This window comes from Pleurodeles waltl, chromosome 6 (assembly GCF_031143425.1).
Source record: "Pleurodeles waltl isolate 20211129_DDA chromosome 6, aPleWal1.hap1.20221129, whole genome shotgun sequence".
NCBI lineage: Eukaryota > Metazoa > Chordata > Amphibia > Caudata > Salamandridae > Pleurodeles > Pleurodeles waltl.
The window spans coordinates 656,262,354-656,550,711 of NC_090445.1; the positions used below are offsets into that span (position 1 = coordinate 656,262,354).

General features: G+C 44.0%; 1 protein-coding gene across 1 annotated transcript; it reads left to right on the forward strand.

The window, feature by feature from the left end:
• The first annotated feature begins 97,231 nt into the window (after positions 1 to 97,231).
• Positions 97,232 to 238,957, forward strand: LOC138300104 (alpha-1,3-mannosyl-glycoprotein 4-beta-N-acetylglucosaminyltransferase C-like). Its single transcript, XM_069239013.1, has 3 exons — positions 97,232 to 97,914; positions 218,363 to 218,510; positions 225,812 to 238,957. The coding sequence occupies exons 1-3, from the start codon at positions 97,813 to 97,815 to the stop codon at positions 226,957 to 226,959; spliced, it is 1,398 nt and encodes a 465-aa protein (XP_069095114.1). The 5' UTR covers positions 97,232 to 97,812; the 3' UTR covers positions 226,960 to 238,957.
• Positions 238,958 to 288,358: the final 49,401 nt, after the last annotated feature.

Consider the following 288,358-nt stretch of genomic DNA (forward strand, 5'->3'; position numbering starts at 1 on the left):
TCATTCTTCTTTTCTGCCACATAATTGGCCAGTGCATGTCAAGCATCACTTCATTATCTTTCTTTGGCGCATGGATGGACCAAGCACAGGTTGCTTCCTCTTGGATAGTGTGTGTCCGCTGCTCAGTTATGATTGAGGTTCTATTTCTTCTTCCCTTGCATCCACCCCTTCTTCGTGTTGCTTCTTTCCCCCTCCCTGTCCCCCTTCTCCATGTTGCTTCTTTCCCCTCCCTCCCACTCCTTCTCTGTATTACTTCTTCCCTTCCCACCAATGCATTCTCTGTGTTGCTGTCCCCCCAACCCTTCCTGTCATCATTGGTTGCACTTACTCTCATGCCCTTAACCCGTTATTGCCTGCCCATCCTGGCTGAATAAAACCCACTATAACACGGTATTAGAGCTAGCCGCTTCATAACACTTTTGTTCAACTTTACTTTTAATCATGCTGCACAGCCACACTGCTGTACACATAAAAAAAAGGTACTGGCAAGTCCACTAGCTCTCACATTCGTGGAACTTATTGGCTTTGCCAATGCTTGTTGTAAAGGTTTTTATGGTTTGAAAAGTTGCTGATCGCAATAATGTCTACAGAGCCAGTAGCCAGTGCATTTCTTGTGCACCTAGGTTTAGCTCTGTGAGCACCGTCCAGTACAAAAATTATATAGCAAACTGTCATATCAATTGGATCATATCATCAGTAATGTTGTCAGTAATGTCATCAATAATGTTATTTATCATGCCATGAGTTATGTATTATGTGAGGTCTTAAGCAGTGCATGACCGGGGAGCAAGTTGTAGTTAGCCCAGTAAATTATAACCAGTACATTTCAGTGTTTTTTTTAACATTAGTTTCTGTGTTAGTTCAACACCTAACTAAAACATCACTTTAAACTTTATTCTTTTCAGTAATGTTAGAGGAATATCTAAATGTAAGTTAAGATCTTAATACCATACCTAACTATAATGTCATTTTGATCTTTGTCTTTTTTCAGTGAACTTCTGAGTTTTTTTTTTTTTTTTATGTAAGGTAATATCTCATTCTAACCTAACTATAACATCACTTTAACCTTTGTTTGTTTCAGTGAGTTTCAGTTTTTTTGAAAAGCATAATCAGCCAACTCAGCAGTATGACTTTCGGCTGTCTCAGGGTACTGAAAAGGCTGACAGGAGAAAAAGCTCCCTCAGCCAATCAAGGGGCCATATGTTTTAATTTTCTGTGTAGTGGGACGCCTACAAGGCTCCTGCAAAATAAACCATACAGATATACCTAACTTTTTACCCCTTTTATTACCAACTCTAGAACCTCTTTAAATGCAGATATCTTGAAAATGGCTGAATGAATATACACCAATAATGAATGACATGCGTAAAGTTCTAACTTCCTACCAAATCTGGGGTAGTTTTGTTCAGGTGTGTTTTTCTACACTGCTGCGTAAAATGCACAAAATGTCCAATCAGAATTAACCGGGGAAATCAAAGCTTTGCCGCCCCCCTCATTTTCTTAGCCTCATCTTCACGAATCACTCTGAAACTGTGTAATCATAGTTAGGTCTGAGTTTCCGAAGGAAGTGTATATTTTGTTTCGATAACGTTTGCACCATTTGACAGAACAACAGAAAACTTTCCAAAATCAAAGTTCATCCACCTTAGTTTCTTCCTGGAATTCATAACTGGTAATTGCGTAATAAAGGCCTTTATTGCCATTGAGGAGTTCTGGTGACATTTAAAAAGCACGAGGCCAAAAACTAGGTGATTTGTAAATATCTCCTAAACCCTTGAGATGTCGATATAGGGCCACACTGCACGTTATTCGTTATGTATATTTTATATTGCATGATTAATTATTTGATTTTAGTACTCATTAGAAATATTTGAATATTTGAGTGCCATCAGTGTATTATTTATTGCTTACCTGAGACTGGAGATATTTCAGTCAATGTTTTGCGAAATATGTGTGTTTTTAAAAATAATAACATGGTAATATTTATAATGTGTTCTATGCAGCATGTATTATTTGAAGGTCAAATTTTAAATACAATGTACATTGTGAGGAAATTAAAAAAATGTGCATTCCAAAATGAGATCTTCGATCCTAGTACACTTACGTTATAGTGTAGTTATAGCAAGACCTATTTAAAGAAATAAAACAAAGCACAATGGGGGATAGTACACTTTTTTGAAGACAGGGTTATGCCTTTACAATGTTTATTTTCACACACTGGGCGGGATTCATTGGTAGATACTTGTATCAATGATAGACCTGCAAGGTGAACCTGTCAAGTGTTTTGATTTATACCCTGAGCGCAGCACTATAATTGTAAAAGTGTTTTTTTTTTTTTTTTTTACCAGCACTGGAAAGAAGATGAAATTCTTTGTTAAACATTCATTTAATTGTATTATTTGTTTTGGGAAGTGCAATATCCTGCAATTGAATGCAGCCCTCTTTTCTGTAAGAAGACTATATATATATATATGTATATATATATATATACATATATATATATATATATATCAGTTGCCACAAGGTAGTTATAGATAGGACTTTGGCCCTCATTTTGACCCTGGCGGTCTTTTGACCATCAGGGTTAAGTTGGCGGCCCACAGGTTGGGAACCACTGCTTTAGGGGAAGGAAACATGTTCACGGTTCTTTCCAGTCTTCAGGCTCATTCTTCCTCGCTATCTCATTCTTTCTCGGTTTACTGCTCTCACCTGTCAACTCCTCTCATTTAGGCTTAAATACTACCCATTGTTCTCTGGATGATATCATGGATGATGCTACCACTCAGTTTAGGGTGTTCTAGGATCATTCTGTCATTGAGCACACATATATGAGCCACATAGTCAACAATCCAGCAAAATGTTTACTACAGACCAACCAAAACGGATGTGCATGCTGAGAAAACCGCTAAGCAAGGACAATAAAAAAGGCAGCTCAACTGAACTCACTGTCCCTTCTTTAAAGTATCTTCCTTGCATAAATGGCATGGAACTAGTGCATTCTAGGCGCTACATTATCTCCAAGGCAGTCATATTCTACATCTATTTGCCTCTTTATATTTAGGCGCAAATATGGCCACATCATACCCACACTCCGAATGTGAACCGCTTTGCTTTCCTCTTTTATGACGTATCAAATTCAAAGGTTAGTCATTCCCAAGTCAGTAAACTGAACCCCTTTAATGCAAACTTATATCATCTGCAGCGCCGACATTATTAATCTGGTGACCCCTTATGCAAGAAAAGAGACAGCAAAAAGGCTATAACCTCGGACATTGCACATTCATAGATTGTCCCACCCAGTTCTGACTTTACTCCCAGCCAGAAAAGCCAGGGAACTTGCTATGCTGTAAATATATAAGCATTTTCCTTTCAATTGCATTCCTGTTCTGCTTCCTAATGGTTTTGTAAACACAACGCCTCTGTAACTTGCACCCCTCAGACTAGTCTCGGACCTGTTCTATTTAAAAACTCAGTGTTGTGCCTTTGTGCTAGGGTGTGCTATATATAGCCCAAATAAAAAAGAAATATGTTTTCATTTACTTAATTGTGAAGAGAAGATATTCAGCAACTTACAGAAAAATGTTGGATGGGCTTTATTATAGTTCATGTGAATATATCTTCCCATTAGTAAACAGAAGTGACAGCAAAAACATATTTATTTCATATTATTCGCAATAGTGCATAATCTGATATACTGACAAGAGGTTAAATTAAGTTTGTTGTATTATATTTCAGTTGCAAAACATGCAGGTTACGTTTTTACTTTAAGTGCAACACTCACTACAATGTATCCACATCAAGCAACAAGGTAGCATGCGCCTCTGCTGCTTGAGATGCAAATCCGTTAAAAATAAAAGGATAATAAACTATGCTTATTATCCTTTTATTTTTAACCCCTTAGCTGTCGGGCCTTTTCCCCTTCAGTTGCCAGGCCTTTTTTGGGCTATTTGGGACAGTTTGCGCCCTCATAACATTTTGTCCACATAAGCTACCCACGCCAAATTTGCATCCTTTTGTTCCAACATCCTAGGGTTTCTAGAGGTACCTGGACTTTGTCGGTTCCCCTGGAGGAGACCAAGAAATTAGCCAAAATACAGATACATTTTCATTGAAAAAAAAACAAAAATGGGAAAAAAGGGCTGCAAAAGAAAACTTGTGTTTTTTTTCCCTGAAATGGCATCAACAGAGGGCTTGCGGTGCTAAAATCACCACCGTCCCAGCTTTCAGGAACAGACAGACTTCAATCAGAAAACCAAATTTTTCAACACAATTTTGGCATTTTACTGGGACATATACCACTTTTACTATTTTCTGTGCTTTTAGCCTCCTTCCAGTTAGTGACAGAAATGGGTGTGAAACCAATGCTGGATCACGGAAAGCTAAACATTTCTGAAAAGTAGACAACATTTTGAAATCAGCAAGGGGTCATTGTACAACGTTTTCCTACAGAAAATAACAGCTGAAATAAAAAAAATATTGAAATTGAGGTGAAAAAACAGCAATTTTTCTCCACGTTTTACTCTGTAACATTTTCATGCAATGTCCGATTTTTCAAAAGCAATATACTGTTGCATCTGCTGGACTCTTCTGGGTGCGGGGATATACAGGGCGTGTAGGTTCATCAAGAACCCTAGGTACCCAGAGCCAATAAATGAGCTGCACCTTGCGATGGGTTTTCATTGTAAACCGGGTATACAGCAATTCATTTGGTTAAATATAAAGAGTGAAAAATAGGTTGAAGGAAACCTTTGTGTTTCCAAAATGGGCACAAGATAAGGTGTTGAGAAGAAGTGGTTATTTGCACATCTATGAATTCTAGGGTCCCCATACCAACATATGAGCTACAGGGCCTTTCTCAAATACACATGTTTTTTACACACTGTCTTACATTTGGAAGGAAAAAATGTAGAGAAAGACAAGGGGCAATAACACTTGTTCTGCTATTCTGTGTTCCCCCAAGTCTCCCGATACAAATGGTACCTCACTTGTGTGGGTAGGCCTAGCGCACGCAACAGGAAACGCAACATGGACACATCACATATTTACATTGAAGACTGACATGGTTTTTGTAAAGCGGCTAGCTGTGGATTTTGGCCTATAGCTCTGCCAGCACCTAGGGAAACCCATCAAAGTCTGTGCATTTTTCAAAACTAGACACGTAAGGAAATCCAGGATGGGGTGACTTGTGGGGCTCTGACCAGGTTCTGTTACCCAGAATCCTTTGCAAACCTCAATATTTGGCAAAAGAAAACGCTTTTTCCTCACATTTCGGTGATTGAAAGTTCTGGAATCTGAGAGGAAGCACAAATTTCTTTCCACCCAGCATTCCTATAAGTCTCCCGATATAAATGGTACCTCACTTATGTGTGTAGGCTTGGTGCCTGCGACAGGAAACGCCCCAAAATTCAACACGGACACATCTCATTTTTACATTGACAACTGACGTGTTTTTTGCAAAGTGCCTAGCTGTGGATTTTGGTCTCTGGCTCAGCCTGCACCTAGAAAAACCTACCAAACCTGTGCATTTTTTAAAACTAGACACCTAGGGGACCCCAAGATGGGGTGACTTGTGGCACTCTCACCAAGTTATGTTACCCAGAATCCTTTGAAAACCTCAAAACGTGGCAAAAAAAACACTTTTTCCTCATATTTCGGTGATAGAAAGTTCTGGAATCTAAGAGGAGCCACAAATTTCCTTCCACCCAGCATTTGGGGGCAGAAATGGCGAACAGTAATGTACCCCCAAGGGGAGCGACCCTTGCCCAAGGGGCTGCCCCCAAACAAAACACACACACCAATCCCTGGTGCATAAGTGGTTTCTGTCCCCTCTCTTGTTTCTATGAGGCCGATCTGCCCCCAAGGGGGGTAGAAATGGCCTAAAATAAAACTGCCCCCCAGGGGAGTGACCCTTGCCTAGGGGGTTGCTCCCCATTAGTAAAAAAATAAACAAATTAAAAATCCCTGGTGCCTAGTGGTTTCTGCCCACCTTGTGGGCAGATCGGCCTAATTAAAATAGTCCGATCTGCTCCCAAGGGGGGCAGAAATTACCTAAAATAAATTCGCCCCCAAGGGGAGAGACCCTTGCCTAAGGGGTCGCTCCCCTTGCGTGAAACTGATGTAAAACAAATCCCTCGTGTCTAGTGGTTTCTGCCCCTCTTGGGGGCAGATTGGCCTAAGAAAAATAGGCCAATCTGCACACAAGGTGGGCAGAAATGGCCTAAAATAAAATTGCCCCCCAGGGAAGCAACCCTTGCATAAGGGGTCAATCACCGTCTGTAAAAAAATAAAAAATAAAAAAATCTCTGGTGCCTGGTGGTTTCTGCCCCCTTCGTGGGCAGAATGGCCTAATTAAAATAGGCCAATCAGCCCCCAAAGGGGGAAGAAATGGGCTAAATTAAATTTGCCCCCCCAGGAGAGCGACCCTTGCATAAGGGGTCGATCCACTTGCATGAAACTGACTAAATAAAAAAATACCTGGTGTCTAGTAGTTTTTGCCCCCCTGGGGGCAGATTGGCCTAAAAAATAGGCCTATCTGCCCAAAAAAAGAAGTTGCCACCAGGGGAGCTGCCCTTCAATAAGGGGTCACTCCTCTCCTGTAAAAAAAATAAAAAGTAAACAATCCCTGGCACCTAATGGTTTCTGCCCCCCTGAGGGCATATCGTCCTAATTACAGTAGGCCAATCAGCCCCCAGGGGGGAAAGAAAAGGCCTTTATAAATTTTGCCCCATCAGGGAGGGGCCCTTGCCAAAGGGGCCTCTCCCCTTATGGATAAATATAAAAAATCAAACTCCGTGGTGTCTAGTGGACATTTCCCAGCCCGATCACTTCACGATTGGGCTGCAGAAATGCTCAGAGAGACATCAAAGGAAAGGATAGGCCTTTCCTTTCCTTTGATGCCTCTCCTGCCCCCAGCCCTTGATCAGAAAGAGAAATGCTTTAATTTCTCTTTCCGACCCGCACTGGAAGCTCAGCTTCCAGTGCGGTGGGAGGCGACCTCTGATGAGGTCAGAGAGCCATTGTGCTCTGATGTCATCAGATGTCACGAGGGGGAGGGGAAGTCGGGGGTGGGAGGGGAAACGATTCCCCTTCCATCCCTGACGGGGGTGTGGGTGGGAGGCTCACGGGGATGGCTAGCGCTCCCCCGTGGCCTGGGTGCAGGACGAGCTGGCCTGGTCCCCAGCACACCGGAACCGTGGCTGACGACGAGGCCACCTCGCCTCAGGCACCCAGGGGGTTAAAAGGGCGGGCCATGGGGGTGACAAGCACTGAGGGGAGTGCACAGAGCACTCCCTTCAGTACACATGTATGTTCTGCCAGGTGTCTCGGGCCGGCCAAACACACATGCGCACAAGTCTCTCTCCAACCCGACACTGTGCTGGCAGGTTGGAGAGAGCAAGCATAGGCTCCCAAACTGCATTGGAGCTCCAGGGCATGACTCCAGGGCATGACTTTGAACAGTGTCATGATTGGCTGCAGGGCAAGCTGGGGGTTGGAGAGCAGCGGTGTGATGGCACCGAGGTTCCTGGTAAGTTTATTTTTTGTACATTTTTTAATTCTTTTTTTTATTTTATTCCTCCTGCCCGCCACTTTTCCTAGTTGCCAGCCGCGACTGATCAGCACTCCTATGGTTCTACCCCAATGCAAACTCATGCAGATTCCATAGAGTAGTACCAAGATAACTAGGAGACACCAGTGTACAGGAAGCCCTAAGGGCTGATATTTGCAGCCAAAATGTACTTCATAAGGTCAATATCACCAGCCACAGCCACCTTGGAATTCTGTTTCATAGCATCATTTAAAACAATCTGTTCCAAGATGACATTCATACTTTATATAAAATCAATGTGATTGTGTCAGAAATTGGGTTTCTGGTTAGCAGAGGTATGCACCATGTCCAAGCAAGAACCACAATCCTAGTCAGGGTAAGTCAGATACACACTAAAAGTTAACCTATGTTCACTCTCTATTAGCTTGGCACAGAGCAGTCAGGCTTAATTTAAGAGGCAATGTGTAAAGTATTTGTGGAACACTTCAAACAGTAAGACAGTGAAAATACCACAAAAAAATAATCCACACCAGGTTAGAAAATAGAACTTATTTAAAAAAATAAAACAATAACTTGAGATAAACATTTTTTAAAGACTAAACTGTGGAAAAATGCTTAGAAACAAGATGTGCCAACCATGGACATCTAGTTATGCTTGACAGGGTAAAAAGTAAAAAATTCAGCCTGTTGGGCCCTCTGAACAAAAGTACCAGACCCTGGTTGTATTGGCGTCGAGAATGTGGGGAGTAGGCTGAAGCCATACATCAGTGTTCCCGCAGTGACTCGATCCTTCCCCAACAGTAGCGAAGATGCATTGATTTTCTACACACAACAGTGACGATGCAGCGGGTCCAAGATGCAGTGGTTCTGAAGGTAATGCACCGAAGTCAGTCCGTGCTGGGGAGGCGATGAATCAACTCCGATCCACGCATTGGGGTTGATGCACGGGTTCTGATCCACGCAACAGGGTTGATGTGCCTGTTCCGATCTGTGCAGTCACTGTGATGCATTGGTTCTGACTGGAGCAGCAATTTATGCCCACTTCCAAGGGCCCAGTACTGAATTGGAATCTCTTGACAGGGCACGACTCAAGGTTCACAGTGTCCAGGTGCTGTACCAGGTGGTTCCCTGAGACTTTAGTTAACAGGAGGCAAACCAGCAAGTTATTGGAATCACTTTGGTTCTGGATTAGAGAGATGCAGGTCCAGCTCTACTCACTAACAGGCAAGGAGGGCAGCAGGCAGTAGGTCAGCACAGCAATGCTGGAGTTCAGCATAACAGCAGTCCAGCACAGAGGTGGTCCTCATAGCAGCACAGCAGTTCTTCTTCCTGACAGCGGTGTGCTGAGTTTGTTGTTTCTAAGGTCCAGTACTTATATCCAGTTGTGCCTTTGAAGTGGGGGAGACCTCAAAGACAGGCATTTGAAGTGCATAGACTCCCTGCCCTACTTGCCCTTGCTCCAGACTCCAGGGGGATATGCAGCCCTTTGTGTGGGGACATGATACAGCCCATTCAAATGTAAGTGTCAGCTCCTCCCTCCCATCCTGCCCAGGATGGCCCATGAGGCTATGAATGGCCCATCAGCCACACCCAAACCCCGTTGTGTGTGGCTGTCTGGAGGGAATGCACAAAGCCCAGCTGTCACCCAGCACTAGCGTGTATTCAGTGACTGGCAGAAGGCAACAGATGGTAAATGTAAGAAAATGCCAACTTTCTGAAAGTGGCATTTTCAGAATAACAATTTAAAATCCAACTTCACAATAAATTGTGATTATAAATTGCAGATCCAGGGGCACCAGACATGGGGGTCCCATCTCTTTCCAATTAGAAATGACACTTATAAAATGCAATAAGGTAATCCCAATGTTATCTTATGGGAGAGATAGGCCTTGCAGTAGTGAAAAACAAATTTAAGAGTTTTTCACTAGTAGGACATATAAAGCTGAAAAGTACATGTCCTACTTCTTAAATACACTGCACCCTACCTCTAAGATGACTAGGGCCTAACTTAGGGTTGATGTATATGTATTAAAAATGAAGGTATGGGCAAGAGGGTTAACTTACCAAGTCGACATCACAGTTTAATACTGCACAAACATGCACTGCAATGGCAGTCCTGAGACATGTTTGAAGGGCTACTGAACTGGGAGGCATACAGTGCTGCAGGCCGCTCAGTAGTACTTAATTTACACGCCCTGGGCACAGGTAGTGCATGTTACGAGGGATTTATAAGTAAATTAAATATGCTAATTGTGGATAAGCCAATGTTACCATGTCTTAAGCAGATCTCAAATGCACTTTAGCACTGGTATGCAGAGAGTCGTAAAGCCAGCATAAATGAGGTCAGCAAAACAGGAGGTCTGAAGGCAAAATATCAGGGGAAACTACACCAAGGATGTCAGATCTAACAGATGGCTACCTTGAAACTTTGTAAATGTACTAAATACAAAAATAGTATACCCTTTTTATGTGGTTATCACATTTCGTCCCAAGGCAACACGATGGCCATCTTGGAGTGGTATAACTCTAGTAAAAAAATAAGAGAAAGGGTATATTTAGATGTAGTCTACTTTGTTACTGAGTTCATATAAATCAATTGGTTTTATAAGGGGAATGCCAACAGTGGTGAGCAGTATGTGACAAAGGCAGACAGGGTCAGGTGGGCGGCATGTTTATTGTGTCAGATTACAATGAAAAGCCTGGATATGAATTTGAAAAAATAGTTCCCTGATTGAAGCGGAAGGATTCAACTTAACTTCCAAGTAAAACATGATGAGACAGAAACGCAACACTGGGCCGAACGCACTCAAGAACAGGAAGGCATGCTTCCAATCACAAACAGAGAGCTGAGAGTAAAATGAAAGCCATCAACTCATGATCATGGGGGAGAACCAAAGTCCACTCTAAGTGTACGTTAAAGTATTAGAAACAACAGACAGCTAAAGTTGTCTTCTGAGACCTAATAATTACTGTTGCAGTGTGGTATGTTGTACTGTGAATCACCTATTGCCACAAAATACATTTTAGGTGGAATCTCCCCTTCAATTACGCATATCCTACATTTATATAAAGAGGGAATAATAAGGGAAACCTAAAGAGTGAGTTATATCCATTTCTGTCTGTCACTTATGAAACTCTGAGGCAACAACTGCAATTATCTGGAGATTTGTGGATGGGGCAGAGGTTAGGCTTTAGCTGTCTTGCTGGTGTATAGTTTTGTCGAACAAATCATCCCTTATACTATATAAGGGAGAGGCTTATGGTCAGCAGGCTTCCTCCACTGATCTGCTACTTCATCATGAACATTTTGCTCCTGCTAACAGAGCATGCAGCATTGGGCAATCTGTTAGACCACTTTATCCATTGGTTCCTTCAATTTGAATGACTTTATAAATCCTGTGCACATTGTTCATTCACAGTCACCTAAAAATACTGTAGTACCTTTCTCTTTAATCACCAAAGTGTTTAAATATGTGCCTTTTAATTTTATTTTTATATTAACTTTAGATACCAACTTTGCATTCTGACTGCAATTCGGGTGTCCAGTTACAAGTTGATTTCTTTTCTGTCTCTTTAGTAAATATTTTGTTATAAAGTCTTTAAGTGATACGGTACAATCGTAGGTGCCAGAAATTTGAATACTTGATTAGATGGTATTTTATTATTGCGTTCTTTAACAAAATATTAATACAATTCATGGTGTAAGTGAATAGCGTGCTATTTGGGTCTAACCGCTGGAACATATTGTATGCTTTCATTTCAAATAATCGTGAATCGATTACATTCCCTCCACATGCTCCGCAGAATCTTCAGATTGATCCCATCTAACACCGGGAAAACTGTCACCAAGGCCCTCGTCACCAGCCACCTCAACTATGGCAGTGCTCTCAACGCTGGCATATCCTCCCAGCTCCTAAAGAGACTCCAGATAATACAGAACACCACCGCCAGAGTCATCCTGGAACTTCCAAGGTGCACCTACATCACCCCCCACCTCAGAAACCTCCAATGGCTTCCCATCCAGAAGAGATGTAATCTCAAGCTTCTCACACACGCTTACAAAGCCCTATATGATCAAGGACCGGAGTACATAAACCACCATCTACACTTCCACCAGCCCAACAGAAAACTGTGCTCTTTCTCTCTGGCCCTCGCACACACACCCAGAATATGGCACAGCCACAGCGGCAGCTGCTCTTTTTCCTACAATGCCGCCAAGGCTTGGAACGACCTACCCCTCTCCCTCTGAACTGCACCCTCACTGGCAGACTTCAGAAAGAGACTCAGGACCTGGCTCTTGGATGGAGACATCTCATCCCATCACCCATATATCTCCAGGGGTGACAGCCTCGTGCTCTACAAATGACTGAATATTTGATTGTTCGTATTGAGTAGAATAGCTGGGAACATTCATAGCTTTTGTCTAAAAAAAGTAATACACTTCTCCAATTATATAGATCATAGAATATTAATGTGTTTACAATGACTGCTTGTCATTGTAAACACATTAATATTCTATGATCTATATCATTCTCAGTATATATGAATGTGAGCTAAGACCTGATAAATATAAACTAAGTTGAACTCCGTTGATTAGCAGAATTAAAGTGTCAAAATTGAGTCCCTGAAAGCAAAGATATAGAAGGAAGACTTACTCTTTGGTGGAAGAAAGCCATTAGCGTATAAAAGGAGTTATGTTGAGTGATAGAAAACAAGGCATGTCACAAACATTATAAGGGGGGACAATTGTACCATATGGGAAAGAGGCAACCATGATCCTGGAAATGATGTATTCATCCTCTGGCCAAAATGTCTAGTCCAGACAAACTGAGGAAGCTTTGACATAAAGATCACCCATGGTATGCGGACCACATAAATGGCACAATTTTGGCACTGGCATATTGTATGTATATTTTGGCATAAGGTTGCACCCGCTGCATATGGGGGCAGCAATTAGTGCTTTCTCAGATACAATGAAGCTATTTCTTGACAAATAGGGGCACCAAAGCAGATTTTGAAAAATATATCAGGATCTCCTGGGCAGGGTCAGGTTTCATTGGTTTGTCATGCAGGTCTATGTCATGCTCGCAAATTTATGTGAAAACTGCTCTTTAAAATGTAACATTTGACCCAATTGTTTCACTCCTTTCTCGGGGAGTACCCCCTTTCCCCTGAACCTCTCTACACTAGTTCTGGCTCACTAGCTACAATTCAGGGCTGTATTATTACTGGCGCTTACAAAGATTATGTTAGCACCCTGACATATGTAGTTCTAAAACAGACATTTGTCTGTGCTGTAATGTTGTAATAATCATGAAGTTATTATAGAACTTCAGTGATGTGAATTATTGTGATGTCATCAACGTTAAGCTCATGTGACATGATTTCCTGAGAAGATTCAGGGTCAAAGAACATATGATGTAATTTCCAGTGATGCCCCTAAGGTCAAGGGGTGTGTGATGTCACATTTGCTACTCATGACATTTTGGTGAATCAATGTCAATGAAGCAAGGTAGCAGTAGTAACACAATTCACCAGTTCTTTAAATAAAGGATTTACAAACAAGAGCCCTTTTTATTATTATCCAGTTCCCAGGGTTTCAGATCTGGGTAAAGAAGAAGGTATCTGAGCTGTTCCACAGAAAATACACAATTGGCATTAACAAGGAAGAAAATAGCCCCCTGTGTCCAACCAGCCAAGAGTTTGAGGAGGTCAATAGCTTTCTCCCTCTTTTTTGAAGTAAGCACAAAATAAAGGATTTTTCGATAATGGCCATGACAAATCCAGGAGTATGTTCTGGCATGCTCTCTAGGACCTATGTATACCCTTTTTAGAATCCTTGATAAATTGCCCAAGAAAGCTTAGTAGTTTTTTCGCAGGGGCAGCTCCTCCACAATAGTGAAGGAGCAACACCCCACTGGCTACGAGCGAGCAGCTGAAAAATAAAACAATATTTTATCAACATTTTATTTTTCAGCTGCGGCTGAGCCAGCATATGCAGGGAGGAGTGGGGTTGGGCCATGGGAGGGGGAGGAGGAGTGGAGTGCACTTAAGTGTGCATATCAGTTTAGCCAACCATCTTAGGCCAGCCAAACAGACATGCACACTTAGGTTTCTCCAACCCACCTGTGTTGCACAGTTGGGATGGAGAAACAGAACAGACTCCAATGCACTGTCTGAGCAGCAGACCACGCCGCTCAGACCTTTTCTGGTGCTGCTCGCATGCTAAGAATAGCATGAGAGCAGCCAAAGGATTGAGTGGGAAGACTGTGCTGGTGTCCCAGGGACTGATGAGACACCATCACCATTGGAAGAGGAGTGAGGCTGCTGGCAGCGGCAGGACAGGTAAGTCTTTTTTTAACATTTTTTATTTGATTGTTTTCCCCATCACCAAACCCTTCCTCCCGCTCTGAGTTTTGTGGTGGCCACCACTGAGTTTTCGATCTAAATCTAGCTACTTGGCCCTCTAGAACTAGTCTGGGACATTCTGCTTTTAGCATATTGAGCACCTTCTTGGAGAAGGGCTTCCTTAGTTGTGGCTGGACGTATGCAGCTGTTTTAAGATATGGAGTCCAGTCAAAGAATGAATAATGTTACAAACATAGGTTAATTTAAACATGTGTAGGTAAGTAAACTGATACGGTGGTGGTTTAAGCACCTGCTGTAGGTGTGACTTGTAGTCCCAGATTTACATTCTGGTAGATTCAACTCAAGCTTTCATTCTTCTGAGGTCAGGACATTCCCAGGATAACTCACAATTTTCTTTTGAGGTGCCTCCATACTGCCAGTGGCAACTCACAGGAGGGAAAAGGGGCAAGGCAGCACATGGTGGGGGGGGACAACAAAAAATATATAATATATTTTTTTAAACTTACCTTACATGCTGCTCTGCTCTGCTCCTCTCCTCCACTGCAGGCACAGGCTCTCAGCCTGCCCTATGTCCAATCCTAATGCTACTTTCATGCTGCTGACAGCATGAAAGCAGCACTAGGATTGGATGGAGCACCCAGTGGAAGTCTCTGCCTGCTGTCTCCAACCCGGCAACACAATGCTGGGTTCGAGAGAGCAGGTGCGCACGTGGGTTAGACGAGCCCGAGACGGCCAGCCAAACATACATGCTCACTGAGGGGGAGTGCTGTGCACTCCCCCACAGTTCCTGCCATCACCTGTGGCCCTCCTCTTTTACAAGAAAGCAATAATAAACATCATTTATTATAATTTTCTTGTAAAAGTTTCACAGCTGCTGGGGAGGTGATGCTCCTCCTCCATAGCAGACAAGCCGCCCCTACATACTGCATCTGCTGCTCACAACCATCTTTCACTTGCCTGTTCACATCCTCATCTCCTTCTGTTGCTGTAACCATTGACTGGTGGGCTTCCACCCAGGCCCTCAGCACCTTTTGAAGCAATGCGTTCCTTGTGTTGCTTGTGGCTGAAAGACACCTCTCTTTGAATAAATCTTTGCTCATGGTCACAGTGTAGACATCCATGCTGGCCAGCTAAAACTCAGGCATAACAGTTATGGAGAAACTTTAGAAAAAAGCTAAAAGTCTAATCAAGGGGAATTTAAACTCAAATTGGTCCAAGATATGGGGAGGTAGTGTAGATAAAATTACTGTATGGAACTGCATAAACACAAGTCCTAACCCTCACTACTAATCACCAATGTAAGAAATTGGGTTATTGGTTCACAGGGGTATGAACCCTGGTCATGCAGCAACCACAATCATTTGTAGGGTGAGGCACAAGTCAACCCTAAATTAACCTGTGCTTGACCCTCTGCTAGCTTGGCACCGAGGAGTCAGGCTTAATTTAGAGAAAAGTGTAAAGTATTTGTGCAACACTTCAGACAGTAATAATGTGAAAAACAACACCACACAAAAAAGGATCCCACACCATGTTAGAAAACTAGAATTATTATTTTTTTAAATAAAAAAGCCCAAATGATAAGCATCCAATCATAAGAGCAAAAGATTTCAGTAAATAATAACACCAAAAAGCACAAAACAGTGGATATCTGGTCGTTCAGGACCTGAGACAAAGTTGCACGTTCAGGCTGACCACGATGGAGCACGAGCCAGTTACAGGAACCTGGTTTGGCCTTTTGTAGAAAGTACCCTAAATCATGGCTTGCGTAGCTTTGCGAGGGTCTGCATTGAAGGTGCGTTGAACAGAGGAAAGGATTGCATTGGTTCTGAGATGAAATGAGGCTTTGATGCGAGTCCTGCATTGGATTGATGCAAAATCCAGCCTTAAGGATGAGTCGCACAGTCTGGGCGATGAGTCAATACTGAGGAGCTGCGAGTCCAGCATCGTCGTCGAGGCTGTCATTAATGAGGGAGGTGAGGGCCTGCACTGAGGATGCATCATGCAGCGGTGGTTCTGATGAGGCAACGGGTTGCAATGCTAGTATTTGCGATGGGGGAGACCCCCACAGTGGCAAAGCTGTTTCACTTCTGCTATGTGTTGTGTTGTGCAGCAGAGGAGAAGTGTCTATTTCCCTGGATCTACAGAGTCTGTCTGAGCACCTTAGGCCCACTTCCAAAGATCCAGGACTGGGTGGCACTACTTGGCAGGGTAGACTCACAGATAGCAGAGTCCAGGTGCTGGGATCAAGGTTGTTGGAGTCTTCTGTCCCTGAAGTTCAAGTCAGGAGTCCAGCCAACTAGCCCTTGGAGTCACCCTGGGGTCTTGGGTTCAACAGATGAAGGTACCTTTCTTCTCAGCCAGGCAAGAGGGCAGCAGGCAGCAGGTTAGCACAGTAGGGCATGGTCCTTCAGAGCAGCAGTCCAGAGTGGCAGTCCTTTCAGGAGCACTGTAGTCCTTCTTCCGCGGGCCCAGATGTGTACTGGAGAGTTGGTGTCTGAGGTCCAGTATTTATATCCAGTTGTGACTTTAAAGTAGAGGAAGCTTCAAGAGGTTTATCTTTGAAGTACACATGTGCCCTGCTTTTCTAGCCCTGGCTCCAGACTAACAACATGGGATATGCAGTATTTTGTGTGGAGGCAGAGCACAGCCTATTTAGTGTAAGTGGGGCTGTGCCCAGCTCCTCCCTCCAATCCTGCCTGTGATGGCCCATCCAGGCACACCTAAGCTCCCCATTGAATGTTGCTGTATAGGAAGAATACGCAAAAGCCCATCTGTCAACTACACCCTGTAATGTGACCCAGAGACAGGCTGCAGGCACCAAATTGCTAAGGCCGAAAAAGGGCAATTTTCTAAAAGTGGCATTTTCAAAATTGGAATTGAAATCCGACTTTAGCATAGGTTAGGATTTTTCATTACAATTACAAAGAAATTAAACATGAAGGAGTTACCTGTTCCTATTTGGTAGTTACAGCTTATTAAATGCAATAAGATACTTCCATGTTTTCCTATGGCCGAGGTAGGCCTTACAGTAGTACAAAAATTATTTTTACTACCAGGACATGGAAAACTTAAAAAGTACATGTCCAACTTTTTAAATACACTGCACCCTGTGGACTGTCCAGGGCCTCCCCTAGGGCTGAGGTATAGGCTCAAAAAAGGAAGGTTTGGATCTGGCAAAAGGTTTAGTTTGCCAGGTTGAAATGCCAGTCTAAAACTATAGGCATGAGACATGTTTAAAGTGCTACTTAAGTAGGTGGCACAATCAGTGCTGCGGGCCTACAAGCAACAGGCCCTGGGCACACCTTTCTAGGGACCTACAACTAAATTAAATATGCCAACTGGGTATAAGCTAATCTTACCGTGGTTTAAGAAGAGAGCACAAGCACTTTAGGACTGGTTAGCAATGATAAAGGGTGCAGAGTCATAACGCCAACAAACAACAAATTCAGCCAAAATAGGAGAGGGAAGGCAAAAAGTCTGGGGATGACCCTGATGAAAGGGCCAAGTCCAACACCTATGCTTTTCCAGATGCTTTCACAGCCCACCAGGGCAGTGATGGCACTCTGTTACCCTCCAATTAATTTGAATAGGATGAAGGTGTAGTAAATCCATCCTTTCTACATGGTTGTCCTGTATTTTTTCACCTTTTGCTGGAACAGATATTTTATTCCGGGTTTAGAACTCTGTGTAGTTTACCCATGCCAACCAGTAGTAAAGTGACTGTGCTCTCCCTTTTAACATGGTTCCATTGACATACTTTTAATTGGTATATTTAAGTTGCTTATAAGTCCCTAGTGTGTGGTACAAAATGCACCCAGGGCCAGGACCTTAAATGCCACAGGTGGCGTGAACATCTATTGTTTCACCCACTACAGTGCCATTGCAATTATGACTTCTGATCTACCATTGTAGCCTGAATGTAGCTGTGTAAAAGCTGCAATTCAACCAGTCAAATAAACCCTTTTGACAGGTCAAAACCTCCATTTAAATATAGTAATAACTCACTCCATATAAGCCTTGTAGCACACAAGGGTGGGGTGCATGGTATTCAAAAATAGCACATGTAGAAATTTAATGTTAACATGACCTTACAGTAACTAGCACCCAAAAGCTATTTTTCACAGTGGCAGGCGTAGCTGTGTTTTGCAGGACCCCAGAGCACTGCTTAATATTCTAATACTGTATCTCATGAATGGGACTAGCTAGAAAAATAAGTAAACAACTATTTTTAATTTTTAATGGCTATTAAAAAACAATGTAATGGTGAAGTAACATTTGTAATAAATATTAAGGAAATGCACATTTTAGAAAGTTACCCTTTACTATAATCCTCTGTCAGCTTTCAACCAGAAATTGGCCTTGAATAGGTGTGAATAGATGTGAATAGATGTGAAATGTCTGAGAGGAGCAAGCAATACCCTTACTTGAATGGGCAGAGATTAATTCTCTGGGCTCTGAAGAATATGCAGGATGGGGCTGTGGGCCTCCTTTTGATAGTACAGCGTCAAATATTGCTTGACAGGTCTGCTGGGCCACATATGACACTTCGGGCACACTTGAAAGGAAGAGAACAAGATGCCGAGATAATTGTTGTGTATTCACTGCCTGGTTGCTGAAAGATCCTACTTTTATCTTCCCAGGCGTCTATCTGTAGGTTTAAGACATAGAACTTGGGACACACTTGAAAAGAAGGGAACAGGATGTCAAGACGATTCTTGTGTAACCACTAGCAGGTTGCTGAAGAAGCCCTCTTTTGTCCTAACAAACTTCTCTGTCTGAGCTTTATATATAACACTTGGGGTGCACTTGAAAGGAATGGAACAGGATGCCAAGACAATTGTTGGGCATTCACTCTCTAGTTGCTGAAGATCCCGATTGTGTTCTACCAGACTTCTGTCTTTTGATTTATTAAGGGTACTTTGTTATCATGGGATTTCTGTCTAGGGAGTGAGGAATAACCTCACATTTGTAAACTCTTCATCAAAGTGAGAAAGAGCCAGTAACAATACAGCTGTTTACCAAACACAACAAAATTCAAGAAATGCTTGGAAACATACGTGTATTCCACTTTGATTCTGCAGGCTTTTGTTGAATACATCAACGGATGGGAACCTGAATCTTGTTCAGAATATTTGGGTAGCTATATTGTGAATCTTTACAGAGAGAGATAATTAGGGTCATCCATTCAGTCTTCAAAATCTTGATCCAGTGTTAGAATGAGGACTTTTTGTTAAACTACTGTTGAACTGAACTGGCATTGATAAATAACGGCGTATTGTGGAATACCCAGATAAACAGCCTTGAAGTAGTCCATCCTTAATAACATTTAGGCCCTCATCATGACATTGGCGGTAAATCCTGCTTACCGCTGCGGTGAGGGCCGCCAATATACCTCCGCGGAGGCGAACATTCGTTCTCCAAATTATGACACACACACACACATCCGACAGAATACTGCCACATACACAAATCCGCCAGCCCAAAGGTCTGTGTTAAAGTGTCGGTACCAAAACCCATACGGTTACGCCAACAAAACAAGGCCCACCACATCATGACCCACGAATCATCACGGCGGACATTCAATGGCAGTAAACCAATGGCGGTACACACCGGCGCTCTCAGAATGGACACCCAAGTACTAAACTACACAACATTGGCCAATACCAAAAACACACACCCGACACTAATACACACTCCACACCCACCCACCCACAGCACTATAAAAACACACCCACATTACCCACAACCCTTTACGAATACAAATTATTGCCACAGGACTGACACCAAGACTACTGCGACAGCTAGACACACATACCACATACACCCATACATCCCTCACGCACACCACTTCACACACCCATCCACATTACCCAACATCCTCACACCTACACACACCACACAACACCCATGTCCCCACAAAGGCACCCCTGTTTCACAGATGAGGAGTTGTGGGTCATGATGGAGAAAGAAATCAGGGTAGAGCCACAGCTGCTTGGAGCACAGGTACAGCAAATATCCATTGCCAGGAAGATGGAGCTATGGTGGAGAATCGTGGACAGGGTTAACACCGTGGAACAGCATCTAATAACAAGGCACAACATCAGGAAGAGATGGAACGACCTACCAGGGAAGGTACGTCAGCAAGGCACCAGCTCGCCATACAGAGGACTAGCGGTGGACCCCCACCTCCTCCCCTACAGCTCACAGCATGAGAGGGGCAAGTCTTGGCAATACTGCATCCTGAGGGACTCACTGGAGTAGCCGGAGGACTTGACACTGGTGAGTCAAGATTTACTACTTATCATCCCCCATACCTGCATGCCATCACACACCCTCACCCTCACTCCCACCACTCTACTCCATCCCAAACACTGCACCTACACATCTGACTAACCCCCATGCCAAGCCCTGCATGCTATACCAATGCATGGACAGCCCTCCCATCCCTGCATGGACACCCATCACAAGCATGCACAGCATAGGGGAACTAACAATCCCACAGTACTTATCATACACATACAAAGGTGGCAGGGCAACAGCAACCATAGAGGGGAAGCTAAGGATGTACAATATGTCACAGACATGAACCATAATACATCACTTACATCCCCACAGGTGTCCAATGTCAGCGGAGAGGAGGTGCCATGACAAACCAGTCCCCCAACAGAAGATGCCCCCAGTGATGACAGTAACTCTGGACTTCTGGATCTGGATGAACTACCTTGCCCATCAGGGACCACTGGTCAGTTGGTTACCCCAGCCCACTCCCAGTCAACCACACAGCCTCCCCCATCAATATCCAACACCAGAGCACCCATCCAGTGTCCCCACACTTCTGCCCCTAGGACACGTCAATCAACAGTGTGCCCACCTGTACAGGGACCCCAGTCCACACCTCGTCCCAAGACAATCAGGGACCTGGGCTCAGTGGCAGTGGGCACACCATTCAGGGGATACAGGCACAGGGCACAGGGACACTGGGAGGACCGATGTGTGCCAGGGGGAGGACAGACCCAGGGAACCGACTCTCCAGGAGGCACTCACTAAGATCCTGGGGACCTACCAACAATCCCACGACACGATGGGCCAGCTTCTTACCAACATGCAAGAGAACAAGCGGCTGCAGGAGGAACACCATCAGGAGATCAGGGAGGACTTGCAGGCCCTCAATACCACCATGATCTCCATAGTAGGGGTGCTGGCAGACATGGCCAAATCATGAGGGAATCGACAGCACACCAGTGGGCCCCTACCACTAGCCAGTCTATTGACCAGCCCTCCACGTCCATGCAGCTAGTGGGCAGGAGGCCCCGATATGACCCACAGGCCACCAGTACCCCTCCCCCTGCAGAAGGTAAACCACCCCGCAAACATTCTTTGCGACCCAGACAGAAGCCAGGGACACTTGCCAGGAAATGAGACTCTCCTGATTGTCCCCCTTGTGTCCCACCCTGTCACCTTGTCCACTTTGAACTTCCTTTGCTCCCCTTCCTATGGCCCCTTGGACACTGCACCTGTGCTACAATCAGACTGGAACAATACCCTGGACTTTCCTCTACCATCACCCCATTCCATTGCACCTTTCCCTCAATTATTTGCACTACAATAAACACCCTTGAACACAACTTGAGTGACACTGTTTTATGTCTTGAAAATGTGCATTTATGGGAACAGTCACATCTAGTGCAAATGATCTCAACACCGTGATAACATACAAGTAATGTCCTGTAGCTGTCTGTAGTGATCACATCAGGACACTGTTGTCATATCACCAACATCTGTAAAATAACAAGCCATAGGTGACAGTAAGTTGCGATGCAAAGGAGGCGAATGCCTTCATGCTACAGCCACATGGATAAAATCAATAGTCAAACTAATGGTCCAATGGTCTCACATGTGTGTCATTGGAAGTATTGATGTATAACTGATGTTCTATTGTCCACATCCTCATCCTCTGCCTCCTCATCCTCACTGTCTTCAGAATCGACTGCTGCCTCAGGGTCATCTCCAGACTCCTCCTTCTGCAGAAAAGGCACATGTTGTCTGAGGGCCAGTTTGCGCAACATGCAGCATGCTACTACTATCTGGCAGACCTTATCGGTGAGTAGCACAGGGATCCACCTGTCAGATGCACGCTAAAACATTAATGTGATGGGACAGTGGAAATGGCAATGTATGTGCAATTTTCGGCAATGATGCAGTTATGGAAGATCTGAATGTTGTCCACCACCATGAAATGGTGACTGCCTGTCTGGTATCTAGGGACAGGTGGAAGTGAGGTAACTCTGCAGACGTTGGGCATTGTGGCGGAAGGCGGTCTTGCACTGCTGTGCAATTCCTCATTGGCTAATATGGGGCTCTATGGAGTACAGTGGTACCAATGGGGATCAGCGGCGGCGGTGACGGTGTACACTGCTGCGGACGTGACCGCCATTTTCCATCTGAATCCTCACTTGATTCCTGACTCTCCACAGGACAACACCTACACTGCGTGTGCTGCTGGGACCTGTGTCTGGAACCTATCATGGCCTGTGTGACCGGGGAAAGGGCCCCTGCCTTCACTTCGATGGAGCTGGAGCGCTTGGAGGATGGGGTCCTACCCCAGTATGGTCCTCCAGACCAACAGGTGACTACACCTTGGGCACGATGCATGTGGGAAGGTTGCATGGAGATGTGTGTGCAGGCATTGTGTCATATGGGGGGGATGGCTGGTGGTAGTGCACATGGTGGGCACCGGGCGATGTGTGTGCCAATGGAGTTGGAAACAGGATTTGTGGGCCATATGTGTTACAGGCTGGATGGTATGTGTAGTGCTGTCCTCCTGTCTGTATTACCTCTGCCGGTCAGCGCCCATCAAAAGAAGGGATTGTGGCGTGCTATCGCCAAGGACGTGCAGACCCTGGGAGTCTACAGCAGGCAGAGCGCCCACTGCAGGAAACAGTGGGAGGACCTGAGACACTGGGCACAGAAGGCCGTGGAGGTCCAGCTGGGGATGGCCTCCCAACGAGGAAGTAGTGCCCGTCGGAACCTGACCCCCCGCTGATGGCCCGCATACTGGCAGTGGCCGACCCAGAGCTCGATGGGCGCTTGAGGGCATCACAGCAGCCACAAGGGAGTGAGTACAGTGAGCGTTACTACAAGAATTGGAAGGTGGCAAGGGATCCAGGTGGTGGGTGTGAGTTAGTGGGTGCTCCTTAATGCCAGGACAGACATTGCAGCGTGATCCAGCTCAAGGGTCATGGGTGTATAGCAAATGCAGGTAACCTAGCTCGGTTGCATTCCATGTCAGTCAGGGCATTGTGGGTCCCAGGAGGGGTGCAGTTGGCCCTCATCTTGCTGTGGCATATAGCCAATTGAAAGCCAATGCAATGCATAGTGCTCAATCCTGATCCCTGTGTGTGACGGTACTGTGTATGCCACCTGTGGTCTTGGTGCTATAATTGACCCAGTACGCCCTTTCTCTCCCTCTCCCCCTTTCTCCTTCTGTCATCCTGTTCAAGTGTGCATTAGCATCATCTGGCGGAGGAGCAGGGGCACCGGCGACAGAGGGAGCTGCATCCCACAGGACCCAGGAGGCAGAGTCCAGCAAAGCTGAGGGAACCAGTGGGACGGAAGGCGAGGGGAGCACCACGGCGGAGACAGGCGGTGACAACACAGACTCTGATTCCTCTCCGATGGAAGCTCCCTGGTGGTGGCGGACACCTCTGTGACCACCCCAGCTGCAGGTACAGCCGCAAGCGCCTGTACTAGCACCGCCCTCCCAGTAGCCCCTCAGCGAGTTTCCCATGCCAGCTCACCCATGAGGGTGGGCATCTCCTTTGACCCAGGCACCTCAGGCCCTGCCCAGTGAGCCTTGCTGTTTTGAGTGAGAAGGCTATTGACCTTCTGGGATCCATCTCTGTAGGGCAGTCAACCATTGTGAATGCTATCCAGGAGCTGGCATCCCAGATGCAGCAATGCAATGCATTCCTGGAGGGAATTCATGGTGGATTGGCGGCCCAACCGAGATCAATTCAGGCTCTGGCCTCCTCTCTGATGGCAGCCATTGTCCCTGTTTCTACCGTCCCCCTTCCAACTTCCACTTCCCAGTCCCATTCCCCTTAACCCCAACCCATCCCAAGCACACAGACTTACAAGCATGCACACAAGGCACCACACAAGAGTGGCACAGGCAAACACAAGCACCACACTTCATCCCACAGGCACTCACACAAACACCATACCGCTGCAGACAAGACAACATCCACAACCTACACTGTCTCCCCATCCTCCTTCTCCTTCTCCACCTCCCTCCCAGTCAGGTCCACACTCACATCTGCATGCACTACAGCTATATCCACTATCAGCCTCACCACACCAAGCAAAACACACACCTCACTGGCAGACACCTCCACAACAGCCATGCACGTGTCCCCTGTGTCCTCTCCCACCATGTCTGTCCCCCCTCCTAAAGGACACAAACGCAAGCACTCAGACACCCAACAGCCATCCACCTTACATCAGCATACAGCCCATGCACCTGCACCCAAATCCAGCAGACATACACCTCCAACAACTACTCCCTCATCCTCCACTCCCATTACTCCTCCCTCCTCCCGCCCCACTGTCCCTAAAAAGCTTTTCCTTTCCCAATTTGACCTCTTCTCTACCCCTCTGCCCCATCCTGCATGTATTGGCAGGGTACCAAGGACACAGCCCAGCACCTCAGCCAAACAGTCCACGGGGACATTGATAGCACCACCTACTCGTGGTGGTAAGGATACCAGACCTACAACGCTGAAGGGGAAGGAGCCAGCACAACCAGGGAAGATAGGGAAGAGTCCTGCACCAGCTGTGAAACAGGGGAAGGGGCCTACACCAGCTGTGAAGAAGAGGAAGGAGCCTGCACCAGCTGTGAATAAGGGGGAGGAGCCTGCACCAGCTGTGAAGAAGGAGAATGAGCCTGCACCAGCTGTGAAGAAGGGGAAGGAGGCTGCAACACCAAGCAGAGAGGGGAAGAGCCCTTCCAGCCCTGCCAGGAAGGGTAAGGGATCCCCAACCCATAGACAGGAGGAGATGAGGCACTCTATGCCAGTGGAAGCTGTCAGGCTAACACCGCCACCACCACCATCTATCACAGGGCCCCCACCACCAGCTGTGGATGTGCAGCCATCAGGGAGTGCAGGGGCTGCCCAGGAGCCTCCTCCAACCACCACCACAATGCAGCCATCAGTGAGTGCAGGGGCTGCCCAGGAGCCTCCTCAAACCACCACCACAATGCAGCCATCAGTGAGTGTAGGGGCTGCCCAGGTGGCTCCTCCAAACACCACCACAGTGCAGCCATCACCGCTGGTGGACACTATGTAGGCCACACTCCAGGGGTTACAGTGCGGGCTGCCCCTTCCAGAACCAGTGGGGGAGTCACTCACTTGAGAGAGTGTGGCCTTGCACTCCCGAGGACAAAGCAACGAGCATGTTGCCCCCTCCTGAACCAGTGGGCAAGTCACCCACCTGAGAGACTGTGGCCTTGCACTCCTCAGGACAAAGCAATGGACATGTTGCCCCCTCCTCAACCAGTGGGGGAGTCACCCACTTGAGAGACTGTGGCCTTGCACTCCCCAGGACAAAGCAATGAGCATGTTCCACCCTCCAGAACCAGTGGGGGAGGCACCCACTTGAGAGACTGTGACCTTTCACTCCCCAGGACAAAGCAAGGGGCATGTTGTCATCTCCAGAACAAGTGGACTAGTCACCCACCTGAGAGACTGTGGCCTTGCACTCCCCATGACAAAGCAATGGGCATGTTGCCCCCTCCAGAACCAGTGGGCAAGTCACCCACTTGAGAAACTGTGGCCTTGTACTCCCCAGGACAAAGCAATGGGCATGTTGTTCACTCCAGAACCAGTGGGAACGTTCCCATATTCGGCTGAGGTGCCGCCTCCCCCTGAGGTGCCTTCCCACTTGCAAAATGATGCCCCTGCAGTGTTCTCTCCGGCTGTGTCAGCGAACATGTTAGACCTTGAAATGTGCCCTGTGGCCTTGTGTGCCCTCATGACTTTGAACAGGGCATTGGCCCTTTATGAACATTTGTATGTATGTGGTTTGTGGGGTGGATTTTGCTATGCTAAGACATTGTTGTTACTCCAGCATTACGGTCCGTGTATTATTATGCCGTGTGTCTTGTGCGATTGGTTTACGTGTGCAGCTGGTTGTGTGTATGGTGTGTGTGAGGATGGTGTGTGTTGTGTGTGTGTGTGCCACTCTCGTTTTCCTTCCTCCCTCCCTTGTGTGCTAGGCGGCTGGACTCACCGTCGTCATCTTTGTCAGCGTTGGTGTTCCAGGTGGAGCATAACGTAGAAGATCATTGGGAAAACTTGCAGTTCGGGTTCCATGGCAGCGTGGTTCTTCCCTGTGTCTCTAAAAGTGAGTTCTTTAACTTCTGAGCTCTGTTTCCACCAGGCTTTTGTTGGCGTTGATACTGCCCCGGAGAAGGGTGCGGTGTGCTGTGTCATAATATGGTGGGTGGTACTTTGTCTTCTGCCTGGCTGAAGGCGGCTTACGCTGTGGTGGCTGGTGTTTTCGCCGTGGCGGTTGGGGTGGTACACTGGCTGTCTATGGGAGTTATCACTGCCATGGTCATAATTTGGCAGTACTTACCGCCAGCATGTTGGCAGTATTACTGCCACTTTATCACCCACCACCAGGGTCGTAATGAGGGCCTTAGTTCTTAAGCATAGTGTGAAATGTATTATTAAAAAATCTGTAAACAATTGCTGGATCTAAAGAATAGAATTCATCAGGTGTCTATAACACAACATCTGTTAGATTATTGTCAGCTTCATGTTGGAAATTGCATAAATCATCCTATATGCATTCAACACAACTCAAAGTGAGAAAGCATGTCGTGCTCCCAAATTCCTCAGCCTGCATCTTAGTTCTCCATGTCTTCGGAACCAATATAAATTCATACTTTTTTGACATGCCATAATATTTATTAAATTATATTAAAGGTTTTTGCCATTGCCTTTTACCTTGTTTAGGAAATCTTTAGCTGTTAAGTTATTAAATCCTGTCCCACTTCACATCACATGCGCAACAGCTTAAAAGGTCACGAATAGTTCACTTTCATATAATAGAGTGAAAATATAAGGTATGATTTGTCTAAAACATAGGTTCTCTGAATATAGTCTTGTGGAACGATACTCCGATGCACAAATTTGAATAGGACGATCATCATATCGCCCTCCTTTTCCTGTTAGAAATAAAGAGGGATAACATTTAGCCCATAAAGATTTTTTCCTAGATACTAACTGGATGTCCTGTAGCCTCTCTCATTTGATACAGTTCTTAAGAATTTCCCATTATAGCTTTAGAATGCATTGGGAGTATACCGTAGTGCTCATATATTTTTCTTGAGTGTTTAGTAATTTTCTCAAACTGGCCAACATCAATTTCATTTGTAAATTGCATTTCAGTGGTATCTATGAAGTCATTCATTTCCATATTTTTGTAGTGCATGTTATTTTGTAAGAGATACAAAATAGCATCTTGTATTTTAGAAATGCTTATTAATTCTTGCAATTTTTTACCTTTTGTTGGCACTCCATTGAATAATATAACTAAAGTTCATTCTAATTTGTGCTGTATTCCCACAGTTTCACTGTTTTTTGTAAAATCTAATGACAAAAAACAACCTTCCCTTTTAGCCCTGGGATAAATTCTTGTGGTTGAAATATCTCAGATTTAGGCTGCATTCTAATAATAGTTTGAAATGGATGTAGAGTTTGAATTAATATACTTTCACATAAATTTAAATTTTGTGATTCTGAAGGTACGGGGTAAATCTCTAAATTATTGTGAATTGCACATGAAGGCATAAAGTTCTGGTCCAGTTTTCCAAGGCAATAATAACATACAATTTGATCAACACAAACATCAAATCTGTTATGGACAATCAGATAAATCACTACTCTGTCTTCTTGTTCTGTTTTGTGTAGTGAATCATTATAATTAGTTTGTTTGGCTTAATGTGTCCATCTACAGCAAATGCATATTTTCGTTAAATTGCAAAATATCAAATTCACAATATTTAAAGTCTATAATTGGATTATCTGCAGTATTTTGTGAGTATACAATATTTGGACACCGAAATTTCTGGTTCCCCACTCAAGTATTGTGATTGTACATAGTTTGTAATTGAGAGGACCTTTTGTGGATTAGAGTATAGTAGAGCATAATTAATTTGCTCAAACGGTATTGCTAATCCTTTAACAAAGTATAAAGGTTGTATAGGTTGTCTTATACTTCAATGATGAGTCAAAAGTATTTTAATGTCATGGAAAGCTGAATTACACATTTCATTTTGAAGTAACCTAATGAATCACCTTGTAGCTGGATAATATTTCTAAATGGGCAATTGTCCATTTTTTGCACAATCTTAATATTGCCTTGCAGATGCATTTTCTTAAAATGGTTAATAAACTGTTGTAGTTCTTCCCTTGGATGTTGTCTTAATATTGCATATAGAAGTACAATTCTATTGGTAAAACAGGTTTTTTAGTAACTTTCTCCTCAACATTCTGTTTTGACTGGTCTGATATATTTTGACTTTTTTCTTAACCCTACCATAGACTCATGTATAATCTCATAGCAATGTTCATCATTAGTTACAGATAGGACCCAATTGGTGTATGTATCGTTAAGTACTGGATGTGTGTCCCCAAAAGCCTCCAAATATGATTGAAAAGTTTAACATATTCAATTTATTTCCTAATTTATATAATTTAGATGTCAAAATTAAACGTGTCAGTGTTTTGATGAGATTCCTAGGTTTTTTTTTTTAAATATGTTTTTATTGTTATATCGGCCAACAGGCAACACAAAAGAAAGATAGAGGTGATTACAGTTTGTTCCAGGAAATAATGCAATAAAGTTTTCTTTGGTTTGCCACATTCACTATTCCCGTGCAGGAGCCTCCCCACCCATGCGTACATGGCTACGCGGGAGTCCCCGCGCACGTGAGCAAGAGGCTGAGGAGGTAGTGTTCATTTGAAGCGCACTATTAGCACACCATTCGAGATAGCAATCGAGAGATTGAAGGTACAGAGGAAGGACACAATAAAAAGAACAGGAGCGGGTCGAGCGAGCGCCGGCGGGGAAGGGGGGGGAGGAGGCAGGGGAGAGGGAAGTGGGACGGGGGCACGGCCCACCCCTCAATATATGACAAGCCCACCCCCGAGCCAAGGCCGCGTGGCCACACTCGCAGCCCAGGAGCGAATCAGGGAGGGCCCGGGGGCCAGGTCCTCACTCGGGGAGAGGGCGATGGTGAGGCAGCCCCTGAGAAAAGGGAGCACCCACGGCAGTGGGACCCGTCAGGGCAGGCAATGTAATCAAGTGCTCCAACCCCCTCAATTAGCTTGCCATTGGAGAACCACTGTGGTTTTTTTTGTTGTTTTTTTTTCTCTTTTTGTTTAGCGATATACCTGGGCGCCCCTCTGAGACCATAGCGCAATTATGTGTGTTGGTTTTCGACTTGTGATATTTGTGAAAATAATCGAATGTGTTGGTGTCTTGGCGGCATCTTTTAAGCATCGGGTGTTGCCTGTTATTCACTATATTCAGGGAGGACGCTCGTCATCTTTGCTTTCTACAGCTATCACAAAAGAATTCCAAGTGTCCAGGCCCTTGACCAGGATCCCTTTGTCCAAGAGGAGCTACAGCGTTTGCGCCTCAGCTTTAGCCCATCGCAGCAGCTCAGCACGCCATTGATCAATACCCGGGGCACCCAGCGCTTTCCATTGCATGGCTATAAGGCATCTATACATCACCAGTGCTAGGGCAATACATCAAAGTGTTTGTTTCCGTTTTTTGGGACACGGACCTATACCCAGTAGGCATAATTCGGGACTGGGAGATAGTGTGATGTCTGTCCACTCGGCTAGCAAGGTTATTATGTCCCTTGTGGTTCCGCATCTGGGGCACATTTGCGGCGACTGGGGGAACATGCGCATTATGCGGTGTGGTGATAGGTATGTTTGGTGCACATAATTGAACTGTGTGTACCGGAAGCGAGGGTTACGTGATACTTCATAGATCATTTTCATAGCTTGGCTCCATGCGTGTTGTGATAGGGTTTCTGATAGCACACTGTCCCATCTATTTTTTGCTTGTTCCCGTATATGTTCGATGTGAGTGGTGAGGGTTTTGGATGTTCTCGATATGTTTATTGGGGCGGTTATGCTTTCTAACAAGTCATGAGGTGTGGGGGAAACATTGGGTTCCGAGTTACCGCATTTCCAACAAGATCGTATTACTTGTCGTACTGCTCCATAAGCTATGAAGCTACCTTGTCCTAGGTTATATTTGTCGGCCAGTGCCTCATGTTTGGAGCTGCCCGTCATTATATATGTCACTGACTGTACGTATGCCTCTATCGCCCCATACGCTCAAGCCTACCTTGGTTGCTATTTTTGCAAGTTTCGGATGAGCCAACAGTGGGATCCTGGGGGAGTATTGTGGAATTTTATCGCCTAATAGTGCGAATCGGCCCCAGACCCAGTACGCAGTGGTCAATAGAATATTCCGTGAGTGTTTAGGGCATTCGCGGTTCATGAGGTAATGCAATACCTCGGTATTACCGAGATCCGAGAGAGTCGTCTGTGTTTCTGCGCTGGCGAAGTTTCCGAACCAGACAGATATCCATTGCAGTTGAGCGGCTGCATAATATAATTCAAATCTGGGGGCCCCCAAGCCCCCCAGTATAAGTGGTTGATATATATTGGATAACGCTAAACGTCGTCGGCCATTGCCCCATATCAGGGCTGTCAGTAAACTGTTCAAGGGTTTGAAGAAGGAGGCAGGTAGTACCAATGGCAGGGCCATAAAGAAGTACAAAAGGCGTGGTAATAGTATCATCTTTGCTATGGCGACTCTGCCCATAGGCGAGAGTGGGAGCGAGCACCAGAAGGGCAGGGAGACCCTTATGGATCTAATCACTTGACCGAGGTAGCCGTCCCTGAGGTCCCGGTCATCGTGGCATATGTTTATTCCGAGGTACTTAAACGTGGTGTGACACCACTTCAAGTCACCCGGGTTGGAGGGTATCCTGTGAATTTCAGGAACCGGGCGCATGGGAAATATGCATGATTTTGACCAGTTCACCCTCAGCCCGGCCACCGAGCCGAATTGTTGCAGTAGCCTCAACAGGTTGGGCAGGGATTCAGTGTGATCATGGAGGAAAATTAGTGCATCGTCTGCGTACAGGGACACTATCCGATGTATGTGGCCGTCACAGACGCCCCACGACGGGGCTAATGTGCGGAGACGGGCAGCCAGTGGCTCAATGGCCAGAGTAAACAAGAGTGGGGATAATGGGCATCCATGCCTGGTTCCTCTTTCTATGTTGAGTGGCTCAGAGATCGTGTCGCCTGTCTTGACCCTCGCTGATGGACTAGCATAAAGCACCTTCACCCAGTCAATATATGTCTGTCCAAAGCCCATGCGACGGAGCGTTTCAGTCAGGAAAGGCCATCCTAGAGTGTCAAACGCTTTTTCTATGTCTAGTGACACTGCAACCTGATGATAGTCGCCCTCTGGGGAGTTTGCCATTAGGCGTAGTAAATTACGAATGTTACTGAAAGTGTTGCGGCCAGGAATGAAGCCGAACTGGTCTTGATGGACCAGTTCTCATATGCATGGGAGCAGGCGATTAGCTAAGATTTTACCGAGTAATTTGCAGTCTGTATTAAGCAACGATAATGGCCTGTATGAGCGTACATCTAATGGATCGCGGCCAGCTTTAGGTAATCCCGCTATCAACGCTTCGCGGCAAGTGTCGGGCAGCTGGCCACATTTTAGGGCCTCCGTTAACATTGCTAGATATGGGGTTTATGTTTGAGCCGGGAATGTGCTGTAATATTCAATGGTTATACCATCAGTACCGGGCGCTTTGCCGTGTGTTAATTGTTGTAGAGCCTGTTGTACTTCTGTGAGATCTATCGATCTATCTAGGTCCGCCACCTGATTAGCAGTTAGGCGGTTTAGGCTAATGCCGTTAAAGAACTCGCTTAATTGTGTTGTGGAAGGTGGGGGTGAAGCCCTGTATAGTAAGCCATAATACTCTCTGAAAGCACTGTTTATCTCTGCTTGTGTATTTACTATTAATCCAGTGTCAAGGCGGATGGCGCTTATGGGAGAATTCCGACGTTCGTTACTTATGAGCCATGCTAGGAGTTTGCCAGATCTGTCCCCTTCCGCATGTGTACGGGCCATGTAATGGCGATGATCGAAGTGCCTGAGTCGGCTATCTGTCTCATTCCATTGAGTACCAATGCTAGAGAGCTCCGCTTGTGTGATTGTGCCCTTTGCAAAGTTACACTCTGAGGAGTGAACCTCTTGTTCTAGTTTACGGAGCTCGCGTGTCAATGTTTGACGTACTCCCACTGTCATTGATATACATGCCCCCCTTATGACTGCCTTGTGTGCATCCCACTCAATAGCTCTGGAGTTTGTTGTCCCATCATTTTGGGCAAAATATGAAGAAATGTGTGTGGCTATCTCTTTTCTGAACGGAGGGTCATGTAGTAGCTGGGTGTGAAGGCGGCAAGTTGGAATACAGGCGCGTGGTCTTCCCCATATAATGTGTACAATAAGTGGGCAATGATCCGAGATTACCCTGGCAGCGTATTCTGCACCCGTTATTCTATGTGTTAAGTCCTGTGCGGTGAGAATGAGGTCAATACGGGTGTGGAGGAGATGCACTGGGGAATAGTAGGAGTATTCTCTGTCGTGTGGATGTAGATGTCCACCATGGGGGGATGTGATCTATCCATCTCTATTTGCGGGAGACGCAGTTCATGTCCCCACCCCAGATGCAGGATGTAGTGAAGTCATTTGATAGTTGCGAGATCGTTTTTTGTAGGAATTCGCCTTGTCTAACGTTCAGAACATATAACCCATTAATCACTAACGCCTCCCCATCTAGCAAACCCATTAATTGTATGAACCAGCCATCTTTGTCAGTTATGCTGCGTTGTACCGTGTAGGGGACCCCTGGAGCAACCCAGATCAGCACCCCTCTGGCAAAGGACGAATTTCGAGAGCCATAGACCAGACCCACCCATCTCCTTTCTAGCCGCGTAATATCTTCTGGTGTAATGTCTGTTTCTTGGAGAATTGCTATGTGGATGTGGTGGTGTTTTAAATATGTGTGTATCCTATTGAGTTTATTTATTCCCGCCATACCCTTCACGTTCCAGGTTATTATATTGTATATAGGTTCCTTATTCATTGTGTTGAGTGGTATTGTGAGGATCTATGTAGATTGATCCCAGGATCCCAGTCCCACACTCGTCCGCCAATCGCTGCCAGCCCACCGCGCGCGCACCCCAGCCGTCCCTCCCCCTCCCCCGCACCCGCCCGCCCGCAAGCAACCCCGACCCCGAGAAAGAGGGATAATCCCAAGATAGGAGAGGGGAAGAAAAAGAAAGGAAAGGGAGTAACATAAAAAGGATATTCCGGGCAGCGCCTGATTTTAAACAAAGTGGCACAACCAGTGCCTAAACTAGTATCCGGGCAGTTCAGTTCCATTCGGGTACCGTTCAGGTGGTGGGGGACGTGGATTGATTGAGGCCGTGCCCTTGGTTGGCCCACCTCCAGGATGATGCTTTCCCTGCGTGATCCTGTTGAGGAAATTCGATTTTTAATACGATCGTATCGACCCGCCATTTTGTGGCCCGCCGCCATTTTATGTTGCCTTCACTCAGGCAGCACAGCGAACGAAGTCCATTCTGCCTTTTCTGCTTATTCTGCAACATGGTGTTCAAAACAGCCTTCTGCCTCTATCTTTACAAGGCTGGTATTAAGGTCTGACCGAGTACACTAATCCCTGTCTGGTTTTCTAATCCTTGTTTCAACTATCTGTAGGCTCACACTATTCTCCGCCGATCTTATCTTATCGTCTGGCCTTCGCTGTCCTTTGCTAGTATTCTCTCATTTCACAACTGTCCTCTAAACGCACACAAACTTATCACACCACATGCAACTTCGTTGTGGATCGGTTAATGAATTAGTTCAAGGGAGGGGTGACAAACACAGCTGGAGGGGAGGCAACCTTAAGTCACTTGATACTTTGTTTTCCAATTCCTTCTATTTGTGCTGTCTTGTTTTCCGACATTTCTATTGGCTCTGTTCTATCTTTACATTATTTTTACTGGCTCCTTTCTATGTGTTCTGGGAGTGAATGTAGTTAATAAATGGTTTTTATACGGTATATAAGATTGTGCGCCACAAAGTAAAGTGGCAGTCTCCTGAGAACATACCTTGTGTACTTCTTGGACAACTGTACTAGCTGCAGCTAATAAAATCTGATCTTTTACGCCTGACAGAGTGTCCCGTGTCTCTGTTAGTTGAGGCAGGTGAATCCAAGGAGATTTTAGGCGTACCCTGCGCCGCCAGGCCCATAAGGTTCTGGTTCTTCAACTGGCGCCCAACGTGGGGCGGCTTCAGCGGTACCGGTTCTGCCTGAAGGTCGTGAGGAACCCCGCAAGAAAATTCTGGAGGAATCGCGAGCCACGTCAAGCGACCCCTGTATGTCGAAGTGGTCCGAAGGTCTTTTTCAGCGCGGTTACTCCTTCCTGACGGCTACTGACGACTGCTGCCCTGACTGCCGCCCTGCCTTGGCCCTTTCTTTGATGATGTATGGTAAAGCGAGACGATAGACGGGCCTCTGTTGGTGTAAGAAGACATCCTTAGTTAAGTATTTGGTGGGTCGCGCCCACAAATTTTGGTCTTTGTTTTGTCCTTAGGTCCTTAGATTTGGCCATTGCAGTGGCCAAAGCCGAGGGGTAAGTGCATTTGTGCTGTGTAAACTGAAAGTTTTACCCCCTTGATGTTTGTGAACAGCCAGTAAAAATCGTGAGATGTCTGGTCTGACTAAGTTTGGAAAACTTTGTTGCTTTGGTTGTAATAGGGACTCCCAGCTTGAGGACTCCTGTCCGATTCCTTCGGTTGGAACTCCCACATATGAGCTCTATTCTAAACATGGTGTTGGTCCTATTGCCTTTAATAAGACATGGACCCGATATACAAAGAAAGATGGTGTTTTAAAATGGCCAGAAAATGGTAGTTTCGAAACTGATGTGCTAGATAATTTAGAAGCAACGTTATTTAAAAGAAAAGCCCGGCCGGCAATGTTTGACTCTTTTCGCCTTTGGCGTAAGGAAGCCAAACAGAGAGAAATTAAACAAGCGAAACGAGATAGGAAAACACAGGGAATGACGATTATACAGGCTGCTCAGCAATTCAAAGATGATGAAATAGATAATGCAATGGAAATTTCAGACAGACAGCATCGAATGGCAATAGATAAATGCTATCCGACGTTGCCTATCTCTTCCCTTGATAAGAGAAAAGATTTTGAGGAAGATTCCTTAATGTCCCACTTATTGACATTGCCTCCGCCCTATGTACAAGGTGCTAATGCACCCCCGATGTTACAGCCTGTTCAGCCGCCAGTTGTGCTTCCGCCTGCTCCAGCTTTTCCACATTTGCCTCCTCAAGTACTGCCTATGCCAGCTTTGCCTTTAACTCCTTTGCCTTCTGCTCCTTTGGCAATTCCTAATGCTCCTTTAGTTAATTCACCTAATACCTTGTCCCCTATCCTTATGTCAAATTCTCCATCTATGCGTAAGCGATTTGCCGATACTGTCTCTGGTCTCTTATCACCTTTCTTTGAAGCTTTAAACGTGTCTCCAGCTTTTTCTCGAAGACAGTCTCGTAGTCAATTCCCAGACTTCGAAGAGCGAGAAAAATTGGACTCACTTGCTTGTAGATGGATCAAGAAGGGTCCTCAATATAGTACGTCTGATATTATGTCCACCTTTCTGCAATGGAATGCACCTACGCAGAGATATGTTTTTAAAGTTATGTGCGATACTCTCGCTAAAGAATGGGAGGATATGAATTTGGGTTCGGTCCCGCAGGATCTGTTAGATGTTCAGGCTGACTTTGACAAAGGACTTATTGTGGGTCCTAAGGTTGAAAACGCTGTCAGAACACTTATTTCTTTCAGATCCCTATTGTTCTCACAGACTTTTCCTGATTCTGATCCTTCAGTTAGGACAGCACTGAAAAACTATCCCATGAGAGAGGTTTCTCCAATATGGAAGGAAGAAGTTGCAGCAGCAGGTGCTAATCCAGCTATTCCTGCGCATTTTCAGCGCATACGGATACATGTCCCCTGGAAAAGGTCTGAAGTTTTAGCACTTAAACAGTCACTACCAGATCCCTCGGAGGCCGAAGCTTCCGGTTTAAACGCGCACCTCAAGGTTATTGTGAAAGTCCCTCTATTTACAGTCAAGCTCTAAAATGTCATCTTGATGCCTTTTCCTTACCGTCCGGTGCCGCTCTCATTCAGTACATGGATGACTTATTAGTTGCCGCTGATTCAGAGGAGATTTGCAAAAACGTGACCGTTGCACTGTTGCGTCATTTGTTTGATCTAAATCACAAGGTTTCTCCTTCTAAATTACAATATGTCTGTCGCGAGGTGACTTATTTGGGTCATCTCTTGTCAAAGGAGGGACGGCGATTGACCCCCGAACGAATTCAGGCAATTGCACAAATGTCAGTGCCATCCACACAAAGAGAGGTACGTGCTTTTTTGGGCATTACTTCTTATTGTAGACAGTGGATTCCGAGTTTCTCTTTATTGGCTAAACCGCTGTTGGCGCTAACTTTAAAAGATACGCCTCAGCCTCTTCCGTGGACTGACGAATGTCAGAAGAGTTTTACTGATTTGCGTATTGCTTTGTGTTCTGCTCCTGTATTGGGTACTCCTGATTACAGTAAGCCCTTTACGCTCTATGTCCACGAAAGAGAGGGTTGTGCATTGTCAGTCTTAACGCAGCGTTTTGGAGATCAACAGCGACCATGCGCATATTTCTCAGCTACGTTAGATCCAGTAGCTAAAGCATTGCCTAGTTGTCTTAAGGCGACAGCGGCAGCAGCAATTTCTATTCGACAGTCTGCTGGAGTAGTGCTAGATAATACTCTCATTGTTATGGTGCCACATGCAGTGGATACTTTACTAAATAGGACAAAAACGCAGCATCTTACGAGTGCTCGGTTGTCCGGATATGAGCTGATGCTTTTGGCTAGTCACATACACATCAAACGATGTAATACCCTGAATCCAGCTACTTTGTTGCCTCTTCCAGAAGAGAGAGATGTCTCTGAACAGCATGATTGTTTTCTCCGTACTGAAGAAGAGACTAAGGGTAGAATTGACCTAAAAGACACGCCATTAGTGAATCCAGATGGAACACTATGGGTAGATGGTTCTTGTTTCAAGCTCCCGAATGGAGATACAGTTTCAGCCTACGCTATTACTACTTTGCATACGATTGTGGAGACAGCACGCATTAGACATAATTCAGCTCAGGCAGCTGAATTGATAGCCTTAACTAGAGCGTGTGTGTTATCCAAAGGAAAAAGAGTAAACGTGTACACTGATAGCCAATACGCTTTTGGTGTAGCGTTTAACTTTGGGCGTTTATGGAAGGAAAGAGGATTCTTTACTTCCCATGGTACTAAGATACAACATGGTCAATTAGTGACTGAACTTCTTGAGTCACTTACAATGCCTACTCAGATAGCGATCGTGAAGTGTAGTGCACACAAAAAGATTGTGGACGATGTTGGTCGAGGAAATGCATTTGCAGATGAGGTAGCGAAAAAGACAGCCAGAGACAACACAAGTCGAATGTATGTTGCAAGTCCCGCAAACTGCGTAAGAGAAAAGGGAATGTGTGAAGATACAGTAGAGAGTGTGAAATCAATTCAAGGAGAGGCTACGGAGAATGAGTTGAGAAAGTGGAAGGAAAGTACAGGAATGTTAGATGGGATGGGATGTTGGGTTGAATTATCAGAACATCAACGTTGGCTGTTACCAGATGCTTATGTACTACCTGTAGTTACTATGGCACATGGTCCAGCTCACCTAAGTACAAAAGGAATATGTAAACTTCTGGCTCCAGTGTGGCAAAATGAGGGGATCCCAAAGTGTGCAAATAATGTAGTAAAACATTGTATTGTTTGCTTGATGTACAATCCGGGAAAGGGAACCCCAACTCCAGCAGGTCATTTTGCTCCTCCAACATATCCATTTGAGGTGTTGCAGATCGATTATATTCACATGGAACGATGCAACAACCTCAAATATGTTCTGGTGGTAGTATGTGCTTTTTCTAGATGGGTAGAAGCCTACCCTCTGAAGGACAATACTGCTTTATCAACTGCCAAAATACTTTTGAAAGAATTCTTCCCTAGGTTTGGTTTGCCGCGCATTGTCTGGAGTGACAATGGGAGCGAATTTGTGGGTCAAGTCATGCAAAAAGTTTGTGCAGGTCTTGGCATAAAACAAAAGTTCCACGCGGCGAATCACCCACAGTCGGCTGGTTTAGTAGAATGCTACAATGGAACCTTGAAGCTTAAAATTGCTAAGGTGCAAGCTAGCACAGGACTTAATTGGCCTGATGCTTTACCATTGGCTCTTCTGTCCACCAGAACAGCAGTACACTCTCGTTTGGGGCTTAGCCCTTACGAAGTGATATTTGGTCGCCCAGCTAATGTATGGGGAGTTCCTCGCCCTAAGAAATACTCAGACTTGCCATACCCGATGTTGATTGACTACTTGCATGACCTTACAACTAAATTGCGTGTTCTTCATCAACAGGTTCAGAGTGCTCTACCAGAGGCTTCCACAGACCCAGGTCATTCCATCCGACCAGGTGACTGGGTCTGCACGAAAAATTTCCAACGACAGAGAAATTTGGAGCCCAGATGGAGAGAGCCACGCCTGGTTCTTTTGACCACAAGAACAGCAGTTAAAGTCGAAGGAAAGAAAAACTGGGTGCATGCCGTGCACTGCAAGAAAGTGCCTTTGCCCTTGCCTTTCGATCAGTGGGTCCGTAGAGGCATCAGTGACTCTGAAAGTGAGAAAGTTCCGCAATTTGTACCATTCAGTGATGCGCGTCTAATTGGAACACTTTCTGAGAAAAAGGACGACGACATCCTTCAAGAAGCAATACCATCGCATCGTCGCTTGAACACGACAAATCCAGGAACATTGTTTCAAAACCAGACTGCCTCTGGACAGGAACGCTATAATTTGAGACCAAGACCAAAGAACTTGTAAATTTCTCTCCTATGTAGTACTCTATCCCGGTTGCAGGGTCACGGTAGGAGTCTTAGTTACGACCTGAGTAAGTGGCAATAGGCCTGCAGGACCTCACAGTGTCATAGGACGGTAGATAATCGTGACTACAGTGATTGAGGAAGATTGCCGTGAGCATCCACTTAGAAAGATGGAGGCTACATTAGATAAAAGAGAAAGTAAAAATGTAAAGAATAATTGTAAAGAAATATGTAGTCGTTGTAGTATTGCTCTATGCGTCATTATATTGTCGTGTATTCTTTTGGCATCTGTAAACTGGATCATTATTACTCTGCAGAAAAAAGTTGTCTCTTCTCCTACCTCTACATCTTCTTCTACTATCTCTCCGCACCTATTTCACACTCTTCCCCAGCATGAACTCATCAGAAGAACTGAATACTTTAACAATTCCTTCGTCCAGTTGTTACATCAACATCAGTTAGTGATCAATACAACTGACTGTTGGGTGTGTGGACTCATACCACATACAGTAGAAAAAGGAATGCCATATTTAGTTCTTCCATTCTCCTATGAAGGTTCCGCTTGGGCTTATTTTGTCATTTTCAATAATGCATATCAAAGTAAAATTAAACAACCTGTCAGTTCACATAGTGTTGGTTCAGATTTCAGTCATAGTTTATTGATAAAGGGAATGGTAGCTATGGCTAAAATCATGGAAAAAAGTGAAGCTTCCATAGATGAAAGAAAAGCATATACCAATTGGAACATAACTAATTACATTTCCAGCCTCAATGATAAGGTTGAGCAAGGAAAATCTCCTCCGATACGGGTCATACCCCAACAAGGAAATTTCTGTCTGCAAATAAATGGTAGAACTCCAAACACCAGACAAAGAGAAAGTTTATGTTCCCATACACATGTTTATTCAGCCCTGAATTCACTGCCGTTAGTACCATCTCAAGGTACATACTTCGTTTGCCACGATAGGGCTTATACATGGTTGCCAGCTGATTTCTCTGGTACTTGTTATATAGCCTTTCTTCTTCCCCCTACATACACCGCTCCTGCGAACCATCATAAAAATAGATATGGCAGAGGGATTGTGGATTCGAAAGACACAGCAGGACAAGAGGGAGGAGATTTCCTCAAAGGATTTCTTCCCTTCTGGGGTCCAATGGCCAACAGCAGGAATATAAGGCAATGGGTTTGTGTCGTAGAAACCACCATAGACATCACTGTAGGAGCTTTAAGTAACATTACAGCTGAACTACAGGCTGATCGTCTTATGACCTTGCAGAACCGTGTTGCCTTAGACTTTGTTCTTGCGGACCGTGGTGGAGTATGCAAATTGATCGGATCAAGTTGCTGTATTTTCATACCTAATGACGCTCCGACAGTATACCAAGCTATCTCTAAGTTACACATAATCTCCGAGTCGATTCATCAGGACGAAGGAGATTGGTCCTTTTCAGAGTGGTTTTGGGAATTACTGTCCAAATGGGGTTGGAAGGTATTGACATTCTTTGGAGTAATTTTAGCTTTTATATTCTTTTGTTGTCTTTGTATGCACTGCGGTCCTGCCGTCTGCAACCTATGTGCTACTGCATGTATTCCCAAACCCAAGTCACAAAGAGCAGAGAATATCAAAATGATGGTACAGCAACAGCTTGATGACCTCATGGCCATAGACATCGACTCAGATTAACATGAGTTTGTGTATCTTGCCTGAGTTCTGGCAAAAGGAGGGTCTGAGGAAATTCGATTTTTAATACGATCGTATCGACCCGCCATTTTGTGGCCCGCCGCCATTTTATGTTGCCTTCACTCAGGCAGCACAGCGAACGAAGTCCATTCTGCCTTTTCTGCTTATTCTGCAACATGGTGTTCAAAACAGCCTTCTGCCTCTATCTTTACAAGGCTGGTATTAAGGTCTGACCGAGTACACTAATCCCTGTCTGGTTTTCTAATCCTTGTTTCAACTATCTGTAGGCTCACACTATTCTCCGCCGATCTTATCTTATCGTCTGGCCTTCGCTGTCCTTTGCTAGTATTCTCTCATTTCACAACTGTCCTCTAAACGCACACAAACTTATCACACCACATGCAACTTCGTTGTGGATCGGTTAATGAATTAGTTCAAGGGAGGGGTGACAAACACAGCTGGAGGGGAGGCAACCTTAAGTCACTTGATACTTTGTTTTCCAATTCCTTCTATTTGTGCTGTCTTGTTTTACGACATTTCTATTGGCTCTGTTCTATCTTTACATTATTTTTACTGGCTCCTTTCTATGTGTTCTGGGAGTGTATGTAGTTAATAAATGGTTTTTATACGGTATATAAGATTGTGCGCCACAAAGTAAAGTGGCAGTCTCCTGAGAACATACCTTGTGTACTTCTTGGACAACTGTACTAGCTGCAGCTAATAAAATCTGATCTTTTACGCCTGACAGAGTGTCCCGTGTCTCTGTTAGTTGAGGCAGGTGAATCCAAGGAGATTTTAGGCGTACCCTGCGCCGCCAGGCCCATAAGGTTCTGGTTCTTCACTGTGTGTGGCCGTGTCATATAGTAGGAGTCAGTTGAGGCTTCCAGAGCGGCAATCAGCCGGTCCCCAACCCGGAGTCCGCGATTGCAGGTAGGGGGTAGCCCCGCCCAAGGTACCGCAGCGCCTGGGGAGGCACGATGGACGCCCGTCCCGGGCTCCTAGAGTTTATCCGCCAAGCGCGGAGTGAGGTCGGGCCAACCAACAGCGGGGAGAGGGATGGGCTGGAGTCCCCTCCAGGTGAGGCGGCATCAATAGTATCTGCTTCGCTCCTGGTGTCAATTAATGATCAGGTGAATGAGCTGGTTTCCTTTAGGATTTGCGCTTGATCTGCTGCCATCTGTGATATTGTTGGACGCGACGTTGCTTTTGACTTTTTCTTCCTTCTGGAGCTGGGGGTGATCCATTCTTCGTTCGCTGCATCTTCCTTAGCTGGATCGACCAGGCCTTTGGCATGAATCCATGTCCATGCGTCTTCAGGTGTGGGGAACATAAGAGGTTTTTCATCGACAATTATGCGCAAGCGTGCTGGGAACATAAGTGAGTAGGTGATACTATGTTCATGCAGTAGTTGTTTGATCTTAACATATGCGTCTCTTTTACGCTGTACCTCCATTGTGTAGTCTGGGTAAGCCGTTACGTTGCTGTTTTCCAGGCTGATTTGGTTTGAGGTTCTGAAGTGTTGGAGGACTGAGTCTCTTTCTCTATAATTTAGGAACCGCGCTCAGAGGGTGAGGTGGTGGTCCGGGCCGAGGGGGTCTACCCGGAATTCTGTGAGCTCTCTCTATCACTGGAGCTTTGGTGGAGACCTGTATGTTCAGTATGTCTTTCAGCCAGTTCTCTATGAATTCCTCTGCTTTAGGTGACTCTAAGCGTTCAGGGATGCAGAGAAATCTGATGTTGTTACGTCTTGAGCGGCCCTCCGTGTCCTCGGCCCTGCGTTGCAATTGCGCTAGTTCCGTTTCCATTTGTTGGATTTTGGTTCTCATGTCTGCCACTTCTGGTTGGACGGTTTTTAGTGCCGATTCTGTGTTGTGCACCCTTTCTGTTAGTTTGCGATGGTCAGCGCTGAGCAGTGAGACTCCCAGGACCGCAGCATCGATTTTCCCCTCCAATGAGGATTTGGTGTCCATTATTGCTTGCATGATTTTGTCAAACTGCAGAGAATGCGTGCGCAGTGTTTCGCTCAATTGGAGAAGTGTTGCAGATTGCGTATCCGATTGACCTGCAGGCAGGGGGAGGTCACCATCCATGTGGGTCCCTGTTTTGGGGTGTTTTGGTTTAACCATGGCTTTTCCCGAGGGCGGCCCTACCTGGTCCGCACGTCAGGACCGAGTTGGATGGGGTCGTCGGAGGGCACAGGCAGATCAGTTGCGGGGGCCCGCGTACAAGAGGCAGGCGATTCTGAACTGTCAGGAGGGCCGGTGAGTCCTACGATGATTAAGCCCTCTACTGGGCAGTCCGAGTCATATTGATTGAGGGTATCGGCTTCCTACTTGGCGAGTGTTCCGGGGAGAGTCTTGTACCGCTGTCGGCTTTTGATGTGCGGCAAATTTGGTGGAGGAGGGGTGGAATATTCTTACACCTAGCACCTAGAGGGTTATCACTATGAAGTGCACCGGGCAGGCGTCTGCAATTGTTGAGATGTTGATATATATGAGGGAAATCGTGAGGGGGACTAGTAAAGGCCGTTTAAGCCACTCGTGCATTAGTCCGATTATTTTCGGCTTCATCATCTATATTGGCCCAGAGAGCACTAAATAATCTGCCCAGAATGTCCTTCGGAGAACGTATCCCCTATGAGGTCCTATTTGGGATACCTGTGTATCTCCCAGATCTTGATGGCCCTGCCACTGTGGTGGCAGAAACACTATCTGACATTGTAGGAAAGTACCATCTTGTCTGGCATGTTACCCCCATATTTCACTGTATATATGTTGTTTTAATCTATGTGTCACTGGGACCCTGCCAGGCAGGGCCCCAGTGCTCATAAGTATGTGCCCTGTATGTGTTCCCTGTGTGATGCCTAACTGTCTCACTGAGTTTCTGCTAACCAGAACCTCAGTGGTTACGCTCTCCCTGCTTTTCAAATTTGTCACTAACAGGCTAGTGACTAAATTTACCAATTCACATTGGCATACTGGTACACCCATATAATTCCCTAGTATATGGTACTGAGGTACCCAGGGTATTGGGGTTCCAGGAGATCCCTATGGGCTGCAGCATTTCTTTTGCCACCCATAGGGAGCACTGACAATTCTTACACAGGCCTGCCAGTGCAGCCTGAGTGAAATAACGTCCACGTTATTTCACAGCCATTTACCACTGCACTTAAGTAACTTATAAGGGCCAGATGTAGCAACAAACCAAATTGCGAGTTGTAATTTGCGAGTCCATCCGACTCGCAAATTGCAACTCGCAATTTGGTATGCAGTACGGTGTCTCAGACACCGACTGCGACTCGCTATGGGGTCGCAATGACCCACCTCATGAATATTCATGAGGTGGGTCGCAAATTGCGGCCCCATAGCGAGTATAGGCACTCGCAAACATGGAGGCCTGCTGTCGTCAGCAGACCTCCATGTTCGTGACTGCTTTTAAATAAAGCAGTTTTTTTTTTTTTAAGTGTAGCCCGTTTTCCTTACAGGAAAACGAGCTGCACTTAAAAAAAAAACGAAACCTTTAGTTTCGATATTTTTTCAGGGCAGGGAGTGGTCCCTTGGACCACTCCCTGCCCTGAAAAAATATTTTTGGGTCCAGTCACAAACTGGAAGGGGTCCCCTGGGGACCCCTTCCAATTTGCGAGTGGGTTACCATCCACTTGAAGTGGATGGTAACTGCGATGCCATTTGCGTCCGCGTACGCGGTCGCAAATGGTATTGCATCACACTGCGAGTCGCAAATAGGAAGGGAACACCCCTTCCTATTTGCGAGAACCGACTCGCAAAATGCATTTCTGCATAGGAAACTGCGTTTTGCGACTCGCCTATATGTCTAACCTTCACCTGGTGAAGGTTGGGTGCAAAGTAACTTAGTGTGAGGGCACCCTGGCACTAGCCAAGGTGCCCCCACATTGTTCAGGGCAAATTCCCCGGACTTTGTGAGTGCGGGGACACCATTACACGTGTGCACTGTACATAGGTCACTACCTATGCACAGTGTCACAATGGTAACTTCGAACATGGCCATGTAACATGTCTAAGATCACGGAATTGTCAGCCCGATGCCATTCTGGCATTGGGGGGACAGTTCCATGATCCCCCGGGTCTCTAGCACAGAGCCCGGGTACTGCCAAACTGCCTTTCCGGTGTCTCCACTGCAGCTGCTGCCAACCCCTCAGACAGGTTTCTGCCCTCCTGGGGTCCAGGCAGCCCTGGCCCAGGAAGGCAGAACAAAGGACTTCCTCTGAGAGAGGGTGTAACACCCTCTCCCTTTGGAAATAGGTGTGAAGGCTGGGGAGGAGTAGCCTCCCCCAGCCTCTGGAAATGCTTTGATGGGCACAGATGGTGCCCATCTCTGCATAAGCCAGTCTACACCGGTTCAGGGATCCCCCAGCCCTGCTCTGGGGCGAAACTGGACAAAGGAAAGGGGAGGTGCCCAGAGCTCCTCCAGTGTGTCCCAGACCTCTGCCATCTTGGAAACAGAGGTGTTTGTGGCACACTGGACTGCTCTGAGTGGCCAGTGCCAGCAGGTGACGTCAGAGGCTCCTTCTGATAGGCTCTTACCTCTCTTGGTAGCCAATCCCCCTTCCTAGGTAGCCAAACCTACTTTTCTGGCTATTTAGGGTCACTGCTTTGGGGATCTCACCAGACAACGAATGCAAGAGCTCATCAGAGTTCCTATGCATCTCCCTCTTCACCTTCTGCCAAAGGATCTACCGCTGACTGCTCAGGACGCCTGCAAAACCGCAACAAAGTAGCAAGACGACTACTAGCAACCTTGTATCGCTTCATCCTGCTGGCTTTCTCGACTGTTTCCAGGTGGTGCATGCTCTGGGGGTAGCCTGCCTCCTATCTGCACCAGGAGCTCTGAAGAAATCTCACGTGGGTCGACGGAATCTTCCCCCTGCAACCGCAGGCAACAAAAGACTGCATCACCGGTCCTCTGGGTCCCCTCTCAGCACGACGAGCTTGGTCCCTGGAACTCAGCAACTCTGTCCACGTGACTCCCACAGTCCAGTGACTCTTCAGTCCAAGTTTGGTGGAGGTAAGTCCTTGCCTCCCCACGCTAGACTGCATTGCTCGGTATCGCGTGATTTGCAGCTGCTCCAGCTCCTGTGCACTCTTCCAGGATCTCCTTCATGTACAGCCAAGCCTGGGTCCCCGACACTCTAACCTACAGTGCACAACCTTCTGAGTTGTCCTCCGGCTTCGTAGGACTCCCTTTCGTGACTTTGGGTGGACTCCGGTTCACTTTTCTTCTAAGTGCCTGTTCAGGTACTTTTGCGGGTGCTGCCTGCTTCTGTGAGGGCTCCCTGACTTGCTGGGCGCCCCGTCTGTCTCCTCATCCAAGTGGCGACATTCTGGTCCCTCCTGGGCCACAGCAGCATCCAAAAACCCTAACCGCGACCCTTGCAGCTAGCAAGGCTTGTTTGCGGTCTTTCTGCGTGGGAACACCTCTGCAAACTTCTTCACGACGTGGGACATCCATCTTCTAAAGGGGAAGTTCCTAGTCCTCTTCTTTCTTGCAGAACTCCAAGCTTCTTCCAACAGGTGGCAGCTTCCTTGCACCCTCAGCTGGCATTTCCTGGGCTCCTGCCCACTCTCGACACTGTCGCGACTATTGGACTTGGTCCCCTTGTCTTACAGGTACTCAGGTCTGGAAATCCACTGTTGTTGCATTGCTGGTGTATGTTCTTCCTGCAGAATCCCCCTATTACGACTTCTGTGCTCTCTGGGGGTAGGAGGTGCACTTTACACCTCCTTTCAGGGTCTTGGGGTAGGCTATTTCTCTAACCCTCACTGTTTTCTTACAGTCCCAGCGACCCTCTACAAGCTCACATAGGTTTGGGGTCCATTTGTGGTTCGCATTCCACTTTTGGAGTATATGGTTTGTGTTTCCCCTAAACCTATGTGCTCCTATTGCAATCTACTGTAACTTTACATTGCTTGCATTACTTCCTTTTGCTATTACCTGCATAATTTTGGTTTGTGTACATATATCTTGTGTATATAACTTATCCTCATACTGAGGGTACTCACTGAGATACTTTTGGCATATTGTCATAAAAATAAAGTACCTTTATTTTTAGTACTTCTGTGTATTGTGTTTTCTTATGATATTGTGCATATGACACCAGTGGTATAGTAGGAGCTTTACATGTCTCCTAGTTCAGCCTAAGCTGCTTTGCCATAGCTACCTTCTATCAGCCTAAGCTGCTAGAAACACCTCTTCTACACTAATAAGGGATAACTGGACCTGACACAAGGTGTAAGTACCTCTGGTACCCACTACAAGCCAGGACAGCCTCCTACAGACATAAATTAACGTGTTTCTGTTTTACAGGAAATACAGCAATTCCATGATGAAAATGAATCTGCCTATGCTACTACCTTGAGAATGAAAGATTTGCCAACAACATCTACCAGCTGGATTCCTAAAGATAGGGATCTAGTACAAGAATAGATTGCTGTGAAAAAGGAGTTGGGCCCAACATATAGAGCACCAGTCCCAGTCCTGGGAATACATGATACCAGAACTGTCATCATACCACTGCAGCCTGGTTGTAAAAAAAACGCTTTGTTTTAATTGACAATGTCAAAATGCACCATGGGGCCGATCCTGCACAGTAGCTCACAAGGATTCCTGCGTGGTTCTCTACCGTCCCTCACTACCCAACTGGATATACCTCTTCAAGCACTCAACAATGCTTCTGCAAATACCAATGCTACAATTGCTCCCCGAGCATGGGGATGGCGGAGAATGAACTTTTGTAACTTCCTGTCACTACTTCACTGACAAGAAACATCCAAAACATAGATCTCTACTATTCTAATTCAACAAAGATTACATTGTTTATTAAGAACCACCACCATTGGGTCCATATACCAGTTCTGTACCGGCTCCTGTTTTTAGACAGACTGCTTCTGGTTATTTTGTTGACATTGGAACTTTTCTTCAAATTCCTCTGCAACTGCACCTATCTCAAGAACACATAAACTTTATAACTGTTTTAAAAACAATTATTTGGTTCGTCCATAGTCTTATCTATGGGTACTGCCGACATTGCTTGCCTTCCTGCTTTATATTGGGTTTGTCATTGTTTTCTTTTTACTGATCGATGGTCACTATCTTCCTGAATGCTCTGCTGTTGAAGTGGTGGATGAGGTTTCCCACAAGGTCCAAAGAGACTCGTCCCTTGTGAACATTTCAGCTTTTCCGATTCCCGATGGGATTGTTTGGGATAAAGTACCATATGATATATTTGGACCTACTGAGGTCATTCAAATTCCAAATGTCTTCAAAGTTTCTATGAATTATATTATTATATCTGGTGTTGTTTCTGCTGACTGGGATTTTAAAACAGTTGATTCCATGCTTTCTGAACTTGAATATTTTACTGCATTTTAAAGTGAAGATGTATTTATGAAAACAGGAAATTATGGGCAAATGTGTGGTTACCATCAATATGGACATTACTTCTGCTCCTAGCTAGTAGCTCAAGATCAGTTTTTAATTACACACAATGGGTGCATTGTCTGACCCCACCAGTTGGGAGTTGCAAAACAAATGTAGTAAAGTTTGCATATTTACTGGGCATGATGCTAAGAATGCAGTCATTATTTTAAATTATCTCGTTCTAAAGTGAGAAAGATATTGCTAACTGAGACCAAATTCATCTATTTGAATTCCTGTGTTTCCTTTTGTTTGAAACGTATATGGGGAACACAAGATTGGCAAATACAGGGTAGGGAAGCTTTATTTAGAACATGCCTTATTCATTTGCAAATTATATTTTAAAATGACACAGTTCAGCAAATGACATGCCTGGGGTTAGCAGGAATAAAATAACTGAATGCGCCCAGTAAAACTCCAGCTAAATTTAACAATTGACATACACTTTTAAACGTCACTGAAGAGCAGCTCACTTGTTGGGTTAAGAATGTTACCTTTAATTCCTCACATTCATGTCCCAGCGGGTGGTCATTGTGGCCAGTGAACACGAATGATTGTCAGTCACATTTTGTAAATTCCACCCAGGGTTTCAGAGCAAGCTTTCCTGACCCTCGTTATGTCACAGCTCAAAACTCAGGTATCATTACAACGCATAGTGTGGGTAAAAAGTGGTTACATTCTTCCACATTAGTAGCTGTCAAGGAAAACCTTAGTCTCCTTTCAGAAGATGTTGACTTACAAGACTTTGGCCCTCATTACAACCCTGGCGTGGGCGATAAAGTGGTGGTAATACTGCCAACAGGCTGGCGGTAACTACCGCCAAATTATGACTATGGCAGTGATATCTCCGGAAGACAGCCAATGTACCACACTGACCGCCAGGACGGAAATAACAGTCATCACGGCAGTAGCCACCTACAGCCAGGCGGAAGACAAAGTACCGCCCACAATATTAAGACCCTTCAATCCTCCACCTTTTCCGGGGCGGTACCAACGCCATCAAAAGCCTGGCGGAAATAGAGCACAGAAGTCAAAGGACTCACCATTGGAGACACAGAGAAAAACTACGCCGCCATGGAACCCGAACTGCAAGTTTTCCTGATGATCTTCTACGTCATGCTCCACCTGGAACACCTACGACGGCGGTGAGCACAGACGCCTAGCACCCAAGGGAGGGTGGGAGGAAAACGGGAGTGACACACACACGCACAACACACACCCCAAACACACACACAGATGCACAAGAAAATCAATTTGTCCCCAATAATCGGCAGAATAATGCAAGGAGAACAAGAATTGACTAAAGTGATTGTAATAAGATCAACATCAAAAATAATAAATCGATGCGGCAATGCAACAGATATGTACAAATGTACAAAAAAGGGACATTGCCCAGTCCACAGTTCACAGGGCCCACATGGCCACAGGGCAAAGTCCAAGGCCCCATTCGATTCCTGCCCCAGTACTGAGAGAACACTGCAGGGGCATCAGTTGGCAAATAGGCAGGCACCTGAAGGAAAGGGGGGGCACCTCAGCCAGATGCAGAAACAAGACTACTGGTTCTGGAGGGGCAACATGCCCTGTGCTTCATCCTGGGGAGCGCAAGGCCACAGTCTCTCGAGTGGGTGAATACCCCACTGGTTCTGGAGGGGGCAACATGCCCTGTGTTTGGTCCTGGGGAGTGCAAAGCCACAGTTTCTCGAGTGGGTGAATACCCCACTGGTTCTGGAGGGGGCAACATGCCCTGTGTTTGGTCCTGGGGAGTGCAAGGCCATAGACTCTCGAGTGGGTGAAAACCCCACTGGTTCTGGAGGGGGAAAAATGCCCTGTGCTTGGTCCTGGGGAGTGCAAGGCCACAGTCTCTCCAGTGAGTGAATACCCCACTGGTTCTGATGGGGGCAGGCCACACAGCAGCCCATGGAGGCTGAACTATATGGCATCCGCCGGCAGTGACGGCTGCACTGTGGTGGTGGTGGTTGTGGGAGGCTGCTGCTCAGCCCCTGCACCCTCCAATGGCGGCCCTGTGGTGGGGGTTGTGGGAGGCACCTGCTCAGCCCCTGCACCCTCCGATGGCTGCACTGTGGTGGTGGTTGTGGGAGGCTCCTTCTCAGCCCCTGAACCCTCTTATGGCTGCACTGTGGTGGTGGTTGGGGGAGGCTCCTGCTCAGCCCCTGCACCCTCCGATGGCTTCTCCTGTGGTGGTGGTTGTGGGAGGCTTCTGCTCAGCCCCTGCACTCTCTGATGACTGCACAACCATGGCTGGTGGTGGGGGCTCAGTGACAGCTGCTGGTGCAGGCTCCTTCCCTTTCTTTGTGGCTGGTGCAGGCTCCTTCCCCTTCAGTATTTGTGGCCTGGTATCCTTTCCACCACAAGTAGGTGCTGCTAACACTGGGCCCATGGACTGTTTGGCTGAGGTGCTTGGTTGGGTCCTTGCTACCCTGGCCATACGTGCAGGATGGGAGGAAGGGGTAGGGAAGAGGTCAATCTGGGTAAGGAAAAGCTTTTTAGGGACATTGGGGTGGAAAGAGGGAGAAGTAATGGGAGTGGAGGATGAGGGAGTGGTTGTTGGAGGTGTTTGTCTGCTAGATTTGGGTGCAGGTGCATGAGCTGTATGCTGTTGTGAGGTGGATGGCTGTTGCGTGTCTGAGTGCTTGCGTTTGTGTACTTTAGGAGGGGGGACAGACACAGTGGGAGAGGACACAGGGGACATGTGCATGGATGTTGTGGAGGTGTCTGCCAGTGAGGTGTGTGTTCTGCTTGGTGTGGTGATGATGCTGATAGTGGATGATGATGTAGTGCATGCAGGTGTGAGTGTGGACGTAACTGGGTGGGAGGTGAAGGAGGGAGAGACTGTGGAAATAATGGATGTTGTTGTGTCTGCAACTGGATGGTGTTTGTGTGAATGCCCGTGGAATAAAATGTGATGCTTATGTGTGTGCCTACGACATTCTTGGGTGTTGTCTTGTGTGCATGCTTGTCTGGCTGTGTGACTGGGATGGGTTGGGGTTGAGGAGAATGGGACTGGTAAGTGGAAGTTTGAGGGGGGGCGGTTGAAACAGGGACAGTGGCTGCCATCGGAGAGGAGGCCAGAGCCTGGATCGATCACTGTAGGCCCCCCAATCCATCGTGAATGCCCTCCAGGAATGCATTAGATTGCTGCATCTGGGCTGCCAGCCCCTGGATGGCATTCACAATGGTTGACTGCCCTACAGAGATGGATCTCAGGAGGTCAATAGCCTCCTCACTCAGGGCAGCAGGGCTCACTGGGGCAGGGTCTGAGGTGCCTGGGGGGGAAGGAGATGCCCACCCTCCTGGGTGAGCCGGCACGGGCAACTTGCTGAGGGGCTGTTGGGAGGGCGGTGCTGGTACGGCGGGTGGCGGCTGTACCTGCAGCTGGGGTGGTCACAGAGGTGTCTGCCACCACCAGGGAGCTCCCATCGGAGGAGGTATCTGAGTCTGTGTTGTCCCCTCCAGTCTCTGCCGTGCTGCTCCCCTCGCCCTCTGTCCCACTGGTGCCCTCATCGTCTGTGGACTCTGCCTCCAGCGTCCTGTGTGATGCAGCTCCCTCTGTTGCTGGTGCCTCTGCTCCTCCGCCAGATGATGCTAATCCACATAAGGACAGGATGAGAAAACAAGAAAGGGAGGGAGAGAGACAAAGGATACACTGGGTCAATGACTGCACCAACACCACTATTGGCGTACACAGCACCCTCACACACAGGGAACAGGCCTACACACTATGCATTGCACTACCAGTGATATTGCTAGCCACCAAGGCATGAGGAGGAGCACATACTGCCAACTGCAGTACACCTGGGACCTACGCAGCCCTGACCAGTAGTGAATGCTAACAAGCTAGGTGAGCAGTAGTTCCCCTTCAGATCCTTAGCCACCAGAGGACCTATACTGCTATGTCTGGCCTGGCCTAAGGGCACCCACTGACACACAATCACCACCCGGATGCCACCCCTACAGCTGTGAGCTTCAATGATGGCCACTGTACTCACCCCCTTGTGGCTGCTGTGATGCCCTCAAGCGCCCATCCAGCTCAGGATAGGCCACTGCCAGTATGCGGGCCATTAGGGGGGTCATGGTCCGACGGGTACCCCTTCCTCGTTAGGCGGCCATCCTCAGCTGGGCCTCCGCGGTCTTCCCTACCCAGCGTCTCAGGTCCTCCCACCATTTGCAACAGTGGGTGCTCCGTCTGCCATAGACCCCCAGGATCCGGACCTCCTTGGCGATGGCACGCCATATACCCTTCTTTTGATGGACGCTGACCTGCAGAGGCAATACAGACAGGAGAACACCATTAGACAAACAGTCCAGACAGTAACACGAATGGCCCACCATACCCATTTCTATCACTATTGGCACACACATAGCTCAACACACAATGTGTACACCATCAAGAAGACATCCACCAACCCCCTTACACGATGCCTTCACACACAACTCAGTGCATTCATGCCACATGCATCGTGCCCACAGTGTACTCACCTGTTGGTCTGGAGGACCATATAGCAGTCCGTACTGGGCTAGGACCCCATCCTCCAGTCTCTCCAACTCCTCAGAAGTGAAGGCTGGGGCCCTTTCCCCAGTCACACGGGCCATGGTAGGTTCCAGACGCAGTTCACAGCACCACATGCAGTGTAGGTCCTCTCCTATGGAAGGTCAGGAAACAAGTGATGAATATGATAGAAAATGGCGGTCACATCCGCAGCGGTTCATACGGTGACCACCGGTGTTGATCACCATTGGCCATTGTACCTCATAGGGCTCAATTATAACAAATGAGGAGTTGCAGGGCGATTCACGACCGCCTACCACCACGGTGCACAACGTCAGTGGCATTACCTCACTTCCACCAGTCTCTCAACACACAGGACAGGCGGACGCCATTTCGGGGGGGGGGGCACAGGCCTATGGATTAATGCTGTGTCACAGGATAAATAGGGATATACCTGACAAATTACACTGTCCCACAACATGTATGCAGATTGCGGACTGCTGTTGTGGCTCCATTGTTCAGTTTGTGACATCCTCCTCACTCTTTTGTCCCTTGGATACCTACCGCTGTGGATGAATAGGAGATGGAGACATAACTCCGTGTACAGACCCCTGGTGGACTTGGCTACACTGGAGGACAGGCCCATTATCCTCACCTATAGAACATGTGGACAGTGAGGTTGAGGAGGCAGAGGATGAGGATGTGGATAACAGAACATCTGTGATCAGTCAGTACTTCCAATGACACACAGGTGAGACACTGCAACTTTACATTTCAATGACTTTGGTTGTATTCCGTGTGGCATTGGCATGCTGGTATTTCCCACTTCTATGCCCACTTACTGTTACCTCTGGCTATTCATCTTGCAGATGTTGGTGATTTGACAAATACTCCTGGTGTGATCGCAACAGTCAGCTACAGGTCATTGATTCTATGCTCATTCTATGTACAGTTCATTTGCAATGGTAGTAGCTGTTTCAATCAATACATATTTGAAATACATGACATACGCGAAGTCGGTTTTTATCAAAGGGTGTTTGTTGTAGTGCTAATATATAGAGGGGAAAGTGCAATGGGATGGGGTGATGATAGAGGAAAGTCCAGGGTATTAATCCTGTCTGTTCTTAGCACAGGTGCATTGTCCAAGAGGACATAGGAAGGGGAGCACTGGCAGTTCAAGGTGGACAAGGTGACTGAGTGGGACACAAGGAGGACAATCAGGAGAGTCTAATTTCCTAGCGGGGTCTTGGCAATGTTCTCTGGCTTCTGCCTGGATTGCAGGGAACGTATGCAGGGTGGTTCACCTTCTGTAGGGGGAGGGGTGCTGGTGGCCTGTTGGTCCTGTGGCGGGGCCTCCTGGCCACTAGCGAAAGCAGAAGTGGAGGGCTATTGAGATGACTGGTTAGTGGCAGGGGCCCACTGGTGTGACACTGCCTCCCTCATAATGTTGGCCATGTCTGCCAGTACCCCTGCTATGGAGATCAGGGTGTAGTTGATGGCCTGCAAGTCCTCCCTGATCCCCTGATACTGTCCCTCCTGCAGCCGCCTGTTCTCCTGCACATTGTCTAGGATCTGGCCCATTATGTCCTGGGAATGTTGATAGGCTCCCAGGATCTTGGAGAGCGCCTCCTGGCGAGTCAGTTCCCTGCTACTGTCTTCCCCCTGGCGCACAGCAATCATCCTAGTTTCCCTGTTGGCCTGTGCCTCTGTCCCCTGAACTCTGTGCCCACTGCCACTGACCCCAGGTCCCTGATTGTTTTGGGGGCGAGGTGTGGCCCGGGGTCCCTGTACAGGTAGGCACACTGCTGATTGACGTGTCCTGGGGACAGAGGTTTGGGTACGCTGGGTGGGTGCTATGCTGTTGGTTCTTGATGGGGGAGGCTCTGTGGCGGTCTGTGACTGGGCTTGGGTGACCGGCTGTCCAGGGGTCCCTGATTCGCCAGGTATATCGTCCAGATCCTGAAGACCAGAGTTACTGTCATCACTGCGAGCCTCTTCTGTTGGGGGTCTGGATAGTGCTGGCACCTCCTCTCCAGTGACATTGGCTGGGGTACCTGTGGGGATGTAAATGATGTATTATGCTTCATGTGTATGACATATTGTACATCCCTATCTTCCCCTCTACGGGTGGTGTTGCCCTGCCAGGTTTTACTTGTGTATGCTGGTGTATGGTGGGATTGTTAGTTTCCCTATGCTGTGCATGCTTTAGTGATGAGTTTCCATGCAGGGCTGTGAGAGGTGTCCATGCATTGGTATAGCATGCAGAGCTTGGCATTGGGGTTAGTGTGATGTGATGGTGGAGTGTGTGGGGTGTAATGGAGTGATGAGAGTGAGGGTGAGGGTATGTGATGGCATGCAGGTATGGGGGGGTGATAATTGTTGAAAGTTGACTCACCAGAGTCCAGTCCTCCCCAGACTCCGGCCAGGCCCTCAGGATACAGTATTGCCAAGACTTGCTCCTCCCATGCTGTGAGTTGTGGGGGAGGAGGTTGGGGTCCACTGCCGGTACTCTGTATAGTGAGCTGGTGTCTTGCTGCTATGGAATGTACATTCCCCCGTAGGTCATTCCACCTCTTTCTGATGTCATCCCTTGTTCTTGGGTGCTGTCCCCACAGCGTTGACCCTGTCCACGATTCTCCACCATAGCTCCATCTGCCTGGCTATTGATATTTTCTGCACCTGTGCTCCAAATAGCTGTGGCTCTACCCTGAGGATTTCCTCCACCATGACCCTTAACTCCTCTCAGTGAAACGGGGTGTCTTTGTGGTGCCATGGGTGTTGTGTGATGTGTATTGGTGAGGGTGTGTTGGGTAATGTGTGGGGTGTGTGATGTGGAGTGCGTGAGGGGTGTATGGGTGTGAGTGGTGTGGGCTCTAGTTGTCGCAGTGGTCTTGGTGTCAGTCTTGTGCCAATGATTTCTATTTGTAAGGGGTTGTGGATAATGTGGGTGTGTGTTTTATAGTGGTGTGGGTGTGGTGTGTGTATTGGTGTCAGATGTGTGTTGTTTGAATTGGCCAATGACGTTTTGTTTTGTATGTTGGTATCCATTGTGAGCGCGGCGGTATGCACCGCCAATGGTTTACCACTGTTGAATGTCCACCGTGGTGATTCGTAGGTCATAATGTGATGGGCGTTGTTCTGTTGGCATAAAGGTGTGGGTTTTGGTACCGCCAGTTTATCACTGACCTTTGGTCTGGCGGATTTGTGTATGTGGATGTATTCTGTCAGATTGGTGCGTGTCATAATTTGGTGAATGGATGTCCGCCACCGCGGCGGTAAGTTGGCGGCCATCAGCGTGGCGGTAAGCAGGATTTACCGCCAGTGTCATAATGAGGGCCTTTGTGTTAGATCCCAGAAAGTCACGCTCAAAACATTTTATATATGCCATATATAATGAGATTTGTAAGCTTTCACAAATGGAAGCTGCCACAGGTTTAAGACACATTGACAAGGAAAACATGGAAAAGGCTCTAGCCTTTTTCAATAATGGTATGAACCCATTGTCCAATTCAATTACATGTTAAACAACATTGTGTCACCTGCAATAAACATCATTCAAAATTATGTGTCTTTTTTACATCATGGGACAGTCAGCTTAGGTCCATTATGCAGTTGTATTAGACATTGCAGGTTCTTAGAAGTGGCTGCGTGCCCTGGCAGCATGTTAACTCTAGTGAGTTATTTGTGGCATTTAATTTGACAAGACAACAGCAGATAATGGCCGAAGAAGAAACAATCTACATCATGCTTAACATTGAGAAATTGGAAAAGTTACTTTTTATGGTAGCGGAAATTGCATTCGCAGTATGGCTAATACAGAAAGTGATTAATCTGTCCATTTCATCATTTGAGTTCACCTAGTGTTTGAAACATTTTGCAGTTGGCAGATTTGAGCGGTTAGGGGACAGCTAAATCCACGAGGTGTGGGTGTTACCTTTAGATTGTAAATGTCTAAATGGTGAAACAGAGGTCTTTCTCAGCAGAAGCGAATGTGTGACTGCTGTTAGTCATTCCATAATTTTAAGCAGGGTCCTTGCACTGCACTTGCAATCTGGCCGTAGCAAACTTGGCTTGCTTCTTGAAAAGTACTCCTGTGTCTTTGATTCACCCAGTATTTCAGATACTTTCGAATGGAAGTTATGTGATGTTGAGTAATGAAGGCTGTTGCTGGATGAAGCCTGGAATTGCCTACGTGATTTCAGTTTCCCAAACTGTATCTTGCTGCAGCTATGTGTTATTTCCCTCCACACAAGAGATAAAAGTAGCAGAAATGTGGCTGGACATTTCTACTTCAAATGTAAATTTTGACAAGGTTAGCAGACTAAAGGTGCTATTGTTTCAAAAACATGTGGTTCTGACATCATCCAGAGAGACCTATGACCTCCAACTAGCAAGGACATCAGCAGAGATACAGTCCTTATTAAATACCAACTGCCCCAAATATTTTGCAAAGTTAGTGAGCAGGATTTTTAACACATTCAATACTGTGGGAATTATGCACTTTTTTAAGGCTAATTGGTTCTGAATTTGTCAGCTCTTTCCAGACTGTTTTTGAAGTTATACTGTTGGCCATTCATTCACTCTTCTCAAATGTCTTAGCAAAGTAATGGAGCTCCCACCAACCCACCTGTGTCGTGATTGCATGATGCAGTATTTGGGACCATCCCTGCTGGAGGAGCTTGAGCTGAATTGGTCATTGTCATTCCATGACTTGTGTGCAGCTGTTTTTCCATTGCTTGTGGTGCTTGTTCGAGTGTGCACCAAAGGTGTGTCTTGCTGTGCAGCCTGTGCCTTCTTTGTACAAGGATCTGTTGATGTTCTTGATGAGGGTCATTCACGGACAAGCCCATTGTGACTATGGTTAATATACCAGGCATCCTATGAGCCTCCACTTGTAGATTTCCTGGCTCCTTCTACATATGGCACTGGAAGAAATGTGGCCCCCTCAGCCGGTCCTATTGCTGAGTCATGTGCATACATATGCTTCTTGGATCCTTCAACTAAAGTGCTGGTCAACCTATCATCTGCCGAAGTGGAGTCCTTCCTGGCTTCCATCACCATTGATGACATCGGAGATTTACTGCAGGATTATAATTTATAGCAGAAATTCGATCATTGGCATTTTTGGTTCAAATACTAAATTGTCCTTTAATTTGGCCTGTCTGTTGGCCTGCCTTGCTTGTCAACTTCAATTTATTTTTACTTATTATGCTTTTAGTGTTTTAGTTTTAGATTAAAATAGCTTTAGGTCTTGAAATTGCACTCTTGTCCCGACAATGGGGAGCGTGTTGTGGGTTCATTTTTGCACCTTGCTTGGGTACAGATGTTGTAGCTTAGTTTAGGCCTGTGGCCTGTGCCCTCTTACCCAGATATATGCTCTAATTTCATTTATTCATTCTTTTTATTTTAGCTTAACCTGCTTTTCAGTGGGGATGTTAGGTTGGATTCCAATGTATATGTTCTTCCATTATGATAGGGTTGTTTATTTTCTTCTCACTGATCATAACAATCCTAATCTTGCTATGTCTCATTTCCCTAATAAGTGCAGCTTACATATTTTAAGGTAGATTGCAGTCTTTTCAATAAATGTATTGAAAAGCATCCTGTATCATTTCTTTGGCCTATGTGTGTGTATGAGAAATCTGCTAACAAGAGAAAGGGGTGAGATTTGTCAACCACAAATTCCCTGAAAGGTCACTGAGTGTCATGCATCAGGCTGCCACAAATCACCTTTGCTTTCTATGTCTGGGTGAGGTGCTTCTAGCTATGCAAAACGGCTGGGTAGACAGCTGCAAGATGGTGTGAGATTGACTCTGTCACCCACAAGCAGTGTTTCTGGAGCTCCGAACCCAGCAGTCTCATTCCAATATTGAGAGTCCTATGACAGTGGATGATGGGTTGAGTTTGTTAGATGGTGTAGTTGTTGGAGCAGCATAGTCCCAAGTAGATGTAGTTTGATTTAAAGTGCCAATTTTCTTTAAATTGTCTACCAGTGGGCGCATTACAGAAAGTGCCCTGGGGGCGCAACAGGTGCGTGCACCAGCTTTGTGCGCCTCTGAGATGCTTTAGTTTTACAGAAGGGGCAGCAGACGCTTGTGATACATGTACACCAGCACTATCCCAAGATGGCATTCCCTCATTTGCATTTGCCTCTGCACCCTCACCGAATTAAGGACAGAGGCGCAAAGAAAAACTCTGTCAGAAGATGCACTGAAAGTGTGCCACAAACAGGTGGTACATCATAAGTGTGTCTCCTGATGGCATCCTTCTGGTGGAGAAAAGGGGTCTATAGGACCCTGCCAGATATCACCTTCCAAGTGGGTGCAGTCACTCACTGCACCCACCTGCAAAGGGATCTCTAATCCCTCTTTAAAATGCAGACGAGTTGCCACCTGCACAGTGAAACACGGAGCAGCTTTGAAGCAGCTACTCTGTATTTCACTTGAATGCAATGCCCCTGGGTGCAGCACGAGTTAACAGCTGCCCTCGGGGAAGGGCATTCAACGTAATAAGGTGTGCTTTCCCTCTTTGTGCAAATCACACCTATTTAAATGATGACTCGTTTATCTCATGTCTCATTCCAGCCAAACACCTAGGCTCCTGGTCTTAATTTGAGGGTGCTGCTACAAGATAAATACAGTCAGTTTAGACTGCAGGGTGCTTTCCTATCTTGAAAAATACCGTGACAGGCAAAATGATTTTTTAAGCTAGCATGGAACCTTCCAACTTGGCCCAGGCCCCAGTCAGCTGTTGGGGTCGTCAAAGCTGCTCAAGTCAAGTTACAAATGGAAGTGGAGTTGAGCATAGGCTGGGTAGGACACCAGATTCACATTGTGGTGTCACAGACTCAGGCGCAGCTTGTGGGAGGGGAAAATGGGTGGGGCGGCATGGCACGTGGCGGGGAGTGGGGCAGAACCCAAAAGAATATTTAATAATACAAAAAATTAAAACATACCTTTTTCCGCACCGCACCTCTCCATCCGCTCTGTCTTGCTTTGCAGGCACAGGCTCCTAGCCTGCCCTGCAACCAATCCTGATGCTGCTCAGCGCAGCGTTAGGATTGGCTGGGAACGCCCAGCCAGGGTGTTCCCAGGCAGATTGGGATCATGTGCCTGCTCTCTCCAGCCCGGCAACACAATGCCGGGCTGGAGAGAGCTTAGTGCGCATGTGTGTTTGGTCGGCCCAAGACGGCCGGCAAAACATACATACGCACTGAGGGGCAGTGCTACGCATGCCCCCTCTGTCCCTGTCATGCCCGTGACCCCGAGCCCTTTACATAGTTTATTATATTTGTACTATAAAAGATTTGCAGCTGCTGCTGCTGGCGGGGTGGGTGGGGTGGCGGTGGGTAGGTGACGCTCCTCCACCATTGCAGAGGAGCCGCTGCTGCACAGACTATCCAGGCACTTTTAATTCATTGTACTTGTTGAATAGCAACCTTTTCCAATGTTATAATCTTTGTTTTTTGTCCCAAAGCACTGGGGCTACTTGCTGACTTTCACTATGGTTTTACTATCTACAAGTGGCCCAGAAGCACTCAGCTGCCTACTGAGTAACACAGTAGACAGCAAATTCCCAAACTGCATCATTAATATCTGTATGGTCAAGATGGCAAAGCCTTGTCTTTCCTTCCACACCGCTCTTGGTTCATTGAAACAGGGTCGGTAATAACCTTTTGTGTCAATGTCATGTGGAGTTGCCCATGGGCACACACTAGCCGCTACTTTGTCAATGGCACGAAGCTATGCCTGATACACAGGACACTGCACATTTTATGGATGGTCCAGCAATCATAGAGGACTGTATGCCGCAACGCAACTTGCAAGTAAACTTTTTTACTGATATCGATCAACCCTGCCCCATTCCTTATTCCCAGTCGGCTCACACCACCACCATTAAAAGTAATCATCCCTAACATACTGCTTAATGTGAATTTCATGGGCGTGTGCAGGTTGACAAACTATGATGTGACCTTCTCAATCAGAAACACTGTGAAAGGAGCACACCTCAAGTGACATCAGGCATGTAAGAAACAGGTATACTCTTTGGGTAATCATTAATATGTCATCAAAAGCGCAGATTCGGACCCCTTAAAGACACAAAAAGCAACAGTAATCTTCATTTCAGTGACGCCATTTCCGTCCACGGATTGACCATTGAGGCCTGCTAGGGATTCAAGGCACCCTATGTAACTGACAAAGCTTCTCAGGCAATACGTGCTCTCTTCATAGCAAAGACCAAAAATTCCTGAAACAATTCTTCTCAAGGTACGTTGTCAAAGTCTGAAGCTCACTCTGTCCTATGCGAGAGCAGCTCCACTTCGGATATAAACACTTTTCAAAAGGAAACTTCTAATGCTAGCTAAGGGTCCAAAGGTTGTCTCACAACCCTTCTACAAACTAGTCTGTGGCGACTTTAGTCCAGTGCTGCGCTGTGAAATGTGGAGCCACGGTGAAAAACTAGGTGCAAAGGTTTAAGTCACTGCCTCTTACCACGGCTGACTAATAACTATTTTGGAACTTGCACCGTAATTCAATTGCATATCTCATCTGGCAAAAATGAAAGACTCGCATCAGAACTAGTACTTTTTCTGCCTAAAGATGTTTTTTTAGTTTTGCAAGGAGCAACTGTTTGCTTGTGTGCCAAAATCCCTTATTGACTATGTTTAAAGTATCCTTCACCTCACCTGACTGCCTATTATGTATAACTATTGTACGGGATGTGGCTAAGAACAATATTTGAAGGATGCCCTAAATCATGTGCATATTAAAGGGTGCTTCACATAGCGTGGTTAAAACATATATTTACCGTGCGTATTAATTCTGAGAAAAACTTGACTAAACCAGTACTTGCTGATTACTGGGATTGTAGACCTACTTGGTACCTTCTCTAAAACCTTGTCTGGTTGAGAAGAGGATGCAGTGAGAGGGTGTGTCTGAAGAATAAATGTCTGTTAGGTTTTTCGGTGGTAAAGGATGTACATCTTGAATGTTTTCTAGACAATTGCATCAGATCATAGGTTATTGATCCTGACCTCCCCTGCTTTGTCATTGAAAGAGATCAGTGCGTCATGACCCAGAGGCTCTCTCCGACGTTCCACACACCCCATCATTTCAAGGATACAAAACTAAGGATACCATAACTCCACCCCCGAGCGACACACATTAGAAACCCAGCGATGTTTGAATGAATAGTGTTGGGATGGAAAAGATCCTTGCATGGTAAATAGGTGTGCACCGCTGCAAGGAGTAACAATACTGTGGCCAAATTTATAAACAAGTTATGTCATTTTTGCACCATGCAACTGAGTGCGAGTGCGACGCAACTCATAAGTGCGACTTATCAAGCCAGGCGCAGCCAAATTGTGTGGCCCTGAGTAATGCAATGCAGTACAAATGCTGCGTTGCGTTGCCCTGCCCCTGGGAGGCACTCCATGTGTGGTGAGTGGGTGTTCCCACAAAACACCCATGGATTTCGACGTATTCACAGATTTACCATAAGTGGTAGACCTGGGAATGAGCCAAAACTGCTATGCCACCCCAGGTGAGGCGTAACAAGGAGAAATATGTTTATTTCCCCTTGTTTTTTCATCTTCCTCTGTGCGCTGCACTCTGCAGCACACATAGAAAAGACAAATGCCCTAGGTTTTTTTTAGTGCAGTACTGTGCCCTTTTCTGACAAAAACGATCCTGCTTACAACACAGGTACTCTTGCACCATGGTGCAAGGGTGCCCGTATTGGCACTAGGCAGCACATTGTGCGGCAGCACTGGGAAAAGGCAAGAATGCGCCATATTATATTAAGTGTGGCACAGTCCTGCACTTTCTTGTCACGCAGTGCAGCGCAGCAAGGTTGCTTGCTGCGCTGCATCACATATTGAAAAATGTGCCTCTGTATTTCAAACTGGTATTCTATCTTTTTGGTGGCCTAGCTGATCCGCTAATCGAGCATGGGTGCTGACATATAGGCCTGACATGGGGAATCCAAGGCCCATTACCTGCTCTGAGGATGACAACAAGCATTCCCTTTTTTTTGTTGTGCAATTCTTTATTTAGAAATCATGAAAACATACTACATAGTCTTACATCAGAATATGCATTTCCAACTGCATATGAACAAGAAAAAGTATCTCCACGATCAGACAGTCGTACACTAATAATATCATACAGTGCTGAATAGGAGCGCATTTACAATCTGAGTTTCAGGTATAACAGCGGTTAATCATAAGAAGAGTATAGGGAGGGACGGAGCCTATTTATGTAGCAGTATACAAACCACGTTCACTGTGTTATCCACAAACTAAGACCTGCAGTAGTGTTGCAGGAAAGGTTGAGGAGAGGTTAGGTATAGGGCCCAGTCAATGATGGGACTCCAGTCTTCAAGGTATGGGGTGAGAAGGGCATTATGCAGGGCACGTATATGGGTAGAGGGACATCGGTAGTGTGGGAACAGGACGGCAGCGAAGCAGGAATGGGTGAGATGCAACAGAGTGGGCTACTCGGATCTACTCCTAACAAGCAGTGTGCTCTCCTCCAGGAATTGAGAAAGGCGTAAAGCATGGGTTTGCAGATCTGGGTAGGGTAGCACCCGCACTGAGGAGCATATTAAGGCCAGGCAGGCAGTGTGAGATTGTGTGTTCTGCTGTGACCCACAATGGGGGGTTGGGGACTTCTGGGAGCAGGAAGACAAGCTGCGATAGCTGGAACGCTATGGCGTAATGTTCTATCGAAGGTTGGCCCATTCCTCCACACTCACGGCGTGCTAAGAGAGTAGCCATGGCTAGCCTGGGATGCATTAACCGCCACAGAAATGCCTGTCTATCAACCTCACGAAGTAGAGGCAGAAAGATGTGTAAGTGTAACATTCTAAGAGCATAAAGAAACCTTGGTAGTGTCACCATGCGGACTTCCTGCACTCTCCCCCCTAGGGAGAGGCCCAAGTGAGACCGTTTGTCAAAATCCCTCTTCATATTGATAAGAAGCTGGTCTAGGTTGTCTGCCACCATACGTTCCAGGCCCTTATTGATGAATATACAGAGGTATACAGACGGGACTGTTTCCACTGGGCTGGGAAGTCCTGCACTGCCGAGCAGACTGTCACTTGAGACATAGGAAGTGCTTCGCTTTTGTCCCAATTTATATTGTACCCTGATAGTGCTTCAAATTCGACTCGGATCAACCGAAGTGCCAGAAGCAAGCGGGGGAGGTCTGTGAGCGTTAGAAATATGTCATTGGTATAGAGGTAAATAGTGGAGCAACTGCCAGTCGATGGGTACACCAGAGATGAGATTGGAACTACGGATGAAAGCAGCTGGCGGTTCCACAGCTAGTAGGAAGAGCAATGGGGACAGTGGGCAACCTTGTCAGGTTCCTCTCCTAACTCGGAAAACCTCAGTAAGGAATCAACCACAATTTACTTGTGCTGTTCGTGTGTCGTATAACCAACGGACCTTGTTGATGAATCCAGTCCCTAACCCAAACCGCTTCAAGGTTTCAAAAAGATACCACCATTCTATCCTACCAAATGCCTTTTCGGCATCAAGGGATAGGGCAACGGCCTCCTCCTGGGTATCTCTGGCGGCCCATAGGGCATGCGAGAGAGTGCAGAGGTGGTTTCTGGAGGAGCGGCCAGGTACAAAATCCACTTGTGTATGGTGAATAAGGGATATCAGCACTTTCTTGAAGCGGGTCGCCAGGATACCTGCCATTATTTTTACATCCCCATTCAGGAGAGAGATGGGGCGGTACCTGGCACATAAAAGAGGGTCCTTCCAAGGTTTGAGTAAGACTGCTATAGATGCCCTATTGGAAATAGGGTTCCACGCCATGAAAGGCATCTTACAGGGAGTCCACCGTCTCTGCTCCAGTCCATTTGTAGAATTCTGCCAGGAGCCTGTCATCACCTGGGGACTTATGATAGGGAAGTTTAGCTATAGCCTGCTCAATCTCTGTCTTGCTTATCTCTCCTTCCAAGAATGCCCTGCCTTCCTCTCTAAGGCTGGGAACCTGTGCTTTATCGAAGAACGCGGATAATGTCTTGTGGTCTTCAGCCACTTAGGGAGTATATAAGGTCCAGTAAAATCTACCGAACGCGTTAGCAATGTCCTGTGGGTAAGTAAGGATCGTATTATCAAGATCCCGGACGGCTGGAATAGCCAGCGTTGCATCCCGTTGACGAAGTTGGGCAGCTAGTAACAGTCCTGCCATCTCCCCGTGTTCATAGTGGTGTCCTTTCATCCATTGTAATTTGTATTCCGCCTGGGAGGTGTATAAGGCATTCAATTCAATTTTGGCCTTTTCGAGACTACGGCGGGTGAAGGAGGAGGGAGTTGCGGTGTATTCGCCGGTACATGACACTATTTGGTCTTCCAAGGCTCATTGATGGGAGCATCTCTGAGCGCCTGTAATGGCAGCGTCCCTCATTAGTTGTCCCCTTATCTTTGCTTTCGCCGCTGCCCATAAGGTCTGTGGGGAGGAGACTGAAACTTTATTGTTGGCCAGAAAGTCAGTGACATGAGAGCTGAGTTGTTTCTTCCCCTGTGGTGTACGATAGCGCAAGGTGTTTAGATGCCATGGCTTGCGTCCAAGGCTGATTAAACCCAGGTCTAGTGCCAATAGCACCGGGAAGTGGTCCGATAATTCTGCCATCAGGATTTGGGAATCTCTGATCCATGGGACCAGGTTATGGGTGACAAGAAAGTAATCTAGTCTAGATTGTATACCATGGACTGGTGAAATATAGGTTTATTCATGATCAAGAGGATGGGAGAGACGAGACTGATCCACCAAACCCTGGTCCGAACAGATGTCCCCGAAGAGGGCTCTGTCTTACCCACATCCAGACTGCCTGTACGATCGAGCACCGCATCGCATTCCAGGTTCCAGTCGCCACCCAGGAGATATTGTGAGGCCCACATCTCTGTTAGGAGGTGATTGAGAGAGAGGAAAAAGAGTTGTTTGTTGCCCATAGGAGCATGTATAGGCCCTGCACAGATGGTATGTGTACCTATTCTAAGTTTGGTAAGGACATACCGACCTCCCAAGTCAGTCCATGTTTTAAGTACCTTGAATTGCAAGGACCAACGGAGAAGGATTGCCACTCCACATTTTCTTCCAGTACCGGGTTCACCGGTCTGAGCCGATGTGATCCCGCTACAGAGTACTCGACCCACCCAGTCCCTGCATAGTTTCTCTGATTCCAGTGAGGAAAGATGTGCTTCTTGCAATAGGGCAATATCTGCACGTTTGGATTGTAGTTATGATAAAACCTTCTTTCACTTAATGAAGTGTGTGAGCCATGAACGTTCCAAGAGAGAACTGTTAACAAGCGGAGGGATCCCATGCTAGCGTCAAACAAAGTATATTGCTGTGCGTAGTGGTCCCTTACTATGCTGATGCAGCCTGGAGTGACATGTGTTAAAGGGGAGGTAGGGGATAGGACACCGAACAGGGGAGCGCTGGTGGAGGGTGTGGGAAACCCTGATCGGTATAAAGCAGAGAGTGGACCCAATCAAGAGTGAAAAGAGAGGGGGGACAGTAAAAAGAGTGGGACGTGAAGGATATGAGAAGAATAAAGGTGAATAGGGGAGAGGGGGAGAGAAAAGACAATTAAGGTACAGTAAAGAAGAAGAAGAAAGAAGAAGAGTAGGAAAGTAACTATTGTACAAGGGAGAGGACCTGAGATATTTTAGGAGCCGAGGTAAACACCTCACACAGTATGAGTGCTGTAAAACTGCAGATCAAAACCTGCATGATACACAAGCCAGGCTCACGCACGGGGGGTACCGCCGATGTTTAGAGGAGGTAGTAGTATGGGTCCCGGGAGGAAGGGGAGGGGGAGTGCGCACAGAGGTGGGGAGGGGATGGAGATGGAGATATGGGGGTTGGGCGCCGCGGAGAGCCCCAAATACAGAATCCATATGAACATTACATATCCCATGAAAAATATATGCTACGTATATATTGCAACCTTGAGAACAGGTTCAATCTGTAATACAAATAAATCAATCAGCAGCCGGGTAGGCAGTGAGTGTCACATATTGTGTCTATCATAGAAACAAGAATAAGCACAAGAACAGTAACAACATCTATGACATTAGCAAACATGGCAGCAGCCAATAAAGAGATATGTGGTACTTAGCCATCCAGCGACTGTACATTCGTGGTGCCCATGCAAGGAACTTCTGTTGTGATCATCTCACAGGGTATGTAACAGTCAGATACCAGAGGGTGGCGGTTTCAAGGGGACCGGAATTTGTCTCTGTTAAGGTCTTGAGTGAGAGCAATCACGGCTTGGAGGGCATGTTCTCTGCCTTCCTGGTATCTCTGGGGGTGATCATAGGTCCTACCCCTTTTCTGCCTTGCTGAGTTGATATCATGTTTGTCGGGGTCTGAATTCAAAGAAGGTCCTTCCGGAGAGGGAGAGTTTGAATGCACATATGTGGAGGATTGGTCCATTTGTTGTGTGGCAAGGGTAGCCAAAAAGGAACTGAGGGCTGCCGGATCAAAAAAGTCTCTGGATCTGCCATGGTGCATGATCCACATGCGAGCTGGTTCAAAGAAGCCAAATTTGATATTCATGGCTCTTAGCTGCGGGCGAAGAGCTAGGAACGCTCTCCTTTTCTCATTGGTTTCACAGGAGAAGTCTGCAGCCATTCCAATATCAGACCCCTCTATCCTATAAGGACCATGTGCCCTCGCCGCAGTGATAACTTGACAAGCTTGCTCATTGTGGAGGAAACAAGCAATGATGGCTTGGGGCTTTCTTAAGTCTGCCTTATGGATAGGGCCAATTCTGTGGGCCCGTTTGAACTCCAGTGTTGGGTAGAAAGTAAAGCCTGTGAGCTCCGGGAGAAGATCTTTGAGATAGTGCGTTCCGGAATGCCAAAGAAACAAACATTGTCCCTTTGGCTCCTGTCCTCTGGGTCTGTAAGTCTGGCATGGAGGAGTTACAACTCTGAATCGTGCTTCGGAAGCACTGCAAGTTGACCTTCAACTTCTGTAAGATGGTGGTCTAGGTTTGTGACCTTATCGTGAAAGCTGGCAATTTCCGACCGAATCGACTGGGAGGCCCCAGAGAAGTATGTGATCTTTGAATCCACGGCTTTCAGGCGGTGGCCCTCTGCTGTGATTTCCTGTAGAATGCACTCCATGGCAGTGTCCAAATGTGCGGAGGCTGTGGAACTGGAGACTGCGGGGGTTGCAGGTGAGACCATGGGGTGAGGTTGGGAGTTGGCTTCTGAGAACAATAGTTGACGGCTGTGTTTACCCGTCGTCTTGTCGTTGGGCATCGCCAGGCAGGGGGAGAAGCAGATGGCCTTCGGGGCACCTCCTCAATAACGGGAAATGTAACAGCGAGCTGGCGTATTCTTTCGTGGCACTACGCAAAGGTTTGAGTCCTGGGGATGTATCCCAAGCCTCAGAGTTCACTCCTGTACTCCATTGCAATAGTCTGCTCTTCTGGAGGGGTGGTCCTCCGTATATAGCAGTCCACTCACATCGCCCTTATAGGATTCTGTCACTGCTCCATAAACTGTGGCCTTTTCGCAGCAAAGAGCAACCGTCTTGCGGCACGGTATGGGTAAGTAGGAGGTTGGACCATGAGTTAATCAGGATCCAGCCCTTGAAGAGTATGGCAGGGTCTAGCGCTCCCCGACAGAGAGGGAGGGATGAAGGTCACTAATCAGACTGGGGGAGGGTAATCCAGTAAGCCCGATAATCCCCACTAAGTGCGTCCTCTCATCTGGCCTTGTGGCGTCGTGGGGTTGCGGCAGATGGGCACTTTTACGCAAGAAGATTGTAGCGCTGTCCTCATCTAGAGCCTTTCATGCTTCACTGTGAGCCCCTGGATCCCCCTGGTTGAGATGGGCTGGCGTCCTGTAGCAGGGCTATGTGGGCTATTACATGTGCAGATAGGTAAAGCTAGTCACTGAAAGGTCTCAGGCACCCCCCTGCTCATGAGGAAAAGTGTGGTGTCAGTGCCACTGCTGTCCCCAATTCTGGATGGTGCTGCCTATGTGTCCCCCACACCTCAGGTAAGCAGCACCCCGTGGTCCAGTGTAGCTATCTATGGGCCTCAGGCTGGAAATCCAACTCTTAACGTTCAATGCTCTCCCCTTCGATCAGGAAAAAGTGGGGGGGGTGGGGTTGGAGGGGAAGGAGCATCGGTAGAAGCTGTGTCCTGGGGGGGTCTGCAGGATCCAGTGACGGCCGCGTGCGGGCCGTTCCTCAGGCCAAGATCACGTGCAGCCGCACCCAGCCGTCCAGCAAAATTAGCCCGCGGATCTCCGCAGGGCAACAGGCCCGAAAGTATGCTGGGGCACTGTGGCCGCCCCTGGCCTCGGAGAGGGTGCCGATCTGATCCGGTCGGTCTGTGGAGTTAGCTGAGGGTGAAGGAGCCCTCTCGCCAGGTCGCGGCCCCCTCAACCACTCACTGGTACAGCCTGCCTCGTGGAGCATCAGCTTCAGGCGGTCATTCTTGCTGCAGCCCGGCCATGGCCCCCGGCATTGCCTTTTTACTTACAAGGGACTTCTGTCACTATCCTGGGCTGTTGACATTAGACGGCAGTGGAAGTATTTCGATTTTTGTGAATTAATAGTCCTGAGCTGACCTTTCTTCTTAGCCCCACTCATGGAAAAAAATCTGCTAGATTTAACACCCTGACCCTTGTGCTGACGTTCCTTGTGCATATCAAGTGCATGTATGTATCATGTAAATGGTAGCAAAAATCCTACTGATGGTAAGAGTCTTACTGCTGGGACCAGTGGGATCTGTTCTGGAATGCACCTTAAAGGATGGGATACAGCTCCCAAGACAATAGATGCGTATTGCCTTCATTACTGACACTGGAGGAAGGACACTGAACTGAGGGAGTATAGCAACAAGGCTACGGATAGCAACGTATGAGGATCTTTTAGCTGGGGATTGCTGTATACTCTGTCCTGAGCACTGCCATTTGGTGGAAGGTGGGGAGAGGGGAAGGGCAAGCAGATTCAGTTATCAAGGGCGAGGAAATTTCTGGGCAGGCCCTGCCCTCTTGTCTTTCTGACATTACTGTTTGAGGAAGGCTAGTAGCAGCCAGGTGTAATCTTCACACTTCCAGGACCTCAGACAGTGAATCAATGTCCCCTGTCTGAAAAATGAGTATAAACGTACAACCCAGGCCATCCCATTTGGCCCACATCTAAGCTCTTCTTGACCAAGAAACGGAGTGCTCTGTAGACTTTTCAGGATGGGAATGGAGACAGCTACTTTTGGAATGGGCAATGGCCACGGTATTTTGAAATGGTGTGCAAGGTTTGAGATTGCTTGAAGAGCACAGGTTTTGAATGCTGTCTAAAGCAGCTGCTTTAAAGAGTCATTAACGTATGAACGTTATGGTAGTCATTGGGATAATGAACTATGAGCAATTAAAGGGGGCTCTGCACAGACAGTTTGGACTCAAACCAGCTCAGTACATGTGGAGAGTCAAAGAAAATTAGTGAATGTAACAGATGTAGCAGATAATATTCCTATTGAAACGTGGATTCATGTTGTATTCCATGACTAAAATGAGTCGGTGACAGGGATGAAGGCCAATGATTGTCAAGTCTTTAGCCAGTTAATGGTAACAGAGAGGTTCAGAGAAGAGTATTCTGCCTCCTCTTAGGCAATACCTATCTGACTTGACAGAGAAGGGTCAAGAGAAAGCTGCAGTGTTGGCTGATAAGTCAATGCCTTGTCATCCTCCTGCTTCTTCTTCATCCAGCGCATGCTACATAAAATGTTCTAGAGGCTTCCCAAAAATGCGATATCCATTATCACCCAAGCTCTCTTTTACAGTTGACTGGACTATGCATACACCCTCTATGTGGAAATTGAGGCCCGCCTAGTTCAAAGAGTACAGACCATCTAGAACACTGCAGCAAGACTCATCCTGGATCTCCCTCATTGCACCCACCTCACCTCCACCTCAAAAAAACTCCACTGGCTCCCGGTTCAGAAAAGATGCCAGTTCAAGCTCTTCACCCCTGCATTCAGACCCTGCATGACTCAGACCGTTGCACATCAACCACTGCCTGAGATTCCACACACACACACAGACACCTCCACCCCATCTCCCTTGCACTTACCCATTCCCCAGGCATACAACGCAGCAAAGCAGGAGGACGCTCCTTCTCCTACCTCACAGCCAAAGCCTGGAATGGCCCCCTCCCTTGCACCTCAGGACATCCCCAAATCTTCAGGAGTTCTGCAGGATGCTCAAAACCTGGCTCTTTGACTGAGACTCTGGACCCTGCCTGTGCCTGGATACCCCCACCGGTGACAAGCTGTGCTCTACAAGCTGACTAATTGATTCATTGATTGACTGAATGATTAGGCAAAAGGGGTCATAACAGTCTGGAGCCAGATAGACCTAAGCCAAAAGGGTAAGAAGAACTCTCCACTGGCTCAAAACCGGAGGGTAAGTGCCAGGACAATTAGGAAGGGTCCAGAGATGGACACATGCAGAAACAAAATTTAATTCCTACTCATGAACATAGGACAAAGAACATTTAATTTTCTCCCTCCCTAAAAGTGGTTATTTACTGTATGTGACACAAGGAGGGACATCACAAAAGAGACTGTCTGATGAAAGACCCTGTACCAGCTGGGTAAAGTGGCCTGAGAGGGCCTTGTGGTGCTCAACCTAGTTGCTGTGGATATTTAGAATGTGATCCAGATACCCTAAAGTACATCCATCAAAATACCATGTGGTTTGTATCGGACGCAGGATTAATTGGAAGGGGGGATTTTTAAGAGCTACAAGTGCTTCTATTAATATCGTGGAGAGGAAATATCTCAAGCTGTAAAAGATTCTCCCAGATGCGAATGGCAAATGTGTGGTCACTAGAAGGGATGATATGGAGTACACCCGTGCAAAAGCTGAGGTGTAGGCCAATTATAGGATGGCTATGGTAGATGCATGAGTAGGACAGAAATGGGAGCAGGATGTATCTTGGTCAATAGTTTGATTACATCTGGTTTAGTGCCGTGGCCCAAAGCATACATGGCTTGGTCCATGTAAGCTATGTTGACCAAAGCACAGGCTGCATGTCAGCCTTAGAAGGAGACTGTGACCGTCCTAGATTTGCAGAGACTAGAGAAGGTATATAGAGCAGATTAGGGAGGACTTGGAGAATGCACAGGCTGTGGTGTACCCTCATCCATACTTCAGACGGGGAGGAGCATGAGGCACCTGAGCAGATCAAATGTTTGTGTCTGGGTAATTGCCACAGCCACAGGCTATGTTAACTGTTAGAGAAAATACCCAGCAAGAATTCCACCAGGCACAAGTTGAGTGGTCTACATGTGTGGGATTTTGGAATTAAGCCAAAGAATATGTTTGCAAGGAGTGGTTGGAAGATATCATGTTGGCTGTATACTCATTGCGGTAGATAAGGCCGCCAAGAATCCAAAGACGTTACCTCGGAGGATTTTGATGGTTAAGGCACTAGCTAGGGCACTCCTAGGAATCTTTTCAAGGGTTGGATTTCCCACGAGTATGATCTCTGGCTGAGGAACAAACATTATCTCCTTATACATGAGAGAGATGTGCGAGAAGCTGGAATGACCTACTGATTCTTCACAGCAAACCAATGGTTTGGTGAAATGGTTTAACTAACCCTTTAAGAGTTATGCCAAAGAACCTCAGGAGAAAATAGGATCAACTCCTGTCATACCTCTTGTTCACCTACAGGGAACCTCCAAAGAAACTAGTTGGGTTCGGCCCCTTTGAACCTCTTTTTGGGCACCATTCATCTCAGTTAGAGAAGGTTGTCAAGGAACTTCTGAGATGTCCTAGAAGGATGTGGTGGAATGTGTGATTGGCTTGTGGAAGATAATGTGTCAGAGTCACCAGATCCTCGAGGTCCGTGCACGTTCCCAACACTTCCACCACAAGACAGCTCCAATACTCTGATTAGATTTATCACAGAGTCTAAGAGAGTCCAAGTGGGGAAAAGGGGATTAGGACGGGAACAGCTGGGAAGGAGACCTGTAGGAAGCAAAAGGTTAAAACACAACATCAAAATTACATCTCATGAAATCAGTACCATGCTACAACTCTAAGCTTCGTCTTTTCCGAAAAACATGAACAACCCTAGAATAATCCTAAAACTGACTAGGCTTTAGATGACCGAATACCTGAGGAGGAAACAGGAAAAGTTAAATAGTACTTTCAGATTCAAGTACTTTCTTTAGCATGAGAATCAGGAAACACTCTGAGCAATTTCTAAACAACCATATGAATCTCCTTTTAGGAATACATATCAGGAACACACAGAATTACCTCTAGAACTCTGGTATTGTGTTGTGTTCATCTCAGAAAAAACATTGGGAAGTAAATTGCGCACACTGCAGATTTTTATATGAGTATTAAACACCATAAAGGTTTGTGCACCATGAAATCACACAACGTAGATTCAAGGAATAAATCACGCGACGTGTCAACTTGAAATGCTACCAAGAAAATGTCTTAGAATGGTAGCGCACAGTAACTTACATTATTTATACACGAGGAAAGAATTGCGCGTCTTTCCGATTCAAATGCCACCATACAAAAGCCAAGAAATGGTAGCGCACAATGAATAACATGAAAAAACACTCAAGGAAAGAATCGCGCGTGTTGCCGATTCAATGCCACCATGTAAATGCCAGAAAATGGTAGCGCACAATGAACAGCATGAATTACACACGAGAAGTGAATCGCGCGTTTCGCCGATTCGGATGCCACCATGTAAATGTCAAGAAAAGGTAGCGCGCAATGAACAACAAAGTTAAATGCTCATGAAACGAGTTACACGTCTTGCCAACTCGTAAAACATCATGTAAATGTCAAGAAATATCAGCGCGCAATGAACAATAATGTAATAACGTAGTCAAATCTTTATGGAATAAATTGCGCGTCCTCCCTATTTGCAAACCACCATACAAATGTCAAAAAATGGCAGCGCACAAGTAATCTGTTATTCTTTTAAGAATTAAAATCAAGAATATGAAGATTCTCAATTACGGTGTTGGGAAATGTCCAAACACCGTCTTACCGCCTGGAAACAGTGAGCACCAATGAGAGATGAGTGCAGAAGACTGGAAAATCCAAATAGGCCGCCGGGACAGGAGCTCAGGAAGAAGCTGCTGCTCTGCACCAGGACCTCTGAATAGTGAGCACTGGAAGTTGGGCTGACTCTCTTTTATAGAGTCTTGGCCCAGCCTAGAACCACGCCCAGGCATGTTGCTGGGAAAGTCTCCAGAAGGCCCTGGAAAGGGACCACACCCTAACACACTCTGAATGTCTGCAGCAACACATTGTAAATGTACAGTATTTATAAGCACCTTAAAAATTAATCTTTTGGATGGATTTCTGCAATGCAAAAGGTTACACAATAACATATCATCACAATGCATAAATTACTTTATCTTGCGAGTGTTGGGTTTTTGCATTCTAGATGCCCGTAGAGCGCGCACTGTCCTGGTGTTGACAGTACTCCCCTCTCCCAGGCGCGCTCTAGGGCCTGGTTTATCTGGATTGAGACGATGAAAGCGTCTCACAAGTACTGGAGCATGAACATCAGATGCGGAAACCCATGAATTACTTTCAGGGCCATAACCTTTCCATGAGATTAAGTACCATAGGTTATGCCCTCTCAGTTTAGAGTCCAACACTTTCTTGACTTCATATTCTTCTTCCCTCTGTACTAGAACAGGAGCTGGATGAGGGCGGACCTTTTGGACTGCCTTTTTTAAGAGGGAAGTATGGAACACTGGATGAATCCGTAATGATTTTGGCAATTGTAGGTTATAGGTCACAGGACTGATTTGCTGAAGAACAGTGTAAGGACCTATAAATTTGGGGTTGAACATGTGCTTCGTCTTGAAGTCTATATGTTTTGTGGAAAGCCACACTTTGTCACCAGGTTGATACTGCGGTCCCTCACAATGTTTCTTGTCATAATGCTTTTTGTATTTTTGTTTGGCTTTTTCTAAATGTTGTTGCATCGATTTCTGAGTTTGATGCAAATGTTGAATGATTTCTGACACAGCTGGAGTGAGAGAGCTTTCTTGAGGAATTGTGATGGGCAAGGTGTCAGGATGATAGCCAAACAAACCAAAGAAGGGTGTAACACCAGTAGAAGTGTGGAAGGAGTTGTTGTAGGCTAACTCAGCTAACCAGAGCATTGATGTCCATGAATTAAGTGCTTTTTCAGCGTAAGCACATAGGTATTGCTTCAAAGTCTGATTTAGTCTCTCCATTTGACCATCTGTTTGAGGATGGTGGCTAGTAGATAGGGTAGATGTCACTTGGAGTGTTTTACACCATGTCTTCCAGAAGTTGGAGGCAAATTGCGATCGCCGATCGGAGAGGATCACTTTTGGCAGTCCATGATAACGAACCACTCTATTCAGTAAGATGGTTGCCAGTTCACTAGAGGTGGGTAATTTCTTACAGGCAATGAAATGTCCATATTTCGTGAGACTATCTACTACCACCAGAATTACTGAATGCTGTTGTACCACTGGCAGACCTGTAATAAAGTCTAAAGAGATGTGTTCCCACAGACGACTTGGGGTTGGGAGTGGGTGTAACAACCCTTTCGGTTTTGAATGACTTGTTTTAGTGCGAGCACAGACTTCGCAGTTGTTTACCATTGTTTTTACATCCTTTGTTAAGGTAGGCCACCAAAAATAGCGTTGGATTAATTCAAGAGTTTTAGGAGTACCAGGGTGACGTGCTGTAGGTATAACATGCAACCAATGAAACACTATCTTGCGAAGTTTGGTAGTGGGCACAAACAAACGAGCATTGTAAAAGGGTAATCCTTGCTTGATTGATCTTTTCGGATCTGCTTGGGCCCACGCCTGCCATTTTTCAACAGTGAATGAATTGCGGATGTCTTCAAAGAAATCTTCTGTTTTTATGATACATAGGACCTTGTCAGGAGCAATGATAGCTCTGGAGGTTTGAACTGCAGGCAATGTGGTAGACTCTTGGCGGGACAAGGCGTCAGCTTTGCGATTATCTTTACCAGGCCGGAAGGTTACCACAAAATCAAACTCAGCAAAAAACAGCATCCAGCGTAATTGCCGAGGAGTCAAAAGTCTGGCAGAACTCATGAATTGAAGATTGCGGTGATCAGTATATACTGTGACAGTATATTTAGCTCTTAACAAATGATGTCTCCATTCTTTAAAGGCGTCACGAATCGCCAGAAGCTCTTTTTCAGCAATGACATAGTTCTGTTCGGCTTCGTTCAACTTCCGAGACATGTAAGCTACAGGATGAAGCTGACCAGTGTCTTTGTTTTGTTGTGACAAGACTGCTCCTATCGCCACATCTGAAGCATCAGCTTCCACTATGAAAGGTCGATCCGCATCTGGATGAGTCAAGACTGGGGCAGTGGAGAAAGCTTCTTTCAAAGTTGAAAAGGCTTGGTCTGCTTCTGGGGACCATGCAAATTTTTCTTTCTTTCTTAATAACTTAGTAATTGGAGCCACTGTCTGGGAGAAATGATTGATGAACCTCCGGTAAAACTTTGCAAAGCCCAGGAAACATTGTACATCACGAACAGACTTTGGGATGGGCCATTCAGATACGGCTTTTACTTTCCTTTCTGCCATCACCATACCTTGAGGGGTATGGATAACCCCTAAAAACTCAACTGTGGTAACATGAAACTCACACTTGGTTAGCTTGCAATATAAATGGTGTTTATGAAGGGCTGCCAAACTTTTCTTGACATGTTGAACATGTTCATTCTCATTGTCTGAGTAGATCAAAATGTCTTCAACGTAAACTATGGCAAAGATATCAAGGTACTCTCTAAGAACGTAATTTAAGAAAAATTGAAATGCTGCTGGAGCATCGCACAGACCAAAAGGCATGACGGTGTATTCAAAAAGGCCATATCTTGTTTTGAATGCCGTTTTCCATTCGTCACCCTCTCTCATTCTGACCAAATGGTAAGCACCTCGAAGATCAAGCTTTGTGTAGATTTTTGCGTTCTTTACTTGTTCCAGTAAGACCGCAATTAGAGGCAAAGGATATTTGTTCTTGATGGTGATTTTATTCAAGCCCCTATAGTCGATACAAGCTCGAAGCTCTCCGTTCACTTTTGGAACAAAAAACAAAGGAGAACCTGTGGGAGACTTAGAGGGGCGGATGAAACCATTCTCTAAGAATTTATCCAAGTATTTTCGTAAATGTTGATTTTCATGTTCTGAAGGGCATACACACGACAGTTGGGAAGTATTCCCCCTGGGACTAGATCAATTTGACAGTCATAAGATCTATGAGGAGGTAAGTTCTCTGCTTCCTTCTCATCAAATACATCTTCATAAGACGAATACTGTTTGGGCAACTGAACTTCTTTCTCTGCGGCGGTAGCTATGTAAGAATGGCGAAGTTCCGATTCTTGAGTCCTTTGGAGACAATGTTCTTTACATAGCACTGATGAGAACACGATCTTTCGTTCAGGCCAATTAATCTCTGGATTGTGATGAGTTAACCATGGCAAGCCAAGGATGATCCCATACTGGGGAGCATGGATCACGTCAAGGATGAGTTCCTCTTTATGTTTCTTTCTTTGATTTTTACCTTCACAAATTATTGTCAAGGGGACAGTCTGAAGAGTTATCGGACCTCCAGTCAAGAGTTTTCCATCAACTGCCTGGATGGTTTCTGGAGTCTTCTTTTCAATACATGAGATCCCCCATGCACGAACCAATTGGGCGTCAACAAAGTTTCCGGTAGCCCCAGAGTCGACTAGAGCCTTCTTGAAATAGGTCTTTTTCTTGACTTGAACTCTTATTCCCAATTTTAGATGTTTGGCTTGTGAAGGATCCACAGTGACACCCAGGAGCAACCCTTCTCTGCAACTTGGGTGCTTTAGATTTTCCGACTCGACTGATGCATTGGTTGCAACTTTCTGAACTGGGCCTCGCTTGCTCTTTGTTTTGATTGGACAATCTTTGGCGAAATGACCTTTCCGCCCACAATAGAGACATTGCCCATTTTTTCTGCGTAGATCCTTTTCGTCTTTGGTCAAAGGTCTCCTGATGGTTTCAATTTCCATCGGTTCCGGCGTTCTTTCTCTCGGAGTTCTTGAGTCTTTGTTATCATGAGCATGCCAAGAATGTTTTTCAGTCTTTTTACGTGTTCCTTTTCGTTCATTTAAACGATGATCAAGCCTCAAGACAAGGTTTATTAAATCTTGACAGTTTGCAGGTTGTGGGTCGATTCGCGCTAAGATGTCTTTTAGCTCCTCTTTGAGTCCCCTGTAAAACAAGGCCGCTTGTTTTTCTTCAGGCCAGGATGTCTCAGCGACCAGCCGATTAAAGTTGGCTAAATATGACACTAAGGGGGTTATTACAACTTTGGAGGAGGTGTTAATCCGTCCCAAAAGTGATGGTAAAGTGACGGATATACCACCAGCTGTATTACGAGTCTATTATATCCTATGGAACTCGTAATACGGCTGGTGGTATATCCGTCACTTTTGGAACGGATTAACACCTCCTCCAAAGTTGTAATAACCCCCTAAGTCCTGATTCCCTTAGCGTAAGTCTAATAATTCACGATCTGCTGACTGTGTTACAGTTCTACGATCAAAAACTCTCTCAAATTCACGAACAACATTTTTCCAGTTGTACAACAGGGGACTATTTTTACGCACAAGAGGAATAGCCCAGGTAGCTGCATCTCCAGACAGATATGACAACAAGAAAGCTACTTTAGACTGGGCATCGGGGAAAGTATGTGGTCTGCAGGTGAAGTGAAGTTCCACTTGAACCAGAAAAGATTGCGCTTTCAAGGGATCACCTGAGAAGCGTTCTGGGGGAGCTAAAGGAATGGCTGAAGGAACATTGAGGGAAATGTTAGTCGGACTACCTCCAGAAGTCTGAGAAGAAGTACCTGGCCAAGACACACCTGTGGGACTTTGTTCTTTCTTCTCAACCTTATTCTGTAACTGACTCACCCTCTCAGCTAGACTATTTGTCAAATCCTTTGATGATACCACTTCTGACTGGAGCTGGGTGATAGCCTTGACTAGCTTGTTCAGTGTGGCCATGCTGAGAACATACACAATCCAGGAGGATAATAATTCGTGGCCTCACTATTCTGTCAGAGTCACCAGATCCTCAGGGTCCGTGCACGTTCCCAACACTTCCACCACAAGACAGCTCCAATACTCTGATTAGATTTATCACAGAGTCTAAGAGAGTCCAAGTGGGGAAAAGGGGATTAGGACGGGAACAGCTGGGAAGGAGACCTGTAGGAAGCAAAAGGTTAAAACACAACATCAAAATTACATCTCATGAAATCAGTACCATGCTACAACTCTAAGCTTCGTCTTTTCCGAAAAACATGAACAACCCTAGAATAATCCTAAAACTGACTAGGCTTTAGATGACCAAATACCTGAGGAGGAAACAGGAAAAGTTAAATAGTACTTTCAGATTCAAGTACTTTCTTTAGCATGAGAATCAGGAAACACTCTGAGCAATTTCTAAACAACCATATGAATCTCCTTTTAGGAATACATATCAGGAACACACAGAATTACCTCTAGAACTCTGGTATTGTGTTGAGTTCATCTCAGAAAAAACATTGGGAAGTAAATTGCGCACACTGCAGATTTTTATATGAGTATTAAACACCATAAAGTTTTGTGCACCATGAAATCACACAACGTAGATTCAAGGAATAAATCATGCGACGTGTCAACTTGAAATGCTACCAAGAAAATGTCTTAGAATGGTAGCGTACAGTAACTTACATTATTTATACACGAGGAAAGAATTCCGCGTCTTGCCGATTCAAATGCCACCATACAAAAGCCAAGAAATGGTAGCGCACAATGAATAACATAAAAAAACACTCAACGAAAGAATCGCGCGTGTTGCCGATTCGAATGCCACCATGTAAATGCCAGAAAATGGTAGCGCACAATGAACAGCATGAATTACACACGAGAAGTGAATCGCGCGTTTCGCCGATTCGAATACCACCATGTAAATGTCAAGAAAAGGTAGCGCGGAATGAACAACAAAGTTAAATGCTCATGAAACGAGTTGCACGTCTTGCCAACTCGTAAAACATCATGTAAATGTCAAGAAATATCAGCGCGCAATGAACAATAATGTGATAACGAAGTCAAATCTTTACGGAATAAATTGCGCGTCCTCCCTATTTGCAAACCACCATACAAATGTCAAAAAATGGCAGCGCACAAGTAATCTGTTATTCATTTAAGAATTAAAATCAATAATATGAAGATTCTCAATTACGGTGTTGGGAAATGTCCAAACACCGTCTTACCGCCTGGAAACAGTGAGCACCAATGAGAGATGAGTGCAGAAGACTGGAAAATCCAAATAGGCCGCCGGGACAGGAGCTCAGGAAGAAGCTGCTGCTCTGCACCAGGACCTCTGAATAGTGAGCACTGGAAGTTGGGCTGACTCTCTTTTATAAAGTCTTGGCCCAGCCTAGAACCACACCCAGGCATGTTGCAGGGAAAGTCTCCAGAAGGCCCTGGAAAGGGACCACACCCTAACACACTCTGAATGTCTGCAGCAACACATTGTAAATGTACAGTATTTATAAGCACCTTAAAAATGAATCTTTTGGATGGATTTCTGCAATGCAAAAGGTTAAACAATAACATATCATCACAATGCATAAATTACTTTATCTTGCGAGTGTTGGGTTTTTGCATTCTAGATGCCCGTAGAGCGCGCACTGTCCTGGTGTTGACAGTACTCCCCTCTCCCAGGCGCGCTCTAGGGCCTGGTTTATCTGGATTGAGACGATGAAAGCGTCTCACAAGTACTGGAGCATGAACATCAGATGCGGAAACCCATGAATTACTTTCAGGGCCATAACCTTTCCATGAGATTAAGTACCATAGGTTATGCCCTCTCAGTTTAGAGTCCAACACTTTCTTGACTTCATATTCTTCTTCCCTCTGTACTAGAACAGGAGCTGGATGAGGGCGGACCTTTTGGACTGCCTTTTTTAAGAGGGAAGTATGGAACACTGGATGAATCCGTAATGATTTTGGCAATTGTAGGTTATAGGTCACAGGACTGATTTGCTGAAGAACAGTGTAAGGACCTATAAATTTGGGGTTGAACATGTGCTTCGTCTTGAAGTCTATATGTTTTGTGGAAAGCCACACTTTGTCACCAGGTTGATACTGCGGTCCCTCACAATGTTTCTTGTCATAATGCTTTTTGTATTTTTGTTTGGCTTTTTCTAAATGTTGTTACATCGATTTCTGAGTTTGATGCAAATGTTGAATGATTTCTGACACAGCTGGAGTGAGAGAGCTTTCTTGAGGAATTGTGATGGGCAAGGTGTCAGGATGATAGCCAAACAAACCAAAGAAGGGTGTAACGCCAGTAGAAGTGTGGAAGGAGTTGTTGTAGGCTAACTCAGCTAACCAGAGCATTGATGTCCATGAATTAAGTGCTTTTTCAGCGTAAGCACATAGGTATTGCTTCAAAGTCTGATTTAGTCTCTCCATTTGACCATCTGTTTGAGGATGGTGGCTAGTAGATAGGGTAGATGTCACTTGGAGTGTTTTACACCATGTCTTCCAGAAGTTGGAGGCAAATTGCGATCCCCGATCGGAGAGGATAACTTTTGGCAGTCCATGATAACGAACCACTCTATTCAGTAAGATAGTTGCCAGTTCACTAGAGGTGGGTAATTTCTTACAGGCAATGAAATGTCCATATTTCGTGAGACTATCTACTACCACCAGAATTACTGAATGCTGTTGTACCACTGGCAGACCTGTAATAAAGTCTAAAGAGATGTGTTCCCACAGACGACTTGGGGTTGGGAGTGGGTGTAACAACCCTTTCGGTTTTGAATGACTTGTTTTAGTGCGAGCACAGACTTCGCAGTTGTTTACCATTGTTTTTACATCCTTTGTTAAGGTACGCCACCAAAAATAGCGTTGGATTAATTCAAGAGTTTTAGGAGTACCAGGGTGACGTGCTGTAGGTATAACATGCAACCAATGAAACACTATCTTGCGAAGTTTGGTAGTGGGCACAAACAAACGAGCATCGTAAAAGGGTAATCCTTGCTTGATTGATCTTTTCGGATCTGCTTGGGCCCACGCCTGCCATTTTTCAACAGTGAATGAATTGCGGATGTCTTCAAAGAAATCTTCTGTTTTTATGATACATAGGACCTTGTCAGGAGCAATGATAGCTCTGGAGGTTTGAACTGCAGGCAATGTGGTAGACTCTTGGCGGGACAAGGCGTCAGCTTTGCGATTATCTTTACCAGGCCGGAAGGTTACCACAAAATCAAACTCAGCAAAAAACAGCATCCAGCGTAATTGCCGAGGAGTCAAAAGTCTGGCAGAACTCATGAATTGAAGATTGCGGTGATCAGTATATACTGTGACAGTATATTTAGCTCCCAACAAATGATGTCTCCATTCTTTAAAGGCGTCACGAATCGCCAGAAGCTCTTTTTCAGCAATGACATAGTTCTGTTCGGCTTCGTTCAACTTCCGAGACATGTAAGCTACAGGATGAAGCTGACCAGTGTCTTTGTTTTGTTGTGACAAGACTGCTCCTATCGCCACATCTGAAGCATCAGCTTCCACTATGAAAGGTCGATCCGCATCTGGATGAGTCAAGACTGGGGCAGTGGAGAAAGCTTCTTTCAAAGTTGAAAAGGCTTGGTCTGCTTCTGGGGACCATACAAATTTTTCTTTCTTTCTTAATAACTTAGTAATTGGAGCCACTGTCTGGGAGAAATGATTGATGAACCTCCGGTAAAACTTTGCAAAGCCCAGGAAACATTGTACATCACGAACAGACTTTGGGATGGGCCATTCAGATACGGCTTTTACTTTCCTTTCTGCCATCACCATACCTTGAGGGGTATGGATAACCCCTAAAAACTCAACTGTGGTAACATGAAACTCACACTTGGTTAGCTTGCAATATAAATGGTGTTTATGAAGGGCTGCCAAACTTTTCTTGACATGTTGAACATGTTCATTCTCATTGTCTGAGTAGATCAAAATGTCATCAACGTAAACTATGGCAAAGATATCAAGGTACTCTCTAAGAACGTAATTTAAGAAAAATTGAAATGCTGCTGGAGCATTGCACAGACCAAAAGGCATGACGGTGTATTCAAAAAGGCCATATCTTGTTTTGAATGCCGTTTTCCATTCGTCACCCTCTCTCATTCTGACCAAATGGTAAGCACCTCGAAGATCAAGCTTTGTGTAGATTTTTGCTTTCTTTACTTGTTCCAGTAAGACCGGAATTAGAGGCAAAGGATATTTGTTCTTGATGGTGATTTTATTCAAGCCCCTATAGTCGATACAAGTTCGAAGCTCTCCGTTCACTTTTGGAACAAAAAACAAAGGAGAACCTGTGGGAGACTTAGAGGGGCGGATGAAACCATTCTCTAAGAATTTATCCAAGTATTTTCGTAAATGTTGATTTTCATGTTCTGACAGGGCATACACACGACAGTTGGGAAGTATTCCCCCTGGGACTAGATCAATTTAGCAGTCATAAGATCTATGAGGAGGTAAGTTCTCTGCTTCCTTCTCATCAAATACATCTTCATAAGACGAATACTGTTTGGGCAACTGAACTTCTTTCTCTGCGGCGGTAGCTATGTAAGAATGGCGAAGTTCCGATTCTTGAGTCCTTTGGAGACAATGTTCTTTACATAGCACTGATGAGAACACGATCTTTCGTTCAGCCCAATTAATCTCTGGATTGTGATGAGTTAACCATGGCAAGCCAAGGATGATCCCATACTGGGGAGCATGGATCACGTCAAGGATGAGTTCCTCTTTATGTTTCTTTCTTTGATTTTTACCTTCACAAATTATTGTCAAGGGGACAGTCTGAAGAGTTATCGGACCTCCAGTCAAGAGTTTTCCATCAACTGCCTGGATGGTTTCTGGAGTCTTCTTTTCAATACATGAGATCCCCCATGCACGAACCAATTGGGCGTCAACAAAGTTTCCGGTAGCCCCAGAGTCGACTAGAGCCTTCTTGAAATAGGTATTTTTCTTGACTTGAACTCTTATTCCCAATTTTAGATGTTTGGCTTGTGAAGGATCCACGGTGACACCCAAGAGCAACCCTTCTCTGCAACTTGGGTGCTTTAGATTTTCCGACTCGACTGATGCATTGGTTGCAACTTTCTGAACTGGGCCTCGCTTGCTCTTTGTTTTGATTGGACAATCTTTGGCGAAATGACCTTTCCCCCCACAATAGAGACATTGCCCATTTTTTCTGCGTAGATCCTTTTCGTCTTTGGTCAAAGGTCTCCTGATGGTTCCAATTTCCATCGGTTCCGGCGTTCTTTCTCTCGGAGTTTTTGAGTCTTTGTTATCATGAGCATGCCAAGAATGTTTTTCAGTCTTTTTACGCGTTCCTTTTCGTTCATTTAAACGATGATCAAGCCTCAAGACAAGGTTTATTAAATCTTGACAGTTTGCAGGTTGTGGGTCGATTCGCGCTAAGATGTCTTTTAGCTCCTCTTTGAGTCCCCTGTAAAACAAGGCCGCTTGTTTTTCTTCAGGCCAGGATGTCTCAGCGACCAGCCGATTAAAGTTGGCTAAATATGACACTAAGGGGGTTATTACAACTTTGGAGGAGGTGTTAATCCGTCCCAAAAGTGACGGTAAAGTGACGGATATACCACCAGCCGTATTACGAGTCTATTATATCCTATGGAACTCGTAATACGTCTGGTGGTATATCCGTCACTTTTGGAACGGATTAACACCTCCTCCAAAGTTGTAATAACCCCCTAAGTCCTGATTCCCTTAGCGTAAGTCTAATAATTCACGATCTGCTGACTGTGTTACAGTTCTACGATCGAAAACTCTCTCAAATTCACGAACAAAATTTTTCCAGTTGTACAACAGGGGACTATTTTTACGCACAAGAGGAATAGCCCAGGTAGCTGCATCTCCAGACAGATATGACAACAAGAAAGCTACTTTAGACTGGGCATCGGGGAAAGTATGTGGTCTGCAGGTGAAGTGAAGTTCCACTTGAACCAGAAAAGATTGCGCTTTCAAGGGATCACCTGAGAAGCGTTCTGGGGGAGCTAAAGGAATGGCTGAAGGAACATTGAGGGAAATGTTAGTCGGACTACCTCCAGAAGTCTGAGAAGAAGTACCTGGCCAAGACACACCTGTGGGACTTTGTTCTTTCTTCTCAACCTTATTCTGTAACTGACTCACCCTCTCAGCTAGACTATTTGTCAAATCCTTTGATGATACCACTTCTGACTGGAGCTGGGTGATAGCCTTGACTAGCTTGTTCAGTGTGGCCATGCTGAGAACATACACAAACCAGGAGGATAATAATTCGTGGCCTCACTATTCTGTCAGAGTCACCAGATCCTCAGGGTCCGTGCACGTTCCCAACACTTCCACCACAAGACAGCTCCAATACTCTGATTAGATTTATCACAGAGTCTAAGAGAGTCCAAGTGGGGAAAAGGGGATTAGGACGGGAACAGCTGGGAAGGAGACCTGTAGGAAGCAAAAGGTTAAAAAACAACATCAAAATTACATCTCATGAAATCAGTACCATGCTACAACTCTAAGCTTCGTCTTTTCCGAAAAACATGAACAACCCTAGAATAATCCTAAAACTGACTAGGCTTTAGATGACCAAATACCTGAGGAGGAAACAGGAAAAGTTAAATAGTACTTTCAGATTCAAGTACTTTCTTTAGCATGAGAATCAGGAAACACTCTGAGCAATTTCTAAACAACCATATGAATCTCCTTTTAGGAATACATATCAGGAACACACAGAATTACCTCTAGAACTCTGGTATTGTGTTGTGTTCATCTCAGAAAAAACATTGGGAAGTAAATTGCGCACACTGCAGATTTTTATATGAGTATTAAACACCATAAAGGTTTGTGCACCATGAAATCACACAACGTAGATTCAAGGAATAAATCATGCGACGTGTCAACTTGAAATGCTACCAAGAAAATGTCTTAGAATGGTAGCGCACAGTAACTTACATTATTTATACACGGGGAAAGAATTGCGCGTCTTGCCGATTCAAATGCCACCATACAAAAGCCAAGAAATGGTAGCGCACAATGAATAACATGAAAAAACACTCAAGGAAAGAATTGCGCGTGTTGCTTATTCGAATGCCACCATGTAAATGCCAGAAAATGGTAGCGCACAATGAACAGCATGAATTACACACGAGAAGTGAATCGCGGGTTTCGCCGATTCGAATGCCACCATGTAAATGTCAAGAAAAGGTAGCGCGGAATGAACAACAAAGTTAAATGCTCATGAAACGAGTTGCACGTCTTGCCAACTCGTAAAACATCATGTAAATGTCAAGAAATATCAGCGCGCAATGAACAATAATGTAATAACGAAGTCAAATCTTTATGGAATAAATTGCGTGTCCTCCCTATTTGCAAACCACCATACAAATGTCAAAAAATGGCAGCGCACAAGTAATCTGTTATTCATTTAAGAATTAAAATCAAGAATATGAAGATTCTCAATTACGGTGTTGGGAAATGTCCAAACACCGTCTTACCGCCTGGAAACAGTGAGCACCAATGAGAGATGAGTGCAGAAGACTAGAAAATCCAAATAGGCCGCCGGGACAGGAGCTCAGGAAGAAGCTGCTGCTCTGCACCGGGACCTCTGAATAGTGAGCACTGGAAGTTGGGCTGACTCTCTTTTATAGAGTCTTGGCCCAGCCTAGAACCACGCCCAGGCATGTTGCAGGGAAAGTCTCCAGAAGGCCCTGGAAAGGGACCACACCCTAACACACTCTGAATGTCTGCAGCAACACATTGTAAATGTACAGTATTTATAAGAACCTTAAAAATGAATCTTTTGGATTGGTTTTCTGCAATGCAAAAGTTTAAACAATAACATATCATCACAATGCATAAATTACTTTATCTTGCGAGTGTTGGGTTTTTGCATTCTAGATGCCCGTAGAGCGCGCACTGTCCTGGTGTTGACATAATGGCACAGTATATGAGCCATCCAAAGAAAAGCCTTCATGCAAGTCAAGAGCTGATGAAGAACCAGGTGATGTTGGTACTGAATTCCATTTATAGAAGAGCTTAGAAGAATAAGTGATGTGGTCCCTAAAAGGTGCTAGAGAAAGTTCTTGATGTGAACTATTTTGTGGATGCTAGTACCATATGGGAACTAAAGGTGGTGTTCCTTGTAAACTGGCTGTAGCCATACCTCTGGAGAGACTTTACCATTAACATCCTAGCAATGACACAGGGGGTTGAGTAGGACAATGAATCACTCCCTGACCTTCTACACAGTGATGAGAAGGATTGCTCTGAAAAAGAGATGCAGCTGGCTTCTAGTCTCACTCCTAAGCAGCAAGGGATAGTATTGAGATGTACTGGGACACAGTGGGTGAGGAGGAACAGAATGTGTGAGGGGTTACAGAGTGGATGAGAGGAAACATGTAGAAGATGGATATACTGTTGGCATCCCTAGCATCACTTCAGTTCTGTTCAAAATCTTTATTCGGTTTCAACACAAAACTTTAAAAGAGCACACAACAATTCCATAATACATATAAAAAGACATCATCATAACAACATTACAGCTAACAGCCTGTATCATCTGTGATAAAAATATATGGCAAGTCATGAGAAGACAATTAAAAAACCCGTCTCAAGTTGAATGTAAATAATATGGAGGCTGTGGTGTCTCAATATAAGGTACAGAAACTATTTAAACTAGTGACAGGGTTCTTAGGATCATTGAAGTGCTACTGTAAATTGATATGTTCATGCAATGTTCGACTGGGCTTAGCATCCATTGGAGCACTTATCGTACTAAGTGGCCCTTCCCATAAATTCTAGTGGTGATCAAATTAAAGTGCAATTAGGTTATCCGCTAAATTCTATACAACAAAAAACATGAAAGATGATTGGCCTGTAGCTACGGCTTTCAAAGAATAGTCACAAGCCCTTAAAAGAACCACAACTGTCTCTGGGCGATCTTATGTAGTTTGTAAAAAACAGAACAATATGGGTTGCCCCGTAGGAACAGCCCCACTAGGCGAACACTACTGCCTGGAAAATATGTATGTAACCTAGATGGTAATTTGATGCATGAAACTAAAATGTTTGCTAATGCCAATAGCTTTCCAAATAAAAGACGCAACTCTGAAGCACATATATCACTCCTCTAAGAAACATGAAAACAGATAAGCTTCCTTGTACTTCCTAATGTTCTTAGCAATGAACAATGGTTTAAAATATATTTTTCTAATTTCAGTGTAAAAACTACAAAATAGAATAAAGTGCAAAGCAGATAGGGTCGGTCTTTCATCAGAAGGACATTTTACTGTCGCCCTCAGCCTGTTTCATTTTTGGAAAAGCCATTAGTACACGAGCTATGCCCAGGCGTAATCATGTCAGGGAGAAGTGGTATTGAAGGTTAGATGTAGTTATCAGATACTGCTGTAAGCCCTCATTTGGTGCCACAGGGAGGTGTCTAACCATAGAAGGCCTGGATGTGTCTTTGATGCGTCTTGTTGCTAAGTAGCCTAAGTTTCAGTTCCCTTTCACTCACGTGCCATATGCTATCTGGGCTGTCTGAAAACAAGGAGATGCTGAGCTATACCACCTCTATAGAGGTACACAGGAGCCACGGGAGTCTCACAGCCTTGTCTAATCTTAAACAATGCAACATGATTGATTTTGTAAACCCAGTCTCCTCGTTGCTCCATATTGATTGCCACATCTGGATAGGTTTTGTCAATGAAAAATCTTCCCGGTGCATCATCCCCAGTTCCATAGAACTAAATCGGCAGACATGGATTGGGAACAGAAAGTACTCGCTGGAGGAAAATGTTCTCTTGTGTTTGTAAAACGTTGAGATTTGCATAGTCCCAAAGCCCACTGCAATGAAAAACGGCAGAAATACGTTTAGCTCTGTAGATTGTGGCAATTTCCCTAATTGGTTTACAGCCCATTTTAGTGGCAAACCTAAAAATACCCTTGCAAGCACAGGCTGTATTTAACATATTATTTTCGACATGCTTGGTTAAGGAGCCGCTGGTAATAAAAAGAATGCCCAGGTAGAGGAATGACGTAACCCTTACGGTCTGTGTGCCATTATTATGATGACTACTTGATTTGCCCACCTCTCTCCACGGATCATGGTCTAAGTTTTCTTTAGGTTTATTTTAAGTTCCCTGCCCTCGATAAATTTCATAAAACAATCTATTAGACGTTGCAAGCCGGTAGCGGTCCTTGACATAGGACGGCATCGTCCACAGAAAGGAAGACCGGTACTGCCCTTCCATCGACTTGTGGTGAGTTAGCAGCCACACCCTGAAGCACTCTGTCTACACCCCTTATGTACAAGGAGAAGAGAAAGGGCGCCAACATGCCTAATCCCTCCCTGGATTTTATAGAATTTGGAGCCAAAGGCACAGATTGGGTGAGGGCAGAAATGGGGCAGAACACACAAGGAGAGTCATGAGTGTGATCACAGAATGGATGGCAGGCACAAGGTGGCATAGCCAAAGAGTATCTAAGTGGCATGGAGAGAGAGAGATCATATCAAGTGTGGGCACAGAATGGATGAGGTGGCACCGGTGCAGGGGAGGAACTCTGTGGAGGTGGTATGTAATGACGAAGGTTACTGACACACAGTGCAACTGTGTCGTCCCCATCATGTCCCCCTTGTGTCAAAGATCCCCATATTTTTTGTTTTTAGCAAAATGTTGACAACCCGAAATATAGGGGGATCCGTCGAACTGCAGAGCGGTGCTTCTCTTGGTAACCCCTCTGATGACCTCTGAAAGTGAAAACCCTCCATTGGTCTACCCATCCCGCAGTCTCAAGGTGATAGCCCACCAATTACCTGGCTGGCAGCAGTTGGTTTCCTGCTCTTTCTAGTTTCCAGGCATGAACCAGCTCATTCACTGATCTATGAGACCAGCCTTTCAGGAACTGCCAGATTGCCCTATAAGCCAGTCAGACCCTGATGCTATTGATCCCTTAACCTTAACGCTACACATCTCTGAGTCCAGAAACCCGCACTGCGAAAGTGGCGACAGCTGTGAATGATGAGCAGGTTGAGCCCTGGGACACCGAGTCCCGCCAGGGCGATAGTCAGCACAGTCCAGAAACTTGCACTGCTGGAGTGGAGACAGCGCTAAGAAGCGCGATGTCCGGCACCTCCCTCTGCTAACTGCTGTGAATGATGAGCAGGGTGAGCCCTGGGACACCGAGTCCCACCAGGGCGATAGTCAGCAGAGTCCAGAAACTAGGAGTCAATATGAAAACATGGGAAACAATGATGGCTTACATCAATTTCTGAGGCATTCATATAAAATGGCAAGTAGGAAAACTTTGTTATACTTTTGTTTTGGGGGTATCCAAAAGGCCATAGCACAAAAGTGTATCAGGGATTGTCTTGCAATGACAGGGTCTAATGCTGTGCTGATGCTACAGCACACTTCATGGAGCACATAACGTCCTAACGCCGATTACTTTTGGAATAACAGAGAACTATTTCTGAAACGTTTTGCAACTTTTTTTGGAGAAATCACAATGTGATCAGAATACTCAGGCACCAGAGACAAAATAGGGATATGCTACTCACTGATTGGCAAACACGATTCTGTCCAGGGAAAGAGACTGAATGTGCTCATTTCGAAATTTGGGATGACCTAAAAAAACACAGTCCCCAAAAATAGCGTGGGTGCATTACTTCTCTTGGACATTTCTGCAGCTTTTGTCAGTACACCATAGCACAGTACTTCTTAGGCTTGAATATGTTGGTTTAGATGGCATTTCTATCAACTGGATTTCCTCTTACCTGAACAACAGATCCTATCTGATTCACACACTGCATTTCTTTTTAAGTTGTTATTGCATAAAACAGGAGTTTCAAAGGATCTGTCCTCTCACCTCCACTTTTTAATATATATATTAAAAAAACATTATTAAATCGAATTAACAACTCATCTGCCACAACTATGCGGATGACACAAAGATTATTCTCAAACTTGAATACCTTAAGTACATAGAAACATCTAAACGTAACACCTTTCTTGTAGCCATACATTAATGGATGACTTAGAATCACCTCAAGCTGAATGCTTCAAAAACTCAAACACTGATATGCAGGAAATGGAAATACTATGACCCTATATGTTTCTGACCAGAAGAATTGGAATCCTGTTAAAAATAACTAAAAATCTAAGAAATCTCTTAATCTTATTTGACTTTCCATGAATACTCAAACTGACAGGCTCTCTCAATCTACTGTTTACACAATGAAAACACTTAGATGCATCTTTTCATATTTTGAATTTCCTCAAAATGTGCAAGCAAGGGCATATCAGCCTTGCAAACCTTCACTAAAACAGCGGATTATAGCACAGCATTTCATTGTCAACAATCAAAAGGCTACAAAGAATCCAATACTTAGGGCAAGACTACTTCTATATGTCAGTCCCACATCACTCCTGTCCTAAAGATTCTACACTGTCTTCCAATAGCAAGAAGATCCTCTTTAATACTAATGTGCATCACTCATAGAGCCAGCAGGCATGGTCAAAGCCAATACGTCTCATCTATACTAGAGCTATTGGCTTAGGTAATGTCCTCTAGTCATGTTCTAGAGCAGAGTGACTGCTGTGCAGAACGGGTACAAGTTACAGAAGGAATGCTCAAACATGGGATGCCAAAAAAGTGACATGACACAGTGAGCGCTTGCTGTGTCATGGCATATTTGTTCCTATGGTGGGTTGGGGTGGAGGAACAGAGAAAACAGGAGGCGTATGAAGCAACACGGACAACAGGAGGGTGGGGGTGGGAAGGATTAAGGAACACGGACAAGGGGGTCGTGGTAGGAGGAAAGATGCAACACAGGTAAGGGGTCATGGGTCTGGGATGGGAGAGGCAGCAAGGAAGACATGGGAAGGTAATAATTAAAGGAAAATAGTACCTTAGTCACAGAACCAGCAGCAGAAGGACCATAATCAAGATGAAGCCATCAGTACTTTGTCCATGCTCCAGACAAAAGATGATGAAGTGAAGCTGGTGCACATTGCCTAATTAGGCGGCAGCGAATGAGAGTGACAGTACAGCCCACAAATAGAAAGCAATGGACAGCTCCAAGCCCCTTGTTGGAAACAATATCTCTTGCATGCCTTAGCACATGTGCTGTCACGGGAGAGACCTAAAAATGGCAAAGGACCAAAATTCATTCTGCAAAATTCACAGAATACACTCAACCCAAGAACTTATGTTCTAGACTGGCACTGCTCTTAATAATTCCTGCTGATAGAAAGATTAACATGGGTGACACCATTCTCTATTTTCAAGCCACAGAACTGTGTAATTCCCAACATGCAAAGATCAGCTACTGACAACCATTTTGGAGATCAGAAGTTCATAAAAGCTGGTTATTCTCACAGTGGTCCTACAAATAACCCAGATGTTTCATTTTCCACCTACCCTGCGCACAGCTACCCTCCGGGATCCTCTAAGTCCAAGGAAGAGTTAAATCAGCTGAATCCCTTTAGAAGCAACCCCTAATATCAGGGAGAACTATATTCCCCTGGAAACTTATCACATATAGACCTGTCTCAAACACATAATAGAATAATCAGGGCAAACCCCATGGATTGTTCACTCTTCAAAATCTTACTATGCAACCCTAAACGACCAGCTATCCAGACATACCACATAACTCAGTACCCCATATTAAAAAAACAAATGCAAAGCCAAACAATTTCAATAATTTTTCAATATCTATATAAAAAATGGACAGACTACATCAACACATGAACACCCAAAAGAAACAACCAAAGATGCAACAACTTATATCACCTGCCCACAGGTAATCAACTTTCAGTCTTTCTTTCTACTCTTCCTACTTCCTCAGATTGCACCCTATCTAAATATTCAAAATATCCTGCATGAAAACGAATCTGATTTTTATACCTAAGGGTTATTCTCTGTCCTACCTTTCTATTTGACTCTCCTTAAATGCCATCTTCTGCATAACGTAGTGCCTCTGAGTTTACCTTCCCCTTTTATGTGCCTGCCACCTCACTACTATACTTCAGTAAACTAACCATACCCCTCCTCAAAATTATAAATGCTCCTGAGTAACCATTCCTGCAATACTTAACCTCATCTAACCTATCTACACACCGCATTCGTCCCATTTTTCCACTTGTATGAATTCACTCTAATAGTTACAACTAACTCCTATTAACATAACCCTTCTTTAGAAACTGGAATAAAGGCTTCAAACAGTTTCCTCAGAGCACAAGACTAATCCAATAACCAACAAATGTATGACAATAATTAATAACCACTGGGTTAACCACTAACTTTGGGTCACAGAGCAGCATGATGCCTGCCATAAAGCACTTCATTGGGGTAGTAAGCGCTATATTATTGCAGTTATAGCCTCTGCTTCAGCCTTATCTGCATTGCAGAAGCAGAAGAGGTTGACTCTATATTAGACCTACTAAACTCTGAAAACCAGCAATGGCTGACTTGACAGTCTGTATCTTCCCCGCCCTTACAATCTTTGCACTCAGGTGAGCCTGGTGTGTGCTTGACATCACCTCACCCTCAGCCACATACACCTTTCTGAGGCAAAAGGGCTTGATATGCGAGTGACTATCAGGGGCAGATCCTTCGCTATGGTGAAGGAGCGTCGCCTCCCCTGTCCAAAAGCCAGGAGATGAAAAATGAAACGATAGTTCAACTATTGTTTCATTTTTCATCTGCTGGCTCAGCCAGCACTACAGAGAGGGGTGGGCTGGGCCACAGGAAGGTGGGAGGGGAGGCAGGGAGAGTGCACTAAGAGCGCATGTGTGTTTGGCCGGCAAAACACACATGCGCACTTAGGTTTCTCCAACGGGCTGGAGAAACTGCACAGACCCCAGGCTTGTGTCTGAGCGACAGTTACTGCCTCTTAGACCAATCCTGACGCTGCTTACATGCAATGTTTAGCATGTTAGAAACACCAGGATTGCTTGGGAGCCTCTGCTGGTGTCCCAGTAAATGTTGGGACACCACATGGAGGGAAGGGGAGTGCAAGGCGGCAGGAGACAGAGATGACGTTAAGGTAAGTTTTTTTTTTTTTTCCCCCTCCATCTCCGTTCCCTCCCCTTGACGTATGCAGCAGCTTCCGCTGGTGACTATGACACAGCTATGCAAGATTTTAGAATCTGACACTGTTTTTACCTGTTTTTTAAAGCCAGGCAGGCTGGCCCCATGTAGCGAGGCACTAGCGACCCTTGCAGGGCAGCATCTGCAGCATGTGCTGCACCAGCTCAAGGCAAGGTCATGCTTAGGATTGACCTAAATCACACTGACATCTATACCAATGATGCACTTGGGAAGATGGGTTCCAGCAGGGGTGGCTTCTCCATGATGGCAGAGGAGTGTCGCCCCCCGCCCCCCGCACTCCCAGCAGCGACAGCTGCAAAACCTTTACAAGAAAACGATAACAAACAGTGTTTGTTATCATTTCCTTCTAAAGGGGCGGGGCCACAGGGTGATGTGCTCTGAAGAGGGTCCTTGGGGAGTGCTCAGTACTCCCACAGCACTCCCCCTCAGAGTGCATGTGTGTTTGGCCAGCCATTTCGGCCCGGCCAAACACACATGCACACAAGGCTCTCTCCAGCCCAAAAACACTGTTGCTGGGCTGGGGAGAGCCTGCACAGGATCCCAGTCTGCCTGGAAGCACCCTGGCTGGGCGCTCCCTGCCAATCCTGATGCTACTTCGAGCAGAGTCAGGATTGGCTGCAGTGCAGGGTGGGAGCTGGTGCCTGCAGCCAGCAGAGGAGCGGTGCGCGGTGTGGGAGCCAAGGTAAGTTTATTTATTTATTTTATTTTATTATTATTCCCACCCCCTGCTCCCCTCCTCTCTCGCACCACCCCATCCCCTTTAACGACCACAAGCCACGACTGGGTACCAGAGCATTAATTTTCCCTTCACGGTGTCTCTGCTGCTCACATTGCTCTGATAAACAATGTCTTTTTAGCATGCTGTTTTTTCCAGGGACTGTTAATGTCAGCCCATTAGCAGTGCTATGTCTCTCTGCATTCAAAAGGCTGTCACTGTCCTCACCCCATGTTTAACAATGAAGAAAATTTTGAGAAAACCAGGATTTAAATGTTATTTTCAATTTTTCAAGTATGCCAAGTGCACTATGGTATAAATATATTCTGCACTTTTCAGTCAACAGCATGTTACATTGTGGGGCTTGTGGTTTTCTTTTAACAATTGCATTGTGGGGTTAATATCGAAGGTTGCAAAGTAGTGTTGGAAAAATGCAGAATTGGCCAAAGATGTTGTACATGACATAGAGCCACTTGTCAGCTGTGTTTTAAAATGTTACAACGTCATCTAGTACATTTTTAAAAAACAGCTTGTTTCACACATGAAATGAAAACTAAGATTTGTGGTTGCAAATAAGCAAATTCACAGAACTGGCCCGTTTGTGAATGCAAAAAGGCTTTTTGAAATGTACAGAGCCCTACTGGGGCTTCGGTATCCTATTACTGAACTGCAAATTGGGTTTGCAATTCAGTATCAGGAAGGGGCGTGTTTAGGGTATCCCTTCCTAATACCAAATCAAAGTGGTACAAATAAATTTTTGAGACCGAAATGTGGTTGCAAAACATTCCCATTTTACCACCTACTTTAAAGTAGGTGGTAACCCATTCCCATCCCTTTGTGAATGTATGTAAAAACATTTTTAAGAGCACAGAGCAAAGAAAACTTTTCATTTTTTATTTTCTTAAATGCATCCCATTTTCTCCTAAGGAAATCGGGCTGCATTTAAAAAAAAAGATTGCTTTATTTAAAAGCAATCACCGACATGGTGGTTTGCTTATCCCAGCAGTCCACCATCCCTGTGATTTTTGAGATTCCCAATGGGATGGAAACTGAGACCTACCTTAATTATATTCATGAGGTAGGTCTATGTGCGACCCAATGGGAATCACAATATGTGTCAAAGACACACTTGTACGTTGGTGTTTTGATTATCAAATAGTGAATCGCAAAAATGTGCTATTTGTTATTTACAAACAACTAGCTTTGTACATGTGGCCCCAAATCTCTAAAAGAATTACCATATGTTCATATACTCCTATAGGATGATGAAACCTCACCTATCTAATGTGGTATGCTTCATCAGTGGGTTCCTCACCTAATACTGTAAGCTCTGAAAAGTACTGCTGTTCATTGGTTGTACAATCTCCTCATGATGGGTTACCTAGTTTTCAAGAGGGTATGTCTCTTATGTCAACATTTATATTCTACTTTTATTAATTCTTAGAAATATGTTTAAACTATGTATGCCTGTGCTGAAATGGGCGGAACTGTGTCTTCATGCCGTAAGTATTTTTTTAAAAAATTGAATTGTGTATTCATGCAAAAAGTTTAAAAACAGAGGGTACAGCCATAGAGCCTACTTCTCTATTCTGTCAACATGTTTCAGTGCTCAGTTATTTTCCCTGTGATGAGAAGAACTTCCTCAGGACTATAGTATCTCAAATCAAATATTGTACAAGAATCCTTGTCCATAGTGCACGTGAAACCTATAAATCTATTTTTCTTCATAAGCAGTGGAAACACATTTATCTAGCTGTGCAACATCCCCTTCATCATAGAACAAGCAAGGGCGGCTCCTCCGCAGTGGCAGAGCGGCTTCAGCCCCTTGTCTCAGCCAGCAAATGAAAAATAAAACAATAGCTTGCTTTGGTGTTTTTTTGCATCATCATTTTTCATCTGCTGGCTCAGCCAGCAGGTGCAGAGAGGGGTGTGGCTGGGCCACGGAGAGGTTGGAGGAAGGGAGAGTGCACTAAGTAAGCCTGTGGTTTGGCCGCCCGTCTGAGGCCAGCCAAGCACACATTCGCACATAGGTTTCTCCAACCCGGCTGTAAACACAGCTGGGCTGGAGAAACAGCACAGACCCCAATCTTGTGTCTGAGCGGCAGTGACTGATGCTCAAACAAATCCTGATGTTGTTTAAATGCTATGTTTAGCATGTACACAGTGCCAGAATTCCTGGGGAGCCTGTGCTGGTGTCTCAGCGAATGCAGGGATACCACAAGAGCAGAGAGGCAGCAGAAGACAGCGGCGAAGTTAAGTGTTTTCTTGAAAAATGTTTCGCCTGTTGGCCCCCCATCCCTTTTCACATAGGTGGAGCCCCCGCTGAGAACAAGTACACCTTGGGCTAACAGTGCAAGCTTCCCTTATTGAGAGGAGGTAGGGCAGCAACAGTGCAAGATGTCCTCATCACGGGACACATACAAATGAGTCAGCAGCAGTGCTGCTTGGTTCCTCACAGGGTAGGCACAGGTGGGAGTAACAAAGCAAACTTCCCTCTCTCACAGAAAGCAGCAGGTGCTGTCTTCCGTTCTCCACAGAACAGAGCCAGCATGGCAGACTAGTACAAGCTTTCATCGGCCACTGAATATGTACAGTGAAGGAATTAGTGACGTGGTTTACAAACAAAACTCTGGCGGGGTGGTTAACTCATATAGCGGGACATTCATTTGAATTCTGACACCATTTTACAGGTGAAATTGCACGACAGCATCCTGAAAGTTGTCTGTTTTCTGCATATTAAGGAGTAGCCATTACCTAGTAGGTCACTGATATAATGTTGAAGGCCACTTGTGGAGCCCGGAGAGACTCGCGCTGAGGCAGCAGACCGACTTCAAACATCCCGTGACCCCCGAATTGTGATCGCCACTGTAGCCGCTTTCCACAGGCGTGCTCCCTCGTAACGAGGCACCTCTGCCCTCGTGTGGCCTTCTGTTGTAGTGCACTCGCCCGCCCGGGAAAGGGAGCGGCTCAGCAGAAGCCTTGTTAGAAACAGCCCCAAGTTCTGCCACTCGCATCGGCACAGAGGAGCCTGCCAGTGTCCTGTTCACTATGTTCTTGCGCTCTCTTTTCTACCGTCCTAAGACTGCTGCGAACAGGAAGCGGACCCGGTGACAATCCCCGAGGGGGCGCTGCCCTTGGCCATGCGATGCTCCTTGAAGCGCTTCGCGGCACTTGCTGCCTCTCTGCTGATCTTCTTTATCCTCCTGCACCTGGGAGCCAGAGAGGAAGACGAGCCGGCGACGGTGAGTACCTTTTCCTAAAGAAGGTGGTGGTCAGTAGCTGTCGTAAGTGGTGAACGGGAGTAAGTGCCTGCCCTCCCCAGGTTGATGTGTGTTTGTCACAGTCCCAGGCAGAGCTGGGCTCTCCTAACGAGGCTTTTGTGAAAATTCCTCGACAGGCCTGTGCCTACAGGTCTATCGGATACTGGGGTGGTCTGTCACATGACAGGCTTTAGATTCAGATTGCAAGAGAGACCACTGCTCCTGAGATGCCTTCAGGGTCGGGACAAAATCAGTCACTCACGCCAATTTATGCGGAGGTTTCCTACGTCAGCTACTCTGAGGTATCGGGAGCAAGGCTAGTCAGCCGCAAGTGAGCTAGAGAGCAGCATGTGACTTTGTCCCAGGCCCACCGGCTTTTCAGAGGCACTGCATGGCACCTGAGTCAGCCCGTTATGTTATTTTATATTATTTATAAAGGCGTAGCTACCGACAGGTTTCCCAGCGCTAAAGGACCGCGAACCAAAGCAGACAGAGAGAGAGAAACCAGCGCCTAGAACAACCAAGTTTTAAGGGACTTCTGGAAATTATATTCATTGGTCGTCATACGAAGACCAATGGGAAGGGAGTTCCACAGCTTGGCCCCTTGGTATGCCAGAGTGGCACCTCCCCATCTAGATTTTTTTTTTCTGGGGAGGATGGCAAGGGCCACTGAGGCTGACCTGAGATCTCTATTTGGCTTGTAAGGGGAAGAAATGGTTCTCAGTATCTGGGGGCCCCTGTTATGGAGGGATCTGTGGATACAACACAGAACCTTAAATTTGATGTGTTGTAATTTATTTTTGACATATAAGGGTGACCCAGCAAATAGACTATTTCCTTAGTCTAGTTTAGATATAATCAATGCTTGAACAATAAGCTTTTTCGCAACAGGAGGGAGGATATGCCGGACCTTCCTTAGAAGTCTAAGAAGGCCAAAGCAAATAGCTGATATATGATTGGCATGATGATCCATCGTAAGAGATGGATCCAACCATATCCCTAGGCTTTTAATATGTTCCTTTGGGGCCGGAAGAAACCCCCGTCCGGCAGTAAGAGGTGTGGAACCCCCTACACAGACCCACGGGCCACCCAGCAGTTTTCGGGTTGACTCCCTGGTATTTATATGCTCTCTAATGAGCACATGTGCTTTTAGCCGTCTCCGAGGCTGTACCTCGGCAGCAAGGCTGCCAGCTCCCACAGCAGCCCGTGTCTGTTGTGAAAACATGGGCGGCGGAGGGTTGTGTTCTGGCTTGGGGGCCCCGAACAGTAGTTCTACTTGTGGTAGTTTTTATCTCAAATGCACCTTCTACGAAGCGCAGGAGGGTGTACATTCCAAAGTCCCAACAAACACGAGAGCAACATGTGCACTGCAGGCTGCTTGCAAAACAGAGCTCTCCCCTGAAACATGCCCGCCGCTGCCCGTACAAGCGGCAGACGCTGTAGAGACCAGGCACTGAAGGGGTATCGGCTTCACTTCCCTCTCACCGGCTAGAGCGGGCGGGTAGTGGGGTGAGCCGACGCTGGTGAGCAGTCAGAGAGGCAGGGAGCGGTTGGCACAGTGAGAGTTTAGTACTGGTGTGAGAAGCAGGCACGACACGCACTGTGGGAAGCAAGTAGGAGGGGCATTATGTATGGTTCACCCCGGCGTGGCCATGTCTGAACCTGGCACTAGGCGATGGACAGCCTTGTGGTTTTAGCACTGGTGGCAGCCTGAGAAGTTAGCAATGGTGGGCAGCGTGAGAAGCAGATACCGAGGGCCTTCTGTATAACGCAATGGTGTGTAGTGCCACACGGTGGCCTGATGGCACCTGGCAGGCTGTTGAGGGGGGTTCCGTGGGGTGGGGACTGTGGAGGGGGGGTCACTGTATGATTGTATTAGATTATGTGATGAGTGTTCTGACCATATATTGTCTGGTGGGCCAGACCAGCCTGAGAAGCATTGGCCAGCACTGTAACGATCTGACTGTGGCGCACTTTGCGAAGCTGGCACTGTTGTGCACTTTGCAGCCGGGGTGAACATTCATGTTCAGAGGCTGGCATCTCGGCAGAGTAAGAAGCAAGCACATTTGGTCACTGTGAGCTATGGACTGTAAGCCGCCGGCAACTTAATAGCAATCAGGGCAGTGTGAGGGACATCTTAAGGATTTTGGGGGCTCCGTGCCAAACATATTTTGGGGACTCCGTTTTGAACGGGCGAGGGTGTGGTATAAGTGCCAGAGCTGCCGACTTTGGCGCTGGGGAGCTAGGGTCGAGTCAGGGCGCCCGCTCCACATCCTGTGATTCTGGGTAAATCACTTAATCTCCATGCCCTAAAACATCTCTGTAAGAAGCCGTATTCGGGTGGGCAGTATGGGAGCAGGCATTGATGGGCATTATGAGGAGAATGCACTCACAAGGACTTCAGGCCCCATGACTCCCACCTTTGAAAAGCAACAATCGTATGCCTGTTATTCAAGAAAGTAGCTGAGGTGACTAAGTGAACAGCATTGAACCCGATTTCAGCTCGCCCGAGTTCAGGGAGGTGGCAGCACCAGAAAGAGGCAGGCATGGTCACCCACCCGCGTGCCCTTCTCAATCCTGGGGTCTGCGAGGACAGCGCGCCTCGAAGCAGTCTGCTTCACTATAAATGCACTTTGTGGTTACAAATAATGGTCTTTTTGCTTTACCAGCCGTAGTTCTGGAGACGCTACATTTCTAGACTTAGCCGCTCAGTTAATAGACTAATAACTTGGTGCATTGTGAGAGGTGTAGCCTGGCGCTATTTCTACTGAATAATTAATTGCACCAAAGTACCGGTTTACAGTGTTTCATTTAGTAAACGGAAAATCTAGCATCAAGCGCAGGGGCCATTGTAGATCTGAGTCGGGATCCAAGCGAGGACAGGGATGACTCACCCATCCCGCTCCGCCATGTTCCGGAGTTACAAAGGTTCAGAGTGTTGTTTTGGAAGCTTCTCCTCCCGTTTCTGCTCTGCTTATCGAGTGGCAGTTTGTTTATCGTCCAAGCAGGCGCCTGTTATCAGGAAAGACAGACTCGTCAACAGGTTGCACGTTGAGCCTTTGAAGTGCGGAATAGAGTTAATCCGGCGAGCATTAAAGTGCAGCTCCTAACCTTCCCCCATCCTTAAAACGCACACCCTGCCAGACATGGGCTATTAATAAATCCTCGGAACTTTAGTTTATACTTTTTTCAAGTTCAGCTGGGACTGCATGGGAGTCCTTTACGTTACAATTTCGAAGTAAAAATAACAGCATACACGGCGTGCATTGGTGTGATAGCAGACCACAGAGTGCCCAAGCTACAGGAGGGTTCAGCTCAGGCGAGTCTGTAGAGGAGAGGTGAAGTGGGAGACACCTACAGGGAACGACGTTACCTAGCAGTTTTAATTTTGCCAGAACAGCTCCCATTCTACTTGTTTAAAAAATCCGATTAACGTCGACTTTGATTTCTCTTGGTAAGAAGGGAAGGAGCTGGGGACGCGTGACCCATTCCCAAGCCCCTATTGGCCTTGGAGCCCACAGGCCCTGATGCATTTTTTTTTTTTAAAGGGGGAGTGGGGGGTGGTGGGGGGGTGGACACCTCTCTCCCCAAGCCACTATTGACCCAGGGTATATTCCACCCCTTCCTGGAACCCAACATTTTTTATTAGGGGAGATGGGGTACATGGCCCCCCTCCTTGAGTCTTAAGAGGCCCGGGGACACCATCCCATGGGGACCAACTACGATAACATTAGGGGAGGGGGACATATGGGCCCCCTTCCGGAGCCCAAATGGACCCAGGGGACTCATGCTCTGGGGCCATATTTTAAATTTAGGGGAGGGAGGCACGTTTCCCCCCTCCCAGAGCCTTAAGAGCCCTACACACACACTCGCCCATCCTGAAGTTATTGGTTGGCCCCAGGGTTTTGAGTACCCAGGGCCCATTAAAAAAAAAAAAAAGACCCAGAGGGCCCTTATATATATTTGTTTTTAACTAAGCTCTGTATAAGGAACAAAGTCCCCAGTCCTGTAATGTCTGCCTGTAACATTTGTCCACGTTGGAGGCAGCTGCTCCTGCATTTCAGAGATAAAAGAGCTCCCTGGACTCTTTTTAAAATTGGATTTGAGGGCTTTGCACAAGTCCATCCAGATATACAAAATGTTTGAAGCTTAATACCTCCAAAACTACTGAACAGATTTAAACCAAACCTCAAAATGCATAATTTCTTGACCAAGATCTACCTTCCTACCAAATTTGGTGTAATTTAGTTTAGCAGTTTTCGTGGTATTGCTTCTTTAAAAAAAGTCTATGGAAAATGCATGGGAATTTTGCATTGAGGGGCCCCCATTTCCTCTCTGCCCCCACTTGAAGGATCACCCCAAAATGTCTGTTACACAAACTAGATAAAACATAGTACTTTTTTGGGAAGTTTCATGAAGATTCTTCAAATAACACTCAAGTTATTGGCAAAACAAAAAAGCATTTCCTATGGAAATGCTGGTGTAACTATAACTGTTAACTGTTGATCACTATTGCTGTAGTGATGTTTTTATAAGAAGCTGACAATGAGGGGCATGAGGTGTTGATCACTTCAAAGGATGCAGAGGTGTCCTATTACTATGGTGCATTCAGGTGAAGGACATGTGCTTCTTATTGTCATATGCTGTATTTGCAAGTCACACGTTTGATGGCCGGCAACAAAGACTCAGCCTTTCAACCTTCTGACAGTACCATTTGAATGGTTAATAGCAGCGCCTGTATACAGTCGTAATGGTAGAAGTGCATTATGGGGCACTTTGTAAAAAACAACAAAACTGCAATGCAACAAACATTTACATAACCTGATATAACGCAAAATGTCTTTTGTTTAGTTTACAGAGATAAGTAGTTCTTCATGATATGAAAGGCCTCGCAGCACAAAGGAAATAAAGCGGAGCACTAATATGATTTAGGTTATAAATTCTTAGACATTTTAATTTTTCTTTTTATCTTGGGAATGGCTGGATGGTTCTGCCTCATTGCTGTCTCTCTCCTAACCCTTTGGCTATCCTATTGACTTATTTATCTGTCATGAAAGAGTGTCTCAAGAAGGCTGGTATGTAGACCACAGCCGCTGAGGGCCCCCACCACCGGTGCCCTTTTTAACTTAGTTAACCCACCCCCAGTGGGGAATAAACTCCTCCTTGAGCTGGGAGTGCTTTTAAGCTGCTTGTCGGTGACTGATCTCTACACTCATAAATGAAGTGAACAAGCGCTCGCTTATCCACCCTCTCATAAATATGGATGTGATGTTACATGATATCACACATATATTTGAAAAGCCAGAGAGGGGTTCCTTAGCTCTTTCCTGGTCTATCCAAAGATCGAGCTGGTGGGCAGGGCAAACAGCACTTATCACTGCCCATAGCGTCTCCCTGGCCTTACCCACTGGCGCAACCCATGTTTGTCTGGAGGTGGTAGAAAGGACAAGAGGAGCAGACCAGCTCCTAACCACTAATTTTCCACCCACACAAGGAATATCCCAGGAGGTGGGGATTGGCAGGACAGGTACTAGGTAGGCTAGGCTTGTTCCCAGTCTATTCTCTTTCAGCCTTGATTTCCTGGTTTGCTCTTATCAACTCCCGTGCCTCGGACTGTTTCTTAGTCCCTGACACACATCTTAAGAGGAAGAAGCTTTGTGTTTGTAGAAGCCAAATATTTTTTTTTTAGTTTTACTTAGGTTAAAAAACAATCCACACAAAACAAACAATCAGTCAGCATTTGCCTTTGTGCTGGGACACAGATGAGCATATCTTTGCCCCGCTGATGAGCTTGACTCTTATTGGTTACTTTCTTAGCAAAAGAAAAATAAATACCATATCTTACTCCTTGCTGAAGCTAAACATGGTATTTTTGTGTTTTTGCCCCAAGGAGGAACCAGATGTTTGGATTGTTTCATAGGTTAGAAAAAATCCAAACCAGAGTAAAATAAAACTAGTTTATGTTATGTTGTACAGATTTGTAGCTCACACTGTCATCTGGGATGGTATCCTGGCACGGAGCAAGTGTGACTTTAGCCACCTAGGGTCTAGTGGGACTACTAAAAAAGCCAGAACTTTAGCTTCTTGCAGAATTCAAGAAGTTAGCAGAATGCTCTTATGTGTAGTGGCAGGTCGTTCCTCAGTTTAGGAGCGATGTAGGAGAAGGCTCAACCTCTGTATCTGGTTTTCTGAATGTGCAGGATGTGTGCAAGTAGAATTCCAGATGAGCGGAGGTGCCTGGAAGGTTTTTGAAAACAGATACGACTGTTGAGCTTTGCTGGACCAGTTTTGTGTAGTACCTTAAAACTGTGGGTAAGGATTTGATTTATGCTCAATTGTGAAAGGGGAGCCAGTGGAACTCCTTCAGGTGTGATGTGATGGTAGTGTGGCATGTGAAGTTTAGAGTTATTTTGTCCTCCCAGTTTTGAATAGTCTGCAGCCTGGGTGAGTTTTTTGTTGTTCTGAACATTATATGTAATTTTTGGCATAAGGGTACCTGTTGTGTATGCAGGGCACACTTGGCAAAACGTTGGCAATGTCACATTGCAGGAGGTTTGTGAGCTTACCAATTTTTGAAAAAAATGGATTGTCTCTTGGGAAGTGTTAGGCTTCATTGGACACCATTGAAATCCTGAAACAATGTCATGAATGCTCTTTCAAAGCCTGTGATTGTGTTTTATATTTGTGTGACAATTATGTTTTAAGACACATTATTTGTTTCAATTTATTTCATGATTATCTGGGGGACACCCCTGCCCCTCGGAACCCCTCTGGCAAAGGTTGGGAACACTATCTTCACTCACATGCTGGAATTCAGTGCAAGTATTTCACTGGGAACTGTTCAAATATCATCTACCACCACTAGAAAGTGTTGAGGTCCATGTTTCTACTACAGATCATGCATGTTATGCCTGCAGAAGAAGTGGTGCATGCGTCTCTTCTCTGATATGGGTTCTTTATGCACAATTCTGGTGCTGTTTGTGGTATGTATGGGTTGACACCCTGGCGGGAAACCCTGGTGATTCATTGCCTTCCCACCTGTTAATTCTCAGAGGTAATGTGGTATCACATGGCTCATGCAGAAACTGGGCTTAGTGGATTTCCATTCCTCCAGGGGCCTGACTACACAGTCTCGGTCAATAAAAGTAGATGGGAACCCCATTATCATTCACACCATGGGCCTAGACAATAGCACAAGGCCAGAACCCTACTATCTTAAGACTGAAGACAGAGCCTGGCAGCAGTTCAACCCCTACTACTTATCGATGAGCACCGCAGAGGGCTGGAAGTGAAGTCCTACACATGGCCAGTAGGCCCTAAGACCTCTGTCATTTTAAGAGAGGGATTGTTTTGGTGGAATTGGAGTGGCGGTCCTATGTGTATCATCTACTGTGGGAGGACTCAAAGTCTTAGATTAATTAGATGTCAGACTAACTGCCTGGAGGATGAGGGGGCTCAATCCATATGGTACTGATAGAGCGGTCCGTACTAATAATTTACCTGTGTTCGGACGCTCTTTAGGCCGATGAATCTTTTGACTAAGTGGGAACTCTCTGTACTATTAATCAATCGATCTCATCAATCGATTATCAATAACGCACATAAGCAACCCCTTGAACAACATAACACTTAACAATTAATCCAGAATACATTTCGGCGAACCCTGACCTTTCAGCCAGGAATAACCACACCAGTTTATTGCAAAGTTAGTGAATTTATTTCCCTATATTAACAAAGCTAGCACGATATAGATGTGTCTCAACACCAAATGATAAACATAAATGAACATTAATAGCTGTCCATAACGTCGAAACAAGTGTAATCTATGTAGCATTTGAATCACAAGACATTCGATAATGGCAATGCAAAGCACTAATACGATAATCTGTAATGAACTAATTGCGTACATTTAGTCAGCATAACAAGATCTCAAATTGCATCGTGCGACATATGGAATCCTCGTCTAACCTCAAATTAGCATCAGCATGTGGGACTTCATGCAAAAACAATTTAGCAACATAAATTTAGAAAACTCCTAGCTAGGGTCCTTATCAAAATCAGCAGTTGGTTACCTAAAAGAAACACAATGCAATTTTACAATTTCCTTTCATAATTACCAATTCCGATCAGCAATCAATGAAGTCTTCGTCTCACAGGTATCGTTTTTCGATCAGCATGGGACGGGACAAAGGGGCAGGGGTGGACGGGGCAATTGCCTCACGGCGGCAAGGTAAAACTACTACTTCATGCAAAGGGACAAATCAAAGTTAAAGTTACAGTCTCTAAGGCAAGAATCATTAGAGTCTCTTTCTCTCGACTAGAGAAAGCATCAAAGTCTCTCAAAATGGCGTCGCAGCAAAGTGGGCCATAATAGCTACGAAGTCTGCAAAATGGCGGGTATCGAGCTGGTAATGGCTACCTTCTTCTCGTGCACCTGGGTTTTATAGACAACAGTTCAAGTCCTGTAGGGTCTCCATTGGAGGGTTCATAGGTTAGCTTCAAATTGTCCAATCAAAAACGACAGTTCTCAAGCTTTTACTTAAGCATACATTATCCTTGGAGATGGGTACGCAAATCGCAACATTGTCTCCCAATTAGCTCACTTTCAGAGCCTCCATTGTCCGCACCTGCAAGTCGACCTTGAATTAAAGAGAAAATATGCCATGCTGGCACGAAACTTTAAGATAAGCATGTGAACAGTTTCTGTGGAAAAGTACAGCTTCAAGCAGAAATACACGTTTAATAGCACATTGGAAAAATACGAACATCTAAACCGTGAGACCAGGCCACTAGGCCAAAGCCTCAGCTAAAGTAATGCTAAGCTAAAGCATTTCAAACAAGCAAATCGTAGCATACGTTTATGATTATGTCGGATTAGTGCAATTCTAATACACCACGTTACATAAAGCACGCATATAAATGTTGGCAAACTACTCTAAGGGCACATTTTGTCCCCGTACAATCTTTATTAGTTCGGTTAATGTCACACATGATTATTTCAGCACTACGTTTAAGCGTTAATAAATCAGAACCTTCATTTTCTGCTTCATCAGTACATGAAAGAGGGACTAAGCGATACTGATGAAGATTCACCGAAGTTTAACCCCTGGGTTGATACACAGCGCTCGCAAGTGAACCACATTTGAAAAGTCCACCCATCATTTCGCGCTCATTTTTAGCAAAACATACCTCTGATTTCTCCAGTGCGTTGCATATCAACGGGACCTTTAAACTAGAGCCTACTCCTCGATGCCAGGTGATCGCCACCTAAAGATTAAAATGTTTTGCTCTCAGGTAGATGCAGGGTTGCAGAGGAGTATCTGGAATAAGATTCCTTGCCTTTCAGTTTAGGCAGTCGAGGGGCAGGATGAGTCTAGCACATACAGTAAAGTGTTAGCTTCAAAGATGCAAGTGATTCAACAATGAAGAAAACAAAATAAGGCATAGATGGCCTGGGGCTGGTGACGTGGGAACTGAAGAACAAGTGGCACCTTGTCAACAGCGACACATTATACCACCACTGTAAGACGAGAGTTTGCCTTTTTGAACATGGAGTTTCACATTTCCTTTAGTAGGATGTGTCATGATGTACCAGCATGAAACAGTTAGTTAGAAGGAAAACAAAACTGGTGAAGAATGTCAAGCGTAATATAGGTCCTCATGTCACCTCCTATAAAGTGAGACCCATGTGCTTGGATTCAGATGATTTATTGGAATGAACAATATACAATGTCGCTTTGATAGATGGTCTCAGGAATTGGTGTTTGGCATTTGACCTGACTGCCAGATTGCCCCAGAGTCCTGAAATGAACTTTTCTTTTTTATCAGTCTGCCACTTCTATGCTAAACAGGACGGTACAGAGGGCCCCAAGCTAACATATTTTGAGGCACAGCATTCACAGAAAGACCAAACAAAATATGCTAAGCTTCATTTCACGTTTTGACAGAACCATATGTTGGCGATGATTTCAATGAAAAAAAAACACTGTGGAAGCGTTTCTGAGTGAGCAATGGACCTCCTGGGTCTCAGAGCGCTGCACTTACTGTGATTTAGGACTGGTGAGAGAGCAGGTACCGAGGCACCTGCTGGAGGAGCACTGTAAGCCCACATTATTCTGGACCCCAGAGATCAGTTGTAAGTAGGCATGGGCGAATACACTGGGAGAGGTAGCGTGATTTCAGGAATTTTGTCTTACTCTTATTAAATGAAATTCCTGAAATTACGCCATAACGCCACTTCTTGCAGCAACCCGCAAGAGGAAATCAGTTTTTTCTGCGTGGTCACCCCAGATTTTTCACCCATTTTAGACTGCTTATTTTCACTGGCGTTCTAACCCTGTGCACTTTTACCCTGCTAACCAGTGATAAAGTGCCTGTGCTTTCTTTTACACATGGTCAAACTGGCATGCTCCTAATTGGTATATTTAGCTTACCTATAGCTCCCCAGTATGTGGTAGAAAATGTAGCTAAGAGCATGAAAGTTCAATGTCACTAGCGGACTGCAGCACCTATAGTGTCATCTATTATAGTGAGACAGTAAACATTGCTTCAGGCCTACCACCGAAACCTGACTGTAACAGTGCAAAACATGCACTGCGAGCAGTCAAAATATTCCCTTTATATCAGGTAACAACCTTCCTTTTAATTAATAATAAGTCACACCTATGTAGGCATTGTAACTCAGAAGGCAGGGTTCATGATATTTAAAAGTAAGATATGTAGAAATTTATAGTTAACACATCTTTACATTGACTAGCACCCAAAAGCAACTTTTACTGTGGCAGGCCCTGTTGTCCTACATAGATAACCAGAGTAGAGATTAAAATTCTAAAACTATTTCAGGAATGCAACCAGCTAGAAAAAATAATTAAGCAACTATTCTTAATAGTTATTAAAAGATCCAACTCAATGGTATAGTCAGATGTTTAATAAATATTACGGAAAAGTAACTTTGAGAACATTACCTTTTCCCAGCCTGATGTTCCCAGAGGCTAATCTGCATTGACTCTCCAGAGTCTCCCAGCTAGTGAGTATCCTTGAAAACTTGTGAAAAAGGTGTGGAATGACTCCCAGGAGCAAACAATAGGCTGACCTAAATAAGTAGAGAAGAGTCTCATGAATTCCACAGAATATGCAAGGTGGGAGCTGTGGGCATCCTTTTTGACACTACAGTGTCAAGGTCTGCTGGATTCACATATAACTCCGCGGCCAGACTTGAAAGGGAGCGAACAGAAGGATAAGACAATTCTTGTGTATCTACTGTCTGGTTGTCTGGTTGCCAGAGGACCTTGATGTGCTATACCAATCTTCTGTCTCTCGCTTTCCACATAATACTTTGGGGTAATTGAAAGGGAGAGAACAGGATGCCATGCCAGACAAATCTTGTGTATCCACTGTCTGGTTGCTGGAGGACCCTGATTTTGTCTTACCATACTTCTGTCTCTTGGTTTGTTGTGGGTACAGTTCCTGCTCCAAACTGGATTTTAATGTCAGATGTGGGAGGACATTAGGATTGCCATAGGACACTCTGCGCGTGCGCGCACACACACACACACACACACACCACCCCACCCCTTCAAAGACTTCCACCCGCATGAAAATGCCATGACGCGTTGCAGTTTGGGCTTGTTTGCAGTATGCAAGCAGGAACCGCTAAAAATTATGTAGGGTCAGCCCTGGGAAGATTTTTAGAGAAGGGGCAGTAGTCACCTCATCCTCAGGCCCATGCCAGGCATAAATGTTGCATCTTCAGCCACCCACTTTTGGACCTGCAGAAGATTTAGAAGAGGACAGGACCTGCTCTGTCTTGTACCCAGGAGAAATATGTGGAATCCAGGGCTCAGTTGGCTGACCTCTTGTGTGGCTGCAGGGAGACAACAAACTTCAAAGGGCCTTTTCCTGGAAGTAGCAACTGGACCGGGACTGGACCCTGCTGCTCACCTCCGTCTAACACCCTCTGAGTCTCTCCCTGATGTCCTGGAGGACTTTACATGTGTATTTGTGTGGCTGATTGGGATAAAAAAGGCTAAGCCAGAAGGTAAAATGTTTGACTGGGACGAACTGAGTTGGTGAATCCAACCTTAGTTCAATTATGGTCAGTGTCCAATTGCGCCTAAGTCCCGTCCTACCGCTACGACTGAATGTCATTAGTGCTTTTTGCTTTTTTGTGCTATTGCTACTTGAGTTTCACTGATTCCCCCTCTTCTGTGCCATAGCTAAAAGAGGATTGAGATCAGGTTAATTTGGTGACTTTAAGGACTTACCCTGACAAGAGTCATGATTATTCCTTGCGGTGGGGGAGATGCCACCTCACAAGGGAACAACAGAACACAAGCAGTTGTTATTCACTGTGCTTTTGTTTAAATATGCCCTTGCCCAAAAAATTGGCACCAGGATGCCTTTCCCTTCACAAGTATTGATCAAAATGGCAGATTTGCATGCCATATAATTAAGCGTGATTTCACATAATTTTGCTAAAATTGTGCATTGAACTGTGTTTTTTCTAGCAGTGTTTGCTATGTGTGTGAAGATAAACAGATTAATATCAGGCAATGTCTGACAAGCAGTTTACAATGATTGTAACTGCTGAGTGAGGAATTATTGTAACTCTGCTCTACTGGCACAGTTCGATTTACCATTATTATTATTAGTTTAGTTTATTGTACAGATAATAAAATCCATTACAATTTTAAACTAGTGCCAATCTGTTACAGCAACTCATAAACACCCATTTCATAACGGGCGCACAGTTTGAAAGCCCCGTATTGCCATTAAAACACAGCACTAATATCAAACAATGTGATCATAATAAAAACTTGATTATATCAATTACGCACGCATGGGAGCAGCAAAAGTTTCACCACTGCTGAACGGCAGTACATTTCTATCAAGAGGATTCGTTTCGACGGTGACGTAAAATCCAAACTACAAAATTCGAACAGTAAAAAAAGAGAAGACGTATTGCACACATTGGTTGCTAAAACAACTACAATAAGACCTTAAGATGCTTGCGTGCCTGCCATGTTCCATCTTCCAAAAGAAAGTGAAACATTCACAACGTAGTACACATGTTGGTTGCTAAAACAACTGCGTGAATCCTTAAAGTACTGACGTGCTTTCCATATTTCATCTCCCAGAAGGGAAGAAAAAACAGTCACATCGATAGGGCAAACAACAATAAAAATCTAAAAAACATATATCATGCAAAAATTTAACATTATCACATTACCCTATAAAAACCAGAGGAGCAAGAGATGTTTGCATAAGCCATTAGTCGCTGCTCACTGTGCCCCTAGTGAACTTAATTAGTGCAACATTAAAAAATTTGGTCTGCGAGACATTCATCATTGTATTATTTGGGTCCAGAGACGCAATTATGGTCTGGCGACAGGAGCGGACCCCCAATTCATTCCACCTACCCCATATTAGGTATCTACTCTTCTTCTACAATGCTGGCCATAAACATACCACATGTTCGAAAGATTCCTCTTAGCTGCCGCAGTCCCTACAAGTTACACCATCTGCTGGCTGCCACCAGTTGGGAAGATGCTTCAAAAAAGCCCAGTCTCCCAACCTAAGGGCCATGAGTTTCTCCTTCAGATGAATACCATAAGTGCATGAACAATATCTAGCTGGGGAGGCTGGCTGATATATACGAATTACTGCCCAAGCATGCTTACCTTTAGCAAGGAGGGCACTGTCTGAGTGAAAGGACCACAGATGCACACTCTTTTTGAACAGTGACTGAGATGGGTTGTCAGTCCAAAGATCTTCTACTCTCAGTAACCGCCTACAATCATCCAAATGCTGAGAGTGTGACCTATTTGTCTAAATGGAACTCATTTCAAGCCATAAAAAGTATTCTAGACTGCCCTCTTTTGCTCTCCATAACTTGTGACACAATTTCAGGGAGGCACCAGCTGCTTGCTGATCCAGGAGGCCAAATTCAAGCCAAACCTGGGCAGGGAAAAGATCATTTCGGCAGACAAAAAAAAACATCTTGTAAATGTTAGTAACCAAATTATTCAGCATACAACTGTCTCTACCCAGCATTACTTCCTGGCCAAAAGTCAATGAGTGTGTGATCTTTGCTCTAATGACTTCCAGCAGTGGTGACAAACTTGGCCCCCTAAGAGATTTCAATCATTTCAAGAGAGACAACTGCGAGGCCAATGCTTTTACTTTAATTTCCTTTCTCTGCTTCACAAAGCTACCCCTGGCATCAAGTGCACCCCTAAGGACTAATACCAGTGTTCTGAAATGATAATTGTAATAATAGACTTACCAGACAAGTCGCATTCATTATTAGTAGAGATTGCATTTACCATTTATTACAAGTACTGGCACTTAAAGCGCCATGCAATATGAACAAAGACAGGATAGCCCCATATTTATTACAATAAAATAATTATTGATGGCCAATACTTTTTTTACACAATATTCCTGGTGTGGCTCAGTGTTTCTGAACGAGGCACCTTCTGTCACTATACAAACTGGGCACAAAATGATCCTAAAGGGTATGTAAATGTTTTTGGAGCTAGAGAAAAGTAATGGATTTGTACATAATTTTTGAAGTGTTAAGTGAAGTGATGTTAACGTCAGAGCTGGCCTTTTTATAGATTTGGGGGGTTCCTCTTGTCTTTTTAAGGAGCAGATAGTGACTACTGAACTATTGCATCTCCACCAATTGTGTTATTTGATTTATTTTTCCACTATTCCATTGACGACTGCAAGTGACCCTCACCCTTAACCTTTTTGCCGCCACTTTCTTGCTTCAAACAGTTAGAATGGAATGCTCTGATAGAAAGGAAACTCGTATGCTCATCCCAGTCTTTCCTAGCCTCTTCTCCTAGGCACAATCATTACATTTGATCAATGTGCTAACCTGAGGGGGAGGTTTTGTGATAGGCTGAAATAATACCCAAACAGGCAAAGAAACCAACCAGGAGTCTGGCTGAGGGAGTTTAGAATTATATCAGCTATTTGCAGGAACCAACCAAATGTAGGGAGTAGGATGAAATCTAATCACTTAGAGGTGGGAGGCACATGTCACAATGCCTATTCAGGTTGAAACATCACGGTTCACTATGTCTGTCTTAACACCAGAGCATAGTCATAGTCATAAGTCCTGGGAGTGATTAAGGCCTCACTCTTCCTCAGTAACACGTATGTTTCTGGTTCAGTGGTTGTTTTAGGTCGTCTAGTAGCAGAAACAGCCTATTTTAGAGTGTATTATTGAAGTATGGCATTACCACATCACATCACATTTAGCTATTTATTGGTGAAATTAATTTCCCCTTCACTCCATTTCTGCCTGCAAATGTGTTTGATCCATCTGGTATATTCTTTAAGTTGCAGGGAGACGTTTTATTGGGGAGGCACTGATGGCCAACACCACCACTCTGAAAATAATGCTACCAGTCTGTTCCCAGGGCTGAACTGGAAAACAGATCAGCTGAACTGGAAAACAGATCAGCCCTGGCAAAAGTGTTTAAACCAGCTCCACACTTTAGAAGGCCATTATTAAAATGGCACAGTGGGGGCATTGCCCATTTTGCTCTGAAACAAGACACCCTCCTTCCCCCCTCACCCCCAACCCATGGTCCACTGGTAAAATGCCTTAGGGGCAGAATGGCCAGTGTTGCTCTGGCCATACACGTATAAGTATGTCCCATTGACTGTCCAGAAAGCAGCTCACAAATGAACTAGTTTGTGGTCTGCTGCAGCAGTGAGTGCAACCCGTGCTGCTGCAGCCATGCACTATACAGGTGTAGGAGTGGACAGAAAAGCACGTTGTCTTTTGTGTGCGCTTTTTGATTGGCTTAACTAAAGGATGAGTCCCACATGCTGCAGTACCAAAATGTTGTGTTACTGCTTTTGGCAGAATGGAAGCCCATCCTTCCAGAGAATTGGCAGACCCGGACACAGCACCACCATGTGATGGGAAGTGTAAATGCACCCAGTGTTTCCCTAATTCATTCAAGCAATGGCAGTGCCAAAAGTTCTGGCTTGTAACTGAAAGTGTTTCTTCAGCTGCAGGTGAATTTAGGCACTCTAGCTCATGATATATCATTTCTGTCACTCGTCTTTGTGCTCATGCATCAATTCATCCACTTACTGATGCATTATTTCATTCCCAGTAACGTACACTTGCATAATTAACAAGCATATGAAAGATAAAATAATTTATATAGCAAAATAAAAAAGGCTGGCGCCTAAAAATGGGAAGCTTACACTTGAAATAAAAAAAGTAGGATAACAAAATAAACATAGCAGCAAATGGCAATTTTGGAATGGTGTTGTGCATAGTGTTTATTAAGTGAAATAAAAATTCAACTTTACTATATGGATCTCACAATAAGGTCTGGCCTGTTGCATTTGTCGCAACTTTCCATAGTAAGCAAATCAGCCTATGGCATTTGACACCACTTTTCCTAATGAACCAATCAGAGTTTTAGTCTTCCTCACTGGTTTGTCATCATAACTAACTCAGGGCTGCTGAATTCTGCACAAGCTTCCACACAAAACAGCCATCAAGTATACAGGCTTAAAATCAAATATGTTCACAGTTAGCAAAACAATACAACATTAACAAGGATTATCACAATTCAAATCTTATATCATCATAGTTGGTCAGAGGTGAGTAAATAACATCAAGACGCTTGCCTGATATGGTTATCTGTGAGATTCCTTGTAATAAGGTAGCTATTTAGAGGCTTAGCCCATTGTAATAACAACCCACCATTAAAGGGCTCTTGGTATTAACAGACACCTCTCACAGTAAATACGTCAGGTGTATTAAATGTGTTCTAGCATTTCAAGATAAACAGATCAGCCTTGATTATTTGTTTGTCACTATAAGCTAATCAGGCCTATTGTATTAAGCATACGCTTTTCCACGTGACAAAAAAGTGCAATATGAACACTATTTTTCAGTGGAAGTACACATTTATGCCCAGTTAAAGAATTGTTGAGAGGGCGATTAGCATGTGATTGAAGCCTAAACCTCTCTCTCACCACTGCTTCTTAAAACGTCTCTTCTGGTGATCACATTGGGTCTGATAGTGTGTGCCGGCAATTTAGACCAGAAAATTACACTTATGTAGTATAGGATTGATTTCTGTTTATTTCTGAGTCTTATATTCTCATGTATTCAATTCAAGGGTTAAACATACCTCATACCTCATATGTTATATCGTCCATGCTTGCTGGGTAGGTTCTTTTGTCATTTTGTGGATCACCAAACACTCATTTGATGTCCTTTGCCGGCCTTGCCGCCTGGTATGGCACCTCCAACATCATATTTGACAATAGTCTCTTATTGTTTTATGCTGTTTTGCTCACAATCTTTTAGCAAGAAAACATGACCAATCTTGTTCTTTGTTCCTGTTTATTTAATCCATTTTCCTAAAACATTTTGAAGGATACTCTCGTGGTAACCTGCAGTAACCACCTGAGTTAAAGGCAAATTCCACGAAGTGTCTGTAAAAATTCAGGACAAATGGCCGAAATACAAGACAGAAATTCAGGAAAATAGGTCACTTGTACAGACACATCTGAGAAAATCTGTCAATAATATAAAAGCAGCAAACAAATGGCCATTATAAGGAACAACAAGCATTTGCAATGCAATGGGTCTTGCGTTTGCTCGAGTTAGCGTTATTAGCATTGTAAATTCCTAACTGGACTTTTTTTGCCACATAAACTGAAAATAAAAAGTAAAACAGTTGACATAAGCGAGCCGATTCAAAGCGCCGCTGTGAGCACGGAGATTCAAAAAAGAAGTTTGCTCGCAGTCAAAGTTATAGACAAAAGTGCAGTTATTGTCCATATAACAGGATCGATGGCCAAGGTGGTAACAAAACTGCCCTACCGAGGAACAAACGTAGAGCATTTACCAACAAAAACAAAGGATTTTTGAAAGGCAAGCCCACGAACGAGTGATAGTGATGGGCGTGAGGTCGGCGTGGTTAAAAGCCCAGATACATACCAACACATCGGAAAAGCAGCGCTTGCGAGCTGCTATGCTCGACCTGAAAATCAGCTTGAAATACAATTTACCAGATAGTACTGGCAGCAGGGAAATTCCGAGCCTGCAGATTCAGGACCAAACATACTTGAGGTTTTTCGCCTCAACAAAGCATTTAGAGACGTTTTTCATTAAGAATCTTTTTTTTCTCCCCAGGGGGAATGACCAGAAGCACAATTCTAAATGATAATTATTCATGAAATTGTGAAATTTTGAATTTCTATGCTGGATAACAATTCTGCTTAAAATCTCACATTTTTGTGTGTACATTTACCAAAAAGTAAATTTGCATCAATAATTTGTAACAAAATAATCAAAAAAATGTCTTAGAATGTTTCCCTTTTTTGCTGTTTTTCCTTGTACAAAACCTATTCTTGCTGACCTTTGCTTCAGTAGTTAAAAGCACTTAAGAAGCTGCCTGATTATCTCTCCACGTGGCATTGAAAAAGAGCATCAGGTCAGGTCCAGAGTGCAACTGATATTGTGGACAAGGAGGAGGACTCCTCAACGAAGCAGGAGCAGCTTGGTAAAGGCTTAACGAATCCCAATTTGAAAGTAAATTTACATTTATAGAATAATTGAGTGCAAATGATTTTCGAGTTTTACAATCCTTCCTCCACCACATTTTTCATACAAAAGTATGCCTTACCCATCTGGCCTTTGCAGGGCTGCATAAAACCCAGCAAGGTGCATATGATGGGCCTTGGTGTACATCAGTGGCCAGGGCTGATTGTCTCCTTTTTGGATTGTCAGCCTTACCCCGTTGCCTTGCCACGATATGGGGCATGATGTGCACATCTGAACAGCGATAGTTCAGGCGCGTCCCGTCCTTTAGGGTGGAGGGGCCACACCCCCCACCTTTTGCCCCTTATGAAGAGTGCAGGTCAGCCTGACAGACACTCTTCATGTTCAGGTCAGACAGCCAGCAGCAGACATGCGTGATTTGCGCAGACTCCTGGCTGCCTAAGCTGAACTTTGCTGGGCTGAAGAGGTCACAGCTCCTGTGGGCGTGACCTCCTAAGGTCAGCAAAGGTGCATCAAGGCCCTCCCCCGGGTGACGCGGGAAGCGTTAATCATTGACTTCGACCTGGGTGCTTCAGGTTTAAGCCCTGAAGCACCCTGGGCAAGTTTCAATCAGTGACACATCGTCACAGAGTGGGGTGGGGTGGGGTCAGCAGTTCACTGACCCCATCCCACTCTGTGACGAAGTTGGGACTGCTGCCTTCCCTCATTGGCTGACCTAAGGTCGGCCAATGAGGGAAGGCAGGAGTCCCAACCCTCCTGGGACCTCCAAGGCTGAAGGTAACTGTGTGTGTGTGTGATCTTTTAAAATGAATGTTTGGTGCAAGCGTGAATGTTTGAATGTTAATGAGTGTTATTAATGGATGTACGTGCGTGCAGGTGCGTGTGAAATAATGAGTGTGCTTCCTGCCCGCCTCCCTCCCTCCTAAAACTGCCAGAGTAGGGCAAGTGGTGGAAAGAAGATGGCCCAGCCTGCCTGTCCTAGTGCTTGTGAGTAATTTGTATGACTCCTCAAAAGCAAGATGCACATCACCCCAGTCTTATATGAGAACTGCCAAATTAATCCCTCAATTTCTCCACAAATGAAGGGATTTGTGTGCAGTCACTTTGCCTTACATCTATTGGCATTCTGGATCATGGTGCAAGGTGCCTCCTGGTCAGTGGTGCAGTGTGGACTGTGTTCCCCTGCATAGCAGTGAGCACTATGTTCCCCTGCTCAGCAGGTATGACCTCATGTGGATGGGGTTAATGCATTAACATTCCATCTAGAAGATGTCTCCTGCTGGTACATCGTGCTCACTAGCTCAATGCAGATTTTGCTACAGTTGTGGGCGGATTAGCAGCCTTGCACACAGAGGGGGGTTTCCCCAGCCTTTTCAAAAGTCAACCATCACTTAAAACACTGATTCTTCTAGAGGAGAAACAGGTGCAGGTTCAAGCTAGCATCAAATCGATTCTTTATGCGTTGGAGGCTTTCTAGGGGAATGGAATGCTGCCTGCAGTGCATGGATGCAACACACACATTATAGCTCCATGTTAGGAGAGTTCTTATGGACCACCACAAAACCTCCATCTAATTTGTGATGGCAAGTGTTGACTTAACTAGAATTGTCAGGCTGAGGTTGCCCGTAGTCCACAAATGACTGCTTCTGAGCTTGAGTGTGCTCCTTGCAGGTTCCTTATTGACTTTGGACACCAGTGGGTGGGCTTGGCCCTGGGGGAATGCACATTCTGATTGGGCAGGTAGGCTCCAGGCCAGCCCCTTCCTGGAGCCTCCTGGCTTACTGGGTGGGTCTTGTTTCATTGACAATTGCACAGTCCTGGCATGCTTTGACAGACTCATTTCAATGGGGAAGGCTCCTGTTTGAGCAGGATAACCTCCTGGAGGTATGGGGCACGTTTCTGGAGGGCATGTAGATTCCTGGTGGGTGGATACAGACCCACAATGGATTGATTGATACAGATTTGCAGGGCAGAGGCACAGCTGTCAAAGGTGCAGTTGGTACAGTGGCGCCAAGCCCAAGGAGTCTGAAGGTGTTCTCTGAACTCTGACTGTTTCTGTATCCCAAGTCAAAAAGGAAGATCATCCTAGAGTCATTCTGAAGTCATCTGATGACTTCAGCTGAGCTATTCCTGTAACTATCTGGGGAAGTAATCCGAAACCATCCAGAAGTATGTGTATAGGGTGAAATATTTAAATGAGATGACTACAGAGTCATCACAAAAACTACTCTAGGATGAGTTCCTGATTATTTAATTTGAAAGTGTGTGATGACTGCTTACTATTCCAGGAGTACCATCTGACAACTTGAGGATTAGTGCAGATTACTACAGGATGATTCCAGGACAATTTCAGGATGACTGTGTATTACTACAAAATGATTCCAGGACAATTTGAGGATTAGTGCAGACTACTACAAAATGATTCCAGGACAATTTGAGGATGAGTGTGGATTACTACAAAATTACTCCAGGACAATTTGAGGATTAGTGCAGATCACAACAAAATGATTCCAGGGCAATTTGAGAATGAGTGTGGATTACTCTAAGATTACTTTATGACATCTTCAGCATGAGTGAAGACTGCTCCTTGATCATTATATCAAAACTTTGAGATGAGCGCAGAATATTTCAGAATGACCATCACAAATTCAGGATAAGTGCTGATTCTACGACAGCCTGAAGAAGTCTGCGGATTGCTTTAGGATGATTATATGACAACTTCAGAATGAGCCTCAAATAATCTGAGATGACACTGTAATAACTTCAATATGAGTGAGGATTACTACTTGATGATGAAAAGAAAAAAAACAAAAAACTTTAGGATAGATCTGAACTTGTACACTGTGCTTCCAAACCTTTTTCTGGAGATCGTCCATGATGGAAGCCATTTCATCTCCTCAAATCCCAGGTCTTCGAGGCACACCACCACCACTGCCCCCTTCTCAGTTTTGCAGAACCATGTTGAACCTCTCATCTATGTCCTACAAGGAGAAGTCACCAATATTTGCCAGTTGCCTATTCTACATCCCAGGTCAAGTATAGTGTTGAGGGCAAGGTCAATGGAGGGAAACTCAAATGGTGGAACAATTAAAAGATGATAAATGGCATGAATGGATGAAGGTCTAATAGGAGGTGGGTGTTTTGTTTATGAGGAGCCATAAGAACATGCTGTGCCAAGCAATAAGTGGCAAGAGGTGAACAGTTGAGGGAAAGGGGGCTGAGTGTCTGCAGATGATCGCCTGATGGAACATGTGAGTGGCAAAGTGTTTGCAGGTGATTGCTGAGAGTAGGGGAGGCTGTGAGCTCCTGAGTCGCTCTGGGTCAAATGTAGAGGATGATCAAATTTGGGAGAAAATGGATAAGCATCCATAATTGAACAGTTGAAGGAAAGTGTGGAGTGGGTTGTTCAACATAAGAAGGATAGTGACTGAGGGCAGAGGAAGTTGTGAGTGATTGTCTTTAGGTGAGTGGATGGGGTAGGCTATGAGTGGCTGACTGTTTACAAGCAAATCAGTTTGAGGAAGGAAAGCTGTGAGTGATGACTTACTAGCTGAGATATGCTGTCAGTGGCTGGACAATTAAGGGCACTGAAGCTGTAAATAAGTAGCTTTAGGTATGAGAGAATATGCAGATAAGAAGACCTGTGGCAGGGACAGGGATAGGTTTGTGGCTAAGGGTGTACACTGGAACATTATGGATACTTTGAATGACAGAGTACCCTTAGGTGAGCGTTTCAGTGCAAGAGAAGCTAGAAGCAAATGGCAAAGTGTCAGTTGGTTGAGCAGTTTATGGAGAGTGGTTCAGTAAGTGAACAATTTAGGGTGAGGGAAGCTTTAAGGGTCTTGTTATAGAGGGTGAAAACCGTGAGCAGGTGAACTGTTGCAAGGGATTTAGGCAGCAAGGAGGTGGGTTACTGATGTCAGGAGAATGTATTTGAAAGCTTCTAGGGAGGTAATAAGGATAAGGATTAGAGATCAGGTGACTACACGCAAGTAACTCGTTCTGGCCCTGTTGTTTGCTTGGATGGGAAACAAGGGCTCGTGTTTGCCGAGGGATGGAAGCCCGAAACCTGTTTTGTGTGCCAAGATATGACGGGCCTGTATTGTACCTCAGAGGTGGGAGCCCAACACCCATTTTTCAAGGGCTGTGATCGTCTTTCAGGATCAGGAGATTGGAAGCCAGGACATGTGTTGTGTACCCGTTGGTGTGCTGGGAAAGAGCTCAGGGCAGAGTGTTGTGTCTGATGTGAGAGTACAAGGCCTGTATATGTACAGCAGTAGTACTCTAGCGACTGTTTTATATGCCTGACAGTGCAAGTTCAGGGCCTTTGTTGTGTGCTTGAGTGTGAATCCAGGGCCTGTGTTGGGTGCTAGTCCAAGGCCTGTGGTTGAATAATGGGGTAGGCGTTTAGGGCCTCCATGTAGGGATTGGAGTCCAAAGCCTCCACGCATGCAGTAGGGCAGGAGTTCACAGCCTATGCTCTGTGATGGGTCTATGCTAATTGCCTGTGATGAGTATTATGGTTGGAGTCTAGTTCATGATTGTTGGGGTGAGTCCATGCCCTGAACTGCAGAGCTCGGGTCCAGGACCTGTATGTCAGGATTGGAATCCTGTGCCAGGGGTGGAAGTCCAGCAGCAGTGTATCAAGGAAAGGATATTGAAGTCCAGGGCAGATGTGGTCTGCTCTGGAGTATGAGGGTTTGGGGTTGGGAAGGAACTGGGGCAGTCAACGACCTGCATTGTCCGATGAGGGATAGGACTCCAGGATCTGTGCTGTGTGCTGAGGGATAAGAATTCAGGACTTGTGGTGTGCAAGGAGTGTGAGTACAGGGCATGTGTTGTATCTATGGCATGGAAGTACAAAGCCGCCAGTTTGTATTCTACACACAGTTTCTACTCTACACATAATTAGGAAAATGTCTCAGGTATTACCGAGGGATGCAGCTGTAATGTTGGCAACTATTCATGTAATAATTTGCATATACTTATCATTCTCGAAGATATCTCTGGCAGTAATATTGCTGTCAGGGACAGGTCTCAGCATTAGCAGCAGAAAAATCGCCTGACTGGCCTCAACAATACCAGGCCAAGATGTTAATATGCCAATAAGGGTTGACCATAACAGTATTTAAAGCTCAGCCATTTCCACCGTATTTCGTGGTGCTCTTTTCATCGGGGCCTTGAAGACTATTTAAAGTGTCTAGGCTTGGCTACCTGTGGCTGGGGTTATCATGAACAATGCAAGTAAATGTTGCTCATGATCACACCTCTGACTTTCTTGGAGTAGGAAAGCAGGTAGTCCTTTATTAGCCCAGCTGCCTGCTGCCATTTCTCCCATACCTGTCAGAAGTGGTATCACCTGAGCTGACTTGTGGCATAGCATATCTCATGATTATGCCCCTCCTACATGCCAACATTTTAACAGGAAAGAGTGAGAATCTATCACCTGAATTGGGCCTGTTGGCATGTATGATCTAGTCTTATTTTAAGGCACCTTTGTAGACAATGTTTTTTTTTTGCTGATTGCAAAGTGTTACTTCCTAGACAAAAAAAGCATTGGCAAGGCCAATAGGCCTCCCATATAAAAGAGCTATTGATTTTGGCAATGTGCTGTAGTCTTTAAATACACTAGTGTGGCTGTTGTTCAGCATGACTAAATGTTAGTGGCAGTGCAGTGGGGTGGGATTGGGTACACTAGGGTAGTGTGGAGTGGGGTAGATTGGAAAGGGGTAAGTGGGGTAGATTAAAGTATTAGATAGGAGTGAAGTTAGTTGACTTGCTTTAGATTTGGGTGGAGTAGAGTAGATTGGAGTGGGGTATAATGGAGTGGAATAGGTTAGATTCAGGAAGAGTGGAGTGAGGTGAAGTGGGCGGACTGGATGGGGAAGATTGGAATAGGGTACTTTGGTGTGGGGTAGGGTAAATTGGAGTGTGTGGATTTGATTAGATTGGATGGAGTGGAGTAGATTTGGGTAGTATGTGGTAGAGTGAACTAAGTGGTGTGCAGTAGATTGAGTAGGGTGGAATGGAGTGTGGTAGATTGGGATGGAGTAGAGTTGAATATACTGGAGTCGAGACTGGAGTGGAGTGAGAGACTGGTGGAAGACTGTAGTGTAGTAGAGTGGAGTAGACTGGTGGATTAGATTGGGGGAGTTTGGAATAGAGTGGGGTACACTGAAGAGGAATGAGTGGAGAGGGTTGGATTGGTGCAGAGTGGAGTGGGATAGATTTGGGAAGAGTGGAGTGAAGTGGTGTAGATTAGGGTGGAATGGGTTAGATTGGAGTAGATTATCGTAGGGTAAATTGAATTGGAGTGCAGAGGGTTAGATTTGAGTAAAATAGGAGTGGGGTAGATTGGGGGAAGAGTGGGGTAGATTGAAGTGGGGCAGCTTGGATGGGTAGAATGGAGCAGGGTAGCTTGGGCTAAAGTAGGATAATTTGGAGTAGGGTAAATTTAAGTGGGATGATTGGATGGAGTGGGGTAGATATGGGTAGCATGTGGTGGAGTGGATTGGAATGGAGTGTGGTCAATTCAGATAGGATGGAGTGGGGTAGATTGGGAGGATTAAGGTAGGGTAGGTTGGAGTGGGTACATCAAAGTGGGGTGGATTGAGTTAGGGTGGGATAGATTTGGGTAGGGTAGTTTGGGAGTGGGGTGGATTAGAGTACGGTGGGTTAGATTGGACTTGAGTGGGGTAGATTTGGGTAGCATGTGGTAGAGTGAAGTAAAGAGAAGTGGGGTAGATTGAGTCGAGTGGAATGAAGTGTGGTAGAGTGGGGTGGGGTAGATGAGGTGCATTGGAGTGAATTGGAGAGGGGTCGATTTGGGTAGATAGAGTTTAGTAGGCAGCGCTGTCTGAAACACTTTGACCTAAAAACAACTGGTAGTGGGCACAAAGCAGGGAGTATCTGGTAACATGACAGGTTCATCAGTCCCCTTTGGCTCAGAACGACAACCTTAACCCACTCTTCATTTGTCAACTCATTGCCATGTGTTAGCAACAACGTATACACTCAAAGTGCATCACAAAAATTTCCTTTATTTTTTTTCTACTTTGTGATTACCATGAAAATGCCCTTATGTGTTGCGCCTGAAGCAGGTATGTTGATGTACGATTTTAATGAAGTGTCAACAGCAATGTTCCAGATGCTTTGTGTTTCTCTGTGCTAGTACTGACATATTGTAATACTACATCTGTCTGTAGCATGCCTTGGTTTTCAGTTTTGAAAATCTTGTAAGCACAGGTAAAGGAATCATTGTGTTGGCTAATGGATAGCTAGTTTGCCACATAGCCCTTTTTTTTACTGACATGAGCATTATTTTAGAGAGGTAGGACTACATGTCAGTACTAACATATTACAAAAACTAGGACGATAACAAATTGAGTACTTTCCCCTTATCAGTACATACTTTAAACTGCAATCATGAGAAGAAATCACTTAAATATGTGCTGTAGAGCTACCTTAATGACCCCTCTGACAATAAAAGTATACAAAGGCAGAAAAAGGAGTATTAAAAACGAATACAGACACTTTTATATAAAGTTTTATTTCTTTATCATGTTTGGGGCTTTGCAGAATCTTAAAACATGAATAAAAGGCCATTATTTGTCTCTCGGAAATTTGCAACCTCATGAGCAGGTGTCAGCAAGTCTGGATTAGGGTCCGTCAAGCTAGGTAGAGACGTAATGTTGGCTGGGGGTGTGCATATGTAACAGGTCGTAAGGCTTTCCTAGATGTCTGTGGTAGCTGGGCAGAATGGTGGTTTTGGATCCAGTGCAAGAGACACGCACGCCCTGGTGTCACCAAGTCCTGCATTTCAGACAGGGCCACTTTGCATTCTGGGACTTGTAGTATGCATCCAGAAATCCCAATGTGCAAAGTACTGTTGAATTAAAACCTGGACTGGCTGTGCTGCTGGAGAAAAAAAAAGCCCAGAGCAGCTGAAGGTGTCACATTTATGGACACTTGTGCTATCATGAACCTGCATACCTTTCACACTGGCTAAGGCCAACCGTTTCTTCTCCTCTGCCTTGAAGACCTCTCTGCTAGTCTCCCTCGAGGGGGGCCTGACACCTTTCTGTTTCCTAGTGTCTCTGTCAGTCTGCCGTGGGCCTCCATGTTTCACGGAGCTCAGAATCTCCGTCTCACCAGGAATTGCAACGTGTTCCCATCCGCACATTGAATATGTTCATCCTCTCAAATGAGGAGTACACAGTGTTGCCAGATTTTAAAAGCCTTCTATAGCCCAAAGCTGTTGAACGACCAGACCAAAGTAAGCCCAAATGAACCGGTCCCAGCCCAAAAAGTAGCCCAAACTTTTAACACTGAACTAATGCAATCGTAGGCTGGAGGAAACATTTTAAATCATAATTCAAATGCCATCTAGCATTCCCAGTGTGTATCTGCAGTCTGTTCTACTACTGTTCTACTTTCTGGACTTTACATTAAATGGGCAGAAGACCAACATTTCACTCATTTCCTGCCTCCTTCAGATGTACTCAGGCACTACCCCTGCACTTGTTTTAGCGGGCTACCTCTACCCTGGACAGTGGAGGTCAACAGGGCCCTGCAGAAACATACATCCTTGTGTGAGGTGAAAAAGGCTGTTTGTGTGAGGCGATAAACACCCTTCTGCAAATTGCTACCAGAGGCCAGAACACAGTGACCCACACTCCGTGAACTTGAACTTAAATTATTGGTAAAGGCTAGTGTTTTGTGTCAAATGCAAGCAATGGCTACGCTGAGCAGAGCATGACTACAAGTGAAGTCAATAATTTAGGCACTAAGATCATGAACAGAACCACGCAGTGAGGCTGTGCACTGACCATGTACCCTCATTTCGCTTAGCTCAGCCAATGAGACCGCATTTGTGCTTGCACTGCCTGCAACTGGAGTGAAATAAATGAATAAATCAGCTGAGCACACAGCTCAAAGTGCATTAAAAAAAAGTATGGGAACAGTGATGCTGCATGCAATGGGGCAGGGTTAAACGTGTGGCAAAATATATATATATATATATATATATTCTGTTTCAGGCAGCCACATACATAACTCATACCTTAAAATAAAAAAAGTCAAGTTAATCACTGTATATTATGAAACCTTTATTAGTTAATGCACTGAAAGGTCTGTGTGTAACCAAAAAGCCAGAATTAAATCTTCACTGCTGCAATGGAGAATTGTGTATTGTGCAAATGTAAGTCATTAGGTTAAACTTGCATTACTAGTTACATCTGGGAAGAGACTACCCCAAATCTCTGCACTGTAATTACACTGACAAGCCTGCTGGTGCACATCAAATGCCCATGTGTTCCTGTCAACCAGTCTAAAGTCAAGTAGGTAACTTTCAAAATATCCTTATTATGTCCGGAGTTAGCCAAGACCTTCTGACTTACTTATAAGGGTGTTCAGACAACCCCTTGAACTAACTGAACTGTTAGAGTCATTTGCATTTTTCTTCTGTCTTTTGCAGCATACAGCATGGGGCAACGGTTCAGACCACTTCAGGAACTGGCTAACGTTAATGTTAGTGAGGGCATTCTACCATCCACAAGGAGCACATCCATATACAATGTAGTTCTCCTCAGTCGCAGGCATTACTATGGCAATATGTGATTTACGGGATCAAAAATTTGTTTGCTTTTAGCAAAATATTTTTTTAGATTGACGAGGACCCTGCAGTTTCCCCAAAGTTTTGCAAAACCCATGACAAAACAAAACTAATATCTAAGGGCTGGCAGCTAAAGCTAGACTTAATGGTGCTGCTAATGCTTGTTTGTCCAACAAACAAAGCATGCAGGAACATGTAGTTCTGTTTTCATTTCATTATGTGAATTAACATCAAAACGTCAGAATGTTCAGCGTCCTTAGGTGAAAAATCAGGACTGACTGTAAATCGCCTTATTGATATGGGGACCAGTCGACGAGTATGCAGTTGCGGTGAAGTGCTTGTTTTAAGCATCATTAGTGCAGGTGCTCAAGAGGCAAACTTCAATACCAGACCCCAACCGCTCTACTAAACACTGTTACATTCGCAGGTCCCGTCTCAAAGATGAATCTAATCCCATCAGTTGGGGAAACGTTTTAGCAAAAAGTATAAATAACACTCACATTTTTAGTTGACATATTTCTATCACACCGGAGATGACATATGACAAACGGTACTTCTAAAAAAACTTTTGCTATACATGCTCTAACCTAAATAAACATAACAAGGTGTTGAGGCACTATTTGCCATCTGAGCAAAGTTATGAAGCTTACCTGAGCAATCTCAAGTAAAAATATATTCTAAATGTTTTCGTAGAACACATCTCTTTCGGGAATAGACCCGTACACAAGGCAGCGCGATTGAGTGCTTACCTTTAATCTACAACACGTGTAGACTTTTCCAGAATAACAGAAGCTTCCTATAAAAAGGAACACGGTGCCTTATCCGGGGTCCCTCTTGTGCTCGATAACGGGGACCCGTGCTGGCTCTATATGGGACTCCGAGGCGTAAGCTACCGTCAGTCAGCAAATGCCGCACTTGTGGGAACTTCGAGTGCGGTACACACTGAGCCAGTCCCTGACCCCACAACCCGCCAAAATTCGAGCTGGTTCCAGCCCAACCCCGGAGGCATGGAGGACTCCGTTCACGCCCTGCACTGCCCTGACATCAGGTGGCCATATTAGACTAGAGGCATTCCAAGCACACAGAAAGTGCAGTAGTTAGATCAAATTTATTTCAAATATGAATTTCCTTTATTTTGTCACGTATTTTAATAGTTACTTTAAAAACAGCACCTTTTGTTCTATTGGTCTTCTTTACCTAGATTGTTTAAAAATACATTTAACAAAATTAACGTGTCACCATTTAGGGAGTACAAGTCGCCGGGAAAACTGAGGTATAGAACCTAGTTTGTAAGGAAAGATAGCTACTTCCGTATAGGAGCAGCTAGGCACGTCCTTCATCCCAAGCACCAGAGGTTCATGGAATCCTAAAAGAGGCGCTTATTAAACAAGTTTACACCACCATTAGATCATCGCAAAATGTCATTAATCCAATTATCTAACAACAAAAACTCCTTTACTAATGCGTAACCCAAAGCAACCCCACCCACCCTTACACCTAGAAAACGCCTAAAGAAATTCAGGGAACTGTCAACCGACAAGTCATGAGAGAGCTATAGCAGACTGTCATCGTCGGTATTCAATACATAAGGATGACTTACCTGCGAAGGAAAGGATGCAACTCCCCCGCTGCTCGGTGCCGAGCTTCCCACATCCCGCCACAGAGATTCGGGTCAGGCACGCTCTAGTGACAGAACCCATTCAGACCAGGACAGGAGTCAGACAGTCAGTGTCGCACCAAGGGGGGGGCTGTCAATTGGTAGCACTTTCGCGCGCTACTAGATTGACGGACGAGCTCTCAGTGGGGCAGAGGGCTGTCAATCTAGTAGCGCGCGAAAGCGCTACCAATTGACAGCCCCTGCTGAGACACTGCACGGGCGCGGCCCACCGCACACACGCTGGCTGCTTCCAAGTTCCTGCCCCCGCCGGCTGCAGTCCCTCCTGCGCACGCAAGTCTTTCTTCATTCTTTTTGCGTGACGCGTGACGCGTCTCGCACCAGTATCTCTGGCGGCGCCGCCCCGCCGCGATTTTAGCGCACACAGGGCTAAAAATAGCCCAACAATCGGGGTCCCGCAATTGGGTTTTTTTCCCGCACAAATGGGAAAAATATCGCCCATTTGTGCGGGAAACCGCCCAATCTGGCAACACTGGGAGTACAGGTCATTCTTCGAAAGGAAGCCTGGGTTATACCAGCAGCCTCCTTAAGGATGGGGGGGGGGGGTGTTCCATAAATTGTAAACTTAGAATAGGGCACCAAGACACTCATAATGCAGACTTTTTAATTATTGCTGCTTTGCTTTAATTTTTGTAAGTACCATGGAAGTACAAAATGCTTTATGTACTAAGAAACTTTTGTAATAATGTTCCCTTTTTTCCTGATTTTGGTTTAACCCACAGCCCTGGCGCCAAAATCCTTTGAGAAACAAATGCTTTGTTGTTGCCGGAAGGGAGGGGGAGGCGCGGGATGTGTGGGGTCCCTGGCTCCATGCTGGCAGAAAGCATTCACAATGCGCAGAGGTGTGAAAATCTAAACGGGAACGCCCCAGAAAAGAATTACTTGGTTGCTGAGAATTAACTTACTCCAGGGCACACTGTTTTAGGTTGATGAAATGGTAACAACTGTCTATAAAAACACCCTGCTAAATTGTGTAGATGCTGCACATTTATTAGGAACCGCTAGGAAGCGCTGTGTGGATTTCTATTTGTGAGTGGATTTCATAGTCTATTTCTTAGTTAATTTCCTAATGTTAAATATATTTTGCGATATGCTGGGACCACACTATAAGATGCCATGCTTATTCACAACAAATATGCTGATTTTGTTTGTTTCAAATTCAGAGTGGCCTGCAGACACGCACTACCGCAGGCACTGTCTTCGTAATCTGCTAGTCATTTAAGTCAACAAGCTACATTTACGAAGTAGACTCGTGATTTTTACAGCAAGTTATAGCAATATTTTTATTTTCCACCGCTTAGAACTATTTGACTTCAGTTCTAGTTTAGGAGAAAATTCATGACTCATAAATATTTGTTGGTAGATAACATTTAGAATGTGTACTACTTAATATTTATAATTTTAACTGTAAAATCTTTATATTTTCTGTAGTGCTGGGATCCCTTCTGTTTCAGTGTGGGTTATGTCAAAACAATGACAGGTGCAGAACGCGCTGAGCAGTTTTGCATCTTTTGCCATTACATTATATATTCATCCCTGCAACATAATGTAGTACTCCATAGACCTTTTCAGTGGCACTTATAAAAGGCATCATTGTCCAAAGTTTCTCATTGTAGCCATCTTGTTTAGTGGAGAATGAGATCACCATGCTGAGATTCAAACCAGAAGCCTGCATTTATTCAGTTCACTGCAGCAGGCAATCAGCCTACTGAACTACCTTAGAACAAACAACTTGGTAAACACTTAGGAAATGGCTGGCACAATTTTCGTTGACCTACGAGAAAGCTGTGCGCTAAAAGAGCTACATCCTCACTTAAAATCATGTGCTAACCCAATTTGCAACCAAATTTGAAATCACAGGTTTAATTTAAAGTGTGCATAGAAGCCAAAAAATCTATTAACCTTACACATCGATTTCTGAAGCATATTTCATGCTTATTTGCATATAGTGTAAAACGTATATACCATCTAGATGGTTTTCAATTTGCAATAATCTGCAAATAATTTTGAAACCATGCCACAGGTTACAACTTTCTAACAAAAGTGAAACCAAAATGATAGTCATGGCCCTGAGGTAATTAGTAACACATCCTTAAATCACCAGGAAGCATTTCCATTTGTTAGTACTTTAGAAGTAATCTGATAGTCTTTTTTTAAAGTAGCCTCAAGAACCATCCCATCTCCTGCAGTAATCAGATACTCATTTCAAATCACCAGTAATAATCCCATTTTGTGAAATCATCAGACACTCATTTTTGAGTCATCCTGAAATCATCAAGAACAAACCTAGCTTGCCAAGTAATCGGACAGTCATTTTCAAGGCATCCTCAAATCATCCAGCACACTTTTCTAAACTCTGCTGATGACTTTAGGAGCCTGATGATGTCGGATGATGTGAAAATGACTTCTAAAATAGTTGGATGATCATCCAATTACTCTGGGATGGCTTCTAAAGTAATCTTGTTTGACATGGGATTTTACTACCAACCAGTAGTCAGAGGGGTATTTTTTTGCTTGCACCGGGACTCATTGCACCTTTGTTCCCCCACTGTACAGGTGCTCTAAAATGGACTCCTTGAAGTTCGAGGCAGACTTCTGCTAGGCTGGGAGAGGCGCTGTGTGAGAAATCGATGTCAGTTTAGGATATACTCCTGGCATACTGGCGCTCCAGCTACCGAACATGCATAGACCTTTGTGAGGCTCCTAACGGCCACTGGTGGACAGGGGATAAATTCCCGGGGGGGAGGGGGTGAAGGGGTGCTAGGAATTCCCCTGGAGTGGAGACGGGAAGGAGGGTCCATGTGAATTGATGAAGTCTCCAGTCAGGTCGCGATAGATTGCTAGCAAACAGTGGCAAGCGTCCAGCTGCCCGTGGCAGTCTCCTCATGAGCGTGTTTGCTAAACACATCGATGCAGTAATGCACGTATTACTCTAATGGGGTAACTAGCGGCTCTATAACTGGAACCTTGTGGACTTTGAACTTAAGAGCCCCCAGGCCCAACAAAGAAGCCTCTTGAAAGGTCAGCTGTTCAAGCCGAAAATAACACCGCAGGATAGGACACCCCCGCCAGACTCACGCGCAGGGGCATGGATCTTGTGAAAAGAAAAGTATTGGTCCTGTATTTTTTTATTGTTCATTCTGGGGGTTTTGAGTACGGTGTACGAGCAGTAGGACAGAACATACAGCAAACATTGGTAAAGCCAATAGGTCTCGCCTCTGCAAGAGCTATTGGTTAAGTCTATTTTAGCTGTGTTGTACGGTACTGTGGAAGTACAGTATGTTTAAAATGTATTATTAACTGCTATGTAATGGCTATTATTTTTTCATTATTAAGTCATGAGTAATGGTGTGAGTTATCAATTAAAATCTGAAGAGTGCAGTAAACTAGAGTGGCAGAGGCAAGTGGCATAGAGTAGAGTAGCATAGATTGTAGTGGTGCAGAGTAGAGTTCAGTGGCATAGAGTACACTGCAGCTTAGAAAAGTGCACAGTGGCATAGGGTAGAGTGGCATAAAGTGCATGCCATAGAGTTGAGTAGGATGTAGTGGCATAGAGTGTAATAGTGATAACTGGTATCTGTAGAGTAGAAATATGTAGACAGTGATTTAGTGTGGAATTAGGTGGCATGAAATGTAATAATATGGTATGTAGTGGAATTATGTGGTGTGGAATTGTGTGGCACTGAGAGGAGTTGAATTACGTGCCATTAAGTGGAATTATGTGGTGTGCAGTGCAGTGTGCAGTGCAGTGCAGAGTGAAATTATGTGGCACTAAGTTGAGTGAACTTGTATTGCATGACATGAAATTGTGTGGCTTGGAGTGCACTTCTATGGAGATGAATTATGTTACATGGAGTGGAATATGTGGTGTGGCATTAGGTGGCGTGGAGTGGAAATGTGTTCTGATCTGAAATTATGTGGTTTGGAGTGGAATTATGTGGCATGGAGTAGAATTATATCTTATGCCGTGGAATTGAGCGGCGTAGTACAGAATTGTGCGGCATGGCGCATAATTGGGCGGCGTGGTGTTAGGTTGTGTGCCGTATGGATTTGTGATGTGTTGAGTGGAATTATGTAAAGTGGAGTGGAATCTTTTGTAGAGTGGAATTATGTGGAGTGGAGTCGCATTATGTCTCCGAAAGTGGAGTGGAATTATGCTTCCTGGATTTATATACTGTGCAATTATGTGACATTGCGTGAAATTATTTGGCGTGGGTCTGTGTGGCATGGAGTGAAATTGTTAGGCAAGGAATTGTGTGGCGTGGAGTGAAGTTGTGTGGCGTGCTGTACGATGGCATGGAGTGCACCTGTGTTGCATGGAGTGCAATTGTGTGGAATGGAATGACGTGTAGCGGCATTATGCAGCACAGAGTGGAGTTATGTGGGGCGAAGTGGAATTATGTTGTGTGGGGTGGAATTATGATAAGTGGAGTGGATTTGTGTGAAGTGGAGTCCAATTATGTGGCATGAATTGTAATTATGTTTTGTGGAATTACGTGCAGTGGAATTATGCGTCATGGAACTGTGTGGCACAGAAATGTAAAGCGTGGCGTGCAGTAGTGTGGCGTGGAGTGCTAGTAATGGACTGGAATTATGTGGAATGAAGTGGAATTATGTGGTATGGAATTAGGTGGATTGTTGTGAAATGGAATTATGGAATTATATAGATTGCAGTAGAATTATATGGCATAGAATTAGGTGGCATATAGTTGTGTGGGTAGATTTGGATTATGTGGCATGGACTGGAGTGGAATAATGTGGAGTGCAGTCAAATTACGTGGCATAAAGTGGAATTTTGTACACAGAGTGGAATTTGTAGCTTGGAGTTTAATTATGTGGTATGGTGTGAAATTATGTTGTGTGGACTGGACTTATCCGGCATGCATTGAAGCCTGGAACTGTGTGGCTCAACATTCTGTGGCATTGAGTGGATTGTTACTATTTGGCGTGGAGTCCAGTTATGTTGTATGGGTTCAATTATGTGGATTGGAATTATGTTGCCTGTAGTGGAATTACGGGGTGTATTGTGGATATTATGTGGCGTGGAGTGGAAATATGTGGAGTGGAATTATGTGGGTTTTACTGGAATTATGTGGCATGATCTGCAATAATGTGGCATAGCATTGAATTGTGTGGCGTGGAATTGAGAGGCATGGAATTGTGTGCTGTGGAGTGCAATTGTGTGGGTATAGTGCAACTGTGTGGAGTTGAATTATGTGGTGAGGTAATATGTGATGCGTTGTGGAATTAGGTAGCATGGTGTGGAATTATGTGGTGTTTGTGGAATACTGTTGCATGGAATTCTGCTGAGCTGATTGAAATTGTGGAGTGGAGTGGAATTGTGTGGCACAGAGTGGATTTATGAAGAGTTGAGTTACATGCTGTAGATTGAAATTATGTTGCCTGGGGGCAATTATTTGGCGTGAAATTGTGTGGAGTGGCGTGGAGTTGTGTTACATTGCATCATGTGACGTGGAGTGGAATTGTCAGGTGTGCAATTACATGGAGTGGAGTCGAATTGTGTAGCATGGAATTGCATGATGTGGAGTGCAGTTGTGTGACATAGAGTGCAATTGTGTGACAGAGTGCAATTGTGTGACAGCCTGCCATTGTGTGAAGTGGAATTGCGTGGCACTGAGTGAATTTAAGTGAGATGATTGAGAATTATGTGGTGGTACATGGAAGTCTGTGACATGGAGTAGAATGATTTGGCATGCAATGGAATTATGTTGCATGAAATTGTGTGGCGTGGAATTGTGTACCATTGAACTCTGAGTTTAGTTGTGTTGCATTAATTAGAGTGGATTGGGATTATATGGCGTTTTGTGTGGAATTATGTGGAGTGGGATTATGTTGCATGGAGGTTAGTTGAAATATGTTGCGTGGAGTTGAATTAAGTAGAGTGGAATTATGTGGTATGGAATGAAGTGGGATTAGGTGTTGTGTACTGGAAGTGTGTGGGATAACATTTAATTGTGAGACATGGAATTGCGTAGTGTGGAAATGTGTTGGGGTGAGTGCAGTGAAATTATGTGTCATGTGGCAGAATTATGCTCATGGAGTTGTGTGGCACAGAGTGGAATTGTGTTCTGTGGAGTGGATTTATGTGTAGTGGAATGGAATTATATGGCATGGAGTCAAGTGGAATTATGTGGCATGGAATAACTTGCCGTGGGGTGGAATTATTTTGCATGGAATTATGTGGAGTGGCATGGCTTTGTGTGGCGTGGGTTTGTGGGATGTGGAATTGGGTGGAGTGGGATTGTTTGGTGTCAAGTGCAACTGTGCAACATGGAGTACAATTGTGTGATGTGGTGTAAAATTGTTTGGAGTAGGACTACGTGACGTGGTGTGGAGTTCTGTGGTGTTGCATGAAATTATGTGGCATGGCATGGAATGAAATTATGTAATGTGGAGTAGATTTATTTGGCACTGAATTGTGTAGCATATCCTAGAATTGTGTTGCATGATGTGGACTGGAAGTATGTGGCGTGGATTGAGTAGAATTAGGTGAATTGAAGTGGAATTATGTGTCATGGAGTGTAGTGGAATCGTGGCAAGGAGTTATGTGGATTGTAGTGGAATTATTTGACATGAGTGGAATTATGTGGTGTGGAGTGGAATTTTGAGCTCTTTTGTTTACTAGATTAGCCTTCTGTATTCTGTATGTGGAAAATGTAGAATTGTGGTATGACACACTGGACAGGAATGAATTAGCCCTCAATATCAAGCACACAATGAAATTTAGAAGCTTTGTGGGTTACTAAAAGCATCAAGATATTTTTATATAATATGGGTGACTGAGTGATGAGACCAGTATACCGCCTTATATGTTGTCGAATGGGTGCCTGAGTGATGAGACCTGTATACCACATTATGGCGGTCATTCTGACCCTGGCGGTTGAAAACCGCCAGGGCAGAGTGCCGCGGAAGCACCGCCAACAGGCTGGCGGTGCTTCATGGGCAATTCTGACCGCGGCGGTAAAGCCGCGGTCAGAAAAGGGCAACTGGCGGTTTCCCGCCGGTTTAACCCTGCCCCAAAGAATCGCAGCACCGCCATGGGGATTCCGACCCCCTTCCCGCCATCCTGGTCCTGGCGGTAAAAACCGCCAGGAACAGGATGGCGGGAACGGGTGTCGTGGGGCCCCTTGGGGCCCCTGCACTGCCCATGCCACAGGCATGGGCAGTGCAGGGGCCCCCTAACAGGGCCCCATAATGATTTGCCGTGTCTGCCTAGCAGACACTGAAAATCGCGACGGGTGCCACTGCACCCGTCGCACACCAGCAACTCCGCCGGCTCCATTCGGAGCCGGCTTCATCGTTGCTGGGGCTTTCCCGCTGGGCGGGCGGGCGGCCTTTTGGCGGTCGCCCGCCCAGCGGGAAAGTCAGAATGACCGCCGCGGTCATTTGACCGCGGTGCGGTCTTCTGGTGGTCTCCGCCCGGCGGGCGGCACCCGCCGCCCGCCGGGTTCGGAACGACCCCCTATATGTTGTTATTTGTCTGAGGAACCTAGCTAAATTTTATCTGGTTTTTATTACTCCTATTTGATTGCAAAATGGGAAACTAGGTAAAATAGAGATGTGCCCAGGATCACAAAGGGTGGGCTAGTATGAAATGCCTGGCAATTCGCCTCCACATTTTCAGACGTGAACGAATTGAGCCCTTATTAACATCCATATCCAGTATCCCAAACAAGTAGTGCATACATTGATTAGCTATACACGTGAAATGGAAGTCCAATTATAAAGCAGTGTTGAATACAGCGAAATGCATCTGGTTTGAATTAACACCAGATTGGAGTTATAACCATTGAAAGAACCAAAAGAACCTCAACAACATCACAATGAAAAAACAGAATGTTCATGTCCATATAAACTGTGTGTCCTCCATTTTCTTCCTCTTTTGTTTGCTGCTTCTGAGCAGATAAGTATATGCATTTGTTCACATTTATGCTCATTGTTAGCAGTTTTTTTGTATTATTCTTTTTTCATTGTTACCCAATTTATGGGTAGTATGGGCTTTACAATTCATTTAGTAAGATGTTTGGTTTGATGCGTGATTCAGTGACTTTCATTTTCTGTTTGGTTGACTGATTGGGTTGCTGTTAGTTGCTGTGTCCTAGTTTAGATGCGCGTTTTTTTCACAGCGCGTCCGTTTTTAAGTTCAGTGCGTTAACCAGGTTTAATAGACGTGCTGTTTTTCAGGAATTTGACGAGCGCGTTCGGAGCATATCATTACGCTTCAGCGCATCTGTTATTTTTATTGATCGCGCTCTGTTTCAGTGCAGCTGTTATTTGAAGAATTCTTGTTGCACTTCAGTGCATCTGTTTATATTTTTATACGCGCGCTGTGGTGAAGCGTGGCAGTCTTTTTAAGGTTGTTTCTAGTTGTGCTTCAACACGTCTGTTTTTAATTAAGGCTACGCACTTCTTTATTGTGCGCTCGTGCACGTCATTTCACTTGAGGAATCTGCTTTGTTTCAAGCATTTCGGCTTGTTTCTGAAGCGGATTGCTCTTTGTTTAGCGTTTCCATGGTAACCTTTCACTGTTGGTGTGTCGGTTCGAGGGAAACTACATTTTTTAAGTTATTTGTTGGTATATTGTCTAAATTGAGGTTTTAAGAGTTTCTGATTGTTGTGATACTGTATATATATTTAAATATACTATTTTCTTTAATGTGGAAAAGGGAGGTTCTCAGGAGGATTTGATTTGTAAAATTGTCTCTGAATAGGTTAAGGCAGTTGTCCAGGAGTCTATGAGGCAAGCCTTGGACAAGAGAAAAGGTGTGGATGAGGAAGAGTTTTTTTCTCTTTCGGAGGACGAGGACCGTTTCAGAGGTCCAGGAGGTAAATGTTTCAATAAAAGGAGGCATTTGACGAAAGATATGAGACAGATTGGAGTCATTATCGGCTCAAAAACGAAAGGTACCCTAAGCGGTGCAATAGAAAGTCAGCTTGACGCTGAAAAGGAAGGTTGTAGTGGAGATTTTATAAATGAGGATGATGACGAATATGTGTTAGATCTGGAGTACAAGGATGATTTGGAGGATGATTTGGGGACTGTTTTTAGGACGAATTCTGGAGAAGAACTACTGGATCCCTTAGGAGAAAAACTGTTTGAGCCCAAGGATATTAGGCGGTACGAGGTAAGGAATGGTGGCCCTTGGAACATGTGGCAGGTTATATTAAAGATAGGCTGCGTAAGCCTCTAGAGAAAGATGAGAGAAAAGTTATGAGGGCGGAATGTTCTAGGCCCGTGATTGATGATAAAGTATGTATGACTCCTAATTTGGATCCGGATATGATAACTTATTTGTTTCAGTTGGGAAGAGATCCTAGAAAGGGTTTGGAGAAATCCCTAAAACAAGTGCAGGACAAATTGCTTGAAGTTTTGGGTCCTTTGGCAAGAATTTTTGATACAGTGGAGGACGCTTATTTGAAAGGAAAGGATTTGGATGTACACCTCCTTCAGGGTTGGTGTCAGAGAGCTATTTGTTTTCTTGGTAATGCCAATGCAGGGCTTTTGGCGGAAAGGAGGAAGACAATTTTGATGCGTATAAATCCGAAGCTGTCTGATTTAGCTGGCAAGATGTCTTCAGAGGAGGCTCGAGGACTATTATTTGGAGACGGCATGGTGAAAGCCTTGACAAAATATGTTCGTACTTTTACCAGTCTTGACAAGGCGCATTATTCTATGAAAATATTCTTTTCAAATAATCATTTATATGGAAGGGCCGGTAGGAGAGGGCAGCTTACTGGCCGGGCAAGTTTTAGAGCCCAATATCATGGAGCAGGAAGTTTCAGAGGAAACTTTGGAGGTACACAATTTTTCCCTCAAAAAGGAAGGGGTCGTGCTCGGTCTGCGAGATCGAGAGGTGACATTTGGGACAGGTGCAAAGTCAAGGTGAGTATGAAGACTATTTCTACTTCTTTCCCATTAAGGGTAGGAGGAAGGTTGAAATATTTAAAAGAGAATTGGGAATTAATCACTCAAGATTCGTGTTTTCAGGGTTATGTTATAGAGTTCGATCAGGAGCCAGTGCAAGTGGTAGAGCCAAGGGAATTAAACTTTCAGAAAGATTTGGAGGAGATAGTTTGTATGGAAATAAGACAGTTGTTGGAGACAAATGTGATTGTGAGTTTGGAGGACCAGGAGAAGGGTTTTGTAAGCACTTTGTTTTTGGTGGAAAAAAAAGACAAGGGTTGGAGACCGGTGATAAACCTGAGGAATCTGAATCAGTTTGTGACTTACAATGATTTCAAGATGGAGGGAATTCATCTTTTACGGGATCTTTTGCAGGAACAGGATTGGATGGTGAAATTGGATCTCAAGGCCACGTATTTTACAATTCCGATTGCTCACTGCAGTCAGAGGTTTTTGCAGTTTAGGTGGAAAAAACTGTTGTATCAGTTTCAGAGTTTACCTTTTGGGCTGGCTTCGGCTCCATGGTGTTTTACAAAAGTTTTGAGATCAGTGGTTGGTTTTCTCAGGGAAAAGAGGTGTGAGAATGATTATTTATTTTTACGATATTTTGGTTTTGAACCAGGAAGAAGGAATCTTAAAGGAACAGTTGTGTCTGGTGAAGGATTCATTGGAAAGTCTGGGTTTTATTATAAATCTGGAGAAATCGGTGTGGATTCCTGTGAGGAGGTTGGAGTTTTTGGGATTCGTAGTGGACACAAATTTATGTCATTTAGTGTTACCAATAAGGAAAGTGAAGAAAATAAAGCAAGAAGTACAGACTTTGCTAAAGAAGCGAGAAGTGACTTTGAGGGATCTAGCTCGTGTGATTGGACATATATCTTCGTCCATTCAGGCGATTTCTCCAGGTCCGTTGCATTAAAGAGCTTTACAGCACTTAAAGATGTTTGGGATAAGAAAAGGTCTAATTTCACAGGAGGCAAGAGAGGAGTTGATTTGGTGGATGGAAAATTTGGAGGCGTGGAATGATCGAGCAATTTTTGGCATAAAACCAGATTTTGCATTAGCAAGATTGGTTGGGATGCTCATTGTCTGGGTTTGGAGACAGGTGGAATGTGGCCTCATTTGGAAAAAAGAAAGACATATAAATTGCTTGGAGTTGCAAGCATGAATGTTTGCCTTACAGAGTTTCGGGGATGTTTTAAAAGGAAAATCTGTTCTCTTGAAGATGGACAATGTTACTGCGGTGACGTATATGAACAAACTGGGAGGTGCTCGTTCGAGGAATTTGGCAGAATTGGCAAAGGAGTTGTGGGATTTTTGTTTAGAGCACAAAATCAGTTTAAAAGCAGAGTTTTGACCAGGTGTGCAAAATGTGATAGTAGATTGGAATTCACATCAGATGAGGGATTTCAGCGATTGGAAATTAAACGAACATATATTCAAGGAAGTAAATCTTGCTATGGGTCCTTTGGAAGTAGATCTTTTCGCTTCCAGGTTAACCTATCAGTTGCAAAAGTATGTCAGTTGGACGCACGATCCACGTGCTTTGGCAGTGGATGCGTTTATGCAGGATTGGTCGAAGATAAAAGGTTATGCATTTCCTCCTGTTTTGTTACAGGTGAGGTATCAGCAGTGTCGGTTAGTTCTAGTAACTCCATTTTGGATAACACAGCTTGGTTTCCATCTGTTATGGAGATAGCTGTAGAATTTCCGATTCTGATAAGGTGTTGAAAAGGACTTTTGTCAGGGGCAGAAGGGGAGGAGCATCCTTTGGTGGAGTCAGGTTTATTGAACCTTCTAGTTTGGAGGATATCAGGGATTCGGGAGGATTCAGAAGCCTTTCGGATTCAGCTGCAGGATTATTGGATGAGTCATGGGCACCACGAACAAAAAGGAGATATAGAAGTATTTGGAAAGTTTGGTCTAGTTGGTGCTTACAAAGGGATTTGGATCCCGTGGAAGCGGATGAAGTTCATGTGGTGAATTTCTTAGCAGAATTGTTTGATAGAGGCTTGTCTTACAGAACTATTAATTGTTACAGATCTGCTATTGCAGCGGGTGTGTCCTTTGTCAGGGAGTTTCAATTGGTAAGAGTCAATTGATTTGTAGAGTCATGAAGGGAATTCGATTGAAACATCCACCGTTTACGAAGTATCAAGTATTTTGGGATGTTGATTTAGTCCTTGCTTTATTTCAAGGTTGGCCATATTAAGTATTTGGGTGACAGAGAGCTTTCTTGGAAGTTTGCTACTTTACTTTGTTTAATTTCATTCAGAAGGGTTTCAGATGTGAGGGCTTTGGAAGTTAATCATAGATTTTATCAATCAACTGGAGTTTTGTTTGAGGTGTGTAAACATACTAAGACATTGTCTAGAACGATCTTTTATCCATATTTTGACGAATGTCCAAACATTTGCGTAGTACGTTGTATGAAGGAATATGAAACTAAGATGTTGAAAAGAAGGGGAGCAGGTATTCAGCAACTATTGATTTCTTATGTAAGACCGTTTAAAGGAGTTTCTAGTGCTACTATTGCTAGATGGGTGAAAGGTGCAATGAAGGAGGCTGGTGTAGATATTACAAAATTCTCAGCACAATCGACGAGAGGAGCAATGGCAAATAAAGTTTCTATGTTGGGAGAAAATCTGGATCTTATTCTGAAAGCTGCAGATTGGTCTTCTGCTGAAACGTTTAGGACTTTTTATTTCAAAAATATTGAGCATGTTTGGAAAAATGTGTTGCATGACTTTAAACATGCATAATGCTAGCCTCCTGTCATGACGTAAAATGGCGATACTTAGAGGTTTACTGTATAAAGAATCGTGATTTTATTAAAGACAAGGAGGCTAGCATTATCCCACCCACCCTCCCAAGGAGTAGGGGAGGTGTGTTTTTTATGTCTTTTTTAGAGATGTATTACAGCATAATAAGCAAAGGTTTTGGTTATGAATATTTGTTTGATGTTTTGGATAAAAAAAGAGAATAGTGTTATTTGTTTGTGTTTCGTTTTCGTTTTTTTTGCAGATTCATGAGAGAGGATAATTTTTCGAAGAGTAAATAAAAGGTTTAATGCATAATGCTAGACTCCTTGTCTTTAATAAAATCACGATTCTTTATACAGTAAACCTCTAAGAACCGCCATTCGCAGACAGTGCAACTGAATTGCCTGTATTGAAAACACCATTGTGACTGTAGGGAGGGTGGAAGGGCTCCCATTATAAATGCAATGAACACTTGTATTGTCAAGTAGCTGCTGTTTAGGCTTGCTGGTACAGTGGCATTTCTAGATGCAGTGGGCGAGGAGGGGTGGGGTTGTAGGTTGAAGTAGAGCCTTGAATGACACCAAACCTTTTGGCTGCCTTGAACACATTTCATTGCACTCCTCTTTGTGCATGTATTGTGGATGCTGCCTTTATTTGTATTTTTTAATAATATCTTTAAACATGCCCATTTGGGCGACTATTTTCAGTGTTTAATGCATCAGAAGTGCGGTAGAACGCACTATATAAAAAAATAATTAAATGCAGTGAGATGTCATCCGTCAACATCATTTTTTTATTATGGCGTCAGAGTTTTCATGGTGATAATTAACACTGTGCTGCAATCGCAACCTGCACTTATTGAAAGTTTGCAGTGACTTCAGCACTTTAGGGATGTGGAATGCAATCTGATCATGTCCCTTCAGTGAAAGGACACGGATTTAAAAGAAACCATTCTCGTCTGCTAGCAGAGGTGACTATACTGCCTTTGTAATGAGAAATACAATCCGTCTGTCTCTTTCCCATCATCAAAGGCAAGCTAATTTTCAAGAAAACATTCTTCAGACCAACCTCCACAAGCATTGTGACGTTTAGACAAAAATACTTTCTCCTAATGAACTGACTAGTGATCAAAGTGGAAGGCAGCAGAACGTTACCAGTCACAGAGAGCAGGGAAAACAGTGGAAAGATCTTCAAAGCAATGTAATCATAACAGTAGAAATAAGCTACTCCACATCAGCTTGACTGTGCAGTCTGTGGGGAGAGGATGTATGCAGGGGAAAACAGGAGTGAGTGACAGAGATGGCAACCTTCATGTCTGAAATGGTGTTTTGCATGAAAATGTACATTATATCAAATGTGTTTCAATTGCAAATATGTCAACTCAGTTTCTTTCTCTATATATGTTACCTAGTGGCCGTTGCCAGTAGATAGTTATAGTTAGGACCTAGTATCTAGAGACAGCTTTTTTTGTTTTACCAATAACTTTTGCACCGCTTGACAAAACTTCACGAACTTTTCAAAAATTATACTTTGGTCAGTTCAGCTGCTGTCTGGAAAGTTTCAGGGTGATCCGTGAAGTGGGGGCTGAGAAAAAGGAGGGGTTCCAAAACGTGTTTTCCCCATTCATTTTTCCATAGGGATTTTGAACACGACTACAGGCCGAACCGCTTGATGGATTTACACCAAATGAGGCAAAAAGGTAGGTGTTGGTCCAGAAAGCACACTTTTTGTGATTTGGTCATCCATTCAGTGGTTTTAGAGCTATTAAAGGGCAAGAAATATAGATATCTGGGCACACAGATAATCTGCGGATACTCCACAAATCCTCTGTGAATTTATCCGTGAAGTCACAAGCAAAAGAAAGATCCTGTTTGTCTGGCCGCAACGTGTTAAGAAAGTTGCAGCCGCCATTTTATTTCATCGGGGAACAGCCTCCGGGGCTGAAATGGGGACTGGAAATAAAATAAATCGGTCAGGGTAGAGGTTCCCTGACCCCATGGGGGTGTGTTTATATATCAGATAACATGAAATAAAGGTTTAAAATAGTGTAAAACTACTTTTTTGCCATTTTGCAAAATCAAGCGCACCACTTGTGGGTAAAACTGTGAATTTAGTGAATCTTCAAAATATATTTATATATTTACTTTACAACCATTTTCACTCGTAGACACACTCTGTCACACCCTCCCTCACAATCAGAGAGATACTGTCACACCAAGGGAGACTCTCACACAGACACTCTCGCACCCAGACACACACCCTCACACCAACTCTGAGAACCAGTCACTTTCAAACCCACTCTCACCTAAACACACCCTCTCTTACACTCAGACACACACTCTCACACCCACTCTCACAAGCAGACGATCTCATACCTACTCTCACATCCAGAGAGACTCTCACACGTACTGTGATGTCCAGGCAGACGTTCTCACACCCAGACAGACACTCTCACACTCACTCTCATACCCAGAGAGACACACTCACTCTCTTACCCAGACAGACACTCTTACACCCACTCTCACAACCAGACACTCACACTCACTCTCACACTCGGACACACCCTCTCATACCCTCTCTAACACCAAGACATGCGCTCTCACACTCACTCTCACACCCAGAGAGACACTCACACTCACTCTGTTACACCAAACCACGTGCACAGCTCGGGGTTGGGTGGTTAAAGGGGTTGGCCACCGGGACTGGCCAGAAGCAGGCCCTGCGGCCAACCCCTGCTGCGCTCGGCCAAAGGTCGTGCGCACCATGGGGTTGAGTTGTTATAGGGGCTGGCCGCTCGATTAATGTATAATAATGAAAATTACTTTACATTACAAAAAATATAGAAATTCATTGAAAAACCCAAAGATTACAGGGATGTTTTAGTTAGGAAATAGATTTTTTTTAAAACATAGAAATTCACTTGAAAAAAACAAAGGTTACAGGCACATTATAGGCAGGCTCACACTTTAAATGTACAAAACCATAGAAATTAACCTGTTATAGTTTGAGTTATCTCAAGGAACTATGCCTCGTGCCCTAAGGTAACTATAACTCGCACCCTTGCCATGCACTACTAATTACCACACAAATTTCGGCACTCATTACATCTTTGATACCATCATTGATAATATCAGTTTAATATTTGCAGTACAATTTTTGACGAAAAAACTTTGCTTGGAAACGGCACGAGTTATAGTTACCTTAAGGCACGAGTTATAGTTACTTAACCCCTTAAGTGCGGGCGTCGGCCTACCTCCCTGGTGCGGGTCACGACCAGTGGCCGACACCAGGGAGGGGGTTAATAAATCCTCGGGTGCGTTGCACCCGAGGATTATTATTTATTTATTTTTATCCCTGGGAGACACGGAAGCTCTTCCATGTCTCCCCCTGCCCCCCACCCACCCCTTTGTGACATCAGCGCGCCGTGAGGCGCACTGACGTTACTATGTGAATTTCCCCATCGGAGCAGGAAGCGGCCTTGTGGCCGCTTCCTGCTCCGATGGGGAAAACGGGCACAAACGGCCTTCCCCAATTTCGGGAAGGCCTCGTAAGAAAGGGGAGAGTCTCCCCTTTCTTACGAGGCCTTCCTGAAAGTGTTTCCTGGCCCCCGATCGCAGCTGTGCTGCGATCAGTGCCAGGAAACACCACTAGACACCAGGGATTTCACTTGGGGGGGTTGGCCCCCTCGGAAAACGCCCCCCCCGCCCCCCCGGGCATATTTAAAAAAAAAAAAAAGGAAGGTGCCCCCCCCCCAGGGGCTACATTTATTTTATTTTTTTTAAAGAAAAATAAATGTACAGGGGGTCGCCCGTGGGCAGGGCGACCCCCTGTGGGGGCAATATTTTTTTTAGTTGTTGTAGGGTTTCCCTGGGGGCCATTTTGGCCCCCAAGGAAACCATACAACAACAAAAAAAAAATAGATCTATATATATAGATATATATAGACCTATATATATAGATATATCTATGTAGATATATCTATGTACATGGATATATCTATAGATAGATCTATAGATATATATATAGATATATGTTTCTATAGATATATATAGATACATGTATATATATATATATATGTATATATATATATATATATAGATATATATATCTATGTAGATAGAGATACATATAGAGATAGATATATATATATATATTATTGCATCAAAAATTTAGCCATGCACTCCACCAGGGTGAAAATAATTCTTGAATTTTATTTGAAACAAAAAAGAGCAGAACAACGCGTTTCGACCGGATAGTCTTTGTCAAGTTCAACAACCAATTCACAAAGCAAGTTCCTTTTATAGTGGAATATATTAAACCCATATAGTGCATGCTGGGAGCTGTAGTTAAACAAATATTACATACATTAAATACAAATTATCAGGATTACATGATTTTGCAAACAATCTATTCATAGTGAAAACACAATCATAATTAAATTTTCATATTTTTAAAGTTAATTATCTTACAAATTTACTTCATTTGTGTATGATTTCAATCTCGTATTTCTCCTGTTACCTTGATTAACTTTATACTAATGCTTTGACTCACTTGTTCTGGTGATGCTATTATAGAAATGTTTTATTATTGTTACGAGTTTTACTAATTTCATATAAATTAGAACTTGCTCTAAGAACAAAAGAAGAATAAATCAAATTTAATTTGTATCCAATGCTCACAATGATAATTAGGATAGTTATTATTTAAGAGTTAAGCCGATCAGAAATATTACTGTTGCAGTTCATTTATGCTGCTTGAGTTATACACTCATAGATGAACATAAAGTTCCTCATCATTGTTCATCCCTAAAGGGGCAAGCTGCAACTGCAAGACAACTGGTGGCAAATATATATATATATATATATATATATATCACTTTTGTCAATATGTGTGTGGTTTCCCGGGGGGCTGCGATCGGCCCCCAGGAAAACCAGACCCACATATAAAAGTGATATATATATATATTTATATATATATTTGCCACCAGTTGTCTTGCAGTTGCAGCTTGCATCTTCAAAGCAATGCACATACTTCAACTGACGCTTTTCAACTGTAGCTTTTAGGCAGCAATAAAAAAGTCAAGTAAGTATTGTGATTATGTTTCTGCTACAAAAGGGTCAGACTTGTCTAGTGGCAGTTTTAGTGCCATAAAGAAGCGCAGAAGGTTTATATGCCTACTGCAAAGAGCAAATTTGTATTTTATGTAAATAGCTGAGTACATTAGTAAAGTCAGCCATTACCTGCGCTATAATACAAATGAAATGTATGTGCGGGGTGGAGGGCGGCTATGGAGAGAGGAAGGGCACTTTTGCTGGGTGGTAATGAGGGAATCCGAGGAGGAGGGAGTGGGAGCACCAATAATGATTGTTGGACTGGGCGCAGGAGGTGCTAAAGACTGTGACGAATTGTAAGTGACAAGGTGTTTTTTTAGTGTCTTGAAAGAACGTGCTGATTGAGGGAAGAAGCGCAGGTAAGGTGGCCTCTACTGTTGCACGTATCTCACACACACCATCGATTTTGTGACTGTCTACGTAGGCTAGTGTTTTAGAGCAACAGTTTAGCCAATAGCAGAGATGGCATCTTGATGGATGACTGCTGCCGTCACTCGGGTTATAGAGGACAGCTCTGACATAGGATCAGAGACTGAGACATCAGATACTGAGACAGCATCTGAGGGATAGGACAATGGCGCAGACTCTGGGAGTGATTTTTCAGTCGGAGGAGTCCCATTTGATAACTCCTCTTCCAGTACATTATGAGGAAGGTGATGAGGACAGTCCTGCTGTCCCTTCGCAAGCAGTCTGTGCAACTGGGTAATAGTGGGTTAGCCCAACCCAGAGAGCAGGTGAATGCGGATGCAAGCAGAGAGAGAGAGTGCTCTCTTGGGAGCTCCCCAATTTAGTTCAGCCCCAAATTCCACCGCCCAAATCGTATTATGGAGACATCAAAATTATCTATCGCAAAACAAACTGGTTTTGTAAGGCAGGCACCTGTGTTTTTGGTCCTGGGTTCGGCGGCCATATAGAGAAACACACTAAACCCAAACATTTCTGGAAACTAGACATTCAGGGGAGTCCACAGAGGTGTGACTTGTGTGGATTCCCCAAAGTTTTCTTACCCAGAATACCCTACAAAGCTGAAATGTTGAATTAAAACTATATTTTTCTCTCATTTCTGTCACACAAACTACAGGAATATGCTGGGATCCACAAAATTCCTACCACCCAGTGATTCCTCACCTGTCCTGATAAAAACACTACCCCACTTGAGTGCCTACACCTAGTGCCTGCGTCAGGAATGGATCACCCCAGGGTCAACAGCTGCCACATGTAAGGACCAACATTGACCGTTGTGTGATCTATTCCTGTCGCAGACGCTAGGCCTACCCACACAAGTGAGGTATCATTTTTATCGGGAGACTTGGGGGAACGCTGCGTGGAAGGAAATTTGTGGCTCCTCTCAGATTCCAGAACTTTCTGTCACCGAAATGTGAGGAAAATGTGTTTTTTTTAGCCAAATTTTGAGGTTTGGAAAAGATTCTGGGTAACAGAACCTGGTCAGAGCCCCACAAGTCACCCCATCTTGGATTCCCCTAGGTCTCTAGTTTTCAAAAATGCACAGATTTGGTAGGTTTCCCTATGTGCCGGCTGAGCTAGAGGCCAAAATCTACAGGTAGGCACTTTGCAAAAAACAGCTCTGTTTTCTGTCAAAAAATGGGATGTGTCCACGTTGTGTTTTGGGGCATTTCCTGTCGCGGGCGCTAGGCCTACCCACACAAGTGAGGTATCATTTGTATCAGGAGACTTGGGGGAACGCTGGGTGGAAGGAAATTTGTGGCTCCTCTCAGATTCCAGAACTTTCTGTCACCGCAATGTGAGGAAAACGTGTTTTTTTAGCCACATTTTGAGGTTTGCAAAGGATTCTGGGTAACAGAACCTGGTCAGAGCCCCACAAGTCACCCCATCTTGGATTCCTCTAGGTCTCTAGTTTTAAAAAATGCACAGGTTTGGTAGGTTTCCCTAGGTGCCGGCTGAGCTAGAGGCCAAAATCTACAGGTAGGCTCTTTGCAAAAAACAGCTCTGTTTTCTGTCAAAAAATGGGATGTGTCTACGTTGTGTTTTGGGGCATTTCCTGTCGCGGGTGCTAGGCCTACCCACACAAGTGAGGTATCATTTGTATCAGGAGACTTGGGGGAACGCTGGGTGGAACGAAATTTGTGGCTCCTCTCAGATTCCAGAACTTTCTGTCACCGAAATGTGAGGAAAACGTGTTTTTTTAGCCACATTTTGAGGTTTGCAAAGGATTATGTGTAACAGAACCTGGTCAGAGCCCCACAAGTCACCCCATCTTGGATTCCCCTAGGTCTCTAGTTTTCAAAAATGCACAGGTTTGGTAGGTTTCCCTAGGTGCCGGCTGAGCTAGAGGCCAAAATCTACAGGTAGGCACTTTGCAAAAAACAGCTCTGTTTTCTGTCAAAAAATGGGATGTGTCCACGTTGTGTTTTGGGGCATTTCCTGTCGCGGGCGCTAGGCCTACCCACACAAGTGAGGTATCATTTTTATCGGGAGACTTGGGGGAACATAGAATAGCAAAACAAGTGTTATTGCCCCTTATCTTTCTCTACATTTTTTCCTTCCAAATAAGAGAGTGTGTAAAAAAGACGTCTATTTGAGAAATGCACTTCAATTCACATGCTAGTATGGGCACCCCGGAATTCAGAGATGTGCAAATAACCACTGCTCCTCAAAACCTTATCTTGAGCCAATTTTGGAAATGCAGAGGTTTTCTTGATACCTATTTTTCACTCTTCATATTTCAGCAAATTAATTGCTGTATACCCAGTATAGAATGAAAACCAACTGCAGGGTGCAGCTCATTTATTGGCTCTGGGTACCTAGGGTTCTTGATGAACCTACAAGCCCTATATATCCGCGCAACCAGAAGAGTCCAACAGTCATAACGGTATATTGCTTTAAAAAATCTGACATCGCAGGAAAAAGTTACAGAGTAAAACATGAAGAAAAATGGCTGTTGTTTTCAGCTCAATTTCAATATTTTTTTATTTCAGCTGTTATTTTCTGTAGGAAAAACTTGTAGGATCTACACAAATGACCCCTTGCTGAATTCAGAATTTTGTCTACTTTTCAGAAATGTCTAGCTTTCCGGGATCCAGCATTGGTTTCACACCCATTCCTGTCACTAACTGGAAGGAGGCTGAAAGCACCAAAAATAGTAAAAATGGGGTATGTCCCAGTAAAATGCCAAATTTGTGTTGAAAAATTTGGTTTTCTGATTCAAGTCTGCCCGTTCCTGAAAGGTAGGAAGATGGTGATTTTAGCACCAGAAACCCTTTGTTGATGCCATTTTCAGGGAAAAAACCACAAGCCTTCTTCGGCAGCCCTTTTTCCCCATTTTTTTGGAAAAAACTAAATTTTCACTGTATTTTGGCTAATTTCTTTGTCTCCTCCAGGGGAAACCACAAACTCTGGGTACCATTAGAATCCCTAGGATGTTGGAAAAAAAGGACGCAGATTTGGCATGGATAGCTTATGTGGACAAAAAGTTATGAAGGCCTAAGCGCGAACTACCCCAAATAGCCAAAAAAGGGCTCAACACTGGGGGGGGGAAACAGCCCAGCAGCTAAGGGGTTAAGATAACTCTAACTATAACAGATGAATTTATGTGGTTTTGTACATTTAAAATCTGAGCCTAACGATAATGTCCCTGTAACCTTTGTTTTTAAGTAAATACATACATATACATATATTTCACACATATAATGAGTTCTAATAGTTTTTTTACACGTGTATATATATGCGTGTGTGTGTGTACATATATTTGAACATATATATATATCCCTATATATATATATATATATATATATATATATATATATATATGAACATATGTATATATACATGTTTGAAAAAAAACATTAAAAATCATTATTATTGCACAAAATAGAAATCCTAGAAAACATTAACAATTGCAAGCTCACAGAAGATGTTAACGCCTAAACAGCCCCTGATCATTTCTAGATATTTTCATGTGACTTTTTGGCATGTTGTTTCATGAATTATCTGTTTGCTCTCAGTGTCTCCTAGTCAGGCTCAACCTACCTAACCATTTTAAAACGTTGAAGAAAATTGTTTGATGCTACTCACTAACTGACTGGAGAAGGATGCCAACATTTTTTTGCCATCTTAAATTAAGTGTGTTTTTTGACCTCTCCCGCAGCCCCTATGGACGTTTGGGGAACTTTTCTGACCATAGGGTCAAACTGTCGCCCTTCTCCACTGTTTACTTTTGCCTTGTGTGATTCTTGGTCACGTTAGAGTCACTGATACATTTTGTAGTCCGGGTCTTTCAGAAATCCTATTTTAATAATCCAGAGTGTACGTCGTCATTCCTCTCAGTGTGTTCCATACAGTCAGAGGCGGGGTGCATCTATCACTTCCTCACCTTGGGGAAGTTCTGAAACAACTGTTGGTGCTTGCAAGAATCTCTTGAGCAAGGGGAACAAGTAACCGCAGTCTTGGGGCTGGCAGGAGCTACAGAAGAGGGTGATCCTTCCTCGCCTATCTTTGGAATCCCCTTGTAGTATAATCCTCACCTTCATGTTTGAATAGGATTTGCACTTTCTGTTATGAAAGCTACACATTTTTTTCATCCACTCACGTCAGAGGGCAATGTGATGACATCAATGGGTAACGAAGATGGCTAGACTAATTTGAGATTTATTTTTGCCCTAACACAAAATGTTTATTTTTTAGGTCTCGCCATATAGAAAGCGTTTAGCTGCCTGTTGACAAAGACCTACTGAGTACAATACAAATGCTTAGATTGGGCTTTGGGTCAGCCCATTTGTAGGCTACCTTGTCAATATCACTGGCTTCTTAAGTGATGGCTTTCCTTCCTCTGCTTGTAAGTGTGCTTTCCCTGGAGCATAGCTTCTGTTGCATCCTTTCTATTGGATGACTTGCATCCTTCCAAGGCTCGCATCGGAGAGCTACTTTTATTACTTTTCTTTGAGCAGTCAGTGGGAGAGCTTGGGTTGTCTTGCTCACCCCTCTGTGATGCTCTCTCCCTCGCATCACTGGCCCCTGTGCTCTCTCTATTGCTCCCTGCCCCTCCCATCTATGTAGCGCTGACTTTATCTGGCTGGTTTTCTTTTATGTCCTGCCTTTCGCATACTACAAGGCAAAACAGGCCTGGGTGCACAAAGGTAGCACTCACAGCACTGGGAGAGGGGCATGCTGCTGTTCTCATCCCTCCTGTGTTTTAGGGAGAGTACGTGGAGTGATAGAAAAGATACCTTTTCTCCCAGGATTACCAGGCTGCTGCATATCACCAAAGGGCCAGAACGTTTGTTTCAGTTCCGAGTATTGTGGATAGCAAATGGTGAGAGTTTTCTTTTGAAATCTTTCACTTCCTCAGTGACCTGTTCCTGCAGTGAGTCCTGTGTGTTATTTGTAAACTGGATATTGTGAAACAGGTGTTTGAAATTCTGTTCAGAATTTCCTGGATGAAATTTGAAAAATAAGCCCTTCTGTTTACTAAGATTGAAAATTTTGAATTTCATTTTCAATTTCAAAATATCTTTAAAAAATGTTTGCTTTACCCCAAGTATTTGGATTTTTAAAAAATATGTTTTAATATTGCTTTATAAACATACATTTGCAAGGCAAGAACTTATCACTTGCTTTGTAAAGGCGAGACCGGTTGGCATTGCCAATGCATGTTCTGTATTGTGATGTGTTAGTGCCCAATCTTTCCTGTTATTGTGGATCCAAGTCCAGATATTTTTTCTCTGCTCACACCATTTAGGTGATGGATATTTTGGATGTGGAGCTGAGAAAGACAATGCTCATGGAGACCCTCAGGTATAACATACTATATAATTGCAGTAGAAGTCAAACATACTGGATATGCCAGAATGCTGGTTGAGCAACATCAGTCCGCTCTGCACGGCAGTGGCTCATATAGACAAGCTTTGGCAAAGCCAATAGATCTCACCTATGCAAGAGCTATTGCTTTTGCCATTGTGATTTAGCAATGTTGTACACCAGCGTGGCTGCAGTTCAGCATGGCTAGAAGGTGGTGGCATAGAGGAGAGTAACGTGGAGTGTCATAGAGTGGAATGGCGAAGAGTGGAGTAGAGTGTTGTAGAGTGGAGTGGCAAAGAGTGTCATGTATTAGATTGCCATAGTGTGGAACCAGTTTTACTAAAAACACTATACAGTGCACAGATTAAATTGTGGAAATTGCATCACCTAGTGTATTGATTTGTTTTTATCATATTAAAGTATTTGTGTCCAACACACTTCAGAAATACAAACATGTGCTTCATTTGTGTTTCCAATTCTGATATATTCTGAAATAGTTGCACAGTTCATTTAAATGTTGTTGTGTGCTAGAAAAAACTCTTTCCTATCCCCAATATTCAGCAAGATTAATATAAAGCCTTTCACTTCGAAGTCTGAGACAAAAAATTAAACAAGCTCACTTGGAGGACAACGCCTGACATTTGATCTAGGTCTTTGAATTCACAGCAAATGTGACAGGATAAGAACAAGATGTACAGACCTGATTACACAAAGGGAGCACCAGAAGAGTACTGTAAATAAGGGTTGGGCAAGGGAAGGTATGAACTCAAGCTGTACACCTTAAAACAAATAAAGCCAGCAAATGGAAAGCCAGAAAATGTGAGGTAATTATAGCCTTCTGTTCCAACTTGAAGATGCATATACTTACATTAAAAGGAACACTGCATCATGTCAGCACAAAGTACACTGAGACCGGATGCACGTTACAGTTCACAAGGCACAGTAAACACTCCACTGGCTTATCATGTCAGCAACCAAATCTCTTTCAGTATTACCCGGACATGAGATGGCAACAACCACGAAACAATGAGCAGGTCCCAGGCATGTGATGATGCACCCCTAGTACATGAATCACTCCTCTAGCACAAGAGTGCAGCATCCAAAGATCACAGGGCAATGCCAAAACATTTGACGGTCGTCAGAAGACAGATGTGCAAAAGAAGTCATCGGTTTTTGTTCATCAGTTGAAAAAGTAGTTTGAGTACACATTATTTGTGCCCAGTCCTTCTACTACAAAATATTTACATTATGATTTGGTGATCTGTATGCATTCAGTCACAATATCACTTATAAATATAGGCTTCTGCAAACTCTAAATTCCTCAGTACAACACAAAACGTGCACAGTCTGTTCCAACAATTTGAAAAAACACCAGTGTAAAATAAAAATCAGGTGGTGGTGAAAGGAGTCAAGAGGGGTCATGGAATTATAAATATACAGTGAACAGCAGTATGAAGCGTTGTGGAGGAAACAAACATGGCCGCCGCTAACTGCACTCGTGTTGTGTGTGGAAGGAAGTTTGTACGCCTGTTGCCAGCACTGTACCGGTTCTGTGTATAAGGGGAGCTCACACTGTTGTTGTCTATGTGGACATGTTTATTGTGAGTAAATCACACATGGCTGCTTTCAGTAAGTGTCTGAGCTGTGTGCCACAGAAATATCAACTCTTGCAGCCCATGTTGATCCAGTACCAAGTGTAATTATGTGTAAGGCCTTTGGAATTATGAGGCAATCGAGTACATGATAAGTGCGTTAGGGAGGCAGGAAGTGCTGATGCCCCGACTACCTGCCCTGTGTGTTCTAGTGTAATCAGAGAAAACATTTCACTATATAACAGCCCAAACTATTGGTTTTGCTAATGATTCTTTTGCAATCAATTCCTGTTGCAGATTCTCAGCAAGTTAACGAATAGTCACAGCATCCACTCTTGTAAACCAATGTGTAACATACAGATTTTGATTATCTGGGTTACAGGCCAGAACTGTACGTGTATAGGTGCTTAAGTACGTAAGTGCTTCTCGGTTTTACTGGCGAAGTGAAGCATACCTTTTATAGCAACAATCTCGGAAAAAACACAATAGTGTAGTAAGGGTGAAAGGCGCCGCACATCTAAGCAGTAAAACAATAGTTTTTAGACAAGTATCGAAGTGAACATAGGGTCTGGTGCAACCTGGCCCAGTGCCTTACTACCCAGTAGGCACAAAAACGGGTATCAGAGTACCCAAGGACAAAATTGGACAAGATGGCCACAGCACACAGAAGGCATAGTCCAATATTGTGGCAGGGATAACTATCCCTGATAGTGAGTTGTTGAAGTGAAAAGTAGAATGGAGTCCCAGGTCTTGTTTTGCAGATGTTGTCTTTATTAGTAGATGCTAGAAATCATTGTGCCATCAACGAGATACAGCCAACACGTGTTTCGTCACACAGGTGACTTCATCAAGGCTGCAAAACAGTAAATGAAAGCAAAAAAATAATAATTTTGGGCATACAGAAGTGTTTGAACTCGAAAGTAGGCTCATAGGTGAGCATGTAGAAAAGACTCCAAAACTGGATACCAATAACCAGTGATCTGTATGTGAACTCAGTGGGCCTTAAAAGGTGAGTAGGTGAGTATTGAAAAAGCACGGCAAGCAAAGTTCGTGATTAGGACCCAAAGTGCAAAGCATGAGAAAGAAAGTGAATCACTGTGGCTGAGTGTTACGTAACCTAGGATCAAAGTTACGAGAGGTATATACCCAGAGATTATGGTGGACAGATGCAGCAGCGTTCTGGGTTTAGTATACAAAAGCCTGTAAAGTGAAGTGAGACAAGTAGAAGAATAGAGAAGGGCTGAGAGAGAGATCCGACAGGTGGATGAGTAAGGGCACAACACAGGAATTAAAAAGTCAAAGGGGGTGAATTAGTGAATGGACCGAAGGAGGGGGCAAAAGGGACCGAGTACGTAGATCATACCTGGGCCGTCCGGCCAGAATGGTACGTGACGAAGGTAAGTAACGAGGGAACCCCGTGATCAGTTGAATGGGCTTTAGAAGGTCAATTGGAACTGGGAAGAGAGACAACAATGGCTGTGAATAGCCAACAATATAGTGAAAAGTAAAGATAAAAGATGAAAGTAGAAACAAAAAGCAAAAAAGAGGAAAAAAGAAGTCTGGAGGAGTGGTATATAAACAGTGAAGGAAGAGATCGACGAGAAAAATAGGTCACACAAAACATACCTTCTAGGAGTGGACCTATCGGTAGTATGGCTGAGTGAGGTAATGGACACGTAAGAAAGAGCAGGTGTGGCAGGCCCTGATAAGCCTGTAGTCAAAACCTGAAGAGCCGAGTGGAGACGTGTGGCACCAAGTAGTCGGAGCATGTACTGGTCGGTAAAGACCTGTGATCTCATCTTAAAAAAGCAAATGAGAGTAGCAGAGAGAAAAAGGAAGGACTAAAAAATAGGATGTTCGGCAGTATGGCGGCCATCTTGGGTGTAAGAAAGAGAGGTCAGAGAACCTACAATTAAAGACGACCGAGTAGGTTGATGTAATAGTGAGAAAGCGGCCATATTGTAAGGTTAAAAACAAGGAGTAGAGGCCTGGGCATTTTGTACAATGTACGTGGAGAGACAGAATATATGATAAAAGAGAGGGAAAAGACGAGAAGATGAAATAAAAGATAAGAGGTACATAAGTAAACCACGGTTGGTTATTTGACAGTAGTAACTGTAAGGTAAAATGAAAACACACCCTGATTGGGTGTAAGGTAGAAAGTACTTTGAAGTTGAGATGACCAGGTGTGCTGTGTGAATTATAAATTGGTGCAGTGAGCTGAGGTGTTGAGAGGCAAGGATAGTTAATGAGTGAGAAGAGAGGTAGGTACCGTGGGTGTAGTACTGGATGAAAGTGACAGTATAGGTTAATTAGGGAATGTGATAATGCACAGCTTTGGTAAATAATAATCGGGTACAGCAGTGAAGATGTTAAGTACAACAATTCAAAAGCAGCTGAGCATATAAAGACCGAGGCCATGGAGCTTAGTAATCTAGTACAATAGGTGGTAACATATGGGCATGGAGTAGGTAGTGAAACACATGATCGAAAACGACATTGTGGATACAGGATAATCATACAGCGTATAACGTGAGGTTTATACAAACAGTTGTTTATGAGTGTTGACCATAAAGGGGCCCAATATTTCCTTGAAAGACAACGGGGGAGTGGATCCTAATAGTCATGTAAGAAAATAATGTAGCTCACGGTCTGTGTTCAGGCCTAACTCAACTGCGCTGAGTTTTAAGATTCATTTGGCCTCGCATCTGCACAGGTCCCTTGTTCTGTCCCCCCATCTTGGTGAGTTAGAGACATGCATGATGCCGTGGAATCTAATGTTTAAAAGATCTTTTTCCCCGTGCAGGGTGTTGAAGTGGACAGCCAGGGGATAGTTGGTGTTGACATTTCTGATGGCTCTGACATGTTCCTGTATACGTTCCTTGAGTGGGCGTATGGAGCTTCCAATGTAAATCAGACCGCATACACATATCAAGCAATAAACAGTGAACTTTGTGTTGCAATTCATGAAGGTCTTGATGTGGTACGTGATCCCGGTATTGTAGGAGAACAATATAGTTTTGTTCAGGGCCAATTGGCAGGATATGCAGCAGCCACATTTGTGAAAACCATTAGGTTTTTCTGGAATCCAACCCAGTGGGCGAGTTGGAGGGGAGGGACAGAGAAAGCTGGGGCACAGAATGTTCCTGAGCGTACGACCTCTAGTGTGCACAATGGTGGGTGACATGCCAACTGAGTTCTTGAGACAGGTGTCCAACATCAACAAATGCCAATGTTTCTTGAGAATGCGCAGTACCGCCTTGCTCACAGGGCTGTATTGGGTGATGAAAGCCACCGGTCTCCTGTTGGGAGAACCCCTGGTACCAGGTTCTTTGGGGCTTTTGAGCAGTAAGGCGTGTTGGTTCTTGTTAGAGATGCGTTTACTGGCTACCGAGATGAGTTTATTGGTGTAACCCCTAGCTCGGAAGCGGTGAGTCAGGTTCTTAAGTTCTTGCTTGAAGACGTCCGTGTCAGTGCAGTTGCATCTAATCCTGACCATTTCACCGTAAGGAATGGCCCTAATCTGTGTGAGGGGATGAGCGCTCTGAGCATGCAGAATAGAATTGCAGGCAGTGGGTTTCCTGTATAGTCTTGACATGATCTTATTGTTGGTGATGTACAGCAACAAGTCCAAAAATTAAATTTGGGTAGTGTCCACTTTATGAGTGAACACTAGGTTGAACTCATTAGTGTTAAGGTGTTCTATAAGTCTATTGAGGTCAGGGAAGTTGCCAGTCCAGATAGCAAGAATATCATCAATATATCTCCCCCAGTACAGGATATGTTCGGTGATATGTGTCGGACAGTTGGACCACAGGTGGATTTTCTCAAATAGGCCCATGTAAAGGTTAGCATATGATGGAGAGAATTTAGCTCCCATGGCTATACCCTGACACTGCCGAAACCATCTACCATTGTGTAGGAAAACATTGTTCTCTAGCACTAAACGAGTGAGATCAAGAAGCATATGCGTGTGTTCATAGAGTGTGGCATCACGGGCACTGAGCGTCAGTTGGAGCATTTCCAGACCCTTTTCCATGGGAATGGAAGTATAGAGAGAGCTAACGTCGAGGCAGACAAACACACAACTTTCTGTCCATTCGATATCTTCAAGTTGACACAGCAAGTCCCTAGCGTACTGTATGTACGAGGGTGAGTTGTGTACCAAGGGTTGAAGAAAATAGTCAATGTACTCAGAAATATGTTCCGTAGGAGAACCAATCCCTAAGATGATGGGTCTTCCAGGGGGAAAGCCCCCTGGTTTGTGGACCTTGGGTAGAATGTATATGCAGGGAGCCCGAGGCGCCTCAGTGTACAAAAATCTGTATTCTAAATCGGTTAGGAGACAAAGGTTCTTCCAAGACGTCAGTTTCTTTTCGATGAGACTAGTGATGTCAGGAAGAGGGTTAGTCTGCAACGTAGAGTAGGCCTGTGTGTCATTGAGTTGTCTGTTGATTTCTGCAATGTAGTCAATTTTGTTCATAATGACAACGTTGCCCCCTGTGTCTGCCTCCCTGATGACTATGTCTGTGCAGGTTGAGAGTTTGTGCAACGCTCGGAGTTCATTAGGATTGAGATTTTTGTATGGTCTGTGGGTGCAAGTGTTTTTCTTGTCCTCTAAGTTGTGTAATTCCGTACTAACGGCTTTGTAGAAGACATCGATGTGATTGTCTGGTGGCAAAATGGGGACAAACGTGGAGCTGGGTTTGAGCCCACTGTTAACGTCTAAGTTAGGTATAAATGTCAAGTTGAGTCAGTAGTTCGTCAAAGCTAGGTGGTGGTGACGATGTATTGTCAAGGGAGAGAATTGTATGGATGTCCTGTAGGTCCTTGATGGATTGGTTGCAAGTTGGTAGTGTGATGCGTGCAGTCCCGTTAGTGTCTGGTTTATTCTGGAAAAACTTTTTCAATTTAAGATTACGTATGAACCTTAAGAGATCTATGTGTATGGTGATGTAGTCAGGTTTAGAAGTAGGACAAAAGCCCAGACCTTTTTTCAAGACATTTATATCATGTACAGATAATTTCAAATTGGAAAGATTCATAACCTGTACTGTTTCCTCTGAGGCAGAGAGGTTATGTTCTAAGGGGGGACCACTCAGGACCTTTGGGTTTTCGTGGTCGAGCGAGTTGTCATGCTCTCCCTGGTGTTTGCTGTGTTGTTTCCTGCCCCCCCTGTGGGTGGGTTTATGTTTGTGCCTGACCTGTTGTAATTCTACCGTAGTCCCTTTCTGTATCGGCCAAGTTCCTCTAAAAAAGAGTTTGATTGTTGAGTTGTATTTGTGGATGTGTACTGGCAGAGGACCCATCCCCAGGTGGATCTAAACAGTCACTGGATAGATTGGAAATGTCAGATAGACTACCCGCGATTGACCCAGAAGGAGTGGTAACCTTAGTGGGTCTGTTGCTAGACTCCTTGTTGATCTGATCAAATCTTCGTGCAAATGTGTAAATCCTGCCATTTTTGTAGTCATTGTCATCTCTGATGAGTTTAGGCATTTTCTTATCCTTGATGTATAATTGATACCCAGTGAGTATCTCCCTCATAATCGTGTAGTTTTTGTCAGTTGCTTCAGTGAGGTTGAGATTCTTAATTTCTTCCTCCAGAGATGTAATATCCTGGAGTAGTTTGTTGCGTTTTCTATCTGCATGCTTGATAAATATGTTAATCATGCTGAAAGAAGTGGAGGAGATAAGGTGTTCCCATTCCCCAAGTAAGTCAGGGTCAAGGTCTTCAAAAGATGGGAATATTATCACCTGCAGTCCCCTAGGGACTTGTTTAAGTTCCAAATAGCATTTGAGAGTGGTGATATCCCACCAGCGGGCTAACTCTTGTTTTCTAAGTCTTTCTAGTTTTATGAATTTTTGTCTCAGTCCTTCTTTAATAGGTGTATTGTCTGTGGTGCGTGGTGCTAGCGATTTCCTAGAGAAAAGCTCAGCAGCTAAGGTGTCCCGGTTATCGTCAAATGAATCCATGTTATAAAACCTAAGGAGAGAGTATTCTTTCAGATCAAAAGATAAACAAATATTACAATGAAACAGTAGATGTTACCAGAGTGCGGCTCACCCTATTCAGACAGAACACAATCTCGGAAAAAACACAATAGGGTAGTAAGGGTGAAAGGCGCCGCACATCTAAGCAGTAAAACAATAGTTTTTAGACAAGTATCGAAGTGAACGTAGGGTCTGGTGCAACCTGGCCCAGTGCCTTACTACCCAGTAGGCACAAAAACGGGTATCAGAGTACCCAAGGACAAAATTGGACAAGATGGCCACAGCACACAGAATGTATAGTCCAATATTGTGGCAGGGATAAGTATCCCTGATAGTATGTTGTTGAAGTGAAAAGTAGAATGGAGTCCCAGGTCTTGTTTTGCAGATGTTATCTTTATTAGTAGATGCTAGAAATCATTGTGCCATCAACGAGATACAGCCAACACGTGTTTTGTCACACAGGTGACTTCATCAAGGCTGCAAAACAGTAAATGAAAGCAAAAAAAATAAATACATTTTGGCATACAGAAGTGTTTGAACTCGAAAGTAGGCTCATAGGTGAGCATGTGGAAAAGACTCCAAAACTGGATACCAATAACCAGTGATCTGTATGTGAACTCAGTGGGCCTTAAAAGGGGAGTAGGTGAGTATTGAAAAAGCACGGCAAGCAAAGTTCGTGATTAGGACCCAAAGTGCAAAGCATGAGAAAGAAAGTGAATCACCGTGGCTGAGTGTTACGTAACCTAGGATCAAAGTTACGAGAGGTATATACCCAGAGTTTATGGTGGACAGATGCAGCAGCGTTCTGGGTTAAGTATACAAAAGCCTGTAAAGTAAAGTGAGACAAGTAGAAGAATAGAGAAGGGCTGAGAGAGAGATCCGACAGGTGGATGAGTAAGGGCACAACACAGGAATTAAAAAGTCAAAGGGGGTGAATTAGTGAATGGACCGAAGGAGGGGGCAAAAGGGACCGAGTACGTAGATCATACCTGGGCCGTCCGGCCAGAATGGTACGTGACGAAGGTAAGTAACGAGGGAACCCCGTGATCAGTTGAATGAGCTTTAGAAGGTCAATTGGAACTGGGAAGAGAGACAACAATGACTGTGAATAGCCAACAATATAGTGAAAAGTAAAGATAAAAGATGAAAGTAGAAACAAAAAACAAAAAAGAGGAAAAAAGAAGTCTGGAGGAGTGGTATATAAACAGTGAAGGAAGAGATCGACGAGAAAAATAGGTCACACAAAATATATAGCAACAACCCACCCCATTTAATCAGCCTACCTTCAGTTCATGAACAGTTCCTTTCCTAATGAAGTTTTGTTTTAAGTACATCAAGATGTCCTGTTTTTTGTACAATGTCATGCAGTATTACAGGCACATTAAGACATCTGGCCATCTATGCTGCCATGACTCTTTGAGAATATCATAGTCTGGCATATGTATAGCATAATCAAACTGTACTCAGGAGAATTATACTTTAGATTGAGGCTAGAGAGATTAATGGTGAGCCGAGCTGTGTTTACTAAACTGACTGACAGCAGTGGGCATAATCTCTGTGGTTTGTGCAAGGTAGATATTCAAACAAGCCTTGGGAAATAGGTCTGTACATTTTGCATGTGAAAGAGGTTTTCCATTCGTTGTGAAGTTCATGTGTGTAGGGGTGAGTGTGAAAAAGAATGGTTGGTTGGAGGAGGCAGTGCTTGGAGGTATGAATCTGTTACTGGGTGAATGAATGGTTGAATAAGTAAGTGAATGCATTAATAGATCCGGGGTGGATCAGTGTAATCAATTTAATGCGGACATATGACAGAAATCTTTCTCACACAACATTAGTGAAAATGTGACAATCTGGAAAGCATTACTTATATTACGCAAATTCAAGAATTAGACCAGGATGGTCACCACCATTGTGTCAAGAATACCTACAATATATTGGAAATATATAATTTTAGTGCAAGCAGTACCCCGAGTTCTGAATGCAATGTCACGATGCCAAAAGTGTCAGCACTTGTCAAGAACTAGGACTGTTGTGGCAGTGGAAATATTTAACGGGATAGGGAAACGTCCGTGGATAAATGGTCCCAGTAAGTGCATAATCCCCACCATTAAACTCTGGATGCATTTTCAGAATTACATCATGCCTCCATTATTCTTAACTGCATTTAGATTGTATCTACGAGCTGGCAATCATTGCTGCATGTTTATCCTGTAACGATGTCTGGCAGTGCAGCTCCCTGGCAGCGCACTGGCCCCAGCAACACTAAAAGCAGCTCTGCGTTTTAAAGCACAATGCTGTCATATATTCTGTGCTTAATTTGTGCATGTTGTATCCGGTGCTAAGCACCCGGGCCGGGGCTTATTCATCTCCCTCAAGCATTTGCTGCGAGCAAAAGGCACATATGGGAAAGACGTAGGAAGGAAAAAATAGCGTTTTTATTTACAAATTAAGCACTGCATATATTTGCTCAAAAGTAATAGTCTTTGTACTTGCAGAGCAAAAGTGGGCTAAGAAAATCACCCAAACCTGCTCTGCAGGTGAACGATAGGAACGGGCAGATGCCAGGTGATCCTCGGGCAGCTTGAGCGGTTCTCTAAGTTCCACACGAACTGCTTTTACAGCACAAAACACCCAAGCTGCCCTAAACCAGGCAGCTCGCTATTCGTTTCAGTTCGTTCGGTGCCTTCCTCCCCGTTCTTCCTCATCGGCAGGTAGATGAGGATTTGCAACGTGATCCACTCACCAAACCATGAAAAAACATTGCGCCTAGCCTTTGCCACCCGCACCCAGCCTTTGTGACGTGTTAAGCACGTGCACTGCTGTTTCCATGCCATACTTCCTGTCCATGTCAGTGAAGCTTGGTAACCCCTTTTCAGTGTATATAATACAAAATGCAAAGCGAATGGCATTGTCAATGTTTCTTTTATGCTTGGTGTGAAAGTTATAGTGCACATCTATAAATTAGATGAACAGGTGTTTACCCGATTGTTTTAGCAGTAACAGCATTGGAAATCAACTACACTGCTTTGAAAATCATAAAACCATATCTTTCAGGTGACCTAACAATTGCATGGGACCTCCAGGCAGTCCTGGCTTTGTAGGCAGCAACCCTACGCATTTTGAATGTTTAGCCCCTACTTACAGGGTAAAATAAAACTCCACTCCCTTATTGCCCCAGGCTGAGATTTAAAAAGCCATGAGTGGCTGAATGTGCTATGGGTGTGTTATATCCTATATCCAGGTGGGAGCGCGAGAAGGTGAATGTGAGAATGTGTGTGCTGTGTGTGCGCGAGCGCTCCCACCTGGATATAGGATATAACAGGGTGACAATGGGGCACTTGGCAACTATGTAATCATTTTGAAAACTCGAGTTTCATTTTGGACCTTTTAGCCTTTGCTCTTGCAACAATGATCAATCAGTGAAGTGGTAAAAGGGCGATAATGGCATTTATTATGCATTAAGATGTTTGAGTTCCTGTGCTAATGGACAAATGTTCAGACTCAGCAAAAACAGAGGAGATGACTAAACAATGAAAACCCTTATGTGATTGTATGATGGAACAACGCATGCGCCAACCACGCATGCTTCAACAACACGGTGGGAACAACGACTGCGTTGTTTCCACGCATGCCTTTACAACGATTTTTCGTTGTAAAGGAATGCCTAGTAATGGCATGTGTGGAACGGCATGCATGGTTTTCGCATGCCACCCCCCCACCCGCCCTAAAAATATAACTACCCGATACTCCCCACCCATCCTGAGCCCTACAACCTACCCCAACCCCCCACCCACCCTAAAAACAGCCAACCCCACCCTCAAAAACCAAACTACTGACCCACCCACCCCCATACACACTAACTACGCCGACCCCTGCACCCCAAAAACACTAACTACCCTGACCCCGGTCCCCCAAAAACCAAACTACCCCGACTCTCCCACCCCAAAAACGAACGACCCCCCACCCCAAAAACCAAACCAACCGATCCCCCCAGCCCACCCACAAAAACAAAAGTACCCCGACCCCCACCCCTAAAAACAGAACTGCCCTGATTCCCCACCCCTAAAAACCAGAACTACCCCGATCCCCCACCCTGCCCCTAAAAAAACCAAACTACCCAGACCTCCCCCACCCCAAGCCCTTAATCCACCCCCACCCCTTAAAAACGATCCCCCAACTCTGCCCCAGCCTCACTTACCTGACCGTGCCCTCTCCTGATGCTGACTCCCTTTTTCTCTCCCTTAACCACACATGTGCATTGTTCAGCACATGCGTGATTAAGACAGAGAAAAAGAGAGTCGTTAACGCAAGCATGGTTCCGCTTGCATTAACAACTACGTCGTGGTTCCGGAGTAGTTGTTCCGGATGTTCCCTCCTTATGTCATAGCTCCACTTACAACTTCAGCCCCTCTGTGGTCATGCTATCAGCAGCAACTGAAGATGTCTGATTTTACAGGCTGAAAATAAAATGGTAATGCAGGTTCTTCTAGTTCCATGCTGAACCCACAGGCTAGAGCCCATCCTTTGCTTCTCGAACATCCTCAGCTGAAAAACTGCTGAAGGCCCAGGCTCAATTGGCCTACAAAAGGTGGTGCACGTGTATAGCATCCATTTTAGGACATCCTCATTCCTCACTCCTCATCCCTACTTCTCAACCCTGCTTCTCATCCATCATCCCTATTTTACATCCATCATACATCATCCCTACTTCTCATCCATCATCCCTGCTTCTCTTCCATCATCCCTACTTCTCATCCATCATCCCTACTTTTCATCCATCATACATCAAACCTACTTCTCATCCATCATCCCTGCTTCTCTTCCATCATCCCTACTTCTCATCATCATATATCATCCCTACTTCTCATCCATCATCCCTACTTCTCTTCCATCATCCCTGCTTCTCATCCCTGCGTCTCATCCCTGCTTCTCATCCATCATCCCTACTTCTCATCCATCATCCCTGCTTCTCTTCCATCATCCCTACTTCTCATCCATCATCCCTACTTCTCATCCATCATACATCATCCCTACTTCTCAACCATCATCCCTGCTTCTCTTCCATCATCCCTACTTCTCATCCATCATCCCTACTTCTCATCATCATATATCATCCCTACTTCTCATCCATCATCCCTACTTCTCTTCCATCATCCCTGCTTCTCATCCATGCGTCTCATCCCTGCTTCTCATCCAGCATCCCTACTTCTCATCCATCATCCCTGCTTCTCTTCCATCATCCCTGCTTCTCTTCCATCATCCCTGATTCTCATCCCTGCTTCTCATCCATCATCCCTACATCTCATCCATCATCCCTGCTTCTCTTCAAACAAACCTACTTCTCATCCATCATCCCTACTTCTCTTCCATCATCCCTGCTTCTCATCCCTGTGTCTCATCCCTGCTTCTCATCCATCATCCCTACTTCTCCTCCATCATCCCTGCTTCTCTTCCATCATCCCTACTTCTCATCCATCATCCCTACTTCTCTTCCATCATCCCTACTTCTCATCCCTGCGTCTCATCCCTGCTTCTCATCCATCATCCCTACTTCTCATCCATCATCCCTAATTCTCATCCATCATATATCATCCCTACTTCTTATCCATCATCCCTGCTTCTTTTCCATCATCCCTGCTTCTCATCCATTTTACATCATCCCTACTTCTCATCCATCATCCCTACTTCTCATCCATCATACACCATCCCTACGTCTCATCCATCATCCCTGCTTCTCATCCATCATCCCTACTCCTCATCCCTGCTTCTCATCCCTACTTCTCTTCCATCATCCCTGCTTCTCATCCCTCATCCCTGCTTCTCATCCCTACTTCTCATCCATCTTCCATCATTCCTACTTCTCATGCCTCAGCCATCATCCCTACTCCTCATCCATCATCCCTACTCCTCATTCCTCATCCCTCAGTCATACCAACACATTTTCAGTTTTGTGAAACACACCTTCACAATGATTGGTTGGTAACAGCCAATGAGAGTTATAAGAGAGACCTGCATTCTATTTCAATGAAAAACAGCCTCCTCATTGCACATGGTGGGTGAAGAGGGAGGAGAGGAAATGAAACTGTGTGTTTGTTTCTAGTGAATTCAAGGCTGCACAATATTTCATTTTATTTAACTAATTGTTTTTCTGTTTGCACAGGCCTCTGCAGAAAGCTCTGCTGGTTTGGGAAATACAAGGAGTACACAGCCTGGGCCATAAATCAGCTCTTGGAGAAAGGGTTATACAGGTCATCTACAGTTCAACCAAAAACCTTTCTGGTTTCAGTTTTATATGTAGAAACAAAATGTTTAAAATCAACTCTGGTGACAGTGCAATCCAGTTCATCCAAACCTTTTCTGGTTTCATGTTTATATGTAACAAATAAAATGTTTAAATCTGAGCTTGCTTTTTATTTGTAACAAATAACATGTTTACATCTGAGGCTGCTTTTATCTCTGAGAGCTGTTTTTTTTCTTTTCTGAAACCAGAAAGATTTTGGATGAACTGTATAACCCTTTCTCCAAGAGCTGATTTATGGTCCTAGCTGTGGGCTCCTTGTATTTCCCAAACCAGCAGAGCTGTAAGAATGCAGCTCTCTCTCATAACTCTGATTGGCTGTTCCTAACCAATCAGTGTGAAGGTGTGTTTCACAAAACTGAAAATGTGTTGGTATGACTGAGGGATGAGGAATGAGGAATAGGGATGATGGATGAGGAGCAGGGATGATGGCTGAGAAATAGGAATTATGGATGATAAGAAGGGATGAGAAGCAGGGATGAGGGATGAGAAGTAGGGATGAGGGATGAGAAGTAGGGATGATGGCAAAGAAGTAGGGATGAGAAGCAGGGATGAGGAGTAGGGATGATGGAAGAGAAGCGGGGATGATGGATGAGAAGTAGGGATGATGTATGAGAAGTGAGAAGTAGGGATGATGTATGATGGATGAGAAGCAGGGATGAGGGGTGAGGAGTAGGGATGATGGATGCGAATCAGAGATGAGAAGCAGGGATGAGGGATGAGAAGTAGGGATGATGGAAGAGAAGTAGGGATGAGAAGCAGGGATGAGGAGTAGGGATGATGGATGAGAAGTAGGGATGATGGATGAGAAGCAGGGATGATGGATGAGAAGTAGGGATGGTGTATGATGGATGAGAAGTAGGGATGATGGATGAGAAGTGAGAAGTAGGGATGATGTATGATGGATGAGAAACAGGGATGAGGGATGAGGAGTAGGGATGATGGATGAGAAGCAGGGATGATGGATGAGAAGTAGGGATGATGGAAGAGAAGCAGGGATGATGGATGAGAAGTAGGAGTGATGGATGAGAAGTAGGGATGATATATGATGGATGAGAAGTAGGGATGATGGAAGAGAAATAGGGATGATGGAAGAGAAGCAGGAATGATGGATGAGAAGTAGGGATGATGGGTAAGAATCAGGGATGAGACACAGGGATGAGAAGTAGGGATGATGGAGAGAAGTAGGGATGATGGATGAGAAGTAGGGATAATATATGATGGATGAGAAGTAGGGATGATGGAAGAGAAGTAGGGATGATGGGTGAGAAGTAGGGATGATGGATGAGAAGTAGGGATGAGGAAAGAGGATGTCCTAAAATGGATGCTGTACACGTGCCACCAATAATGATATTGTCAGCACAGTACTTGACTTTAATAAAAGAGAAATACTTAGACAATACTCTAATACTATGTAAAATGTTGATGGATTATAGGCGCACAGCATAAGGCTACTCTACTGTGGTATCACTATGCTAATGCGCTATTCTCTCTTGGTTGTCTATAGTGCATGAAAGGGAAATAATGGGTTAAAGTTTCATATGAAAATGCAGTTGCTTAGACTATCTCCCCAGCTCCTATATCAGTTGAACTCTTAGGATGGAGGCTCTGATGTCCTTTTGGCATGGGTCACAGTGAGGTCAAGTTCCCCCCACGAGTACTCCACAATGAAGTGGACCGTCACACTGAGCCACAATGATGTTGGCAGTGCAAGCAGATAGGCAATGAAGTGGCACTTTCTCACTGAGGCACAGTGGTGTCGGCTGCATGGGTAGTCATTCTGAGAGTGATCGCAGTTTATTCTTACATGGTACGCTACTGCCTGGGACACAATCTCAGAGGCACATTTCTTCAGCATTTGACCACTGCAGTGGCACAGCTTCTCCAGGAGCTCTTCTTCTTGGGTGGGTTTTCCAACACTCCACCACAAAGCTCGTACTTAGGCATTGCAGTAGGTAGCTCTCTTTGGGTTTCTCTTCTTGGCAGATGCTTTGCGGGGACACCTCCAGGGACCCTGTCTCACCTCAACAGCATCCTTCTCAAAGCGGATACTCAATAGCAGTCTTCTGGGATGATGGTTCCTCACCTCCTTGGGAAGCTGTCTGTCTGAGACTCCAGGAATGGATCACCAACGTTTTCCTACTCCGCGGTGGGTGCAGCCTCCCTCGAGCATGAGATATACTGGAACACTTGTGCTTTCATTGTAAGTGCCAGGTGTCCTGAGCAGTAATTATCGCACATGATAAAATATAACAATGTTCGGAATTTATCCTGTGTGATAATGATCACCCATTACAACCCCAGGATGCAAAATAGTTCTTAATGCGTGAAGCACCAAAATCCGCTTGTCTCGGTATTATCTAGACATGTGTCCCCCATTATATTTCAGCAGGTCAAACCTGCCAAATTGTATCCAGGAGATGCAGATTTTATCACACTCAGTATTTACCAGGTGGGATAAAATCCCTACAGCTTATAATTCTAATGTGTTTGGTAACAGAAGTTGCCAGCACATATCGAAAGTATACAGAGCACTTGCACTGAGGCCCTAAGTGGAGGGCTCTTTATAATCTTTATGCTGTTAATGGCTCTTCTATAGTTTATACAATCCTTCCAGGCATTGTGCAGTGATTTGGGGTCTCTGCACACAAGAGATTTCTATAGAGTACCACCACCTGGAGTACTGGATCCAGCGAAGTCAGACAGTCTTTACTGTTCAGGTGACAGCAGGAAGGAAGGGCTAGGGAGCTCTCTCTCAGTGCTACCCAACACAATGACATGCAGGAGGAAGCTTCATACGTGCCAGTCAACTAGCTTTTGTCTATAGCATCTCTGGGGAAGTAAAAGTCAGTACATTGCCCAAGGATCACCCTTGGGCTTCAAAGACACACACCACTGTCTCCTGTCCTACAACAGCCAGTGATTTATTTCACTACTAAAAAGCTAGGTTTGAGCCAGGATTCTGGATTTCACATCGGAAGGTGACCCCCAGCCTCTACTTTCTATACAGTTCCAACAAGGTCGAATGATAATGGATCTCACTGTGTCAGTAGGTTAACAAGGTACACACACTCATGCACACCTCTGCCATACACTGAAGGTGTACATTCATGCAGTCTTACAAAACACTCAATCATAGTACAATCTGGTTCTTTAGTGTAGGACCCAGCAGTCGCGGCTCGCTTCGCTCATAAGAAGCGGGGCAGGTGTGGTGTGCGGGGGAGGTGGGTGTTACAAGGGGGCAGGAGGGGTAATCTAAAATGTAATAAAATAAAATGTTTAAAAAAAATGAACACTTACCTTTTCAACGCTGTCCCACGTCACTTTCCTCTTCCCTAGTGTCTGCACGCAGGCACAGGCTCGCAGCCTGCCCATCGGCCAGTCCTGACACTGCTCAAAGCAGTATCAGGATTAGCTGGGAAACAGGAGCCTGTGCAGGCTCTCTCCAGACCGGCAACTGTGTTGCTGGGCTGGAGAGAGACTATTGCGCATGTGTGTTTGGCCGGCCAGAGACGCTCAGATGCCCTGCCCCTTTCACAAAGAGGGGATAATAAACATAGTTCTCGTTGTGAAGGTTTTGCAGCGTCTGCTACTGGCGGGGGCAATGCTCCTCCGCCCTATGCGGAGAAGCCGCCCCTGGGACCCAGTTGCACTGAACTGAACAGACAACTTTCACAGCAAGTCAGGTAAACCACTCGCCTTACTGGTATACAGAAAAAAGCCACTCCTACTACTAATAATTCATGCTGCCCCACTGTTAACACATAGAGGGAATAACCGTTCCACTCTCTGAGGAAGGCACACTTGCTACATCCATCTAGATGACAGTGCTTTGCAGTACCTAACTACAGCAGCTCTCAGTGCAAATGCACTAATTGTTAAGTGTGCTTAGACCACAGTGCAAAACTGGACAGAAATTAACATAGGTTCACTGAGGCTCAAGTATGCAAATCTTGCAGAAGGCATTCCTGTCCTATAACCACTCTCTAATTTTTGTGAACAAACACCCATTCATTACCCATGCCCTCTGTTCAAGTCTACACAACTGTTGGTCAAGTTGGGACCTTAAGGATTCCAACAAACATGCGCACCCAGAAGTACTGAAAGGCATGGTTGGTGCCAGACAAGATTTATGCCCTATCAAGATAGATTTTTTTTTGCCAGAACATGTCAAGTTTGATCAGAGAGAAGGGTGAATCCATACAGGGCACCACCCAAATGAAATAAGTAGTGGTTCTCAGTGAACAATAGCTATCAAGTGGAAAATTCTTCAAGTGTGGAGAAGGGATCAAGTAAGAATAGGAAGCACTCAACTGGACTTGGTGTAGTGATTGGTCTCAGTGAAGATTTCCATGATAGGACGAGTGGACTGAAGTCGAAAGGTGTGTATGGCAAAAGGTTCCACAAAGTTGCTTTGGCTGCAAAGGGGATCTTAGTGAATAGTTTTGTGTAGTCTTCACAGCAGCACTTTACTGAGCTGGCATGTTAACAGTGGGTCACCACCACGTGTGGTCCTGACCCTTCTTTGCAAGGCCATGAGTGGACAGGTGGAAATTCTTCTTAGCACAGAAGACAGAAACGTCTCTCCCCATCTTCTTGAGTGTGGTTGTGCAGGAACAGTGGACCTTGTATGAGGTTTTAAAACTGTAACTAGCCTTGGGTGGGTCATTCTATTTTCATCCATAAAAAGTTCAGATACTGATCACTTCCGTTGTCTCTTTAATATAATGTAGTTCCTGTGACAAGTAGCACCAAACTCCTTGCAGAACCCTTTGTAAAGCAACATCTACCATGTTGAGAGTAGCCTGTGAGTGTGAAGTGTCCTCCCTGTCCCAGGTCCCACCCATCATTAACCATTTGTGTTTAGTCTACTTCAAAAGCATTCGTGTACCTTCTGCTGACACCGTCTGACATCAAGAGGTTGTCTCCATCCCTTCCTGGGTGAAGGATAAAAGTGACAATGGCTAATCCATTGACAGTGTTTATTCATTAACATCAGATTAAGCCATACCTTCTTTCCTTGGTTTGTGTGTGATCCTTTGGGCCTTGGGACAGCAGCTGGTCTAAGTGGGGCCATTTAGACTTGTGAGAAGATGTGAGGTGCCCCTGCTTTAAGTGCAAATCGCAGTAGCCCAAATCTGATTGCAAATGTCAAATTTTAGACCAAATTAATTTTAGGGTTTTATTTTGTTATTAACTGTCACTGAAATCCAAATCAATAATTAATTCCAGTGCCAATATGCACAGCCTGAGTGTATGCTACGTTTCATAAATCACTGATTCGCTTATTTATTCATTTAGATTTACGGTGGTTGGGGGAAAGCTTCAAAGTTCTATTACTAAACCAGCCGCAGCAATCATAGCGGCTTGCACATTACCTGTTGCTTTACAGCAGTATCAGTGCCGAGACACTTCAGGCTGTCCCACTGTAGCGTGGCCTGCACTGAGAGAACAAATGCATCCGTTTAGCAATGCACATTGGCCGGGTCTGTCCGTCAGGCCTCAGTTCACAGCAGACGTAAGCGAATCAACGGTCCAAACACAACAGAACACAATGCAGAGGCATGCTAGGCAGACGGAATTTCCTGTAGCCTCCTTTCAATCCAATGCTGCTTGTTCAAGGTAGAGGTTTTATAGAATGTATTTCTTTGGCATAGTTTGCAACCCAAATTAAAAATAATTAAAATTCAGTAAATTTACAAAATAGTAGTCATCATCTATGTATTTCCTGCAGAAAATATACATTTCTTAAAATGTATGTAAATGTTTTCTATCGTGTTGCTGCACCTTACAGGCCTTAACAGACCTTACACAGAGCAAATGGAGTCACTACTATAGAAAGGATACAGACGAAAAGCAAGGAAAGGTGAGAAACGCCTGAAAAATACAGCAGCAGCAGGGTAACTCTTTAAAAATGAGGAAGGCATCGAAAGGGGTTGTAATTTTCACAGATGATCAGCAACAAGTTATAATTATGAATTGTGATTTGTCGGAAAACGATCTTCAATGCAATTATGTGTACATAATTTCTTGTAAGAGATTATTTTGCTAGAATTGTAAATAGTGTGAATGAGTTCGAGAGTGAATTTAGACGGAGACAGAAGAAGAGTTTTCAGCAAATTCTGCAATGATCAGATATTCAGTTGGGTTCTTAGTAGAGGCTGCTTGCCAGCCTCAAAGTAAGGGAATCTTTGGAATTGGGAGTTTAAGTGCATAATGTGTCTTTATTCTTGAGTTCCCGCTATCCATCAGAGATGATTATGTAATTGAGCAGGCAAGGTGGATACCCCAAGTAGAGTGCTCTGTCTGACTGACATCAAACTTTAAATGTAATTCTGGCCTCTGTTGGACAGCAATTTAAGTCACTCAAAACTAAGGAGATATGGTCCAATTTTCTCGCGTCAGAAACTAGAGGCCGTTTCCTACAGAAGAGCCTTTGGAGAGAGGACCAAAGTACACCAACCTGAATGGCTTTGCCAAAGCCTTGCCACAGTTTGATTAGATCGTGGGTTGCACTTTTCAATTGGTGTGGGGTCAGGAGGTATTTGATTTTCATAAGTGAGTGCAGGAAAATGTTGGCAGACTGGACAAGCCTGTTGAGACCAAGGGACAGTGATAAAGTATTACGCAGAGGTATTACACTAGGGAGAGGTAAGGATGGAAACTATCTAATACTGCGAGTCCTGCAGGATCAAATTTGTTATTGAACTTGAATGTGATGAGGGTGAACTCTGTTTTTTGAGGACGTATTTATCCATTGCTGCATTGTTACAAGAGAGGATTGGAGAAATACAGCGCACCACCTTTTGGTTTTATTGAAAAAAGGGTTTAAGAAAAGTTACTCATCATACTGGAACACGATGATGATGATGATGATGATGATTCCAGAGTACACCTGAGAAACTATAAGGTTATGGGTTGAATGTTTGAATTAGTTTCAACCACCTTTAATTATTCAGAGCCTCATCCCCGTCCATCGTTTTTGCTCTCTGGGCTACTCCAGATAGAGAGAAGGTATGTGTGTGAAAATGCGTGCTGGTTCTTGTCCAATTGCAGTAGTCCAGCCCACACTGCCAGGCTTGGCCCACTAAAGGTGAGGAACACAAGCAAATTCCAGAACCTGCCATCGCAGAGTTGAGATGTTTTACAAATTAATGAAATGGTGTCAGAGTGAAAATTGACCATTGGGAGCACTGGGATTTATTGGGTTGCTACTCAATGCGTGATTGTCATTTAATCAGCATTTCTGTTGGGTGAGAAAATAGAGAACCAGTTCAAGATCTGATTGTCCAGAGGAATTCTTTATTCCAACTTCTGTGTGTCATGTTATTGAATAATTACACAGACTCAAGTTTTCAAATGGGTCAAATAGCCTTAAAGGCAGAATGATTCCATACTGTGGAACTTTAGAGCACCCTTTGTAGAATTGAGTGAAAATGGCATACTTTATTCTCTTCATTTATGCACATGATTCCTTCTTAAATGTAGAAATAAATTTGTTGAAAAGGAATGAAATTAGACTGGGGAAATTGATATTTGACACACACATCCCAGAAATATATTTTTGGCAAACAAACAAGCACTATTCCCTCTGTTTACCGACTCTGTTTTCAATCTTTTCTTTCTTTCTTTCTTTGTTGCACACCTTTGTTCTGTTCTTGTCACGGTTCTGAGCGGTTCTGTCTGGACTCTGGTTGGGGCACCCCTTGAGGCCACAGAATATCTCCCTATAGGGGTAGTGTACCGAAGCAGAAAAGCAGCTAAATCCATCCACTGGGAAGGGACAGCTATGTTAAGGCACAGAAACAGGAGAGTGAAGGCAGAGCAACCTTAGTGTGAACAAATATGGAACGGGTCAGTAACGGACAACCACACTGGAGTTACCACTAAGGTTGTACACAAGTAAGGATCAGAACTTCCCATAGCAAAGGGGAGTAGCAAAGCCTCTGTGCAGATTACACTTACATATAGTCACCCCGCAAACCCCATAGAAAGGAGGCAGCAGAAGTGATTCTGTCTCTGGATCGTTAGGGCACAAACAAGGATTGTACTAACAGACACGAGACAAGCCCTTGCAGGTCCAGTTAAAACACAGTGGCAATTCCTGGAAAACAGCAATAGCACACTGTCACTGTTAGGCACTTAAGACTACATTCAACACTAGACAAAGGATGGGGCAGGAATTGCCTCCTGGAAACCAGGCGCCAATCCTAGTGCAAAGGAATACACTTATACACATGTGAGGACTGATACTACACCTACCAGACACAATAACCAAAGAGGAAACAGAAACAGAAGGAACAAACTAGAAGGCAAGAGCAGGCCAGGGAACAGGTTCAGGCTGAAGCAAAGCAGGAACAGGACTGGAAAACAGGGAGCAGGCTCTGACTGAAGCAAGCAGGAATAGGGCTGAGAAACAGGGAGTAGACTCTGGCTGAATTAAACAGGAACAAGGCTGTGAAACAGGAAGCAGACTCTAGCTGAAGGAAGCAAGCAGGAATTGGGCTGAGAAACAGGGAGCAGACTCTGGCTGAAGCAAGCAGGAACTGGGCTGGGAAACAGAGCAGGCTCTAACTGAAGCAAGCAGGAACTGGGCTGGGAAACAGAGAGCAGGCTCTGACTGAAGCAAGCAAGAACAGGACTGAAACACAGGGAGCTGTAACAAGTAGGAACAGGACTGGGAAACAGAGAGCAGGCTCTGACTGAACTAAGCAAGAACAGGACTGAGACACAGGGAGCTGTAACAAGCAGGAACAGGAGAGCAGGTTCAGACTGAAGCAAAGCAGGAACAGGACTGGAACACAGGGTGGCGTTGTCGCCTAGGCTAGAGCCTTGTACACATCAGTGCTTAATTTGTAAATAAAAAGGTGCCGGTGTCCAAAGCCCTCCTCTTAAACACGGGGCTGCTGCATTTAAATGTGCGAGCACGGAATTCTGAGGCAGCTAATCCTGAAGCCGTCTCGGGCCTCTTCAATCCATAAAAAGACACTTCTTGCACCTCCAGCTCACTCTTGCAGCTTTCTGCTTGCTCCCATTGTGACGCTTTTTATTTTTTCTCTTCCTCTGTCTTTCCCATATGTGTCTTTTGCTCGTAGTAAATGCTTAAGGCAGAAGAATAAGCCCAGGCCCTCAAAAATAAGTGCCGGTGTTCAGCACCGGAAACAATAAGCACAAATTAAGCACTGGTACACATGCTCATAGACATGGCGGTGGTGCCTTGTGCTCTGCATTTACTCAGGGCTGGGATTTGGTTTTTGAACCCGCATACCTCTGCATACCCTGCTGCCCCCTCCATATTCTGGCTGAGCCCCTGTTCATCACCCTTCGCCAAGCACTTGGATACTCTTGGGCCGGGCCGTGGAGCCACCCAGAGACGACTACACGCTCTGCAAGGTTCGCTTATGTGCAGCAGCTGTCAAAGCACCAGCAGGCTGCCAGCCTGCTAACTTATTTATGTTACTTGTTCATTTCTTTACCTGGCGGGCACGGTGCTGCCTCCTCATGTTACACACAGCATTTTCAATTCTGTGGCACATTGTGCTTGGAAAGGCTCAAGCAATAAAGTGCTGAACTCCTAACCTGATTCCCATAATTCCCATAATACCCTGCCAAGGTTCACAGGCAGGTTTGAGGTAAACACCAAGACGTGTGATGTGTTATGCAGCTGTGGATGTGACCTGCAAGGAGCACAAGCACATTGAAGGGGAAGGAATGAGTGCATGATCTTAGTGCATTTCAGTAGTCCCATCAAAGCGTGTTTATCATAATGTAGGCGAAGAAAGTGGTCACCGTTTCCTTGTGTGCCAAAGACAAGGGTCATGATTGCTTAGAAATCATCATTAGGTGCCACAAAACGTCCACATGTCATTTGTCTGTTGATACTCCTGTTTAATAATGTAGTATATCTCGTGTGGTTTTCATGGGCTTTGTTGCTAAACTACTGACACAAATATTCACATGCTCGCTCCTGCCATTTAACGAGTGTAAAGCCTTCTTCGGGCCTCTACATCCAAACGCTGGTGTTTAGGATGCTGCCTTGCCCCAAGTGTATTGCTATCATGCTGCAGAGACAAACACCTAAAAGGCACAAAAAATGCACCAACAAATGGCAGTACTTCTTTGATATATCGGCCCTAAAACCTTCGAATGCTTGTTTTTCTTCCTTTGGAAAATTAAACCATTGCTTCTGAGTTTCGAGTTCCTCCCTCCTTAAAAGATCTTTACTGCTCTTAGCTTCTTCAGGGCTAAATTATCAGAGCAAATGCTGAAAGTGCAAGGCAATGAAATGTGTAATCTGTAGTGAAGATGTTAACCTGTAAGATGCTTCAGTGCAGAGACTGGTTTCTAGCACAAAAGGCAGTGCATTATGGTAGCTGTAATACCTTTATATGTTTCCATGTAGTATCATTGTGAATGCAATAAATAGTTAAGTCCTTATTTCTTTCAGTTGTTCAGATTGGAGCATATTCACAAATGTAAATTTGATCTGGCACATTTCAATTACTTGTAGGTTTTATGTAACCTTAACTTCACTTCAGCTGTGCTATTTCAAGTGAATTTCAGAGGAGGTTTTTAGACATATGGTAAGTTATTGTAGCCAATGATGAACTGTAGCCTCACCACTACTGTAGTTTTTCAGTAAAGATCTGTGTTTTTATAGTGATAAACATCCAACTTCTTTGAAGTAATTCCCTTCCCTGCTGCTCACGGTCTTCCTCCTTGCACAGTGGACAAGAGTGAAAGACAGCGAGAGAAAGAGGAAGGATATGTAATGGGCAAACATGTAATGTGATGGCTTCTGTTCACATCACAAATCATAAAGCGAAGACCAGGTGAAGTAGTGTGTAAATGTCACCACAGCCCGAAAGGACCATATTACATATTATGCATTTTTATACTACATGTTAAGTTTGAGTAGTTACAAGAATAGGACCATGTTAGTTGAAAAGATTAAGTGAAATACTTGACTGGATTGTTTGGTTCTCTGAAGTAAAAAGAAGAGAAAACTACTTAGTTATGTTGAATTTTAACAATATCACCCTATGCGTTGTTGAAAAACACGTTCTGTCTGTTTTCTTCAAGGTGCGTGTCACAATCCCTTCCAGAAGGCGTCTGGGGAAGCAGGGGCTACTGGGCCCAACCGTGGTGGTTGAGGCCTTTTACTCCTGATGTCCCGGAGCCGGCCTGCTATGGGTCCCGACGTCTGCACTTGACTCTCAGTTCCATGCAGTCTTATCAGGGTTATTCCTCATTCACCGGTGGCTGCATCCAGGCACTGCTCACTACTAGGCCTTAAACTCAAGATTCCACTCTGACTCTTCACTTACAGTCAAAAGTGTCTTAGTGCTGCAGCTGTCTTAACAGCGTGTCCCCGAAGGCCCAGTAGGTTCGACACAAATCGTGTCTGCTCTGATAGAGAGGAAGCGTGAAGCGTCTTGGAAGGTGCGGGCCCTCTCCACAGCTCCGGTCCTGCTATGTTGAGTCAGCTGCATGTGAGTGCCAGTGTCGTGGCAGCACTTAGAAGGCTCTTCTTTGAGCCTATTTGGTTGTGCTCCAGCAATGCTCAGAGGTGTTTCCCTGCTCCTCCTGAGGGGTATGTGTCTGCGCTCCCCAAGGAGATGGGGGGTGATTCCAACTCACAATGCACACACTGCATAACTACATCTTTCATATAGGGTACTCCTCACATGAACAAATACACACAGTACATGCACTCATCATGCCTGCACAGCACTGCTCTACCCCTGTACTATACCCTTCCCAGGAACACATACAACTAGTGCAGAGTCAACACTTCTGCACTGCACAGCACTTCACATCCATCTCATGTAGGCCAAGGGTGAGTTAAGCGCGCAGCAGTGGAACTTTAAAAAGTGAGTGAGCCTGTAGACCTCAATCCAGTGATACAGATTAAAAAGAGCTAGTTTACTCCTACTGATCACCATACAGTGTTCTACCACTAAAGCGCTCATGCTGCTTAACTCGTGGTGAAGGCAGTAGCCTTTCACTACTATGAGGGTAGCACTTTGGGCACCCCTCTTGCTCCAACAAGACCGTAATTGGTGAGACAGGCCTATGTCATGGCGCACACACATGATCCATGTTTGCCTATGACAACAAGAATTAGCGTTAGGGATCCAGACATCAGTCCAGTTGGGCACTCAAGGCAGGGGTACACATTCATTACCATGAAGAGGACTTTTCTGACTTAACAGTGCACTGGTTGGAAATAGAATGTTTAGGTTTTAGTTAGTTTCCATGAATAGATTGCTGAAAGTACTTTTATCAAGCCCAGTCACTACCATTGGCTTTGTCAGTGTCAGCACATTATCAAAGCAGTAAGCATTGGCAAAACCAATTCCACCAATCACCATTTTTGTGGGAAAGGTGCAGTGAGGGAGGGAAGGATAGTCAGTGGATGCCAAGTGGAGCAACTTGGGATTCAGGAGGGGGTATGAGGGAAGGCAGATTGGAAGAAGCAACTAAAAGTCACCAACAAGCAGCAGCACTGAGCAACAGATGGGCGGGGATCCAACAAATTTTTTAAAAAGCTAGGGTGAGGGGACAACACAGAGTGCATGGGAAGTGTGGTTATGAAGGGGGAAGCAACACACAGTAGAGATGAGGAGAGAAAACACCATTTCCACGGAGTGCTAAAGGAAGAAGAAAAAATAGTTATTTGAATGGAAGCAGGTGAATGATACAACTCACACAATGAAAAGGATAGTAAAGAAACTATGCTGCAGGGGAGGGACAAACACAAGAGCAGGAAGGAAGGAAATAGAAAGAAAGCAAGCAAACTACAAGCATTTGCATTGCAACAGGTCTCGCGTTTGCTCATGTTAGAGCTATTAGCGTTGTAACCTCCTAACCGGACTTTTCTTGCCACATAAACTAATAATGAAAAGTAAAACAGTTTCACATATGCGAACAGATGGTCGCCATGAGCGTGAATGAGATGCAGTGAAACGTATTGGCAAAAGTGCAATTATCCATGTTACTAGTGAAAGTGCAATTATACATTTTACCGGCAAAAGTGCAATTATCCATGTAACAGGGTCGATGTCATTCAAAGTGCTCGACTTCTGCCCAGCGAGATTGTGCTGCGCAAGAAATGAAAAGATAAAGTAGTCCAAAAACCACCAAAAACACGGAGCCTCATATGTTTTCAGTAGTTTACTGGTGCGCTCGAAGATGGTTTAACGCCAAAAAAGGCATGACGTATGCATGCCTTTCACAAATGGAATCAATCGATTTTTAAAAGGCAAGTCCACGAACTAATGAAAGTGACAACCATGACATGGACGTGACTAGAAGCCCACAGAGATTACAACATGGTCCAGAGCGATTGCGCGCGCTCAACCCTAAAAATGACAAGAAGGCCAACCAGTGATAAGAAATGGACTGACCCAAGCCTGCTGTTAAGTATTGATATTGTCCTTAAAAGATCTTTGATAAGAGGCAGCTAAAATCTGTCTAAAGGCATAAACAGATAATTATACTCTCCCAAAATTAGCCCAGACCTCTTTCGCTCAGTCTAACTGCTGAGATCCAGTTTCTGTTGTGAAAAAAACAAAAATTCTCAAACCTATAAAAGCAAAACAATGTTCAGAAGATATTGGGGCTGGCTGGGCCATTAAAGCTATAACCCCGAAAGATTTGTAAAGCTCACCTATTGATAATTATTGTACGTTTGGTTGCGTAACAACGTATCCGTGCTATAAACCTGCATCATTAAGCTAAAATAGTGTGGGAAAAATGTTGCTGGGTGATAAAATGTCCAGTACTCAATTGTCTGGGGACAGTATCGAAGAGGGGGTGACAAGTAAATGTCTCCCACTAATGTTGTGGGAAAAAATCTGTAGATTTTTAGTCTGAGAATCGGTGTCAATCAGCAAGTACGTGGTTGTGTTCGTGGCCCGTATTACTGTTCACGAAAGGGGTGCATTCAAATAACAAGGAATGAGGACGTTTCTGTTCTGAAATCTAGTGTTCACTCTAGCAAAGTTCATGTTTTGTTTCTAATCTTCTGTTCCTTCATAGATGAGGTTCCAGTTCGACGAGTGACAACCAGTTCATACTAGATGAGATGGCTTGTGAATTTTTTTATCAAGGCTAATTTTTCATCAATTTCGTTTTTCGTCCACCACCTGCCGAGGCATTTATCTGCTGGTTCTTCTCCCTTTCTATTACGCTAAAGTAATAAAGGCAAATCACACAAAAAAGACCATTAGGAAAGCATGAGAAGAAATGAAAAGAGGTTGCACTGCTTCTGTCGGGGCCTAGATCATTCTGTGTACTGTTATTACAGCAGCCATGCCTGCGAAGCAGCCTTCCTCTCCAGACAGCCGGCCAGCCTTCTGCACTTGTTTTCTGATGTTGGCCAACATCAGTCTTCATTGACTTCTCTTTGTCATAAGATTATTAAGTGAGATCGTTAGTGTATTAGAACCGATTTTATAAGTACTTACAAGGTGTACGTGCTTTATTTGTATCCCAAGGTCAGAGACAAGGCATAGCATGCAGAATTTTAGATGAACATTACCCCTTCTTCTGTCTGTCATTGCTCCGATTTGGATCGACCAGTTTTGTGGTTGCCGTTCTCATGATGACTGGTATGTGCTTGAGACCTCGTGTAGCAAACACTACAATACTGATTGATATAGCAGACCAATAGTTTTTAAGTGTCTATTTTTGTGCATCTGTGTACATGCATGTTTTGGGGCTTGTGTGCAAGCGTGCATGAAACAGAGCTAAGGCAAGGACAGGAGTTCCATGCTCCGGGGTCCTCTCTGGGTGAATGTACCAGTGAGGGGTAGGTGACTTGTGCTCAACCTGGTTGAGTACCTGGAAGCGAAGGAACTTTTCAGGGATCATTCTACAAATAGTCGAATGACCAAACAAATAAGAAATAGTAATCACGCAAGGCTAGTAGCTCACTCACAAGGTCATGCTAAAGGAACCACATAATTAAGGGTCCTATAGAAACTTCTCAGACAGAACAAAAACCACAGCGCAGTGAAACAGGAACGACTTAACTACAAAGATGGATTGCCAAATAGACCAAACATAAAATAAACAAAGTCATATGTCATAAAGTATCCATTCTATAGAAGTGGATACAAATGGCTTTATTGAATTCTGCAAATAGAGAAAACATAATTTTGGCAGAATAGACCTTCCCCGTTGGTGTACTATATACCGTCTATGGGTGGCACTCCTCCATGTATTGGTCTGGTTCACACTAACCTGTACAGGAGCTGGATCACACCCTGGTCCTCATGTGTAAGATAAGCTTTCAGAGTCAGAGTGCCTCCATCCTGGGTTTTGGTCCAGAAAACCCACTATCATATAGCTTACCAAAAGCAATCACTCAGGTAAAAGTTAGCTGCTGCCGTGCTCGGGGACAGTTATAGACAAGCCCCTGATGGAGCAGGACAAATAAAATGAAGAATAATGAAAGCTTACCGGAGAGTTGGGTACAACTCAAACAGGGTACACAGAAACACTTACACCCCACTTTTTCAGCTCTTAATTATTCACACCCACACTTGATGAAGTAAGAGCTATTCTTTCCTTTCTTCCTTCACGTGCTATAACTCCTCCTCTTTCCCTGACAGAGTAACCGCAGAGGTGACTTACACCCACTCTATGAGTTGGAAACACAATAAGTGTTGATGTGCGGACTACGTTGTGGAAGCAGGTGTGTCTCTCTTCGCCTCTAAGTCACTCTAGAGGGCCACCTAAATGATGGGCTTGGCCTGAAGTTCATGCCAGGAAAGTATGAGGCTAGTGCAGTATCTGTGGACAAAGATTCCCCTCTGTGCTGGTAATAAGATCTCACTAAAAGCCTTCAACTAACCAACAGGGTTTTAAGCCCTTAGTGGTGACGCGCTGCACGTCTCCCACATGCTGCCTTTACAAGGAATTAGTGGCGCCTAGTCTAAGAGCTCCATTCCTTGGTAAGTGCACCTCATGTTAACGTAAATCTGACTTAGGAAGCCTCAGGGACCTTGCATGCCAGTTGCTCGAAGAGGTATATTTTCTGGCTGTCCAGTACTTGGGTTTCTGGCAGTCCATACTTTTCTTGGACAGATGATTGGGGAAGTCCAGTTCCCTCCCATAAATTGAAATGTCTGTTCCATACCACCCATACCTGGCTTGAAAGAGTATTGGACGCAAAGGGCTGGCCCGTGGGCACTGCCCTCAGGCATTTTACCTGTCTTCTCAGAGATCAGCTCTCAAATTAATAGCAAATGAATGGTGTAAACATCCTCTGGGACACGCGGGCAGGTAATCAGACAGCAGCAATCTGGCATCAGTCATCCTAGAATCAATTACTTAAGCATTATTTGCATAATCCTTTCCTCTGAAGGAGATACAATGTCAGCTTTCTTCATGGCTTCCAGTTACCTAGATTGCCCCAGTTCTCTTAGACATTCCACTCTCAATAACACATTTTCCTGACTGGACACACCCAAGTGCCTGTAGGAGATTTGGACTGACAAGTAGAACCAGCTCTACAGACGTTAACATTGAGAAAGCTCAGCGGAACGAATAACTCCCCAAGAGAGCAAAATACATATGATCTGATTAAGTTTACTAAAATAAAAAAAACCTTTCAAGAAACTTCTCAGAATTTGTAACTCTATTAATACGAATGTCACACTCTCAATTAAGGATACTTTATAGACCCCCTGCCTTTTTGACTTTAGAAACAGTCTTTCATTAGCTGTACCTTATTTGGAGGTTCAGAGATTCTGGATTGGGCATGGTAACAGCAGTCGCTTGGATTCGGCATGGCTTCTTCTGCAGGTAGAGAGAAAGCAAACAATTTTGTCTTTTCACACTCCTCGTTGCATGCAAATACTCAGTGGCAGATAGAGGTCCAGAAAATAAAAATCCCAGATATAAAAGTTTATTATATGTGTTGGGAGAACTAGGCTATGCAAAATGTGAGCATGCAAAGTGCAAAGCAATTATAAAGTTATCATACGGTATCTTGCCCAATACTGATTTAGGAATGCACACCTTCCCCCAGCGTTTGCCTCTTGGCACATTCAAGTGATGGGTATTTTATGATGCTATCAAGCAGGGCTGTAGGACGTAGGACACTCTGATGAGGAGAAATAAGGTGAGATGGTAGGGCTGACACAGGATAGATGCCAAGTCATACCACAAATGGACAGGCTGTTTAGGGGTTGTGGCTGACGATGTTGATTTGGTTTACAGATCAGCTGTATAGTGGTTGGTGGTAATGATGTAGGTTTGGTTTAGGAACTGGATGTATGGTGGTTGGTGGTGATGTTGTACGTTTGGTTTACGGCCCGGCTGTGCAAGGGTTAGGGATGATGACGCATGTTTGTTTGGGCTAGCAATCACACCGTTTATCTCCATTGGGGCAGTGTGCCGGACTCCTGATGGGGGCAGGGAAAGGAGCCACATATAAAACAGAAAGACAGCACTTGCAAACCGTGGTCCAAAGTCCTCCAAAGTCTCTTGATCTAGGCCAATGAAAGAGACAGGTGGCAATTGAAAAAGAAAGGGTCTTTGTCTGGCATGTTCTCTACTACAGAAAGGTGCCAACTGGCTCCTTGACTAAAGCTTCTGACAGGTCTAAAGGAGCAAATATGGAGAGGGAGATGTCAAATCGAAGACCTAATTTCAAAACTATAGTATGGTGGTCTCAATTTACGGCCTGAATGATAACACGTTTGCCAAAGGTCAAAGATAGTTATTTTCAAGAAACATATCCACTGACTTTGTAAGACATTGACATTTGTGTCCTACCAGGTACTTCACCCTAACCTCAAGTGACATTCACTGCCCTGTCCTGTTGGGTGAAATATCACCTAGGACAATATATTCTGCAATGTCATTCTTAGGCAAGTGGTAGCAACTATATTCTAGCTGTTAACTGTATACCTGTGCAAACGTAATGGTAGTTTGAAAATGTGTTGTCTTTAATGGAAGTGTGCTACCACACCATTGAATACTCCACTCTATGCCACTCCACTGTCCTCTGCACCACTCCACACCACTGCACTCTACTCTGCACCACTCTACTTTACACCTCTCCCGCCACTGCACTCTGTGCCTTTCCACTCCACGCCACTGCATTATACTCCACTTCTCACTAGGCCACTCTACCCTACCCTGTACCACTCTACTATATGCTAGTGCACTGTTCACCACTCTACTCTACAGCACTGCACTTTCCTACACTGCACTCTACACCACTTCAATCTAGGCACACCAATTTACACAGCACAGCTCCCCTCTACGTTACTGCACCCTACGCCACTTTGCAACACTGCACTCTGCGCCACTGTACCTATGCCAATGCACTCTACACCAATGCACTTTACTCTGTAACACTCAACTCAAAGCCCCTGCATTGTACGCCACTCTAATCATTCTGAACCACTGTACTATGTGGCACTGCACTCTACATCACTTTACTCTACACCATTACATTCTATGCCACTCTAAGCAACTGCACTTTACCCTGCACCACTCCATGCTTCTCCACTTCTTCCTACTCTGAAACAATCTAGTGGATGCCCCTGCACTCTACACCACTATACTCCACTCTACTCTATGCCACTGCATTCTGAGCCATTCTACTCTTAACCACTGCACTCTACTCCAGTGCACTCTGCACAGCTGAACTCTGTCACTGCACTCCACTTCACCCTACTCTGCATCCTTGTACTCTACGCCAGCCTACTCCACTCCACACCACTGTACTCTGACACTCTTCTCTGCAACACTGCACTCTCCCCCACTGAACTATACACCACTCTACTCTGCACTGCTCTACTCTATGTCACTGCACTTTATGTCACTGCGCTCTATGGCACTATACTCAACTTTGCACCACTCTATGCTACTCTAGTCTGCACCACTTTAAGCCACTGCACTCTGTGCCTTTTGACTCAACTCTGCGCCACTGTCCTCTGCATCACTCAGCTCTATGGCACTCTACTCTGCACAACTCTATGTCACTCAACTCTGCTCCACTGCACTCAATGTCACTGCACTCTACACCCCTCTACTCTATGCCATTGTACTCTGCACAACTCTGTTCTCTGTCACACTACTCTGCGCCACATCACTCTGCACCACTCAACTTTGCATTACTCCACTCTGCACCACTGCATTCTACTATTCACCACTCTATTCAATGCCACTGCATTCTACTATGCTACATAGTATGACGCTGAATTCAATGCTCCTGCACTCTATGCCACTGCACTCTGAAACACTCTACGCTAGTGCACTCTACACCAGTCTACTGTACTCTGTCCCACTCTACGCAACTCCCCACTATACCACTCCAGTACATAACACTCTACCACTCCACTCTACAACACTCTACTCCACTCTTCGCCATTCCACTCTGCAACACTCCATGCCACTCTCTTCTATGCCACTAACTTTTAGCCTTGCTGAACAGCAGCCAGGCTGGTGAACACTATGGCTAAGACACATTGTCAAAGCCAATAGCTCTTGCACAGGCGAGACCCATTGGCTTTGCCAATGCTCATGGCTTCTTTGGATGGATCCAAGCTTTGATGTTTGGATATTGTTATACTGAAGTTTAGGAGTGTGAATTCCACTGGCAATGTTGGACGCCCCTTGTTTATTATGGCCTCTCTTGCCTGCTTCTAAGGCTTTGTACCCTACGGATCATTCCGCCACCTCTTTGCTGAAGAGTTGACCCTCTACAGAATAATTGTAGAACCAGAGATCTCGTTACTCCTACCAGACTGAGTCTAAACTTGCATGCAGTTTCAACTCTAGAGCTACATATACTGATTAATGACTCATTGACAACGGTTCCCAAAGACTCATGCCTAATCATGTTCTAGTGAACACAACCCATACCAATGGAACATGCACAAATGCTGAGGCTGCCCAACGTATCTTGAACACAGTGGTGCATGCTTAACCGTCACTATCCAAAAAGTCTTCTTTTTTGTATCACAATATAAGCTGTTCTTGAATAGAAACACACATAACTAGACAAATCTATACATCACGGATTTTAGCCAATTTATTTAAAACATCTATCCTCTCACCCTGGCACCTGGCTTAATATTACCTGCCAGATTCCCTGCATTAGTCCAACAATGGTACGATGGTAGTGCACATGTCAGCAAGGCTTGACTGGGGAACCAAAAGCAGATCTGGCAAAAATGATCCAACCAGGCCTGCTCTTTTCGTCTCCTCACCCTATTTCTCTCTTTCCATGAGTCCATTCTCTTTCTCTTTCTCCTTCTCTCTATCTCTTCTCCCTCTCCGATCAAGTTCGCTCTGCCTTACCTGTCCCACCCCCCTCTTGAAGCCTGCCTGTGCCTGCTGAAATTTTGAGTTTTGGAAAGTGACAGAGGCACCAGGAGCGGGCCTGAGTTTTCAAAACCAGCCTTCAAGGCTCCAAACTACTGGGAAATGTCAGGTGGAATAAAACACCTGTCCAGCCCACTATGTCGGTGTCCAGTGTAGCAGAAAGTAGGCTATCACTCCAATCTCTGTCTGCTTGCCAATTTGTCCAATCACACACACATTATTGGTCATTTGTGACCAGATTGTCCTCACATGTGCTGTACATTCCTCCTTAATAAGGCCAGCAAGCCCATATCCAGGAATTGGAATCGGAGAGGGCCATGATGAAGTATGAGTGGGTCATGAGGATGAATAAGGTGACCCAGTAACGCTCAAGTGTTGGAGAGCTCGGTCTGGGCATGCTGGACGGTCTTGTAGGGGGAAGAGCTGCATACTCTCCTTAGTGCCAGGGTTGTGCCAACTAGTTATAACTGCATTTCTGGGGGTTTGTAATTATATGCTTTACCTCTTCTGGTCTCTCTGCCTCACCCTACTTATCTCTGCCTCACCCTCCTTTGCCTCACCCTTGTCTCTCCACCTCACCCTCCTTCCTCTCTATGTCACCTTGCTTCCCTGCCCACCTGACCATCTGCCATCTCTTGCCTCAGTCTCTTCTTTCTTCATGCCACTCTCCTTTTACTATAGCTCATGCTACTCTCTCTTTCTTTGGCCTCCTCTCTCTCCAACTTAACCTCAACTTTCTCTCACCTCACCGACCTCTCACCATGGCTCTATCTCGTTCTTCTTTCCCCCTTCACCGTTCTTTCTTTGCCTTACCCTTCCCTCTCCTTCTCCCTCAGCATCCTCTCTCCCTACCTCACCTTCCTCCTTCATCACCCACCTCACCGACCACCTTCTCTCTTCCTCACTATCGTCCCTCTCCTTGCCCCTACCTAACACCTTCCTCTCTCTCTGCATTACCATCCCCTCTTTCCATGACTCTCTCCACTTCACCCTCCTCTGCGTGCCTTACTTTCACTCTGTTGCCTGTGGGGGAACGATTGTGTGGATGTTTATGTAGCATGAACTTCTTTTGTGCAGGCGGTGGTGCCTGCGCATAATCGGACTTTGCAATCCTGCAGCACTCAACCTGTTCTTTATGGTAGCAGCATCAAGGTGTGTATTTTATAGAGTGTGCTCATCAGACTTGGGGGCCACATGCATTTTAACGAGTTAGTAAGGTTCTGTGCACCTTTTTAAACTTGTGGTTGGTGCCTACTTCAGTACATTTACTCCAAGGAAGTGCACTAACACTTGGAAGAGCGATCAAAGTTGGCAACCTGAGCAGATCCGACCAAACATCAAATGTGAGCCTGTAATTACCCTTATCTGCCCACTGTGTCAAGAGTCTAGCTTCTGAGGTTGAAGAGTATTTTTTAATTTGGTGTCTAGTTTCACAACCAATAACTGATTGTCGGCTCCTTGAAGAGAATGTATTTTAAAGGAAACAAAAAGGAAATATAGTGGTGCTCTTGTGGGTGCGTCAAAACTGAGCTGTCTAGATTGTGTTTGGCATGTTTCTCTTTCTTTCATATTTTCTTACCCGCTCCTACTCCTCTCTCTGACTCCCATTTTTTTCCATTGTCTCCATCACCTCCCAACAGTAACTCTCCTCTCCCTTCCATTCTACTCCTCTTCTCTTAGTACTTCCCAGGCCGAAGGCAACGTATCATTTGATCATCACCCTCCTCTCTGATCAAATTATTTTCTCATCATCCTCATCCTCCATCTTATTTTTCCTTATCCTCATCTTTCTATCCTCCGAGCCTCCTTATTTACTCTTCATTTCTCATCTCTGTATCCCATCACCATTTCTCGAACTTTTGATCATGTTCTCTAGCCTTTAGTGCGAGTTGTGAAAAGAATGCCCATGGGTGTTTTCAAGACTTCTGAGGAAAGGACACCACCACATCCACAGCTACAAGTTAATGAATAGCTAATATTAGTGGTCTAATTGAGCGATGCGCTCTACCTTTGCAAATGGGGCAAAACATCACAATTATAAAAAAAAGGCTGAAATATATGTGTTATTTCTGTGGATAATGGGACACCTAGCAGCTCAGAGCTTTATATTGATGGCAAGACACAAGTTTGATGTTCAGTGCTTGCTGTGCCACTCTGGTGCCAGGAAATGGATGGCGGAGGAGCAAGGTTTGAACTTATGATGACACAGACTGTAGGAACATCCCAGGCATTAGCCTGCGATATTATTTTAAGGACTGATGGGTTTGCAGCAGCACTGTAAGCAATTTCTGCTTACTCTTGTGACACAAAGAGAGAATTTATTGGGAGAGAATAAATTCAAATATGGCTTAAATCCCTTCTGATTGTGTTGGCAGAGTCAGCTGGCAGCATGCAGGGCTAGTGGCCACACAGAAGAGCCACCAGCTGTTCTTAGGATTCTGTGAACCTGCACCGCTCCTGCCCATTTTGTATCTGTACTGTTAGTGAAATTTGGCAGAAGTCTTTTCACTTAAGAAAAGTCAAACCGTGTGGCATCGGTAGTTTTATTTTTCCCTAAAAAGGGCGTCGCGGCAAGAAGAAAATAAACCATTACTAGGATATAAATCCCGATTGTATGCAGATTTTCAGTTACTCTTCTTGATATGGCAAAATGCTGTCAGATTGTTTCTGTCATATGCCAACTCGTAAGTACTGTTTGATGGCAGCTTGTGGGCCTCTTTTGATTTTGTGGAAGTGTCACAGGTACCCCTTCTTTTAACATGTGCATGACAACCACCATCCCTGGTGACTTCCACTTGTCCCAGGCAGGCATTGATGTGTTTCCTGAAATAAAAAAATGAAGCAAAGAAAGCAATTGGCCAAAGGGAGTCCACAGGCACATATGACTCATTTAGAAAAGCAACAGTTGTGTTTGTACTTGGGAATGGACCTTGGGAGCAGAGCCAGCCTAGCTCCCTCCCCCCCCCCCACCCAACTCCAGCCCCTTCTCCTCCCCACCCCCTCTCAGAACCGGTCTGACACCCAGAAAGGTAGACCCTCTCACATTAATGTAATGAATGTATAAAAACAGAAGCATAGCTAACATTTTAAGAGCTGAATAAACACGCATAAAAACAAGAACAGGATGGCCACGCCCACAGGCGAATCACCACAAAATCAACACATTTACAGGCAGTTTTCAACACTCAGGGCTTCCTGTTTTGCTGCCTGTTAAGCGATACCACGTTGACGTTTAAGCGGAAACCACAAACAGAGAGATGTGTGGGTGTAGGGCTCGGCCGAGGAAGAAAATTTACACATTTTACTTTGCAATTTTTTTTACATTTCTTTTTTGTCAAAAATATTGTGAGGTTAGTGGACGGCTTCTCATTGGTATATATTTGCTTGACATGCCCTGTCTGAACATAGCTGTTTACCTAACTGTGAGCATAGTTTGACTATGGAAAGGAGCTGAACCCTAGGCAGATATAGAGCTTGAGGGTCGTTTCTGAATACAAATTCCCATTACCCAATGACAATTACAGGCTCCAGTTTTAAGCGATTGGCAGTGACTGAAGCACACACGCTACCGTGGGAGCTACAGCTACTTAAGGGTGTGGAGAAATTCCAAGAAATATTGCTCAGATTAAAAAAAGTGTTAAGATTTCTGGTATTAGAAAAACATTTGTTTGGGCCTGGAATGGCACCACCCTTCCCTTGTCGGACGAGAGAGTTCAGACACTCCTAAAATTATATCGTACTATAGATGTAGGATTAGCTCACGTGAAATTAAATTAATTTTGCCAAGCTTTTAATATGTAACTGTCTATGAATGTTTAATGTTATGCAAGAGTGTAGTAAAAAAGGACGTCTGTGGCAAGTTCGCACACTTGTCTAGGGATGAAAAGATTTAAAAGCAACACTTTCTGGACAAGATGTAAGCTGGTCGGCAGCAACTCTCGGCAACATTGCAGAGACCAAGACCCAATACCCTAAAATGAACTGGCTACCACCTTAAAGTGCATAGGGTAAAGGTCACATTTGCAGTTGACTCATTTGTGAGGTTATGTGCTCAAAGCGCCATTTTTACTCACTATTCGAGGGTGCTTTTTCTTCACAAGCCAGGGCTTCCTGGTCAGATACAGGCTGTCATGTCCTTGTCCCTTCGGGTTAACACCATAGCAACAGACATTTTCTTACATCTAATATAAGATTTTTAGGGGTACACTTCCCTAACAAGTACCCTAATATGAGTGAGAGGCTGGAACCATGAGATAACATTCCGGTTATAGGCTAGGCTTTAAGCTACTGGACAGAAACTATGAAATAACATCCCGGCAATAAATCTGGCTTTAATGTACCAACAAGTGTTAACACCGACATTTAACAGGGCCAGGCTGGAAACCACAAGTAACATTGGCAAAAATGTTCAAACCAACCCCACCCCCTTCCTCCCCTCTCTTCTCTCTCCTTTTCGCCTCTCTCATTCCTGCAGTAATTAGCTGGGGGGTCTGGAGAAAGTGTCAGAGTTGGCAGTCCTAGTGGCTTTGCCTATGCTGGGAAAAAGTCGCAAAAATGTTTGCCTTCTGTGTCGGTTGCATATAGGAGAAAAAGAATCAAGTGTGACAAACAGCATAGCGGAGTTTATTTTTTCCAATTTAAAATAATCCTTCATGCATTCTAATCCAAGCACTTCCTTAAAGACAAAATTATACGTCACTAGTTGATAGTATCAGATGAGAGAGTAATACTCCTCTGGGGGAGCCAAGCCAATGTATGCTCTATGCACGTTTTTAGGAATTAACTACAAATATGTGATCCAGACAGCTCCTCTGTCAAATCAGAGTTTAAAAGGGAAATGTGCCTCACCTATGTAGGCCATTATGACGAAAAATGTAGAATAGACATTGTTAGAAATGGGGTTTTTGGTTGGCAGTCAGGTTACCCTCTGTCCAAGCAAAAACCCTCACTCTAGTCATGGTAAGTCACACACAATCCAAGATTATCCTGTGCCCACCCTCTGGTAGCTTGGCACAAGCAGTCAGGCTTAACTTAGAAGGCAATGTGTAAAGTATTTGTGCAATAAATCATACAATACCACCTTATAGCACCACAAAAATACACCACAAAGTGTTTGGAAAAATATATAATATTTATCAGGATAATTGTAGGTCAAAACAAATAAAGTTGCAATGTGAATTTGTAGAGATATCACTGAAAAGTGATATAAAGTGTCTCAAGTCTTTAAAAAGCAAACAAAGTCTCTTTCAAGCACAAAGTACCTGGTTTGGAGTGGAAAATTTGCTCAGAGGGTCACAGAAGAAGAGATACGTGGAAAAATGGTGTGTGCGTCGATTTCTCCCCAGCACACACAGACTTGCGTCGTTATTTTTCACGCGGGGAAGTTGTGCGTCGTTTTCCGGCGCACGGACAGTCTCTTTCTGTGGATTGCAGGGATTACCAGATGTCCCGGGTCTGTGCGTGGATTCTCCTGCTTGTTTTCTGGCTGCGCATCGTTCCGCGGGGCTGCGCGTCGAAGTTTCGCTCTCACGGCAGGCGTTGCGTCGATTTCTCCTCTGGAGGTCGGGCGGCGTTGTCCTTGCGAGGCCGTGCGTCGAAGTTCTGGTCGTCCCAAAGGCGTTGCGGCGGTGTGCAGCGATTTTCTCGCCGCGGAACAAGCTGTGCATGGAAAATTTCAGCGCACGAAGCGTTCAAGTGAAAAAGAGAAGTCTTTTTGGTCCTGAGACGTCAGGGAACATGAGGCAAGCTCTATCCAAGCCCTTGGAGAGCATTTTCTCAGCCAGACAAGAGTTCAGCAAGGCAGCAGGGCAACAGCAAGGCAGCAGTCCTTTGTAGAAAGCAGTCAGGTGAGTCCTTTAGGCAGCCAGGCAGTTCTTCTTGGCAGGATGCAGGTTCTGGTTCAGGTTTCTTCTCCAGCAAGTGTCTGATGAGTTAGGGCAGAGGCCCTGTTTTATACCCAAATGTGCCTTTGAAGTGGGGGAGACTTCAAAGAGTGGCTAAGAAGTGCACCAGGTCCCCTCTCAGTCCAATCCTGTCTGCCAGGGTCCCAGTAGGGGGTGTGGCAGTCCTTTGTGTGAGAGCAGGCCCTCCACCCTCCCAGCCCAGGAAGACCCATTCAAAATGCAGATGTATGCAAGTGAGGCTGAGTACCCTGTGTTTGGGGTGTGTCTGAGTGAATGCACAAAGAGCTGTCAACCAAGCCCAGCCAGACTTGGATTGTAAGGCACAGAAAGATTTAAGTGCAAAGAAATGCTCACTTTCTAAAAGTGGCATTTCTAGAATAGCAATATTGAATCCAACTTCACCAGTCAGCAGGGTTTGGTATTACTATTCTGGCCATACTAAATATGGCCTTCCTACTCCTTTCAGATCAGCAGCTACCACTTCAATATTGTATGAGGGCAGCCCCAATGTTATCCTATGAAGGGAGCAGGCCTCACAGTAGTGCAAAACAAATTTAGGAGTTTTACACTACCAGGACATGTAAACTACACAGGTACATGTCCTACCTTTCCCACAGACAGCACCCTGCTCTAGGGGTTACCTAGGGCACACATTAGAGGTGACTTATATGTGGAGAAAGGGGAGGTTTAGGCTTGGCAAGTACTTTTAAATGCCAAGTCGAGATGTCAGTGAAACTGAACACACAGGCCAAGCAATGGCAGGCCTGAGACAAGGAAAAGGGGCTACTTAAGTGGGTGTCACAACCAGTGCTGCAGGCCCACTAGTAGCATTTAATCTACCCGCCCTAGGCACAAGTAGTGCACATTACTAGGGACTTATAAGTAAATTAAATAGTCAAATCAGGTATGATCCAAGATAATCTTGTTTAAAGGGAGAGAGCATATGCACTTTCACCCTGGTTAGCAGTGGTAAAGTGCGCAGAGTCTAAAAGCCAGCAAAAACAGTGTCCAAAAAGTGGAGGGAGGCAGGCAAAAAGTTACGGGTGACCACCCTAAGGCTGTCAGGTCTAACATGTGTCCCCCCCAGCTGAAAGTGGGGAGAGCTACCTGACCTCCTGGGAGCTCTCATCGCTAAGGCGGAAGTATCTGGAGAGACCATCCGCATTGGCGTGGTCAACCCCTGGGCGATGCTCCACCGTAAAGTCCAACCCCTGTAGGGAAATGGACCACCTCAAGAGTTTTGGATTCTCACCCCTCATCTGCATGAGCCATCTGAGGGCCTGTAGTCTTTCTGAACCCGGAAGTGAGTCCCAAACAGGTAGGGTCTTAGCTTCTTCAGTGCCCAGACCACAGCAAAAGCTTCTCTCTCAATAGCACTCCACCTCTGTTCCAGTGGTAATAGCCTTCTGCTAATAAAGACTACTGGTTGGTCTAGGCCCTCCTCATTTAGCTGTGCTAGGACCGCCCCTATGCCATGCTCTGAAGCGTCTGTCTGCACAATAATACCTGGGAGTAGTCAGAGGCCTTGAGCACGGGGGACGTGCACATGGCTTCCTTCAGAGAGTCAAAGGCTTTCTTACAAGCCTCTGTCCAATTCACCAACCTAGGTTGTTTCTTGGAAGTGAGTTCTGTCAAGGGTGACACAATGGTACCATAGCCCTTGACAAATCTGCGGTAGTATCCTGTGAGGCCTAAAAAGGCTCTCACCTCAGTCTGTGTTCTAGGTGGTTGCCAGGCCTTGATAGTTTCAATCTTGGCCTGGAGTGGCTGCACCTTGCCACCACCCACTTGGTGTCCCAAGTACACCACGGAACCCTGCCCAATCTGGCACTTACTAGCCTTGATGGTCAGGCCTGCCTGTTGCAGGGCCTGAAGCACCTCCTTGAGGTGGAGCAGTTGTTCCTCCCAGCTGGAATTGTAGACAGCTATGTCATCCAGGTAAGTTGCACAGAAGGCATCCTTGCCAGCTAGGACCCCGTTAACCAACCGTTGGAAGGTAGCGGGGCATTTTTCAACCCAAATGGCATCACCCGGAACTGATAATGGCCCTCAGGGGTTGAAAATGCAGATCTCTCTTAAGCCCCCTCAGTCAGGGCGATCTGCCAGTACCCTGAAGTAAGATCAAACGTACTCAGGAACTTGGCAGCGCCCAGTCTGTCAATGAGCTCATCAGATCGGGGGATGGGGTGAGCATCAGTCCGTATGACTGAGTTGAGACCCCGGTAGTCCACACAGAACCGGAGTTCTGGCTTCGCACCTGGGGCAGTAGCCTTAGGGACCAACACCACCCGGCTGGCCCAGGGACTACTGGATTTCTCGATAACCCCTAAAGCTAACATCTTGGAGACCTCCTCCTTGATGCTGGCCTTCACCTTATCAGATAACCTGTAAATTTTGTTCTTCACAGGGAGACTGTCACCTGTGTCAATGTCATGAACACAGAGGTGGGTCAGTCCCGGAGTAAGGGAGAACAGGGGGGAGAACTGCTCCAACAGGTCATAGCAGTCTCCTTTCTGGTTTAGAGTCAGGGAGTCAGGGAGTCAGAGAGAATGACCCCTTTCACTGACCCATCACCTTCTTGGGAAGATAGGAGGTCGGGGAGAGGTTCACTCTCCTCTTCCATTCCTTCATCCGTGACCAGAAGCATGTTGACCTCAGACCTCTCAAAATGAGCCTTTAGTCGGTTGACATGGAGCACCCTTAGGGGGTTCCTAGGGGTTTGGAGGTCCACTAGGTAAGTGGCCTCCCCTTTCCGCTCCTTTACTTCAAATGGGCCAGACCAGCAGTCCTGGAGAGCTCTAGGCTCTACTGGCTCCATTATCCACACTTTGTCTCCAGGTTGAAACTCTACCAGGATCTCCTTTTGGTCATACCAGCGTTTCATTACCTCTTGACTGGCCTCAAGGTTACTTTGGGCCTCTTTCCAGAAGCGGTTCATCTGGTTGCGGAGGGCCAACAAGTAGCTGATCACATCCTGAGGGGGCATCTTTGGAGATTTCTCCAACCCCCTCCTTGACAATGCCTAAGGGTCCCCTGACAGGGTACCCATAGAGAAGCTCAAAGGGACTGAACCCCACCCCCCTCTGGGGGACCTCTCTGTAAGCAAAGAGAAGGCATGGTAAGAGGATGTCCCACTTACGCCTCATGGCCTCAGGGAGGCCACCAATCATGCCTTTCAAGGTCGTGTTGAATCTCTCCACAAGACCGTTAGATTGGGGGTGATAGGCTGTGGTGAACTTGTAGGTTACACCACACGCATCCCACAGAGACTACATGTATGCAGACATGAAGTTAGTGTCTCTGTCAGACACTATCTCCTTTGGGAATCCCACACAGGTAAATATCCCCATCAGAGTTCTGGTCACCACCGGTGCAGTTACGGTCCTCAGAGGGATTGCCTCTGGGTAACGGGTGGCATGGTCCACCAAAACCAGGATGAACCTGTTGCCTAGGGCAGTTTTGGGGTCCAATGGACCAACAATGTCGATGCCCACCCTTTCAAAGGGGGTGCCAACGACAGGAAGGGGAATCAGGGGGGGTTTAACACTTTTTCCTGCTTTACCACTGGCCTGGCAGGTAGGACAAGATCTACAGAACTTATCTGAGTTTGTCCTCATTCTGGGTCAATAAAAGTGGGTGACAAGCCTGTCAAAGGTCTTGCCTTGCCCCAAATGTCCTGCCAGGGGAATGTCGTGAGCCAGACCCAGTAGGAAGGTTCGGTAACACTGGGGGACCACCAGCACACGCGCTGCTCCAATGGCCGGAGCCTTAGGGTCACTGTAGAGGAGATCATTCTCCCAATATAGGTGGTGATCGCCAGAGGCTTCACCTGCCGCCTGGTCTGAGGCTTGCTTCCTCAGACCCACTAGAGTGGGACATTCTTTCTGCACCTTGCAGAATTCCTCCCTGGTGGGTCCACCCTCAACTTGCCAGACAGCAAGCTCAGGTAGGTCACCTAGGGTGGCAATGTCTTCCCCAGTTGGTTCGGGAGCCTCCTCCTCAGGAGCCTCCTCCTCAGGAGCCCGGTCACTGCGGGAACTTCTGGGGCGGTTCCCCGCACCCCTTGTCCCTCCTCTTGGCAGTTCTCTGGGCCATTGTTCCAGGCTCCAGACGCCCTTGACTTCCCTCTCGGTCAGCCATGGACCGTGGGGTCATGCAGACCCACACAGGTAACCCTAACATCTCCAGGTGAGATCTGAGCTCTACTTCTTTCCAAGCAGTATGCTCATGATCATTGCCTAACAGACAATCTGCAGGCATGGCAGGACTCACAGCTACTTTCAGAGTACCAGAGACCCCCCCCACTCAAAGGGAACCAGAGCCACCGGTAGGTGACTCTTACGATTGTCAGTGACTACGACCTGGTGGAATGTATTAGGGACTATCTGCTCTGTTGACACCAGCTGACTCTTGATAGTAGTCATACTGGCTCCTGTGTCACGCAGAGCCTCCATCTTCTGCCCATCAATGGTGACCCACTGCCTTTACTTGGAAGTATTGTGGAGCATGGGGGCTTTGGGCACCATCTCTCCTTCTCCCAGGGACACTAGGGAAATCTCTACCTGTTCCCCAAAGCTATCTGGGTCCATCTCCCCCCCAAGCGCTACACTAGTCAACCCAGGTGTCTGTCCGGTAGTGGACGGTGCCCTCTTGGAGCACTGGGGGTCGCCTTTATAGTGACCATACTGGTAACACTCCATGCATTTGGGGTTGGATTTCCCTGACCTATCATACGTCCCTGGCTTTTTCCCAAATCTGGAAAAGGAATGGTTGCCACCCCCTCCCTGGGAATTCTTTTGGGGGCCTTTTGAGAGTTCCTTATCTGTAAGTTTATCTCCCCACTCTTTCTTCTGTTGGGAACCCTGACCACCTTTGTGGGTGTCCCCCCCAGGTACCTTTTTGGACACTCTGTTGCTAACCCAGAAGTCCGCCTCCTCAGCAAGCTTCCTGGGATCAGTAAGCTTACTATCTACCAGGTGCTGGCACAACTCTGTATAGGTAACATTGAGTATATGCTCTCTCAGAATCAAGTCATATAGGGGGTCATTCTGACCCTGGCGGCCGGTGACCGCCAGGGTCACCGACCACGGGAGCACCGCCAACAGGCTGGCGGTGCTCCCGAGGGCATTCTGACCGCAGCGGTTCAGCCGCGGTCAGAAAGGGTAAACCGGCGGTCTCCCGCCGGTTTACCGCTGCCCCAGTGAATCCTCCATGGCGGCGGAGCGCGCTCCGCCGCCATGAGGATTCAGACACCCCCTACCGCCATCCTGTTCATGGCGGGAAACCCGCCATGAACAGGATGGCGGTAGGGGGTGCCGCGGGGCCCCTGGGGGCCCCTGTAGTGCCCATGCCAATGGCATGGGCACTGCAGGGGCCTCCGTAAGAGGGCCCCAAAAAGTATTTCAGTGTCTGCTTTGCAGACACTGAAATACGCGACGGGTGCAACTGCACCCGTCGCACCCCTGCAACTACGCCGGCTCAATTCTGAGCCGGCGTCCTCGTTGCAGGGGCATTTCCTCTGGGCCGGCGGGCGCTCTTTTGGAGAGCGCCCGCCGGCCCAGAGGAAATGTTTGAATGGCCGCCTGCGGTCATTTGGCGGCGGTACCTTGGCGGACGGCCTCCGCCGTCCGCCAAGGTTAAAATCACCCCCATAGTCCTTTATAATTATCTACTTTGTTGCCCCGCACCCATCCATTCAGTGCCTTACTGGAAAAGTCAAAGAAATCTACCCATGTTTGTGTGGTTTGTTTGGTGCTGTCCCTGAACCTCTGATGGTATCCCTCAGGGGTCAGCCCAAACTTGGCAAGTAAAGTGGCTTTCTGAAGTGGGTATGTGTTTTGATCCGGTTGATCCAATGTGAGAAGTGTGTCCCTCCCCATTGGCGGCACATAACCCCACATAGCTACCCCCCATCACCCTTCAGGAACCTCATGAGCCCTTAGTGCAACTTCATAAGCAGCTAACCATTTATCTATGTCATCTCCCACCACAAAACTGGGCACCACATTTTTGGGTATACAAACCTTCTTTTCTCCAGCAGGTCCTGTCTGTATGCTGCCACCATTATTGCTGGATTCAGACTGTCTCGCCTTGATCTCCAGCTCCTTGAGACTCAGTTCAGGAGCCAACAATAGTTTCTTTTCAGCCAAAGCTCTTTCAGCTTCCACCTGTTTGGCTGCTCTTTCAGTTTCAGCTTGCTTGGCTTCTCTCTCTGCCCTTCTTTCCTACTGTTGAGCCTCAATTTTCAGTTTTGCCATTTGCAATTGGAACTCCCTTTCCTCTCTCCTTTCCTCTGCGGTCAGGCTTTGCACAGAGACACTGCTCCCTGGTTTGGAAGGGGGCACAATTGCATTGGTAACACCATCCATAGATAGCAACAAATCCTCTGAGGGGCCATTTTCTGGCTGTTCTTCCTCATCATTCTCTTCTAAATGGGCTTCTGCCCAGGCCCTCAGCGCCACTTGAAAGTCCTCCTTTTTGGAGGCCCCTTGGGTGGGTACCCTCATTGCTCTGCAGAACCCTTTTAGTTGTTTGACCGTATATGTATCCAACAGGACTAGGTCAAAGTCTCCCATCTGAGACCCAGTCAGAGACATGTTGAGTGAGGATTTAGTTTTTGAAAATTGTCAGGAAAAAACGAATTTGCAAAAAGAGATCAAAATCAAGTTGACCTTCAACTGTGGGTAGGTAGTGAAATACTTAGCTACTGTATGTCACTGCACAAATACAAGTCCTATCCTCACCGCTGATCACCAATGTTAGAAATGGGTTTTTTGGTCCAAGCAAAAACCCTCACTCTAGTCAGGGTAAGTCACACACAATCCAAGATTATCCAGTGCCCACCCTCTGGTAGCTTGGCACGAGCAGTCAGGCTTAACTTAGAAGGCAATGTGTAAAGTATTTGTGCAATAAATCATACAATGCCACCATATAGCACCACAAAAACACACCACACAGTGTTTAGAAAAATATATAATATTTATCAGGATAATTGTAGGTCAAAACAAATAAATTTGCAATGTGAATTTGTAGAGATATCACTGAAAAGTGATATAAAGTGTCTCAAGTCTTTAAAAAGCAAACAAAGTCTCTTTCAAGCACAAAGTACCTGGTTTGGAGTGGAAAATCTCCTCAGAGGGCCACAGAAGAAGAAATACGTGGAAAAATGGCGTGTGCTTCGATTTCTCCCCAGCACACACGGACTTGCATCGTTATTTTTCACGTGGGGAAGTCGTGTGTCGTTTTCCAGCGCGCAGACAGTCTCTTTCTGTGGATTGCGGGGATAACCAGATGGCCCGGGTCTGTGCGTGGATTCTCCTGCTTGTTTTCTGGCTGCGCGTCGTTCTGCAGGGCTTCGCATCGAAGTTTCGCTCTCACAGCAGGCATTGCGTCGATTTCTCCTCTGAAGGTCGGGTGGCGTTGTCCTTGTGAGGCCGTGCGTCGAAGTTCTGGTCGTCCCGAAGGCGTTGCGTCGATCAGCGGAGGTGTGCGGCGTTTTTCTCGCTGCAGAACAAGCTGTGCGTCGAAAATTTCAGTGCACGAAGCGCCCAAGTGAAAAAGAGAAGTCTTTTTGGTCCTGAGACTTCAGGGAACAAGAGGCAAGCTCTGTCCAAGCCCTTGGAGAGCACTTTCACAGCCAGACAAGAGTTCAGCAAGGCAGCAGGGCAACAGCAAGGCAGCAGTCCTTTGTAGAAAGCAGTCAGGTGAGTCCTTTAGGCAGCCAGGCAGTTCTTCTTGGCAGGATGCAGGTTCTGGTTCAGGTTTCTTCTCCAGCAAGTGTCTGATGAGGTAGGGCAGAGGCCCTGTTTTATACCCAAATGTGCCTTTGACGTGGAGGAGATTTCAAAGAGTGGCTAAGAAGTGCACCAGGTCCCCTCTCAGTCCAATCCTGTCTGCCAGGGTCCCAGTAGGGGGTGTGGCAGTCCTTTGTGTGAGAGCAGGCCCTCCACCCTCCCAGCCCAGGAAGACCCATTCAAAAAGCAGATGTATGCAAGTGAGGCTGAGTACCCTGTGTTTGGTGTGTGTCTGAGTGAATGCACAAAGAGCTGTCAACCAAGCCCAGCCAGACGTGGATTGTAAGGCACAGAAAGATTTAAGTGCAAAGAAATGCTCACTTTCTAAAAGTGGCATTTCTAGAATAGCAATATTGAATCCAACTTCACCAGTCAGCAGGATTTGGTATTACTATTCTGGCCATACTAAATATGGCCTTCCTACTCCTTTCAGATCAGCAGCTACCACTTCAATATTGTTTGAGGGCAGCCCCAATGTTAGCCTATGAAGGGAGCAGGCCTCACAGTAGTGAAAAACGAATTTAGGAGTTTTACACTACCAGGACATGTAAACTACACAGGTACATGTCCTACCTTTCCCCCACACAGCACCCTGCTCTAGGGGTTACCTAGGGCACACATTAGAGGTGACTTATATGTGGAGAAAGGGGAGGTTTAGGCTTGGCAATACTTTTAAATGCCAAGTCGAGGTGTCGGTGAAACTGCACACACAGGCCAAGCAATGGCAGGCCTGAGACAAGGAAAAGGGGCTACTTAAGGGGGTGGCACAACCAGTGCTGCAGGCCCACTAGTAGCATTTAATCTACCGGCCCTAGGCACATATAATGCACATTACTGGGGACTTATAAGTAAATTAAATAGTCCAATCAGGTATGATCCAAGATAACCATGTTTAAAGGGAGAGAGCATATGCACTTTAACACTGGTTAGCAGTGGTAAAGTGCGCAGAGTCTAAAAGCCAACAAAAACAGTGTCCAAAAAGTGGAGGGAGGCAGGCAAAAAGTTAGGGGTGAGCACCTTAAGGCTGTCAGGTCTAACAGGCATGCACTGATATTTGATGTATTTTATCATTCATGGAAATACTACTATGGGGGGCAAATAAAATAAAATAGAAGCTGTAATAATCCAGTGAAATGTGACGTGGTTAATACATTTAATGTCTGTAATACCAGAGCACAGCCAAAAACTGGTGTTAATTTTACACCAAAAATTGCAGTAAAAGAGACCGAAATAATGCTTGCACATTTATTTCTAAAACTGCAGTAATGTCATGATAACCGGTTGTGGTAGCAGTATTACTAAATTGTGGTATAACAGAAAAACATCCAACATTCTGTAAATGACTCCATTAGTGGAGCAGTGTTCACTTCTCCCAAATGGCAAAACAGCACAGCTCCACTGTACATGAACAGCAGAATTTAGTTCCGAAAGTGCTTCCACTGGTGCCTTAAAACTGACTTCTAACTCTTTCAAAAGAGGTAAGCATTTCTGTGTTGCTCAATGCCATTAACTATTGACTTAAAATAACAACACTGATATGACCCCGTAACTCCTCCCCAGAGTTCTTGAAGCCGAAGGGCATTGATAACTGCAGGGAGGAAGATGTGATAGAAATAACAGAGATCGCAAGTGGGAACACCTTAGAAATGAGGAATTACTAGGGGAGCCAGTAATTTCATTCACAATTTTTCCTAGTATTTCACCTTTAGGCTCCTGTTGCTTTCAGTTGGCAGAGTGCTTGAGTGAGTGTTAAAGCAAGAGGTTTGTAGGGCTCAAGAAAGGATAGCTTTAAGGGGTGGCAAGGGGCTTCCAGGGTACAGCGAAGGATAGTGTTAAGGAGTACTAAGGACTTTTTAGGGTTCCGGGAAGGTTAGCACTGAATGGAAGTAAGACCTTCTTAGGATTCAGGGAAGGGTAGCATTTAAAGGGCAGTAAGAGTTTTCAGAGTTCAGGGATGGGTACTGTTGAAGGGGAATTAGTAGACTTTTAGGGTTCAAGGAACGGTAGCGTTAAGGAGTAGTATCAGCTTTTTTTTTTTTAGTTCCGGGAAGGGTAACATTAAGGAATGATAGGGGATATTTAGGGTTCTGAGAAGGGTAATCTTAGTCATTTTTAAGGGTTTTTTAGGGTTTGGGAAGGGTAGAGTTAAGGGGTAGCAAAGAGTTTTAAGGTGCAGGGGAGGGTAGTCTTAAGGGACAGCAAGGAATTTTCAACAGTCAATGAAGGGTAAAATTGAGATGTAAGGTTTTATAGGGTTCAGAAATGGTTAGCATTAAGGGTAAATAAGGATTTTTAGGGGTCAGAGAACAGTAGCACTAAGTGGGAGTAAGGGTTTTTTGGGATCAGGAATGGGTGTGGTTAAGAGCTAGTGTGGGCTTTATGGTTCATGGTAAAGTTAAGGGGTAGGATCGTTTTGTAGGGTTCAGGGAACTGTAGCGCTAAATTATAGTAATTTGTTTTCACAATTCATGAATGGTAGCATCAAAGGGTTGTATGTTTTTCATCTTCAAGGAAGGGTAGCGTTAAGGTGTAGATGGGGTATTTAGGGTTTAGGAAAGGGTAGCTGTAGGGGTAGTAAGGGGCATAAGGGTACAGGAAAGGGTGGCATTAAGGGGTTGTAGGGAGTTTTTTTTACATCTCAGAACAGTAGCATTAAAGGGTAGCAAAAAGTTTGCAGGGTTAAAAAACAGAAGCATTAATGGCTAGTCAGAGGGTTTTAGGGCTTAGGGAAGGGCAACAATATGATTTTACACATTGACTTTTCTTTGACTCGATTTCTTCCCTACATGCGGCCAGTCTGACATGTGATCATTTTTCTGAAGTAAACATCGACATCGCACATCCATCTTACTTACTGTCACTTGACAATGAAACTGAAGAACTCTTGGACAATGATTTAAATGATGCTCAACTTCATTTAGTGTTGATTTGCCTCAGCTAATGTTACCACTTGGCCTTGTGGGCATGAGCAGAATGTCTCTTCTGGAACACTCAGGTGTCCATTTTGTTTTCTCGGCATGACACACTTAGTTTTTCCTTCACCTTGCAAACCATTACAAAATGTTTTTTTTCCCCGCAGCTCTTGCATACTTGTCCAATGGCAGGACATTTGCCTTCATGTGGAAATTAAAATCTGCATATGAAGCACAGTTTCTTTTTCTTTGGAGTCATGAAAGTAATATTTGTAAAGCGCAACTGTTGCTTCAGAAGAAGCATCCAGGCACTTGCGTAAGAGCAGTAGGATTGGAGGAGTTTACAGCTCAGCGAACAGCACTGTTTTCAACTGTGCTTTGAACAGGCTTTCAGAGGACATGGAATGGAGGGAAGAGGGGAGGGCGATACAGAGACCTGGAGCGAGGGCGTGAAGGATGTGCCCCCAAGTTTGGCTCTGCGAAATCTGGGGATGCATAGGAGATTGTGGTTGGAGTAACAGAGGGCCCAAGAAGGAGGGGAGTGTTTAAGCCTACCTTTAATGTAGCTGGGGCCCCTTTGTTGGAGTGCTCTGTGAGTGATCATGAGTTTCTTGAACTTTATCCTAGTTCAGTCCTGGAATTGATAGGCAGCCAGAGCAGATCTGTAAGCCCTTGTCTGATGGACTGGTATTTGCGGATATTCAGAATATGTCTGGCTGCTGCATTCTGAACATGCTGCAGTCGAGACGTCAGATTCTGGAGCGCGCCTAGATAGAGTATGTTTGTGCAATTTAACCTGGAGGTGGTAAGAGCGTGAGCAATCCCCTTAGGGGTGTTCAGGGCAGATATTTTAAAAGCTTTCTCAGTGGTTTTAACAGACAGAAACAGGTAGCAGTCGTGACCTTGACGTGGGGTTTGAAGGAGAGGGCTGTCTCCATTATGACACACCAGGTTCCTGACAGCTGTGGATGGGGTGGGAGCCGGTTTTAAGGCAAAAGGCCAGAATCACAACAAGTCGAGGGGGAAAGGAAGACCTGAAAATCAAAATTTTATTTTTTTCAGAATTTAGTTAAAGATAGCCGTTATCCATCCATTGAGCAGTGGATTTAAGACAGCCAAGAAAATCTTCAATTACTGTGTTGTCAAGTTGATGGAAGGATAGCATTAGTTGTGTATCGTTCATGTAGGAGACGATGTTCATACCCCAGCTATGCGCAACTAAGGCTAGTGGGGCAAAATAGATATTGAAGAGAGTTGGACTTAGTGATGACCCCTGAGAGACACTACAGCTAATGGCTCTTTGCATCCTTCAGTCTTTTGTTTCTGCTTACTTTTCATGTTCATGACTGACTCACTTTGGGCACCTCTGGCCTCCATGTCAGCACCTTGTTGATCTGCATGTTCCTCAGCTCTGGCAGCCATGAGTGCTCATTCCAGACTAAGAGCCTGATATGTTCTTGGCGGATGGGATTACTCCATTACAAATGTGACGGATATCCTGTCTGCCCTATTATGATTCCATTATATACTATGGAAATCGTAATATAATGGACTGAATATCTGTCTCATTTGTGATGGAATATTTCATCTGCCAAGATTGTAATCAGGTCCTAAGTGTTTCTCTCAACATTCGTTGACTGTAAGAATCTGACAAACAACCATCTATAACTTTGAGATGTATGCCTTTTCCTTCATTAAATCAATTGAACTTACAATGTTTGATAAGCATATGAAGTCTTTCAACAAATTTGTCAGTTGTTTCACCAGCTTTCTCTTTCCTGAATGAAAATGTATCTTCTGTAGTCAACATTCGGCATTGGATTGAATTTAAGATTCAACACTTCTTTGATTTGAGGGTATGGGACTTCATCAGCATATGATGTTTTCTTTATGACTTCTGTTAGTCCTTCACCTGCAAGATTCTTAAGATATTTCATAATATTTTTGTCATCTGCTTCTTCAAGTGCTTTAATGAAATCATCAAAAGTTTCTATCCAGGCAGTCCATCTATTACCCATAGTTTGGTTTTTGGTGGTATTGAAAGGAAGTGGTGGTTTTAAGAAGGAAGCAGCATTATAACCATTTGTGGAACTTACTGACTTTGAAAGTGGAGTTCTTTTAGCACCATCTGCTGTCCACTGGGACCTGCTTCATTCACACCATCTCTAAAGCCCTGTGACGTGCTGGCATCTGGATCATCACGGATGTTTTGAAGTCTTGTTGACTCTTTCCTCATGGCCATTAGAACCCTTCACCTTCTCAAAGACTTTTAAGTTGTTCTGAGCCTCACCCAACAGCTTGGGTGGTGTGCCTCTTGAAGTATTGACTGCTCTGTAAGCACAATCCTGTGTTTTCACTTGGCTGACTGCGCTTGGTGCTGAGGTCAGATGGCTTTCTTTACTCAGATTCTGGTACGCGTGATCATATTCTCTATATGTCTCTATATGTCTGATTATCGCTGAGGTCAGATGGCTTTCTTTACTCAGATTCTGATAAGCGTGATCATATTCTCTATATGTCTGATTATCACCACCTTTAATGTTTCTCTGCATTTATCTGCTTACCCTCACAACGTTCTCTTGCACCTATCACTGCTCATTGTGTTTTCACTGCCTTTAGCCTTTCTTTGCGCTCAACTATCGCTGCCTCTAGTGCTTCTCTGTACCTGGTGACCGCTGCCTTTAGAGTTATCATTTTGTATAGCTTATAGATCTGTTTTGCGTTATGGCGCAGTACCTTTTTTACTGCCTCCCCAGCAGGTTCCTGGCCAATGATACACAAATGTCTCTGTAAGGCCTTCATCTTCTTTGAAAGCTTGGCACTGGCTGGAGTGGTGCTTTGACACCACATACCCCAAATGTCGATGTTCACTTCGACTGAGGCACGTGTGGCAAGCAGAAGCAGTTTGATGGACTATGGCAAACTCTATGGGAGAGCACTATTGGTTCTTTGAGTTACGTATCCCCTATCTCGTCACAAGTTGTAGCATTCTCCCGAGCCTGGGTGCTCGTAAATGAATACCCCACACACCGAGCTTGGTCCTACACGTCTTTATTCTTGTGTGTTACGGTAAACTCAGCTTTTTAAACATGCAATCTTTTCACCACCCATCATTGCTAACTCACAACACACTAAACAGAGGATCAAAGCTAACCAGTGTAGATGGCTCAGTAGTAAGGTTATCCACTCAAAACATTTTTATTCTAAGAATTCGAGTATGCATATTTTGTTTACAAGGTGGTGCTTCCTAGCCAAACACAGTCATGTCCTTGTGCATTCAGGTTAACATTATAGCAAGAAACAACTATTTTCAGCTATAAGAGTTGGACAATGATACTATTATTCTAAAGAGATTTTGGTGAGGTATTGACCATCCTCTCAAAACTCAACTGTTGGCAGACCATGTGCCTGAAGACACCCTTAAGGCTCTCCGGCACTTGCAAAAGGTTAAAATGCTTTGTTTTGGGTTGAAGAAAATAGATAGGTGATCATAGGCACTTTTTTCACCTTCACCAGAGTTACTGAACTTGAAAGTGGCCTGTATTCTACCTGTTGTACAGCACTTTTCATTTGTGTGACCTACTCTCCATGTTTTTGTATAGAAATCCATAATGATGAACAAAAGCAGTAGTCAGATAACAGCACAGGATCTAATTTAGCTCACATCAGAGGCAGATTGAATTAGTGAAAGGCTGGGCTTTTCTGGATCCTATATGACCCTTCGGGATTCTCATTGATAGTGCCACCTATTCCAGGATTCTCCAAGCAAAGACGTTCCCTTGGAACTCAGCATTGTTATGCTGAAAGGTCCCTGTATTAATTATTGCACCTTCCTTGTCTCAGTATCAGTATAGATCCCCTGCACATATCTGATATAAAGGCAGGATCCATATGGGTATTAAAGACAGGGATCAACAGAACAGACGTCATCTAGAGAAGGAGCACATGTGGTCTAATGGCACTGGGAAACTAAGTTTGGGTCCTGACAGTGGCTCAACGTCCTGTGACTGTGGACACATCTGTTAATCTCCTTGTGCCTAAAAAAAACAACAAAAAAACCCGCCCTTTGTAACACAATATGGTGCTCATGTGAAGTGCTCCAATTCCTTTGGGCCCAGTTTGCATCATATAAAATTGCATAAATAGATGTAAAATACAGAAACCCATGAGAGGAATACTGGCCATGTCACCTGAATTCACAGTTCTCAAGTGCTCCCGATGCCTCAACAGGTCTAAAGTAAACTCAGAAAAATGTAGCCACAATGAACTATTGATTAGGTCAAAGGCAGTAACTTATAATTGTAAACACCATTATAGGCCAATCTCCAAAATTGGATTGGGTCCAGCATATATTCTCAATTCTTGACCTTGCTTAGCTTTCACATAGTTTAAATCCAATACTGTTAATGTTGGTAGAGCTGCTTAACATAGCGGGCCATTTAATTGGAAGGTATCCCAGATCTTCAGATTTTAGAACTTTCTCTTGGGTCATACTCATCATTATCATCACCAAATAAACTTTATTCCAGCCATAAAAGCATAATTTATAACATACAATAAAACATTCTTACAAGCTCATATAAGTTTTGGTATACTAAGTGCTAAAAACACAAAATATCTAATTTGGACCCACCCCAGGTTTAGAACTCTTTGTTTGTCCAGAGCTTCTCCATGCATCCTCCTTATAGCTAGTGCACATTTGATCAAATGAATCATGGCAAAAGAGGTTAAAGTTAAAGCTGTTCTGTGCTGCCTACAATTGACTGCATGAAGAACAGGAACCAAAAAGTGATTCCTGTACAAAGAATACATACTACAAAACAGCATAAAGGGCAACATGGTCTCGTTTGTGACAGAATCACAGGGACGTTGGAGAGATTAACAAACCAGGTGCCCTGGGAAGAATATGCTATGAGAAAATTATGTTAAAACGGAACCTGGTGAGATAAAATCTGTACCTCTCATTGAGAACTAATGTGAGATAAAACTCCAGGCATAGTGAGAGTTTAATAGACGCATAGTTTAGAGCTGTCTGGGTTTGATAAAAATCCCTCTGTCGAACTTTTTCTCTCCACTTATGAAACAGCTCTTTAACCAATGGTTTGATACCCCTCGTAATAGTTTCTGGGTTTATAAAATACTCTTCAATTTCTAAATTTACCAAAAACAGATTTTACATATTTCAGCCCGGGGATGGACCCGGCACTATCCAGATGGAGACAGTCATGCATAATCTCCCTCGTTAGCATTCCTTCCGAGGCCGACGAAATTCTGACCCAAAGTAATAATGAGCTAATTTTAATTCTGTCCTCTGTGTAGTTTGCCCCAAGTGGTGTGCATTAGTAAAGAGGGACTGTGGAACTGTCAAAAAACTAGGTAGAAATGTGTTTTCTAATATCTGGAGGGAGTTTTCTTTTTTGTAACCCCGTACTCCTGCTCCATAGGTTGCTATTGCAACACATTTGGCGTTATAGGTTTCAGAAAGTCCTTACACGGGTTTATGCACCGGCCTCCTCGCAAAGTTCAGAACAGAGTCAATTGATCTCTGAAAGTGAAGATATCGTGATCTATATAAAAAGTCCCAACACACTTTAGAATCAAACTCTATTCCCAAATAAGTAAACTCTTCTACTTTAGCAGTCTCAGTACCACCTAGCTGAAATTTCATACGTTTTGTTCTTTTAGGGACCACTATCATGAGAAAAGATTTACCTAAGTTTGTGTTAAGGCCTAAAGTGTCCATTAAGTGTTTGAATCCAACTATGAGAGATTGCACACCCATATCCATTTGTGCAATCAGCACAGCATCATCTGCATATAGCAGTATTGGGATAGATAACTCCTTGATTTTGGTTGTGTCTTTCCCCACACTGCACAGTGATTAGTCCTATCCATTTATGTATAGTAAAAACAATAAAGGGGCTAACACACAGTGCTGCCGCACACCTATCTTGGACATAATTCCAGAGAAAGTTCCCCATTTGTCCTATACCTGATTTTCTGCTGTGGGTTCAAATGCATCCTATACAGCAAATTTATCAGTGGATTGTCATACCTTAGTTTGCCTATAATGGACCACTGAATAGGGCAGTTTACCATATTAAATGCACTGGAGAAGAGATCCATGAACATGAACACTAGTTGAATGGACCCCCAACCCCATTTGCACTGACATACTTCCCCAGAATGAGCTGAAGGTTTAGGCATCGGTCAATAATGCCGACTCCTTTGCGGAACCCATATTGTGCCCTAGAGAGCAACTGCTTGTCTTCTATTCAGGCCTCCAGTTCTGGAGAGTAATTTTGTACTCAATCTGGTGAGCTGGGTTAATTTGGTAATTTCCTAAGGTAATATTTCATAATAACTCAGTACACCTGACTGTATAATGAACATTCAATCACATTTATCCAAATAGCCTTATTCACCGAATTTTAAATTAATCTGCCCCACTTCTTTGTATTAATTTTGAACCAGCTTCCTTCTGTAAAATCTCCCCATGTCTAGCCCTCTAACCGTGCCCATGTTCAGTTCCTAATCTCTCCATAAGGAAGAAATATTTGTTCACAGAGAAATTATATACCTAATGTAAATATAAGCGACGACAAAGGATTGACACCCTACTTCTCTCGCCATTGTACTTTATCAGTCTCCCAGGACATTTGTAAAGCAGGAATCTGAATTCTCTGGCATGGAACTTACTAATGTGCCTCTCTTTCGTAAACCACACTCCACAAATACAGGATCTGGATTTGATAGCAACTCTCTCTCTCACCGTTTACAATTGAACAGCCTCCTTAGTCCAAGTGAATGAGAACACTACAGGTAGACTGTCAACTGCTAAGGAGCATGGGTTTGCAGTCTTTCTGCCGCTAAAGTCAATACACTGGCTTCCTGTAAGTTCATCCAGCATTGTTAAGTAATTCTGTCTCATCCACAAATGCACTAATGGAAATATTTTACCATTAAAATGCAACCATCTCGGCACTCCCCACGCACATCACACAAAAACTGTCTTTATTTACCGGCACTAGCTGCGGCTTAAAAGGAGGCAGGCGTGTAAAGGCCCTCAACAATGGAGCATGGCTTTTAGCAAAAATGCTACAAGGCCAATCAGCTGGTATTCAGAAAAAAACATCTCTTCTGATCAGTACTCCCACACACCACACACTGCATGACTCGCCATAAGAGGAATTGCCCGCATGCAGTTCACTTCGCAGAGCCCTGCTATGTCTTTCTTTCATTGCTGATGAAGTAAGTGGCTCGTGAGGGCAGTTCCCTTTCTACACCCCTCACTATCTGCCACAACTCTAGAAATGATCAAACTCCCCACCTGCGTCTGAAACACCTCAATCAGGAGGGGTAGGCAGTTCCAGCTGATCATTTCCTGTTCAGTTGTGTAGTTCGGTCCAGTTGATAATTCACTGCATTCGCACATCTTCCAGGTACAGTCCCGTGGGAAGCAATTTCCACAGGAGCAAAAAATAAACAGTTCTCCAGAGTCTGCTTCAGTACTTAATGATATGCATTGTAAATGTGTGGATCTCATTTTGGTTTGCACAGAATTTGAAAACACGTGACCTTTGAATAAATTCATGCTATGTTTGTTTCTTTTCTTTGCCTTTCACTTGGACAAAAAGATTGCCTTCAACTAGCTTAGCCTCAAGATATTCTTAATAAGATTATGTCATGATAAAAACACCAGGGCCGTGCCGTATATGAACCTCCCATGACACAGATGCGTCACTAGTCACCGATTATAAAGAAATTAGAGAAGTGCATGTAAAAAGGATTACAGAATCCCATGGATTATAGCACAGTCTTCACAAGTAGTTTTTCTTTCTACATTCTTGTTTCATCAAACTGCATGCTGTCTGAAATATTTTTTTCTACATTCTTTGAATCCGGAATTAAAAACTGTACTTCAATTAAAACCTCTGTTTGTCACCTCTCCCTTTTTCTTCTCTCTTTCAAATTTCCCTCTCCTTCCATTCAATCCTCTGCATGCCTCCATTCTCTGAGCACAACCAATTCTGACACATGCATTTCCCTATTCTCTATTATTGTATTTCTGTAAATTTCCTACAACTCATCTACACGATAATAATCTCCTCTGCTTTCTCTCAAAGTCATACCTATGCAACCTAACAATACCTAATCTTGTCTAACTCATCTGTTAATCCCACCAATCATGCGCATGAGCTCACCCCTCCCCACTAATGATCTCAACCAACCACTATTAATTTAGTCCACCATAAAGAAATTGAAATGACTGCATGGAATTGTTGGCGTTGAGTGCACAAGGCTAATCCCAGTAGCTAACATTAACCAATAACCTTGGGTCCCGGAGCAGCGTGCGGCCTCTCGTAAGTGTGCTTCAACAAATTATGAGAGGTACTAAGACATATATAGAAACAATTGCAATTACATCCCGGCGCACCGACTGGGCAGGGAGTGTGGGAAGGAGTAAGACACAGAAATGGAGATTCAGAATAGGGATATACATAGAGAACATGAGTCAAGATAAGCTCCTGGTAATAGTAGAGAAGCAGGTAAGAGCAAGTGCAGGTAAACTCCTGCCAAGCACAAAGCATTATTACAAAATGCTAGCTGAAGGAGGTGCACCCAACCCTTAATGGAATAAGTGATGTTTTGGCGTGACTCCATTGCCACTAATTAGATTAACCCATGTGCAGTGCAGCTCGCTACTTAGCACCACTCAGTGCCACCGACCCACCATGGAAGCATGAAGTGCCTCAGTCTTGAGACAAAATGGACTTCCTGCAAATCTGAGCACCTCCGGTGTCCATCTCACCCCCTTCATGCCAGACAGCTGTCTCTCTGACCCCTGGCGACAGCTCAGAGTGTGTTCCATGCTTCAGAGGACTCCTAGGGGTGTCACCCCATGCAGTCTACTGCCCATAGCTAACTGCTGGACAAATTATGGATAAATATATTGAATTTCACAGAGAGGCGACCTTATTGTTTGTAGCCTCACTGCGAATAGAATCTCCCTTTAGAAATAAATCCTAAATATTCAATGGCAAAAGTCTCACATAAGAGGCATTGTGTGCCACAAGAAGGCAATTACACCAAATTTTGCATAAACACAGCCAATTTTACTTACTTGATATTATTTGTATACTTTTCAAAAAACCTTTCAAATCCAAATTCTGCTGTACATCACAAACAATTGGTATCGCAGAGAAAAACATTTAAATCCAGATGAACATTAGCACCGCAATGACAGACAATGCACCATTTGTTAAAAGGCGACAACGAATTACTGTCTCTAGGTAGAAATGCCAAGTGGCTGTAGGCCTACTCAAATAATACACAAATCATTTGTATCTAGCTGTAACTAAAATATTGGTCTGGAACAAAATGACTGAATAAAGTTCTTCTTAATTGTAACTGCAATAGTCTGCGAACAAACCCTACTTGAATGATGCTATTGATGTAGCTAATGTGTATGAAGGAGAGGAGTAAGAGAAGTGGTTATTTGTTTAGAGACTAGGAAGAAATTGTGGCAGTTGGGGAGGTAGAGGAGATAAGCAATGTGTAGTAGCTGGGGCCGGAGATTCTGTTAACTCACAACAATCTATGGGTACTAAGCATAGTATCAAAGTTTCCCATAGGTGTGTAAGTACTTTTTATGGGGCGAAAGCTTGCACGCCATAAGTAAACAATGTAGGAAGTGCAGACACAAAGGTAATTTTGTATGCATGTGTAAAGTTTTCCTAAATCTAGGGTGGCTGTCATAGAGGAGATTTCTAGGGAAACAATGAGCGATTGAGTGTTGAGCCCAGGTGAGGATGAAGGGTGTGACAGGATTAAAAACAAGCCCAAAGCCTTGTTCACAGTGTTGTGAAGAGATATTGAGCTGATGGTGGATACAAAATCTAGGTACACCATCATTCCTGAGGATATGTTTAGGAGAGAACGGACTAATGTTAAGCTCCCTCTCAAGGACAATTGCTGCGGAGGCTACCAAGGAGAGAAAAATAATAATGTGGGATATTTTAATGCCACTATAAAGTTCTTGACTAGAGAAACTGAATGAAAGATTTACTTTGCAGAGAAGAGACCACCTATTCTTGGATGGATGCATCAGTATGCTTTGCGTATTATTGGAAATCCTAAGTCCCCTGAAAAGGTGATGATTGTGGAAAAAATTAAAATTGATGAAATCTTAGAGAGTGTGAAGGGAGTGTTTTTGGGAGGAATTTGGAGAATTGAAGGGCTATGTACATTAGATCAGGGTCAGACTGGGGCCGTACCAGTTGAACACAAAGTGAGAAAGGTCTCTTTGGTAGTCAGGAATGAAGCTAGATGAATGTTAAATGAAATGATGAAGGAGGGAGTAATAGAACTGGTGGGGGGCCCTATTTGGAGTTCACCTGTAGGCATAACACATAAAACAGATGTTCTGTATTGACTGGAATAGTGTGAATCAGAATATTGTCACTGATCATTTTTCCTTACCCAACATAAATGAGTTATTGTTGTTGAACAACCGGAAGTTCTTCTCAAAGTTATATCTGAAGAGTGCTTATCATCAGAATTGGCTACACAAGAATTACAAGAATCTTACAGCATTCCTTACCAGGGAGAGTGCATTCTGTTTTACTAGAATGCCCTTTGAGCTTGTCTTCAGCAGATAGGGTATTTCATTGCATGATGTCTCAGGTGTTTAAAGGCTTACTAAATATAATTGATTTTTGAGATGCCATTCTTGTCTATGGAGCAACATAATCAAGTGTTGAAACAAGTTCTAGACAGATTGTTGAAGGCAGGTTTCACCCTGCACAAAATAAAGTGTATTTTTTCTAACAAAGAGATTGAGTATTTGGGTGACACAATCACAGGCTAAGAGGTGAAACCAAAGGAAGGTCTTTTGGAGGCCACTAAATCACCCCCTCACCTAGAGACAAGAACCAACTAAGGTCGTTTATGGGTTTAATCAAATATTAAAGTTTGTAGAGAACGTTGCCCTTAAGACAGGGTAGTTAAAAATGTTACTGTGGAAAGGATGTGCATTCAGGTGGGGTGAAGAGCAGCAAATGTGTTTTGATACTATCAAAAAAGAAATATGTTTAGCAGGATTTTGGGTTTTGGAAATTAAGTACCATTTTGACTAATGATGCCTGTGCTACAGGAGTTGGTGCTGTTTTGTCTCAGTTGCACAATACTGTGGAGAAAACAGCAGCATTAACTTCATAGTCATTGACAGAAACAGAGCAAAATTATTTTGTCATTGAATGTGAAAGGTTGGCAGCAGCTTGGAGTGCTGAATACTTTAGAACTTACTTGTAGGGTGTGAGGTTCAAATTATTAACCAGCCTTAAGTCTCAAGTGAAAGATCTGACATGGGGAGGGTACGGGCAAAGGCTCTGTCAGATTGGCTGGCTGGAGGCCTGGTTGTCAGAATTTCAGCGCAGTATTGTATATATTCCTGGATGGTTTAATGCCCAAGCGGATGGTCTCTCTCAATTGCCTTTAGATTGGTATGTTGTGGATGAGGAGGCAGTGATGGCCAAAGAAAACAAAGGTGCAGTGGCATGGTTGGAGGATGTGGTTCAGAGTGGTGTTGGGATACTTTCAAAGGAGGGGTGGATGCATGAAAGGGAAATAGAAGGAGTTCTGACGGTAGTGTGCCATATGTTGGTAGAAGGTGGACGCAGGGAGAATCCAGCTGCTTCATCAGTAAGCCCTTTTGTCAGATTCTTGGATGAGTTATCTTTGAATGGAAAAAGTGTTTTGATGAGGTTGATAGATATACTCCACCAGAGAATTTGAGGAAGAGAACCATACAGCTCGCACATGAGGGGCATGTAGACCAAACTATGAAAAAGAGGAGGGTCAACAAAAATGTTTGGTGGCCAGGTTTGATGTGCAAACGACTCAATGCATAGAGAGGTTGTGGGAGTGCAGGAAGAGTAAAAAGAGGCTCAACATTGGCTTACAGTCTGGAAAGAGTTATATTCAGGATCCAGGAGAAGCATGGAATGATGTATGTATGGATTTTAATGGTCCATCAGCAGGAGTGGACAGGGACTTAAAACTTGCAGTGGTGTTGGTGGATGTTTTTTTGAAGTGGGTGGAAATCAAATGTTTGTGTGAAATCTCCACAAAGAATACTATTTCTGTTTTGGAACAGATTTTCAGGACAGAGATAATGGTACTCGACTTACGTCAGTAGAGATGAAGAACGTTTTGAATAGCAATGGTATTAAGCAACATCATACAGCCTAATATAACCCTCAAGGCAATGGTATTGGAAAAGGATGAACCGTATTTCAAATGGCAGTACAGCATGGTCAGGTGTGTGCAGTTCTGTTAATGAATTAGTTTGGGCACATCACACTATGGCAAATAGGGTGTTGCTACTTTTGCCATTTGAGGTTGTGAGAGGTCAGAAATCTAGGACCAAATTGGTACCAAGTTGGTTGGACAAAGGTAATGTAAAACAGGAGGGTCTCAGTCATCTACTATTAAAATAGGAGATCTGGTAAAAGTTAAGGATGAACGCATTAGGAAAGGTCTGTCAAAGTTCAGAGGACCTTTTAAGGTTAATGAAGTGCATGAATGCCATGTGGTGTTGGAGAATGGGATCAAATAGATCAAACGTATAATAGCTCTGTATCAAAAAGGAGGTTCGTGTGAAACTGCTACATGAGAAGAAAGTGGTTGCAGTGGCGTTATGCTAATGGAAGATGAGGAGCTGAGTAGGAGTTCCAGAAATAATTCCTGGAATGAAAGGGAATTAGACAGTAGTTTGACATCTTGAGGTGGTGATTGTGGAGTAGATGTAAGAAGTAGGTATGTGAAAGATGGGGAGATGAGAGCAGATCGTGCAAGGGGGGAACAGCGACCACCTTCATATCTGGAGGATTATGTACAAGAGTAACTTTCATAATTTGTTCCTAAACTCTCATTTGCTTGTATTATGTTACCCTAATATTATGTTTTGTTTCTGGACCATTGCTTAGTATTTTGTTTCCTTAATATGTGTTTTGTTTTCATTTGAACGGGGGAGGATATATTGTATTTATGACATGTTTTAGAATGTTCAGTTGGACGATTCTATTAGGAATGTATGTGACATGGAGTTCTTTGGTTGTCATTTACGAGTTATGACTGGCACATGGAAGTCACGCCGAGGCAGGCTAAATAAAGCTCTTCTTAATTCTGTCTGGTGTTAGTCTAGTCGACGTTTTTACTATAGTGAACCAGTTTAAGTCAGTTTTGCTGAGGAAAATCTTTCCATAAGCAAAGTAAAAAATGGGGGGGGGGGGAGTTTCACTCTCCCTAACTAGGAAAATCCATGGACCATCGCCATTGAATAACGAATTGAGTCACTCACGAAGAAAGTACTTAGCAACTTCACCAATCCGGGGTAGAAGTGAGGGCTTGTTTATTTTCCTGGTAGTCTTTAGCCCAGTGCCACCCATGATGGCACTGATGAAGCCCATATTCAGGCCATAAGTCATGATTGTCTTTGTGTCTCTGATGTGCTATAGGCAGCTACGCAGGCGCTGTAGGTAATGAGCACGCTCCACCTGCGACAATGTTCTTGAATATTGTGGTCTGATGCGTTTCCCAAGGCAGGAAGGATGCATGTTCTTCTAGTTTTGGTGCCTGCACATGTCATGGAACTACCGAGCAGCAGCAACTTTCATACTGTATGCCGTTGGTGGTGGACTTGATTTTATAGAAGTGTTACTTTGATGCGTTCCTACTGTTTATGGAGTTGTTTACCATGATGTTGACAATGCTGTTGTCAGCAGTTTACGCTTTTTCATCACTGTGCTTGCTTTTAAGCTTTCTGTTCTAACTGCATGTTGCAGCATTCCAATGGGCTTGCTATGTTCTCATTACAACGTGTCTTTGCTATACAATAAACTCATAAAAAGTCGCTGATGAACTTTAGACGAGTTAAGGCACAGTTTCTACGCACATACCTTCAGGAATGCTGTGACTCCCTGAGTAAAGAGGCATAGTTCACACTGGGTAGAGTGGCTGAACGTCAGGGCTCTAAGCGTCCTAGCAGTTGTTTTCCAGCACAGAACCTCTGTAGATACGTGATTCTGTTACTTTGTAAAAGTAATGAATCTGTGTGTCTGTCAGGGCCGTAGAGGGAATTTGGGGGATTTAAGTTAATTGGGAGCTGTTGTGGTCCTTCTCAAGGACTGAGGGGGCCCGCAGAGAGAGAGACTCGCTCTAGTCTCTCCACAGGTCTGTTCGGGAGGGCATTAAGTGGCACGGGTGCACCAGGATTGGTGGACAGGTAAGTGGGGGTGGGTTTAGGGATTAGGTTTAAAAGGGGGTGGAGGGGTGGGGTCGGCCTCTTTCCGGGCTGACCGTAGATAGAGGAAGGCATTGACCACCCACCCACCCTGCAGAGAAAGAAGGCAGTGGGGGAAGGGCTTTTAGTGGAAGGGCGATAGTAATCAGGTCAGGGAAAGGGTTTGACATCAGTTAGGACAGGTGTGGTTCACAAGGTTTGGCAGGAAGTGGGGGAGGGGGGAGAGCCAGATGCGGGCTTGTCCCCCCTTCCAAGGGGAAAAACGAGGTGAAGGATCAGATTGGGGGGTTCGAATGTTTACAAACAAGGAGGGCATGAAAGGAATAGGGGAGTGTCTAGGGGAAGAAATTTGAAGAGAGCCATTGGAAGAGAGTGAAGGGCATAAGGAAGCTTTTAAGCTAAAGTTGGGCAAGAGGGAGTTCATACAGTTCAAAGTTATTGATGTTTATGTCAAATCCTGTCCTAAATAAATGACCTTTTACACTAGACATGAGTGTCACTGTATGTGTGTCCCGAAGGCCATCTCATATCTCCTACTTTCATAACTCTTGTCAGGTACTGATCATTGTAGCTACGAAGCCCTGTTCTGTCTACATAAAGAACTATAATACTAACATCTACAAATATTCAGTAATTGGGGATAAGTGCAAAAAACGTCACTAGGATTTCCGACTAGCTATCGTTTGATTCATGCTCTGTAGTTTTTTGTGCTTCGCCCTAATTTTTCTAATAGAAAGTTTATAATGAAGGCTCTGTATTATTGATTTTTATCACTTAAAGGCTATGGCCCTATTTCTCAGCCTTGGTGCTCTGGGGTCAATGGGTATGCATGTTGAAGGGTACATAGCCTGGTTTCTCAAAGTGCCTGTTGCATCCTTAACTTAATTAGAGGCGATTGCATAACACAACTTCCTATTATGCCGAGATGTGGAGTCAGCTTTGTCACATTACAGGGTCAGTCCATTAGTGGTCTTTAATGTAACACTGATCTAATGTACTTCAGCGAAGGTTATGTAGAAACTCCATGTACAAATCAGAAGAGTCGTTATAATAAATGATGAACTGCAACTACCGTGAGCCTAGATTTACTTAAAAATAAACTGTAAAGCTCTCCAGGCCAGTACTCTGAAGATACATATACCTGTGATGTCGCAATTTAGCTAATGGCCCAAATATTGCATTATAATTTTACCAGCAATGTGTAATCTTTGTTGATGACATCTTAACATTTTCAACAGCTAATACCAAGACATCTTTACTTTCATCTTTGTATTTCCTTCCATTTTGTTCTCAGCGTGTTGAGAAAGTCATGGTTTTTCGAAGGCTGGTTGTTAGAAATGCAGGTTTTAGCTCTGGCCTAGAGGCAGACTTAGCTTTCTCTCCAGACTCATGTAGCAAAACATTACTTTGGGCAGCCCTCTTCATCCATTGGTCTGTTCAAGCTGTGGTTCACATTTTGCTTCTGCACGCCACAGCATACATATTGGCGCAGTGAGTCAGCCCCATCATATTGGTCTACCGTACCTCAGTCTGTTGTAACAGCAACTGAAAGCCAACATTGTGCATATAAGTCATTTTTTCCTGTTATGTGTACCCGTCGTAGCTACAATTGCCTGCCATGAAAAAACTGTACTGATCTATTAAAATTATATGTGTTTTATTTTGCTTAATTAAACATATGTTATTTTTTAAAATGTTTTGTTTTTTGGCATATGCTTGCAATAAACAATCAAAACTAAAAAAAATACCCAACTCACCAGCCTGCCAAGCCTCTAACTATGGGCTTTGCCGATGGTTATTTTGCTCTCTGTGGCGGGGTGTCAGTTATTCTGTGGCACATGTAAACAGATGATCTTTCTGATTACAGGAAGAACAAAAGAGGAGGGCCAGAGAGCTAGCGCTGCTGGAGCTGCGGTCGGAAAGGAACACTCAGAGTTTCTTGGACTTGTGGAATTCCTCAGCTCCTCTGAACATTTCATACCAGTACTTGGTAGGCTTTCCGGCACTCAAGAAAAGTAAGTGTCCTTGAGCGGATGTCTGCAGGTACAGGACGTGCTGTCCTGCTTTTGTTAACATAAAAAACAGAGGTCGCTTATTTTCTATAATTCAAAACATTAATGAAAATGATTGATTGTGACTTATCTAGTCAATTAGTTTTGGTTAAGTAGTTCCTCTGGTGTAGTTCCATTCTTACTAGATCATTAGATTTATTTACTCAGCATGACAATCTCTGAGGTAAATTATACTTAGGGCCACATATACAAATATCAGGTTTTGCGACATTGTAATTTGCGAGTCGCTAAACCTGATGTACAACAGTGTCAATGACACTGTTTGCGATTCCCAATGGGGTCGCAAATGACCAAACTCATAAATATGAGGTAGATTGCAATTTGCGACCCCATTGGGAATGGCCGCCCTCACAGGGATGGTGGCCTGCTGGGGATCAGCAGACCACCATGTCTGTGACTCCTTTTAAATAAAGCAGTTTTTTTAAAATGCAGCCTGTTTCAAAAACAGAAATGAAAAGTTTTCTTTTTATTTTTTCAGAGCAGGCAGTGGTCCATGGGACCACTGCCTGCTCTGAAAAAATATTTTCGCTACCATTCACAAAGGGGAAGGGGCACTCCTTCCTGTTTGTGAATGGGTTAGCACCAGTTTGAAACTGGTGCTAACTGCAATTGTTTTGTGACCGCAACTCACGGTCACAAAACAATCCTACATCGCACTGCAACTCACAATTAGAAAGGGTACGCCCCTTCCTAATTGCAACTTTCAAACCTATTTTGCGATTCAGTAAATAGATTACTGAATTGCAAATTAGGGTCTGTACATGATCTGCAAATCAGGCCGTTTGCGACAAGAAAAATGGTACGTACATCTGGCCCCACGTGCTTTAAACATTTTCTTGTTTGAAACATTTCTTTCAAGCAGGCGTAAGGGGGACGCAACTGCTAGAGGAAAGCAATGCAGCGCACTATGTTGCGTTACTCTGACTCAGGGAGGCATTCCATGGGTGGAGCGTGGGTTCCCATGCATCCACTCATGGGTTTTGGTGCATTCCCAGATTTACAAAAAAACAGGTAAAACTGGAAATGCATCAAAATGCTGTTCCTTCCCAGGAGAGGTGCAACTAGGAGAAATGAGGAGAAACACTTAGAAAGAGGAAAATGCTCCTGAGGATTGCCATCTTGTGTGCCGTGGGGGCCCCAGAGTGGGATGAACGATGTTCACTGGAGCTGGTGAAGTTATGGAGCCCTGACCAAGCTTTGTAGCCTCTGAAAGTGTGAGCACCTTTTGGCAGGGGGCCCTCCTGGTTGGAACAATGCCCTGCGGCTGTGGTGCACCTGCCAACCACTGGTGTGCCCTGTTGTGGGGACAAGAGGTGGCTCAGAGGCCCCCTGAGAGTGTGAAGTATGGCAAACTGGAGGACCATGGTCAGGGATCCGTGTGTGGGTCCCCGGTGCAAGAGCTGCAGTGATCAGATCCTGGTTCTTTGCACAGGGGTGTCATCACACCCGCCTAAACAGTTGGAGTGAAGGGATCCTGCATGCACCACACATGTCAATGCTATATACCGGTGCTAGAGGGAACAGTTGCAGTGTGAATGCACCTACAACAGGTGCGAGGTCCTGATTACGCTGATCCCTGAGCTGCGTGCGCAGGTGAGATGCAGGTGGAGCGGCGTTTGAATGGATGGTGGCACACCTGACCGGTGGCCTTGCCCTCTGCTTTATTTTGCTGACTATGATCGCCTGATTGGAGGGGATACAAGACTGAACGGTACTCAGTTTCTGCTTGGTGACATAGCGACCTTGCTGAGCTACAATAGGAAAGACGGATAAGCACCAGTCACTGCTCACTTTTGGGGCCAAGCGTGCATACAAACCCACACGAGACGGTGGGCGCCACTGGGTCATTGGAAGCCACTTTGCCAGCAATGCAGCACAGTTTGCAATCGATTGATAGCAAAATGGATACATTAGATGTACGCATGGATCAAATGGCGACCAAAATCAATAAACATGGGCAGGGGCGTAGCTTCATAGCGTTGTGGGGTGTTACATCACCCTAGTAAATGTTTTGTGGTAAATAGTTGGGTACAGGGGATTTCAGTCGTCTATGGTAAGCTGTCTGTCGGATTTAAAGAGTAAATGTACACACACAGACAAAAATGCACTCAAACACTCTTTCCCCTTCTCTGTTTGGAAATACTTCAAAAATGTTGGTTATTTCATAGAAAAATGTGTTTTCTCTCACTTAGTACCCCTGCCAGTCGTATTCCTCTCCTTTTCCACTACCCCTTAAGCTCCTCTCATGCACCCTGCTTGTCATATCATGTATTTTAACATTATGGGCCTAATTACAAGCCTCCTGGTCTTCAGACCGCCAGGACGGCCCTCAAAGCAGTGGTCTGACCACTTTGGCGGTGGTCAGACCACCACATTATGACTGTGGCGGTTCGGCTGGAGGGACTGGCGGTGCTGGCGGTCCTAATCCACCAGGGCAGGGCTGCATGCAGTGCCGGCCTGGGGATTACAACCCCCTTGCACTGCCGATGCTTTATGCACTGCAACATTCCCGCCGGCTCATAATTGACCAATCAATGTTGTGGGCTGTTCCCCGCTGAGTGTTTCCACCCACTGACCCAGTGAGGAACTGGTAATGGGGCCTGCAGGAAGGCAGCTACACAGGCGGCAACCTGCCCATGGCAGTTTGGCTGGCAGCCTTTTCGTAATGACCCACTATGTCTCAGTGTGATTGTTGGTAAATCTGAAGTTGACACCCCCCCCAGTCTTACTGACCAAGCTATGCCCCTGGACATGGAACATTCATTGTGGAGGCAGAACAACAAATACCCAAAACTGAGGATACACTACTGAACACAAGGGAAAAATGTCTGAATATGGAAATGGTGATCGCCATCATTCAAGAGAAAAGTGAAGAACTTGAAACCAGATCCCGCAAAAGAATATTCGCATCTTTGGAATTCCAGAAACTTCTAATATGGGGAAAATGGGAATGTTTATTGAGCAACTACTGCAAGAAGTATTTGACGCTGAACATTTTTCCAATATGCTGATCGTCGAAAGGGCCCATAGATCGTTATTAGCAAGACCTTCCCCGAAGGGTCACCACCCAGACCTTTAATTGCAGGGTTGTTTAACTACAGAGACGGGGATGTGATGCTAAGACTTTCAAGACAGCGCACGACAGTTCAATATCAAGGTAGTGAAATTGCTGTCTACCCAGATTTCACCACAGCAGTACAGGCGGACAGAAAGGAGTTTGCACCAGTGAAAAATAAACAGCAGCAGGCAGAAGTGGAATATGCCATGCTGTATCCAGTTCAGCTTCAGGTGCAGGCCGGCCACAAATAAAGCTGATTAGTGGACGGCTGGTTACCATAGAACAGGATGGTGGGGCCTCTTTGTGTCCCAGACTTCGCCATGCCCTGGAGTGGATAGCCTATCTTTGACATCAATATGCATGCCACACCTTCTCTTGTTTGATCTGAGTGGTTGGGTACTTTTTGGGTATGCTGACAGCCATGTTGGCTTGGCCACCTCCAATTATCTGGAAGATGGCCCTCTATCTCACCCTGGAGGGAATACCGCGAATGTCACAGAAGGCACATGTTGAATTGTAGAGTCAAGCTCAGTGTTATGGTATTTGGTTATAAATGTGTTGTTATGGTTAAATCGGAGGGAATGTGTCTTTAGCCAGTTTGGGTCGCTGAGGTGGGTGGAGGATGGACTGTGTAAGGGGGAATGTTCTGCCCATCCAGTAGGTGTTTTGCATATATTGGCTAGTATTGTCTGACTTTATTCCGATACTCAGTGGATGGTAGCCTGTAGAAATTATTCCTAACAGGATTTCTAATGTAGCTTCTCTCCACTTCATGTCATGGATTGTAAAGGGGCTAAATAATCCAAAATAAATCAGACAGGTGCTCGCCTGTCTCAATAGGCATCATGTGCAGGTAGCTTATTTACAAGAGGTGCACCTTCCTCAGCATGCTGCGGCTCAGGTGGGTGTGAGGTGGATGGGTTTCCGCATGGCATCATCATATTCTACCTATGCTCGAGTGGTAATTATATCAATCAAAAAGGGGGTGCAATCTGAGTTGATGCCTTCCGAGACAGATGATCAAGGCCGCTATGTACTGGTACAGGGTAGGCTCTGTGTACCATGGTCACTATGCTCAATACATATGGCCTTAAAGTTGACGACCCAGAGTTTGTGTTGAATCTCTGTAACCTGCTGCATGTGCTGCCAGCTATGCCATTGTTGTGGGGAGGGGGGATTAGATAGATCCGAGACTTCAGTGGGGGAGGGACAGGACAAACGAGCTGCCAAAATTATCCATGAATATACGGTGGAGTATGGGGCCATAGGTGTGAGGCGCTGTGACCCGAGTGTGGGGGTGGGTACTTATGTGTCCTCAGTGCATGGTTGATGGTCCTGGCTGCATTACTGGGTACTTACCAGGGACTAGCATGGATGGGTGGGAGAGGTACGCCATCTTCCCCGCATTTTATGAGATCATGCCCTGGTTTATCTTGTTCCACACATTCCGAATTATATACACCAGCAATATTGCTGGAGATTGCCTCATGCAGCTTTACTCGACTAGTTCAGGGAGACAGTTAGGGGGGGCCATAGCAGAGTACTTCCTCCTGAATAAAGACTTGGAAGTGTAGGTGTTCTCTGGGAAGCGTTTAAAGTCACTTTAAGAGGGGTATGCACATGAGCACAAGTAGGTATACTGAAGGACCTTCAATCAAGGCTGTCCACTATTGAAGACACATTGCAGGGGCTGGAACATGACTATGTCACCAAACCATTTACCCTGGTACTTATCCAGGAAAGGATAACTTAATATAATGAAACAGCTGAAAGTGAGATTCGTTATCTTTCCAGGAGCCATGTGGCACGCGCCCTATGGTGAGGGAAGTAGGCCTGGGAGCACATTGGTGAACAAACTCAGGAGCTCTCATGATTATTATGAAAAGGTAATGTACGTATAATGCCAAGGAAGCTATAGCACGTACCATAAAACCACACTATTCTTTCACATTTACACCAGAAATCCTCGTACAATCCCTGGCTAAAGTAAATGTTATGCTAACTAACAATCTAATTCTCTCTGTTAATAAAATCGAATCCCACATATGTGGGTGAAGGTAAGTCTGCAGCAGCCCTGTTTGTAGAGTGTTTGCATCACATGTTTCCTACAAGTGGCATGCACATCGTACAGCACTGGGGAGCCCAGCACAGATCACAGATATATTTCTGAAAAGTATACATTCTATGGGATACCTCGAGGGATCATCTGTGGGGTCATGAGCTAGTTACAAACCCAGATAGCTGTTGGAGCTGTTGCATACTCCATAAAACATATGACATTTCCATATTTAGAGCCAAAGTCTTCTGAAATCATTGACTATCAACACGTGTAATTCTATCTATTTGTATTCCTGTTTATCAATTGACATGATTGCATGCTCTGACGTGGAATAGTACGACCTGCTTTCCTTTACATAGAGCACACTGACATGTCCCTATGAAGCAGTGGGAGCAGCTGCGTAGTCATTATGAACCTTTGCATCTAAAGTCTTGTATGAGTTCAGTTAAGTTCATTTCTAACAGCAAATCACGTGCACATCTACATTCCCACTATTCTGTTCGTCGATAAAGTGTGGATTAACAGAGGGCAAAAAAGAGAAGGGCAATCATTGTATAGAAAAAGTTGCATGTTTATCCTGTTTTGATTAACTTGCCAAAATAACTTGTTAGTTATCCCTGAATTGTGTAGATTGCTATACTAGAATCTGTTGAATGTTACTTTGTTTAGAAAAGTGACCCAGTGCTCAGCCAGATTGTTATTTTCTACACTCCTCATAACTATGTATTTTTATTAATTTAAACGAAAAATAACATTGTCGTTCTTATCGCCCTTTCAGCAAAACATTTTGTTTTTAATTGTTAATGGTACTTGTGTGATTTCTAATTTGATTACTTTCATCTGTAAAAAGCCTTCCCTCCGTTCACTGGTGAGAGGAGTAAAGATGGAGAATTGGGCAGGCAGGTGAGCTGATGGCCAAAAAGGCAGATGTACAGATGATATGACAGGCTAGGCAAATAATAAAACACATCTGCGAATGTCAGGGAAATGTCTTTTTGACAAGCAGGAAGATAGAAGGGTTGGGGGGGAGGGGCAGGAGTACAGAAGGAAGACTGACATTTAGCGAGAGGGGCCGATAGAGACATTAGTGGAATGGTGTGTACATGAATGCATGGATGACTTGTCTGAAAAACAGGACAATGGAAAAGGAAATAAAAAACTGACAGATAAATAGGCAGAAAGATTGACTGATGGCCAAATGAATGAGGGATGAATAGGCATGGGAGAAGATCAAAGAGCAGCTAGATAAGAAGGGATATGTGCATAGGCGAGGAAAGTCTGGCGGATGGCAGAACAAGGAGAGAAGTGAACAGAGGAAGACAAGGAGGCAGACAGATAATGGACTCCTACATTCGATGGAAGGGGGAAGTGAGAGATAAAACAGAGACAAACTACAGGGAGAGATATGAAGAAAATTAAAGCTGTTCCAAGAAAGACAGTAAGAACCAGAGACAGCAAGAGAGCAAGAGACACAGGAGGGAGTTTCTAAAGCGGACAAAAATTAGCTATTTTAATGAATAGATAGGTAAATAATTTAATTTCTGAGGCAGTCTCTGATGGTAAAAAAGTACAAGTTGTTCATCTTCACAAGCAGATCAGTGGGAGATACGAGAGCAAGAATGATCACATGAAAGTATGGTCATTTACTCTACATATTCTTTATGTTTTTGTACACTCCCCTGCAGCACACAGAGTCTGATATAGGTTCTGTCCTTGCAAGAAGTATAAAATGACAGCACTTAAAATAAAATAAAGTTTTTTCAACATATGTTTACATGTATTAATGTAGGTGCAAAATCAGTGGCTATTAGTTTATGAATGTTAAATCTGCATCTTATAGCTTGCCTGTGTTTACGTCCACTGATGTTAATAGTGGTAATGGGTGTTATACAATTTCCCTCTACCTTCTGAATCTGTGATGTCTATTTATGTCCGTTAACCGGAAGCTAAAATTAATCTCTGGGTCTGCAAATCTGCTCCCAGGACTTGTGGCACCAGATTCTTGCTACGACCCCTTTAATAATACTTAATCAATTAAATGACCTCTGAATCGTTTGTAGATTTCGCAGAAGTGTTGCATTTGCTCAGGAGATACTAAGCCAATATTTCTGTCTTTCTTATTTCAAGAATACCTCACAGTTGGGCTGTGCTCCGTCAAAAGAAAAAAGGGAACTTACCTCCTCGAAACCCTGAAATCCATCTTCAAGCAGTCCACCAATGAGGAGCTTAAGGACATGGTGGTGGTGGTGCACCTGGCCGACTTTGACATGGACTGGAACTCCCAAATGGCAGAAGAGATTGGCAACAAGTTCACACACCACATCATGGCTGGCCACCTGCTGGTGATCCATGCACCACAAGAGTATTACCCTACACTGGAAGGACTAAAACGCAACTACAATGACCCTGAGGACAGAGTGAAGTTCAGGTCCAAGCAGAACATGGACTATGCATTTCTGATGCACTTCTGCAAAAATCTGTCAACTTATTACCTCATGATAGAAGATGACGTTCAGTGCTCCAAGTCCTTCTCTTCAGCCATCAAGAAAGTGGTTACATCCCGTGGGAGCACCTACTGGGTGACTTTGGAATTCTCCAAACTAGGCTACATCGGCAAGCTCTACCAATCCAGTGACCTGCAAAGGCTTGCCCAATTCCTCTGGATGTTTTACCAGGAGATGCCTTGTGATTGGCTGTTGACACATTTTCGTATGCTTCTCACCCAAAAAGATGTTATTCGATTCAAACCATCACTGTTCCAGCACATAGGCCTTTATTCTTCCTTCCAGGGAACAGCCAATCGATTAAAAGATGAAGACTTTGAAGAGGACCCATTTGACATTCCTGACAACCCTCCTGGCAATGTGTTCACAAGTATCCAAGTTTTTGAAAACTATCTCCCCATCCAGGCATACAGTAATGTGGACGAGTACTTCTGGGGAAAGTCTCCATCTGCCGGGAGTTACTTCACTATTGTGTTCCACAGACCAGTCTATATCTCCAGGATCCAGGTTCAGACCGGTTCAGCTGAAAGGTTGACTGATTATCTGCATGGAGGGTGGCTGGAGTTTGGGAAGGGCCTAGAAAAGAGTGGCAAGGGCTGTACCAACTTCTTGCCAATTGGCAATTTTCAGGAAGGGCAGTTTGATAAGAAGGGTCTAGAGAGCCTCTATGACTTCCCTGTGGAATGTGTGCGAATTGTAGTGAAAGAAACACAGACTGAATGGCTGATCATTAGACATATAAATATCTGGACCAAGCAGAATACATCTTGAAGACTCCAGGATGTTGATCAACATACTCACATGCTTAATCGCAAATCTAGGGTTATTATCCCTCAAAGAGGGAGTGAAAATGAGAATAAAGAATAACAAATGATTGTCATAGCTACGTTGCATAGCTACTTTGAATAGCTACGTTGCATTTATCAGAGGAGAGATAAACATTGATTGACAGCCAGCCTATGTTCTGCAAGAAGTGCTGCTTGCAACATTTGAAACTGGGGATCAAATAGGATTCTGCCAGGATGGACCTGGGGTGGGGCAGTGGTGGCGTGGTCGTTTGGGGTTGGATTGTTAAGTTGATGCTACTGTTATAGGCCACTTAGAGCATGGCATGCATTGAGATGCAGAAAATGGTATGCCATGCATCATAACACAACATTCAGGAGCCAGAAGACAGACCATCAAAATATGGTTGCCTCACATTAATGGATGATCGCCACATCTTGGTTCCATTCCCGATACCAAGGTCATGGACAAGGAGTGTTGGGTACTGGCCTACTATGTTATTACACATACACCAGCACCATCACAAAACTAAATGAGGTTGCACTGCAAAGCGAGGTACAGATGTCAACAATGGAAGGATACAATTAATCCACTAAAAACCCACTCAGGCCAAAATACTCTTTGAGTGGGACAAGTACCCGAATAGGAAAAGAAGCCATCAATTCAGAAGCAGGATACTGAGACAGACATTGAATCAGGAACAAGGGGCAGATAGAAATCCTACTTTAAGTCTCTTGAATGCAATATGTCTGATGCCAACTTGCAGCAAAAGCTGTCTGTAGGCAAGACCTAAAAATGAAGAATAACTCTTCTAGTCTTATTAAATGTTGCTTGTGTACCGAAGTTACTCCCAAACTTCATGAAGCCATGTCGTGCAGATGATGAAAGCAAACAAAACATAATTTTACTGTACTTCATAGGTACTACAATGTTTTTATTATTGATCTCAAAAATGCTTTTACTGTTATAGAAGAACCTTCATTTTTTCCGAACCATGTATAGTTTATGTGAAATAACAAATGCATTCTGTCGTCATTGATGCATCTTTAGAATGGATTAGCTAATGATCATTTTATTTAAATGTTACACTTTGTTTTTTATGAACGGGACTGTAGAAGAAACAAAAGGCGGAATCAGTTATTTTTTTAAAGCATAGCTCGGAGCATGGTCGTGCTGTTGATATGTTGCCCTTGCAAAGAGCTCTTAACACCCAGCCCAATTCGTACTGTGCTGAACACCTTGGAATTCCCCCACTGAGTCAGAAATAGTTTCCTGCAGAAGAATGCCTTCTACGTCCGGGAACCAGGCCAACGCAAGGTTTACTGGGCCCATGAGAGGAGTTCTAGAAAGTAAAACCTGACTTACTCAATGAATCATCTCAGACGTCTTTAAATTGCCATCCTGTGGTGCTTCTCGCAATGGTGGAGAGAGCAGATGGGGCTGGGGAGGTAGTAGGCTCTGAGCAACTAATAACCTTTCATCTTTCCCTTCCTAATTATTATTCTGACCTGAGCCCTCCCTTTCCCCCAAACATCTATGCCTCACTATGACTTTCTCTGAGCCCTGGATGGCAGTGGTGTAGCGTGGGTTGTCAGCACCCGGGGCAAGGCAAGTCATTTGCGCCCCCTAACCCGTGGATTTTAGCACTCGCGAGTGCGAGCGCGCCCCCCCCCCCCCCCCAGATGTTGCGCCCGGTGCGGCCGGCCCCCCCTGCACCACCCACGCTACGCCACTGCTGGATGGGAAAGACACATCTAGTCAACCTCAAAACCACACTCTTTGATGCCGAATTCACATAATGTTCTCAAATGTACCGTCTGCTGTCTTTATTTACCATCTGTAGAAGGACTCAGGCACTCTCACTAAATTGACATTGCTTAAGAATCCTCTCCCTGATGCAGTGCTTCCGATTTCATCTTCTGCTACAGTATTCACTGCATCAAAATTCATCATTTTTTGTAAAAAAAAACTGTTCTAACATTTTCCAACATTACAGCACTCTTACGCACAGCGCACTTCTCAAGTGTATGTATTATTCACATTCACAGAACAGAAAATCTTAGTCACTGTCTTGTCGCAGACTCGGAATGATGACGTCCCCAACTGTTAATTATGATGAAAAGGGGATATATGCCATGACATTCACGAGTTGGAGACGGCTAAAAGGCCCTGTGCCTTTTAACACATATCTGTGGTTTTGCTGGCAGATAAGAGTGCCTCTCACAGTTCGGCGCCTTTCTGAACTGTGTTCTCATCTCACCAACCAGTTCAAGATGAAGGCAAATCTTGGGTTAGCCATTACGATTATATGGGGCCCCAAAAGATCTTAGGTCTCTGAGCTTGTGAGAGAGTAGTATGATAGGGTTCCAGCTTTTCCCTGCAGAAGACTAATTTGTCTATCTGTGTTGTGCAGCCGGGGCACAATCCTTTCCCGTTGTACAAGCCACCCGCCTCTGCCAATGGTGAATCCACCAAAGTGAATTGGCAATAGTACACCTCAATAAGGCCATCTTCAGAGATGGCATCATAACCTTCCCTGTCATGACAGTGAGAGTGCGGAACACCTCCATCCAGTAGCTACCAATCTGGGGGCAAAGCCAAGCGAGCTGGATAAAATAGCATATGGGTACCTCGAGTCCACACTTAGTTTAGTCTTACACAGCTTAATGGGCTGTGGTACATTTGGTATAACAACTTGAAGTCTATTACTATTAGGCGACCATTAGGAAATAGGATGCCAATTTGACCACTACAGTATATCCATTCATATCCAGAAAACCTTTCCATGTCGCGGTTAGCCTTCCATTTGGCTCTAGTGTCAGGGGCCACACCAGGGCCTCGGTTTGCTTTGTGGAAGGTTTGCTTTGTGGAATATAGCTTAGTAACTAGATGTTTGTTGGATTCCAATGAATTATTCACCATCTGTTGTCCTCTGGCATTCCAAAACGTGAGCATTCAGAAAAATATCTCTGACCCTCTGGATCCCCCATTTATGCAGCTTTTGTAAGGTTGAATTAACCCATTCGCTGCCAGGCCTTTTACCCCTCAGGTGGCAAGCCTTTTTTTTGCTAATTGGGGCAGTTCACGCTTAGGCCCGCATAACGTTTTGTCCACCTAAGCTACCCATGCCAAATTTGCGTCTTTTTTCCCAACATCCTAGGGATTCTAGAGGTACCTAGAGTTTGTGGGTTCCCCTGGAGGAGACCAAGAAATTAGCCAAAATACAGAGAAAATTTCGGTTTTTAAAAATAAAATGGGGAAAAAGGGCTGCAGAAGAAGGCTTGTGATTTTTCCCCTGAAAATGGCATCAACAAAGGGTTTCTGGTACTAAAATCACCATCTTCCCAGGTTTCTGAAACAGGCAGACTTGAATCAGAAAACCAAATTAATTTTTCAACACAATTTTGGCATTTTACTTGGACATAACCCATTTTTACTATTTTTTGTGCTTTTTGTCTCCTTCCACTTAGTGACAGAAATGGGTGTGAAACCAATGCTGGATCCTGGACTTCTAAACATTTCTGAAAAGCAGATAAAATTCTTAATTGAGCAAGGGGTCATTTGTGTAGATCCTATACGGTTTTCCTACAGAAAATAACAGCTGAAATAAAAAAATATTGAAATTGAGGTGAAAAAAACTGCCATTTTTCTCCACGTTTTACTCTGTAACTTTTTCCTGCGATGCCAGAAGCAATATACCGTTACGTCTGCTGGACTTTTCTGGTTGTGAGGATATATAGGACTTGTAGGTTCATCAAGAACCCTAGGTACCCAGAGCCATAGCTGCACCTTGCAATGGGTTTTCATTGTATACCGGGTACACAGCAATTCATTTGGTGAAATATAAAGAGTGAAAAATATGTATCAAGGAAACCTATGTATTTCCAATATGGGCACAAGATATGGTATTGAGAAGCAGTGGTTATTTGCACATCACTGAATTCTGTGGTCCCCATACTAGCATGAAATTACAGGGCATTTCTCAAATAGACGTGTTTTTTACTTACTGTCTTACATTTGGAAGGAAAAAATGTAGGGAAAGACAAGGGGCAATAACACTTGTTCTGCTATTCTGTGTTCCCCCAAGTCTACAGATAACAATGGTACCTCACTTGTGTGGGTAGGCCCAGTGCCCGCGACAGGAAACTCAACATGGACACATCACATTTTTACTTTGAAATCTGACGTGTGATTTTTCAAAGTGCCTAGCTGTGGATTTTGGCCTCTAGCTCAGCCGGCATGTAGGGAAACCTACCAAACCTGTGCATATTTTTAAACTAGACACCTGGGGGAATCCAGGATGTGGTGACTTGTGGTTCCCTCACCAGGTTCTGTTACCCAGAATCCTTTGCAATCCTCAAAATTTGGCAAAAAAATCTATTTTTCCCAACATTTCAGTGATAGAAAGTTCTGAAATCTGGGAGGGGCCACAAATTTCCATTCACCCAGCATTCCCCAAGTCTCCCGATACAAATGGTACTTCATTTGTGTGGGTAGGCCTAGTGCCCGTGACAGCAAAATGTGATAATGGGAAGCAGTGGGGGCCCGCCTGCTTCTCTCATCAGTACAGACGTGTTGCAGACCTCACTTGTTTCTCAGCTACATGCATGAGTATCTCATGCAGTCCAGGTAGAGTCCTTTGCATCGAATTGTAGTTCTTAATTATTTTGGAACAAACATGACTACAAGCCTTAGAAAGTAAAACACGAACCTTCAGAGTTCTGTGCGGTGATAGTTTGATGATGGAGCATGTGAAGCCCCTGGTGGGATGGCGGTTTCCAATCCCAGTATTGAAACATAAGCGAAAGGGAAACTGGTTGTGACTCATGCAGGCATCTTCCCTTTATTTAGAATCTCACAAAAAAGTCTGTCTGTTGAGCCTGCTCTCCGTTAGAATGGCATTGGTGTTCCTATCACGATTTAATTTCACTGTAAGGTCATCATTCACTATGCTTTAAAAGTTATGTCATTTATTTATATATAATCAAAAATATTTTTAAAATGCATCATTCTTTTCATGTTTTGTAAACAATTTCTTGGGCGGAGAAACCCCCCAAACCAGGCCGGGCTAGTTTGCTGCTCTTGAGTGCTAGGCGCAGTATGAAGGATGGTCTGATAACATTTGCCGGGGCTGCTTTAAATTCCTATTCTCGCCCTGATGAGCTGGCTGCAGAATTAACACCCGACTGCAAAAGTCACCTCCATCTGACAATCCTTGCTACACAATTCATCCACTGCTGGAGAAATCACTCCAGCTCCCGAATTCACCTTTGGACAAAGAACGCACCTGCAGCTTCAGTTTCCACTGTCTGCTAAATAATCCACTCAACTCAGATTATTTCCTTTTCTTGATGGCACACCTTTCTTCCATAGAATGCACACACTGCTGCAGAAAATACATTTAAAGATAGTTTTGGAAGGTTTTGGCGTTTATTAAGTTAAACTCAATGCCACGACTTTATGAGTGTTAATAAACAAAGGCACCTCCAGACTGGCAAATGACCGGAGTTGGCAAAAAGTACTGGTCCCCTGAAGTAAGTGCCGGTGGGGCCGACCGGCAACCATAAGCACAAAAAATTACTGTGCTTAACCATTGTCATGCAATTTTTTTTTTACAGAGTAAACATTCGCTGTAAGCAGTAGGTTACTTCAGAGGTGGCAGTGTAGGCTGTGCAAGTGATTTTGAGGCGAGGTTGAATATGTTCTTGGATAGAAATGGCATTGATGGGTACCAATAAATTGTCTCCCCAAGCCTTTACCTCATATCTGCTGTCAGCTACCCTATCTACAGAAAGATCATGCTCATGGTTTGGATTTTGGATTATATAATGTATTTAAATGAACTTTATATTTTGGTGATTGTAGACGAAAGATGAAAGTAAAAGCAACAGATTGCACTATAGAATGAAACTAATTCTGATTTTCTCAGCTCCTTAAAAATTTATATCTATATCCAAGATGAGTGGCACTTGAGCAGTAACATGTCAGTAATGAGGAGAGAAAGAATCAGAAGGAAACAAACCAGCATTAATACATAAATGAAATGTACCTTTGAGGGGGAAGCCCAAATGCAGTTGTCTTTTAATGGGCGTGCCTTCTAGCGAATAATATATGTTTTTCATAACCTTATTCATGTCAGTCACAGAATTATAGAAAGACTCCAACAGACACCAAGGAGTAATCCTAATGTAGAAGCAAAGATAGAGTTGAAATCTTAGTAGCGTTTATCGCGTTCCAGCAGACCACTATTGGGCAAGTTAAGATATTCTGGCCACCACTCCATATTTACCTGCAATACCTTTGTTCTTACTGAACAATGCCTGTGTTTTGTGGAATTCTTTCCCCTATTGTCCTTTATTTTCCATAGGCCACGTTTAAGTTACATATGTGCATTAGTATTAGTCATTCCATATTTGAATTTATATATGTGTATTAACAATTGAAACAAAATCATTATGATGTGATGTTTTCTAGTTTCATTTTCTGGCTTACACTAAACTTGGCCTCAGTTAGGCCTCAACTCTATTCTTGATGAAATGGCTAACATATTATGATGCCCATTGTGTTTTTATATTTTTGCTTGACACCAGACATAGCAAGATGTGCACTGTTTTTTTGTGACATATTGTTCTTGAAGAACTCACTGGAGAAAGCCTTCTGACTATTTTCAAGGCACTTCTGCTAACACACTGCATTGCATTTATTCATGAATGTTTTCTGTCGTTAATGTAACTATTTTATTCTAAAGCCTCTGCGTGACGTTAGGTCTGAAGGGAAGAATCCATATTTACGTAGTGGGTTAGTGCTAAGATGGTAGGGTTATATGATGTTTTTGAAATACGAAATGTGAATTGCTACAAACTATGCTCACATTATGCTAACTTTGCAATTTCCATGATTACCTAGTCTGAAATGGCTATATAAAACCTTGAATTTTGGGCCATTGTTTTTTTTTAACTTGAAAAAGAAACTCACACTCATACATTTGACATACTGCTCTGTCATGTCGATGGAGCCATGTGTCAAATTAAAAAAAAGCATTGAGGAACCGCCATCATTGTGGTTCCTACCAATGCTTCAGAAATGACTAGAGCCTTGGCTGTCATTTCTAAATTTGGCAGGCTGTTTATACTTTTTCAGTAATTTACTTGTCGCCCTGACTGAGTAAAGTCTGTGCACCAAAGAACAAACCACCACCTTAGTTTGTTTACCTGATATTTTGCTCATCATTGCATTATTTTTATAATTGGAAGCTTTCATGGCAGGTGACTTCTACGTACTCAAAATGATTCAATGAGATTGCTGCTGTAATTGCATCTTCTATTTTCCTGTTTTGCACTTTAAAATTGTAATAAACCTTAATGGTTTTCCTAAATTTCTGATCCTGAAATCCTTTTTTTCATTTAGACTGTTCTTACTGACTGTCTTTTGAAATGCTGTTTTGAATCTTGTCTCCAGGGACACATAACCTCATAGTTATAGAGTTCAACACTGACCCGCACAAATTTGTATGCACCACTATTAAGCCTAAGTCTAAGTGTAACACGCCCATGTTATCCTTGAAACCTTTCATGTAGTGGTTTCTAGGGACCTTTTAAAAATTTGGGAGAACAGTAAAAATCATTATGCAGAGAATCTTACCACAGAACAGAGGGAGGCTTTGAATTCCCTGGTGCAGGACCCGAATATTGTCATTAAACCTTCTAATAAATGGGGCAATATTGTGTTGTGGGATGTTCAACGTTAAATGCTTGAGGCAGAGAGACAACTTCTGTGGTCAGGGTATTATGAGCTTACCACCCTTGAGGCTTTCAAACAGGCCTTTTTTGACTCCTTACTAGTTGAATGGAAAGAGAAACATTGTTTCATAAGGAAACAGCTGGCAATAGTATTCTTCAAGCTCGCAGCCACCATCCTGATAGATTGAAATGACGCATCCCCTATGAGGAATTTCTGAGGGCCAAAAGGAATTGCAGTGAGACACAGTCATATCAAGATGAACAGGCTAGGATTTGTGGGCATTTTATAGTGAGAGGCTATCCCCACCAAGTCCTAGAAGCTGTTAAAGAGAAAGCTGCTTCACATTCTAGGGATGCCGTCCTGGTAAAGAAAGGTCAGTCACAAGGAGATGCTCAACCTGTTAGATTGATTACCACTTTTAATGCTGAATCACCTCAGGTCAGAAATATGATCTCTAGACATTGGCACTTGGTTAGATCAGATCCCGTAATAGGTCAGGTAATGCCAAGTCACCCTCCAGTGACTTACAAGAAGCCTAGGTCTGTTAGTGACATTTTGGTTCACAGTTATTTGAATACACATTTGAAGCGAGGGGGGTGGTTGAGTGAACAGTATGCTTTCTATAAGTGCGAGAAATGTAAAGCTTGTAAAGAAAGTAAACATATCAAAACCTAACTTTTGCCAACAGGCAGACATGGGCAGATTAACAAATTCATTGTGTGCAGTAGTGATTACTGTATATATGTGCTGGTCTGTCCCTGTGGTTTGTTGTACATAGGGAGCACCATTTTCCGTGTGAGGAAGAGGATTCTTGAGCACCTTTGTGCGATTAGGAACTGTGATCAGTCTTACCTGGTGGCTAGACACTGAGCCAAGGAACATTCTCGAAACCCAGACGTCCTCTCTTTCTTTGCAATTGACACAGTACTCATACCTCACAAGGAGGTGACAGAGAGAAGAGGTTATGGACTCTGGAATCGGAATATATAATTTGTCTAAATACTAAGCAGCCGGGAGGGCTGAACCTGGACGAAAAGCTTCATGTACATATTGGTCAATGAGATGACATAAGCTAAAGACTGCCAATTTTGAAATAGTTTTGAATATGTGCATCTTCTCGCAGTTCCATGTTTTTTGTTTCTTGCTTTAGTTGTTTTGCCCTTGTTGACTACTGATAAAGAGGTATATATATATATATGTATATATATAAAGTGCACGTTAAATCTAAAAAGCAAGAGCATACCGGGACTCCTTAGCAAGCAGTATGAAATAAACAATGATGACCCAAATTGCTGAGACACACATGTTAGCATTGGTCCAAGCAATATATATATGTCCAATTATTAAGTCTTACTTTTGTTTATAACCTTGACTCGGTTTAAATATTAAGTTTTTTTTTATTCTTCACTGTGAATGGAGCAGCACTTTTAAGGGTGATAGTGCACATTGATGGTATGTGGCTGTGAGCAAGATCTCTTTGAGATCAAAACGTGTTGCCAATAAAATATAATTGTGGAACTCAACCTTGGATTGCGAGTTTTTTGGGCCTATGATCAGTTTGACACCTCTTGGAATATTTCTAGCAGGGCTGGCACCCGCGACTCACGCCAAACTTGGTCATGGGCGTAACCCGGTTTTCCCGGACTTTGTTGCTTATTTTGCACAACTATTATGCAGATTATCCTAGTAATAGCACACCTACAGTTTTTGGTGTCAGAAGTGGGATAAATAAATAAGAAAATAGATATTTTTTTCAAGATAATCTTTGTCTCTGATCTGGATTTTGTCTCTACTTTCGGAAGTCTATATGTTTGATTGTTTCCAGTATTCTGGTGTTCCTGAGCTGTTTACTAGCGAAGGTATGTGAGTATTGGTAGGGCGGAATGAATGTTAAGTGAATGCAAGTTGGTTTGGCACATTGCTGGTGCATTATGAGATTTGTAGTTCGAGAGCGAGGATTTGACCCAATAATTACATGTGTATCAGATGTTTGGTTGTCTATTGTTAATTTGCAGTGTCTTAGGTGGTTTAATTACCTTACTTTTTTTTTTTTTTTCATATGTGTAAGTTTTGGAACTGGTGTTTGTTGCTGTGTTCAACTTGGTGTTTTGATGAATTGGATTGCATACACTTTGTATGCTCACTGTTGATTAATGTAAACAGATTTGTCTTAGTCCAACAACACAAGATATATTGTGTACTTGTCTGCATTGTACTGTGTTTTGTGATGCACAGCACAAACACACATAATTTTTCATCTTGACTTCTGTATTTAGTTTGTATCTTAGAACTTTTAGGCTCATTATGTTTAACTTAGGTTACTGTTTGTTTATTCTTTGGTGCCCAGGAATAAACATGTTGTTGGGGTGGATGAGAATCTGCCTTAGTGTTAGTTTTGTAATTAACAATTGACACCAAGCTACTTGTTCTGTTTCTATTGATTGCAAGATTGTTTTCATTTACATTTTTGTTTTTCCTTCTCTTATTTAGGTTGAGCAGACAAGGTTTTGCTTGTTTTTATTTTTGTGCGTTTGGTGACAAAGGGGATTGTGTTGGTTGCTATTTATGGAGAATGGAGAAGTTGCCCTCCAAATGGCTGACTAATGCTGAGTATCGCACTGGGACTAGTGAGACGTCATCACAAGTTGCATTGTCATTTGTGAATTGCTGCTATAAGTCGTGCTGTGGTTGATTGACCTTTGTCATAACCACACTGGGATTGTTGATTGTTGTTTTTTTTTTTTGTGAGTGTTTGGGATGCATTTGAGTGAAAATAATGGATACTGTACTGGAAAAGCCTAAAGCTCCTAATGTATCTGTTATGAAAAGTGAGAAGATTCCTTCTGAAGTTTCTCCTGCATACACATTGGTGAGAACACGTGGGATGTTGGCCTGTTCAGACAGAGGAGAGAGATACATGAGCATTTTTCCATTACACTGTTTGCTCCGCAACAGTGTGAACCGGACCAGAGAGTTTCAGTAGCCTGATTTAATTTTATTGGATCATGTTACGCAGGTTATTCCTCCTGCTATGCGGCTCTGATTCCATTTATACTTTTGAGTTCAGGTAGGTTGTTTAACATGAGTCTATTAACTTTTTAGCATAGAGCTACCCCTTGGAGACAGTTGATTGAGGGATTCCCATTCAATTGCTATTGGACTTTGAATCTTTGCAGCACTCCAGCAGGCACATACACCAGCTAGTGAAGGTTGAAGATGAGGGACTTTTGGGTAATGTCCCGGATATCAAGGTTTATGTTAGTTCAAGCAGTGGATAAAAAGTCTCAATGGTACTCATTGAAATTGTTGTGTTTTTCTCTAGTGGTCATAGCAGATATCTACAGTGGAAGAGTGTCTTCCCAGTATTAGGACAGATTAGGACCTATGTGTATGGGATTCAGGTACTGGAGAAAGTTTAGGAGTGGCACCACTGGGGTGATGGACATTGATCGCACAAAACAAGGGAGTATGTGCAGGGTAATGATGGTGGTAGTTAAGGAGTTTATATTTATTGGCAATTGGTACATGTTCTTTTGGTGTTTGGGTAGGTGCACTAAACACTCAAGCAGGTATACATTGAAATGGAAACACGGGCTACATGTGATGAATATTTAGATGATCTATTTGTGTGAGGGTCTATGTTTTGGTAAGCTGTAGCTACAAAGACTCACAGGAGTTCTTGGCTTCAAATTTGTATTTATTATTTCTTAGATCTTTGTGTTGGCTGCCCCCTCTTTCCAGTGATTAGTGTTTTTAATTTACATCTGATGCATCTGTTTGTGCCCTGATGTAGGTGTGTGGTCAGATCACCACCAGACACCAAAATGCACACAGAACGTGTTTCTCAGCCCTAAGTTCACCATACAGAATTGTTGCTGTGCCTAAGTTGATTCTATCATGTTATATCAATTATTTTTTTCATAACCAATCATTGTAACACTCAGACGTCAAATTATTTATCAATGTGTTAAGTATCCACTTTGTCAATATCTATATTATGACACATGCTTTTGCTTTGTATAAAAATTGGGCTCTACTGTATAGGACTGATTGCATTTATCTTTTAATTGGTATGTAGTGGAGTGTGATATGTTGAGTGTGAATCATATGTATTGAGGTTGCGAGTCAGAAATGTTATTTTCTTAATGTTTTTTGAGGGATTGGGTGGCCAGAAATGTGTTAATGTTCAAACCACGTTGAAAAATGTATCAGTAGACTTTGAATAAATAAAAGAAAAAAGTGATATGTTTTGTCATAATAATTTATTTGAATATTAATTAATATTTAGGACTCTTGTACAAGAGCGTACTATTGGAGGTGGGTTGTTCTTGGTTAATTTGGTTCTCCTGCATTCAAAATGATGACAGGCATCAGATTTTATATGTGTTTGTGGTTAAAAGACTGGCATGAGATCATGTCGAGTAACAAGAAAATGCAATTTCCTTTGGAGGGTATTTTTAATACTAGATGGCTTGATTTATTTGCCATACAGTGTGTGAAAGAAAGCCACAACATAGACCTATACAATCTGAAGTATTAAATAACAAGGTTTAATAGCTATAGAAAAGGATAGAGGGAAAGTGAGCCAGAGGTTAGAATCCAAGTTGGCAATGGAGGAAAAGGGATGGAGGGACTTAACGATGCAAACTATGAGGGTATTTCATGTGGTAGGTTAATAAAGTAGACAAAAAAGAAATTGATGATTCTAAAAACAATGATAGAAAAAAAGATGAAAAAATATATTCAGATGATGAGGCTATTTTTCAAATTATCTTTTAAATTCTAGACCTCCTCTTTACACAGATGGTGTACAGTAACAGAGATCACTAAATCCTGATATGAGTATAGATGAATCAGGTATGAGTACACAATAAATAACAGAGATTGGTACTGCAAGTGCTCCGCTCGAGAATGTATTGTCAGCTTTACTTGGTACTAGTGGGATTGCAACTGCTGTTGATATGCTGGTGTCTGTTATTGAAGCTGGAGCAACTACTTGTCCTGAAAAGAGGGAAATTAATATTGCAAATTTAACAAAATATTTTGGGGAAATTTTGCAAGGCACAATTGACACCAAAGATTGCTTGTATATATTTCAGATGAATTGAGATATTTAACTAAAAAAGCAACGAGATATGCATGTGAGACACACAATAGCTTGAAGATTTAGCAGAATAATTTGATGTTGATTTATACAAAAGTAACATTTTGCATAAAAATTTCAAAATGGAATTGAATGAAGCAGAAATAGAAAACATGTGTCTTATAACTCTGCTTGCCCTGCCTGCCTGAAGTGCTATTTAAGTTATATTAGTCTACCGCTGTGCAGGACATGCACAATACAAGGTGGCTCCATAGGGATGAAAGACGCTACACGGCTGGGGTGGGACTTCCTCCCCCAGCCTGCACTGCTGCCCAGACCTTGCCCTGCCTGCCTGATGTGCTATTTAAGCTCTGTTAGTCTACTGCTGTGCGGGACCAGCCCTGACCAAGACCGTCATTGCCTGGAAGAGGCTGGGCCAGGTCACCCCCCTTTTCAAGTAAGTTTTGAGATTTAGTTACAGGGCAGTGTTTAGCTTTGGGTGTGTTGTTTGTTGCAATCTGGAACTTATCTTGGGTGAGTCACACTAGCAGCTATGGGCGAGCAGAAAGCTGCAGATGATCCTTTTTATACTAGTGGCGCAAAAAAATCTAGGAAGCCTCCTAACAAATCCAGTTCTTTGGGATGTAATGAGAAATACTCTAGAAGTCCTAGATAATTTGACCAAAGAAATGGAGGCCATCTTGAGCAACAATGCAACTGTAACCTCTCTCAGTAGCAGCCGTCAAATCAATAAAACACCTGAAAATGTTCAAGAAAAAATCTATGTTGTCTAAGAACCAGAGTAAGACTGGCCCTAAGGAAGTGGTCCAATCAACTAGCGAAACACCACTCCCTGTGACGGTTACAGTCCATGTGAAGGGCCAGTAGCGCTGCAGTGTGTCAATAGAAGTGCTTTCATGAATGAGGAGGTCCCTTGCATTCCCTTAAGCCCTGAGGTTACAAGAGTCCCGAATGTTTTGCGCTGTAATCGCTTCGGGCCTCCTGTGGAGGATGGGTATATCTGTGACATTGTTGCTTCCAGACATAATGGGTTATTTGCTGGTGGTGAGAACTCGGCCATAAAGTACCTGGGACAAGGAAGCTCATTGAGGGCTTCTAACAGCCTTGATCTGCTTTCTGTGCATCAGAAACTGGAAGATGTTAAAAGCCTGTTGCTCTTGTCGCTGGATAAATTAACAGGGGGCCTTGACAATCTTGTAGGTGCAGGTGTAAGTGCTCGAGTGTGGGTGGGTTAGTGACTGCACTAGGGGGTGGGATTACCCGTACTGCTTCATTGGAACCGAGGTTATTGTTTAGCGACCTGCCTCAGGGCCATTTATTGATAATTCTACTCTTTTTACTGAGGGAGTAAGGGGTTCTACTGAGGACAGCAAACAAGAGTTTCAGCCATGATGCAGTGAAGTGTATTTCTAAAGAGAAAGTCCGCTCTGATGAAGTTAAACCTGCCTTTCACCAAAAGGGCCCTCGAGCAGGGGCCTGTAATCAAGAGACTGACGGAGAATGGAAAAGGGTTCAAACAGGGCACTAGTTTACCAGCGGCAGTTGCATGATGCAAGACCATCAGTACCAAAGCAACAGGCATAGGATGAGCGGAGGTTGGGAAGAACTATTTACATGGTTAGGGTGCCAAAGTTGTTGCCAGGGTTTTATGAAAACCAGGGTGCCCTGATAAACAAGGTTATGTTCTGGCTGAGAGTTCAGCGTAATTGTTCCTCTGTTAGTAAAGCAGATATTCCAAAGGCCAAAAGGCACGGTCCGCAAGGGTCATACTACAACTTTAATTCTATTCTCCTTACTGATAAATTGTTAGTGACTAATCTCATTGACTTTGAATTGCACACCTGTTATTTTAGAGACTCTTGAGGTGTGGGTATCAGGTTGAAACTATCCTCGTCGGGCACCACCATACCAATTAACTGTAGGGGGGAAGCAGGTGGACATTTGGCACCAGTCAATCTCATGTCCCTGTACTGGATGGTAATATGTGCTCTCAGTTAAATGAAATTGATTGACTATCTAATGATACTAACATAGTATCTACATAAGAGGGTCTAATAGGTAGAGACAGGCTGTTGGCTGGGCCAGTAGGACTAGGGAAAGGGGGAGAAGGTCAGAGCTGCTTGTGCAGCACTGTGGGTAGTAGAGCTAAGCTATCAATCATTTTTTGGAACCTGGCTGGGTTGAGCAACAAATTAACTGATCCCGAGTGGGCCACATATATCAATCAACACGATATATGTATATTCCCGGAGACCTGGGCAACTGGCCCGGTCTTCCTGGAAGGGTTCTTAACTTATAGACCCGTATTTATACTTTTTTTAGTGCCGCATTTGCGCCGCTTTTTGACGCAAAACGGCGCAAACCTACAAAATACAATGGTATTTTGCAAGTTTGCGCCGTTTTTGCGTCAAAAAACTACGCAAATGCGGCGCAAAAAAAGTATAAATACGGGCCATAATGTTGAGGCCCAACGTGCTAAGCGTAGTGGTTGGGCCTGGGGAGGCCTCTTGATATTGCTAAGTAAGAACTTGCAGTGTACTTACTCTACCCTAAATATTGATTCACCAGATTTATTAGGTGTACAGGTTAAATTCACGAGAGGCTTTAAGCTTGCATTAATTAATGTCTATGCAAGATCAGTGTTGCGGGGAGTGGAGTCTCAGACTTTGACACAGTTGAGCGAATTTGTAGATTCATTGCACCAATCTTTTAAAATAGTGGTAGCAGGTGATATCAACTTTTCATTTGAACCTTCTATATTTAGTAGTGATCTGAGTGCTGATGAGGATGAATATTGGGATATTCCCCAATTGCTGGGAAGGCAGCAGCATGTATGTTCTTGTGCAACTCTCCAGTTAACATCATTGTGACTTAAACATGGGCTTAGAGCTTGTAATGGCGGTACGCACTTGGATTTATTTACAGTTCCAACTTTTAAGCGAGGCCAGTATAGCAGCGTCATTGATTACATATTAGTAGATGTTGGACTGTGGCCTATTCTAGAAGACATGAGGGTTGATTTTTGCCATGAGACCATAATTCCATTAAGTCTTACTCTCTTGGGCAGTGTATTTCTGAGGTCAGGGAATAAATGTCATACCATGGTGCCAGAGCCATTACTGGCAAATAACTACAAATGAGTTACCTGGCCAAAGGTGATGTCAAACCCATACCTGCACAAGGAGATTTAGAATCTGTTTGTTGAGGCTCTATCTAAATTTGGAGAGTATGAGGTAGGAAACATTCCAATTCTCAGTATTCATGAGACTCTGGGTCCTAAATTACAGGACATTTTCTATAGGAAGACGATCTCTTACATGGGTTGATCCCTCACAAATTAAAAAGTGGTATAATAATGATTGCTCAAGGCTAAATTGGCACTAAACTTAGCTGTGGCGAGCCTCTCACAGGGGATGGTCAGGGAGGCCAGAATTAGGTACAAATGGGCTGTAGCACAGGCCAAGAAAATATGGGAGGATACCGTCTGGCAGAATTTGTTTGAGGCATCTAGATCTAATGATAATAGGACTTTTTGGATGGTACTTTTCAAAGGTCCTTGGGATGGGGGAGTTCCTATCACATTCATATTCAACCAGAGAGTTGGGTTAATCATTTTCCAAGCCTATATGCCCTACCTAGTGATACACCTAAGTTCAATTCCCAACTAATGTAGCGGACTGAATCCTAGCCCCTGCTAGGAGAGACTGAGGCTGGTAAAAACAGTCCAGTTGACCCAATTGTTTTCTCTCTGGGAGAAACTAGTGCCACAATAGCATCCTTCAAATCTTCAAAAGCTCCTGGTCCAGACAAAATACCAGGAGGTTTATACAAATCTGAACTGATAATCTGAACCAGCTACATAAATACAGGATCTGCCTGCGATGGCCCCATTCCCGATACTTGGAAGGGGGCCGAAATAATACCAGTTTTCAAGAAAGGTGATGTGAGTACCCCCACAAACTATAGACCAAATCAGCCTTATTGATACCTTACAAAAAATCTTTGCAAAACAGGTTCTCGATAGGCTGTTGGAGTGGGTCAACGCTAATCATATGTTGTCTCCGCTTCAAGCTGGTTTCAACCCAAAATTAGTTAGTACCTTGGATCAAGTCTTTTGGCTGGCTCTTCTACATGGGAAGTATGTACTTCTTGCTGAATAGGATTTGTATGTTGCTTTTGTGGATCTTTGATCTGTGTTTGATCTTGTCCCTAGAGGAAAACTTAGGGAGGCTGTAGGCAATGGGGGTATACCCAGGAATTAATACATCTGATAGCGGGGTTACATGAAGACACCTATGCTCAGGTCAGATGGGCAACCCGGCCGAACTAACTGATCATATTCCCATACAGCACAGTGTTCACCAGGGCTGTGCCCTGGCACCAGTATTATTCACTCTGTACATAAATGAGGTGGTTCAAGCTCTGACTTCCTTCCAGAATGATGATTCCACTTTAATTGCCAAAACAATTCCTATATTACTTTTTTCTGACGATTCCCTTCTCATTTCCAAGACCCCTATAGGGCGTCAGTTCCTTGTTGACAGGTTTCTGGCTTTTTATGCAGACCGAGACCTGAAATTGAATCTCAACAAAACTAAATTGATGGTACTTAGTCCCGGGTTGGCTAAGAGATGTACAATCTCAGCCAAAGTAGGCCATTTGGAAAGGGTAGGCACCATAGATTACCTTGGTGTAAGAGTATTCAATAATCTTAGCTGGGTAGACCAGATTAGCAAGAGCTCTTTTCTCATACCTTTGGAAAGGGTACGCTCCATAGATTACCTTGGTGTAAGAGTATTCAATAATCTTAGCTGGGTAGACCAGATTATCAAGAGCTCTTTTCTCATACAACATTGGTCAAGTGCCATCATGCGCTTTTACAAGAGTACCAGCTCGAGAACGGTATCTCCGGTACTCAAGATATATCAGGCAAAAGCGCAAAATGTTGCTATATATGGTGCAGAGGTGTGGGAAAGTGTCAGAGTCACCAGATCCTCGGGGTCTGTGCACGTTCCCAACACGTCCACCACTGAACAGCTCCAAGACTCTGATAGATAAATCACAGAGACTGAGAGAGTTCAAGAGGGGAAGAGGGGATTAGGAAGGGAACAGCTGGGAAGGAGACCTGTAGTAAGAAAAAGGTTAGAACACACAATATGAAAATTATATCTCCTGAAATAAATACTAGACTATGATTCTAAGCCTAGTCATTCTGAAAACATGAACAATCTAAGAGTTAAGTTTAAAATGACTAAGTTTCAAGATGGCCAGATACCTGTAAGGGAATCAAGATGAATTAAATGAAAACTTTCTTATTCAAGTACTTTCCTTTACATGAGAATCAGAAAAAACATTCTGACTAAATTTTAAACCAGTCATATAAATCCTGTTTTGAGAATGTATACTAGGACCATACAATATTGCATCTAGAAACTCTGGCCTTCTGTGTACTCTTAAAATGTTTAAAAACAAATTGCGCATATTGCAGATACATATATATATATATATATATTATTTCTTCAACAGATGGACTGATAGCCATCTGACGGCTGCACCGATCCCATCACATATCTCCCAAGTGTCGAAGTCAATTGAGTCCAAAGCGCTCGTATTTAGTTCATAAATTTATTTAGCTTATAGAGGTAATTCAGAGTCCCGAATGAGATGTCTGTCAACGCGTTTCGGCAAAACGCCTTCTACTGGACAGTTTGGCTAGTCAGCCGACATCATTTACATATAGCTATTACGTCCTACATTTATTTCTATAACACTGTGATGTACTACAAACGCGGCGGCCATTTTGAAGTGTGTAATTATTATTATTATGGATACAACAATTAATAGAGGAATAAACCTACATTGATGCCAATATTTACAGATAAGATCAAAGTTAAGATTAGACAGTCCTAAGGAATAAATATTGAATAATAAATATAATAGGAAAAAGGACAATTGCTTCCAATAATTCATAATATTTGATCATATAAAAACATTAATTAAATAACAAGAACAGTAATAGTGTAAATATAAACGAAGAAACGGTAATATCAATTTTTCAATTTTACAATATTTAAATTATCATTCGTTATATATACATATAATTATTAATAATTAGTTAGTATCTTGTATTAAAATCATGTTTAGGTAGTGACAATAGTTATGTTTTAATACTATAGTTTTTATCGGATGCCCGTATAATCAAATCTAGTTCCTCACTGTCCTTATCTGTATACTAGGTAATTCCATAAACATACGTATAAATATGTTGTATTAAAATGAGGCCTTGGCATAAAGTGCAATGTGCTGAAAAACTAAGCTAATAATAAGTGCAAAAGAGCATATAAAGTGCATAGAAGTGTTACAAAAACTCCAATTAAAACAGTCAGATCTGTTGATCTTTTGGTCCATGTTATGATCTAGATATACATATATACCTCTATATATGATATTTAATATTCTGCAGTCGCCAAGTTATAGAAGAATACAATGGAATCAAACATCATCATCAATGGTACAGTACAAATCTGTATACGAACTTATTCCATCTATATTTCATCAGTTTGTGATATAAATTCAAACTAGGGAAAGTTATTAAGTCATGTCCATTTTACAGATTACATCATGGCACGATCATTTAAGTTAATTAAGATCTTATCACCCATCTTCCTAAAAAGGAAATATAGATAACATACTACCAAATTAGCACTACTATTTTTAAGAATTGAAACACAGGGGGAGTCTCTATCTAAAAAGCAATGAACAGTGTATTTTCATCTAAGATGGACATAGAGCTCAGCATCAAGATTGTGCCCCAATGGGGACTCAGACCCCAATAATAAAATCATCTTGGATTCCATTTGTCTGAGCTCGAGTGTTCTATTGCCACCTCTGGAGTTGTTTTTAATGTGTTTGATGCCATAGAAAGCTAAAGTGCCACATTCTCCTTTGTGTACTTCCCAAAAATGTTTAGCCAGAGGATAGGTTTTGTCCTGATTTTTTATGGCTCTAAAATGCTGTAAGAACCTAACTTTTAATTTATGAATGGTACTTCCAATATATTTTTTCTGGCATCCACATTCGATGACATAAATCACAAATTCAGTGTCACATGTAATCCGATCTTTGATCTCGCACTGTCGACCATCAAAAGTTTGGTATTTATATGTGTTTTGAGCATACTTGCAGGCCTTGCAATGGCCACATTTCCAAAATCCCAAACTTTTTTGGCTCAACCAAGATGTATTGGTTTTTACTGAAAAATAACTTCTGGTTAGATAGTCTCCCAAAGAACGTGCTTTACGAAATGTTATGGACGGATGGGTTTCTATGTGATCATTAATAATGGGATCGTTCTGTAAAACATGCCAATTTTTTTGGAGTATAGTTCTGAGTGACTCATGTTGTTGATTGTACTGGAGAAATATTCTAGGTGCTGAATGTTGGAAATCATTACTAGTTACTGTGTTATTAAAAAGTAACTCATCTCTGCTTTTATTCCGTACTCTGTGTAATGCATCATTTAAGATTTTTGGAGGATAGCCTCTACTTAGAAACCTGTTCACCATAGCCTTAGATTCCAACTCATATTGGTTTTCATCAGAGCATATTCTGCGAGCCCGCAGTAGCTGGCTATACGGTATGCTCCATTTCAGTGAGTGGGGATGTCCACTATTGGCATGTAATATAGAATTACAAGCCGTGGGCTTTCGATATATGGATGTCTTTAAATGATTGTTTTCTACTTGTAGTAGGACATCCAAAAAAGAGATGGTATCTCTATTGTAGATGGCATCTAGATAAATGTTGAATTGATTATTATTTAATACATTTATGTATTCCAACAGCAGTTGTTCTGTGCCATCCCAGATAATGAACAGATCGTCGATATATCGCACCCACAATATCACTCTATCCATATAGATGTTATTGCTTTCTGACCATGCCACCTCCTTCTCCCACCAGCCCATATATAGATTGGCATAGGTGGGAGCAAAGGATGCTCCCATAGCTGTCCCTTGTTTTTGTAAAAAACTTTCATTATCAAAGAGGAACAGGTTATGTGTCAGGCAGAATTGTAGCATCGATAGGAGCATGTTAGTATGTTCCAAAAATTCAATGGATCGTGTTTGTAAAAAATACCTACAGGCCTGTAATCCATATTGATGTTTAATGGATGTATATAGTGATGCTACATCCATGGTGACCAATAAATAGTCTTTATGCCATGGGATGTCATGTATCTTGGCCAAAAAATCATTGGTGTCACGCAAGTATGAAGGTAATTCTGTGACAAAGGTGCATAAAAACAGGTCCAAATATCGTGAGGTATTCTCAAGTAGTGATTGATTCATACTAACTATTGGTCTACCTGGAGGATGGGTTTTGTTCTTATGAATTTTAGGTAGGAAGTAAATACAAGGAATTTTGGGATGGTCAATTTTCAAATACATAAACTCATCATAATCCATCAATTGCTTTGTATACCATTCATTTAGCATATCATGATATGTCCCTTGGTATTGAGATAGGGGGATGATCTTCAACTTCTCATAATGCTCTCTATTCATCAATTGCCGATATGCTTCCTTAGTGTAATCAGTTGTGTCCATGACAACAATGTTGCCACCCTTATCTGAGGGCTTGATGATGATAGAAGAGTTCGACCTCAGTGTGTTTAGATCATGCCAATCTTGTTGCGTAAAATTAGGTCTCATCTTTCTCGATATCTTTAAAGAGCTCTTATTGCGAAATTTGTCAATATCGTTGATCACTAGCTCATGAAATATATCTATCATGTTACCACTGGGTAGTGGAGGATTAAATCTACTCAACAATTTTAGATTACTTTTTTCATAGAGGTTAGTTGTAAATCCCATCTGATTAAGCATATCAGTGCTCTTGTTTGTATCATCATGTATAGAACATCTAGCTTCATCGCTGTCATGATCCAACTCATTGATGGCTATCAATTCTGAGCTATCAGAAATGTTGAATCCAGAGAGTCCAGCCCTCTGGTTGATGTTGTCTGTCATTCGATTTATATCTTTATTTGAAAAGTGTTTGATGAGACGTAGTTTACGAACAAATTTGTACAGTTCAATACGGGTATTAACATAATCCCATTGTGTATTGGGGCAGAAGCTTAATCCTAAATCAAGTATGTAAAGCTGATTGTCTGTCAAGGTGCTGTGGGAAATATTCACCACCGTACTCAAGTCATTCAATTCATTGACTGATCCAGGATTAGGTTCTAATTTGATAGTTGATTGCTTCTTCTTCTTGCCCTTCCTCGTCTTCCGTTTCCTCGGCCACGCCTGCGATTTTGCCCAGGAGGTGGCGTGATCACTTGCATAAGGCGCATTTCCCCCTGAAAATCCAGCTTATTACGCGGTATCTCATCAGCAGAAGACTCTACTTCTGAACTGTCATCTGCAGATATCTGCTGTACAGCACATTCAGCCCCAATCTTGGACATATCTTTGGTTCTTACAGTGTCATATTTTCGAGCAAATGTGTAGATTCTTCCATGTTCGTAATCTATCTTGTCTCTGTTGAATTTATGTGCTTTACGTGATTTGATTTCATCTTCCTTGTGTTTAATCCGTTCTTCCATTTTTGCTAATTGAATAGAAATTTCTTGTTGGTTAGGCATCTTTTCTAATTCTTTTGTAAGTTGTTCAATTTTAGTGATTTGTTCCTCCATGCGTCTCTTGGCTTGAGTTATTAAGGTTCCCATAAGTTTAGTTGAGCAATCTGTTGTTTGCATTCGCCATTCCTCCAATAAATCAGAGTCCATGTCTCCTAAGGTGGGTAGAATTAGAATACGTAGACCTCTAGGAATTCTACCACTCTCAATGTATTTAGTTAATGAGGTCATTTCCCACCATTTTTTGAGTTCCGAAATGCGTGCTTTTTCTACTTGATGTATGATGTTTGAGGTAGTTTGTATTTGAACCCCCATGGGTCCACTGCTGGTTTTCGAGTTGTCAAACAACTCGGCTGCTGCTTGTTCCCACATTTTTCTCCGTTCAGCCATTTCACATAGAGTTTAACAATGTCTCGTAGTTTATTCAAATCTCCGATTTGTAACTCTTAACGAAGAAAGCAAAAAAACAAAAAAAGTTAAAAGGTAACGGACCAAAGTTCTGTAAACCGGGACTCTGTATATATATATATATATATATATATATTAAACACCATAAAAGGATTGTGCACCATGAACAACACAATATGGATTCAGGAAACAAATCACATAACTTGTCAACTCGAATATTACATAATAAATATCTTAGAATAGTGGCATGCAATAAACAACATCAAATAAACTCGAGGAGAGAATCGTGCGTCTTGCCGATTCGAGTGTCACCATGTAAAATACCAAGAAATGGTAGCACGCAATGAATATCAAAGTCAAATCATCATAAATCGAATTGCGCGTCTTGCAGATTCGTAAAACACGATGTAAATGTCAAGAAATAACAGCTCACAATAAATAACAAGATCAAAGTACAATGAAATGAATCGAGCTTCTTTTGCTGATTCTTATGCCACCATGTAAATGCCAAGAAATGATAGCGCACAATGAATAACAAAGTTAAATCCTCATGAAACGAGTTGCACATCTTGCCAATTCGTAAAAAATCATGTAAATGTCAAGAAATAGTAGCGCGCAATGGAGAACAATGTTTAAACACCATAAAACGAATTGCGCGTCTTGCCGATTCTTAAGCCACAATGCCAATGTCAAGAAATGGTAGCACGCAATGAATAACAAAGTCAAACCTTTATGAAACAAATAGCGCGTCTTGCCTATTTGTAAACTACCATATAAATGTCAAGAAATGGTAGCGCGCAAGTAATCTGTTACTCATTTAAGAATTAAACCAAGAATATGAAAATTCTCAATAACGGTGTCGGAACAGTCCAACCACCGTCTTACCGCCTGGAACAATGATCACCAATGAAAGATGAAGGGCAGAAGACTGGAAGATCCAAATAGGCCACCGGGACAGGAGCTCAGGAAGAAGCTGCTGCTCTGTACCGGGACCTCTGAATAGTGAGCACTGGGAGTTGGGCTGGCTCTCTTTTATAGAGTCTTGGCCCAGCCCAGAACCACGTCCAGGCATGTTGCAGGGAAAGTCTCTGGAAGGCCCTGGAAAGGGGCCACACCCTAACACACTCTGAAAACCTGCAGCAATACATTGCAAAGGAACAGTATTTGTAAGCATATTAAAAATAAGCTTTCAGGATTGAACTCTGCAATGCAAAAGGTTAAACCACAACATATCACCACAATGCATAAATTAAGTTGTTTTGAGAGTGCTGGGTTTTTGCATTTTTGTCGCCAATAGAGCATGTATTGCTCTGGTGTTGACAGAAAGCTCAAAAGCTGACTATGAAAGACAATATTTTTGTTAGATTATTACTTGCTTGCCCATTCAGTACCCCCTTGGCTCCCATTTATTTCGATCTAGGTCTCAATTGAATTAAAGACATGATAGTATTAAAACCCTTGTTGTTTTGGGTAAGGCTCTGAACCACCCCTAAACTCATTATTTACAGGTGCTCACTTTCTGATATTCTAGGAAGGCATAATGCAGTTTCCATCCCATGGTTAAAGCATGCGTCCATTTAGTTCCACAAGTTAGATCTTAGGAGCTACTGGGAGAACCCCAATGGCCTAAGGAAAGCACAGATACAATCCTTGAAGTCAGGTTGTTGGGTTTATGTTAGGAAAAACTATCTTCTTGATACAACTTATATGTGTTTGTCCAATCAATTCTTTGAAATAAAGTGGAATCCTCACTTTGAGTCTTTTCTAGATATTATCTCTGTACCCCTTGCCAAGAGCTTGTATTTCCATTTTCGATATGGATGCTTTCCATTAATGTCCCTTATTAGTAATTGGATGAAAACATCAGTATCGAATTTGTGTCTGACCTGTGGCATAGTCCGAAGTCAGCTGATCATCTACTATTTTTTTGTCCAGCATATGTGATTTCCCGGCATAAATGGATTTGCCCTATTCCCAGAACCTGGGCATTAGTTAGTATGTCATTGCTTTTAGGATTTTAAAAAGTGATACTTCTACTGTAACTGTGCAGGCAGTTAGTAAGTTTTTAGTTGCTGTATGGCATTCACAAAACCGTTTTTTAAAAGAATGTTAATGTAAATCATTCAGAGAAGACAGTATTTTTAATGATATTTATGGGCACAATTATTTTAGTTAACATGTATGAATTGAGGAATGGGCCCTTGGGGATTGTTTTTATCACTGTATTTAGTATGATGGTTTTATTTTCATATAATTATGTGGATTATTTTCCCGTTTTTTGTATGCTTTACTGGCTATCAATGACCGAATAAAGTTTTGTTTTTAGATAAGACTATGCAAGCTCATTTCAATGAATTAATAGATTCCATAAAAGACTCGAGAGATTTCAGAAAGTTCAAGAATAAGTGAAAAAAGAAAGCTAAGTTTAAAAAGAAAAATACAAGAAAGAAATTGAATGTGGTCATGAGAATCAGTTACCTTTACCAGATGTGCATGGAGGGAATTATGTGCATGTTTCCTTGTCCACGGGTGATCTCTATGGTTTTACCACAAGTTTTCCAAATGAAGAGATGAACCAGATAAGTAGTACACAGAGATTAACAGTTTAGTTACTATTTCAAAACTGCTTTGTGCTGATTTTAATACATTGTTTGAAATTAATGTTCATAATGATTTGTTGGCAGAACACAAAGCAGCTGTTGTTTGGCAAGCAAAGAAGTAAAAACAGAGCTGCTAATATTGCTCTGTGTGTTCTGGTTATGAAGAAATATAAGGCAGTGATAGATCATTTGAAACAAAGCGCTGGGCAAAGGAGTGGATTGGGCAAAGATAAATGAGAGCCCCATGTGCAGACAGACTTTTGCAAATCTATAGCAAATACAGTGGAGTTGAAGACCTGTGAAAATAAAGTAGCAGTGGATTAATATTGGCTTTCATTTTGGGTTTGTGTCTGGAGATCAAGTGTACTGATAAGATTCTCAAGTATGCCAAATACTACAGTGACTATTTTGACGTCAGCAGATAAAGATTGAGTAGAAGGTGATCATTGAAGAGATGTAATAGATTCAGATAGAAGGTAGAAATCAGATTTATTCATATATGGATTTCATGCAATCTGCAAGTTCTGGTCTGACTACAAATTAAAATGTTTTGACCGCAAGGACTGGAAGGAACTTGTTCTAGGAGTGATTTGGTCCTGGTACAGACCCAAGGTAACAGTAAGGGTGCTGCTTGTCATTTTTGAAGGAAACCTAGTCACTGGAAGTCCAAGCGTAGATAGAATCCAGATGAAATTCAAAAATATTTTGTACCCTAGATGTAGCAGAATGCAAATCAGTCACACACACAGTTTGCTGTTCTAGTCCAACAGACACCTATATAAAATGGGCAAAATCAGTGGCAATTCCATTTAAAATATGGCAGTAGCTCCAGTGTTGCAGCAAACCATGAGAAATAAAATGCCATACAACCCTGGGTTTCAACATAATCCATTGATTCAAATAATGACTTTCCCCAGTTTTCACTGGATGTGACAAATTTGCAATGACGGTGCCCGACAGGGGATGAGGATTGTATGCTTGGTGAAGTCCTAGAGGTAGACAACAGTGTATATATCGATGGTGAGGTGAATGGCCACCACATATTATTTTTATCATTTCTACTAACCACACCATGGAGGTCCCAAACCTACCTCTCTTAGGAAAAGAAGTTGAAGTTGGAGGGATAAGCAATGAACAGATTAGTAATCAGTTTTCATTGAGTGTTCTAGTTAAAATAGGGTATAGGGAAAATTATCACCAGTTCATATGGTGTAACTGGAGTTCTGTTAATTTACTTAAGAGGGACTTGATTTGCAAGATTAAGTGAGCGATCTATTGCATACCAATGAAGATTGAATATTCAGGCCCTTATTATGACATTGTGGTAATGACCGCCTACCACCGCGGCGACGGCCGCCAAAACACAGTCACCGCGGCTACCTACAGTCCGCCATATTGTGACCGTAGCTGGAATTCCACCCGAAGGCTGGCAGAATTCCGGCTGCGGCCATGCCGGAGGACGGCGGTAAGGTGGCGCTGCTGCCAGCAGCAGCACCACGCCAGTAGGCTTGCGCAGACCGTATCATGACCCATGATACAGACTTGAAGTGTTTTGCTGGCAGACGCTGCTGCTGGCAGCAGCGCCCCATCCCGTCTCCTGCCGGAGGACCCCCTGCACGCAGGTAAGTCGGGTGCTCCAACAGGGTGGGTTGGGGGTGTTGTGTGTGTTTGTGGTGGTGTGGGTATATGTTTCTGTGTGCGTGCATGTGGGTGTGTGGCGTGTGGAATGCATGTGTGCATGAATGGGTGTGAGTGTGCATGTATGTTGTGTGAATGTGTGGGTGCTTGTATGTATGTAAATGTGAGTGGATGTGTGTGTGAATGGACGTATGAATGCGTGGGTGAATGTGGATATGAGTGTGTGTATGTGTATTGAAAATAGGTAGGTTTGACCACTGACTTTGTGTTTCACTACTGTGCATATTAGTTGTTCAGTGTTGACCAGTTGCAGATTACATTTTGTATTCAGTTTAGCTGCCTATTGGATTTATCGTGGCGTTTGAGACATTCCAGATAGCTGTGTTTTTCCACATGGTAAACTAAGCTTGTGGTTTTCATATTTTCTCTTACCAAACACGATAGCATGATAAGAGAGCACATATTTTTTGTTTTTCTTCAGTGCAGGGAACAGGTCGGCCTTGGAAGGAAAGCCTTGAAAGGTTGGCCAATTTTCAATGTTTTTCTTCCAACTCTGACCTACAGTAGCCAGCATGTTTGAATATTTCCATCTGAGAGGGGAGGGCTTTACAGAAGGCTCTTTCCATGATTGTTTAAGCTATAAAAGAGGTTGCCCTGCTCAGTAGCGAGGGAATTTCTGAGATCTCGGTCAGGATTGGACGTCAAATGCCTGATATTTTCCCGTGAGGGTGGGGATCTCTTTCTCGCAGTTGAACAGGGGACATCTTCTTCTGGCATAAGAGAAAGATGAAGAGCTTGGCACGCCCTACGGTGATTCATTTTTACTTTATCCTTTGCTTTGCAATGGTGCTAGAATATAATCACATACATTTGCTGTGTACATTGCAATTGAGAATCACTTTGATATATTTTCCTTTCATTGCTGTGACTATTTATAAACGTGTGCCTTCAACCTACTAACCTCCTTCTTTGTTTTAGGAACCTCATCGTGGAATAATAATAAATGTCTTCTTTAAACTAAGAAGTGCATTCCAGAGATTTTTGTCAGCTAGGTCATTAGTGAAAGCAAAACATTTTGAGGAGGTTAAAAAAGGTGGGGGACAGTGTGAGCCTCATGAGCTGAGCGTAGTTCTCTGTGTGCAGAGCAGTCCACAGTTTTTGGCAGGAGTTGAAATGCATTCTTTAAAAAATTACACTGAGCAAGAAGTTGACGATGTTACCGGTACATTCAGACCACTTTTGCGGAGTAGCATGTGTATAAGTAATTCAGACAAGACACAGGTATTGTTACAAAATGTGCAGTAAGCACAGTGGAATTCAGTGCTTACCAGTGGTAAGCCAGTAGAATTCAGAACATAGAGAGATGTTGTTACAGGTAAAACAAAATATTTTGTAATTTCTTACTCTTTGCACTAAGCAACATACACAGATTTTCATGAGATTGTTTGATTTTTGGAAACAGTATAGCCCTCATCTGAGTAAAATTTTAATGGTACAAAGTAACTAGGAAACAACATGAGTTTGAATGGAGTGAGGAGCAGCTGTGTGCTTTTGATTTGGCAAATAAAATAATTCAACAGACTTTAGACTTGTGTACAGTGCAAGAGGGAAACATTGATTTACATGTAACTGTTCAGGGACAATATGCAAACTGGAGTATGTGGCAGAAAACAGGGAAGGATAAGGGTGCAACTGGGGCTTTGGACTAGAAAACTACTTGACTTTGTGGAGCGCTATACTCCTTTTGAAAAACAGCTTTTGACTTGTTATTGGGCTCTAGTGAATACTGAGCAAATCACACTAAGTTATAATGTAATTCTGAAACCTGCAATATCAATCATGCAGTGGGTGATAAGTTCACCTAAATCTCACCGTATAGGACATGCACAAGAGGCTAGTATCATACACTGGATCTGGTACATACAAGACAGGGCTTGAGTAGGACCAGCAGGCACTGCAGCCCTACATGAACAGGTGTCACAAACCCCTGTACAGGATGAGGAGAGGGTGTAGGGAGTACCCCAGGTAAAAGAGTCACCAATGGAATGGAGTGCACCATTTGAATTTTTGTCCCCTGAGGATAGAAAGTATGTTTGGTTCACTAATGATTCATTAAAAAACGTGGGTACTAAAAGACAATGGAAAGCAGTGTTATACAATCCAGTTACTGAAAAGTTGTTGTCTACCACAGGAGAAGGAAAAAGTAGCCAATATGCAGAATTGTACACTGTGTGTAAAGTTCTAAAGCAAGAGCTGCCTGAGACTTGTAATTTTTACACTGATTCTTGGTTCACTGCCTATGGATTAGCCGTTTGGCTTTCCGCACGGCATGCACATAACTGGTTCATTCATTCAAAGGAGGTGAGGAACAAAGAGTTGTGGCAAAAAATTTGGGAAAGGTTAGAACAGAGTAAAGTCGTAGATGCTCATTGTCCCATTGACTCACTAGAACGCTGGTTCGTTTCCCTTGCAGACGTCAAAGACAAAGGTTCAGAGGCAGAAGTGTCAACCCAGAATTCTGACTTGGTGGGGATGGCTAAGTGGGCGCACTAGAAATGTGGACACCTGGGAGAGAAAGCCACTTACAGGTGGGCAGAGATTAGGGAGATGCACATTCCCCTAGATTTGACAAAAACTGTGATTTTGCAATGTCCTGTTTGTAAGCACACACAACAGAAATCTGACCCACAAACAGTCAAAGATCAATTGGGGAGAGGAAAGCTACCAGGACAGATATGGCAAATTGATTACATTGGACCACCACCGATTAGTTGCGGGTGTCAATGCGCCTGTACCATAGTGGACACTTATTCTGGATACTTGATTGCTATCTCTTGCAAACGTGCTACTCACCACAATACTATCAGAACTCTGGACTTGTTAAGGTTATACTATGGAGTACCACTACAGATCCAGAGTGACAATGGGTCACACTTCAAAGGCAATTTGGTACAGGACTACTGTTCTCAGCACAATATTGAGTGGATATATCATATCCCTTATTATCCACCTGCCTCAGGACTGATTGACAGAATGAATGGTTTACCGAAAGCTCATTTGCGAAAATTATCTGATGGACGTTTGAAAAACTGAAGAGAGCATTTAAATGAAGCCCTCCAGATTCTGAACAATAGACCATTAACAAATGCTGAAACACCTTTGATGCGAATGTTAACTCCAGCTTTCCAAATACAACCACATGTGGCCACCAATACCATCACATACTGGGAAATAAAACCTGGAGCATTTGCTCCTTACAGAGCCACACCCGAATCTGCTGGTCTTGACTTACATACTTTACAAGCCTACAGACTAAAACCTCTAGACAGAGCATTGTGTGAAACAGGTGTTGGAATACAGATTCCCCCAGAGCATTTTGGATTGATTGCTCCCAGATCTGTGCTGGCCCTTAAAGGTATTCAGGTTTTAGGGGGAGTGATTGATGCAGATTACCAAGGAGAAATCAAAGTTATTCTGTTCAATAGTGGAGAAGTTGACTTATTCATACAGAATTGTCCAACGTGTCATAAGTGCAGTGTATGGACGTTTGGTAAGGAAGGGGACTGCCCCAGCCCCCTGACAGTGCTAGGAAAGGGAAGCTGTGGTGCAGCAAATAAAAACCTCAGTGCTAAGGTGTGGGTTGAATCCCCAAATGGCCCTCCAGAATCTGCAGAAGTTATAGCAAAGGGCCTCAATAACGTCCTGCTGATTATAAAACAAGGAAAGGAAAAAGGAGAGCACATTTCAGATGATGAATGTTATTTGCAAGAAAAGTCATACTTGTTTCTTTTGCAGATCCTACTACGACTTGCCACTGACCATGAGTGTGCTGTGTGGTCTCCCTTCGGGTGTTTGCGTGTGAGGTCGGTGGAGGGTCCTCACCCCCAACCTGAACCTGATTGGTAACCTTTGTGCCATGCCCCTACTGCTTCTAAAGTACAAAACCTATGGATCAATTTAGCACAAATTGCGTATGATTCAAGTTCTACATGGGAACAATACAGAATACCATGGATGTTCAGTCAACTTGTTTGATTACATTCTTCCACCAGAATTAACTCATGGCTTGTTATCATCTGATGACTGCTGCCAGTCTCATTAAGCAAAATTACCAGTTGGCTGGCTGTTTTTGTGTGGAAACCTGACTTTCACTTATATTCCAGCAAAACTTTCATGTGGACCGTGTACCTTTTCATGATTAGAACTCACGATGTTTTCATATAATCCTACACCAATTTGCTATCCTAGAGACACTATTCAATCAGTTACTATCCCAATCAGAATATATAAGCTTCAGTCTTTTCATTGTAGGTATATCTGATTTAAAGATCAATATGTTAATCCTCTTCTATTGCTTTTAAGTGATTGCTTTTATCATTGCAGTATGTTGCGTTATACAATGCAAACCTGATTTCTTATGATATTTTCTTTTTCTTTGAAATAAGAGAAAAGTAAACAAAGTCATTTGCCGAAGGGTGGAAATGTATTGAAAATAGGTAGATTTGACCACTGACTTTGTGTTTTACCACTGTGCATATTAGTTGTTCAGTGTTCACCCATTGCAGATTACATTTTGTATTCAGTTTAGCTGCCTATTGGCTTTATCGTGGCGTTAGACATTGCAGTTGAGACATTGCAGATGTGCTGTGCTTTTCCACATGGTAAACTAAGCTTGTGTTTTTCGTATTTTCTCTTACCGAACACGATAGCATGATAAGAGAGCACATATCAGTGCAGGGAACAGGTCGGCCTTGGAAGGAGAGCCTTGAAAGGTTGGCCAATTTTCAATGTTTTTCTTCCAACTCTGACCTACAGTAGCCAGCATGTTTGAATATTTCCATCTGAGAGGGGAGGGCTTTTCAGAAGGCTCTTTCCATGATTGTTTAAGCTATAAAAGAGGTTGCCCTGCTCAGTAGCGAGGGAATTTCTGAGATCTCAGTCAGGATTGGACGTCAAATGCCTGATATTTTCCCGTGAGGGTGGGGATCTCTTTCTCGCAGTTGAACAGGGGACATCTTCTTCTGGCATAAGAGAAAGATGAAGAGCTTGGCACGCCCTACGGTGATTCATTTTTACTTTATCCTTTGCTTTGCAATGGTGCTAGAATAAAATCACATACATTTGCTGTGTACATTGCAATTGAGAATCACTTTGATATATTTTCCTTTCATTGCTGTGACTATTTATAAACGTGTGCCTTCAACCTACTAACCTCCTTCTTTGTTTTAGGAACCTCGTCGTGGAATAATAATAAATGTCTTCTTTAAACTAAGAAGTGCATTCCAGAGATTTTTGTCAGCTAGGTCATTAGTGAAAGCAAAACATTTTGAGGAGGTTAAAAAAGGTGGGGGACAGTGTGAGCCTCATGAGCTGAGCGTAGTTCTCTGTGTGCAGAGCAGTCCACAGTTTTTGGCAGGAGTTGAAATGCATTCTTTAAAAAATTACACTGAGCAAGAAGTTGACGATGTTACCGGTACATTCAGACCACTTTTGCGGAGTAGCATGTGTATAAGTAATTCAGACAAGACACAGGTATTGTTACAAAATGTGCAGTAAGCACAGTGGAATTCAGTGCTTACCAGTGGTAAGCCAGTAGAATTCAGAACATAGAGAGATGTTGTTACAGGTAAAACAAAATATTTTGTAATTTCTTACTCTTTGCACTAAGCAAGATACACAGATTTTCATGAGATTGTTTGATTTTTGGAAACAGTATAGCCCTCATCTGAGTAAAATTTTAATGGTACAAAGTAACTAGGAAACAACATGAGTTTGAATGGAGTGAGGAGCAGCTGTGTGCTTTTGATTTGGCAAATAAAATAATTCAACAGACTTTAGACTTGTGTACAGTGCAAGAGGGAAACATTGATTTACATGTAACTGTTCAGGGACAATATGCAAACTGGAGTATGTGGCAGAAAACAGGGAAGGATAAGGGTGCAACTGGGGCTTTGGACTAGAAAACTACTTGACTTTGTGGAGCGCTATACTCCTTTTGAAAAACAGCTTTTGACTTGTTATTGGGCTCTAGTGAATACTGAGCAAATCACACTAAGTTATAATGTAATTCTGAAACCTGCAATATCAATCATGCAGTGGGTGATAAGTTCACCTAAATCTCACCGTATAGGACATGCACAAGAGGCTAGTATCATACACTGGATCTGGTACATACAAGACAGGGCTCGAGTAGGACCAGCAGGCACTGCAGCCCTACATGAACAGGTGTCACAAACCCCTGTACAGGATGAGGAGAGGGTGTAGGGAGTACCCCAGGTAAAAGAGTCACCAGTGGAATGGAGTGCACCATTTGAATTTTTGTCCCCTGAGGATAGAAAGTATGTTTGGTTCACTAATGATTCATTAAAAAACGTGGGTACTAAAAGACAATGGAAAGCAGTGTTATACAATCCAGTTACTGAAAAGTTGTTGTCTACCACAGGAGAAGGAAAAAGTAGCCAATATGCAGAATTGTACACTGTGTGTAAAGTTCTAAAGCAAGAGCTGCCTGAGACTTGTAATTTTTACACTGATTCTTGGTTCACTGCCTATGGATTAGCCGTTTGGCTTTCCGCACGGCATGCACATAACTGGTTCATTCATTCAAAGGAGGTGAGGAACAAAGAGTTGTGGCAAAAAATTTGGGAAAGGTTAGAACAGAGTAAAGTCGTAGATGCTCATTGTCCCATTGACTCACTAGAACGCTGGTTCGTTTCCCTTGCAGACGTCAAAGACAAAGGTTCAGAGGCAGAAGTGTCAACCCAGAATTCTGACTTGGTGGGGATGGCTAAGTGGGCGCACTAGAAATGTGGACACCTGGGAGAGAAAGCCACTTACAGGTGGGCAGAGATTAGGGAGATGCACATTCCCCTAGATTTGACAAAAACTGTGATTTTGCAATGTCCTGTTTGTAAGCACACACAACAGAAATCTGACCCACAAACAGTCAAAGATCAATTGGGGAGAGGAAAGCTACCAGGACAGATATGGCAAATTGATTACATTGGACCACCACCGATTAGTTGCGGGTGTCAATGCGCCTGTACCATAGTGGACACTTATTCTGGATACTTGATTGCTATCTCTTGCAAACGTGCTACTCACCACAATACTATCAGAACTCTGGACTTGTTAAGGTTATACTATGGAGTACCACTACAGATCCAGAGTGACAATGGGTCACACTTCAAAGGCAATTTGGTACAGGACTACTGTTCTCAGCACAATATTGAGTGGATATATCATATCCCTTATTATCCACCTGCCTCAGGACTGATTGACAGAATGAATGGTTTACCGAAAGCTCATTTGCGAAAATTATCTGATGGACGTTTGAAAAACTGAAGAGAGCATTTAAATGAAGCCCTCCAGATTCTGAACAATAGACCATTAACAAATGCTGAAACACCTTTGATGCGAATGTTAACTCCAGCTTTCCAAATACAACCACATGTGGCCACCAATACCATCACATACTGGGAAATAAAACCTGGAGCATTTGCTCCTTACAGAGCCACACCCGAATCTGCTGGTCTTGACTTACATACTTTACAAGCCTACAGACTAAAACCTCTAGACAGAGCATTGTGTGAAACAGGTGTTGGAATACAGATTCCCCCAGAGCATTTTGGATTGATTGCTCCCAGATCTGTGCTGGCCCTTAAAGGTATTCAGGTTTTAGGGGGAGTGATTGATGCAGATTACCAAGGAGAAATCAAAGTTATTCTGTTCAATAGTGGAGAAGTTGACTTATTCATACAGAATTGTCCAACGTGTCATAAGTGCAGTGTATGGACGTTTGGTAAGGAAGGGGACTGCCCCAGCCCCCTGACAGTGCTAGGAAAGGGAAGCTGTGGTGCAGCAAATAAAAACCTCAGTGCTAAGGTGTGGGTTGAATCCCCAAATGGCCCTCCAGAATCTGCAGAAGTTATAGCAAAGGGCCTCAATAACGTCCTGCTGATTATAAAACAAGGAAAGGAAAAAGGAGAGCACATTTCAGATGATGAATGTTATTTGCAAGAAAAGTCATACTTGTTTCTTTTGCAGATCCTACTACGACTTGCCACTGACCATGAGTGTGCTGTGTGGTCTCCCTTCGGGTGTTTGCGTGTGAGGTCGGTGGAGGGTCCTCACCCCCAACCTGAACCTGATTGGTAACCTTTGTGCCATGCCCCTACTGCTTCTAAAGTACAAAACCTATGGATCAATTTAGCACAAATTGCGTATGATTCAAGTTCTACATGGGAACAATACAGAATACCATGGATGTTCAGTCAACTTGTTTGATTACATTCTTCCACCAGAATTAACTCATGGCTTGTTATCATCTGATGACTGCTGCCAGTCTCATTAAGCAAAATTACCAGTTGGCTGGCTGTTTTTGTGTGGAAACCTGACTTTCACTTATATTCCAGCAAAACTTTCATGTGGACCGTGTACCTTTTCATGATTAGAACTCACGATGTTTTCATATAATCCTACACCAATTTGCTATCCTAGAGACACTATTCAATCAGTTACTATCCCAATCAGAATATATAAGCTTCAGTCTTTTCATTGTAGGTATATCTGATTTAAAGATCAATATGTTAATCCTCTTCTATTGCTTTTAAGTGATTGCTTTTATCATTGCAGTATGTTGCGTTATACAATGCAAACCTGATTTCTTATGATATTTTCTTTTTCTTTGAAATAAGAGAAAAGTAAACAAAGTCATTTGCCGAAGGGTGGAAATGTATTGAAAATAGGTAGATTTGACCACTGACTTTGTGTTTTACCACTGTGCATATTAGTTGTTCAGTGTTCACCCATTGCAGATTACATTTTGTATTCAGTTTAGCTGCCTATTGGCTTTATCGTGGCGTTAGACATTGCAGTTGAGACATTGCAGATGTGCTGTGCTTTTCCACATGGTAAACTAAGCTTGTGTTTTTCGTATTTTCTCTTACCGAACACGATAGCATGATAAGAGAGCACATATCAGTGCAGGGAACAGGTCGGCCTTGGAAGGAGAGCCTTGAAAGGTTGGCCAATTTTCAACGTTTTTCTTCCAACTCTGACCTACAGTAGCCAGCATGTTTGAATATTTCCATCTGAGAGGGGAGGGCTTTTCAGAAGGCTCTTTCCATGATTGTTTAAGCTATAAAAGAGGTTGCCCTGCTCAGTAGCGAGGGAATTTCTGAGATCTCGGTCAGGATTGGACGTCAAATGCCTGATATTTTCCCGTGAGGGTGGGGATCTCTTTCTCGCAGTTGAACAGGGGACATCTTCTTCTGGCATAAGAGAAAGATGAAGAGCTTGGCACGCCCTACGGTGATTCATTTTTACTTTATCCTTTGCTTTGCAATGGTGCTAGAATAAAATCACATACATTTGCTGTGTACATTGCAATTGAGAATCACTTTGATATATTTTCCTTTCATTGCTGTGACTATTTATAAACGTGTGCCTTCAACCTACTAACCTCCTTCTTTGTTTTAGGAACCTCGTCGTGGAATAATAATAAATGTCTTCTTTAAACTAAGAAGTGCATTCCAGAGATTTTTGTCAGCTAGGTCATTAGTGAAAGCAAAACATTTTGAGGAGGTTAAAAAAGGTGGGGGACAGTGTGAGCCTCATGAGCTGAGCGTAGTTCTCTGTGTGCAGAGCAGTCCACAGTTTTTGGCAGGAGTTGAAATGCATTCTTTAAAAAATTACACTGAGCAAGAAGTTGACGATGTTACCGGTACATTCAGACCACTTTTGCGGAGTAGCATGTGTATAAGTAATTCAGACAAGACACAGGTATTGTTACAAAATGTGCAGTAAGCACAGTGGAATTCAGTGCTTACCAGTGGTAAGCCAGTAGAATTCAGAACATAGAGAGATGTTGTTACAGGTAAAACAAAATATTTTGTAATTTCTTACTCTTTGCACTAAGCAAGATACACAGATTTTCATGAGATTGTTTGATTTTTGGAAACAGTATAGCCCTCATCTGAGTAAAATTTTAATGGTACAAAGTAACTAGGAAACAACATGAGTTTGAATGGAGTGAGGAGCAGCTGTGTGCTTTTGATTTGGCAAATAAAATAATTCAACAGACTTTAGACTTGTGTACAGTGCAAGAGGGAAACATTGATTTACATGTAACTGTTCAGGGACAATATGCAAACTGGAGTATGTGGCAGAAAACAGGGAAGGATAAGGGTGCAACTGGGGCTTTGGACTAGAAAACTACTTGACTTTGTGGAGCGCTATACTCCTTTTGAAAAACAGCTTTTGACTTGTTATTGGGCTCTAGTGAATACTGAGCAAATCACACTAAGTTATAATGTAATTCTGAAACCTGCAATATCAATCATGCAGTGGGTGATAAGTTCACCTAAATCTCACCGTATAGGACATGCACAAGAGGCTAGTATCATACACTGGATCTGGTACATACAAGACAGGGCTCGAGTAGGACCAGCAGGCACTGCAGCCCTACATGAACAGGTGTCACAAACCCCTGTACAGGATGAGGAGAGGGTGTAGGGAGTACCCCAGGTAAAAGAGTCACCAGTGGAATGGAGTGCACCATTTGAATTTTTGTCCCCTGAGGATAGAAAGTATGTTTGGTTCACTAATGATTCATTAAAAAACGTGGGTACTAAAAGACAATGGAAAGCAGTGTTATACAATCCAGTTACTGAAAAGTTGTTGTCTACCACAGGAGAAGGAAAAAGTAGCCAATATGCAGAATTGTACACTGTGTGTAAAGTTCTAAAGCAAGAGCTGCCTGAGACTTGTAATTTTTACACTGATTCTTGGTTCACTGCCTATGGATTAGCCGTTTGGCTTTCCGCACGGCATGCACATAACTGGTTCATTCATTCAAAGGAGGTGAGGAACAAAGAGTTGTGGCAAAAAATTTGGGAAAGGTTAGAACAGAGTAAAGTCGTAGATGCTCATTGTCCCATTGACTCACTAGAACGCTGGTTCGTTTCCCTTGCAGACGTCAAAGACAAAGGTTCAGAGGCAGAAGTGTCAACCCAGAATTCTGACTTGGTGGGGATGGCTAAGTGGGCGCACTAGAAATGTGGACACCTGGGAGAGAAAGCCACTTACAGGTGGGCAGAGATTAGGGAGATGCACATTCCCCTAGATTTGACAAAAACTGTGATTTTGCAATGTCCTGTTTGTAAGCACACACAACAGAAATCTGACCCACAAACAGTCAAAGATCAATTGGGGAGAGGAAAGCTACCAGGACAGATATGGCAAATTGATTACATTGGACCACCACCGATTAGTTGCGGGTGTCAATGCGCCTGTACCATAGTGGACACTTATTCTGGATACTTGATTGCTATCTCTTGCAAACGTGCTACTCACCACAATACTATCAGAACTCTGGACTTGTTAAGGTTATACTATGGAGTACCACTACAGATCCAGAGTGACAATGGGTCACACTTCAAAGGCAATTTGGTACAGGACTACTGTTCTCAGCACAATATTGAGTGGATATATCATATCCCTTATTATCCACCTGCCTCAGGACTGATTGACAGAATGAATGGTTTACCGAAAGCTCATTTGCGAAAATTATCTGATGGACGTTTGAAAAACTGAAGAGAGCATTTAAATGAAGCCCTCCAGATTCTGAACAATAGACCATTAACAAATGCTGAAACACCTTTGATGCGAATGTTAACTCCAGCTTTCCAAATACAACCACATGTGGCCACCAATACCATCACATACTGGGAAATAAAACCTGGAGCATTTGCTCCTTACAGAGCCACACCCGAATCTGCTGGTCTTGACTTACATACTTTACAAGCCTACAGACTAAAACCTCTAGACAGAGCATTGTGTGAAACAGGTGTTGGAATACAGATTCCCCCAGAGCATTTTGGATTGATTGCTCCCAGATCTGTGCTGGCCCTTAAAGGTATTCAGGTTTTAGGGGGAGTGATTGATGCAGATTACCAAGGAGAAATCAAAGTTATTCTGTTCAATAGTGGAGAAGTTGACTTATTCATACAGAATTGTCCAACGTGTCATAAGTGCAGTGTATGGACGTTTGGTAAGGAAGGGGACTGCCCCAGCCCCCTGACAGTGCTAGGAAAGGGAAGCTGTGGTGCAGCAAATAAAAACCTCAGTGCTAAGGTGTGGGTTGAATCCCCAAATGTCCCTCCAGAATCTGCAGAAGTTATAGCAAAGGGCCTCAATAACGTCCTGCTGATTATAAAACAAGGAAAGGAAAAAGGAGAGCACATTTCAGATGATGAATGTTATTTGCAAGAAAAGTCATACTTGTTTCTTTTGCAGATCCTACTACGACTTGCCACTGACCATGAGTGTGCTGTGTGGTCTCCCTTCGGGTGTTTGCGTGTGAGGTCGGTGGAGGGTCCTCACCCCCAACCTGAACCTGATTGGTAACCTTTGTGCCATGCCCCTACTGCTTCTAAAGTACAAAACCTATGGATCAATTTAGCACAAATTGCGTATGATTCAAGTTCTACATGGGAACAATACAGAATACCATGGATGTTCAGTCAACTTGTTTGATTACATTCTTCCACCAGAATTAACTCATGGCTTGTTATCATCTGATGACTGCTGCCAGTCTCATTAAGCAAAATTACCAGTTGGCTGGCTGTTTTTGTGTGGAAACCTGACTTTCACTTATATTCCAGCAAAACTTTCATGTGGACCGTGTACCTTTTCATGATTAGAACTCACGATGTTTTCATATAATCCTACACCAATTTGCTATCCTAGAGACACTATTCAATCAGTTACTATCCCAATCAGAATATATAAGCTTCAGTCTTTTCATTGTAGGTATATCTGATTTAAAGATCAATATGTTAATCCTCTTCTATTGCTTTTAAGTGATTGCTTTTATCATTGCAGTATGTTGCGTTATACAATGCAAACCTGATTTCTTATGATATTTTCTTTTTCTTTGAAATAAGAGAAAAGTAAACAAAGTCATTTGCCGAAGGGTGGAAATGTATTGAAAATAGGTAGATTTGACCACTGACTTTGTGTTTTACCACTGTGCATATTAGTTGTTCAGTGTTCACCCATTGCAGATTACATTTTGTATTCAGTTTAGCTGCCTATTGGCTTTATCGTGGCGTTAGACATTGCAGTTGAGACATTGCAGATGTGCTGTGCTTTTCCACATGGTAAACTAAGCTTGTGTTTTTCGTATTTTCTCTTACCGAACACGATAGCATGATAAGAGAGCACATATCAGTGCAGGGAACAGGTCGGCCTTGGAAGGAGAGCCTTGAAAGGTTGGCCAATTTTCAACGTTTTTCTTCCAACTCTGACCTACAGTAGCCAGCATGTTTGAATATTTCCATCTGAGAGGGGAGGGCTTTTCAGAAGGCTCTTTCCATGATTGTTTAAGCTATAAAAGAGGTTGCCCTGCTCAGTAGCGAGGGAATTTCTGAGATCTCGGTCAGAATTGGACGTCAAATGCCTGATATTTTCCCGTGAGGGTGGGGATCTCTTTCTCGCAGTTGAACAGGGGACATCTTCTTCTGGCATAAGAGAAAGATGAAGAGCTTGGCACGCCCTACGGTGATTCATTTTTACTTTATCCTTTGCTTTGCAATGGTGCTAGAATAAAATCACATACATTTGCTGTGTACATTGCAATTGAGAATCACTTTGATATATTTTCCTTTCATTGCTGTGACTATTTATAAACGTGTGCCTTCAACCTACTAACCTCCTTCTTTGTTTTAGGAACCTCGTCGTGGAATAATAATAAATGTCTTCTTTAAACTAAGAAGTGCATTCCAGAGATTTTTGTCAGCTAGGTCATTAGTGAAAGCAAAACATTTTGAGGAGGTTAAAAAAGGTGGGGGACAGTGTGAGCCTCATGAGCTGAGCGTAGTTCTCTGTGTGCAGAGCAGTCCACAGTTTTTGGCAGGAGTTGAAATGCATTCTTTAAAAAATTACACTGAGCAAGAAGTTGACGATGTTACCGGTACATTCAGACCACTTTTGCGGAGTAGCATGTGTATAAGTAATTCAGACAAGACACAGGTATTGTTACAAAATGTGCAGTAAGCACAGTGGAATTCAGTGCTTACCAGTGGTAAGCCAGTAGAATTCAGAACATAGAGAGATGTTGTTACAGGTAAAACAAAATATTTTGTAATTTCTTACTCTTTGCACTAAGCAAGATACACAGATTTTCATGAGATTGTTTGATTTTTGGAAACAGTATAGCCCTCATCTGAGTAAAATTTTAATGGTACAAAGTAACTAGGAAACAACATGAGTTTGAATGGAGTGAGGAGCAGCTGTGTGCTTTTGATTTGGCAAATAAAATAATTCAACAGACTTTAGACTTGTGTACAGTGCAAGAGGGAAACATTGATTTACATGTAACTGTTCAGGGACAATATGCAAACTGGAGTATGTGGCAGAAAACAGGGAAGGATAAGGGTGCAACTGGGGCTTTGGACTAGAAAACTACTTGACTTTGTGGAGCGCTATACTCCTTTTGAAAAACAGCTTTTGACTTGTTATTGGGCTCTAGTGAATACTGAGCAAATCACACTAAGTTATAATGTAATTCTGAAACCTGCAATATCAATCATGCAGTGGGTGATAAGTTCACCTAAATCTCACCGTATAGGACATGCACAAGAGGCTAGTATCATACACTGGATCTGGTACATACAAGACAGGGCTCGAGTAGGACCAGCAGGCACTGCAGCCCTACATGAACAGGTGTCACAAACCCCTGTACAGGATGAGGAGAGGGTGTAGGGAGTACCCCAGGTAAAAGAGTCACCAGTGGAATGGAGTGCACCATTTGAATTTTTGTCCCCTGAGGATAGAAAGTATGTTTGGTTCACTAATGATTCATTAAAAAACGTGGGTACTAAAAGACAATGGAAAGCAGTGTTATACAATCCAGTTACTGAAAAGTTGTTGTCTACCACAGGAGAAGGAAAAAGTAGCCAATATGCAGAATTGTACACTGTGTGTAAAGTTCTAAAGCAAGAGCTGCCTGAGACTTGTAATTTTTACACTGATTCTTGGTTCACTGCCTATGGATTAGCCGTTTGGCTTTCCGCACGGCATGCACATAACTGGTTCATTCATTCAAAGGAGGTGAGGAACAAAGAGTTGTGGCAAAAAATTTGGGAAAGGTTAGAACAGAGTAAAGTCGTAGATGCTCATTGTCCCATTGACTCACTAGAACGCTGGTTCGTTTCCCTTGCAGACGTCAAAGACAAAGGTTCAGAGGCAGAAGTGTCAACCCAGAATTCTGACTTGGTGGGGATGGCTAAGTGGGCGCACTAGAAATGTGGACACCTGGGAGAGAAAGCCACTTACAGGTGGGCAGAGATTAGGGAGATGCACATTCCCCTAGATTTGACAAAAACTGTGATTTTGCAATGTCCTGTTTGTAAGCACACACAACAGAAATCTGACCCACAAACAGTCAAAGATCAATTGGGGAGAGGAAAGCTACCAGGACAGATATGGCAAATTGATTACATTGGACCACCACCGATTAGTTGCGGGTGTCAATGCGCCTGTACCATAGTGGACACTTATTCTGGATACTTGATTGCTATCTCTTGCAAACGTGCTACTCACCACAATACTATCAGAACTCTGGACTTGTTAAGGTTATACTATGGAGTACCACTACAGATCCAGAGTGACAATGGGTCACACTTCAAAGGCAATTTGGTACAGGACTACTGTTCTCAGCACAATATTGAGTGGATATATCATATCCCTTATTATCCACCTGCCTCAGGACTGATTGACAGAATGAATGGTTTACCGAAAGCTCATTTGCGAAAATTATCTGATGGACGTTTGAAAAACTGAAGAGAGCATTTAAATGAAGCCCTCCAGATTCTGAACAATAGACCATTAACAAATGCTGAAACACCTTTGATGCGAATGTTAACTCCAGCTTTCCAAATACAACCACATGTGGCCACCAATACCATCACATACTGGGAAATAAAACCTGGAGCATTTGCTCCTTACAGAGCCACACCCGAATCTGCTGGTCTTGACTTACATACTTTACAAGCCTACAGACTAAAACCTCTAGACAGAGCATTGTGTGAAACAGGTGTTGGAATACAGATTCCCCCAGAGCATTTTGGATTGATTGCTCCCAGATCTGTGCTGGCCCTTAAAGGTATTCAGGTTTTAGGGGGAGTGATTGATGCAGATTACCAAGGAGAAATCAAAGTTATTCTGTTCAATAGTGGAGAAGTTGACTTATTCATACAGAATTGTCCAACGTGTCATAAGTGCAGTGTATGGACGTTTGGTAAGGAAGGGGACTGCCCCAGCCCCCTGACAGTGCTAGGAAAGGGAAGCTGTGGTGCAGCAAATAAAAACCTCAGTGCTAAGGTGTGGGTTGAATCCCCAAATGGCCCTCCAGAATCTGCAGAAGTTATAGCAAAGGGCCTCAATAACGTCCTGCTGATTATAAAACAAGGAAAGGAAAAAGGAGAGCACATTTCAGATGATGAATGTTATTTGCAAGAAAAGTCATACTTGTTTCTTTTGCAGATCCTACTACGACTTGCCACTGACCATGAGTGTGCTGTGTGGTCTCCCTTCGGGTGTTTGCGTGTGAGGTCGGTGGAGGGTCCTCACCCCCAACCTGAACCTGATTGGTAACCTTTGTGCCATGCCCCTACTGCTTCTAAAGTACAAAACCTATGGATCAATTTAGCACAAATTGCGTATGATTCAAGTTCTACATGGGAACAATACAGAATACCATGGATGTTCAGTCAACTTGTTTGATTACATTCTTCCACCAGAACTAACTCATGGCTTGTTATCATCTGATGACTGCTGCCAGTCTCATTAAGCAAAATTACCAGTTGGCTGGCTGTTTTGTGTGGAAACCTGACTTTCACTTATATTCCAGCAAAACTTTCATGTGGACCGTGTACCTTTTCATGATTAGAACTCACGATGTTTTCATATAATCCTACACCAATTTGCTATCCTAGAGACACTATTCAATCAGTTACTATCCCAATCAGAATATATAAGCTTCAGTCTTTTCATTGTAGGTATATCTGATTTAAAGATCAATATGTTAATCCTCTTCTATTGCTTTTAAGTGATTGCTTTTATCATTGCAGTATGTTGCGTTATACAATGCAAACCTGATTTCTTATGATATTTTCTTTTTCTTTGAAATAAGAGAAAAGTAAACAAAGTCATTTGCCGAAGGGTGGAAATGTATTGAAAATAGGTAGATTTGACCACTGACTTTGTGTTTTACCACTGTGCATATTAGTTGTTCAGTGTTCACCCATTGCAGATTACATTTTGTATTCAGTTTAGCTGCCTATTGGCTTTATCGTGGCGTTAGACATTGCAGTTGAGACATTGCAGATGTGCTGTGCTTTTCCACATGGTAAACTAAGCTTGTGTTTTTCGTATTTTCTCTTACCGAACACGATAGCATGATAAGAGAGCACATATCAGTGCAGGGAACAGGTCGGCCTTGGAAGGAGAGCCTTGAAAGGTTGGCCAATTTTCAACGTTTTTCTTCCAACTCTGACCTACAGTAGCCAGCATGTTTGAATATTTCCATCTGAGAGGGAGAGGGCCTTTCAGAAGGCTCTTTCCATGATTGTTTAAGCTATAAAAGAGGTGGCCCTGCTCAGTAGCGAGGGAATTTCTGAGACCTCGGTCAGGATTGGATGTCAAATGGCTGACATTTTCCATGAGGGTGGGGATCTTTTTCTCAGAGTTGAACAGGGGTCATCGTCTTGCTGGCATGAGAAAGATGAAGAACTTGGCAGGCCCTACAATGATGAATTTTTACTTTATCCTTTGCTTTGCAATTATGCTATAATATAATCACATATATTTGCTGTGTACATTGCAATTGAGAATCACTTTGATATATTTTCCTTTCGTTGCTGTGACTATTTTTAAACGTGTGCCTTCGACCTACTAATCTCCTTCATTTTTTTAGGAACCTCGTATAATAACATTAAGGGGGTCATTCAGACCTTGGTGGACGGCGGAGGCCGTCCGCCAAGGTACCACCGACAAATGACCGCACCGCGGTCAAAAGACCGCGGCGGCCATTCAAACATTTCCGCTGGGCCGGCGGGCGCTCTCCAAAAGAGCGCCCGCCGGCCCAGCGGAAATGCCCCTGCAACGAGGACGCCGGCTCAGAATTGAGCCGGCGTAGTTGCAGGGGTGCGACGGGTGCAGTTGCACCCGTCGCGTATTTCAGCAAAGCAGACACTGAAATACTCTGTGGGGCCCTCTTACGGGGGCCCCGCGGCACCCCCTACCGCCATCCTGTTCATGGCGGGTTTCCCGTCATGAACAGGATGGCGGTAGGGGGTGTCTGAATCCCCATGGAGGATTCAATGGGGCAGCGGTAAACCGGCGGGAGACCGCCAGTTTACCCTTTCTGACCGCGGCTGAACCGCCGCGGTCAGAATGCCCTTGGGAGCACCGCCAGCCTGTTGGCGGTGCTCCCGTGGTCGGTGACCCTGGCGGTCACCGGCCGCCAGGGTCAGAATGACCCCCTAAATGTCTTCCTTAAACTAAGAAGTGCATTCCAGAGATTTTTGTCAGCTTGGTCATTAGTGAAAGCAAAACATTATGTTGGTGCGTGAATGTACGTGTATGTCGTGGGAGGTGGTCTGGATGGGAAGGGGAGGGTGGAGGGGGAGGCTGAGGAGAGGGAGGGGGTGGGGGATACCCCTATCAGTGACAGGGAAGGAATTCCCTGCCACTGTTAGTGCCTAACGCCATGGTTTTCCTGGCATTAAGGAAGCCACAAAACCCATGGCGGTAGGTGGGGTCATAAACCTGCGGGTGGGATAGGGACAGCCGCCTGGCTGGAGACCGAAGTCTCCAGCCCGGCGGCTGTTACCTCCTTGGCGGACGGGGTGGTACATTGGCGGTTTGGCTTGAGCAAAACCGGCAATGTTATTTTTGGGGAAAGGTACCGCCAGCCTATTGGCAGTACTTTTCTCCAAAATACCGCCATCTACCAGGATCATAATGAAGGCCTCAGTGTTGTTCTTGTAACCTCTTGATTTAAAACACAAAGTGAAAAAAAGAGATATGGGAATTCACAGGAAAAGAAATTGAATTAATAAAAAGTGCAGAACCAGTTGCAATCCAGATCAAACCAGATGCAGTTTATCCTAACACTCGACAATAAAATCTCTCATGAGATGGGATAAAGGGAATCAAGCCCATCAAAGAAAAAAATGTTAAACCAGGGTTTTTTAAAGAATAGTCAACAGGGTGAATTCTGTAGGCAGCTATCCATGCACAAGGGAGGATATCAGAAAAAAGTGGAATGACCTTAGGGGGAAGGTGCGTTCTATGGCCGCCAGGCACCAGCTGGCGGTCAGCAAGAGTGGCGGTGGTCCCCCACCTACACCACCAACATTCACATCATAGGAGGGGAAGGTCTTGGACATAATGCATCCTGAGGGACTGACAGGAATATCTGGGGGATTTGAGCCGGGTAAGTCACAACACAAAATATTAATACCAAAATGTATTGCCATGCATGCTCACTAATCACCTTTTGCCACCTTTACAGCCAACCCACTCACCACCCCAGTGTCCAACTGTCAGAATACCCCTGTCTGGCATCTCACATGTGAACTTGACTCACCTGGGGACACAGTATCTGTGTATGGCGTGGGTAGTACAGGAACTGACAGGCCTACAACTCCAAGCAGGCACTGTTCCACCATTAAGAAAACAAGAACAGTGTACCATATTGAAAATAGCCTTGCATGTAAACTGAACAATGGAGTAAACCCACCTGAATGCTCCACATTTGTACAGTTTGTGGAAGTTACAGCAATGCTATGGACATCTGCCACTACAATAACACTAAGACACAGCTACAACTGTGTCCTCCGCTAAACTGTCCCTTCTACCGCCCATTAATTATTGAACTGTACTCACCTGGGGGGATCTCACATAAATGCAGTGTTCTGTACTTGGTGTAACCTGACACATATGGCCAGGTAGAATGTTTACTTCTAATCTCATAGCCAGGTCAGTGTCCACATAGGTTTGTGCAGCTGTCTGTTGACTCAATAATGAAGTACTGCTAACTGGGAGCTACCATTAAACAAATAAAGCTACACAGCTGCCAAGTTTTGAGCCAATGAACAGATATGTAACTGTCAAGATACTCTGATATCCTGTAGCAAGGTGACTTAAATAAGAATAGTCTGTACCCCATATATCAGGTCTCCTCTTTTGAAAGCCGGTGTCATTGTCATATGAGGGGATCAAGCAAAGTCAATCTGTACATGGCCCAAAGCATATCTACCTCTCAAATTTGGTACCACATGTTACATGTCAATCTGTGTCTGTGTGTTTCACATCTTCAACAGGTCTACTTGCCACTGGGACCATGTAGAGCATAACTGAGATACCATCTCCTCCCTGGATGAAACCCTCAGTAAGGAGAGCACTCCTGGATGTGTGGACAATGAGGACACCCCTGGCCCATTTGGGCTACTTGGTCAGACCACAACTGTCAGCCTCACCGTGCCCACATCAACTCCTCCCAGCCCTGTTGCATCTACAACCCAGGCAACCAGTCGCCCCCACTCATGTGTCCAAAGGACTGATGCAACCATCATGTGCCCCACAGTACAGACAGCGGAGTCACAACTCAAAAATCCTGACAACAAAGGACCTGGCGCAGTGGGCAAACTGTGCCAAGGGCACAGGCACATAAAGGTTGGGTATGTGGGAGGGATGGTGTGGGCCAGCAGCATGAGTCAGCTAGGGACAGTTCTGGCCAGGACATCATCTCCCAAGTCTTGGAAGCCTACCAACAATCCCAAGGCGTGATGGGCCAGGTACTTGCCATAATGGGGGAGATCAAGCAGCTGCAGAGGGACAACCACCAGGAAGTCATGCAACAGTAGGAGGCTCTTGGTGCCAACATGGTCTCCCTAACAGGGGTGCTGAGAGACATCAACAGCACCCTGAGCAGGGTTTTGTCCACAACACGAGACCTCTTCCACTGGCCAACTAACACCTGCCCCTTCAACATCTGTGGCAGCCAGTGGAGTGGAGGCTCTGCCAGGGCAAGGACATGCCTTAGACGCACCTGCTTCTGTAGCTGAGGAACCCCCCGCAAGCGTGGACGTCCACCCAAACATCCAGGAGGTGCAGATGCCAAGAATACACCACTGCTAGGAAGTGATCCTATAATGACTCGTTCCCTTTGTGCGTCACAGATGCACCCTGTTGACTCTTCTACCACCACTGTCCAATTTACAAGGATATGGCACTGAACTTGGGACTTCAAATGATAATGCAGCTACCCTAATGAGAACATCCACGATGACTGAAATCTTCACTGTTTTTACCTTATTTGTTTGGCTTACACTCATTCTAATGTCCTGTGCACATGTATATAAACACAGCTAATACACAAACTATTTTGGGAGTCATTTGTCATCTATATTGAACAGTCAACTCTCAAATATTTTGCATGCACATGAATGGTTCTTATGAAGGAAAATGTGAAAAGTTCTATGTCACAGGTACTGTCATGCCTGGGTTCAATACAACCAAAATGGCACAGGTGGATAAACATCAATCCCCATTTATTGCACTGTGCTGCACATAGGCTGACCAAATATCAGGGATCTCATAATAAAGTAAGTCTTTAAGCCTTTTCGCTTCTGCATAGTTGTCAGTAACTATCATCCCATAGGCCACTGAAGTAACGCACATGTCTGACTTTGTCCATCCAAATAGGCAAACAGATTGGTGGAAATTGTCAATAGCTAAACCCTTATCAAATACCAATACCATGCCTATAAAATTAACATACCCCATAATATAGACAGAGGTCAGTACAACTGTCCCTAGTCAGGGGCCCTTCCACTTACCATGGTCAGGTATCTGTAGGGATGTTACTCACCCATGTCAGTCTTTATACACATGCACAGTGGCCTGCAATGAGGTAACACAGTGGCAGCTACATAGAAGTCAAATAGTTTCGTTACCAAAACAATGTGAAGGTTGAGTGAATAGATTGCACAGGAAAACATGTTTCAAAGAAACATGATCACACACATGACACCATTGGACCCATTTACCATGGCAAACAGATCTGTTGTTTAGAACACAACACTGCCATCCCAGTGTCCTGACAGCCTGGGCATGGGACTCATACACCACCAAAATATGTCACAGAGTTCTTGGATCAATCCATGTCCACTTCACATTTCAGACCAGCTAAACCCACCTGCCAGTGACACAATTCAGAAATGTCCACATGAGGACTGCATTAGAAAGAGATCTGGAAGGAAATAGTGGTGTACAAGGAGTTTAGGCAAATAAAGGCAAACATGATCTAGAAATACATGTTCCACATACAATGGTTTCTCAAAATGTGCATTTTAACTGCCCCTAATAAAAGAGATTATCGCGAGAGTCACAACTCCATGTCCCAATTTGCCACAAAAGCTGAGCTGTATACTGCTAAGCAACTTACTTATTTATTGCAGTGGTCCCCATGGAGCTACCTTGCTTTGGGAAACTCTTTTATAAACTGAGACCGGCTCTACACCAGGCAAGGGGCCAAATTAGTGCGGGCACTCACAGAAAGGGTGAGGTCTACAAAGAAATGTCACTGACGAAATGGCTCCTACCACCAAAGTCACTTCACATTCCTTCTTGATGGCTCTGGGCACCTGAAAGATAAGATGTAAGAGGTCACCCACTGGGTTGAGTATTAAAGCAGCTTCGAGCTCATGGACGCCTGCGAATGATCTAATAATCAGATAGTGCTTGTGTAGGGAGGGACTTTAGATGTTTACTTCGTACAACAATAGAACCTTAGGCGGCTGCACGATTGGTACATTTCCATTTATTTCAGAGGTTATGTGATATATGCACCCTTATGGGTTGTATGTGGAATAATGTTGGTTGCATTTTAGGGGCGTTCTTCCTTTTTATTGTAATTTGGTGCAACAATTTTAATTAATTCATACTTTTATTCTGCTAAGCAACAAATAACCTGTCTGATGGTCACACAAAGACCTTTCTCAAACATTCCTGACCCCCACACTACCCCACTGAGTCAGTCACATTAAGGACCACCACATACTTACACTCAGGTGAAGTACTGATTGATAAGATCTACCCACATGTCTCCATCTTCATCCTCGTCATTGTCATCCTCACTTGGCAATTCTGCTTTCTCACCCGGTGGAACTGCTGGCTCACCCTTATCTGGGATGTATGGGATCTGACGCCTCAGGGAGAGGTTGTGGAGCATGCAGCAGGCTACAATGATCTGACACACTTTGGCGGGTAAGTAGAGGAGGGCTCCACCAGACTTATTGATGCTAAGGAATCTTGCCTCCAGAAGCCCAAAAGTCTACTCCACCACCCATGTGCCCTCCCATGGGCCTCATTGAAGGGGACTTCCCCTGGTGTCAACAACCAGGGTTGGTTTCGGTAGCCAGAGTCCCCTATAAGTAATCATTACATATGTGCAACTATTAGTCTAAGGCATCATTACATTTGGCAGCAGACATAGCATGCTTACACAAACGATATATGTGACGTACTAACCAGCCACACCTTCCTCGCTGTTCAGTATAATGAGGGCTCACGGACTGAACCTGGATACCGTGCACATACGTGGGAAATGTAGAGGTCCGCCAAAAACACTACTTGGACATTTATTGAGTTTGCGATCTTCCTCTTCAGATAGACTTGTTCATTGCTATGTGGGGGAACCAAGGCTGCAGGGGTACCAACAATGGCTCTCATTAGATGTGGGATGTGGGCCAACCCATGAAAATCAGCCTTTACTTGGTGCAAATCCTCATGTTGTGGAAATAAGATGTAGCTGCCCAGGTGTTTTAACAATGCAGACAGTACAGCTTTTAAGACCAGACTGAACATAGGCTGGCACATCCCTGCAGTTAGAACCACTGTATTTTGGAAGGAGCCTGTGGCCAGGAAATGCAGCACTGACATTACTTGTACAATGGGTGGTATACCATTAGGATGACGAATAGCAGGCATCAGATCTGGCTCCAACTGACAAAAGAGATCCATGACTTCCTATCCAGGCAGTAGATCTGAATCACATGTCAATGTGAATGGATGTCTCCACAACTCTCTGTGATACTGACATCTAACTAGGCATTTCATTAAGAAGCCACAAAAACTATCTTGTCTATTCCAAGAGGGTGTTTTTTTAAAATATATTTTTTAAACATTTTTATTAACATTAACATTTTGCTGTCATACACATACTGTTCATGGCTTGACAGACACTGGCCACCGTTCTGTTCACCCTCATCCTTGTAGACATCTTATCTCTTTCTTGTATATACTATTAATTGTTTTGTTAAACCTTCTAGCCGTGCTTCATGTTTAGTTTTACTATGTACTCGGTCTACTCGGGTCACCTGAACATATATACATTTTGTGAATGCACCATATTGTCCTTTCTACTGCAATGTCTACATGACAGACTTTAACTAACAAAAAATAATAACTTTACTTAATGGCGCGAGTGCTAGCGGGCGAGAGCAGCTGCAGGGGAGGATCGTATACTTCTCCACTGGTTTGTGGGTCTCCCATACCTTCCCAGTTGGTTCCCTTGGGGTAGGGTATCCGACCCGTTCAGCTCCTACCTATCCCTCATGTCTGTTCCATATCCCACATGGTCTTTTATTATTATTATTTTTTATTTAAAAAAATATTTTTTTAATTTATTTTTATTTTTTTATTTTTGTGGTTTGGGGTTCTCATACTCGGACTGTAATCGCCCCTGTTTTACCCTGCATGTGTAGCCTCAGGTCTTCCCTATGCATTATACCCCGGCTGATATGATTTTGTTGCCATCTCCCTAATCCTAATCCCGTTCCTGTCACTTCTACATCCTCCCCTCTTGTTGGATCGTCTACCATCACTATACGGTTCCATTTCATCAGTACTTCCTCCCATGCTGGCGAGATAGGAGTCTGTCGGAGGCCCCGCGCCTCCTCTCTAATCAGGACCTGCAGTTCTGCCCTCGCCCATTTCGTAACATCCTGTCTCCATACTTTCAGTCGAGGGCATCTGGGCGATTTCCAGCCCAGCGTGATCAACCTTCTATAAAGGCCCAGGGCTAGGTCCAGGAATCGACTACCCACCTTCCCACGCAGGAGACCTGTTCCAAGACCCAGGAGGCACACCGTCGGGGCCAGGGACAGATCCACTTCAAGTAATTTATTCAGGTCAGTCAGTACCGCTCCCCAACCCCGCTGGAGTTCTGGGCAACTCCACACCATATGGTCGAAGTCTGAATCTATGTCCTAGCATCTGGGGCAGGACCATGGGGGGCCATCATATATTAGGGTCAAATGGTGTTGGGTAAGGTACTTTTTGTGAATATAATTGTATTGGATGTATCTTAGTCGTGTGTTTCGTGAGACCATCCGGGGTTACACCAGTATTCTCTTCCATTCCGTGTCAGTTAGGTCCCTCCTCACTGTCCTTTCCCATTTCTCCCTTTGTGTTTGGAGCGGGTCCAGGGCGTGCTCATTTTGGGCCCGATATAGTCTAGTAATTAGGTGGGCCTCGCCCCCTGATACCAATATTAGGTGTAATATCTGGTGGGTAGCGGGTTCCACATTAACTGTTTCCCAGTGTTCCCTCAGATTGTGGAGCAGCCTCTGGTATAGAAGGAATTGCCCCTGTGGTACCCCATTACTCTCCACCAGGTCGGCAAAGGATCTAAGCACCCCATCCCGAAATAGGTCCCCCACTGTCTCCATGCCCGCTTCTTTCCATGCTCCCAACCCGGGGCCCGTTTGACTTCTCCCAACGACTCCCAGCATCAGCGGCGATAGTGGTAGGGCCGGGGAGTAGGGTGGACCCACTCCCACACGTCTTCCGCATTTCTTCCAGAACGATGCAGCGACTCTCGTTATGAGGCTGTCAGTGTGGTGTGCCACCCGCCGGTTAATCAAGCGTGCAATAATCAGATCCATACCCTTCACTCCGCTGGTAGTGCATCTGTCCAGCTGACCCTCTCCGGTGAACCATCTGGAGACCCACTGCAGCTGGGATGCTAGGTAATAGGACTCAAAGTCTGGGGCTCCTACGCCCCCTGACTGAGCCGGTCTACAAAGAGTGGAAAGCGATGTGCGCCTATGGCCTCCGTCCCATATGAGCTCCCGAAGCAGGGTATTCAACTCACGGAACCATGCCGATGGGATCAACAGCGGCAAGTTAGCGAAATAATAAAGGAGACGGGGTAACATGACCATTTTGGCTAATGATATTCTGGCCATTATAGACAGTTTCAGGGAGCGCCAGAATCCGACAGATGCCCTCAAGGAGTGAAATACCCTCCCGATGTTACCGTCCCTGAGGTCCCCCAGTTCATGATACACCTGAATGCCCAGGTAATTAAAGGTGACTTTCTGACCTGCCATACTGGACAATAGGAAACGACCGTGATCGCCAGCGGAAGGCATCATGGCGATAGGCGGATGCTACAGCCGCGGACATTGCCATTGGAACACATTGCTACCTGGGGTGGTCTTCATGCAAAGGCAGCGTCCACCGGTGGTGATGGTCACGTCTGCCATCTCCTGAAGAACCTCTCACTTGACTCCTGACACGGCTGTCAGCAAGACCTCCCAAGGTTGAGCTGCTGTGTACTGCCTGTGGGAGAAATCATGCCATTTCCTACAGGTGATAAGGTCCCTGCCTTCTCACCAGAAGAGCTGGAGAAGCTTGTGTAGGGTCCTACCCCTGTATGGACAGCTTTATGGTGTACCAGAGGAAAGCTCAACTAAGCTTTGGTTTGTTTAGCCTAGGCTTATGGGTAATATGTGAAATTGTGTTGCTAAAGCCCTGTAGGTACTATCAGTGGGTTTAAATGACTGAGTTCCTGGGCATGTCCCTATGTGAAGTCACAGGTGTGAAGTTTTGAAACATTGTGGAGAGTGTGCAATGTGTATACCCTGACCCACCTTGTGACTGTTGCACATGGTTAGCTGAGGTATAATGCCAGTCATCAACAGGTAAATCCCATCATCTGATGTGCTTAATGTGTGGACATATGTGCTACAATGACAGCAGAAGGTGTTGATGCATGTTGGTTGCTGTGTTCTAACCATACTTGGGCCCTCACTGTACCTGCACATACATCAGTGGCCATATCTGCCATTGTTGTATTATTGTACTGAATCCAAATGATGACACTCTATGGTTCTAAGCTCTGCTCAATGACAGCCCTTGCCAATAGGCTATGGGATACATGAAGTATTCTGATGCATCTAACCTCTTGGGACATGGTAGTTTGTTTTGATTTGTGTGCTCGGCTGCAGAGAAAGATGACTTTCAATTGCCACTTTCTTGAATTATTGCCATCTGGGCTGCTATTGTATAGCTTCAGCAGTGCAAGTGTGAGCCTGTAGCCACACCCAGTATCCACGTACAGCCTGTGATGGTTAAATATCATGCCCCACTACTGAAGTTCTTCAACTTTAGCCTATGCCCAGTGTCTGTGTTTGACTTGTTGAACTGACTTGTCATTAACTCGGCCTCTTTTTGTGTGCTACTTGTGAACATGATTTTCTATCTTGAATATGTCATCCATGCAGGCCAGTGGCAATCAGAATAAGGGGATTTGGCCTGCCATTGCCAAGAAGGTGTGGACTCTGGGGTTCCACAGCCAGTGGTGCGCCCACTGTGGGAAGAGGTGGGAGGACCTGAGTCGCTGGGCCCGGAAGACTGCAGAGGCCGAGCTGGTGATGTCCTCCCAATGAGGACGGGTGCCCATCGGACCCTGATCCCCCTAATGGCCCGCATTTTGGTGGTGGCCTACCCTGAGTTGGATGGGTGTTTGAAGGAAGCACAGTAGCCACAAGGGGGTAAGTACATACCAGAGACATGTTTACCCCTTTAACAGGTGACTGAGTGAGGGAAAGGATGTTAACTCTGACAATGTGGTAAGTGTCATGTGTCACAGATAGTCTGTGATCACATTGATGTACTCAAGTCATATATTGGCAACAGGTGTGCACAATCATTTTGTTTTGAGACATGGTATTTCATTATGGGGGCCCCTCAGTCCTATAGCACAGAAGGGAGCACATACGACAGTGTTTTTTTGTTTTCGAGTGATCTGCTTTTACAACCCTGGTGGGTGTTAGTTCCCACCAATAGATCACTCCTCCCTAATGCCATGATAGAAAAGTAGGTTGGTTCTTGCTCATTGTCCTCTGCTATGTATCAGGGGGTATGTCTATGTGTGAATTGAAGTCATGTAGGGGCAAGTAATCTCCAGTGTCTAATGGTTTCTGATGTGTCACAGTGTTATATGCTGCTGTGGTGTCCATCAGACATGTCACATGAAATACAAAACTAAGATCTTCACACCTGTTGCAAGGTACTTCCTCTTGGTAAGTGAGGAATGTACTATGATGTGTGATGTACCATCAGAGTTGACAATATGCATGTTGGTTACCAGTGTGCATATGCTACATTTCCACAAAGATACATATGTTGGTATCTGATGTAAGAATGTGATTGCCACGCTGATGTCCTGATAGCAGACACTTGACACATAGCTTTTCCATGGTATACTTGTGTAGATATGATACATTGGTAGTGGTTGTTCGCTCACAGCAATGGCCCAGACACTTCTGTGTCAACATCCTGTGTAATTTTGAAGATACATCTCATGCCTCATTGTTGGATATTTACCATGTGTACTTGCTGTAGCTATGTAGATATGACAAATGAGGCCAGGGTGTTTGAAAACTTCCTGATTGACAAGAAACGTATGTGGTGCAGTTGTGGTAGTTCTTAAACACCTGTGTGTAGGTTGGTAAGTGTGATCTGACTGTTGGGTTGCATCATGGTTGTTGTATGTGTTATGTTGGCATCAATTATGCTTTTCCTCTGGGAATCCACAACAGACAGATGCTAGGCTTGCCGTGTCGGATATGTGGGTAGTGATGTTGCTTCTCATACTGTGACAAAATGTTTTACTCATGTTGGTGTTAGCAAGGTTTGTTTCCCTCCTTCCTGTACAGCATAGTAGTCTATTTGACACATACACAATATAATGAACTGCTAATTGTGTGTGTGTGTGACATTGGTGTGAGCTTTCTTGGTCCTTATATGACCATTATTGCTTGTCTCCTGGAGACATTTTTCATACATTGCTTTGAACTGAGTCCATTGTCACTCCTTGCTACATCACAATTGGTGTGTATGTGTGTGACATGTGTACTACCTCATTGACCATCATTTGGCAGGTGTGACATGTTGATATGTCATATGATTGCATGTGTCCATTGTGATTTGGTCAAATATGTGTCACTTGATGTAGGTATGGTTTGTTTGAACCAGGCTTGCCTGTCTTTAATTGGCAATATGTTATTGCCTGTTACATAACATCTGGGTAATGTATTTGTGTAGTAAGGAATGGTTCTGTGTAATTGTTATGCTGCCTTACAATGGGAATCAATTGCTTGTCTACTGCTTGAGTATGTAGTTGTGAATAGGACATCTGTATTAAGTGGAATAGTCACCTAGTCATGGTATGTTCAGTGTGATTTGTCTACTTCATTTATGGTATTGCAGGATTCTGTTACTGTGCTTTGCTGGTGTGTGACAGTTGATACATCGAGGGACATGCTTAGTTGTTACATGATGTCAGCACTTTAGTGGAACTCCCTGCGGAGGTTCAGTGGACATGATGGTATAATTTCTGTCTGATTTGTAATGGAAGTGTCATCATGTGTACTTTATTATCTATTTTCAGCATCAGCACCGGCAGGCTAAGGAGATGGGTCACGGCCGAGTGGGGAAGCTTCTGGCCACAGGACCACCAGTCACGGCACCACAGACACTGAGGGACGCAGTGGCCCAGAGTGAAAGGGGAGTTCCACAGAGGAGACCGGATCTGCAACATCTTCATCTGAGTCCTCCTCCAGTGGCCACTCCCTAGTGGTGGTGGACCCATTGAGAACCACTCCTGTACCATCTTTGTCCTCCACCCCCAGTTATATCACTGCCCTCCCTGTAGCTCCCCACCCTGTGGGCGGTGCCCGCTCATCTAAGAGGGTGTAGTGCTTTCCTCTTAGCTAGTTTCTAAGCACTAACATAACACACCAGAAATGCACTTCTGAGTTCAAAGAAGACTTTTATTGTTGTTAATTCTTCCCCAACCACACTTTTTATGAATGACGAATTAGTAGCTTTCAAGCCCGCGTTAATCAAACAAAATATATCAGTTTGCAATATACACAGCAGGTTATATTTATAAGATATTGAATGCAAAGCAAAACAAATACTTCACCGTGTGGGAAACTATTTACAGCTTCATCTTTCTAAGGTCTGCAAGCTGATGACCCCCTGTCAGCCGCGAGAAAGAGATTCATCTACCCACACGGGATTGCTGGCAGCTGGCGCCAAGCTCCAGCACGAGGTCCGGCAGATTCGAATCTGAATCTCTGCAGCCTGTGTCATTCGTTACAAAGATGTGCCCCCTCCTCTCAGACCTGGGAAACTGAGCAAGCCTTTTGGAGACTGGCCAGGTCTCCAAGACTACTCCTGTTCCCAAGCTCAAGCGAAGAAAAACAACACCCATGTACTCTCTCTTATCATGTCTAGTCTACTGTGAGAAAAACATCTTGGTTCTCTTGTGCAAAAACACAGCTTGGAAAAATACAGCTTGGATTCTCAACTGCAATGTCTAACTCCACGTTAAAGGCAATAGGCAGCTAACCTAAATATCAAATGCAATGTCATGTTAAAGGCAATAGGCAGCTAACCTAAATATCAAATGCAATGTCTAGTGTCATGTCAAAGCCAATAGGCAGCTGAGCTGAATACAAAATGCAATGTATAATATCATGTCAAAGCCCATAGGCAGCTGAGCTGAATATAAAATGCAATGTATGATATCATGTCAAAGCCAATAGGCAGCTGAGCTGAATATAAAATGTAATATATGATATCATGTCAAAGCCAATAGGCAGCGGAGCTGAATACAAAATGTAATATATGATATCATGTCAAAGCCAATAGGCAGCGGAGCTGAATACAAAATGTAATATATGATATCATGTCAAAGCCAATAGGCAGAATATCTAATAGCATGTCAAAGTCAATAGGCAGCTAAACTGAATACATCATGTCAAAGCCAATAGGAATGCAATGTCAAAGCCAATAGGCGGCTAGACTGGATACAGCATGTCAAAGCCAATAGGCAGAATACAGAATGTAATGACTAATGCAATGTCAAAGCCCATAGGCGGCTAAACTGAATACAGAAAGTAATGGCTAATGCAATGTCAAAGCCCATAGGCGGCTAAACTGAACAAAACATACAATGTGAACATTGAGCAACTAATATGCGCAGTGGTGAAACACAAAGTCATTGGTCAAAACAAACTTTATCAAATGGCAGTACATTCCGCCCTTTGACCAATGAATTTTTGTTTCACATATCTCTTGTTTCAAACAAAAACAAAAAACAAAAAACATCAGCACAAAAAAAAACCATTATCAGCAAGTCAGATTTGAATGATCAAAGCAATCCCTGTAAAGCAATAGAAGTGAATTAACACATTGATTTCATAACCTTTCACATCAGATACATCTACACAGAAAAGACTGGGCAATTTTTATACTCTGAGTGAGTCTCTAATTCAACAGTGTTAGCAATTTGATGTGGCATGAGTTCTGCTCCTGTAAAGGTGCACGGTCCACCTGAAAGGTTTTCTGGAAGGTAAGCAAAAGTCAGAGTTCCATACGAGAAGGGAAAAAAAAAAAAAACACAGCTTAGTTCCAGTGGAAGAATGCAATCAAACAAGTTGAACTTGAACTGAAGGCGCAGTTTGCGCAAAATGGATCCATGGTGCTGGCACTTTACTCAGCCAGGTTCAGGTTGGGGATTCGGTCCCTTCCCCGACCCCACACGCACACACCGAAAGGGGGACCACACAGCACACTCAGGGACAGTGGCGAAACGTGGTAGGATCTGCAAAAGAAACAAGTATGACTTTTCTTGCAAATAACATTTTTCATTTAAACTGCACCCTTCCTCTTTCTTTCCCTGTTTTATAATCAGCAGGACGTTTTTGAGGCCCTTTGTTATATTTTCTGCAGGTTCTGGAGGATCACTTGGGGCTTCAGCCCACACATCAGCACTGAGGTTTTTATCTGCTGCGCCACAGCTTCCCTTTTCTTGCACTGTCAGAAGGGCTGGGGCAGACTCCTTCTTTAACAAACCTCCATTCACTGCACTTTTGCCAATTTGGGCCATTCTGTCTCCAATTTGTTTGAATGAATCAGATTCTTTTCTAGGTATAAGCATAATTTCGATTTTTCCTTGGTAATTTGCAGCAATCACTCTCCCTAAAACCTGATCAATTTGCCATTTCTGTCCTGGTAACTTTCCTCTCCCCAACTGCTCTGTGACTGCTTGCATGACAGATTGCTTTTGTGCGTGCTGCACAGTTTTTATCAAATCTAGGGGAATGTGCATCTCTCTCATCTCTGCCCACCTGTAAGTGGCTTTTTCTCTCAGCTGTTCACATTTCTGGGGCACCCACTTAGCCATCCCCACTAAGGCAGAATTCTGGGTGTACACTTCTCTCTCTGAATTTTTCTCATTAACATCTGCAAGGTAATTGAACCAGTTAGGTGCTAAAACATTAGCAATGAACCAAAAATCAGCGTAAAAATGACACATCTCACGTAGCTCTTGCTTTAAAATCTGACACACATTATACAAAGCTGTTCCTTCTACTGTGCCAGAAAACAACATTTCAATCAATGAATCATTCATGCTTTTTATCTTCAGTGGACACGAATTCAAATGGTGCATTCAACTTCATTGGTAACTCTTTTACCTGTGGTACTCTAGCCCTGTCTTGCAAGTACCAGATCCAGTGTATGATTCTAGCTAGGGGCACTATTTTCTTCCCTTGTTCTTGAGTTACATGTACATCAGTTTTTTCTTCTTGCACTGCGCAGAAACCTAAAGTCTGCATTATTTCATTTGCCAAATCACAAGCGCGCAGCTGCATATTATTTTTCACAGTGACCATATACAAAAGTGTTAGGATTTCACTCAAATGAGGGCTATTCTTTTTCCAAAAATCAAACAAGCTAATGAAACTCTTTCGTTTTACTTGTGCATTTTGCAACGGTAAAATCACATTCTGGTCTCTCTCGTCTGTCTTATCAGTTAAGGAATGCATTTTGGCTGCCAAAAACCCTGGCTCACACGAAAACTCAAAGCAGCTCGGAGCTGTCTTAACCCCCTCATTACTGGAATGGGACAAGAAAGATTCTTCTAAAACAGCCTTTTTATAACTTTCAGTCGAGCTAATTTGCTCACGTAAATTCCTATTTTCATGTTCCAACTTCCTACATTTCTCCTGCATTTCTCTGTAAGCAGATAAAGGTATCCAGACCTTTCTGTCATCATTACTTCCAAAAGACACTTTTTCTACATATGTACAACATAAATTATTTCTCAAAACACTATCAGGCATTTTAGCTACACATGCATTTTCAGACATGGTCTGTCGTGCTTCTGTAATTCCCCAAACAGAAAACAATTCACAGTTTTTCCGAGCACCATCGGGCAGTTTAACAACACATGCATTCTCAGACATGGTCTGCCGTGCTACTGTGATTCTCCAAACAAAAAAAACAATTTCTGTAATTCTCCAAACAACAAAAACAATTACACTTTTAAAGTGTGCACTTAGAAATCTACCAACTCGTAATCACCTCTTAATGACCGACCCCACTCCTGGTACCAATTGTAGTGCTTTCCTCTTAGCTAGTTTCTAAGCACTAACATAACACACCAGAAATGCACTTCTGAGTTCAAAGAAGACTTTTATTGTTGTTAATTCTTCCCCAACCACACTTTTTATGAATGACGAATTAGTAGCTTTCAAGCCCGCGTTAATCAAACAAAATATATCAGTTTGCAATATACACAGCAGGTTATATTTATAAGATATTGAATGCAAAGCAAAACAAATACTTCACCGTGTGGGAAACTATTTACAGTTTCATCTTTCTAAGGTCTGCAAGCTGATGACCCCCTGTCAGCCGCGAGAAAGAGATTCATCTACCCACACGGGATTGCTGGCAGCTGGCGCCAAGCTCCAGCACGAGGTCCGGCAGATTCGAATCTGAATCTCTGCAGCCTGTGTCATTCGTTACAAA

Coding starts and splice junctions, on each gene's coding strand:
- LOC138300104 (XM_069239013.1), top strand. CDS start 97,813: ATGCGATGCTCCTTGAAGCGCTTCGCGGCACTTGCTGCCTCTCTGCTG. Junction 97,915..218,362: donor AGGAAGACGAGCCGGCGACG/GTGAGTACCTTT, acceptor TTCTGATTACAG/GAAGAACAAAAGAGGAGGGC. Junction 218,511..225,811: donor CTTTCCGGCACTCAAGAAAA/GTAAGTGTCCTT, acceptor TCTTATTTCAAG/AATACCTCACAGTTGGGCTG.